We start from the raw sequence: 256,163 nt of genomic DNA on the forward strand, positions 1-256,163 counted from the left end.
TGTACACATGTACATTTATGATAAGAAGGCTGACAATATTTGTACAGCTCCATATCATACATGTATCTTGACCTTTATGATGCTAAAATGAAACAACAAGAGTGTCATGTATGTAGATGCAATTTTTACTTCGCAATCGGCACAAATTGAAGCTCAAAAAATTGTTGGCAAAACATTCACAAATGAATTCACTGACGATCACAATCAGACTGAGACTTCTCCTTTCACTAAAAATTCACTATGGCTCTATTTTTTCTACTATTATTTAAATAATAATAATACAAATAATAACAAATTCTTATATAGCGCATTTCACAATAACCGTATCAATGCACTTTACATTAGTGCCCTGGTCATAGGGCCAATAACATCCCTTTATTATCTTTCTCAGCTCCCTGGGGAGTGTACATACAGGATTTGAAACTTCATCCGGGAAAAAATATAGTTGGAAAATATAGACACAAATGTTTGAGGGTACACTAACAACAAACGTATTATTGTGACAATTGTAAAAAAGAACCAGCAGCCCATATGGCCATGTCACACCTGGCACTATATAGGCAACTACTTCCAGGCAATCCCCCAAGAAGAAATAAAATTCACTTGTCAGTTTCCACATAATTGCCTTGGGGACAGTAAGATGCTAATAATAAAAAAATGTTTGTTGTACACCCGAAGTGTTCTCTTTGGATGTAGTGCATTTGATTGCCTCCAAGTTGCCTGTAAAAATTACCCTGTTTGACATGGGCTTAAAGGGAAGTTGTACATTTGGTAATAATTCTTAACATTAATGGCAATAATATACACATAATGAATGTTTATGAGTGCAATGGTGCGAATATGTTCATGAGTTGAAAGATGGAATGTTCTATTCAACGAGGCGGAGCCGAGTTGAATGGAACATTCCAGCTTTCAACGAATGAACATATTCACACCATTGCACGAATGAAAAACATTCATTATTTGTTTTATATAACATCCAAGTAGATCTTTGTCATTTTGATTGAAAGACACAACTTTCAAAACAAACAAAGCGTAGGCCTACAATTTTTTATTGTATAATCCGAATGCTAGTATTAGTAATTTTACTAATATTATTCCTTGCAGTAACACTGCTGCGTTACAAAGACGCGCACGCAGTGATGTTTTTACTCAGCTTTTTCGTTCCATCCGAAAAGTACCATTGCACGCTGGCAGCGTGCAATGGTACTTTTCGGATGGAACGAAAAAGCACGGTGAGTGACTCAGCGTGCAATGGTACTTTTATTTGCTATCACGTGACGGACAATCCTCCAATCAAATGGCAAGGATCGGCTTGGGTGTTATATAAAACCTTTTGTTGATAGTATAAAGCATTTTGAGAAATATTTCACCTTGAAGTACAATGAATTATATAAGATCTCAGTCTTAGAAGTGTAACCCCGTTCTTCTCCCTTCGTGGACATTTTCGCCAAATTTGCTTCACTTCCACGTGGCTTTACAGCACATTCTCTTTCACATACATGTAGCATAAAAATCTGGGCTCAATTTCATGGCTCAGCTAACGCTTACGGAAGCAAGGAAATCCATGCTTATTTCAAGCGTATTGCAAGGTTTGGCATAGAATTTTCATGCGTGCCTAATTCAAGTTACTAGGCATTCTTTGCGTACACAGCTAGCAAAGAAATTAGACGCTTGCACTGAAAGCGGAGAACGGTGATCGCAAGCGCAGAACTCAGTGGTCAGCAGAGCCATGAAATTGGGACCTTAAGCAAAAAACTAGCTAAGCACGACAAAATTATATTCCCAGAAATTGTTTAACCATAAAGCAGCCAAAATACCATTCCACATATACAATCTATGACAAGTACATCATATCCTGCTTATTTTTGGTAAGCAGAAAAAATTGTTGAGCACTTTTTTTTTTAAAGCAGCTATGAGATGGGGCCCCAGTGACAGTTTTCCATCACTCAAAGGATGTTTTTTGTATTATGGCTAGAAACAAAATTCTTGTTCGCTTCTTTTGTTCTAAGGGCCCAATTTTATGGCTCATGCTTATAACTTTACATTTACATATGGAATTTTGCACAGTCATAATGCTGCGCATCAATGATACATTTTTTTAAAAGCTTGCTCTCTCTTCTTACCACTTCACATATTTATACTTTCATCCTTGGACCCCGATGCCAAAGTGAGCGCCTGTAAATAATGAATCCGTGAAGTAGAATATGGATGCATAGCTGATTCCCAACCATCGCATTAAAGATGCTGGACACCTTTGGTAATTGTCAAAGACCAGTCTTCTCATTCGGTGTATCTCAACATATGCATAAAATAACAAACCTGTGAATTTCTTTTTTAAATAAGTAAAAATAACCTCTTCAAAATAAACCCCAAATCCCACCTGTTTGCTCAAATGATTTTTTGTAATCTATTATTGTTAAGTTAATTTGTTAATTACATTTCTATTTTGTTTATTTGTATTGTTTGTTAAGTGCATCGAAAGTTCTCCCATTGACTGAAATGCGCTCTTTAAAAACGTCTTATTATAATTATTATTCTGAATTGTTGTTTACCCAATTCTTCTCCAAGGGATCATAATTAAGCTGTCCTTTCTCTCTCTGATTTGAACTGCCTCTAGCTTCCAGGCAATCTAGGTGGCCTAGTTGGTAAGACTCAATTCTCCAGGTCAAAGGTTGTGAGTTCCAATCCCACCCTAGTAATATGTATGTAATTGTTTTCACAGAGCATGGGAAAGTACTGAGTATAACATTGAACTGTGCTAACACACATCAATGTATATCATGTATTTGGCTAAAACCAAAATTAATATTATTATTATTACTATGAATTGTTGTTTAACCCAATTCTTCTCCGAGGGATCGTAATTTAGCTGTCCTTTCTCTCTCTTTCTAACAACCCACCATTATCCCAGCCAGGATCATCTGAAGTTCAATTGAATCGTAATACTATAATTGATGTCATTATACGCTCAATATTGCTCCCCATACGTCACTCCCGTTACTGGATACTTTTCATCAGATCACGCTGAGATCTACTGCGCCCGTTTTCCTGAACAGGAATTTGATTACCGTGTCTTCTCAATGCATGGAGAACTGGACCATACCATGTCCTTTGTTCGTGATTAATTACTTGGATTATTTAGTTTTGTATATCATGGCGGAAGCCTTGACCCTCCTTGTTGAAGGGACTCAGTAGTTTTCCTCAGGTAACACGGTTAACGCTTAAAGGGAAGAATTCTAGTTTCATCTGGGAATTGGCGAAAGGAATCCATATCAATTGCAGTTGATTAATTTTGAGATTGCTATGACTATGTGTTGAGCATGGTTCCATCTTTCCCCTGTTGAATCAATATTTCCCCTAAGTGATAAATCTGTTGGCAATGTCAATGCGCCATAAAAGGGTGCATTAAATATGTAAGGTTCGGTAAGATCAATCTTGGAATCTTGTACTCCATTGTGTGTAATTTATCACAAATACTCATTATTTTTTGTGTGTGCAAATCTTCGTAAGGGATTTGTGTGCGGCTACGTGCATTGCGTGTGTATTTCACAGTAAGGTCATGTCCGAATTGAAGGCTCAGCTTCGACTGGATTGCCGCGTCATCATGTGTAGAAAGTACATTGTAAAGAGCAGCAGTCCTAATTCAGATACAGCCTAAAATACCTCTAAAAAATGCCTCTTCCTGTAGAGCTGCCAACTTTCTTGATTCTACAGAAAGTCTTTCTAATGTTCTGATCATGGACATTATGGAGGAAGAAAACAAATAAGAAACTCTCCCGGATTATGGAAACTTTGACCCTGTTATGGTGAATGTAATATCTCTCTGATTGTTGTACAAAATCTCCCGAATTGCAAGTTGCGAATGTTGACATCTCTGTTCCAGTCCCTTAGAGGGAAGGTACACGTTTGGTATACTCAAAATAATTATTAGCATAAAACCTTACTAGGTAACAAGTAATGGGGAGAGATTGATAGTATAAAACATTGTGAGAAACGGCTCCCTCTGAAGTGACATAGTTTTCGAAAAAGAAGTGATTTTCCACAAATTTGATTTCGAGACCTCAGATTTACAAGGGTGACAAGGGTGTTTTTTCTTTCGTTATTATCTCGCAACTTTGACAACCAATTGAGCTCAAATGTTCACAGGTTTGTTATTTTATGCATGTTGAGATACACCAAGTGAGAAGACTGGTCTTTGACAATTACCAATAGTGTCTGCTGTCTTTAAGACATCATTTTCGCCTGTTTTAAAACCAAATAATGCATCTCATTCTCAAGGTAAAATGTTCGCCAAGGGATAGCGGTTGCAAAACCAGTAATGTTTCCTCACACGAGGCAAACTCTTCATCAGCAGGTGCAATTTTGCATTATTTATATGCAGCAACTCCATTAGTGATATTTTGGTTGTCCCTAAATAACAGGTGGTCATAAAAATAACCACAGGGGAGCTAGTGGGGTAGGGAGAACTTGTCTCTCAAGATCATTGGAAACCTCCGTAAATGGTTTATTAAAGGCACTGAATACTATTGGTATTTACTAAAAATATTTGTTAGCATAAAACTTACTTGGTAACAAGCAGTGGAGAGCTTTTGATAGTATAAATAAGACATTGTGAGAAATGGCTCCCTCTGAAGTATACTGTGTTTCTTTTTAGAAAGAGATAATTTCTCACTCAAATATTAGAAGATTTTTTAGGCCTGAAGCCCTTTTTAAGCATCTGAAAGCACACACATTTGTGCAACAAGGGTGGTTTTTCTTTCATTATTCTCAATTGCAACTTCGATGACCAATTGAGCCCTAAAAGTTTTTTTAATGCATAATGTTGAGATACACCAAGTGAGAATATTGGTTTTTTGACAAATACCTTTAAGTCTATGAAAACAAAAAGTTTTGTAAAACGGGGATTGAATTTGGATGCAATAAAAATCCACAATTACCTCAGGGCTTGTGGCTCAGCATTATTATCTGGGTTGAGACTGGAATTATTTTTATAGGACCAGAATCAATATGAAAAAAAAAATCCACTGAAGTGATTTTATTTGAACAGACCATTAGAGTAGATTGGTTTCATTTGTCTTTTGGGCAAGTATATTTTTATGCAAAGAATTGAAAGAGAGTAGAATAGGTTTTGTTTTGTCAAGAATTATTTTCACCATCATTTTCTCTCAGGTTTATTTAAAGCATTGGACACTATTGTCAAAGACCAGTCTTCTCACTTGGTGTATCTCAATGTATGCATAAGATTATGCAAACCTGTGAAAATTTGAGCTCAATTGGTCGTTGAAGTTGCAAGATAATTATGAAAGAAATGAAAAAAACACCCTTGTCACACATGGTCACACGAAGTTGTGTGCTTTCAGATGCTTGATTTCGAGACCTCAAAATCTAATTCTGAGGTCTTGAAATCAAATTAGAGGAAAATTACTACTTTCTCAAAAGCTACGTCACTTCAGAGTGAGCCGTTTCTAACAATGTTTTATACTATCAACCTCTCCCCGTTACTCGTTATCAAGTAAGGTTTTATGCTAATATTTATTGTGAGTAATTACCAATAGTGTCCACTGCCTTTAAATTGCTGAAATCAAAATAATATGGTGGGTTTTTTTTCTCTCTAAAAGCTATATTCGCAACCTTGCAGTATTCTAAAACTGAAACTTCCTTCCTTGTCTTCTCTCGATTGGGTTCTTGGCTAGTGTCTGAGTATTCTTTTAAAGGATACCCTCTCTTTAAAGGATTCGGGTACTTTTCCAAAATGTCCATAGATTTACATTAAACTTACAGGGTTTGAAGATAGCGATAGTGGAAAGCTTCCCTTCAAATATTACTAACTGATGTTCTGTAGTTTTTGAGAAATGGGTAAAACAATTAGTCACAAAATATTTTTCGTCTCAGGAAAACAAAAATTATTTTAGAATGTAAAATCCCATGAACCAGTTATGATATTATACCCTAACCATAGCATAACTGGTTAATACGTGTTTACATGCTAAAACTGAGACGAAAATTATTTGTTTTACTCATTTCCCCAAAACTACAGCACCTCGGTAAGTAAAATTTCAAGGGAATCTTTCTACTATCATAATCTTCAAACTGTGTAAGTTTAATGTAAATCTGTGGACCTTGTGTTTTGTGTTAGGAAAAAGTACATAGACCCTTTAAGGGAAGGAAAACCAGTTTAGAATTAATCCATATTACAACCAGAGTTCTGTTTGAAAACAAGGAAGTAGAAGGCCTATGTATTAAAATAATCACTTGTAGTTTTTGGAATATCTCTGTTTTTCTTACAGATCATTAATGTGCTTGCATAGATTGTAAAAGCACAATCTTGAGGCCCACCCTCTCCAGGGGCCAATTTCATAAAGCTGTTTACCAGTGTGACCTGGGCCCAATTTCATAGAGCTGCTAAGCACACAAATTTGCTAAGCATGAAATTTCTTGCCCGATAAAAACAGGATTACCAGCCAAATTTCCATTTGTTGCATAGTGCTTGTGACTGGTATTCAGCTTTTGTTTGCTTATCCCTGAAAATCACATGGAAATTTGATTGGTAAACCTGTTTTTATCAAGGAAGAAATTTCATGCTAAGCAAATTTGTGTGCGTAGCAGCTCTATGAAATTGGGCCCAGGGCTCTGGACAGCAGTCATGCTTGTAGGAGAGTAAAAACAATGTAGGCAATATTTGTTAGATATTACAGTGTTACCATGGTTACAGGCAACAATTTCTCAGCTATGTTCCCTGTCTTTATTTGGAAGGTCAAATGAGTTCCATAAAGCAAGGCCATCGGCCAATGTTTATCGTGACAGGTAAATGTTCAATTACCATTCACAGGTGCCTTTTTGTAGGGTAGCCGTTTTGGCAAACTATGAGAAGGCGAGAAAAACAAAACCACCCTTGGATGAGTCTGGTCCGTGGGAGTGGATCGATACAAAGAGCAAAGGGGAGGTGTGTTACTAGACTTATAGAAAGGGCAACGTTTGCCCCGGGCCATGTGGGCTCAATGAATAAAGTGAGATTTTGTAGAAGCTTGGATATCGCTAGTGGCTACTGATAGGCTCTTACTGTGTAGATTTTGCAAATGTAGACATGTTATCCCAGAAGGATCAAGATGTAATTTTGAGGCCCCTAGTATAAGGAGAGATGGATAATAATATTTGAACTGGTTGTTTGTTTCCATTTCATTCCTATGATTTGAAATAGTTCTTTGGAGAAAGACTCTGCTAGGGTCAAAAGCGTGAGGCTATTATACACAAAATGTTTCACTTGTTAAGAATAATCAGAAAATTTGTAATCTGTGTGCTGAAATCTTTCACAGATTTATAACAAGATTCAATTTTTCTTTATTCATTTTCAAAATAAAAATGTTGAGAAGCACATCAGATACTGATTCTCAGATTGAGTATTGTAACTCTGGATTATTTTTCCTGCGTGGACAAAAACCACTCTTGGTTTTTGGCGATACCTCAAAAACGCGATCACCTTTTGAAACTAAATGATCACCGGTTAGTTTGATTATATATAAACATTTATATAGGATTAAAGCATTGTAATGGTTCGAAAAACAAAAGGTACACTCTCCCTTTAACTGACAACCTTTTAATTTTTGAGAGGAAGGAAGGGACACTCGACATAGAAGCAAACCAGCCATGTCTGTACAGTCACGTCGCTGCCCTCGCTCGCAAATTATTAAGCTTCAGGAAATTCTCTTTATTTATTAATTAGTCCAGATCCGACATGTTCTCTCGGCCAGGACCCAGTAGTAGCAGATGTTTACTGCATACAGAGTTTCCCCCTAGCTGAATTTGTCGTACTTGCCAGGGCTAGAACGTCGTGAAAAATTCCACAAGACTGCAGTGGCTTGTAGCCTCCTGGGCCAGAAAAATGTTCACGAGACGAACAATCAAATTAATAAAAAATGTGTCTACATTTATGTGTCACATATAAAATGTTTTTTTATATGGGTACAACTTTTTTCATACTCAACATAATCGAGAGATGCTTTCATGTTATTTTGTACATATTTATTATTTTGTGCTGTTTTACATATTTTTGTACATTTTGTGTTAATTTGGTCGAATAAATAATAACAAGAATAAAGATATTTTTCAGACTCAAAGTCAACATTTGAACGTGTTTTTTTTAAAAATAAGATGAAAAGAGATGTAAAGGCAGAGTCACACTGCAGCGATAAAAAAAATGAAAACGATCACGTCGCGAAGAGATTGCATTCTATTGGTTGAATTGCTCCACGCAGAATCACCCACCCTTATTCCACTAATCGAGGGCGTGCATTTTTAACGTTCCTTTGTTCGTTCTCGTTATCAAGGCCTGTGGGACCGAGCCTTTATATGCACATAGACATTGTTTTCAATGTTTCCCTGTAAACATGGAGTCTACAACTCAAAAAGAAAACCAATTTTTGTTTCTTATTAATTTTCCTAACAATTTACCTGAAAATAGCAATGCAAAAAAAATATCAACAAGATTAACAATGTCTTGGCGTGTAATGATTACAGAATGAATGTCTCCAGAATTTTAAAAAATAACATCCATGAGTACCATTTGTACAAGTTTGAAAATGAATGCATGACTGGAGAAGGTCAAATTATTTGAAATATTGCACTCCAATCAAAGAGTCAGATTAAACAAGAGATTCTCGACCTCTTACCAGCATTTCTATTAACAATACACACAATCTCGTCTGCAGGTACATGTTTTTGTAACCTTGTGACATTGAAGGCATGAGACTGAGAAAAGCATTCACGCAGTGACCGGAAAGCAAACAATTAAACGCGCGACCACGGCCAGCCAGGCATGCGTAGTTTTCCTGTGACCATGTCTAGCCCACTGCACCCTGGATGGATCAGTCTGCGCGCTCCTGTTTTTCATTAGACTGGGCAGGTATTCAAACGACTTAATTAGAGAGGGGCAAGGCATATTCAATGTGCGTAGCTGCAAACAGACAATATGTCATGCTTGTTTAAGTGCGTGAAAGGTGAAGGCTACAGTTAGGGTATTAAAGGCACTGGACATGTTTGGTAATTTCTCAAAATTATTTGTTAGCCTAAAAACTGACTTGGTAACGAGCAATTGATAGTTTACAGCATTGTGAGATACGGCTTCTTCTGAAGTAACGTAGTTTTTGAGAAAGAGGTAATTTGTCACTCAAATAAGAAAAAGACTTCAGGCTTGAAGCCTTTAAGCATCTGAAAGCACACAAATGCAACAAGGGTGTTTTCTATTTCATTATTACTTGCAACTGCGATGACCAATTGATTCCAAAATTTCACATGTTTGTTATTTTATGTATGGGATACACCAAGTGAGAATTATGGATTGGTTGGGGCAGCGTTAGCTGGTCACGGGGGGTAGGAGAACTGTTTTTTTTTTTTTTTTTTCCCCAGCCTGTAGTTGTCTTGATGTCCTATTTGTGACCGGTTGGCGTTGTTTTGGCTGGTGCACTTTTTTAGTGTGCGGGTCTTTTGTATTTTGTTGCTTTGTATTTCTAACTTAACTTATTTAACTTATATAGTTTTGATATTGATTGTGTATACTTGTATTTGGCCAGTGGATGCCAAGTTTCTATGTTTTTTAACGTGGACAATAAATAAATCTATTCTTGAATACTGGTCTTAGACGATTACCAAATGTGTCTGCCTTTAAAGGTAATTACTCAAAATAATTATCATCAAAAAACCTCACTTGGTAACGAGTAATGGGGAGAGGTTAATAGTATAAAACATTGTGAGAAACTGCTCCCTCTGAAGTGACATAGTTTTCGAGAAAGAAGTAATTTTCCACGATTTCCATTTCGAAACCTCAAGTTTAGAATTTGAGGTCTCAAAATCAAGCATCTACACGTAATAGCACACAACTTCGTGTGACAAGGGTGTTTTTTCTTTCATAGTTATCTCGCAAGACGACCACTCAAGCTCAAATTTCCACAGGTTGGTTGTTTTATGTATATGTTGAGATACACCAAGTGAGAAGACTGGTCTTTGACAATTACCAATAGTGTCCAGTGTCTTTAAGTAGCAGTAGAGGTGAAGGCTGTAGTAATGAATGCATGGCAGCTTCAAGTGGTTGATGGCTTGTGTATGATGAGAAGAGGAGATTATAAGAGAGGCTCAGAATTAAAATCTACATAATGATGATTGGGACAGGGTTCGGAGAGAGCCTGCCTTTTAATAATGCTGTATGAAAATGGCTAATTAGCCAAAGGACTTGATAACCAACGGAGCCTCCCCCATCCATATCTAATTAGATTTGTTAGATTGTACATTGTAAACCATTGTTTATAATTAGCATTGAGTGTGCTCATGTAGGCAGGATGTGTTCTTTCTACTTTCGTCTTATTTCCGAAAAATAAAATAAAATTAATATAATGAAATAAATAAATAAACAAATAAATAACAAATAGCAAAAAAGTTTTTTAAAATATACAAATAATAATAATAATAATAGTAATGGTAAAAATTTATATAGCGCCATATCCATCGAAAACAATGCTCCATGGCGCTAATACAGAGAAACATTTAAAATATAGATAATCAGTAAAAACAACAAGATATAAAAATAAGTTTAAAATCAAGCGAACAATGACAAGCAATTGAAGCAATTAACAATATACAATGGAAAGTAAAAATCGGTTATATTTATTTTGTTTATTTTTCTAAATAAGGTTGTAATGTTTAAAATGAAAATAAAACATAGAGATAAACCAATGTAGAGAGCGTCCAAGATTGCAGAGAAGGGCACTTCTAAGACCCAAAGATAAGTAGGCTTAAATGCGCTCGCAAGCTTTCACACATTGCGTTCAGGTTTTTTTTAATGGCCTGCTGTTAAAGACAGTGGACACTATTGGTAATTGTCAAAGACTAGCCTTCACAGTTGTACCTCAACATATGCATGAAATAACAAACCTGTGAAAATTTGAGCTCAATCGGTCGTTGAAGTTGCGAGATAATAATGAAAGAAAAAACACCCTTGTCACACGAAGTTGTGTGCGTTTAGATGGTTGATTTCGAGACCTCAAGTTCTAAACTTGAGGTCTCGAAATCAAATTTGTGGAAAATTACTTCTTTCTCGAAAACTACGTCACTTCAGAGGGAGCCGTTTCTCACAATGTTTTATACCATCAACCTCTCCCCATTACTCGTTACCAAGTGAGGTTTTATGCTGATAATTATTTTGAGTAGTTACCAATAGTGTCCACTGCCTTTAAAGCCTACACGTGATTGTCAGCCGTTGCACTCAATAAATTATTTCCGCTCTTTTTTTCCCATAGAAAAAAAATCGCGTCTGGTACACTGAATAAAAAAGATGGTAATTTTGTTGACTTTTATTATCATCACTCCAGACAATGAATTTGTTAATAACATTTTACATTCATTCTTATCACTCAAGACAATCTTAACAATGTGCAATCACTCGTTTCACTCAAGCAGTTGGTAACAAGACAATGAAACGAGAATCAAATAGCTTGTGAAGTACCTCAGTCGCAATTCCATTTGAGCTTCTGACTTCATGTTTTATTCCCTGGTTAATTAAATGAATTTGTTTATAACATTTGACATGTATTCCTCTCCATTGTTTGTCCTTTTTTAGACCCGCAGAGTTACAAAAGGAATTTTATCAAACTCGTTCTCTTTTCTGTATACATGTTGTTTTCACTGGTTTTTTAATTTTGTGTGTGCTGAAAATGATTAAATAAAATATTTTTTACAAATTTTGTAAAACAAAAACCCTCCCATTGACTTACTACTAGGGATGAAAAGATTAATGTTCACCTATATCTGAAGGAGAACTACATGTATGTGGATCTTGTAATCCTTGGGACTCAGGAAGCAACGGACGGGACTCTAATTAGGGGGAGAGGGAATCCATAAGACTTCAGGGCTTGTGGCTCAAATTGTGTTTACTGGAACAGAATTCTTTCTACATGACCAGAAATGAAATGAGAGAGCGATCGAGGGAGAGTGACAGATAACAGGGGGAGAAAATAACAAAATAGGGAGCCTTTAACTAACATGTACAAGTAGGGCTAGACAAGCTCAATTTGTAGAGGGTCTGCATAGTAAAATGAAGGTTTAAAGCCATTGGACCCTTTCGGTAAACAGTATTGTCCAAGGCCCACACTTCGTGTATCACAACTTCTATATCAAATAACAAACCTGTGACAATTTAGGCTCAATCGATCATCGGAGTCAGGAGAAAATAGCGGGAAAACCCACCCTTGTATCCGCACGTTTTGCGTCATGACATGTGTTTAAAATAAATCCGTAATTCTCGCTATCGAGAATTGATATTGTTTTACTGTTTTCTCAAAAAGTAAAGCATTTCATGGAATAATATTTCAAGAGAAGTCTTTCACCACTACCTTCTGTAAACCCTGTAAGTTATTTGTAAATCTGTGAACTTTTATTTTTTTTTCCTGTACCGAAAGGGTCCAATGGCTAAAGGAAAGGTACACGTTTGGTAATTACTCAAAACAAATATTAACTTAAAAACTTACTTGGTAACTAGCATTGGAGAGCTGTTGATAGTATAAAATATTGTGGAAAACGACTCCCTCTGAAGTAACTTAGTTTTTGAGAAAGAGTTAATTTCTAACTAGAATATTAAAAGACTTCTAGCTAGAAGTCTTTTATTCCTATCTGAAAGCACACAAATTCGTCCAACAAGGGTGTTTTTTCTTTCATCATTTTCTCGAGACTTTGATGACCAACTGAGCCCAAATTTTCACAGGCTTGTTACTTTATGGTTATGATGGGATACACCAGGAAAGAACACTGGTCTTTGACAATTACCAAACGTGTATAGCGCCTTTAATAGATACACCGATGTGTTTTAGACTTGTATACTTGGTACTTACCCGAGTTCTGTGAACATAAACACAGGCATATTACTCGGGTGGGATTTGAACCCACGACCCTTGCAACTCTAGAGCAGTGTCATACCAACTAGGCCACTGAGATTGCCCGGTGGCTAGAGGCAGTTCGAACCCTACAATTTAGCAGCGGGTACTGCAAACGATTTAATAGATGTTAAATACGAAGGTTGTTGGTTCAAATCCTGCTCTAGTCATTTTTCCTTTGTTCAACAGCCTGAACAAGTCTATAGACTCACACGTATTCAAATTGAATTGAATTGAATTGAATTACCATCGCACAACCAAAACCAGAGTTTATATAAACATACATGAACATGAAAAAAAAATTATTAGAGGTGGGCACACATTCTTGGTTTTTTTTTTTTGCCTGGAAGCTGAGGTCAAGTTCAGTTGTTTTCTTCATTATTTGTTATCACTTGTTAGTATTGCACTCCCAACAACATATATAATTTTCATGGTCATACATGTAAACTAGGATTAACCATAAACCAAACTAAAATAGTTGATGGAACAAAATCTCGCCCACATAAAAACTCCATATATATATATATATACAATGGTCCCGGATGTTCGACTACGTGCGAGACTTGCACAGTCTACCAAAAAGCTACACTGTATATCATAAGGTAGGTCATCCCTTGTGCTCAATTTATATTTTTATATTGTTTTTCCAAAGGTCAAATATCATGCCTGAACAGGCAGGGCATGAACATGTCATTTAAAAATCTATTCCGCAATCGACAGCCGTTACTCACAATTCATTTGACATCTGGTTTTGTTAAATGATATTCATTGCGTACATATATATTGACCCCGTCTCCCTACAACCAATTCCACCATTTTGGGAGTCAATGCGTCATGTTTTATTGACCGTGTGAGGGCCCTCTCAAGCATATTTGTATCACTTCCGGTGGTATATTCATTCATATCCAAAACATGAATTTTGTCTTATTAAAGACAGTGGACACTATTGATAATTGTCAAAGATCAGTCTTCTCATTTAGTGTATCCCAACATATGCATAAAATAACAAATCTGTGAAAGTTTGAGCTCAATCGGTCGTTGAAAGTGCGAGATAATAATGAAAGAAAAACACCCTTGTCACACTAAGTAATGTGATTTCAGATGCTTGATTTCGAGACCTCAAATTCTAAATCTGAGATTTCGTTATGAAATTGGTGGAAAATTACTTCTTTCTCAAAAACTACGCTACTTCAGAGGTAGCCGTTTCTCACAGTGTTTTATATCATCAACAGCTCCCCATTACTCGTTACCAAGTAAGGATTTATGCTAATAGTTATTTTGAGTAATTACCAATAGTGTCTACTGCCTTTAAAGACTGGAACACAATTTCACCACAGACATATCCATCACAGACAATAATACCTTAAAGGGGTCGTTACAACCCACCTCTAATGAAACTTTACTACGGTACAGCGCAACAAACATGACAGTGACCCAGATTAAAGCTGGACGAATCGCGTGTAAGTGATACAAAATGCTATTGAGAGCGCCCTCATGCTGTCAAAAATATAGCGCATTGTTTTGTGTTCAGGGCTCAAATTTAACACTAGACCACCAATCTTGTATTTCCCCGATTCGTTCAAATGTTGAGCCTCGTAAATATTTCTCAATCCTCCCTGAGTATCACCCATAAAACAGAAGAGATCAACCTTGCCCTATCAAAGATGAATTTCCAGGCCAGGTACTTGTAATAAAAATTCATCATGTACAGGTAGTCCGTGGTAGTGTGCACCCTGTACGGACACATGTTTAGAATGTGAGTACATGAGTGTGCAATATACATGCAATGTACAAGTATGAACTTAGCTTGACATTTACATCTGCCACATCTGGTGAAAAACATCGTTTTTGTACCCATAACTTGGTTGGATAGTTTTGGACAATGCATTTATGGGGTCTCCATGGTAGATAAGTTCAGTTCTTTTCAAAATAGCAACGGTACCCATGGCAATGACAGAGCCTGAAGGATTTTTAATATGGCCGACTATGAATTACATGTACACCAATGTTGTATAGTTGGGTTCATGTAGAGCTAATTCTGAGGCTACATGTATGTACATTGGTACAGTGGGTACATGTATAAAGGAACCCAATTTAAAGGCAGTGGACACTTTTGGTAATTACTCAAAATAATTGTTAGCATAAAAACCTTATTTGGTAACGAGATGGGGAGCTGTTAATGTATAAAACATAAACATTGTGAGAAATTGTTTTTGAGAAACAAGTAATTTTCCACGAATTTGATTTTGAGACCTCAGATTCAGAACTTGAGGTCTCGAAATCAACCCTCTAATAGCACAAAACTTCGTGTGACAAGGGTGTTTTTTTTCTTTCATTATTATCTCGCAAATTCGATGATCGATTGAGCTCAAATTTTCACAGGTTTGTTATTTCATGCTTATGTTGAGATGCACCAACTGTGAAGGCTAGTTCTTGACAACTACCAATAGTGTCCACTGCCTTTAAGCAGCGCTATGAAATTGGGCCCAGATGTTATATGATGTAACGTACAGTGTATGTAGTGATGTACATTTATCCCTGCCCATGCATGTGAGCACGCCAGCCATTAATTAGTATGCTCGGGGCTATGTTGTGGGATTGGATGTTGATTGCCAAAAAGGAGCAAGACTTCTCGACTAATCTCCTTCATCATTAATGCTGTTGCCATGGAAATGGTAGATGAGGATAGCCGGTTAACTCGCCTAATTTAAAGTAGGACTGCCGTGATGATCCATAGCAGGCTAATTGTGGCTGACATGGAAATATGAACTTTCACCCTGTTAGTGCAGGGCCGGTTGGCATGCAAAATACTATGGTAGCTGACACGCGGAACTTACTGGACGAGAGTTCCTATTTCCTTACATACAGCCAGGGTTCTTGGCCCCAGGATTTTTAAAAACTGAGGGGCACTCACTCAACCTCATTCCCAGGGGTGATCGATCTCGCCGCGCCATTTTTTCCCAGAATGCCTTGCTCGATCATAACCCCTAGAAGTGTAACTCCAAAATATCCAAATATAAGGGATATATTACAATGTAGTCCTGTGGTTGATCCGTTCTGTGTTTGGCGGTAGTCGCGCACACGCTGGATGCGCTGTGTGTAATAAAAGTCATAAACTTGCCTTGGCGTTCAGTGTTGCGTGACAAAAAACGTGAATACGTACATCTTTATACGCATGCGTTTTGCAAAAAAGAGCTTTTTGAAGACGCACAGTGTTTCATATTTTGCGAGTATATGATAGCCAATCAAAGACAAGGATCGGAGTTTCCCTCCCAGGGGTTAGAGCCGTACGCAGAGCTAGCGGGTGATACGGCGCGCTGCCCATGGTAGCGAGGTTGGCACTCACAGGACCCAAACTTTCAGATGTTTGGCCAGTTCAGAACAATGGTCAGCTAGCATGCTTAACTGTAACTGAGTGCGAGAACTCCTAACTCCATGTATCGGGAGCCAATCGGGAGCCACATGGTTCTTCCCAGGATGTTTCAAAACTGTGGGACAATGTTGACCGAAGTGTTTGGTCGAAGCACGCTGAATTGAAATATTGATCAGAATGTTTTCTACTGGGTGTTTATCTTGGTTTGCAAGTCCTACAAGTACCGCGATCTCAAGCAGTCTATATGGTTTTTCACTTGGTTATTTTTGTGAAAAAATAATAAATAAATGAATAAACTACCAATACCAGAAATTAATTTGTGTGTTGGCTAAACTTTGTGCATATACATGTACATGTATCGGCACGCAGTTCGCATTTAAATCAACCAAATATGCTAGCTTATGCATAGGAAGCTAAGTGTATCTTGGAGAACCTTTAGCCACATTCCTGCTATGGTTATGATGACAGCTGCCCTTTAATGAAGGAACTCATACATGTACCATCTGCGGTTTTCTCAGTGACACTTTAATAAATACCAGCACTCTGTCACTTTGTGGAAAAAAATCTGTCTGGTTGACATCTACCAAAGATTATAGAGCGCCGAAGGGGGAAATGTGCACTGGATGCCATTTCAGTAAGCAACAGTAAGCAACAATAGATCAGAGAGACAATGAGCATTTCTTTATCAATGATGACAAAACATTTGCTTACTGAAATGGCGCTCATTTGAATTTCACGTTCCGTTCCTAGTTTTTTCTTCTAGGACGAACGGGGGTAAATATCTTCACACGTTCTTCCTGGGGAAAAAAACCGTCACACACCGGGGTCGACCCAGGGAAGCTAAACGAGCGCACCCACTGATAGCTCAGGTTCCCCATATTGTGCATTTGGCGCCTAATAGTTTTTTGATCTTTGCATACATGTACCGGTAGTACAGGTATTGAGAATGTTCGTTGATTTTTTCGTTTTAAATATAAAGATTATATAATTTATATTTGCTTTGAAAATTTGTTTTGTCACAATATTTATATTGAACCGTATGATGTTTATTGTATGTTATTGAGATAATAGTAAACAAAGAATGTAATTAATGTTAAAAACAGTTGAATCATAATAAAATATATGCGATAGGCCTAATATTTGGTTTATTTTGTCAACAAAAAATAAGTAAAACAAATGTTATAAACAATTAAAACAAAAACAAAAATAGTTTCTTATCTTTCATTTTATTTACATGTATTTATTTTATTGACTTAGGTACTACATATATTTTTTTATTAGAATTTAAGAATCAGGATTTAAGTGTCTTGACCAAGTCTTTACCTCGAGTTCCTGCTGTCGACCTTTGCTGTGACATTCAGTATCCTGACCGAATCAATTTGTCATTCAGATTTACTTGAGACTTTGTTCTTCCCCGCTCCTTAGTGCCAGCTAAGTGATTTCAATTAAGTTTAAGAATGAATAAGAGCATGCTGATAAATGATCTGAAAGCACACAAATTCGTCCCACAAGGGTGTTTTTTCTTTCATAAGTTTCTCACAACTTCGATGACCGATTGAGCTCAAATTTTCACAGGTTTGTGAATGTATGCATATGTTGAGATACACCAACTGTGAAGGCTAGTCTTTGACAATTACCAATAGTATCCACTGGCTTTAAAAGGTGGGTCGGTGTCGGTACATTGAACTAATTTTGCACTCGGGCATAATATTCTTCCTACTTCCTACTAGTTAATGTCTTCCGATTTGTTTCCTGTTGGGAAAAATTAAAAAAGTTGTAAATTGGAAAGGCCTGGAAAGTGGTTTAAAACATGGAGCTTGCATCATGTCCAATTTCATAGAGAGCTGCTTAAAGGCAGTGGACATTACTCATTGGTAATAACTCAAAATAATTATTAGCATAAAACCTTACTTGGTAACTCCCAAGCATGACGTCAAAGCATTGTCATTTTGACGCGCGCCATCAATGGCAGAATTGTTTTTTAATGTTGAAAACCTTAGGGTTGGGGGCCTGATTTTTTCAATTGATAATTATGAAAAATTCAGAGTTTTACAAGTATCAAAATTACATTTAAATGGTGAACAAACGCATTACAACATTCCGCTGAAGTAGCTGTTTAATACAACCGCACACTCCCCCCGAAATGACACAAACTGACAAACAGAATTCATATACATGCATGACCCGTACACAGCACAACCACTTGTGGCCTGGTAATGCTAATTTATTCGCTCATGCATTATGCATCATTCTTCTTTTAAAATAAAACCATGCTTTGCCAGCAAGGAGACAGACATGGCCGCTGGGCTCTACATGTGTATGTAGATTCAACGCCACAGCAAGCAATTTATAATGCATTCCACGCAGTCTACACAATAACAAGATGTTTCAACTACGTGTGTGCACACGATGAATGATGGAAGTGCGGCTCTTAGGTTCGCTGTGTAATCAGGTCATAGTGTCTTGGCCATACAGCTTTTCTAAAAAATATTCTCAATTTATTTTCATGTTGAGTTAAATTTACCTCTGCAATCGAGATACCTGATACCGCAAGCACGGACATGATAGTTTGATGCATGGAAGAAAATCACGCATACAAACAATGAAAGCTGTCGCAGTGTTGCATTACATCATGCATGTAGCCTGCGCATACATAAAGATCTACATGTAAACTACATGTGGGAGGGAACAAATACTATGACTGGCTTGTTGAGTTATCGGTACCGTCAAAATTGTAATTAAACTGATTGCCTGGCTTTGCACACGAATTTGTCAGAGAAAATAACACATTGTTCTGGACTGAAAATAATGTGTACGTTAAAGAGTAAATAGGTTTTGAGGTACATGTATGAGGAAACAAATACTATGAATGGCTCGTTGAGTTATCACTACCGTCAAAATTGTAACTAACTCTTGAGCGCGCTGATCCTTACAACAACTGAAAATGCACAATAAACAACGCAATCTAGTCGGAAAAGCTACATACCCAATGTTTTAAAAGCATGAGAAAAAGAGAACAGCTTAAACAGGGAAGAGATGTGTTATCAGAAGTTTTTTAAATCAGTCTGTGGATTTTGCGACTCTAATGAAAGAAGGGATGTTGTTCCATTCTGTGGATATACGATAATGTTATCATAACAATTAGGTGAAAGAAATTGCATTCCTACTTGTTAATTGAAGTTTGAATACACAGCAAGTGAGGATACTGATCTTTGATATTACCAAAAGCATACCCTGCATTTACAATATTAAATGAATCAATATTCAACTTCTGAAATTTCAAATTGATAATTCGTTCAATAGTAGTATGAAACAGAAATCTATGAAGTTGTTATCGTAACAATTGGATGACAAATTGGCAGTTTTGCTTGACCGTAACACCCCCCCCCCCAGAGATTGGCCGCAGCGCTCGCTTGTGTCCGCAGCTGAGCGACTGACCGTACAGTGTAATTTAAAAATCAATACGTCAATAGAGTAAACAGTTGCTAAATGCGTTTTTAAGAATGGCACTTGAGGGGGAAACTGTCAAATATAGATTGCAGACGGTTTTTTAGTCAGATTGATGAAGTATTTTAAGCTGAGATTAAAGATTGTTTATGCAGAGAGACAATGAATTATAGAGTGTTATGACAGAAGCACTCTGCGGTTTGTCTGTCAGGGATAGCCAGCATACGTCGTTCATAATTCAGCATTTGGCGGAATTTCTGACTGGGTCTTACTTCAAATCGGTAGACTGCAAGGCTTGCACAGGGTGTACATATGAAAATCAGTCAAATGAAGATCGTATTCGTCTATGAATTTAATCATTTCTGTTGAAAAATTAGTGATACAAATCCTTCGAAATCAAAATATCTACAGCAATTTGTGAAAAAATATGGGGGAGGGGAGTCAGGGGTAGGCTGTGTAGGTCTTCAAAATGTGTTTAAAATGTTGATAATTCTACAGTTACATAACCAACAGCAGACATTAATTTTTGAAAAATCTAGCAGGAACTCAACCCCAACCCTCCATCCACCAACCACACCCAAACCACACACCACCCCGCTCCACCCCAACACACCCCACCCCACCCCAATATATATTATAAAATCAAATAAAGTGAAAGAAATATAAAATACAAAATAAAAAAACAAAACATTTATACTTTATTTCCTTTTTTTCTTATTAATAATGTTTTGCTTTTAGTTTATTTAATATATGGATTTTGAATATTTCAATCGTGAAAAATTGAATGCTGTTCACTTTCATAGACACAGAAAATACTCTCAGACAAAAATGTTCTGGATTCATTAATTACAACCATATAATTCATATGTCTGTCGTTACCGAGCATTTTAATAATCCTTTAATCTTAAATTAACTCGGGTTCCGTGTAGGCCTTAGTACGAGTAAACCCATATTTTGCCACAGCCGTGATGTGAAATGCGGAGTACCAAATTAAATTTTTCATCAGATGCAGAAGAGCTGACAACAGCAAGTGTAAACCACTCGATACCCGATGCTACACTTCAGCCAGCATCAATGTCAGACTAAAGCGAACAAAGTACTTTCAAATGAACAATTGGCTGCAAATTTGATTTTGCTTCTTATCAAAGCGCTGGCAGATCCCCCTACCTTTTGATGTGGAGTCAAAAGCGTGTGTTATCAGGGATGTTTAGTTTCCTCGGTCCTCAGCCGTACAACGGAAGCCAATTCTAATAACGAACTGACTCGTGTACATTTTATGTGATAAAGTATCAATAGAAACCATCAAATAATCATGTATTATTTATTATTTCTCTACTACCAATTCAATAAGTTACACACAAAAGAGAAAGACTTAAACACATGGAGAAGGCTATAGACCGAAGTGAAAAATATATGATGATTTTTCTAAGGACCCCTTGCATATAGCGTCACACTCTCAAAAAGTGCCATCTCAAAGAGGCATAAAGGAGGCAGATCATTGTTCTTTGTGCGTTAAAAATGTGCGCGTGACTGCAGCTTACCTGTACGTTTCGCATTATAAAAGCAAATGCAGGTCGCCCCTCTGAACAATTCTGCACATCTACCATTTCCATCGTTTTTGGGAGTCAAATCTTGTGTGCTCGTTGTTTAGGATGTTGACTCCCAAAGGGGCGGACATTCATTCATTCATTCATAATTGGTTTATTATTTTTAAAACAAATTCCCATGGCGACCGGAGGTCGAATTACAGGAAAAAATACAGAGATTAAAAAATAAGAAAAAAACACACTATTTCACATTATTTAAGAAATAATTGATTAAGGAGAGACAAATATTTACAATGTATAAAATAAATTGTTCTGAAAGTTGCGGGGAAAAAAAAAAAAACCTGGATAAAAAAATATTGCTGGCACAGTCAAAGGGCGCATAAAAAGCTGCATTCTATTGCAATTCAGTTGTTAAAAAGGCGTGTGAGGTGAGGGAGAGGGCTCTTTCTATAGCGCTCTGTTCGGCATTTAAACTGACCCAGGAGTCCGGAGTTCCTAAGTTGGTACCCACTATCATACCTCTTTGGCAAGAGGCGCTTTAGGACTGATGAAGGGAGAGTCACATGATAGACGTGTGTGACTGGGTTCTTTAACCAAAAGCTTCTGTCTGCAATAATATTCTCCTATGAAGTTCAGACAGGCAATTTGAAAGCATACAGACAATAGTCCTTTTTTTAACCCACCCCCCCCCCCCCCCCCTTGCACAGTTAGCAGAGAACGGTGATTGTCAGCGCATAATTCAGTAGTAAGCAGAGCGACGATAGCGCTGCTTATTGGTAAGCAAATTTTTCTGCTTATTACTGTAGCAGAAAAAATTTGCTACGGTGCAAGCGTATTTCACAAGTTACCAGAAAAATTGGGCGGCCATATTGTGAGTGTACCATGAATTTGCATTGTGACGTCATTTATTTTCGTGTGCTTAGGTTAGCAGCGCTATGAAATAGAAATAGTACAGTAAGCACAAAATCGGCCGCTAAGCAGCTCTATGAAATTGGGCCCAGGTATACTGATGTAACAGAAGCAGTCATATTTGCATTGGGGATAAAGAACACTGTTTTGGGGTTTTGGAATCCAATTGTTTCAATCCCAGATAAATGTACATGTAGATGTACACAATAAAACTAAAATCTATTATGTTATTTCCAAAGGTGGGAGCATTTTCAAGAAATCGCCAAAAATCTAGAGGGAATGTGTCCACTTACATAGGAAGAATAATTCCAAACGTGAATACACAATCTGAGAAGTGTTACGAAACCCGTTTTTTTTTTTTTGAATTCACATATTTTCCCATTCTTGTACTGTTGTCTTTAAAGGCAATGGACACTATTGGATTACTCAAAATAATTATTAGCATAAAACTTATATTGGTGACGAGTAATGGGGAGAGGTTGATGGTATAAAACATTGTGAGAAACGGCCCCCTCTGAAGTGCCATCGTTTTTGAGAAAGAAGTAATTTTCAACGAATTTTATTTCGAGACCTCAAGTTTAGAACTTGAGGTCTCGAAATCAACCATCTAAACGCACACAACTTCGTAGGTTGTTTTCCTCTTTCATTATTATCTCGCAACTTTGATGACCGATTGAGCTCAAATTTTCACAGGTTAGTTATTTTATGCATACGTTGAGATACACCAACTGTGGAGGCTAGTATTTGACAATTACCAATAGTGTCCACTGTCTTTAAATGCATTAGCTGACAATTATTCCAGGAAATTTCCCGAAGGAATATCCCCCACTGAGAAAAGAAGCCTGTCAACTACTTTTAGAAAAACTAAGAAGAAATAAAATAACCGCAATCAAATTTGAAAAAAAAAAGTCACTCTAGACCTTGCCATTCAGATAGTTCCGAACTCTTTCATGATCGCTTTCTCAATTCCAACGTGAAATATGAGATAATTAAAAAGGAAGCGGAGTGACTGTACTTGCGAAAAGCATCGGCCTGTGGGAAAATTAAATCAAGACAAAATTTGGAAGTGGCAGTTTTGGCATGTTTATTTTGTTATCACGGATCTTCCTCCATTTAGTCCCTGTCGACCAAAGCAATTAATCGACCGAGAAAGCTTACAGTTAACGGTTAAATAATAAATGAGGCACCATGGTTACGGTGGGTTTCTGAACCTGTGTATTATTAATTGAGGTTGGCGGTCAAGTGTAAAGAATGCCATTTATGAATGAGTCAGAAGCACGCAGAATGTTTCTTAAAGAAAACGTTTAGAATATTTTGTATAAAAGGGGTAATTCATCATCGTTTTTTTTTCTCATTTTGGGGTTTGAAATGAAGAGTATGTTTAAAGGCATGGACACTATTGGTAATTACTCAAAATAATTGTTAGCATAAAACCTTACTTGGTAACGAGTAACGAGTATAAAGAGTTGTTGATTATAAAACATTGTGAGAAACATCTCCCTCTGAAGTAACGTAGTTTGTGAGAAAGAAGTAATTTCTCATTAAAATATTTGAGTTTGATTTTGAGACCTCAGAATTAGATTTTGATGTCTCGAAATCAAGCATCTGAAAGCACACAATTTGTGCAACAAGGGCTGTTTTTTTTTCATTGTCCTTTTGCAACTTCAACGACCGATTGAGCTCAAATTATCACAGGTTTGTTATTTTATGCATGTTGAGATACACCAAGCGAGAAGACTGGTCTTTGACAATTACCAAACCTGTCCACAGTGTCTTTAAAGGGACATGTTGTCTTTGATCGGGTGAGTTGGTCTATGAAAAAGCATTTGCATCCGTTTGTTATAAAAATTCATTATGTTTTTTAGAAATTGTTTTAAAAGTGGAATATAATGATTACCGGTACACACAAACATGCCTCGGAATTGCATGTTTTTCCTTTTACCTTGTGAACTAATAAGGTCTGCCATTTTTCACATAATTGGAGTGCCATTTTAGTTCACGATGTATAAGGAAAACCATGCAATTTCGAGGCATATTTCTGTGGATCATTATATTCTACTTTTAAAACATCTTTCTAACCATATGTATTTTAAAACAGACGGTTTTCAAATGCTTTTCATAGACCAACTTAAACCAAATTAAACTTTGCCTTAAAGGGCTAGGTACTTTTTGTAGGACAAAAAACACAATGTCCACAGATTTACTCTAAACTAACACAGTTTGAAGATAATGATAGTAGATGATGCGACGATAATTACTTTAGTTAGCATGTAAAAAACGTATTTTCATGACATTGTTTTACTCATTTCTCAAAAACTACAGCACCTCAGCAACTAATATTTTAAGGTACGCTTTCTACTATCATTATCTTCAAACAGTGCAAGTTCAACGTATATCTGTGGACATTGTGTTTTGTTATACAAAAAGTACCTAAATCCTTTAATCAAGTTAACAGTGCTCTTTTATAAATGACCTAGAAAAAAAAATCTGAAAAAAAAAAAAAAAAAATCATCCTCCCTGATCTAAGTATAACCTCTATAAAAACAGCTGAATATCAAATTGAGATGGGGGATTGGGGATAAAATACTCATCAAAAAATAATAACAAAATGACAGACCCTGAGCAAGGTTCTGTCCCTGTTGTCGCTTCCAATGTTGTTGACCTTATAGATTCAGCTGAAATCTCTATTCCCTTGACAGCAGAGATCATCAAAAATTGAAAAACAAAAAGTATTAAGAGAATTGTAATACAATGGCCGCGTTGTTATACACTCAGTTGTCATGGTCTTTAATCTGAAGGAGGCCACCACGCCAGACAGAAGCCAGACAGCTTCTTTGTGGGTCTAAGAAAGAAGGAGAGAAAGAAAAAAATAATAATGAGAAAAATCGTGTTCTTTCATTTCAAGGGAATTAATTGTGTCAGAGACTGCTCCAGTTCATGTGCATCAATCAATGTCGACCAAAGAGAAAGCAATCATACGTTTTGTGGTTTGTTGTTGTTGTCGAAAGAAATATGATTATTGATCTCTGCTTGTCTTTCAATAGTAATAAAAATACAATGTAGTAGTAGGTTTTTATATAGTGCTTTATACACCTGAAGGGCGTCTCAAAGCGCTTAAACATACAGTATTTCCTGCAAGGTATGTCGGACTTCGTTTGAATTTTGAGATCTATTCCTCTTACAATAGCACCATGGTTAACATCAAGGTGCTGTAAACCATTACAATACACATACTATTCGCCCCCTGCACGGTCAGGCCTTTGCGTATAGTGAGTCCAATTGGGGACAGATAGAATCCTTATAACTTTGTATTGTCATGATAATGTAATGACCCTTTCATCCAGACTGATACATAGATACAATACAAAATTAAGCATGAAGTCAAGGTTCCACACGCATATGGCGGATCCGTGCAAGTAGTGAATATATACATGTAACCAACCTTAGTATTAAATCGTTGCCGTACCCACTGCTAAAATGTAGGATTCAAACTGCCTCTAGCTGCTGGGCTTTCTCGGTGGTCTAGTTGGTAAGACACTGCTTTAGAATTGCAAGTGTCTGGGGTTCGAATCTTACCCGAGTAATATGCCTGTCATTTTGTTCACAGAACACTGGAAAGTACTGAGTATATAGTGCGAACACGTGTCGGTGTAAGGGTACAAACCAAGGCCGTGTCCGAAACGACGACTTCGGCTACAGTTACGTCTAGATCAGCGCGTCTTCCAGTGTTGAAGAATAGGCAGACGCGCGCGCCCTAGCCGTAGCTGTAGCCGAAGTCGCCGTTTCGGACACGGCCCAACATTAAAACAGCCTGGTAGCATTGCAGACTGGCAATACTTACTTTGAATGTTTCGTGTGAAGCGAATTAAAAGTCACAGCTCTTTTTTTTTGTGCTGCAAATGTTTCGGACGAGTAGGGCACAATAATTTGAAGCACTTTGAGACACCCGTTCGGGAGTGAAAAAGCGCTATATAAACTCAAAATATTATTATATTATTACTATAAGCTCTACCAGTACCATAGTGCTTAACTCTTACAAATTGTTTGTTGCAAATTTGTGATGTCAAAATTCGCATTGTGCATTTGCAGGAAGTATGAACCGGGCTTAATATGGTCATTAAAGTTTTGTAGCTAAAAATCAAAAAGCAGAAGAACGGTGTTTTGTCAGAGACTTTGTGCAGATTCATATCAGGCTTATTTTGATTGTGACATTCAAATAAATACATAGTTGTAACTGCTTCGTTTTTGAAAGGGCAGGGGCGCCAAGGCATTTTCCCCTTGGTAAAGGGCAGCCTGTGAGGAAATTTTAAATTCTACTGGAGCATTTTAAGGACACCAAGGCATTTGACCAGGGGGCATGGAGGCAATCGCCTTCCTCGCCTCCGTGAAGTATCAGGCCCGCTAATGTGTAACTTCATGTAAGCTGCTGGTGGAGTTAATTTATTGAATGACCTGCCCCACTTAAACACCCTTTGCCTTCCACTCTAGCCAGTTTTAAAGGACAGTCAAGAACTTGGAGTGTGTGCTTTAGCAACCCAAATTGGAAACATGTTAGAGCTTTTGGTCATTGGTTGAGCATTTTTTAGTGTTGGGTTGAACCACGGGGATGCAGCTGTTCCGACCAAACAGTAACCGACTTCTTGGCTCGGTTAAACTTGGTTTCAAGATGGGGGGGGGGGGGGGGGACTCTAAAAACTAAAAACTCTAAAATCTGTTCTTTTAAAAATGAAATAGCTTAAAGCATAAAAATAAAGGAAAGGTGATCAAATTACTAAGACTAAGTTCAATTATGCTAAAATTAGTTAAAATGAAGGCAAATTGTTCCAGATCTAGTGAAAAGACTGCATTAGCACCTGTAATGTACATGTATGTCCATGATACGTCCATACATCCATGGACAAAACCCTCTGAAGAACTGATGCCTCCAAATTAACATTTATAAATTGGTTGGTAACTTGAAACCTGCATCAGGAAGTTCTGTCGGTGAGCCCACAGTAGAAGCCTGAAACTCTTTAACTGTTGTGTGGACGCCCCAAGATTATGATAATGCAAAGCTGTTAACGGAACTGGTACGGTATGCAGAAGTTTTATTGACCCAGAACAGATGAAATTCCACAAGTTGTGTTTTAAGGCAGAATAGCATCTTCTTTGGAACGCGGAATCTTTGGCAAATTTGCTGATTGATTCTCGTTCTGCAAAGGCACCGTCTTTGTTTTTGCGGTGAAGAAAATTTAATAAGAGACGCCGGGAAATGGATTGAGTCCATCGATTGGAGTTCCACGGGCCAAAAGGGGATGGGGTAGAAGTGTTGGGAATTATGCAAATTATGTCATCCATCCTAATTGTATTGATGTACTCATTATGTCTTTCTTTGTTTTTCTCCTACCTACCCTCCCCTTTCAACAGATAACAACGTACCTGGGAAAGCGTGACTTCATCGATCACATGACACATATTGACAGTATCGGTAAGTCGGCTTATTCAAATGATGCATTTAGCAAACTATAAGCGCAAGTTTGTATTGGAATAACAAGGGCTGGTTTGCTACAGACCTGAAGGGCTGCAAACTATGGACAAGACAACATTACCCTGTACTGTACATTGATGGTATAATATCTCTTGATGGTAAAATGTATGTGTGCAATTTAAAGGCAGTGGACACTATTGGTCATTACTCAAAATAATTATTAGCATAAAAACTTACTTGGTAAGAGGTTTGAAGTATAAAACATTGTGAGAAACGGCTCCCTCTGAAGAAACATAGTTTTCAAGAAAGAATTTATTTTCCACGAATTTGATTCTGAGACCTCAGATTTAGAATTTGAGGTCTCAAAATCAAGCATTTGAAAGCACACAACTTCGGGTGACAAGAGTGTTTTTTACTTTCATTATTATCTCACAACTTCGACAACCAATTGAGCTCAAATTTTCACAGGTTTGTTATTTTATGCATACGTTGAGATACACCAATTAAGAAGACTGGTCTTTGACAATTACCAAAGGTGTCCATTGTCTTTAATAGTCACGGTATTGGTTCGTCAAATGTCACATACATGTACATTCATGTAACACAATAGGCTTTCATGTGTGTACATGTCTTTTCCCTCTTATCCTCTTAGTGAAATGGAGCGTAACTCATTAAAGTTAGTCATAATGGGACGAGGTAGTAGACGAGCTGCTCTACAAACTACAATCCCAGACATATCTCGTTGGGCCCCCCCCCCCCCCACCCCCTTTCAATGTTGGTTCTAATTGCCAATCTTCTTCTGTGTCACAGTCAACATTGAGCGGGGGGGGGGGGGGGGGACAAATTGTTTATTGTCAGTGGAAAGTGAACAGGGAATTGTTTTACATAACTCTAGGAATGGGTGGCTCAAGCATTTTGGCCGGGATTGTAGGCTCCTAGTGGATAATACCCATACCTACATCTTGATGGACTGTTCAGGGGGGGGGGGGTAACCCTGTTTCAGTCATGGAGTAGGGACCTAGCCCCTGGTGACAGTTGATTTGGGTCAATAGCCCAAATCAGTTAAGTGTACATGTAGTCTTCACCTTGCAAATGGCAGTGTGCCTGAGTGCCCTTGTGATGTTAGGCGATATCTCACATATTTTTTGCTCATTTCATGGCTCTGCTTACCGCTGAATTGTGCGCTTACGATCACCATTTTTTGCAATTACTATCACTATTCTTTGCTTACTGTACAAGCTCCGAATAGTTGCACTAACTGTGTAAGTGACAACTGCCTAGTAACGTGGAAAATACACCCAAGTGCACAACACAAAATCCCTGCAAACCTCTTTAAATAATCATTTTTGATATCCATGAGAACCGATTCTTTACTTATGGTAAGCAGAGCCCACCAAGACTAATGAAATAGTATTTGTCACTTCGTCGTACTGCGAAGAAGCGAAGCACAGCTGATTGAATTAAAGCATGGCCTATAATTGTCTGTGTCTGATTTACTTTTATTGTTGCATCGAAAGAGTTGCCTACTGCAATGGCGCGCCAATGCACACTTCACATTTCAGCCTGAATTTTTGCATATTGTGCCCACGGCAATTTGCAACCCTTTTGTTGTGGCTATCTTCAAAGTCGTGACTGGTTGGAGTGCGACGCATCCAGTAGTGAATATCACTATAGTCACCTTGGTCTGAAACACAGATCCTTTTGATTATTATTATACAAATATTGAGTGGCTCAGAGTGGAATGGGAGGAATATTATCGCAAGGTAAAAGTTGGACTGTTCCGTTTCACGAGGCGAAGCCGAGTGAAATGGAACAGTTCAAATTTTACCGTGCGATAATATTCCTTCCATTCTACGAATTAAAGCCACTCAATATTTGTTTTATATGACTGACATATAGATCCTTGTCATTTGATGTATTTTAAAAGTATAACATTAGGAAAAATCACACAAATTACTGACAACCAAAAATCATACAGTGCCGCATAGCGGCAACAGTGCACAAATCGGGTCACAACCTTTTCCACAGATGCTTCTTTGTTTTAGCAGCGCGCGGCGGCGCTGTACTGCTCAAAAAATTTGGGAACAAGGATGATCCTAATTCCTAACTGTTGAATGGAAATGCTATTCCCCATGGGCGAATAGGTCTTTTTGATCGCCGGTGCGGATGGGAGTAATAGTGAATGTCACGTGAAGTAAGTTCCACCAATCAAATGACAAGGATCTGTGTGTCAGTTATATAAACATTTATAGTCCTCAAGTTTCAATTGTGTAAAACCATTAACTGCGAACATTTTGAAAAAAAAAACAGTCCATGATACTTTCTTCAAATGTCACCTTGCAAATAATTGGCTTATGTTTGTACAATTATACGTAATCTTCAAATGAAGTGAAGCGTAATTAATATTGCATTACAGGATGGTTTTTACATGTATGAGGTCACGAACCGTTTCAAGATCACATGACATGTATTATGCCATGACAGTATTGGATACGCTAGACAGTTTCAACAATAATGTCATTTTGTACGCTACGCTTACATTACAATAATACACAATCACATTTAAAGCCATTGGACCCTTTCGGTACAGGGAAAAAGAAAAAAAAGTTCACAGATTTACAAATAACTTACAGGGTTTACAGAATGTAGTGGTGAAATACTTCTCTTGAAATATTATTCCATGAAATGCTTTACTTTTTGAGAAAACAGTAAAACAATACCAATTCTCGTTAACGAAGCGCTATATTTTTCCGTATTCCACTCGCGCTTGTGTGATAACTTATAATAATTTCAGTTTGCGGTTGCACCATGTGTATCTACTTTACTGTGTGTTAAATTTGTTCTTTGAGAATTTGTCTTGCTATTTAATTTCCTGCCGCGGAGTAGATTTTGAAAATGAGGAGACTACTAAGTTCTGCAAAGAACTATCTTGCTTATTAACTTTCTCCCGACGATGACTAGAACAGGCTAGTCTAGACCTTGAGACCAATTAAAGACTCACTCGGTTAAAGTGAAGTTAATACGAGAAGTCCCCTCAATTCACGAAGCGAAAGTAGTTGTCCCGGCCGATTTCCTACCTTCTGCTCAGAATAAACAGGACAGTTCTTTTCAGACCTGAGTAGTCTCCCGAATTCTGAAATCTACTCCGCGGCAGTAGAATAAATAGCAGAACAAGGACAAAATCGACACAGCAAAGTAGATATAGACGATGTGACCTATGTTTACATTCAAACCGCCCTCTGTTGACAAAACACTGTGTACGTCATGTTTCGCCAGGCAAAAAGACGCGTAGTCATGGTAAGATTGCATACACTTTCTAGCTGGCTGCCAAAACACAAAGGTTCTGCCTGGCGGTATGCGCGCGAATCATGTTAAGGTTTTCAAGTGTCAGAGGTCACATCCTCTATTAACAATGGTTTTACCGTAAACCAAATACACAGTATTGGATAGACTAGACAATTTCTACAAGAAGCATTTTGTATGCGAGAGTTACATTACAAATAAATGCAATCTTCAAATAAAGTGAAGCACAAATTAATATTGCATCAAGAGATGGTTAGAAAGGTCACAAACTGTTTCAAGAGCATGCGGCACATGTTGACAGTACATGTATCAGTACGCTATCGACAGTCCATCAGTCTCTTTTTATGCTGTTGTACATGAGGCTTACATGTTCATGTACGTACATGTACATGTATAGCCTGAACATCTGATGCACACTTTCGAGCCTCATGAATATTGCCAGATACCAGCTTTTGGCGGGATCCTGCCAAATTGACCTTTGACCTTGCATCCATTTCCCATGGAGATGCGCAGTCAATTCACCTGTAGGCTACGTTTTTCGATATACAGGTACATATAATTTGCTTATGTGCAACATACAAACATTACGCAGGCTGCAAGCAGACGACCGAGAGGGCAGCTGACAAAGTCGGACCAATCAAAACACAGATATGGAAAGCCTGCGTCACTTCACGTTTATCCAATGAAATCATTGTATCCAAACGTATCCAATGATATCATTGGACCCGTAAGACCAGCGCCTGATGGTATGCACACCCTTCTAAAACCTCAAGTCTTGGAAAGCGTACATGTAGAAGAGCGGAAGGGACCTGTTCGGTGTATAGTTTGTACACGTTTTGTTCGTGACTGATTTACGGATAGTGATTGGACATTGGTTTACTAGAAACCAATCTCAACTTAATAATCACACACCTTGTTCAGCAATGTGGCTAGGCTCGCAGGGACAGTTTGTCCGCCGTAACCTCTCAGGTTGTGCAAATTTATCCTGGCGAGACGAGTCATGTTGTTGCCCCGATGAAAGCTTATTAAGGTCGCTGTCATTTATACCTTGCGACTTTAGGTGGAAATTGACATTGGGCTGACATGTGAGGGTAGACGGTGTTGGAAGCAGAATTCTACAATATCCTCTTACAATCTTGCAACGCTTTCTGCCCGCCACTTTGTCAGTTGTAATTTATTTTTGCGCTTATTAGAGGAGGCGCAGAGATGCTCCGGTGCTCACGGCAAATGTAACTGCGAACAATTGATGGATGTTTTGAGTTAGGGTTGCCCCTGGATTTCCAGTTTCTGTTTTTATCAGGGATGAGGTAAATTATCTCTCATTGCGAAGGAGATGGGTACAGTGTTAACGAAGCGAGTTGATGCCGTGCCCTGTAAAGAGACACCATGCCTTTACAGTAGAGCTCTGTCACTTTAAGTAGGTTGGGAAGTGTGTGTTTCCAGCTTGCAATGCATCAGGTTAAAGGGACACCTTGCCTTGGATTGGTCGGGTTGGTCCATGAAAGGCGTTTGAAACCGTGCGTTCCAAAATGCATGTGGATAGAAAGATGTTTTGAAAGTTGAATATAATGATCCACACTTGAGTATCTCTCGAAATTGCACGGTTTTCCTTTAACAATGGGAACTTACACAGTCGGTAATTTTATGGAGTCAAAATTTTGACTCCACAAAATGGCCGACCATGTTTCTTCGCGGCGTCAAAAGGAAAACTATGCAAATTTCGAAAAAGCAGAGCTTGGGGAGGGATGCCTTACAGGACTGAAAGACAGACAAACAAGCGGACAACAAAAATATAAAAAATGAACAAAAAATAAATAAACCTTGTGTAGAGCAGGGGTTGGTAAAAAGAGAGAACAAAAACAGACCAAATAGGAAAATGTAAGTGAGAATATATGATCTAAATGATTGTTGTACAAAGTCTCCCTTTTGATTGCAAGATGCAAATGTCGGCAGCCTTGCTGTACAAACATTGAGTGCGTTTTACCAAAGATCTTGTTTGTACACTCTTCAAAACTTGAAATGTATGCTTTGTTCAGACAATTTGTAAACGCTGTGTTTCTTAGAAAATTCATTTAATAAGTTGATATTTTACCAGCCTGATGAACATCTTTCATGAATTTGTAAACGATCCCCCCATCCAAAAAATATACAAGTTCATATTTACATGTGGTTTGTGTTTACTTTGCAAACAGACAGAGCTATTATGGAAAGTGGTATGTAGACTTATCAGAACAAACAGTGGGTCAACCTGAACAACCCAAACAGCTTTTAGTTTTGAGTGAAAGCGTTGCTAAAGGGTAACCAGTGCAGCGATCTCCGCTCAGCCTCATCAGTGTTGATCCCAATCTCTATGATAAATTCTCATAGATGAGGTCAAGCAAGGTCACGGCTAGTAGTTACTCTTTATGAGTCTCTGTGAAACATGCCCTGGAAAACAGACTCTAAAGGGTAACCAGTGCAGCGATCTCCGCTCAGCCTCATCAGTGTTGATCCCGATCTCTATGATAAATTCTCATAGATGAGGTCAAGCAAGGTCGCGACTAGTAGTTACCCTTTATGAGTCTACTGTAAAACATGCCCTGGAAAACAGACTCTAAAGGGTTACAAGTGCAGCGATCTCCGCTCAGCCTCATCAGTGTTGATCCCAATCTCTATGATAAATTCTCATAGATGAGGTCAAGCAAGGTCGCGACTAGTAGTTACCCTTTATGAGTCTACTGTAAAACATGCCCTGGAAAACAGACTCTAAAGGGTTACAAGTGCAGCGATCGCAGCTCAACCTCATCAGTGTTGAGTCTCATAGATGAGGTCAAGCGAGGTCATGGCCACTAGTTACTCTTTAAGAGTCTCTTGGAAACATGCACCTGAAAACAGACTCTAAAGAGTAACCAGTGCAGCGATCTCAGCTCAGCCTCATCAGTGTTGATCCCAATATTACTCTATGATAAATGCTCATAGATGAGGTCAAGCAAGGTCGCGGCTACTAGTTACTCTTTAAAAGTCTCTGTGAAACTTGCCCCTGAAAACAGACTCTAAAGGGTAACCAGTGCAGCGATCTCAGCTCAACCTCATCAGTGTTGATCCATACAAATGAGGTCAAGCAAGGTCGCACCCACCAGTTACTCTTTAAGAGTCAGTCTCAAAACATGCCCTGGAAAACAGACTCTAAAAGGGTAACCAGTGCAGTGATCTCAGCTCAACCTCATCAATGTCTTCCTCATAGATGAGGTCAAGCAAGGTCACATCCACCAGTTACTCTTTAAGAGTCAATCGCAAAACATGCCCAGGGTCTGTTGTGCTACCAAGTAATGAAGTGAACGCATAATCTTTTCATCATAATGTACAAACATCTTCCATCCAGCACGGCCTGTCATAGGTAGCTGTCTGGGGACTCCCTCCTGGGTAAAATGCCCATCAATTCAAGTTGCACTGGGTCTTCCTGATTGCACGTTAGGTAAATGGGGGGACAGTCTTATTCCATAATTGAGAGCGTAAGAGACATTTATATAAATATCTTGACCTACTATTTGCTTGTCATGTTTTTCCTGTCGTTTATTTTTCCCGCCGTTTGTTTACTGTAGGAATGCAATTTCATGGTTTAGTCTAGGGACTGTCAGGGTGTCTTGACACTTGTAGATGAAACTAAAGGAATGGAGAGTTGAGCAGCCGATAATCTTAAAGCTGCATAGTTCATTTTTACCCTCACACCGATGTGTTTTAAGTACGGTATACTCAGTACTGTACTAAAAGCGCTGTGAAAAAAATCCATAGGCAAATCACTCGAATGGGATTCGAACCCACAACTTTTGCATTGCTAGAGCAGGTGTCTTACCACCGAGCTAGCCCGGTGGCTAGAAGCAGCTCGAACCCTATGGGTTATCAGTGTGTACTGTAATAATAATAACAACAACAACAGCAGCAGCAGCAGCAGCAGCAGCAGCAGCAGCAGCAGCAGCAGCAGCAGCAGCAGCAGCAGCAGCAGCAGCAGCAGCAGCAGCAGCAGCAGCAGCAGCAGCAGCAGCAGCAGCAGCAGCAGCAGCAGCAGCAGCAGCAGCAGCAGCAGCAGCAGCAGCAGCAGCAGCAGCAGCAGCAGCAGCAGCAGCAGCAGCAGCAGCAGCAGCAGCAGCAGCAGCAGCAGCAGCAGCAGCAGCAGCAGCAGCAGCAGCAGCAGCAGCAGCAGCAGCAGCAGCAGCAGCAGCAGCAGCAGCAGCAGCAGCAGCAGCAGCAGCAGCAGCAGCAGCAGCAGCAGCAGCAGCAGCAGCAGCAGCAGCAGCAGCAGCAGCAGCAGCAGCAGCAGCAGCAGCAGCAGCAGCAGCAGCAGCAGCAGCAGCAGCAGCAGCAGCAGCAGCAGCAGCAGCAGCAGCAGCAGCAGCAGCAGCAGCAGCAGCAGCAGCAGCAGCAGCAGCAGCAGCAGCAGCAGCAGCAGCAGCAGCAGCAGCAGCAGCAGCAGCAGCAGCAGCAGCAGCAACAATAACAATAATAATAATAACAATAATAATAATAACAATAATAATAATAATAATAATTGTGGCTTCTTATATAGCGCACATGTCCGTCACCCAGTGAAGCTCCTGGCGCTGTAACATACAGTATTTCCTGCCATATTTTGGACTACGTTTTGAATTATGAGACCTAATTCTGATAGCACCATGTAATGCTTAACAAGGTGCTGTGGCGCAATTTGCTGCCGATCCGACCAGGAACACCGGGGCGAACCCCTTCTCTTTTCGATAAGTGCACTGGGTTCGTTTACATGCGTTACATATAACACATGGGACCAACAATGTGATTTTTGCATCAGGATTTAAGAATATACATGTACATGGTATTGGTTTTTACAACTGCACCGATGTGCATTAAAAGCATTGTATACATGTACCCCTACTTGTCTGAGTCTTCAACATCCTTTAAAGTCCTATTCTAGTTTCAGACATCTCATTTTGCTTAATATCAAGTAATAAACTGCAAGAGAAACTGACTGAGTATTTTTGTTATAATTTGGGGTTCATCAAAGACAGATTGATTAAAGCTGGACTTCAACCTGCGACCTGAGTAAATTCCTGGTGATCAACTAACTGAGATATCTTATTATTTGTCTTTTTTCATTGAATAAATATTTAACTTTTCAATTAATACAATAAAGAACACCTGGGTTTTTATATTGCTTAATTATCTGTAACATTTTTATTTGTTTATGATTGTCATCAGATGGAGTTGTTTTGGTGGATACAGAATATGTGAAGAATCGGAAGGTGTTTGTTCACGTCTTGGCAGCGTTCCGTTATGGAAGAGAAGATCTGGATGTGTTGGGACTCACGTTCCGAAAAGATCTGTACCTGGCCTCCATGCAGGTAAAGTGTATTCAATATTTCTGCTAAATGTTTGTATTGATTCAGGTCGTCACATGATCATGCATGACCCTTCAAATTTTTTTGCAAAGAAAGGCCTGGTTCATATTTCCTTAGAATGCGAATGCGATACATGTACAAATTTTGATATCTCAGATTTGGAACAAATAATTTGCATCAGTTGATTTTTACTCAACTCCTGCAAAACATTCGGCTTCGAAAAGAGCCCTGTGACGTCAAAAGTAGGAAGTATGGACCAGACTAAAGCAGTCACCAAAAGGTATTTCTGGCAGTGCACAGTGTTTGAGCGGTCTACAGGACAGTTCTTGAGTTCTATAATTTACAGAATGTGGGTTCAAATCCTCGCCTGGTCAGTCAAGACACTTGTGTCCTTAAGCAAGGCACTTTATCATAATTGCTTCTCTCTACCCAGGAGTACGAATGAGTACCGGCGAGAGCTGGGGAGTGACATGTGATGGACTGGCATGGGAATATAAATATTATCAGTCGTTTGATGCCAAGGAAATCTAATATAAAACATCAACCTGATGAACTGTATTGGCTTAGGACAGACTTTTCTTTACATTGTCTTTAAAGGCAGTGGACACTATTGGTAATTACTCAAAATAATTATTAGCATAAAACCTTACATGGTATTGAGTAATGGGGAGAGGTTGATAGTATAAAACATGGTGAGAAACGGCTCTCTCTGAAGTAACCTAGTTTTCGAAAAAGAAGTAATTTTCCACGAATTTGATTTCAAGACCTCAGATTTAGAATTTGAGGTCTCAAAATCAAGCATCTGAAAGCACACAACTTCCTTGTGACAAGGGTAATTTTTCTTTCATTATTATCTCGCAACTTTGACGACCAATTGAGCGAAAATTTTCACAGATTTGTTATTTTATGCATGTTGAGATACACCAAGTGAGAAGACTAGTCTTTGACAATTACCAATAGTGTCCAGCGTCTTTAAATCTCCTGAATGTTAACATCTGGGAGGTTCTGGGTCAAGTAAAAGAGGGAACCCTGGACAGCGAGCCATTCTCAGGAATTTGGTTATTTGTCAAATCTCATCCCAGGTTGATACGCGTTAAGAATCTTGAGTGCGCAAGTGCGATTAAAGCCATTGGACACTTTCAGAACAAACAAAAAATTTAAGTTCACAGATTTACAAATTACTTACAGGGTTTACAGAAGGTAATGGTGAAAGACTTCTCTTGAAATGTTATTCCATGAAATGCTTTACTTTTTGAGAAAACATTAAAACAATATCAATTCTCGATATCGAGAATTACGGATTTATTTTAAACACATGTCATGACACGGCAAAATGTGCGAAAACAAGGGTGGGTTTTCCCGTTATTTTCTCCCGACTCCGATGACCAATTGAGCCTAAATTTTCACAGGTTTGTTATTTTATATATAAGTTGTGATACACCAAGTGTTGGCCTTGGACAATACTGTTTACCAAAAGTGTTTAATGGCTTTTAAAAAAATACATTCGCCAACTTCTTGGAAAATAAGTCTCCCCTGGGCAAATTATTTCCAGGTTGTGATCACCATTTTCATAGAGCTGCTAAACCTGACAGTAAATGTACATGTACTAGAATAAAGTTACCTAATCAAATAAGCCATCTGTGACTTGTACATAATGTTTGCTTCGCAGAAAAACTAATTTGAGCGATATTTTCCGCTGTAGCAGCTTTGTGAAATTGGACCCTCAGTTCTTGCTCTAATCATTTTGTTCTGATTGATTTATTGTTGCAGGTGTACCCGCCTGTTCCTGAGGAGCAGAAACCCTTGACACGATTGCAAGAAAGACTGATTAAGAAGCTAGGGGGCAGTGCGTACCCCTTTCTCTTTCAGGTAGCATTTTAGTTTTAGTTTTTTTTTCATCCCTTTTTTAATTTTGTTATTTTATTTTGGTTTATGTATCAAGTGTAAAAAGGATTTGGGTTTCTTTTTGTAATACAAAACACAATCTCCACAGATTTACATTTAACTTACACCGTTTGAAGATAATGATAGTATAAAGCTTACCTTAAAATATCACCAGCTGAGGTGGTGTAGTTTTTGATAAATGAGTAAAACAATGTCACAAAATTACGTTTAACATGCTGAAACAATTTTCAACTTAAGAGACAACAATTATTTGTGTGACTTGTTTTACTCATTTCTCAAAAATGGGAAGCTTTCTACCATCATTATTTTCAAACTGTGAGTTTAATGTAAATCTGTGGGCATTGTGTGTTGTGTCCTACAAAAAGTACCCAAACCCCTATAACCACAAGGGAAACTGACTGGGTCAATTTTGAATTAATTTGGGGTTGACCAAATAAAAATTTAAGAGAGCGGGACTTAAATCTTCACATCCAGATTAATGTGCCGGTGCTCAACCAACTCAGCCATCTCCCTGTTTTGTTAATATCTTTGCTTGGGGGGGGGGGGGTTCTACTAACTGAGCTATCCTCCCCCAAATGTTGGCGCTCTCCCTATTTTGTCAATATCTTTGTTGAGGTTTTTTTTTTTGGGGGGGGGAAACAAATCTAATAAGAAGGAGAATTTGACACCAAACAAATTGTACGTATCTTGCCGATTTGTGTTGCCTTGCTAACCCCAAGTCAACTTGAGTGATAATGCCCTCTCATGATAACATGTATTTATGGGTCGGATATTTACGATTGATGACACCTTTTTATAACACAAAACAGGTTGTACACATACGATAATGGTACAATAGATCGTATAGATCGTACATGTTTACGACCCTGGCACTGAAGGAGTTAAAAAGCTATTGACCCAGTTTTTGTACTGCCTGCCCTCTTTGCATTTTCTTCACAAATAAACATCAAAGCAGGCTGTGCATAATATTTGTGCTACAATCGTGTCAGTGATAAATGGATAGATATATTTTTAGGATGGAATGGAATTTTAGCCTGTTGCATGGGCGTTCAACCAAATTGCTTTTCTGTCATGAATTGCAAAGGAAATTTAGCTGTGATCCTTGGCCACACGGCAGCTACATGTAATGACTGTATGGCTTCTGACAGGCACCTGACTAATAGGGAAACTGCCAACATAGAGACTAGATAGCTCAGTTGATAGAGCTGGTTCAATATTGACCCATTTCACCTGACGTCATCTTGAATGCCCCATACTGGTGGGCAATTTCACTGTGCGTTTTTATATATAACTCTATGCTGTGCGTTATGCAGTGAAGTGCACATTAATTTTTAGGCGACACGGCGTTAATACACGTAAACCTAACCGCCCACCAACATGGTGAGCGAGGCATCAGTCGACGCGTGTGACACGCGTGCAAGGGGTCAATAGTCCCACTCAAGTAAATTTTTGTTTGTTCAAAACCCAAATCATTTCAAATTCACCCAGTCAGTTTCCCCCTATGCTTTATATTTTACAACTGTACATATGTACCTAAATGTATTTTTTACTGTGCACAAGATTGACACACGGCCATGAATCTTGGATTTATCTATTCTGTGCACATCCTTTCCCTCTGGCCATGAAAATGGAGGGAAGGTGCTTTAGCATTGAGATCCCTGCGCACAGGAAGCATAAAATGCTGTCACCACCCACGCTTGACAAACCCTGATGTGAATATGTCCTCAAAGGTAGCGTCACAGATTGGTGTACATGTATGTCCATAACATAAAGCTGAATTATAGGACAGGTTCTCAATTAAGAGATAATCAAAGTCACATGTCAAAGTTTTAGTTGACTGCAGTGGCTGTGTCTACTTGTTGAGAAAACAGCAACAAAAATTCACTGTATTTTTATTAATATAAACCACAAGGGAAACTGACTGGGTAAATTTTGAAATGATTTTTGGGGTTGAACAAAGAATTGACTAGAGTGGGATTTGAACCAACGACCTCCGGATTAACGTGCCAGTGCTCTACCATTTTTTATTAAGAACAGATATAATATTTGACCCTAATATAATGAGACATGTTATGGACCAATCCAGATATACCAAGTTATATTTTAGAATAGAGACGCAGGTCACATTATCTTATGATTTTGTTTCCTCCAAGATATGTTTAGAGTATCAAAAATTTTCCCAAGGCCATGGGTTCAAAACCCACCTGTTTTGCGGTGTATGGATGTAGTTCACCGGAAGCGCTGAAAATGCTGAGTGTTATACAAAGGTGTCGCATCAGTCAAAATCAGGTATCATGTTACAACGATGAAGATTTATTGCTTGGTTGAACAAAGACAAATTTAATAAAGCGGGACTTGAACACTTGACCTCTGGGAAGCATGCCTGTGCTCTACCAACTGAGCTTTCTAGCTGTTTTCCTATTTCGTTCGGGGTGCCAAAGAGATATGTTGACAACAAAGGGAGACCACTAACATAGGGCGAGATAGGTCAGTGGGAGACTTTGGAACGCTTGGTGGCAGCAGACTTACCAGGTAAATTTCCATTGTTTACGTAGGTGTGAGCATGGGCACATTACCGAGAACAATGGATTTTACCTGGTAAGTCTGCTGCCACCTAGCGTCCCAAAAGTATCCCATTGATAGAGTACTGGCACGTTAAAGCCATTGGACACTTATGGTAAACAGTATTGTCCAAGGCCCACACTTCGTGTATCACAACTTATATATAAAATATCAAACTTGTGAAAGTTAAGGCCTCGTTTCGCCGTGTCATTACATGTGTTTAAAATAAATCCGCAATTCTCGCTATCGAGAATTGATATTGTTTTAATGTTTTCTCAAAAAGTAAAGCATTTCATGGAATAATATTTCAAGAGAAGTCTTTCACCATTACCTTCTGTAAACCCTGTAAGTTATTTGTAAATCTTTGAACTTTTTTTGTTTGTTTTCTGTTCTGAAAGTGTATAATAGCTTTAATCGTCATTAATTTGTTTTCTTGCAGTTGCCTGAGAATTCCCCGGCATCTGTCACACTACAGCCTGCACCTGATGATCGGGAGGGTAAACCATGCGGGGTGGACTACGAACTAAGAACCTACGTGGCAGGTAAGTTATAAAATTATCAAACCTGTGAAAATTTGAGCTCAATCGGTCATCGAAGTTGCGAGATAATAATGAAAGAAAAATCACCCTTGTCACACGTAGTTGTGTGCTTTCCAAGCTTGATTTCGAGACCTCAATTTCTACATCTGAGGTCTCGAACTCAAAGTCCTGGAAAATAACTTCTTTCTCAAAAACTACGTTACTTCAGAGGGAACCGTTTCGCATAATGTTTTATACTTACAACCTCTCCCCATTACTCGTTAACAAGTAAGGTTTTATGGTAATAATTATTTTGATTAATGCCAATAGTGTCCACTGCCTTTAATTCTAGGGCTCTCAAATCTGTCTAGAATATAATATTTTGAGGGCCTACAAAATAAGGCTGATGCTCTGTTTTCTCCTGTGAAGTGGGGTGCACACTAAAGTAGATTCCTCATGTACAATCGTAACTGCATTCAGTACAGCATCTTGCACAATCAGATGCTTAAATGGTGAATGGCCGCTCATCAGGTGCATGCACTTTTGCTGAACCGACCCCCACCATTGTGTAGAGTAGATGGCCCAGTATGCAATATCCTTGATCCTGTACCCACTATAGAAGCAAAGAATCGATCAGTCTGATGTCCTCACGATTATGAAGAAAGGGAAGAATCTCATAAAGAAATAGAAAACCTCCCTTTGGAGAGAAGGGGATGGAGGAAAGATATTGAACATCCTTAAACTGTAACCGGGGAAATAGCAACGGTCTGCCATTAGCAGATGTTTTTATTCCATTAGAGATGTTTAAAGGAGTTGGGTACTTTTTGTAGCACAAAACACAATGTCCACAAATTTACATTAAACTTACACCGTTTGAAGATAAAGATAGTGGAAAGCGTACCTTAAAATATCACTAGCTGAGGTGCTGTAGTTTTTGAGAAATGAGTAAAACAATGTCATGAAAATACGTTTTTACATGCACTTCAGCATGTAATATTTCAAGGGAAGCTTTCTACTATCATTATCTTCAATGTAAATCTGTGGACATTGTGTTTTTTGTCCTACAAAAAGTACATAGACCCTTTAATATCTGGATTTAGCAATTTAGAAAGCATCAATTTAATTTTGTTTTGCTTTTAAAGACACTGGACACTATTGGTAATTGTCAAAGACTAGACTTCACACTTGGTGTATCTCAACACTATTTTGAGCAATTACCACTAGTGTCCACTGCCTTTATAAGCTTAATTAAATAAAGTAGTAACATTGATAAGTAAGAACTGAAATCTAATCACGTGACGCCGAATGATGTCATTTTCATCCAACATAACTGAATAATGGTAGACGTTTATGAATGCTCCGAACAGCTTTGAAACGCCCTCCTTTGATTGAGTTATTTGACCGGATGATGTATATTAACGCCCCTTGGCAATCCATTGTGTAGCGTGCACAGTGATGCATCTAACTTGCTGGCTTCATTTCACTCGTACAAAGAGGGACAAATCGGTACCGAAAGACAGTCCATAATAAATGGATAGAGAATTTTTTTTCAAAATACGGTGCATTTTATGAGAAAAACCAAAATCTAAGACCCTTTGGTTATGAGCCACAAGCTTGCGTTTACCTGAGTTGTATTAATTTTGGTTTTTACCCATACACCGATGTATGTTAGCACTGTATACTCGGTACTTTCCCGAGTCCTGTGAAAAAATATCACAGGCATGTGACTCAGATGGGATTGGAACCCACGACCCTTGCAATTCTAGAGCAGAATTTTTGCATGTAAACAAAGGTGGAACTACAAACATACATGGAAGGTTACCCTGAACAAAAACACTCCAGTGTTTTATGAGCAGTTACAGTAAGAAAAAGCAAAACATGGGATGGGAGTAAAAAACAAATGTCCCTCATTGGGATTTGAAGCCAAGACCCTGACACTCCGGGCAGATGCTCTAGCAACTGAGCTAGAATGTATGAGGCGCAGCGATATTCCCTCAGGTTTTCCCGAAGAAAGAAAAAGGAAATTCCTATATTGTGTCCCGACTAAATTCTAAAATATAATATCATCAAATTAATTTATCATTTTTTTTTTAAATAGTCTCAACAAGTAATATTTTCTTCATGTACATGTACAATATAGATTTTCCAATAAAAAAAACACTGGAGGAAAAAAAACATTTGACCTAAGAAAAAAAAGTAAAGAAGAACGAAACAGATGGGAAAAGGGGGTGGGGGAAAAAAAAAAATCAATTTTTCAGAGCAACTGTTGAAATGCTTATTGTTGGTCTAGCTGTGATTGATTTTCGTAGCTCTCTCAATAGCCCCTGTATAAATAAGAAACTTGAAGTTGACAATAATGAACTCTCATTGATCATCAGACTGTTAAGGGAAATAGATCGCGGTCAAAACAATCATTCTACCGTAGGAATTGGAAAACAGTCTAGAAATACTCATTTTGGTTTTACCCATATAAACACAGATGTGTGTAAGCACAGTCTACTCAGTGCTTTCCTGAGTTCTGTGAGAAACAGTCACAGGCGAGATTCGAACCACGACTTGTGTCTTTCCAGAGCAGTATCTTGCCAACTAGACTTGGCACATTACCCCCCCCCCCCCTCCCCCCCCCCCACCATATTTGAAGGGGCACTCTAAGGCCAAGACCAGGGGCAGCGGAGGGGCAACAGAGGCATACATGTGATTCTAGGCCCAATTTCAGATAAATTTCACTCTTACTGTAATATTCATAATAGTAATAATAATAATTTATTGATCTTATATTGCGCTCTCTCCAGGACCAGCCTGTTCGAGGGCGCATGACAGTAAAAATTGCAAAAGATTAAGAAAAAGACATACAATAAGAAAAAAGTTTATAAAAGTACACCCGTAAAAATTTATAAGCAAAGTAGATATATACAAGTTTACAAGCACAAAAGTGCATTAACACCCTAAAACAATAAAGGCTGTTAAAACAATGCAACTTTGATACAAGAGAGCAACACTCAAATAGAGACCATAAAATTAAAACTAAAATATACAAAACTCACTACACATTACCGAAGGCTTTCTTAAAAAGAAAAGTTTTGAGTTGCGATTTAAAAAGATTTTGGGAATGCAGTTTATGAATGTTAGCTGGCAAGTTGTTCCATGTTCTGAAATATCCGACCTGTCTTTTCCAACTCTCAGGCTTCCATTGTCATTACCATTTTTATTGGACCCATCAACAAACCCAAACACTGCTTGCTGGCGTGTCGTGAAAACCCTACCTGTGAAGCACCGCTTCCAGAGTGGAAGCCCCTAGATTACGCCATGCCTCGGTTTTATTTATCAAGGCGGTAATTGCCTTTTGAGACGAGGGTTAGTGTTGCGTTTTGCATTTGCGGATAGGGGAATGGCTTTGCGAGATGAAATCCTACTTTGATGAAAGCAAATAAAACAGGTTTGTAGAGGAGAGATGTTTACCCTGCATGTACACAGTAGATTTGGCTGCTTGTTTGCAATGGAGGACAAAGAGTTCATTAAGACTACATATGTAGGATGGAAACATTAATGATGGCACAAGGAAAACACGAAAATGCTCTCAAAGAAATTGAAACATAAGGGTTCACCCCAATCACAAGCAAGCGTATCGGGCAAACTAAACATTTTTTTTTTACAGAACCATATGCATTTCTCAAAAACTACAGCACCTCAGCAACAAATATTTTAAGGTACGCTTTCTACTATCATCATCTTCAATTGGTGTAAATTTAATGTAAATCTGTTGACATTGTGTTTTGTATTACAAAAAGTACCCAAATCCTTTAATCTAAAGAAAACTAGCCACTTAGTTTAATTTTTTCATATTGTAAAATCTCACTTTTTATAGAGTTGTCACTGACAGCACTCTTCAAAATTTGAATTCAACACAATATTTTACCACAGGACGTCTGTCACTCTTAAAAACTATAGTGCTGAATGCACACTTGAGTGCAGTAAGTGACAACTCTATAATAAGATAGATTTAACAATAATGTGAACAAGTTTTATTTATTCATGTTTTTTTTTATTCATGGTTTTATTCATTCATGGTTTATTAAAACACTGCAATACAGCGGCTATGAGCCGAAATGTATAGTTTACAAAAATAATCATTAAAAATATTACTATAATTACAAACAAAGAATGAAAAATCAGATGTATAAACACACAGGCAAAAATTTGAAATATAGATGGAGATTTGTCCACAGTTTAAAATGATCAATTTGAGTACATAATGAGGTTTCGACTGCCAATTATGTGTGATGCAAAGGCCTACTTCATCAATCCTTGATTTCATTTAAAAAAAGAATTAAAAAGTCTACTTTTTTTCTCAGAATATGAACAACTTTAGTGTCAACATAACCAGGTTTCATGACAATGTCATCAAATGGCTTCTGGAGAAACTCTAAAATAGAAAATATAATTTTTTTTAGCTTCCTAAAGGCCACCAATGACGTCAATGAAAAAAGAATTTGTTTATAAGATTGTAATCAACCAAATATTTTGTTTACACGACTCACGTTTTTAAAGGTGAAATTCGCAATTATTTATCACAAAATGTTAGCAGTTGGATTAAATGTGAATCTCTGATATGTCAACATTTATTTAAAGGAACATTACGTAATTGGTTTTTGCTAACAAAACAGTTGCTGACAGTGGAAACACTTTATATGTAAACTGACAAACCTGTAGAAGTTTGAGATCGATCGGCCATCTGGGTTACGAAAAAATAGTGAAGAACTGATTACACATTTTGCATGACATGGATTTAAAAAATATGAATTAAATGCTCACTGCAGCGATAACCTCCAAACGGGTAATTAGTTTTATTTCAGAAGACAGAAATATTTCAAGGGATGTTTTCTACTATCATCATCATAGACTATGTAAGTTTTATTTAAAACTTCGACTTAGTGGTTTAAAAAGCACGCTTAAATAGGTTTGTCTTAAGGCCAGCCTTGAATCTATCAACACTATGGGCTTCCTTAAATTGCTTAGGAAGCTCAGGTAAGAAAACCAAATAACACTGGCTCCTATCAACATCCAAGTATTATAACGAGTGATCGTCTTCTGGAGTAAAAAGAACCGTTGGTTTCAACCAGACGTTTCGATCAGTATGCTCTGATCGTCTTCTGGGCAAACCTTTCTATATCGTATTTCCACCATGCAAAGTTTCAAATCCTACTAATGAGTGATTTGTTGAGAATTACTTTTCATTCTAACTCACCCAGTTCAACCAAACGAAATAACATTTTCTATCTATCTATTTTTCTATCTATCAGATGCCATTGATGAGAAACCCCATAAGAGGAACTCGGTCAATCTGGCCATCCGTAAAGTCACCTACGCCAACCCTGAAATGCCCATCGCTCAACCCAGCGAGGAATGCTCAAAGACATTCCTCATGAATACCAACTCACCCTTGCATCTTGAGGCATCACTGGACAAAGGGGTACGTTGACCCCTCCAAACCTGTCCATTTACCGCTTCTCCTGGCACCTCAACCTGTTTGGATCTGACTTTTACATTTAATCTCAGAGCTTTTTTCCCCCATTTCAATTGGCCAGGGCCTAGTTTTATAAAGCCTGTAGTGTAAGCATACTTGCTAAGCACAAAAACATGTTGCCAACAGAAACTGGTTACCAGCCAAAGTTTACATTGTTGCAAACCAAACATATAAAGACACCTTACATTGGCCTATCTTTGATGTAACGTGCACGGCATGCCTGTAAGGCTTTCATTGGCTGAGAGTCGTGCGCAGTGCGTTCACTCGTGCACATTGCCATTGTTTAACATCAAAGATGGTGGTCAAATATGTCATGTGCAATCCCTCTATCTTGTTCCCAATTTAAATTTGATCCTCTTTGCTGTTTTTCGCCGGGGCATACTTTCAAAAAGCCTGTAGTGAAAGCATAAATACCTGCTTTTGAGCACACAAACATTTTACCTAACAGAAACTGGTTATCAGCCAAAATTCTATAAAGTTTACATTGTTGCAATGCACCTTGTTTTTGACCGCGCCAGGGCGCTATAAGTAGTATTTTTATCACTTCCGGGGATATACTCGATTCGCCCTGCACAGATTAATAGGCGTTCTGTCACTTTTCTTGAGACGTAGTTTCAACTTGCTTTAGAGGTGGATTATCACAGCTCCTTTAAAAGTCTTATTGTCCGTGAAGGATTTAGATGTCTGTAACGTGTTCCAATCTTTAATAACTGTTTTGGGTATGAATGAATATACCCCCGGAAGCAGAGCCGTATATTAGGAGAGTTACGACAACTTGCGATTAGAAGCCATTTTGTTCCTCAAGTAACGCATGGGCGAACACGGGGTGCCAGACTAGTCTGCCCATTGGGTTGTGCTGCGTTTGGAGACAACATGGCGCCCAGCAACCACGTGACCAAAGACAAGTGGTCCCTCCATGTCGCAACTCTCTCAATACACAGCTCTGCCCGGAAGAGATTGAGAGCGCCCTCACGCGGTCAAAAATATGGTCCATTGTTGCTTAACTCTGCCCAACTAATGTTTTGCCTAACATTGACATGATTTACAACCTCTATCCCACAGATGTACTACCACGGTGAGAGCATAGCGGTCAATATTCAAATCACAAACAACTCGAAGAAGGAGGTTAAAAAGATCAAGATTATCGTCAAGCAGTACGCCGACATCTGTCTCTTCAATAAAGCCAATTATAAATGTAATGTGGTGGAGTTCGAAACAGAAAAGTAAGTTTGGATTCTTGCGTTTTGTTGTCCTTCAAGGCAGTGGACACTATTGGTAATTACTCAAAATAATTATTATCATAAAACCTATCTTGATTATGAGTAATGGGAGAGATAGTATAAAACATTGTGAGAAACAGCTCCGTCTGTAGTGACGTAGCTTTCGAGAAATAAGTAATTTGATTTCGAGACCTCAGATTTAGAATTTGAGGTCTCGAAATCAAGCATCTGAAAGCACACAACTTCGTGTGACAAGGGTGTTTTTTTCTTTCATTATTATCTCGCAACTTCAACGACCCATTGAGCTAAAATTTTCACAGGTTTGTTGTTATATGCACATGTTGAGAAACACCAACTGTGAAGACTAGTCTTTGACAATTACCACTAGTGTCCAGTGACTGTAAATAGGACAGGAAATGTCAAATAAATTTAATTCAGTGATGTACTCATTTTCCAAAAGATAGGGTCCTCATGTGAGTGGGAACAAAATTCTCTTTTCCCCCACTCCAGTCTGAGGGCGTTTTATATTGGAAAATGAATACATCACCACATTTTATTTGGTCGTTTTGTAGTTTAGATTTGTTGTAGGTGGTATGAAGATTAGGACACCAGGGCCCACTTTCATGGCCCTGTCTTCCGCCGAATTCTACGCTTACATGCAAGCGCCGAATTTCTGCGCCAGCCTTTTAAGCGTAGAATTCCTAGTAACGTGAAGTGCGCAGAAGTCGAAATTCGTCGCTAACCCGTGAAATACGCTTGCCGTAAGCACATAATTCCCTGCTTCCGTAAGCGCCGATTCTGTGCTTACGGTAAGCAGAGCCATGAAATTGGACCTCGGTTTGCTCAGTGTTTTTTCCCCCTGCCTTTCACCTCGTGGAACTACACAATGTAGGTTCAAATCCCACCTCAGACCGGACCCTTGTGTCTGTGGATTGGGTTTTCAGTCACTTCCTGATTGCATTGGTTTTCCCTCATTGGGGTTTTCCTCCCACATCTAAAATTTAGCATTTCCACTCCTTTCCTATTCATCCCATTATTGGCGCTAGTTGCACAGTTGGATGTGCACTTACATACATAAAAAATAAAACAAATGAGTAAATTGGAAAGACAAAACCTCACGCACGTTTGACATTAGAAAATTCATTCAGCTGATATCGTGTTTTTTCGATAAAGTGTTTTTGCGCATTAAATTAATGATAGTGTTTGTGGCCACCTGCCCCTGCTGATACCTGAGATGACCTTTTGTGTAGTGTTCCTTTTGTGATAACGCGGCACACAACAGCTGGATGCATAACTTAGTAATAATTTTGCCAAACAACTCCGCGAAGGAAATGGAGATGTCAGGGGAGATGCGTTATCTTGAAGTGAACAAATTAATTTGATGACGATAATTATGAAAATAGTAATACGAAATATTTATGAAGCGCCTAAAACAAATGGTCACTATGCACTGAACACATTAATAAGTAAGAGTAAACAGATATTATCTAAAGATACCATCGACTTAGTGAGAAAAAATAGCAGCAAAATGAAGCTTTAAAAACGAAACACCAAAGCAGTATATAATACATCCAACTGACAACCAGGAGATAAAAAGCACTGAAATTTTATGAACAGCTGAATAGTAAAAAAAAAAAAAACAGTATATAATACATCCAACTGACAACCAGGAGATAAAAAGCACTGAAATTTTATGAACAGCTGAATAGTAAAAAAAAAAAAAAAAAAACAGATAAGAAAAAATACCATGGTACCATGTCCATGTTAGTATTAAAAGGTGATTAAGTGTATGCAACATACCAATAAATAAAAACGCAAAGCTGAATAGCTTTAAAAAGATCAGCGCACAGTTAAATATCATAAGCTGATTTAAAAAGTTGAGTCTTACTTAAAGGATTTGGGTACCTTTTCAAAATGTCCATAGATTTACATTAAATTACAGGGTTTGAAGATAATGATAGTGGAAAGCTTCCCTTCTTCAAATACTACTTATACTGAGGTGCTGTAGATTTTGAGAAATGAGTAAAACAATGTCATGAAAATATGTTTGTAAATGATTAAAATAATTTTTGTCTCATGAGACGAAAACTTTTTTCATGACATTGTTTTACTCATTTCCCCAAAACTACATGTACAGCACCTCAGCACGTAATATTTTCAGAGAAGCTTTCTACTCTCATTATCTTCAAACTGTATGTTTAGTGTAAATCTGTGGACATTGTGTTTTTTGTCCCACAAAAGTTATATAGACCCTTTAAGGCACAACTGGAATTGTGCGCATTCGTAGAAGATGCTTTGAATTTTCATGGCTATGGCATTATAAGAGCTGATTTTGTTGATTATGCTAATTTACTCAAAGTGAACATTTGCTTTTCGCCTCAGGGAAAGACTCTGCTATGGTCGAAATGTGAGGACATTAACTAGTTTTGCAATTCTACTAATAGGTCCTTTGAGGGAGACACATAATTGAGAAATGAACCAATTATTCTGATAACGTCGTTTTGTCTTTTAGTTCAGTTTTAGTTTTATTAGACCTGAGACTGGCCTAAAAATATAAATAAACATGATCGCTACATAAAGAAACAAAGAAGCAAAATAGCTAAAAATACTAAGCTAGTGAGTGGCGTGGATGAACAGGTGACCAGCACCTCTACAAAGCTGTCCTGCACTGAACCAATGTCATCAGATAATTGAATTGGTCCTCTGTGGGCTGCAGTTTGAACGTACATTGTAATCCCTACACACAACACTATTTTTCTTGTGGATCCCTCCCTCCTTTAATAAGAAACCAGAGGCTTCAAAAATAGAAGTTAGTAGTAGGCGGACAAACTCTTTCATCGAGAAAGGCTCTGCTAGAGTCGAAACTTCGGCCCATTAACTTTATTTTTGTATTTATACCATAAGTGTTTTATATTGGTAAGCAGTTTGCAATAGCTGTTTTCTCTCTTTTCTTTTTTAATCGGTCAGTGCAAGAGAAAGAATGAAAAAATACTGTCGCAAAAATTCTTTGCTGGCGATGCCTTGAACATTAAAAAATATGGAATTAAAAGGGAAATTATGCATCAGGAAACATCAATATCTGTACTTGAAGTCAACCGTAAAAAGGTATTTAAGGATTGGTACAGCTGGTATTGTATCTTCAAATTTTCCAATCTGTTTGAACTCTTCACCTCTTCCTTACAGAGCTTCAGATGGCATGCCGGTCTTGCCCAGTCACACTTTGTCCAAAGTTTTTAACGTCACCCCTCTGCTAAGCAACAACAAACATAAACGAGGACTGGCACTGGACGGTAAACTCAAACATGAGGACACAAATCTGGCCACATCAACGATGTAAGTATGAGTAATTATTTTGAAATAAAAAGTTCAATTCCGGGCTGTATCGAAAGATTTGCATGGTGGAAGTATAATTTGGTGAGGTTTGCGTTTAGCACCATGTGGAGTCTCTTTTGAAACTCAACGTTTCGATCAGTATGCTCTGGTGGTCTTCAGGAGTATGCTGGACTCTTTTGCTGGATGCTGCTTCAAGGGACGCGTTGCCTTGGATCGGACGAGTTGGTCTATAAAAAGCGTTTGTAACGGTTTGTTAAAAAATGCATATGGTTTAAAAGTAGAATACAATGATCCACACAAATTTGCCCCGAAATTGCGTGGTTTTCCTTTTATTTTGCGAACTAACACGGTCGGCCATTTATGGGAGTCAAAATTTGACTCCCATAAATGGCCGACGGTGTTAGTCGACGAGGTAAAAGGAAAACCAAGCTATTTCGAGGCATGTTTGTGTGGATCATTGTATTCTACTTTTACAACATCTTTCCATGACCTATATGCATTTTATAACAAACGGTTACATATGCTTTTCAAAGACCCCGAAATTGCGTGGTTTTCCTTTTATTTTGCGAACTAACACGGTCGGCCATTTATGGGAGTCAAAATTTGACTCCCATAAATGGCCGACGGTGTTAGTCGACGAGGTAAAAGGAAAACCAAGCTATTTCGAGGCATGTTTGTGTGGATCATTGTATTCTACTTTTACAACATTTTTCCTTGACCTATATGCATTTTATAACAAACGGTTACATATGCTTTTCAAAGACCAACTTGACCAATCCAAGGCAACGTGTTCCTTTAAGTACTGCCTTCGAGACTAGTTGAGGTATCTAGTGCTATGTTGGCGGCTTCCCTTTTAGTCAATATTTTTGTTTGGGGAAGCCAGTCAGAAACCATATACAACAGTTTGTTAACTGCCGTGTAACCAGGGATCACACCCAAGTTTACGAAGATGCAGCTAGGATCACCTCAAGATGTTTTTATATAAAAATATAACACTAATAATGGATAAATCAGATGCAGACGGGCTTGTTATTGGGAACTGCTGTCGAAAAGACCCTCAAGATCTAAGGCTATGGGACGTTGCATGACTCTAGGAGTTGTGTTATTACAGGATTCGAACCTATACTTAAGTCTTGTAGTCTTGTGTGCTAGACCAATCAGTCACTACACACTCAATCTTCTACAGCACCCGCATTGCCGATTGATGTGATTGTGCAGCACTGAATCCATCAAACTCGGGCAAATCAGGAGATGAATTTGGGATGATTCGTGACAGATTTTCGTATCCTTTCTAATTTTTTTTTCAGGTTCAAACCCAGCGAGAAAAGTGGGGAAGAGGCTGAAAACATCCACGGCATCGTGGTACAGTACAAGGTCAAATGTGTTCTGGAGGTTCCATTCGCAAGGTATTTTTCCGGATATCTGTTTTTCGTTCGGAAAAAGGATTATCTGCATTAACCAAGGCCCAGTTTCATAAACAGGCATGATGTTCTCCCTACTTTAAGGCCGGGTCACACTGCAGCGATAACTATCACGATGCAAAGAGAATGCATTCTATTAGTTGAATGGGCGAGTGTATATTCTGCGTCGTGATTGTTATCGTTTTCGTTAACGCTGCAGTGTGACTCGGCCTTGAGTCTGATTTCCGATGATGTTGCTCTTGGCAACAATTTGTTAAAATGTGACAATATGTGGACAGGTGGAGGAGTTTATAACACTGAGCGCTTGTTGAATCCCCCCCCCCCCCAACAGACCTCAACTTCAACCTCAACCTTTGACCTCCATCAGCTATACAACATTGTACAAGATGACGAGAGATCTTAGCAGACGATGTTTTGTTGCCAACTTTCCTTGTTTCTGCAGAAAGGTCCCTGAAAATAATGCAATATTTCCATATTCTCATGTTCTGATGAATAAACTTGAAAATCTCCCCGACTATGGAGGTTTTGTCCCTTTTAAGTTGAATGTGATTCTAAGTATCTCCCTGATTTTTGGAGTAGGATTTCAAACTTTGCATGGTGGAAGTATACTTTAGTGATGTTTGCGGTAACAACATGTGTAAATCTTTTTTAAATAGTGTTGGTACTGAACATCTCAACGTTTCCATCAGTACATGACGTATGCCCTAATCGTCTTCTCTCGAAGGCTTTCAGAGCATAGTGATCGAAACATTGAGTTGTCAACCACCAGTTCTTACCAGAACCAACACAACTCAAAAGAGATTTACACATTGGACTACCACAAACCTCACCTAAGTAACTGATGGTTGGACAAAATCTTCCCTAGTTGCAATGTGCTAGCTCTACGTTTCAAGAAAAAAAAATCATCCCCGTCGCCATTGTTAAACACAGGTGAGACTGTTATTTGCTTGATCCCTCTGTAGGCCTCTGTCAGTCCTTCTGCCATTCGTCCTCACACATCCTAAGCCAGAGCAACCTGCCGACCCGTACCCACCTACACCAGTGCCAGAGCAGAAACAACAGAAGCAAGAACCAAGTAAGAAATCTTGTTGTTACCCTCTTGAATGTGTGTTTGGTTTGCGGTCAATCAATCAATTAATCAATCAACCAATCAATCAATCAATCAATCAATTAATCAATCAGTCAGTCAATCAATCAATATATCAATCAATTGATCAATTAAACCAGTCAATCAATCAATCAATCAAAATAATGTATGTATTGCCGTTATCCATAAGTATGTTCAAAGGCGCTTTGACAGAAAATCTATTACATAGAAAACGCTCTTGAGTACAAATGGGTTTTAACTCCTTCTTGAAAATGTTCACAATTGGTGAAGTTTAATGTCCATAGTGAGATAATTCCATTATGTAGGTGCTGCAGCTTTGCGTGGTGAAAGTTTGCAATAACTCTTTAGAGTAGTGTTTGTTCAATCGATATGCTCTGTTCAGGCTCCTGAAGACGATCAGAGTATATTGATCAAGACTTTGCTGTGTAGATTTTGTTCTTTTGAGAACTTGTCTTGCTATTCATTCTACTGCCGTGGAGTAGATTTTCAGAGCTCGGGAGACTTCTCAGTTATGAAAAGAACTGTTCCGCTTATTAAATACTACCTGGTTATGGGCGGAAGGTGGGAAATTGGCTGGACTTCTTGTTTCCCTTTAGTGGATCAAGGGAACTTCTCGATATTAACTTCACTGTCGCGGAGTGAGTTCTTAATTGGTTTCAAGTTTCGACTACCCTGCTCAAGTCAAATATTGCTACCTTACCATGCAATGTTTGAAAAATCACACACTCGAATGTGTCGGCTCTCTTGAAACTGAGCGAGACTGCTCTATGTTTGCACTCTCCCTATTTTTGTCGGGAGTGCCAGTCAGAAGCCAGACAACCTTTAAGGCCATTATACACTTTCAGAACAGAAAAAGAAAGAAAAAAGTTCACAGATTTACAAATAACTTGCAGGGTTTACAGAAGGTAATGGTAAAAGACTTCTCTTGAAATATTATTCCATGAAATGCTTTACTTTTTGAGAAAACATTAAAACAATTATCAATTCTCAACATCGAGCGTTACGGATTTATAGTAAACACATGTCATGACGCGGCGAAACGTCCGGAAACAAGGGTGGGTTTTCCCGTTATTTTCTCAGGACTCTGAGGACCGATTGAGCCTAAATTTTCACAGGTTTGTTATTTTATATATAAGTTGTGATACACGAAGTGTGGGCCTTGGACAACACTGTTTACCGAAAGGGTCCAATGGCTTTAACTGCCGTGTTATCAGGGATTATACCCAATTTTACAATACAACCTGGGCCCAATTTCATAGAGCTGCTTAAGCACAAAATATTGGCAGTTTACACAATTTTAACGTGAGGTTAGAGGCTTGTAATTTTTTGCCCACTCACATGAGGATACTATCTAATCTATTTAAATGGAAAATGAGTACATCACAATATTGAAATTGACATTTACCTTCGCCGTTAAGAGGCTGATCGGCTGGATGAACTATTTATATAAAACCACTTAACCTTTTTTTTTTTTTTTAAGTCATCAACTTTTTCTCAGGCAATTAACTTTTCATCCGATGCTTTGATGTCAAGGAAAATTAAAGCTAGTGTCTTAGCTGTTATCAGTATTTTAACAAAAAAAGTATCAAAAAAAACGGGGCTTTACAAACAACTGTGGACTTTGACAATCTTGAGTTAGATTAATGATTGTTTTTTTATTGAGCCTCTGTAGAAAACTGAAGTACCTTTAATAAATCACATTGTTGTTCTTCTAAGCAAAGACGCAGGATACCAGTCATAAATGGTACATGTGGAATGCTATTTTGGCTGGTAAGCAAATTGTTTTCATGCTTAGCTACTTTCTGTGCTTAAGTAACCCCATACATTGCCCAATCTTATAGAGCACAAAAAGTAGCTGAGCGCGCCAACAAAATGTATGCATACAAAAATAAGGTTACTAGCCGAAATGTTGTTAAGCAATCAATTAGACCTGTGGAATGATTATTAGCATAAAGAATGTTCTGCCATTTTGTGGAGTAAATTTGGTTCTACAAGGGCGGACCATGGTACATGTACATGTACATGTAGCCCTGGCGGCCTTACACTTACGTATTACAGTAACGTCCTGGATATCAGGGTCCATTTCTGGGGCGGAATTTTTTTTTAAAACTTCATAACACAAATCTTACCTTCGAGAAACCACTAATTTCAACAGATTCACATTCCATGGCAGCATATATTTTTCTGCGGTGGGTTTTGATCGTCATATATTCTTTACAATTCGTCATTTTCATGAAATAATGCAGCTCCCAACGTTAAGGAATTCCCATTTTTGTTCGTACTCTCACAGTCTGCTGTGTGTACGCAAGACGCAGAGCGGCACGACGCGCATATATTGCGTTGCGTTTGTGTGATAACGCTGTGCATTCAAGATACAGTGACCAAGAATTCATGCGTCTTGCATCTTGCGTCTTGCACGCGAACGTATACGTGTACGCACGGCAGCAGACAACACTGTGAGAATTTCTTAACGTTGGGAGCTGCATTATTTCACGAAAATGACGGATTTGTGAGGAATATATGAGGACCAAAACCCACCGCAGAAAAATGTATGCCGCCATAGAATGTGAATCTGTTGAAATTAACGGCTTGTTACAGGTAAGATTTGAGTTGAAATTTTCCGCCCCAGAAACGGGCCTTAATAGTTAGGACTCTGTATCTGTGTACGAGGAAGAGTCCTATATAGGGCTAATGTACATGTAGTTCACAAAGTAAAAGGAATACCACTCATATTCGAGGCACCCTTGTGTGGATCATTATATTCTACTTTTTAAACATCTTTTCAACCACTTTCATTTCATAACAACTGCTTTTAATAATAATAATTATAATATTATAATAAAACCATTCTTATATAGCGCATATCACCGTGAGGTCCCTATGCGCTGTAAAAGGAAATCAACAATAATTGTACAAGTAAACAGATATGTTTTTAACCGGGTTTTGAAGTGTTCTGATGTCTCAGCCTGTTTGACAACCTCTGGAAGACTGTTCCATAACTGAACTGCTGCATATTGAAAAGAGCGGGAACCGTACGACTTGGTTTTGAGGACTGGGGGAGTCAGAAGGGATTTTTTTGAAGATGGCAGATTTCTGGTTGTTTTGTACTCCTGAACTAAGCTTTGAAGATAAACAGGGGCAATACCATGGATACACTGATAAGTCAGAACCAAAATTTTAAAATCAATTCTAGCCCGTATTGGCAGCCCGATGAAGGTCCTTAAGAATGGGTTTTATGGATTCCCGAGTGCGAGTTCTGGTGACAAGTCTGACCCCTGAATTTTGTATGCGTTGTAATCTGGCAATCTGAGTGTCCGGTTTACTATTATAAACGCCATATCCAAAGTCAACTTCAGGCATGTTATTCGGTTTTCTATTTTTTTTTTTTTTTCCATGGGAACTTCTTTTATTTATAAGGCCCGGAAAGTCTGGTAGAGCCTTCACCATGATGACGTGTTAGCCCTTTTACTTAATGAAATGTTCCTACGTTTTTCCCAAGGACAAAATATCGTATCTGGGCAATGTGACCCTTTAAAGTTGTAGGCAGAAAATAATCTTACCAGTACATATAGGTTTATCTGTAAATTAAGTTATCAGCGAATTCCCTGGTTTCTGTATATTAAAACAAAACTAGTGTATGGTGTTTGCCAACAGTGTTTACTGAAAAAAGAGCATTCCAGTTTTATATATTGACTTAATGTTATTTGGACGCATAACTGCGGCAGGTTTCTATGGCAACACTGTCGAGGCACTTAGTCAGTGTACACAAAACAAGACCATTGTAAACCAACAGTCGCCGTGGAGAAATTGTGATAAAGCCCATAGAGGACTGAAATTAAAGGGGGGTGTATACCTTAGGTAATTTACTAAGCAAATTAATCACCATAAGTAAAGAGCACTGGAGAGCTGCTGATATTATGAAACATTATTAGAAATAACACCCTTTGAAAAAAAAAAAAAACGTAATTTTAGAGAATGAGGTAATTTTCCACTTTTATTGGATACGTGAAAGGCTTCAGGAATCAAGCAACTGAAAGCATGCAACTTTGTGCAACAAGGGTGTTTTTTTTCTCATTATTTTCTTGAAAATTTGATGACAAAATGAACACAAATTTTCACAGGTTTGTTGTTTTTGCATGTTGGGATACACCAAGTGAAGATACAGTTCTTTGAAAATTATCATAAGTATGTTTTCAGCAAAACGCATAATATTTCCGATAGACACAATTTTAAAAGTGACTCTCAAAACTCACCTGTTCATGTTTTTGTTGCCTTCCATTTTTAAGTATTTTAGGTTTCCCCAGTTATTGTTTCGCTTTCTTTTCACTGGATACGTTGTTTTGTTTACATCCCTTGTCCCTGCTTCTCTGCGTTTCAAACATCTCTTAAGATTGATTTGGCACATTACAATTTCTTGTTATTATTATTATTTATACCCTGCCTTTAAGTCTATCATCAGGAAAGGCAGTAAGGTTGGCTGTTGTATTATTTAGTAAAAGACGTCATATTGATATTCGGTCGGTCGAGGGGGGGGGGGGGATGTGTCTGCGCTATTATCAAAAAAAATTTTGTGATAAAAGTTGGCTGTTATATTATTCAGGAAGATGTCATATTGATATTTGTTTGGGTAAAATATGTCTGCGCTAATATCAAAACATTTGTTTTTGTGAGAAAGTCTTTCAGATCAATTAGCGGATAGCAGGTGTAGAAATCAAAAGGTCAGACTAAACCCCTGTCAGACCGCAGGTGTCGGCTGTTCCCTCAATCATGATGAATAGCCACTTAAAGAGATGGAACACGGGGATAGCGCGGCGTTGTTTTATTCCCCCGGTGCGCTAAAGCTTTTCCAGTACCCAACGTTGTGGAGTAAATGGGTACCGGTGTATTGTCTGATGTGATAAGACATACTGAATTGCGTATGTGGGGGCTTGTGTTGTTTGATAACGGAATACCTTATAGGGCTGTGTTGTTATTGATTGAGAAATTACATTAAGAAAAAGAAAATGATAGGAATAAAAAATAATAATAATAAATTAATAAATCTGTGTTTTTTTACCGGTGCTCTTCGGAATGGAATTACGCATGATCAAATAACCTTAAACCTTAACGCCTCCAGTATGCGTTGTACTTCTAAAATCTCTTAAAGAGAAAGTACACGTTTGGTAGTTACTCAAAACAAATATTATCTTAACAACTGACTTGGTAACGAGCATATGGAGAGCTTTTGATAGTGTAAAACATTGTAGGAAACGACTCCCTCTGAAGTAACGTAGTTTTTGAGAAAGAGGTAAGTTCGTCCAGCAAGGGGATTTTTTTACATCATTTTCTCGCAACTGCTTATGATGGGATACGCCAAGTGAGGACACTGGTCTTTGACAATTACCAAACGTGTACCTTCCCTTTAAAACACATCTTTTCAGATTGGACTGTGAAACACATTTGAAAATTCTTTGTTTGACATAGACTGGTGCCTTTGAATGTTTAACTAAGGGAATAAAAGGGTAGCGACGAGTTCTTCAACGTACGCTTAAAGCCGGCAGGGTCAGCGGCCGTGTGATAAAGGCCCTTATCGCCGCACGGCAATGACCCTGCAAGGTTTTAAACGGACATTGAAGAACGAGTCACTAATCTTTTATTCCCATTCATAAATGCCCTTTTGTTAAAAAACGTAAACAAATACAGTTATTGACACTTGAACAATTGAAAATTCAAGGTTTAAAATATTTTTTTTCAAAACTTTGTAAAGAATCTGTTTGAGGCGTGTTGGTTGTGTGTACGTGCGCGCGCTTAGATTACGCGCTGATAGCTATGATTTGCGCATTCCGCGTGATAATCTTGTGCGCCCGACATGCGGAAAATCTTCCGCTGTATGGTACCTCAAAACCAGAATGTTTAGACTTGGATAATATTTGTCCTGTTGTCCTATTCCTGCCTTTGTGACTTCCCATTAACCATTTCTACTAATTCCAATCCAAATTAAAGGCAGTGGACACTATTGGTAATTACTCAAAATAACTCAAAATAGCATAAAACCTTACTTGGTAATGAGTATTGGGGAGAGGTTGATAGTATAAAACATTGTGAGAAACGGCTCCCTCTGAAGTGCCATAGTTTTTGAGAAAGAAGTAAATTTCTACGAATTTGATTTTGAGACCTCAGATTTAGAACTGAGGTCTCGAAATCAACCATCTAAGCACACACAACTTTGTGTGACAAGGGTGTTTTTTTCTTTCATTATTATCTCGCAACTTCGATGATCGATTGAGCTCAAATTTTCACAGGTTAGTTATTTTATGCATACATGTATGTTGAGATACACCAACTGCGAAGGATAGTCTTTGAAAATTACCAATAGTGTCCACTGCCTTTAAGACTCGGAACTATGTTGCAGGGTATAACCCTAGTGATAAGCAATTTTTATTTTCAGGCTTACAGTCCCAAATCCTTCAAAGTCAGACAAATTTTCAGAATGGGCACACAGTGATGTACATAAACCCAAGATCACAAATGGGAAAAGCGCCCATTCATAATATGCCCTTGTTTATGCTGTATATTACTATACATGTACATATGTGTAAAAAACTGCGATGTTGAATAGATCTTTAATTTTTGTTGTTTCTCTTTTCTTGTTTTTCCCCTACAGCAGAAGAAATCCCAGAAGCGCTTGATACGAACTTGATTAACTTTGATACCAAGTAAGTGACTTTTGATTGTTTGCTCTTTAGTTGGTCATGTTAGGGGAAAATGTATAAATTCTTTAGAATAAAGTCACACCATACCTGTGTGCATATTTATCATTCAAATTTGATTTCGCCTCAATGAACACCTTTCTTGTAGAAATTTCAAATAAGTACTGTCAGTGATTCTATTGGAATCTCACTTTTTATTTGAGACTATTAGACCCTTTTGTGTTCAAAGGTGGGGGGGGGGGGGTATTTATGTTTTCAGTTTGAATGACATTAGTTGATTTGAAACCTGCTTTGGATGATCTCAGATCTCAATTTTTGAAAGGATTTGTCGCTAAATCCTTCCACGCAATCAAATTCTCTGTGAAATCGTTCAAACTAAAAACCCAGTTCAGTTACGGTTGTAGATCCTTCATCTACAATAGTGTCAAATAAACTGATCATTCAATAAGCCATTTGCGAGCTAAATTTGAATAATGTCGGGTACAATGACTTGCTTAGTTACAATGCACCCTTTACATTTGAATTCCTCAGACTATCGAGAGAGTTGCTATGCCACGTGATTAGGGGCAAGCTTTTGTATAGCAACCTCCAGGATAAGCAAACCCTGGTAACATTGTGTCATACACATCCATTCAGAATTGTGTATGGGTGTTCACCGTCTCTTACGTAACTACGCAAAAGCTTGCCCCTAATCGTGTGGCGTAGCAACTGTCTCTATAGTCTGAGGAAATTCAATGTAAGCAGTAGGCCTACATTGTGACTAAGCAAGTCATTGTACCAGACATTATTCAAATCTAACTAGCAAATGGCTTGTCCAAGGCATTAGTCAGTGACATCCAGTTCATCTGACGTTTCGACCCATGGATCGCTTTTTTTCATCCACTGCATGTAAATTGTTGCGCCTCCCCATTGCTGAAAAAGAAAAACAAAGTTCATCAGCAGTCGTTCAGTGATAATTGCTCATTTATTTGTTTGCAGTGAGTGATCGTAATGTATTGAGCATAATGTTCATCTTATGCATGTCTGGTTAAAATACATGAAATAACAACCCACCCAGCTCTTTAGATATGCTAGTTTGTGAAGGGGATATCAACCTATTAGACTAACTTTGCTAGTTACCGGCTTAACCTGGATGGCTTAACCTGGATTGATAAACTAACACCTTTAACTTGGGTTATGCGAATGCTGGCATTGTATATGCAGTTGCTTTGACAAAAAGATATTCCTCAATGCCCAAATACAGCATGCAAACAAACAAACAAACAAACTAACTTTACAGCTGTAGCCTAACCCTTACCAGTTAATGCATTTATGTTACTTTTCAATGCTGTGTTTTATTTTTTCTTTGTTGAACTAACCCGGATTAACATTTTGGCCTTGCTCGCTTGGGCATGTGGTATTTATTTTGCACCAGGAACGATCCAAACCGCCGGGCAGGGAAATATTGTGTGGGCACGACTTATTCGCCCAGCATGTTAAGTTCCAGGTACTAACAAAACAACTCACTCTTAATGATACACCTTAGTTATTATCGACTTGTGCCGGGTAAAAAGGGTGTAAGGTCATGAGCAGTCAATGTGGAAACTGTATTTCCAGGAAACCAAACCCAATGGGAGACTTTCAGCCGCTAGGTGGCAGCAGACTTATCAGGTAAATTTCTATTGTTTACTTAGTTCTGAGCATGGGCACATTACCGAGAACAATGGATTTTACCTGGTAAGTCTGCTGCCACCAAGCGTCCCAAAAGTCCCCTATTGAAGAAAACTTATGCATTCATTTAGTTCTGGGCCCAATTTTATAAAGCTGTTAAGCTGAAAATACTGCTCAGCAAACTTAGTTTTAGTGGGTGCACTGGTAGCAACAGTAACAACCTTATGAAGTTTTGGCTGGTAACCTGTTTCTGCTAAGCAGCATTTATTCTGTGCTTAGCAAGAAGACTTTATGAAATTTGGCCCTGGGAGTGAGACATATATTCACACTTTATTTTCTGAGAAACTTTAGCCATTTTATTGCTCTGGAGTTTCTGCTTGGACAAATGTAGTCTTAGTGCAAGACGTCCCTGTTTTGTATTTCCACAAATTTCCGCCGCCCATAGAGGGCGCTATCACTCCACCAACCGCTATCACCCACGAACCGCTATCACAGGCCGCCCATAGAGGGCGCTATCACTCCACCGACCGCTATCACCCACGAACCGCTATCACAGGAACAGTTCCTGTGATAGCGGTTCGTGGGTGATAGCGGTTGGTGGAGTGATAGCGCCCTCTATGGGCGGCGGAAATTTGTGGAAATACAAAACAGGGACGTCTTGCACCAAGACTAGGACAAATGCTGTGGTAGGCTTGCCCACTAGAGCGTGCCTTACGCCCTTTTTCCACGCACTTGATGATACGTATTTCACCTGCACATTAAACTGTATACATGTATAAACTGACCCTGTCGGCCCACAGTGCACTCACCGCCAATAACTGATATCTCTTTGTGAATTCAACTGCACACACAGTGACATGTAAACTAAACAAAAAAACACAGCAAGAATACAAAGTCTTGTTGTTGCTGTTAGGCTTCTACAGCTATGAAGCAAAAATAGTGCATCTTTGCAAAATTGCCTGTGTTAGACTCTGGCCAGTAGTGAGTAGTCCTAAGATTTGTCAGGGTTTTGTCCCAGATTTCAGGATTTGTCACTGATCTTCCGTCTGTACTTTCTTGGATGAATTGAAGTGACTATCAAGGGAAGACATGGCCCTACCCTTTTGTGTTCAACCCTTAAGATTTCTAGATTGCAGGTCTGATTTTTGGCGGATTAACACCAAAATGTAGCTATTTTTTATGAGTTCAAGAAAGACAATTCTTTCAGTCCCAAGGTTGAACATGTACAATGTACAATCTACTTCATGTACATGTATACTAAAAGTGCCACTATCGTACGTGTAGCTAAGGACTATAATAAGCATTTGTTATGAAATCAATACGGTTGGAAAGATGTTTTGAAAGTACAGTAGAATAGAATGGTCCACACAAAGATCCCTTGAAGTTGTGAGGTTTTTCCTTTTATTTCGTGAAGTAACACAGTCCGTATTTTTGTGGAGTAAAAAAGTTTGTTCCACAAAATGGTTGACATGTTCCTTTAATGGGGATGAAGAGTCTGTAAAAATGCTGTAAAGTAAAACAGTCTAGAAGTAAAGTAAAAAAAAAAAAAATCAAAATAAACACATTTCAGAATGGTACATTTTCAGACTGTCACACCCCTGAGTGGACATTGTTAGAGCTCTGTACATAATGCAGTAAATGAGTCAGAATTCTAGGTCGTTTTTGATATTCACAGGGCTTGAATTTCAAGACAACACACATTAGAGCTACCAGCTTGTACCTCAAAATATTTACTCTAGACACTTATAATAGACATGAGAAGAAAATTCTTTCACAGTTACACAGTTACACAAATGAACTGCTTGAACTGGGGGGGGGGGAACCACTTAAAGACCCTAGACACTATTGGTAAAAAGACTAGTCCTCACAATTGGTGTATCTCAACACATGCATAAAATAACAAAGCTGTGAAGATTTGAGCTCAGTCAGTCGTCGAAGTTGCAGGATATTATTGAAAGAAAAAAATACCCTTGTCGCACCATGGTCACACAAAGTAGTGTGCTTTCAGATGCTTGATTTCGAGACCTCAAATTCTAAACCTAAGATCTCAAAATCAAATTCGTGGAAAATTACTTCTTTCTCAAAAACTTTGTCACTTCAGAGGGAGCCGTTTCTCACAATGTGTTATACTATCAACCTCTCTCCATTACTCATTACCAAGTAAGGTTTTATGGTAATAATTATTTTGAGTAATTACCAAGTGTCTAAAGAAGATTTATCTTATTTGTTACATGTATATGGGCAAGCATTCTTCAATAATCAACAGAAGTATATTTATCAGCCTGAAAGTCAACGAACACAAAGACAAACACAAGACTGCCGGACCTGTCTGGTCATGAGTTTACTGGCCCCAAAATGCTTTCACAATTTGGATTTTAAAAATAAGAGAAAATTTATGTCATTTGTTTGGGTAAACCTTCTTCAATAATCAACAGAAGTACATGTATATTTATTTAGACTGAAAGTCATCATTTGAACGCAAACACAAGATCAACGGACTTGTCCAGTCTTCTGTTTACTGGCCTAAAATCACTGACCTGAGGCCTGTGGTCCAGTGTTAAAATCGAACCCTGATTCAACAGGAATCAAATGCAGCTTGAATGTCAGCAGTACATGTACATGTAGTTCTTAGCTAAGGGGGGGTTAAACACCCTCTTCCCCCACTCGTCATTGAAATTCACTTCACAGTCATGCATGCATAATATATGAACGCTCCTCAGACATTCAGAATCAATTGCAGGAAGCTTTTTTAAAGGCCGCTTCACCTGTTCAATGTTTCACACCTCAAAAGATTAGCGGCAACTTCGGTTGTCTTCCTCGTAGTGTTTTTAGATTCCCTTAGTCTGTGGAGACATGCATTATGCGGCAGGGAATCGGCCAGGGACTGTGTAGTTTGTATCAAGTCTGTTAGTCTTGTTTTTGTCTGGAAATGTTTTCTTTCTTTAACTGCTCTAAGGTTTTCTAACTGATCTTATTTATCAAGCATTACCATTGTTGCTCAAGAAATGAGCTGTAATCATAAATAAAATAATTGTTTCAATATGTTTTGATGAGGAAGTACCAACAAAAATGTTTAACATACAGAAGTTTTTTTTTTAAATTAATACTAATACATATTCTTGGGTTATTTGGGGGGACCTTACCTCAGTTGCAAATCAGCAGAGGGCAAAATATTTAAACCCTCTGTTTCCTGTTTTGTTTTAGGAGGCTTGAGTGGGTGGGTGTACAAGATTTGTCCCAAACCCAGTAGTTCATTAATAATAACTGGCTCTTATACATGTATATAGTGCACATATCCCATTAGCTAGATCAAAGCTATTTACATCATTATTATCCCTGTTCACCGGGCATCCATTTAGACCATTCCTCGTAAACTCCCTTAGGTGCATACAACCTCAAGCTACTTTTAAGTAAAAATGCCGCCTACTGGTTGTAGTCCAACACAGGAGTTTCTCAGGTCTCGTTCCAACTGGACCCCACGTTGATCTCCCAATTCAAGAAAAGGGCGATCAAGACCCCGAAAGGGCGATCAAAGAGGAATAAGCTCCAGTGGGAACGCGAGGGCGATCAGGATCTGACCGTGCAATTTTGATCCTCCTCGGGAGTAGGATTAAAGCGGGATCTGATCGCCCTTTGTGGATTAATGGGCGATCAAAAGTCTAGTGGGAACGCAAAGAGCGATCAGACCCCGCAATTTGCTAGCAAACAGTGTTCTTTTAAACCCACTTCCGTTCCCAAAAAGGGGGATCAATGCGTGATCATACTCAAGTGGGAACGCGACCGCGATTTCACGCCTGCAACCAAAATTTAGTTGCGAGATCCCGATCTCGCAATTGTAGATCCAGAGGGAACGCGGTCTAAGCCTTCTCCTCATGTTCCCATTTATACACCTTTATTAAAAATTCCTTTGGTTATTCACATTTGTTTGGAAGATTTAGGGAAGTGGAAGAGGTCCTGAGGGTTTCCCTTTAGGTGTAGCGCCCCTTTTCATCCCCTGAAAAAAAAAATCCCAAAGCGCCCCTCCATTATTTGTTACAAAGGAACAAAACCCTCAACCATAGCTCTTCAAAAGTGGATCGCTCTTTGGGCAACAAACTTGAAACAAGGAAAACAAGTGCAAAGGTCCGAGCACAATGGGATAAACGTCTTACAATCTACAATCATCTGCCTTATTAAAGGTAAATACATTAAGTGCAATTCCTTCTGCTTGGCCTACTTCCGGTAGGTGGATGTTTTTTGTTTCGACACAGTACAGTTCATGAACCAAGATTGCACTAATCTTGAACTGTTACACACAATATTCGAAGAAGAGTGGATTTGACTTCCACAATAATCTGCTAGATTTATATCATTTACCGTTGGCAAAGTGTTTTAGACACCCTTTTTTGCCTCTCTCGATGTCATGATCAAGCATGTTTACATTTTGTTGTCTTCACTTGACAGTGGAGTTTGAAAGCCTGTGTCAGGTTTCTCGGCAGTTTCACTGAGCCACTGTCACTTATATTTAGGGGCTGTCGAGCATTACTGCCTTAGTTATAAACGGCTCATGAGGCTCTCATCTCGAAAGCCATGCAATGGTGCTTTACAGTATTTCTTCAAAGAGATGGTGGCTTGTCGAATCGTGTATGTTAATTGGTCTGATAAATTATTGGGTGTCATGGCCATGGCTGAGCGGTTTAGATCATCAAATTCAAGTTCTGGTGGTTCAGTCATTGTGGTGTGTGTTTGAAACCCAGTTATGATACTTGTGTCGTTGAGCAAGATGTTCAGAGCAAGATGCTCCAAAAATGGATACCTGTGAGGATAGATGGTGATATTGTGTTTGGAAGAGCCTTTGGAGCGCCATGGCCCAGGCTGTGTACTCCCCAGGGAGCTGAGAAATTTTGCAGGAATGTTATTGGCCTAATGACCTGCAGCCGATTTCACGAAACGCTAGGATCAATCCTATCTCGAGTTAGGACGAGTAACCCGTCCTAACTTAGGATGAGTTCAATACGTGCTAACGTATTTTGATACGGAACTGAACCCGTCCTAAGATTAATCCTAAATGTAAGTTAGGAAGAGTTTGGTGAAATCAACGGCAGGGCACTAATGTAAAGCGCATTGGTACGTTGTTGGAAAATGCGCTATAAAAGTTATTATTATTATTGTTTTGTATACGTAGCTGCTTAAACCAAAACAGCTACCATGATGATCATTGGTTGTGCTTGGTGCCCTGCTATGTTTTGCTTAGCCTAATTGCAAATTTTTGCTTAGCTTAATTATTATTTTTTGCTTCATACATGTACGTAGTTTAGTGAAATGTGGCTGTGGTCAGCATTCATTTTCTAAACTGTTTTGACTGCCCTCAGGTTGATATAGTGATAGGATAAAAACAGATATGAAATAGCTTAACTTTCTCAAAAATTGCAATGATGATGGCTTGACTTTGGTCAAAAGTGACTCAAAATTTGTCATTAGTGGCTCATCATTGGTCAATAGTGCTCAACATTTGTCATCAGTGGCTCGACATTGGTCAATAGTGCTCAACGTTGGTCAATAGTAGCTTGACATTTGTCAATAGTGGCTCAATGTTGTTCAATAATGGCTCAACGGTGGTCAATAGTGGCTCAACGTTGGTCAATAGTGACTCAACATTGGTCAATTGTGGCGCAACGTTGTCAATAGTGGCTTGACTGTGGTCAATAGTGGCTCAACGTTGGTTAATAGCAGCTCAATATTGGTCAAATGTTACTCAATGTTGGTCAATATTGGTCAATAGTGGCTCAACATTGGTCAATGTTGGTCAATAGTGGCTCAACGTTGGTCAATAGTGCTCGACGTTGGTCAGAAGTAATAATAATAGTAATAATAATAATACTTGTAATGCACACGTATCCACCCTGCTGGGTGTTCAAGGCGCAGGAGTGGCTCGACATTGGTCAATAGTGGATCAATGTTGGACAATATTGGCTCGACATTGGTCAATAATGGTTTAACATTGGTCAATAGTGCGTCATTAGTGCTCAAGGTTGGGTAGTTGCACAACGTTGGTCAATAGTGGCTTGACATTGTGGATGCCAGAAGCTGCTGGTAGTACGAACCACTTCACCAGTTTACAATAATGTCCACTCTGTGAACCACATTTCACCAGTAACATGCACAAAATACACACAAGGTACACTTTGCACATATTGCACATTTAAATGTACATAACATCAATGTATTACAGCACTTATTTTGCATCATGTAGCACACAGTAATAATTTGGTTGTGCTTAGCATCTTTTTGTGCTTAAGCAGCTCTATGAAATTGGGCTCTCGGATACGTGTACTGTACACTATGAACCACACTGAAAATGACGCCCATACTACTACTGGACTGTATGTAGTTCATCGGAACTAGTATAACTCTCTGCGGACGGAGGCATCTTAGAGCCCACGTAATCATCTCACACTATGCAATCACAGCGTGTACATACAACATGAACACAGAGACTGCACATATTTAGGTTGTGCAGGTTAGCGCAATAGTGTAAAGGGAAAACAATTTACTAAACAACACAAAAGTAAATCATCAAAAATATAGCTGCAACGCCTTGGGCAAGACTAGGTCAAATCTTGTCAATGACATGAATGGAGATGGAAAATAGGCAGTGAGACACTGTTCCACTACCTACCCCCCCTCCTCCTTCCCCCTACTCCTCCCCTAAAGCTTGCAATTCATAAGAACTTTTTATTGTCTTTGCTTTATAAAGCTTATTTTTGTGTTTTTTTATAATCCAAAGAAAAACTGAGTTTGAAGATCACTAGGTGCAGATCCCTTTATTTAATTTTATTTTTGTTAAAAATTTATATAAGAAAACAAAACAAAACCAAAAACTATCCCAACTTAATTTGGTTGGAATTTGGAAAAATGTAGCCATACCCAAATGTACCATTTTGTGACATCATAATTATTTGATTTTGTCAGGCATGATACTCTTCATACATGTACTTATCCGATTTTGTTGGTCTTGGAAAAAATCTGACAAATTGTGACTTTATAGCTTGAAATGTCTATTAAAGACACTGGACACTATTGGTAATTGTGAAAGACCAGTCTTCTCACTTGGTGTATCTCAGCATATGCATAAAATAACACGCCGGTGAAAGTTTGAGCTCAATTTCTCGTCATACATGTACATGTAGTTGCGAGAAAGTAACGGAACAAAAAACACCCTTGTCGCACAAGTTGTGTCCTTTCAGATGCTTGAATTCGGAACCTTAGATATTTTAGTGAAAAATTACTTCTTTCTCAAAAACTACGTTACTTCAGAGGGAGCCGTTTCCTGCAATGGTAATTACCAACAGCGTCCAGTGCCTTTAAAGCCTACATATTGTGTACATGTAGGTCAGCCCTTTATGCTCAATAAAATATTCCTACATGCACTTTCATCCCAAATGCCAAATATCTTGCCCGTATTGTTTATGACATCAATGTTTTTGAGTGTAATACATTTCAGTATCATTCAGTTCATTTGCATGACAATAACTCATTGTTTTAAACCTGCATTGTTTTAAACCTGCGTTGTTTTAAACATGCATTGTTTTAAACCTGCATTGTTTTAAACCTGCATGGCTGTTTATAGCACAGTGGACTGCATAATAAAAGTCACAAACCTTTATTTTGGGGTCAGCGAAACTAAGAGTGATCCGAAACGCGATTGTGACAAACGTTGCTTCCTGTGCATCCATTTGCATGACAAGTAAATAGACATTGAGAAATCTGCAGAGTGCGAATGCAATGATAGCTGTTAAAGGCAGTGGACACTATTGGTAATGACTCAAAATAATTATTAGAATAAAACCTTACTTGGTAACGAGATATAGGGAGAGGTTGATAGTATAAAACATTGTGAGAAACGGCTCCCTCTGATCTGAAGTGATGTAGTTTTCGAAAAAGAAGTAATTTTTCACGAATTTGATTTTGAGACCTCAGGTTAAGAATTTGAGATTTCTCAAAATCAAGCATCTAAAAGCACACAACTTCATGTGACAAGGGTGTTTTTTCTTTCATTATTATCTCATAACTTCAACGACCAATTGAGCTCAAATTTTCACAGTTTTTAGTTGTTATGTATATGATGAGATACACCAAGTGAGAAGACTGGTCTTTGTCAATTACCAATAGTGTCCAGAGTCTTTAAGGAATGCCTTAGCTAATTACCTTAAGTGTTTTCACAAATCTCTCTGACTTTACTGGTGGTTCTTTCTTTTTTTTGTTTTCAATCAATCCTGAATCTCCTGTTCTTTATCATCAGACCATTATCTTGGTTTTTATTTTATTCCAAGGAAACAAAAGGCTTTTAGAGATATTGTGGACACAATACTATGACACTATTAGGTTTGGGTTATTTGTCTGTATGGTGGTCTAGCTGGTAAGACACTGCTCTAGAAGATTTTTTAAGGTATGGAGGACGTGATAGGAGTGTACGGTTTACATAAATTTACCCAAACCGTACATGGTGTTACCCCAAACCTTTCCATATTGATTTTCCACCATGCAAAATTTCAAATCCTACAAACCTTATAGACGATGTGACCTATGTTTACATTCAAACCGCCCTCTGTTGACAAAACACTATATACGTCATGTTTCGCCGGGCACTGAGTTGCGTAGTCATAGCAAGATTGCGTACACTTGCTAGCTGGCTGCCAAAACACAAAGGTTTTGCCCGGCGGTATGCTCGCGAATCATGTTATGGTTTTCGTGTGACGTCAGAGGTCACATCGTCTATAGTGTTGTAGCATTGTGTCCGCCATATCTTAAAAAGGCTTTGGGTTTGAATCCCAACCAAGTTATGCCTGCGATTTTGTTTACAGCGCTTAGGAAAGTACCGAGTATACAGTGCTAACACACATTGGTGTATATGGGTAAAACAAAACAAAATCTGCTGTATACACCCAAACCAAACAGTGCACTCTTGTGTCCACCATATCTCAAAAAGGCCAATGGAACTTATGGCTGTTTCCTCTGAATTCCCAACTCCCATCTTGTGATGCACTCACTCCTTCTCTTCCGCATTTCCACATAAGTCATCTCTTCCTTTCAGCTTATCTCCGTCTTAGTACTGTCCCCTTGCGTTTTATCTCCCCCTTCAAGCTTTGTATTTCCCCCACCAAGATTTCATTTTCAAGAAAAAAAAAATTATATTTAAGAACCACTTTTACAGTTTTATAAAACTAAGAAAATGGTCTTGCCTTTAAATTTTGGCAGTGAAAGTCATGTTAGAAACAAAAGAGTATGAGGAGCTTAATTTTTAACCCATAGCAAGGTTAATAAAAGTGAAGTTTATGTGGGAAGAAACAATTTGTTGCATTTCTACTTAAAAGATAACCACATTCTCATATCTTAAGGTCCATCCCTTTCACTCAAGAGCAATTTAGCAAGGGTCCATTATTAAATTGTAGGAAGGATGTGACATTTTTCAAAATGTTCCTTCAAAATGAACCTAAAGATTCCAAGTTCCTTGATCAAATCTTGTCCCAAAGTTTTCACTACGGACCTTGTGTAGTCAAAACATTGTTGCACTGCCTTTTTTACACAAACTGCAATTTGGAAAATGTTTACAACCATGCTAAAATAAAGCGAGAGACCCTTGTGATTGCTTGCATGTGAAAAGGGATTTATCTTCTCTTTCTGGCACCACAGCTAGTAATACTCTGTCTCACTGACTCTTGTGGCGTGTCATGGCCGAGTGGTTAAGAGCACCGGATTCAAGCTCTGGTGTTTGATCAGCAGAGTGTGGGTTGGAAACCCGGTCGTGACACTTGCTACATAAAGTTGAGGAGGTAGTGCTTTCTGCTCTACCGGCCAGGCTTCGGATTGATGATACCCAAGCCTACATTCGTATGGACTGTAAAGGGAGTAACCCTGTTTCAGCCCTAGGAGTAGGTGGCAACGGCCTCTGGAAAAAATAATTGTAGCCCACACCTTGAAGTGGCCTTCAGGCCTTGTGTGTCTGGCGACTTGCATAACAAATTTTAAAAAATAAAAATAAACTTTACATGGCCGCAATCTTCGCTCCGTCCTTCTCCTCTAAATTCCCAACCCCATTTTGTGACATTCACTCCTTCTTCTCTTCCGCATTTCCTTCTGAGTCATCTCTTCTCTCCGTCATTTGTACACGTCCCCTTGCGTTTTATCACCGTGTTCCTCGCCCGTTGATGTTGTTCATCTCAACAAGTCTGCCTCCTCATCCATCTCTCCACAGATCTCTCAAGCCTTGAGTGGTATCCCCCCTTTGCAGTATCACTCAGAAACGGCTTTTCCTTTCGGCTCTAGTATCTGTCTCCCCCCATCTGTCTTACCTCCTCCCTCATCCTTTTACTTCTTCATCTCCCCTCATCCCAGTAGTGCACAACACTGGGGGCGCCTATCTTCCACAGAATCTCAAAAAGGGGGGGGGGGGGCAATGTAGACAAAACAAAACCTGGCACAATCAACTTGGACAATAAGCATGAATATGATTTGTGATTGTACTGGTGGATTTTTCTGAAGCTGAATTCCACTCTGGGAATTTGAGCTCATTTTGGAGGTAATATAGGTTTTCCTAGACAATTTAAGCAACAATTTCATTTAACCCCCCTTTTAATTCACGCATTTTCTCCTAATCCAGTCAAAATGAGTCTTGCTGCCTGGTGAAATTGAAATGATTTTATTTGACCAGTGAACGCTTAACTTGTCAAATAGAATTTCTCCCTTCGGTGCTTGAATGCTGATTCAACAGGACAGTCATTTTTAAACAAACTTTAATGAGCCGGGTATTAAAATGAATAGATTTCTGTTAATATTGGCCGAGAAATCCTATCGTAAAATTAATAAACCTCCAATCGGTTTTGTATCCCTCCTTGCTAAAACGTTGATTTTCTTCATGTTTATTTTATTTTCTTCTTCTTCCTCCTCTCCCCACAGCGGAGTGGAACCAGCGACCCCACAAGATGACGACTTCATCTTCGAGGACTTTGCTCGGCTGCGTCTCCAAGGGGCCGAAGGAGAAGGCACTGAGGCTTGATTGGATAGCACCACTGTTGCCATGGCAACACAGCACTAATGGCTCCCCAAAAAACGCTGGAGGGACAAGTCGCAATATGGATGTGTTGTTGAGTTAAAAGGCGTCACACCATGGGAGGGAAGGCAGAGGGGCCGGATGAATGGTGGTAGCATACAACACCACATGGCTTGTTATTAATGTCTACAAAATCACTGTTTCATCATGGGATTTGTAGTATTTAGAAATTCAGACACATTCTTCTTCTTTTTCTCCTTTCTTTTAAAAGGTTTAAACAATTGAAGAGTATCCCTCAGGGCTCGTAAAAACTTTAGGAAAATATTTTGTTTTGAGCTGAAAGAAAAAAACCTTTAACAAATAATGGATGCTCCTAAAACAAATACAGGCGGTTAAAAAAAATGGATGCTCCTAAATTTTTACTAGGCGGTTAAAAAACAGGATTAAATTCTGATTCAAATTTTGTGATTTTCAGGTTTTGCTTGAGTGTATATTTTGATACACATACAATCAATTGAATTACAAATAGATTGAACTAGAAGTTCCACTGGTTTACCAACCGAACTTATTGTTACTGCTACGCATCGTTTGACCAGCTATATAAGAGCAGTTTTTGAAATATGCCCATTATTTGCCATTTGATACCTCAAATACTAAACCTTGATTTAAGCTACAAGAATATTGTTTGATGTTTTGTTTACTCAGTGTTGAAATGGTATCAGTCGGATAAAACACAATTACACCAAAATAACCGTAAGCAAAAACCCATTTATTATTGATTTATCACAAAAATACAGATCACCATCTTGACTGAATGGTGCTCAAAATTTTCTTATTAATATATGTTTCAGATTGTTATTTCACCCAACCTACAATGGTAACAGAGTTTTTTTTTTTACGAACGAATAACGAATTTCATTTCATGCGCGGGCTTTCAGATGGTATTCTCAGACCAACCCAGCTTTTTAAAAAATAATCGTCTTTTCTTTTTTGATTGAGTGCCTACGATTGGCCTGAAGGAGTGGTGCTGCTTGATTTCAACCCAGCTAGGGGGCCTTTATTTTGTGTAATATAAATCTATACATACTGTCCTGTAGATTTAGCATCATGGTAAATGTAAAGATTTAGTTGTGGACGTACTGTGACTCCCCGGATTGCACTCTAAATGTTTCACCCATCATCACCCGATTGCGCTGGCACGTCGCAAGGATATGTTGATTTGTTTTTTACTAGACATTTATAGATTTTAAGAAGAACTTGGTGTTTGTATAATAATAACAAAAAATAATAAGAAGAATAAGAATAATATTTAATATCCATTTAGGAGAAAATGAGACCAAACGTAGAATACAAGCAGTGATGTTCTGGGTCATGTTGATCTTGGATTGACCTTAGGTTGACCTTAGAGGTCAAAAATTGCTGTAAAAAGCTTTAAAACTGGCAGCTGTAATGGAAAATGAATTGTTTATGCGGTGATGATAATTTAAACTGAAAATGATAATGAAGAAAAGCAACATATCGCTGTAAGAGTGAAATTTACTTCAATGCGATAAATTATTAGGGGCTAAGGAGTTCATGCTACAAGGAAAGAGTTTAATTTACCATAATGTGTTGAAATTGTTTTTATTTTCCAAGAAATACACTTACTTGTAATAATGGGGTATTATGTTATTGGATGTTTTTATGTCAATTTTTGGTCCATTTTCTTTCTTCTTCAAGACATGTTGTAGATGTAACTATATTTACTTGAGATTTTACAAAACAATCAAATACAATTAGCTCGACAGTGTTTGTTGGGTTTTATATAGACTATTACACAAGCTTTCTTGCCTTTGAATGTTACCTTGACAGAAATAAGAAAAAAAAACAACGAACAAGGATCTTGAATGATTTTAGAATGGTATAGAAAGGTTTGCGATGACACCATGTAATGATAATCTCTAGAGTTGAGTTGGGGTTGAGGGTTGAGTTGGGGTTGAGTTTCAACTCGACGTTTCGATCAGTATGCTCTGATTGTCTTCTTTTCTTTTGTCTCCAGAAGACTATCAGAGCATATTGATCAAAACGCGAGTTAAAACCAACGGAACTTTTCAGATCATTACATGGTGCTACCGCAAACCTTTCTATATTGTTTTTCCACCATGCAAAGTTTCAAATGCTACTGATTTTAAAATTGATAAACTACATGGATGTATGCTTGCTACGGGTATGGGATGGGAGAGTTAAAAAAACACTAAAGCAGGGTCTGCGACTAAAGTAGCATTAATATAAAAAAAAGCATAGTAGTTTGTGGAATAACGAATATAAACAATTAAGAAAGTTTAAAATGTCATAATATAATTGTTGGCAGAATCTGTGGAAAATAATATTGCCTTGTATTAAGAATAAATAAAAATAACACACAATTACAGAAACATATTTTATTAGATATACATGTACAATGTACATGTAACTTGACTGTACTTTGTAATTAGAGTTAATTCATGTAGTTTGTAAGTTTATAGACATGCACATACTGTTGTATCAATAAACTTTATCGAAATCACTTCAATAAGGTCAGGGATTGTAGGGGGTGGATGTACCTGCAAATAAGATTTAGAAATAAGAATTTACTCCAGAGACAGGTCTTGGTTCTCAAAGTGAGTCTTTTATGCAGAGGTGAGTCTTTTATTCAGAGGTGAGTCTTTTATTCAGAGGTGAGTCTTTTAGTCTTTCTGACTCTTTCAAGGCAAGGCAACAGCTGTAGAGAATGGATAGATTAAGAGTTCTTTCTTAAAGAAATTACATTGACACACAGGTCATTTTAAAACCACTTATGTAGGTTGGGCATGAGGGAGGAGAAAAGGGGCGGGGCAACCAGAGGGGGGAGCTGTGGGATAGAATCTGCTGTGGTCTTCAATAAATTTAATCCACATACACTTTAGTCTTCGCAACCTATCAGGCTGAAAACTGTATAGTTACCACAAACACACACTAACCTAGTTTTTAGTGTAGCAGTATTTAGGCTTTAGAAAACTTGTCAAGGCCTAAAAAAAAAGAAAAATACCTCAATATAATCGGACCTGAAATGTGCTCTTTGTAAAAATATTTCCCTTCACCTTGCTTTTAATGCCTTGAAATTATTGCAATTTGCTGTGTGGCATAAAAAAAAGAAAACTAGAGAGAAAAAAAAACAATTTTATCCATCGGTAAAGCGTTATGGGAGATATTAAGAAAAAGCGTTTATTAAAACTTTACTTTATAATGTGGGCATAAAAAAGGTAAATGCATGTAGTTTTTATTTAGATCGGTGTAAAAAGGTTATCTTTTAAGATATATATTTATTTAAATCTTTTCGTTGTTGTGGTCGTCTTGGAAACCATTCAGTTTTAGACAGCTGTTGTATTTTTAAAAACTAATAAAATAGAAATGCATCCGGACAGCAATGCAGGTAATAAATGTATTTAAAGGTGATTTTTATCAACGTCTTTAATTTTTGTTTTTATCTTCCTGTTCATTGTAAGACAACAGGTTTGTCGTTCATGCTTAGGATACCACTTGTCTTGACTGGCGACCATTTTTTTTTATTAGTCACCGATAGAGGGCGCTGACTCAGAAGGACTTAGCATTTGGCAAGACTGAACAGGGCCCAGTTTCATAGCTCCGCTTTCAGCTCCGCTTACCGCCGAATTCTTGGTTTACAATCCTGATTCCCCACTTATGTGCAAGCGCCAAATTTCTGCCCTAGCCTTGTTAGCGTAGAATGCCTAGTAACGTGGAGTAGGCACGCGCAGAAGCCAAAATAACCTGTGAAATACGCTTGCCGTAAGCACAGAATTCCCTGCTTTCGTGCGTGTTGATTCTGTGCTTACGGTAAGCAGAGCCATGAAATTGGGCCCAGATGGATTGAACTTGACATCACTGACCACCATCTTTGATGAATAACAATGGAAAAGTGTACACGCTGCACATGACTTTCAGCCAAGGATAGCCTTTCACGCATGCACATTTCATCAAAGATGGCGGCTACAATGCAAGCGGTGTATATCTGGCCAAAGCAAGTGTTATAGGGTGCGTTCGTTTAGCTTCCCTGGGCCGACCCCGGTACGTTCGAATAGCTTTGACGTCATTCCAAGGGCCCACCCGGTTCCGAGTCCCAAGTGCCCTGCTTGTGGAGTTGGTCACTTGGGGGTGACCCGAGGTGAATGGCGTCACCAAGAGAGGGCGAGTGTGATAATTCGATTAGCTCTTGTCAGGGGCTCATCCGAGTGAGCACCGCGGGGTTGACCCAGGGAAGCTAATTGAACGCACCCATTAAAGTGTCAAGTCATTCATTTTGATCCAGATGTTTGTTTGGTACAGATATCTCTTCTCCAGTAATTTGTGTTGCGGATAGTGTTGCATATCGGCGACTTCGTTAACAAAATAAACGTTGCTAATCAAGACTAGGGTACCACTGCCATTACAGGAGAGTAGTAAGATTGTATATTTCTGTATTTCTTTTTCTTTTTGAGTAACGATGTATGACTTTGGGTGTTGATACTCAATCCTGGTGTCTATACTTAATGCAAAAGGTGGAATGCGAAGCGACTTTGCAGACAAGAATGGGAGACTTTGGAACTCTAGGTGGCAGCAGACTTAGGACTCAAACTCCTACGAGTGCAGATGCTATTAAAATTCTGACGTCAGGGAATGTTTCGCATGAGTTCAGCACAATTCAACTGTTGTTCGTTGCGAATTTCTGATGTCAAAAATTGTATCTCATCCAAATTCATACCGGGCTTTACCATGTCAATTTCCATCGTTTGCGTAGTTATGAGCATGCGCACAGTAACGAGAACAACAGGATTTACTTGGTGTGCCTGCTGCCACCTAGCGTCCCAAATGTCCCCCATCAGCATGAAAGGACTCGTCTGAGTTGATCTTTGCGAAAATCTGAGAATCCTTGCGCAGTCCTTTGGCATTCGCAGTTGTGTGAAGTATAAAACTCCAGGTTGATGTCAGCGTCAATGAAAAAGTATCTTAATAATGATTCTGCACCGTTCGGGCAGGTACTGTTCAAGCTAACCATGTGATACTAAACTTGTAATATTTTAAAATAAAGCACGATGTACTGGTGTTAAAGCACAACACTCCCAAGGTGTTTCATTGTACAGTTTACGATTATTATTCTATGTAGTGTGATTATATATAAAGTAATGTCAAAAGCTTGGTACTGTTTTAATGAATGTGGACTAACAATAGGCAAATTACTTGGACCACTCTTCGCATTACACAAATCCATTAAATGATTGTTATTTTACCGGTTATTGGTGTACTGTGTTTACTCTTTGGAAAGAAAAGAAAATGGGGGCAAGGCCAGTTTATGCCACCGAAAAAAATGTAATTGGGAAACGATTTATGGACGTTCTTGGTCATTGTATAGGCAGGTGTCATCTATGAAACCATGGTGAAACATGACACCCTAATCATTAATTAATGTGAGATTTTAAAGAGATAACTGTTGAACTGTGGCATCGCTCCAATTTTTCCCATTTTGTTTTGGCAAAACTATGATTTTCTTATTGCCAACTTGGAGATGAATCAATGAATTTCAGCCTGAATATACACAATATGAGTTTTAAAACAATGTACGAGTTGAAATGGAAGGTCAGAGTTCATCGGCTGAAGTTTGCCAAAGCACAATGCTAAGTGTCACTTTATAAGAGATGTTTTGGCTCCTCAAAGACCAAGTGGTGTATCAACTTATAAAATTGTTTAACTATTATCTGACTGTTTTCTGATTGTCCAAGCATACTGATTGAAATGTTAAATACACTACTTGTCCTTCCTTGAGCCATCATAACTCTACTTCCATGGTGCTACAGCAAATTCTCTCAATCGTATTCCACCTCACACATGGTTACAAATTCTACCCAACTGCAGTTCTTAATCCCATGAGCAGTAGAAACACTACTGGACAAAATTTCATAATAATGGTGCTTATTGTAAAACAGGAGTAGTGCATATCGTACAAGCCTGCTAAACCGTAGCCCAAGATGTTATGTGACGGTCATGAACTATTGCATAGGTTTTTTATGGGTTAGCAGTAAGTCGACTGCATTGCAATTCAGTGATTACACAGCTGGTATTGAAAGTACTGGTTGACTTATAGTGGAAAATCTCTGTCATAAACGTAATATGGCGATAAGCACCGCCATGATTGTTAGGCCATGATCTTTGACCTTCATGATGTTAAGCTTTGACTTTCATCGTGCTGGCTCGCTTGCCATTGCAAAGTAACGAATGTAAATCAATATATATGTAGCTTACGTGGAGCTGTGCTTTATTGCAACATTCATATTATTATATGTTTATTGTTGTGGATATATGTCCATTAAAGATAAATATATATATACATGTTGATGGAGGAATATTGCTGTGTCTTTACTTTGTTTGTTATTACTGTGTAAGCACTGAGGTCACACCATGTTTTGTGACTCTGGACCTTTATTGTTTAACAGCCCTTCCATGGCAAACTGCAGCGATAACGAGAACGATAACGACGCAAAGAGAACGCACTCCATTGGTTGGATGAGCGTGTGCGTATTCTGTGTGGAGCAATTCAACCAATAGAATGCGTTCTCTGTGCGTCGTGATCGTTATCGGTTTCGTTATCGCTGCAGTGTGACTCAGCCTTAACTCTACTAGTACAGAGATCAGCTGTTTTGCCATAAGAAACAGGATGAGAGTCGAACAGAGACCGGGTACAATTGTAGGATATGTTATATTCAAATCCATCCCAGGCATAGTCTGCCTTTAAAACTTTGAAGTAGAAAAAACACCCTCATGATTTACCAAGAAATGATCTATAAAGAAGAGTCCAACAATGGGTGCGTTCGATTAGCTTCCCTGGGTCTACCCTGCGGTGCTCACTCGGTGGAGCCCATGACAAGAGCTAATCGAATGATCACACTCGCCCTCTCGTGGTGACGGCATGCACCTCAGGTCATCCCCAAGTGACTCACTCCACAAGCAGGGCACTGGGGGCTGACCCGGGTGAGCCCTATCAAAGCTATTCGAGCGTACCAGGGCAGACCAGGGTCGACCCAGGGAAGCTAAACAAACGCACACTATAAAGCTGTTTTGGGGTGGAAGGGCCAAGCAGCAATGAAAGTTCGGGTTGGTGACTGGGGATTGGACTAAACTTATCCATAGTCAGAAAAATGAACACTGGATCAACCTTGGAGCCCCAGAGCACTGGTTTTTATACTCGACATACGAAGTTACATTATGAGCAGTGTAATGGTAACTGTACGGTTTTGTGCAATGTGAACAAAAATGTATCGTTGCAGTGAGATTGTTGCACCAAAGTAGAGAAAAATAGTTGCAAATAATAGGAAATAAAAACGACATGCCAACAATTTGGTTATCTTATCGTCTCTCAACAAAATACAACGACTAAAGCCCGGTTCATACTTCCTGCGAAATGTGAAGCGGAGTTTGGTGTACCAAAAATCAGCACGTGCTCCTTGTCCAATTGTGATGCAATAAAATTCGCTTCGCACGAAGCATTTGCAGGAAGTATGAACCGTGCTTAACTATATTGACGAGTTGATCATGCAATACATTTTTAACAGACCATGCCTGCATGAATTTTGTGGAGAATTTATAAAAAAGTGAGCACCCCAGCTTGCTCTGGCCTTCGAGCCATGCCCGAATGGCAGATACAGTAACGGCTACTGTTGTCATGCGTTGAAGTAAAGAAAATCATTACAGCACCCTTAGCAACCCATTTATGGAAAGTTAAATCAAAGAAAGAGGCCAAAATAACATCCTTCAACTCACACCTGTTATCTTCATGTGTTTCCTTTTCCAAACAGTGGACTTTATTGGATCATGAGCAAACCAGTAGGGCTGCAGACTGCATGCACTGGGGTCGATTTCACAAAGAGTTAGGACAAGTCCTAACTCGTCCCCTCTCGTCCTAACTCGAGACTAGTCTTAACTCTTTGTGAAATCCACCCCTGGCCAGCTGTAAATTGCCTCATTTGACCGCTCTTTTGATCAAATGATCATGAGACCCAACATGCCACGGTGAAGATTCCAGGGGCCAATTGTTTACCTATAAAAAGTTACAACAGTCAATATTGTCGCAAAGTTAGCTTCAATCCTGGGTTAAGTTATATAAAAAGGCAGTATAACATGTATAAAGTCGCAATTCTTAGGCAGTGGACACTATTGGTAATCACTTAAAATAATTATTAGCATAACACCTTACTTGGTAACAAGTATCGGTGACGAAAGTTGTTGATAGTATAACCAATAGTGTTGTGAGAAATAGGTCCCTCTGAAGTAACACAGTTTTTGAGAAAGAAGTAATTTCTCCCTAAAATATTTGATCTCGATTTCAAGACCTCATAATTAGATTTTGAGGTCTCTAAATCAAACATCTGGAAGCACACAACTTGTGAAACAAGGTCGTTTTCTCTTCCATTATTATCTCGCAAATCAAAGCTTACCCATTCTATCAGATTTTAGCCACATTTAAGACGAAACTTAAACTCGAAAGATTGCAACTGCAAGGTAGCATTTCCTCCATGCATTTTTAGGCAACTGCAAGGCTTTACCACTTTTGATTTTAACCAACGATGATTTATACCCAACTTTGACAAATATGCAAGGCTTCTCCCCCCCCCCCCCCCCCCCCCCCCCCCCCCCCCCCCCCCCCACCTTTGGGGAAAAGATGTAAAAGACAAATTTTGAGGAAAATGCAAGATCATTACCATTATCAGGAAACTCTGAATTGTACTTACTGGTTTCACCGTGGACTCATCAGCTGTTCAGTAATTTAAGTAGTTTTAAGGTAAACCGTCGGAAGTCAACTTGGAACTCATTTCCCCAAGACCAAGGATCCTGACCCACTGGCCTCATTGCTGGTGTTGAAGACCAGAGAGAAAGTCTTATAACCCTTTCTCATGACTCCGAAGTGTCAAGTGGTGCCGTAGCTATACGGGTTACGCGTGTGACTGGGAGCCATGAGATCCGGGTTCGACTCCCACGAGTATTCTTTTATATTTTGTTTGGATGGAGTAAGTGAATTATATAAGTAGTGTCTAAAACCACCTTCAAACACCAACGGGCACTGTGGCGACACGGTGCACTGGATAGTTCAATTGCGTGCTATCCAGAGCTGGTACACCCGGTTCGAATCCTGCCCGTACCAAAAGGGACATGACTTTTACTGCTGGCACCAGTAATGGATTGGGGTCCGTCATGTCTCTCCCCAAATTAGGTAGGAAAACGGGTGGGAAAGTAAAGGAGGGGCCGGGACCTGCCAGTCCCTGAAGGGTTCTAATGGGTGATCACCACGCTGGTTTCGACTAGACTTTGAGTCCCCTGAAAGCCTGGTCTTCACTCTGACTAACTTTCTGCACAAATTTGCTTCAATTTTAATTAATTTTAATAACTTATAACTATACAAAAGTATTTTGAAAACTCCCCTTGACATTTGTTTTAAGAATATTTGAAGAAGAGTAGTCAAAGCTTATACCCTTGTGATTTTATATGATTTTGGCCAAATCTAGATAAACTGCAAGGCTTACCTTTTGTGATTTTATCAGATTTTAGCCAAATTTAGATAAAACTGCAAGGCTTACCTTCTGTGATTTTATCAGATTTTAGCCACGTTAAGACTAAACTGCAAGGCTTACTACCTCTTGTGATTTTATCATATTTTAGCCAAACCTAGAACAAAACTGCAAGGCTTACCCCTTGTGATTTTATCAGATTTTAGCCAAAGCCAAAATGTAGAACATAACTGCAAGGCTTACCCCCTTGTGATTTTATCAGATTTTAGCCAAATCTAGATAAAACTGCTAAGGCTATATGTCTTGTGAATTTTTCCAGAAAATCATAAGGCTTTGCGAATAAAATCATAAGGTAATAGCCTTGTGAACTTTTCGAAAAAATCATAGCCTTGTGAACTTTTCGAAAAAATCATAAGGCTTGTGAACTTTTCCAGAAAATCATAAGGCTATAGCCGTGTGAATTTTTCGAAAAAAATAATTTAGCCTTGTAAACTTTTCGAAAAAAATCATAAGGCCTTGTGAACTTTTCGAAAAAATCATAAGTCTATAGATATAGCCTTGTCAACTTTTCGAAAAAATCATAAGTCCTTGTGAACTTTGCGAAAAAATCATAAGGCTATAGCCTTGTGAACTTTGCGAAAAAATCATAGCCTTGTAAACTTTGCGAAAAAAATCATAATGTGAACTTTTCGAAAAAAATCATAAGGCTATAGCCTTGTGAACTTTTCCAAAAAATCATAAGGCTTTTGGAAAAAATTATAAGGCCTTGTGAACTTTTCGAAAAAATTATAAGGCTATATAGCCTTGTGAACTTTTCGAAAAAATCATAAGTCCTTGTGAAAAAATCATAAGGAACTTTGCGAAAAAATCATAGCCTTGTAAACTTTGCGAAAAAAATCATAATTTGAACTTTTCGAAAAAAATCATAAGGCTATATATAGCCTTGTGAACTTTTCCAGAAAATCAAAAGGCTTTTCGAAAAAAATCATAAGGCCTTGTGAACTTTTCGAAAAAATTATAAGGCTATAACCTTGTGATCTTTTCGAAAAAATCATAAGGCTATATAGCCTTGTGAACTTTTCGAAAAAATCATAAGGCTATAGCCTTGTGAACTTTGCGAAAAAAAATCATAGCCTTGTAAACTTTGCGAAAAAAATCATAATGTGAACTTTTCCAAAAAATCATAAGGCTAAAAATCATAGCCTTGTAAACTTTGCAGAAAAAATCATAATGTGAACTTTTCGAAAAAAATCATAAAGCTATATATATATAGCCTTGTGAACTTTTCCAGAAAATCAAAAGGCTTTTCGAAAAAAATCATAAGGCCTTGTGAACTTTTCGAAAAAATTATAAGGCTATAGCCTTGTGAACTTTTCGAAAAAATCATAAGTCCTTGTGAACTTTGCGAAAAAATCATAAGGCTATAGCCTTGTGAACTTTGCGAAAAAAAATCATAGCCTTGTAAACTTTGCGAAAAAATCATAATGTGAACTTTTCGAAAAAAATCATAAGGCTATAGCCTTGTGAACTTTGCGAAAAAATCATAGCCTTGTAAACTTTGCGAAAAAAATCATAATGTGAACTTTTCGAAAAAAATCATAAGGCTATATATATAGCCTTGTGAACTTTTCCAGAAAATCAAAAGGCTTTTCGAAAAAAATCATAAGGCCTTGTGAACTTTTCGAAAAAATCATAAGGCCTTGTGAACTTTGCGAAAGGGGTAAAATTTTGCTAAAATCTGTTAAAATAACAAGAGGTAAGCCTTGCAGTTTTTTCTAAATTTTGCTAAAATCTGATAAAATCACAAGAGGTAAGCCTTGCAGTTTTGTATAAATTTGGCTAAAATCTGATAAAATCACAAGAGGTAAGCCTTGCAGTTTTGTTCTAGATTTGGCTAAAATCTGATAAAATCACAAGGGGTAAGCCTTGCAATTTTGTCTAAATTTGGCTAAAATCTGATAAAATCACAAGAGGTAAGCCTTGCAGTTTTGTCTGAATTTTGATAAAATCCAAATAAAATCGTAAGGGGTAAGCCTTGCAGTTTAGTCTCAATTTGGCTAAAATCTGATAAAATCGTTAGGGGTAAGCCTTGCAGTTTGTTTAAATTTGGCTAAAATCTGATAAAATCACAAGGGGTAAGCCTTGCAGTTTTGTCTAAATTTTGCTAAAATCTGATAAAATCACAAGAGGTAAGCCTTGCAGTTTTTCTAAATTTGGCTGAAATCTGATAAAATCACAAGGGGTATTAGCCTTGCAGTTTAGTCTCAATTTGGCTAAAATCTGATAAAATCACAAGAGGTAAGCTTTGCAGTTTTGTCTAAATTTGCCTAAAATCTGATAAAATCACAAGGGGTAAGCCTTGCAGTCTGTTCTGAATTTGGCTAAAATCTGATAAAATCACAAGAGGTAAGCCTTGCAGTTTTGTCTAAATTTGGCTAAAATCTGATAAAATCACAAGAGGTAAGCCTTGCAGTTTTATCTAAATTTGGCTAAAATCAAAATAAAATCGTAAGGGGTAAGCCTTGCAGTTTAGTTCTAATTTGGCTAAAATCTGATAAAATCGCCTTTCAGTTTAGTCTAAATTGTGCTCAAACTGCATACAATCAAAAGGGGTAAAGACCTTGCAGTTTAGTCCAAAGTTTGCATTTTTCCTCAAATATTGCCAAAATCATATAAAATCACAAGGAGTATAAGCTTAGACCTCTTTTTCAAATTATGCTTAAAACAAATGTCAAGGGGAGTTGTCAAAATACTTTTGTATAGTTATAGGTTGTGAAAATTAATTAAAATTGAAGCAAATTTGTGCAGAAAGTTAGTCAGAGTGAAGACCAGGCATTCAGGGGACTCAAAGTCTAGTCGAAACCAGCGTGGTGATCACCCATTAGAACCCTTAAGGGACTGGCAGGTCCCGGCCCCTCCTTTACTTTCCCACCCGTTTTCCTACCTAATTTGGGGAGAGACATGATGGACCCCAATCCATTACTGGTGCCAGCAGTAAAAGTCATGTCCCTTTTGGTACGGGCAGGATTCGAACCGGGTGTACCAGCTCTGGATAGCACGCAATTGAACTATCCAGTGCACTGTGTCACCACAGTGCCCGTTGGTGTTTGAAGGTGGTTTTAGACACTACTTATATAATTCACTGACTCCATCCAAGCAAAATATAAAAGATTACTCGTGGGAGTTGAACCCGGGCCTCCTGGCTCCCAGTACAATGCGTAACCCGTCTAGCTACGGCACCACTTAATGATGCAAGTTGAACGTTAAGCATTATATAAAACTGCAAGGCTTACTCCATTGTCATTTAATAAGATTTTAGCGAAGTTAAGTTTAACTGCATCTGCAAAGCTAACCCCTTGTGATGTTATAAGATGTTAGCTGAATTTAAAGAAAAGTGAAGGCGTAGTCCTCTACCCCTATTGTATATTTTTGCAAATTTAGACCAATCTGCAAGCCTTGTGATTTCAACAGATTTAAGCAAAATTTAGTCTTAACTGAAGAGCTTACCCCTTGTGATTTTATCCGACTTCAGCAAAAAAAAAAAAAAAAACCAAAACCCCGGAGTAAGTTCAACATTTTTATCAATTATTTTTTGCCAAATATTAAAGGAAAAACATCATAAGGGACAGGGGTAAGTCCAGCAATTTTGTCCAGGAAATGAAAACGTTGCAAGGGGCATGCCGTGCTTTTAAAAACATTTTGGCCACATATTAAACAAGGTAATCAAGGAGTAAGGGGTTAGTCAAGTATTTTTTTTTAAAATATTGGCAGCAAAAGCGATTTGATCAGATATTATTGCCATTTCTTTTAAAATACAAAATCATAAGGGGGTTAGGGGAGTTCCAGCATTTAATCCAATTTGGGCCAAAAATTGAAGTAAGACTAACCATGAGGGGGTAATTGTAACCAACACTAGAACACACATAATCACCATCTTTAAAGCTCTGTACAGGTTTTATTTATTTTGTATTCAGTAATAAAATTACACTTCCACATAATAGATACATGCACATAATGGCATTTAGTTTATATAACACTATAAATACAATTTGCTTTTCAATCTGTTGGTGTACAAAATACACATCTGTCCCCATTACAAAGTCAACTATTTTCAATCACTGTGTTTATCCAACCAAATGTGTTGGGCTTGGAAAGCATTAAAAATTTGTAAAGCTCAATGATTGTTTGCTTATTCTGTCTATAAAACGATAAATTTTGCAAAACTTTGTATGTTGATATAGTATTTTAAATCAACAACATTTATGTAATTTAGTTTTCATGTTATTTCTTTCCAAGGCAACTGTATTTGATCGAACAAACTGGAAACACAGACACAATATGCCACCAAAAAAATCCCACACGGAATACAAAATAATATACGAAATGATCTCAACACAACTTAGTTAGTTGAACATAATTCCAAAGTTGACACTTTTGTTCCTTTTTGCTTCAAAATTCTGGGCCCCTTATAGGAAGTTTCAGTTTTAGATGTGGGAGGAAAAAAATCAGAGAATTATTCCAGGAAAAACCCACGCAGCCATGTAGGGACTGAAAACCCAATCCTCATTGCCATAAGAGTGGAAGAATTGGAGTTTCAGCACCAAAATCCATCAAATTCAAGCATCAACAAGGATTCTGAATGACTTAGTGATAGCATCGATTACTTTCAGCATCGCATGGTTGTTCCGTGTATCTACAAATAGAATGCCACGCAAGCAAACCCCATCGATTTCAGATCTTTTGCTCTAATGAAACACCAATGCCACCGCAGAAAGTATCTGGACTTCAAAACTTCAAAAAGGTGAAACGTTATTTCAGTCTAAAAACATGGAGACAGGCACACAAGATTTGCATGATGTAGAATGGAGCAATTTTCATGATCAGCCACTCTCGAATACGCGTCTTTTAATATTTATGGATGGCAGCACAATCTTACCCAAAACAAGACCATCAGCGCAGCCACTGCAAGTGGCTGGTACTGATGGTGGCGTGGCGTATGCTGATGGCCTCATTTTGGGTTAGAATTGTGAGTTCATGCATGAATATTAAGAGAGGCGTATGGGGTGGTAAGAATTACAACAACAATCATCACGAGATTCGTTTGTTTAGATGATCTTCCCATCGAGGGAACTTGGCAATGGAGATGTTAACGCGCAGCTGGCGACCACAGACAAACCCAATCTCTAACCAAGTCTGTAATCTGGAATGAAAATGGTGTAAAATGACATTGTATTTGATACTTTATCCTAGTGAAAATTTTGTAAAAATCCCAACCCATCAATGACGTCACATCATTTGAATTTGCACATCATTTGTTGTTGTTGAAATCCAACGACGCCAAGTTTCAAATTTAGTTCTAAAAAGAGTATCAAATAAAATTCCAATAATTACACCATTTTTTTTAAAGACCTGGGCCCAATTTCATAGAGCTGCTTAACGGTCGATTTTGTGCTTAACAGGTGCACCTAGCAAGTTTTTCATTTCATAGCCTTGCTTAAGCAAGGTTTTTTGCTTAAAACGGCGAGGCAAGCAAGCAAAAAGGGTCCTTAAAGCTCCATTGCTTAAGCATCCTGTTTAAGCACCGGGCCCAGTTTCAAAGAGCTGCATCCCGTAACGGTTGATTTTGTGCTTAACGGGCGCACCTAGCAAATTTTTCACTTCATACCCTTGCTTAAGCAAGGTTTTTTGCTTACATAGGTAAGCAAACAAAAAGGGTCCTTAAAGCCTTTATTTTGCTTAAGCACCCTATTCACACAGCGCATAGTGCAACACTCATTGCAAACGATGTTATTGTGTCGGCACAGTGGTGATTGTACGTTTGTATGGTAGGTGTAGCGAATAAACGAGTGTCTAAAATGCTTCAGAATCATGCTGTACAATGTATTATCTTCTTGTTTACTTTCAAGTTAGTGTGTAAACCTTTCGAGGGGCACTTTGAACCATTACAAATAATACATATCAGACATAGAAGGTGATGAATTTTTTTTATCGCCACTCGAGTGCACTCCGCATTTATTTCGCCCGCCATTATGTCAGCACCTTCTTCTTTTTCACTTAAGCAAACGATCTAAAATGTTGCGCGCCCAGTTTGTTTTTGTGCTTAAGCTAGCAACCGCTGGTGAAATAGGTTTACGCTTAAGCAATTTTTGTTGCTTCGTTAAGCCAACATATTTGCTTTATTTTTAAGCAGCCCTAGGCCATGCACACAGTGCAAAATACAATGCCTTCTTCTGTTTTGCTTAAGCAAACGATCTAAAATCTCCGCGCGCAGATTGTTTACGTGCTTAAAGCACCTTTACACCATGCATACTTTGGGACACAACTTTTAAAATCCTGAGATTTTTTGGCTTGATTATGTACAGTTTGATATTTACAGTAGATACAATTTTGTTCAGTTTATGTTTTAGCTAAAAACTCAAGTCCAGGAAAAAATAAATAATCTTAAATACTTTTGCTGACAATATAAAAAGACAAGCAGTTGAATGTCTGACAATTTTTTGAAGTGTCTTGACTAGTTTTAAACCCATACTTTAGTTCATACTTCCTGCAAATGCGATACCAATTTTTACGCCACAAATTTGCAACAAATAACAGACTAGCATCTTTCTAATTGCAAAAAAATAAAGGAATGGCCGATCATACTTAACTTTTGAGCAGTGTTTTTGAGTTTTCTTTGGCTCTGTTTTGAAAAGATAAAAAGGAAATCAGCTGAAAAATTGCACGCCTTGAATAATTTGGAAGAAACATTCGCAGCGAAAAAACGTAGTGGTGACGTAAAATTTTGTAGCACATTTACAGGAAGTTTGAAGCGGGCTTTATACCCCCAAAAATAAAGATGTGTCTACACGGAGAATGTTTGTCAAACAAAGATAGGGTTGCTGTGAAGTGGCTTGGCTTTGTAAGATATTTGTAATTATAATTTGGGCGGCTAATCATCCTAACTCCAGCTGGGAAGCTGAAATAAGGACGTGGCTACAACGGGGTTGAGCCACAGGCTTGCAAATGGGACCCATGACCACGGAGCACCGCCAGCGATTGGAAGTGTTTTCTTCAGAGAGGAAAGAACAGGCCTGATAGTGCACAGAGGCAAGAAAGGCGATTGCCTCCATGCCCCTTGGTCATTGCCTTTGGGCCCTTGAAATGCTCCAGTAGAAATTTACAATTTCCTCATAGGGTGCTTTTTTCCCCCAAGGAGAAAATGCCTTTGGTGCCCTTGACCGAAGCATACAGGCCTGAATAACCCTTGTGGCATAGCAGAGAACCAAGCACAACTCTACTCACATCCAGCCCAAGCCAGGAATCGAACCAGGACTACCACAGTGAGAGGCGAGCACTTCACACACTAGCCACCCATGACGCAACTGTTGGACTATTAGAATATACTTCTTGAAGATTGACCCAAAGTTGCTGTTCACAAGTGACTTGGAGCAAGTTCAAGTGCGCATTCTAGTCAACTACTGACCAGCAACCTACATACGTAGTGAGGCACTGTGAGGCAACGACTCGTTTGGAAGTCTCGGTACCATCGATACTAAACACTCAGTTGCCTTTCCTTTTAGTGTCACTGGTTCCCCTCTGCGCCTCACACATATTAGCAAGGAACAGGCTATTGGTACCAGTGAAGAAACCATGGTCTCGAGGCTGGTTCCAAATGGTCGACCAAAGTAGTCAACCAATGGTGGACCAAACTGGGTTTGAGTAAAAATAGCCAACCTTTAGTTAACCATGCTCTTAGAAATAACTTGGCATTGGTCCTATTGACAGTTTTCCATCAAACCCGGATGGAGTCTGTTAGCGACTTTGCTTTTTCAAAAGCAGAATGGGGTCTTGGTCGTGGTCCTGTTGACAGTTGTCTATCCAACTCGGATGGAGTCTGTTAGCGACTTTGCTTCTTCAAAAGCAGAATGGGGTCTTGGTCGTGGTCCTGTTGACAGTTGTCTGTCCAACTCGGATGGAGTCTGTTATGCGACTTTGCTTTTTCAAAAGCAGAATGGGGTCTCAGTCGTGGTCCTGTTGACAGTTGTCCATCCAACTCGGATGGAGTCTGTTTAATGCGACTTTGCTTTTTCAAAAGCAGAATGGGGTCTTTGGTCCTCTTACGGGCTATGCTTCTTCTTAGCGTGTCGTTTGTTGGCGTGCGTCTTGATAATCCCCATCACCTTGGGTTTATGTTCAAGGAGTTTCAGCATTGTGGTCTTGGCTTCTTCAAGATGCTCCATCACGTACTGACTCCTCTGGATGTTGCCCTATGGAAGAGACAGTGAAATATTGTTAGAAGTAGCAATTTTGTAAATGGTTCGGGTGATTTTTGTACGGCACAAAATACAAATTTACACAGATTTACATGTGCACTTAACGATAATAGAAGGGGTTCGCTCCTGTGTTCCTGGTTTTATCAACGGTATACTGCGCCACAGCAACTTGTAGACCATTACATGATGCTATGTAAAGGAATTGAACTCAAACTTCAAAAATGTAGCTCCACAATGCCATGCAGGAAAATACTGAATGTTGAAGTGTCACTTGAGTGTCACTGAGTGACGGAAATATGCATGATATAAGAAGCCAAAATTAACTTAAAATAAAATTTCTGTTCTTACCTGAATGAGTTCATAAATCTTTGATGTGTCACTCTCCTTCCCAGGGGTTTGCCAATTTGACATTCCTTCCTTGATGTCCTTCATTTGGTTAAAAACGTCCATCTCTAAACCGTTCTGTTGAAGAGTGCAAAGGGTAAGGTTCATAAACAAAACAAACATCTACTTTGCTTTAGCAACTAAAAAAAACCGTCCAGACATCAGCAGAGTGTGGGTTTGAGTCCCAGTCTCGACACTTGTCTCCTTCAGCAAGACTCTCCACCAAAATTGATGCATCCTTCGGATGGGAAGTAAAACCCTTGGTCCAGTGTGTTGTGTAATGCACGTAAAAGAAGAGACGGGGTTTGCGCCGGTGTTCCGGGTTTGATCGGCTACAGATAGTGCGACAGCACCTTGTAAACAATTACATTGTGCTATACAAAGGAAAAAGGTCTCATCCATCAAAACATGGCCCTGCAGGATAACTAATAATGTTGGAGTGCCTTGAGAATCACTGAGTGACGGGTTTAAGCGCTATAAAAGAAGCCACTATTATTCCTTTTCACCCATCCACCCAAACTGTAGAAAAAAAGACGGACATTTAAACCATTGATAAAGCCCGGTTCATACTTCCTGCGAATGCTTCTTGCGAAGAGAATTTCATTGCGTCACAATTGGAAAGGGAGCGCGTACCAAAGTTCGCTTCGCATTCACATTCGCAGGAAGTATGAACCGGCCTTTATACTGAACCTCACATTAATTGTTAGCCACTCACCAAGTCCTCAAACTGGTAGGTGATATGCCTGACCTTCCAGCCGTCCGTCTTCTTGACGATTCCTCGTTGGTTCGCAATCTCATGAATGTTTGACTTCTTCTCTTCTATAGACCACCCCAAAAAAAGAATTAGAAATAGCAAATCAAAATCCGATACAAAAAAGACAATCTAAAGGCAGTGGCATTTAATGCTTTCATTAACGGTTGGATTTTGGAGGTGTGCATGTCAATTTATTCTCAGAATTGAATTTTCAAATGACACATCAATTTTAGGTTTGTAAATTTGTAAATGAATGTAACTATCAAAATTATAATAACATTGTATCTTGAGAAAAAGAAAGGCTCCATGCATAATTGTATTGCAGTGAAATCACATCACGGCTTTAGTGAAATAAAGGTCTTTAAGGGAAGGTTAACGTTTGGTAACCACTCTTACAGTAGCTCTCGATATTAAGGGGTGCGTTCGATTAGCTTCCCCGGGTCGACCCCAGTCTGCTCCCGGTCGTTCGAATAGCTTTGATGTCTTGTCAGGGGCTCACCTGAATGAGCACCGCGGGGTCGACAAGGGGAAGTTAATTGAACGCACACTATAAAAGCATTTTGAGAATGACTAGGGTCTCCTAGCTATTTTTAGCACGATATTTTTGTTAGTTATTTCTTACCCTTCTGTCTGACATCCGTGTACCTCTCAAAGTGGTTATGTGTTGGTTTCCAAGATTGCCTGTAAGCATCGATTAACCTCAAACATGGCCTCCTGAAGAAGTGTACGATGTTCAGATGGTCCAGGTCAGGGACTGTTCAAACAAAGTCAGGAAAACAAATTATTTCTAAAACATAAAATTCAAATGAATGAAGTTTAAAAGCTACAAATATGGAAAGGAGTAATGTGCAGAAAAACAGTTATCTTAAAAACATGACATTTACTCCTTGAAAAAAAAAATCAGAAAATTGAATGGGCCATATTTTTGACCGCGTGAGGGCGCTCTCAATCACTTCCGGGGGTATATTCATTCATACCCAAAACAATTTTTAAAGATTGGAACACATTATAACCACAGACATCTAATCCATCACAGACAATAAGACTTTTTAAGGAGCCGTTATAATCCACCTCTAAAGCAAATTGAAACTACGGCGCAACAAAAGTGACAGAACGCCTATTAATTTGTGCAGGGCGAATCGCGTGTACCCCCGGAAGTGATCAAAATACTATTTATAGCGCCCTCGCGCGGCCAAAAATAAGGGGCATTGAGTGCAACGGCAAAGGGCTGACCTGGTGATATTGTAGTCACAGTTTATAGCTGCAATGGCATTGTGAGTAGTTTGTGACGGATTTCTAGACAATTTTGGACGGGGCCCCACAGGATTCCTTACGACTGCCAGGTCATTTTGAGGAATCGGGTTGCTGAAAACCTGGTGTGTCATTTTGCATCACAAATTTAGTTAAGCTACTTTCTGTGCTAAAGCAACTCTCAGAAAAATATTAAAATGCAAGATGATCGATGAAAAGGAGGAGCTTCCGACTACTGACTGAGTGGCAGTTTCTGACTACTGACTGAGTGGCAGTTTCTGACTACTGACCGAGTGGCAGTTTCGGACTACTGACTGAGTGGCAGTTTCCGACTACTGACTGAGTGGCAGTTTCTGACTACTGACCTGCTGGCTTCTTCTCTTTCTTCTCTTTCTTGATGCGGAAATGTTTAGGTTTGGTCTCCGTCTCCTCATCAGTGGACTGATCATCTAAGATGTCATGATGCTCTGTGGCGACCCTGCATCGTTCAGAGAGAGGACAGATGATCACAGAATGTTATCAATCAAACAACTACTCAAAACTCATCTGTTCACTTCGTAATTCTGTTTCATTGAACTGATTACCTAAGTTAGTCTTTACATACATGTGTCAATGTTGTATAGATATATCGTACTTTCTTTTGTATTTGTATAATTTTGGCTTATACGGCGCCATCAGCGTCATGCCTGAGGGACCTGAGTGCCACTGTTATTATTATTATTATTGTTGTTATTATTAAATAGGATTACATTACATGCCAGACCTCATGAGGAAGGTTGTAGTGACACTTAAAGACTAAACTAATTGCATCAACTTTCACAGCATCATCTACTTCCAGGTTTCGAAATATCCACGGTGCCCTGTGCTTTTGCTGTGGTGCCCTGCACAAATGTCGAACACAAAATTGCTCATAGAAGTGCCCCCATCTGAAGAAAATTGCTGTGTCTCTCTCCTTAAGGTATTGACAAAATAGGGAGACTACCAAGAAATGGCTATAATAGCTCAATTTTTAAAGGTTCTATGTACTTTTTCCTAACACAAAACACAATGTCCACAGATTTACATTAAGCTTACACAGTTTGAACACCATGATAGTAGAAAGCTTCCTTTGAAATTTTACTTATTGAGGTGCTGTAGTTTTGGGGAAATGAGTAAAAGTAATAATTTTCGTCTCAGTTTTAGCATGTAAAAACGTATTAATCCGTTATGCTATGGTTTTGGTATAATATCATAACTGGTTAAGGGGATTTTACGTGCTAAAATTATTTTGGTCTTCCTGAGACGAAAATTATTTTGTGACTTGTTTTACTCATTTCTCAAAAACTACACACCATCAGTTAGTAATATTTGAAGGGAAGCTTTCCACCATCATTATCTTCAAACCCTGTAAGTTTAATGAAAATCTGTGGACATTTTGAAAAAGTACCCGAATCCTTTAAGAGCGCCGGCATGCTGATCCAGACGCTGCAGTTTCAAATCCTGCTCTGGTGACATTTTTCTTTGTTCAACCCTCAATTATTTCACTTCTTATCGTCAAAGAAAATAAAGTTTAGGATAACTCACACATGTTGCTGTTTGCGAGGTTTCTTCCTCGGCGACGGACTGCACTCCACGATGGATGACGAGTTGGTCATACTCAAATCTCTGGCCAGGCTAGCCTGGGAAATGGTGTCAGAATGGAGGATTTCATGCTCTTGCTTGACTTTGATTGATGAGGGTAAGATGTCCAGGCTAGCCTCGGAGGTGTTGCTGTCCATGGAGTGTTGACTACTCGCTAATGAATCACTATTAAAAGAGACAAACACAAAAATATTTTAAGGGGGTGTCGTGGCTGAGTGGTCTAGGTCACCGGACCCAAGCTCTGAAGTTTTCAGCAGCAGAGTATCCATACTCTACCTATCTCAGTCATTAGACTTGTGCAGCTATAAAACATAATTGCCGTGTAAAAAGTTGGGAAGGTAGTGCTTTCTGCTCCTCCAGACAAGCTCCTACAGCAAATGATACCCATACTAGTCAATTTCATCAATTGTTAAAATAGGTGATAGAACTTTCTTCTTCTTCTTCTTCCTGTCAAGTGCTGCTTCAATAATTGAGGATTACCGCACTGGGGCTGGGCGCACGCGTGAAACCATGATACCGTAAGCCAAATCAGGAGCAAAATATACATGGTGCAAGTAATATGAATGCATCCAGAGAGGGTGAGAGGGCAGGGTCCATCTTTAAGGTTCAATTTAAGTTGGAGCAAAGACAAAATGGCTGCAAGATTTTCATATCTTTTGTTTCATTTCATTTATTAATTCTGGTTGGGAAGGACTTTCAGAAAAATGAACTTAATCACTGTATAAGCCAATAACCCAATGGAAAGAACACAAGGAAAGAAGTATCAGTTTAAGATGTGGGAAGAAAACCCCAGGCAGGACTTGCAACCACAAGGTTGCGAGTTTTAATCCCACCGAGCAAACCACAAATATTACATTGAATAAACTAAGTATTGTTGTCTAGTTTCTGAATCACAAATTCTTAAATTGTGCAATTTATAATCATAGACATTAAACCAATGTTTGCATGAGAGAGATTGGTTGTTGCCAGCTTGGTTTTTATGTTCCCTTGTGGGAGTTTGCCGAGTTCCATTGATGGGAAAAAAAGAAAAAAAAACAAGCAAACTAACAAACAACAATCAGGTAGGGACTTAAACAAAGATGTCTTTAAAGACACTGGACACTATTGGTAATTGACAAAGAGAAGTCTTCTCACTTGGTGTATCTCAACATATGCATGAAATAACAAACCTATGAAAATTTGAGTTCAATTGGTCATCTCGAAGTTGCAAAATAATAATAAAAAAAAAATACACCCTGGTCGCACGAAGTTGTGTGCTTTCAGATGCTTGATTTTGAGACCTCAAATTCTAAACTCAATGTCTCAAAATCCAATTCGTGGAAAATTACTTCTTTCTCGAAAACTACGTCACTTCAGAGGGAGCCGTTTCTCACAATGTTTTATACTATCAACCTCTCTCCATTACCCGTTACCAAGTGAGGTTTTATACTGATAATTATTTTGAGTAACTACCAATAGTGGCCACTGGCTGCCTTTAAACTAGGATGTCTTTAATACCTGTGTTTTGGTGAGCTTGATGTCGACCTGGTTAGTTCAGTCTTTGGACTAGGACTACTGGGTTGACTGCCTGAGGATACCGGCTTCCTAATAGAAACACTGTAAGAAAAAAGGATCCACATGTCAAAGAAATGTAACTTTCGGACAGTGTATTGGCTGGGCCAATCAACTCAGAATGGGAAGTTTATGAAAATATTTAACTACTACTAAAAAGGGGTACGAGGGCCAACAGGGATAAGGGCACAGCAATTATGGTTTTGAAGAAGGTGATTTTTCGAGGGGCACCACTGCCAGTTACAAGGGCTTGCAGGTAATTTCCAGGCCTGTAATTGTTTCTGATTACCAACCCGTTTATGCCTAGCTCTCAGAAATTGTTTTGTTCAGTGATTTATTTGCCAGAAACTTGTTTTGGGGCTGGGCCACCAAAACACACCCCTTAATTGATGCCACATTCACTGATCAATTGCACGGTTGCAAAGTGACAACCTACAGGAAAAAATCTAACGATGTATTATCCCTTGAGATTTAAAAGGAGAAATAATCCTCACCTATCGTTGATTCTCCTCTTTAAAATACTTGGTCTCGGTGAAGCACTTGGGTTCGGTGAACTGCTGGATGACTGTGGTATGTTCATTGAGGCAGCCGAGCTAGTGTGTACATTCCCACCTGCGAAATAGAAAAAAAGGGAAAGTTGTCAGCACAATAGACCGTATTGAATATGACGCCACGCGGCTCAAATATCTGACCAACAAGATGGGGTCTGTGCGTGTGTGTGAGTGCAAGTGCCGTAGATATTAAACCAGGAATGTTGCGTGCTGCGTGCTTCGATGATGTGGACGGGCACACAGTTTGCCCTACAAGATGGCGACTTTTCATAGCAAAAAGGGGTTATTCAATACGGTCTATAGGAGTTGGTTTTGGGGTCAATGACAAGAAAGTTCTAGGCCTCGAAAAAACCCACAGCAATTTCAGCGCACTGTGCTTTTGCAGTGGTGCCCTGTGCTTTCACTATGATGCCCTGTGCTTTTGCAGTGGTGCCCTGTGCTTTCGCTGCGGTGCCCTGTGCTTTCGCTATGATGCCCTGTGCTTTTGCAGTGGTGCCCTGTGCTTTCGCTATGATGCCCTGTGCTTTTGCAGTGGTGCCCTGTGCTTTCGCTATGATGCCCTGTGCTTTTGCAGTGGTGCCCTGTGCTTTCGCTATGATGCCCTGTGCTTTTGCAGTGGTGCCCTGTGCTTTCGCTATGATGCCCTGTGCTTTTGCAGTGGTGCCCTGTGCTTTCGCTATGATGCCCTGTGTTTTTGCAGTGGTGCCCTGTGCTTTCGCTATGATGCCCTGTACTTTTGCAGTGGTGCCCTGTGCTTTTGCAGTGGTGCCCTGTGCTTTTGCAGTGGTGCCCTGTGCTTTTGCAGTGGTGCCCTGTGCTTTCGCTATGATGCCCTGTGCTTTTGCAATGGTGCCCTGTGCTTTCGCTATGATGCCCTGTGCTTTTGCAGTGGTGCCCTGTGCTTTTGCAGTGGTGCCCTGTGCTTTTGCAGTGGTGCCCTGCACTTTCGCTGTGGTGCCCTTTGCAAATTTGCAATACAAGTTAACATTGTCCTTATGGAACTGCCCCTCATCAGAGGAAAATTGCCTTGCCCCATCAAGAACGAAGGTCAAGGCCTGAGGTCATATAGGGTGCGTTTGATGCTTCCCCAGGTGTGCTCATCCGGGTCGCATATTGTGGATCGGGTCACTTGGGGCTTGCCTGAGGTGCACTGACATCACCAAGAGAAGGGTGAGTGATTTTTTTTTCCATGAAAGAACGCCTGGAAAAAAACCAAAATACGCCACCCGGATTATCTGCACACGTTCATCCTGGAAACAAATATAGGTCACTTTTCCCAAGGCAAATGTGGCACACCGGGGTCGACCTGGGGAAGCTGATCGAACGCACCCATAATTAGTCTTGATCTCAATTGCTGTTCGGGGTTCTCTCCAAGTTTAAAAAAAACTGTGGGTTCTAGACCCAACTTTTGGGATGTTTGGCCTAAGCATACTGAATTAAAACGAGGTCTTCAGAATGTTTTCAACTTACACTCGCCCCGCAGTGCACCGTCAGATAATTGAACTAGACTAGAAACTTACCTTCCAGCGCGGGCCCCATACCCATAGGGTTGTGCATCGACACCGGTCGCCTTGAATCCATCATGATGCTGACAGGGTTGATACGGACTGGCGCACCTCCAGTGGCGGCGTGTGCTGCTGCAGCAACGACGGCCGCTGCGACTGAATTATTCTGCTGCGGTGATGGATGCATCTGATGCCTTATGTGGGGGTCGGCTAATGACAACAAATGTATCACAGAAAGGGATTATGTTAATTAGTGATATGAATCAAACATGAAATAGGAGGGACAAGTTGGGGCCTGATGTGGGGTCAGCTGATAAGGGTAGGCTAAACAGAAGAGGACTAAGTGAATGAACACACATGATATGCAGATTGTTTAATCCGCTATTTATCCCAAAAAAGGGCCCAATTTCACAAGGCTGATGACGTACAACAAGTTGCCAACCAGAAAAAATTATATCAGAATAAAATCACAGTAACAAATCAATGCCCTGGTCATTGGGCCAATAACATTCCTAGAATCTTTCTCAGCTCCCTTGGAAGTACCAGCCCCAAGCTGCCGTGGGGCTCCAAAGGCTTTTTAAAACAAAATAACAACCTCTACCCTCGCAGGTACCCATCGGTGAAGAGAAACGTAATTATAGTAAAGTACTATTTTGATGCTCTTAACCAGCAATGACACTCTACAGTTACAATAGGTCTGTACATTTTTGTAAGTGTTTATAAACCAGCGTGAAGTGGTTAAAATGCTGATTCAATCAAAAGGCGAATTATAGTAAAGTATTGCTCAAGGACATGACCGGGATTTGAACTAACACTCTGCGGCCGATTTCACGAAACGCTAGGATCAACCCTATCTCTAGTTAGGACGAGTAACCCGTCCTAACTTAGGATCAATCTTAAGGTCTGCATGCTACAGTTAGTGCTGGGCGAATAGTGAAATTTGGGTATTCAGATACCGCTGGCCAACTATGCGAAATTAACCGGATATTCGAATAGTTTTTTTTCCCCGCTAGAGGGCGCTATTTAAAAAAAAAAAAAAAAAATATTAGTTTTAGACAGACTCGGTTCATTCATAAAAATAACCGGATCTAATTTAAAGATGGCGATTTGATTTTTCTTTTGATCGTGATTGACTCTACGTGAAGGAAAACTTTCGTAATCTTTGAACAAATTACGTCAGAAATGCAATTGTTTTAACTCTTCACGGAGGTGAGCACAGTTAAATACTTAATTTATGCGGTTTTATGCTGTCTTAATAGAAGTTTCATAAGGATTCAGACAAAACATTCCTATCAGTTGTCGCCCGACGTTCGCGGATATTCGGATATTAAAGAATATCCGGTTACTTGGTTGTAATAACAAAACTATCCGGTTTATAAATTCGCGCCCATTGCGGATATCCGGTTAAGAAAAAAAAAAGGCATTCGCGGTTACGGATAGGAAAACCTATTCGCCATTAACCAGATATTCGAATAATTCGCCCAGGCCTAGCTACAGTGCAGGGTTGGGACTCGTCCTAAGTCCTAAGATTAATCTTAAGTTAGGAAGAGTTTGGTGTAATCGACGGCTGATTATTTAGCCACCAGAACTTGACACCCTTAAGATAACAAATTTCAAGTTTGATCGGTACCCTGTTCCTCCAACTACTCTTAAGAACTTACCCAATGTTGAGCGAACACCGGCTGCTGACATCGGGAAATTATGTGCTGGATTATTATACATTCTGTAATCTGGAGCATCAAAGAAAAACACATGACACATTAGTTTGTATGAATTCAAAAAGTGAGTGCATTTCCAGGAATGGTATTTTGAGGTGAGCTCAAATTTCAACTACGAGACAAATAATTTAACTTAATGCATCGGGGATTGAAAGACAAATATTAATGGTTTTTACTGTACACTTATGTGTGCTAAGCACTGATCCTCGGTGCCTGAACCGAATCCTGCAAACAAATCCACAACCTACTTTGTTTGGATTCGAATCCAGGACCTCTGCATTCTAGAGCAGATAAAGATTTCTTCACAATTTCTGCTAGTTCACTTCAATGCTTATTTTGATTAAAGATGCTATGTCAGATTTTTGGCCGATTTGACCCAAAAATTTTGATTTAAAATTCAATAGGTATTTTGATGGGGGTCGAGAAAGTTACAAGCTTTCATTTGAGCCATTGCTCGAAAAAGTCTGTCAATTATTAGTAGCAGTGAAATAAAGTGCTCAAAATTAGTTGTTGTCGGGATCCCGACAATATATCACGTGACCAATTCTTATGTGTTTTATAAGAAAGTTTAAATTTTTTGTCATGGTTCCTGACCATTAAAAGTAAAAGTTAAACTTTTTTTCGTAAGAGCGGGTGATACTCTTTGAAAAACCATTCACTCAAAAAAAATCTGTTTTTTAATGTTTGGGGCCAAAAATCTGACATAGCTTCATTAAAACACATTATATACTCCAAGATGTGGCAGATGTGGGTTTGAATCTCACCAAAGCATTATATCCCTGTATTTGAAGTTGAAAAGCAATGTGTCTGGGACACAAGCCCTGCAGTCTTCTTTCTCTCCTAAATTTGAGCCCAGCATATTGTATACAATAGCAGGTTTTACCCATAGAGTTATATATAAGAACTAGAGGGCGCACTGGCCTATATACGCGCCCCGTATGCGCGCAGGCGGCCATTTTGTAAGTTGAACAAACAGCATTGCGTGAGTGTTCAATAAAAAAAACTCAAACATGTATTTCATATGCAACGCGCGTGCAGAATGACGCGCTTGTCATCTTGCGGTCCCATGGCGTGTGTGCACGAAGCATCACTCGTGCGCCCTCTAGTTCTTATATATAACTGTATGGTTTTACCATACTTTTCAGTGTGTGTCATAACAAAATTGATGGGTGCAATACACCTTCTTCTGACCCCAACTGGTTAAGGGGTAGAACTTATTGGGTCAGTCTATTGGACAGGATAGCAAGGACTTACTTGTCTTAGGATTAAAGTAGAATGCAGGCATTTGAGATGGATACAGTATTTACTCTAAAATGTGGCAGACGTGGGTTTGATTGTCACCAAAGTATAATATCCCTGGATTTGAAGTTGAAAAGCAATGTGTCTGAGCAACAAGCCCTGCAGTATTCTTTCTCTCCTAAATTTGAGCCCAGCATATTGTATACAATAGCAGGTTTTACCAGACTTTTCAATGTGTGTAACAAATATGGTGGATGCATAAACCTCTTCCTGCCGTAACTGGTTAAGAAATAGAACTTGTTGGGTCAGTCTAGTGGACAGGATAGCAAGGACTTACTTGTCATAGGATCATAGTAGAACGCAGGCATTTGAGATGGATAGTGGCCGCTATGCGCCACGGCACCTGGATGTGGAGGTCTCTCACCCCGTCCATCACTCATTGACGCTGCCGGTGGTAACGCATTCACCGTCGTAGCTACAGAGGCATTGGGTGAGTTTCTATGAGTCGTCATGTAGGTCTCGGAGACGTAGGCAGCGCTGGGTCTGGCAGAGTGAGTCATCTGCTGACGGGGGTACACTTTGGCTGAGGGTGGAGTAAAAAATGGGTGTGATGAAAAATCTATAAGTATCTTCAAAGATTTGACTCTTTGGTGCTGGAGGTAAAACTTGGCAAAATTTTGTTTCTGTTTTGTATTCATGAAAAGAGGTTTGAAATTGAAGACCTTAAAGGCAGTGGACACTATTGGTAATTACTCAAAATACTTTTTAGCATAAAAACATGCTAGGTAACGAGTAATGGGGAGCTGTTGATGGTATAAAACATTGTGAGAAACGGCTCTCTCTGAAATAACATAGTTTCGACAAAGAAGTCATTTTTCACAATTTTGATTTTGAGAACTCAAATTTAGAACTTGAGGTCTCGAAATCAAGCATCAGAAAGCACACAACTTCGTGTGACAAGGGTGTTTTTTCTTTCATTATTATCTCGCAACTATGATGACCGATTGAGCTGAAATTTTCACAATATGTTGAGATACAACAAGTGAGAAGACTGACCTTTGACAATTACCAGCAGTGTCCGCTGTCTTTAAAGTATGTAAAGATTGTGATGTTAGTGGTCCGATGGAAGTTAAAAATATGAGTAGTTCTTCACCGTGAATCGCAAATCATTGGTCGTAAGCCACGGCTAATAATCTGTGACGGTATGCTGGAGTCTCAGGATGTCGGACCTACCTCCTGCTGAGCCGAATACAATGATGAACAATGAAGGCAGCTTGTCCATTCTTGTATGCCAAATTAGTATGACACAATAACCCTCCAAAAAGGGAGATTACGAGCATTCATTCCAGTACTTTTTTGCCAGGAAAATGAAGTGTAGCAGAGTAGATGCATGCCTTGTATGTCCAGTCGGATATACAAAATGTCCAGTCGGATAACAAAATGTCCAGTCGGATATACCCGTCAGCCGGCTGACTGACTGCAAAAAATGAAGGGTGCTCCAAAGCTATTTTGGGCTGAACAAGCTGCTGTTAGCCGGCTAAGAAATGTTTGGTGTGTATACACATCACTTGATATAAAGTAGTTAAAAGTATTGTTTGGTTTTGTATAACTGTGCACAACTGTGCATAACTGCTCCAAGTTTTTCTGTTATCTCTCTTAATAATAAATAATAATAATAAGACTTGTAATGCGCACATATCCACCCTGCTGGGTGTTCAAGGCGCAGTAAAACCAAAAACAAAAACAAAACACAACACAAAGAAAAAAAACAGACCAACAAAATTAGTCATTGAAAACCTGTGACATAAGATAAGTTTTGAGAAGAGACTTGAATTTTGCGATACAAAGACAATATCGAAGATTAAGTGGTAGAGAGTTCCAGATGCGTGGCGCGGCTGAAGAAAAAGACCTGTCACCCCGTGAGTGTCGAGACTTGGGTTCAATGAGGAGAAGCATAGAACTTGATCGAAGATTCCTTGATGGAGTGTAAACTTGAAGCAGTTCAGAAATATAGTGAGGAGCCTTGCCATTAAGAGCTTTGTGGACAATGAGAATCAGCGTGAAGATGATTCGTTGAGAGATAGAGAGCCAGTGTAGTTGTTTCAGAATGGGGGTGATAAAACAGGATTTTCCAGACAGTGTCACAATTCGGGCAGCAGTATTTTGGAGCCGTTGAAGTCGGCAAATCTGGTTGTTAGGAAGACTGTAGAGAAGAGCATTGCCGTTGTCAAGACGAGAAGTAACAAATGCGTGAATGACCTTTTCAGTGGCACTTTTGTCCAAGTACTTGCGAATCTTAACTAAATTCCTGATGTGATCTGATGATAAACGAACAATGTTGTTGATGTGTGGCTGAAGTGTCATCGATGAATAAAAAACAACCACCAAGTTCCAAGCTTTCAGCGAGGGAGCTATCCGAGAATCACCGATGGAGATGTATGGCACTGAAACCTTAGTTAACTGTTGACGTGACCCAAATAGAAGAAACTCTGTATTATCATCATTTAACTTCAGGAAGTACTTGATGTTACTGGCCCAATGCTCAAAAGACTGGACTCAGGTCAGTGGTCCAGTGGGTAATTCAAGCCCTATTAGTACAGATAAGTGTAATTGATATTTTTGTGCTTACCAACTGGAATTGAAGTTGTAGTGACAGACTGGGATTGGGTGCTCAGAGTCGTTACTGTGATTGCAGAGGTGCGGATACTGCTGTGGATAATACCTGTAAAGATGACAACAAATAAGCCCTTAACCACTTCACAGGAAAAAGAAACAATTAATATTTTCATGCCTCTGAGCAGGATTGCTTTTAACTAACACCCGCAGCAAAATGATTTGTTTTAAAATTATTGCAGTCTAAATCAAGACTAAACCAAGAGGAGTTCAGGCAACAAAAAATCTCATAACCTGCACTGGGATTTTTTTTCTCTTCTGAGAAAACTTGTTATATTTAGCGTGAATGGGGCACACACTAGGCCAATAGCCGTTGCAAAAGCAGAGCGGTTAAGAGCACCGGATTCAAGCTCTGGTGTTTGATCAGCAGAGTGTGGGTTCGAACCCCGGTCGTGACACTTGCTACATAAAATTGGGGCGGTAGTGCTTTCTGCTCTACCGGCCAGGCTTCGGATTGATGATACCCAAGCCTACATCCGCATGGACTGTAAAAGGGGTAACCCTGTTTCAGTCCTAGGAGTAGGTGGCAACGGCCTCTGGAAAAAATAATTGTAGCCCACACCTTGAAGTGCCTTCAGGCCTTATCTGTCTGGCCACTTGCATAAAAAATAATTTAAAAAATTCTCTCAAAATTCTTGTTTGATCTGGTATGGTGCGATAACGCTGTGGTGTTGAAAACGAAAAATTAATGAATAGAGCCGGATTTCAACCAGTGACCTCTCGATTAACGTGCCAACGCTCTACTAACTGAGTTATTTATCAACAACTATTTTAAGTGATTTGTGATTTTGAGGATCAATTTATAAACTTCTTTGCAATGAAATCGTCATGATTCAATGATCGGTTGATGACTTGCATTGGGAATTAATTCAATGAACTTTGCCCAGCCTCGCCCTCAAACAACAAATTTTTGAATAGCCTTAAAGGAACACGTTGCCTTGGATCGGACGAGTTGGTCTATAATTAGCGTTTGTAACCCTTTTATATAAAATGCATATGGTTGGAAAGATGTTTTTAAAGTAGAATACAATGATCCACACAAGTTTGCCTCGAAATTGTGTGGTTTTCCTTTAACTGTGCGAACTAACACGGTCGGCCATTTATGGGAGTCAAAAATTTGACTCCCATAAATGGCCGACCGTGTTAGTCGACGAGGTAAAAGGAAAACCGTGCAATTTGGAGGCATGTTTGTGTGGATCATTGTATTCTACTTTTACAACATCTTTCTACCCATATGCATTTTATAACAAACAGTTACAAACGCTCTACAAAGACCAACTCGACTGATCCAAGGCAACGTGTTCCTTTAATCCAAGGCTTTGACAGTTGAAATTTCCAGTAGTGCGCCACACTGTGCAGGAATTCTTTACTCTTTACTCTATTTTGAGCCATGCTAACGATCCCCAACCCATCAAAATCCAACAGCAAGCACAAGTACATTGATTGAAAATCAATAGTATAAAAATGTCTTACTCTGCGAGGGTACCGTGTGGTGCGATAACGTTGTGGCAGTGACTAGACTACTAGAGACATTGTTCCCTCCGCTATGGCAGACCTGCACCTGAGGGTGGCTCATTCTCTGCAAACCCATCCCCTGAGAGATGTACTTGGTTCCGCTCAGCTGCAACTTCGGATTACCGTGCTGCGCCATCGGTACCCAGCTATAATTTGACCTGGGGTCAATCATCTTGACCTCACCCCGAGGGTCAACCTTCACCTCTGACCTCACTTCGATCTTGGTCTCCATCCGTTTGATGGGCTCCGATGATTTGGGGTCGGCTTTGCCGTCCAATTTCTTGTCCGTTTTGGAGAGCTGTTTGATGTCCGGTCGGAAGGGATGGGCAGCACTTTGAGGGTGTGACTGGGGCAGGGATGAATGAGGAATTACCCTGAAGTGAACGAAAGCGTCAAAACATAAGAATAAGAAAACACAACATTTTGAGAAATGTTTTCTTAGTCTAGAGAAAAACCCTCAAATTACAGTTACATTTTAGTGGTTTACAAATTCTCTACATCATTTCAATTAGATATTTTAAAGGCCCGGTCATGACAAGTGCCGAGTTTTTCAACTCTGTGATGGAAATTTTGCCTCGTTCATGAAAATCTGAAGGCGCTGAGAGATCAATGGGAAAACGTCTGATATCAAGAAAATCCTGAAAAATCTTGAGTTTGTACATGTTGTATTGGTCATCAAGCTCTGACCACTTTTGCAACTGCCACACTTGTGGTCCGCGTGGCTGAGCTGATAAGGACACCAGAGTCAAGCTTTGGTGTTTCTGATTAGCAGAGTGTGGGTTCAAGTCCCGGTCATGACACTTGCAAGAAACTTAACCATTATTGATGCGTCCTTCAGATGTGACAAAAAGCCACAGGTCCCACGTGTTGTGTAATGCACAGAAAACAACCCAGTGCACTCGTATAGAGACGGGTCGCGACCCAGTGTTCCTGGTTTGATTGGCTGCACATTGCCACAGGACCTTGTAAACCATTACATCGTGCCATGTTAAGGAATAAATCTCACACTTCAAAAATATACCTCGGCATACCTTGCAGGAAAAAAAAATACAGAGCGCTTTCCAACGCTTTGATCAACCCATAGTTCAAAAACCTGACAATCCTACACATGGACCCTTTCTTTACCTGTGAGCCTCCGTACTGCTGCTAAGGTGTGAGGGCAGGCTCGTAGCAGCTGCTGGGGAGCTTGCCCTGGTGATACCTGGGGGTCCTGTGGGTGCTGTACCTACCCCTGGCAGACCTGTCCCTACTCCTGCAAGACCCACCGGGGAGTGACCTTTACCGGGCATTTGCAGCTGGGCTGGGAGGTGCACCTGGGAAGAAGGGTGATGGTAGCGCTGCCATATCACAAGAAATCAACGATTGGTCATTGGATTATTAAAGGCAAAGTAGAGCTGCTTTTTTTGGTGTGACAGTTCAATTGTTTTAAATCTATACAAATGTAGATATGTACAATAAAACTAAAATGGGAAATTTTCACTTCAAATGGGGATCGCATTTTGATACATGAAATTTGTACAATTTTAATTTAATACTTCGTTGTGAAATGTTCCTCCCAATGGTTTGTAATGTCGAAAGCTGTTGTAGGTTTCTAACTAAAAGTTTTTATTGCCAATAATTTTAAGAGCGATTAATAGTATCGTCTTCCCTATCCAAACACCTTCTACTCATTGTTGTTATTAATGGAACACGTTGCCTTGGATACGCGTTTTATAACAAACGGTTACAGAACGCTTTTCAAAGACCAACTCGACTCATCCAAGGCAACGTGTTCTCTAACTACATTCTTTTAAGTTTTTGTTATCATATTATGATTTTCATTCAACATACTCCTCTTTTAGTGAAATTGTAATTTCTGTTTGTTGCTTTTGTTTTTGCTATAAATTCTTTCGTTTAGTATCGACAGTTGGCTTTTGGCTTCTGTAAATGCCCCCATATTGGTTTTCTCCATATCTATGACATTATAATATTTTCATTTCATTATTTATTGTTTTCCCTTTTTATTATTCATTGTTTGGTAACACAAAAATCTGTTCATATTATGAACGTGTTTATACAACATATACAATGAAATATTTTGTTTACCTGCATTTGTTGGCCAGCCAGCAACGTTGACTGGATGGCAGAGGAAGTGAGTGATGTGGTCGTTCCTGGAAACTGACTCTGAGCTACGGGACTGGTGGTCCTTAAGATGGCCGTCGTCAAGCCACTTTTAGGTGCCGACATGGCAGCTGCAGCCACTGCTCCTGGAATGAAACAAATACATCAACATAGACTTAAAGGCAGTGGACACTATTGGTAATTGTCAAAGACTAGCCTTCACAGTCGGTGTATCTCAACATATGCAGAAAATAACAAACCTGTGAAAATTTGAGCTCAATCGGTCATCAAAGTTGCGAAATTATAATGAAAGAAGAAAACACCCTAGTCAAACGGAGTTGTGTGCATTTAGATGGTTGATTTCGAGACCTCAAGTTCTAAACATGAGGTCTCGAAATCAAGTTCGTGGAAAATTACTTCTTTCTCAAAAACTACGTCACTTCAGAGGGAGCTGTTTCTCACAATGTTTCATACTATCAACCTCTCCCCATTACTCGTAACCAAGAAAGGTTTTATGATGATAATTATTTTGAGTAATTACCAATAGTGTCCACTGCCTTTAAAGGCACTGGACACTGTTGGTATTTACTCAAAATAATTGTTTCCATAAAAACGTATTGGTAAGAAGCAATGAAGAGCTGTTGATAGTATAAAACATTGTGAGAAACAGCTCCCTCTGAACTACGCGGACACGATAAGAAGAAGCTTATGAAAGAAACAGTATTTTGTTATTTAAACCATTCTTACCTCGTGGCAAATGTGACGGAAACACGTGTTGTTGCACCTGCCCCTGAGCTACATGGGCACCTGGGATCATTCCATGCGGCATGGGTAACGTCCTGACATACTGTGGCATCGGGTGCCCTGCCTGCCCCCCTACTGCACCCGGTTGGGTACCACTAGTGGCTACCTGTGTGGTTGAACCAGTCACCTTTAGCTTTTGGCTCTCCACGGCAAGGGTACCACTGGGTGCAGAGCTAGGCAGACGCACCTGTGAACTGGGTACCAGTTGGGCACTGGGTACGGGGTATGAGGTGGGTAATAGGTGGGTACTAGATACTACTGTGGGGGTACTTTGTACAACATAGGTTCCGGGTACTGGGTGTGTGCTGGCAACCGACTGGGTGCCAGCTACTGGGTAGCCAGCAATGGTAACTTGGGCATTAGTGGACTGAGGGTGGGCTGCAGACACCGTCTTTGAGATGGCAGGTCTTGGGATTGTTGGAGATGCTTTGCAAACAATCTGAAGAAAAAAAAGGGCAACATATGACTACAACAGTGGTTTTTCAGATTTACGTTACTTTACGAAACATGCTAATTATTCAAACATTTTACAAATTGAAATCAATAAAAACATGGGCATGTACATTAAGGAACTGCATACGTACTGTGAATGTTTGAGAAAAATATTAATTTATGAGAAAAAATATTAGAGATAGTTTCATAGACTGGTATTTACTCCAAAAATGTATGAATATATAAACATATTATGCTGATTTAAAATATAGGCCAAATTTTAATAAAAAATACTAGTCAAAGCCAAGTACAGCTTCAGGCCTGAAAAGGCAAGGGCACCAAGGCATTTTCTCATTAGTAAAGGGCACCTTATGAGGAAATTGTAAAGTTCTGCTGGAGCATTTCAAGGGCACCAAGGCAATGACCATAGACCTTTTCGCAAATACCATTGCGCAAGCGCAAACTGTTGAATGAGGTGCATTGTGGGATAGATATGGATCAAATTTGATCACCAGCTAGACCACAATGCACCTAATTCCAAGCTTTAAGCACGCGCCCCAGTATTTGCGAAAAGGTTTATGGGGCACGGAGGCAATCACTTTCGTGCGGTATAAGGCCAGCAGCTTCTACTTGCTGAAAAATAAAAACAGGAAAAACCATCAGGACACCGGCACAAGGATGTAGAATCCATCCACGTTGTGCAAACATGTTGGCTGATACACAATTTTTTGTTTTATTCAACTTTTTTTTGTAATTACAAATTTCACCAAAAATCACTAAGATAAAAACCAATTATATTGTCCAAAATACACATTAGGGCATTTAAAACCTAGAAAAACACCAAGTAGAAACCATTCCGAAGACCTTTTTTAAAATAAGCGTCCTTTGGCAAAACTTCAAAAATTTGGGTCCTGAATAGCCCCCCTTTAAATAAAGAGAGAACCCTGGAATATACGCCTTTAGAAACCCTCTTTTAATTTTTTTTTTTTTTTTATACACTAGGGATGTGATAAGCTGTTGAAAAGAGAAAAAACCTGAACTATGAGCGCAAAGCGTGAGTGCGACGCCTCCTTAAAATATACATTTTCTGCAATATGGTTTTATATTCATTCATGAATTTGATATAGGTTAGATAAATTTTAAAAAAATTCAAATTTTTAGAATTTTTTTTTTTTGGGGGGGGGGGGGTGGAGGTGGGGGTTTTGAAAAAACTGATTTCCAGTTAAAAAACGGAGAAATCTCATCCCTATTACTTACAATTGGAGCGACAGAGGCTGCTGCAGGAACCTTGGCCGTCTCCAACATGTGCTTCTGTTGCGTAATAGTGAACATCGATTGCGGTGCATCCACAGGCAGAGAAATACTCATTGGAGGATTGACTGGCTGAACTACGACCTTTGGGTTACTGGGTTTCTCTGCTGATCGGGCTGCTGGGCTTTTGCTGTTTGGCTTGCCCTCAGCACTGCTGTTGACTGGTGTGGTTGGGGTGCTGGCTTGGCCAGGATTCGAACTCCCACAGGCTGGGAGAGATGGTGACTGACTACTCATATCAGTACAGAAATTCTGTAGGGTGAAACAACAACAACAACAACAACAGATAAAATATTGTTAGTACATGTTGCATTTGAATTTTATTTCAAGACATTGGACACTATTGGTAATAGTCAAAGTCCAGTCTTCTCACTTGGTGTAACTCAACATATGCATAAGACAACAAACTAAACTTGTGAAAATTTCAGCTCAATCGGTCGTCGAAGTTGCGAGATAAAGAAAGAAATAATACTCTTGTCACACTCAAATTCTAAACTTGAGGTATCAAAATCAAACTCGTGAAAAATAACTTCTTTCTCGTAAACTATGTCACTTCAGAGGGAGCCGTTTCTCACAATGTTTTTTTGTTACCAAGTTAGGTTTTATGCTAATAATTATTTTGAGTAATTACAGTGCCTTTAAAGGCAGTGGACACTATTGGTAACTACTCAAAATAATTATTTGCATGAAACCTTTCTTGGTGACAAGTAATGGGGAGAGGTTGGTGGTATAAAACATTGTGAGAAACCGCTCCCTCTGAAGTGACGTAGTTTTCGAGAAAGAAGTAATTTTCCAAGAATTTGATTTCGAGACCTCAAGTTTAGAACTTGAGGTCTCAAAATCAACCATTTAAATGCACACAACTTCATGTGACAAGGGTGTTTTCTTCTTTCATTATTATCTCGCAACTTTGATGACCGATTGAGCTCAAATTTTCACAGGTTTGTTATTTTACGCATATGTTGAGATACACCAACTGTAACAGCTAGTCTTTGACAATTACCAATAGTGTCCACTGCCTTTAAGCATGGAGGAAGAAATAGAAAGTTTAGGCCTGAGCTATATTAAATTACAAGGGCCCAAATAAAATTCTGCTTCACCAGAATATGGTTACTAGAGAAAATGTAATTTCTCATCTACAATCTGTTACAGGTATTGTGCCAATATTTGCTTAGCGGAAACATTTTAAGCAATATTTTCTGCCTTAGCAGGGCCCAATTTCTTGGCTCTGCTTATTGCCGAATTATGCGCTTACGATCGTGATTCCCTGCTTTAGGCATGCAACTGTAACTTCAGCAACAAAGAGGAAATTACAAAAATGTCAATGATTTTGTATAATATTTTTTTAATTTTGAATGGTAAAAGTGAGATGAAAAAAAGAGAAAATCAGCTGATCCGAGGAAAAGTTGCATACCTGCCGCTTTCAGGCAAGCGCTGAATTTCTGCGCTAACCTTGTAAGCGTAGAATACCTAGTAACGTGGAGTAGGCACGTGCAAAGCCAAAATTCTCCACTAACCCGTGAAATATTTTGTCCTAAGCACAGAATTCCCTGCTTCCGTAAGCGCCGATTCTGTGCTTAGTAAGCAGGTCTCTTAAATTGTACCTCCAGGGAGACCTCAGAATGCATGGCCTTTGTGCCCCTTTAACTTTTTTGCATGTGCATTTAATTTAAGAATTTTGCAATTGGAAGTGCCCTTTGCCCTCTCTCCCAGCTAGGTGAAATTCCACGCCTTACCACATTCATGAATAAGAACAATTTGATAAGGTTTTGATCTACCGGTAAGTATTATTCTTTTGGTTGGCGAAAACAATTCAAATGTTTTGTTTTTTTTGCATCGTAAACAGTCGATGTTTTCATCATGGAGCACTACGGTCATAGTACAAGAAGTTACCTGTTTATTCATTAATTTTTGTTAAGCCCTTCGGGACTGTTGTGTATAGCGCTATATATTAAGTGCCGTTCATCGTTATTATTAAGTTGACTTTGTAGTGCAATAATCAATTAGTTCAAATGGGTCTAAATCAATGGTTCAATCCACGCCCCCGTATTAAATAACTTTCCGTATGGCGCCACCACTTTTTCAATCATTTTTACAAAAAGGTATTATCTCATTGAGGTAAATTAGATACTATCATATTTCATATCGAATAAAAAAGTGGTAATGCCATACAGAAACTTTACCCCCGTAGTTGTAAAAAAAAATTACGATGGATGGACGAACAATGTTTTTAAAAACATTTTGTTGTTGCTTAAAAATAAAAGAAAAAACAATCATGTGGTTCTGCTGTATTAATTACAAGTCATTTTTGTTGCCAATTTTACCTCGACGGTAGCACCACAGAAGGCATGGTGTAGTAAACACGCCGTGTTTTTTTAGTATCAACCAGGCTGAAATTAATGACCATGCCGACCCTGCCAACAACACAACAAGAAGAGCGGAACACTAATTCACTAATTTACCCGGCTACATTCTTTCAAAGAATCAAGTTCTTGAACAACGAGCCACACCAAAAGCTACTACTTGTGTACAACTACACGAGTCGAACACGTAAAGAGATAATTTGTAAATTGTATTACGGTGAAACCAAGTGTATTGTGTAGGAAATGAAATAATTTCTTGCCCCGTTCTCCCTGCTGCACAGAGAATACGGCGAATGATGTGACACACACACACTGTGCGCTTCGAATGTTGGTTTTTGGAAACACCATATATTTTTGCCCTTCTGTACAGAAAAAACCACCAGAGGAATTTTTACCTTACGTTCGGTATATTAAATTCAGATAAATAAGCTTTCATGGTACTTACTTATTTCAAGCTTGCAGTATTCGGTCGATGCTGAAATTTGGGGTTGATTTTCGGCATTCTTTCTCACGAAGGCGTACTACACTTCCGATTTTTTTGAACGATGTTTCTCAGTTCCACAGCTCTAAGAAACGGCAAGAGTGATTGGTTGGTTTCATATGCAAATTCGCACAGCCGAACAGCTCATGAAACGTCCTCCGCTATTGGTTTTACGGTTCAATTTTTAAGGAATGGTACATAATAAGTAGGGTAACTATTTCCTACTCATGTAAATATTCTTTTAAAGTAATAAATCATAAATTCTTGAATGAGACAAAATAATTGGCGAAAACTTAAATAATGAACTTTTAATCTTTATTTAGTTACTACGAGTAAAAATAGTTACTAAAAATTAATAATTCAGGAAAAAAAATGTTCACACTTTAAACTTGATTCCCCAATTTTAAAATAGTCTCATCCAAAGTGGAATCAATTTTCCCGCGGTTTCGACTATTTTCTAGAGGGGTGGTTGAGTAAAGGTGACATTTTAAGCACATTACTTTCGATACTTAAATGTAAATTATTACCAAATTATAATGATGAAGTAATTTTATTATGTAAAAAACAATACCTCATGTTTATATTTACAGACAAATATTTGTTAAATGTAAACAATACAAAATGGTTACCCTCCAAAATTTAGTTTAACCATCCTCTATTTACAGGATGGCGACCCCCGGCTGATTGTTTTCTGTGTGTAAATAGTAGCGTGTGTACGCTGCAGTGCTGTGGACTGGCTAGGTCGGTACATCGTGCGGGATTTGTGTATCTCCGGCCACACGTCGCAGGCCCACGTAGAAAACCCATTGCATGCAAACAGTGCACGCGGCTGTAACACACACACACAGCACACGTTACTGCATGCTGTTTTGTGAAATAATGACTTCTCCCACAGAAAACCGCCTGAAACAACTGGAAATCATTGAAAACGACATCGCTAATGTGGTCTTAAATGCAGGTAAATTGAAAATCGACGTACACGTTATGAAAGTGTAATAACTTGGCCAGACAACGGGAACTATTTAATTCAGTTCGTACCACGTTAAAAAGGTGTATTTTGAAGAAATGTAATCGTGGAATGTAGTCATAAAATACTAAAATGTGAAGAAGAATGTGCGCCATGTTGGAACCCCTTTGACCTTGGGGGAATGTTATTTCGTTTACTACTTTCCGTCCGGACGAAATCAAAGCTGGGTTGCTGGTTTGTAAATAAAATTGCGGTCAGGGTAATGACAAAAGAGAGTTTGACCATCAGATCACCATTCTTAATCATAAATGCGATAATTTAGTGTCTTTATTATTCTTTTCTGACCAAAATATTGTATCAAAAGTTATTAAAAATTAAAAAAATAGTGAAAGTTATGTGCAATTCTCAACCATTTTGGTAAAACTTGTGATCAGATTTGCCCAAATATCACTTTCAAAAATCATGTAAAGTTTTTAAGAACATTAGGATTTGATCTTCAACAACGTGTCATGATTCAATTTAGTATAGAGCACTTAATATTAAAATAAAACATCAAGACAAAATATGTGGAAGAAAAAACAACAAACTTACCAGAGACTGACTGCTTGAAAAGATTGTGTTCTGGCTTGCATACAATGCATCAAGCCGGAGGAATGATTTCCTTTCCAGCGAATCTGCATTGCTAATATTTAGAGCTTGTTACGTGCACACTGAGTGAATGCTACCGACTTGCAACATGACGACACAAGACACAAAACAGCGGCCTCACTGAGGTAGATGAAGGCGGAAGACCTATCATTGGCTGAAAGTTGAGAGCGTCACGTACACATGTGCCTGTTTCTATTGTTTGACCTCAGCGATGGGGTCAATGCAAGGTTTTTTTTGCTAGTGTAACTGAACAGCAAATGGATCCATTTCAAGCCTGGATTTACACTGAAGCCATGGCCTCATTTGCCCCTGGTCTTGGCCTTTGTGCCCCTTCAAATGTTTCCATTGATTGTAGGATTTTCCAATGGAAGTGCCCTTTGCAAAATGAAATTGGCCTTGCCCTTGCCCTCTTAAAGATGAAAATCCAGGCCTGCATTTTGCGTTGTTTTTTATTGAAAATAGAAACTGTTAGATGAAAACTTCAATCTAATAATTTGTTGTGAACAAATTTCAGGTCGTGCTGTCGGTGAACTCAGTGAGGACAAACCTAATGAACATTTGACTGAGCATTATACGAGACAGTTCCTCAAGACCTTGGAGAAGGTTGAAAAATCGCTGTCGGAGCAAATAAACTACTTGTCACAAGTTGCAACTGGTAAGCAGGTTGTATGGTTAAACAAGGAAATGCAGAACTATGGGCTCAGGACTGAGGTCGTTAGTGCAATTTAATTGTATAGATTCCAAGAAATGAGTTTTGTATAGATTTTTGTAGTTGATCAAAAGTGGTCTCCAAAGAATTAGTTAGGCTAAAGAAACATTTAGTTTTATGGACACAGGCTCTGATGCCTGTACATCGCAATTTATTGTCAACCCTCCATCCTTGCTTAATGTTCAAATGTTGCTAACTGATTTAAACGTAAAATGTGTACAAATGATTTGCCGTAATAACCCTTCGATGTATGACCGTCTGAAGGATCGATGGTTACGATCATTGCAATGATGCATAGCTAAACAATATTATAGAGTTTCCGTTGTGTGCGGCTGTTTGATTGTGGAAATTAGACCAATCTAGATCTCAGCAGATGGAAACTGCAAAATAATTTTTTAAAGGTTTTTTGTTTTTTGTTTACCTCACAGGTCAACCACACGAGGGCTCAAGTTACTCTGCCCAGAAGGATGCCCAGATGGCAATTCATCGTCAAGAGCATCTCAAGAGTGAACTGAATGAACTTGGCAAAATCTGCGGAGCCAGCGAAGGGCAGTAGTTGACTTCAAGAATCATTCGGTAACGGGCAATACATGAGACAGTTATTGCTAGCAATAATAGTTTGACTTTGACTAAAATAATTACTAACTGAAGCATACATTTCTGCAGATAGCTGTAGGAGTTGTCAATTCAAAATGTCTACCACTACAAGAGCTACACGAGCACAGAGGCGTAAGGCTGTGTCCGAGTCTGAGGACATTGGAAAAGTTGAGAAGAATGAGACGGAGAGTCATCCTGTCCAGGCAGAGGAGACATCTGTTGGGAACATGGAGGAGCTTGTCCCTAGCGCGACGGTAGAGTTCACAAGTGCCACGCATCCTGAAGATACTGACAGAGATGGTCAAGAGTCTCATGCAAACACTGTAGGAGGAGAAGACAGTAGAAAGTCTCAGGAATTTTCAGTTGTTTTGGGCTCAGAAGAGAAGTGGGACTCAAAGGTGGAGGTTACTCCAATTCCTGAAGATACTGGCACAGGTGGCCAAGAGGAAGGAACAACCTACACCGTCAACCAAGAGTCTCCCACTGACATGCCTGGCCAACCCAGGGAGGTGATTCTTAGAAAACAAGACAGTGCCATGTCTCAGGCGGACCAGGAATGTGTCCACTCGCAAGAGAAGTCAGAGATGGAGAATACACCAGTTACTGACGATACTGACAGAGTCGGCCAAGAGCAAGGATCATCCTGTACCATCAACCAAGAGTCTGCCGCAGGCCTTCCTGACAAATCCATGGAGAACACTCTTGAAGAAGATAAGCCAGGCTCAGAGATGGAGATTACTCCAACTCCTGAAGATACTGACAGGGGTGGCCATGAGGAAGGAACATCCATCAACCAAGAGTCTCCCACAGACCTTCCTGGAAAACCGTGTAGAGAAGAAGGCAGTGTGAAGTCTGAAGCGAAACAGGTAGCTGGGAAGCCAGACTCTGAGATGGAAGATGCTCCAGTTCCTGAAGGTGGCCAAGAGGAAGACACATCCTCCAACATCGACCAAGAGCCTCCCGAAGCCCCACCTGAAAAAACCCCGATGGAGGAGTTGTTCGATCCTAAATGGGTAGAGCTGATTCAACTTCTTCCAGAGAAGTCTGATCCTGAGTTAGAGTTGAAGGAAAAAGATCACCAGGTAGGGAGCACAACTCATAAGTTTCTGTACCCTGTCCCCATGCTGCCACTTGCTGACAGTGTCAAACAGCAATGGGAAGAGGTGAATAAAGATCTAACAGAAGATACCTCTAATATTGTTCCAGTACGGAGAGAGGATGAGAAACGTTTCTGGAGCAATAACGATGACTATAGGAAATATTGTGAATCCTCAACGATTGATGACGATTATTGCACCCAGGTGACTCATGAAATTCGGGCATTCCAGTCGTACAAAGGTTCTGGCATTAAGAAAAGCTTCGCAATCCAGGATCCACTGCTGCACACTTGCGAGAACAGCTTCAAGAAATGCGATGAGTCGGCGCGGATGACGCTTCAAGCTTCTTCGCACGCTGTCTTGATGCTGAATGCAGTTGAGAACATTCTAAAGAATTCCAGTGATCGACAGAGTGATGCCCTTCCGTTGATTGAAGGAATTCAGGAGGCACTGAAGTGTATCGCCAATACATCGGCGAGAGTCATCGCTCGTTCGACCATATCCCGTAGAACTATCTGTATGTCTCAAATACACAACACCAAGCCGGAATCCATCAAGAAAATCCTCAAACTCCCAATGGACACAAAGGATCTCTTTCATGGAGAGTTCAAGGAAATGCTGGAAAAGAAACCTCAGGCTAAGAAGCGTCAACTGTCTGAGAGCAGCCACCAGAGCAGTGAGGAACTTGGCCCGATAAAACGCACAAAGAGCAATAAGAAATCCAACCCAAGAGACCGTCGTCATCAGTCACCGATGGACAGCCGCCCGAGGAATGCCAATGCAAAAAAACGGTGGCAGCCGCATTTTGATCACCAGCAACAAACATTTGATGACAGAGACCACTATGGGGGATCTTATGGGCCCCCTGGTAAATTTCCACCCTACTCCCATGGACGTGGCCCACAGCATGTGCCACCATATGCACAGCATGTGCCACCATACGCCCATGAGCAAGGATCCTACCCCTATGACATGTATGACTATGGGCAAGGTGACTACAACGAAGGGTACAATTTTGCTGGTGGGTATGGTGGCTTTGATCAACAAGGTGGCTCTGATTTCACTGGACAGAAACAGTTCGGGAATGTTATCGAGCAAGAAGGCATGAACCAGAACGCTCAGGAACGGATAAGGGAGCGCCTCAACCAGAAAGGGCATTCCTGAACAGACCCGTTGCATATGGCGTCGCAAGCGTGAACAGCGCCCTCAATGAGGTCAAAGAAAGACATGTACATGTATCACTGGCTGCGATTGTGCTGCATGGTGCATACCCGCATGAACACTTCCATTGCTTGGCCTCAGCAGTGGCAACTAATGCAAGGGGTCCATAGGTAATAAAAGGTGACTTGGTGTTGAACAGTAATGCCTTTGGGTCGGTTTTTAACCCTGGGCCCAATTTCATAGAGCTGCTTAAGCACAAAAAGTATGCTTACCAAAATAAGGTTATATATACATGTACAGTGTGTACTACACTATTACTTCCATTTCATTTAAGAAGCTCAGAGACAACAGAATTTAATACATGTACATTGTACCTGTGACAAATGGCACATTTATTTAATAAAAAAGGAGTATTCAAACACCTTGTCACATGGGGCCATATTGTACAGGCATCTTCGAGACAACAGATTGCATAGCATGCAGAAGGACTTCTGTGATTGATTTACAGGACATTTCTTTTTACTATCGCCAAGAAAACAATTAGACTTGAAATGTGAATGTTGTGCCTTTAAAGGCAGTGGACACTTTTGGTAATTACTCAAAATAATTATTAGCATAAAACCTTACTTGGTATTAGCGAGTAATGGGGAACTGTTGATAGTATAAAACATTGTGAGAAACTGCTCCCCCTGAAGTGACATAGTTTTTGAGAAAGAAGTAATTTTCCACGAATTTGATTTCGAGACCTCAAGATTTAGAATTTTAGGTCTCGAAATCAAGCATCTGAGGCACACAACTTAGTGTGACAAGGGTGTTTTTTTCTTTCATAGTTATCTCACAACTTTGACGACCAATTGAGCTCAAATTTTCACAGGTTTGTTATTTTATGCATAATGTTGAGATACACCAAGTGAGAAGACTGGTCTTTGACAATTACCAATAGTGTCCAGTGTCTTTAATGGAGACTGCCTGGAAGTAGTTGCCTGTAAATTGCCTCTTGTTACATGACCCTAACGCTGCATAATTACATAAGGATTCTCAAGTCAAACTCCAGTTTGTGATGCACTCGTTTTTCAATAGTCTGCGAGTCTGACGAGTATTCAAAGATTTCTGGGATCACTTTGGACCTGACTTTATCGCTTGAAGGAACATTCTCACACACTTTTAACAGGTCTCAATGTTCAAATGATAAGCAGCCTACTGTATAGAGTCCTCGTGAAAGTTTGGGTGGAAATTGCAAGTCTCTAATTTGATGTTGAAATAGTGTACACTTCCATTTTATTTGAAACTCTTTCAGAGCGACATTTTAAGCCATTGACACCAACGGCCATAAACAACCAATGGGTCTCATTCGAAGAGAAATTTTGTGCCCCCAGTCCAAAGGGTAAAATTTTATGCCATTTGACTGAAGGGTGATGTCATTGAACATTTTGACAAAAAATGCACTTAATCACAAGCACTTTAGTATTATACATTTGTACATGTTCCATCTCAACTTGAGCTAAGAGACTATTGATCTTTTTCCACTTTCACAGGGACCCTTTGAGATTGGCCAGATCACAAAACTGACCAAGGTTGAACATGAAGCCCTTCTTTATTACAAGAGGTTTTCAGCATTTCTTTTTTCGTATATAAGGCCAAATATTTCATAAAAGAAGCCTAGAGAAATGGAATGGTGAATTACCTACATGTATGTACACTGTTTGTATCACAAAAATACTCTTGTCTTTAAAACATAACGCTTATTTTTAAGATAGAAAAATAATGATATAAACTGTACAAATATATTGAGATTTTACTTTGACGAACAAAGTTTTGCCCTATTGTCATATTCAGAAGAAAAATGAAAAAGCTGCAAGGCAAATATTAGCCGCCTTTGTATTTTAACGTCTTTACTTTTCTTAAAGTTGTTGGACCTATTATTGGCCACTTTTGTACATATTTTTACAAAAACAGTTAACTTCATAGATTTTAAAGTGACATTGCATTCTACCAACTTACATGAACTGCCGTCGATTTCACAAAACACTTCCTAACTTCAGACAAATCTTAGGACTTAGGACGAGTCCCAACCCTGCACTGTAGCATGCAGACCTTCAGATTAAGTTAGGAAGAGTTACTCGTCCTAACTCGAGATAAGACGAGTTCTAACTGTTTGTGAAATCGACGGCTGGAATTTAAACAATCTTGTTGTTCCTGCAAGGGTTTGGGTACATCCCAAAATGCAAACCTGGTGTCGTAATATAAAGCACTGTTGCGATATTGACAACTCATCTGAAGGGCACTGGATACATGCATTAAATAACAAACCTGTGAAATTTGAGCTCAATTGGTCAGCAAAGTTACCAGAGAATTATGGAGAAAAAAACACCCTTGTCGCCCAAGTCCTGTGCTTTCAGATGCCTTGAAATTGAGACCTCAGGCGAGGTCTCAAATTCAGTTCAAATATTTTAGTGAGACATTACTTCAAAAACTACGTTACTTCAGAGGGAGCCGTTTCTCACAATGTTTTATACTATTAACAGCTCTCCATTGTTTGATACAAAGCAAGTTTTTTATGCCAACAAATATTTTAAGTAATTGCCAATAGTGTCCAGTGCTTTAAAGATGAATCTTGGTGCTTTTTAAAATCAAGCCAATCAAGTTGAGTTCCAATACTTCGAAAAGGACAATTGCATAAGTATAAAAGGGAAAATAAAAAAATAAAAAGTTATTTGGCAAAGCATTCATTCTAGAGTTACTTTTCATTATTGTTTTAGACGTGTACACTAACTGTATACAAGTTTGGTTAATTTACAACACGCTGGAACTAATTTTAAGGCTACAAAACATTTCTGTACAAAACAAAATGGCACATTAATTGTTACAAACACCAGTACAAAAAATGTTGAAATGGATAAAGGCTCTGTAGTTAAGAAATAGAAGACACTTGAGGAAGTTCTCTTTACAAAAATATTTAAATCTTACATACATGTACATTTAAAGGAACGTTACAGAATTGGTAAGAAACAAACATCATGAAGATCACAGATTTACATAAAATTTACACGCTCTAATGATGATGATAGAAGAAAAAATCCCTTGAAATATTTCTGTCTGAAATGTCAAAGGGCCTATTTGGTGAGAAACAATTAATCTAATTTCGCGTTTGGAGTTTATCGCTCAGTGAGCGTTTTAATCATTTTTGTTTGGGCATCGATGCAATGCACTATTTGTAATCGGTTTTTCACTATTCTCTCCTGACTCAAATGGCCGATCGATTGTCAGTTTATGTAAATGGTGGATTACATTAAGTGCTTACTCTGTAAGCAACTTTTTGCTAGCAAAACCAATTCTGTAATGTTCCTTTAGTAATGTTATTTTTTACAAAATGTTATACACAGTCTTAAGGGATGGTATACCTTTGCAGCCCTGATATGCTTCAGTAGAAATTTACAATTTCCTTATAGGGTGCCCTTTACAAAAAATGCCTTGGTGCCCTTTCCAAAACGAAGCATACATTTATTGGTAATAAAAAAAAATAAAAAATAAAAAAATGGCCATAGAAACCTACTTACACTGCAGCTGATGGGAATAATTCCCTTCTGAGAGATGTGTTCTAAAGACACTGGACACTATTGGTAATTGTCAAAGACCAGTCTTCTCAATTGGTGCTATCTCAACATAGGCACAAAACAACAAACCTGTACAAATTTAAGCTCAATTGGATTTCGAAGTTGCGAGAAAATAATTGAAGAAAAAAAACCACCTTGTCACTCAAAGTTGTGTGCTTTCAGATGCTTGATTTCAAGACCTAAAAATCCAGCTCTGAGGTCTCGAAATCAAATTTGATAAACAAAATACTTCTTTCTCAAAAACTACGTTGCTTCAGAGGGAGCCGTTTCTCACAATGTTTTACACTATCAACAGCTCCCCATTACTCGTGACTAAGTAAGGTTTCATGCTGATAATTATTTTGAGTAATTACCAATAGTGTCCAGAGCCTTTAAGAGAGAGGGATTCAAAAACATTTCAACCTAAAAACGCATCTGCATAGACCTTTTTATAGTCCGATCCAAGGCAACGTGTTCCTTTAAGATTTTGCCAATACATGTAAATCATAAAAATTCAAATTTTTGTGGGAAATTGTAAAAATTGGATCAGCTCAATAATGTAAAATCGACAAATTCATTGGGACTTGTCACTACAGTACATTGTATCGCAAATATTTTACTAATATTTCAAAGAAAATTGCCAGCAACTCTCAGTCGTTTCTACATGTCCTCTCAAGTGTTATTAAATGTACTTTAGACAGATTGACATCACATATGTAACTTTGTTTTCAGTTTTGTGTATTGCACAAGAACGACGCTAACCCTGCTAGTTCTTAGTTACGAATCTGTCCATATCCTTCAAATACTCCAACCTTTTTTTAATTTTGTTTTTATGCAAGTCGCCAGACACACAAGGCCTGAAGGCCACTTCAAGGTGTGGGCTACAATTATTTTTTCAATATTTCAACATTGTAAGTGGATTTACCATGTTTGAGGTGCACATTATTTTTTTAAATGAAACGCTAATGTAAAGGTCTCTCAAGTCCAAGGAAGTAAAATTTAAGCAGTCACTTGTTCAAAGTTAACTCACAAATGGCTTAATACTGGGGGATACCAATCTGAAGCGCTTCCTAAATGTCGGCAAATATCGTGAAGACATTAATTCTCTGCGATTTTCGTAAGCATTGGTAAGCCATTGGAAACGTCATATTATTTGTGAGATATTGGTAAGGAGAGGTTGGGGCGATCGAGAAAATCCAATCACAATTTTTGGGCGAATTCATTGCGAATTTCAAATATTAAAACTTGCAAGAATTTACACCACAGTGTGAGAGCAGCATTAAGTCCAAGGAATTCAAATTGAAGCAGTCACTTGTTGAAAGTTGAATTGCAAATAGCTTTTTGGCGGATACCAGCGCTTGTCCATCATTACCATCATTATAGCAGATGATCTTTGATGTCTTTATTTCAGTCGTGGCATAGATTGGATGCTATCCAGCATCCTGACTCTGTGGTCCTTGTCCTTTATCTGACACTCCACCAAGTCTTTGTCCGTGATAGTGTCCAGGTACGTCACGTTGTCCCAGCCGCTGTTCAGTAGCTGGTAACCGTACTGCGGGAGACCGAGATTCATCAGCCACTCCACTATGGTGGATGGACGACGTAAGACTTCATATTCCTGAAGACGGACAAGGAATATGATAACTTGGATAAGTAGAAGTTATAAGTGGATTATATCCAGGGTTTTTATTTCATCTGTTCTAGCCGAAACTACGTGTTTGTCAATTGTGCATGGCTGCAAGCTACTTTCTGCTAGCTACTTTCTTTGGGTGCACAGCCACTAACTTTGGCCAGACTTCTTGAAGACGCACATTTTTATGTCATCAACAATTTTAGAAGGTACAGTGATTGATGGAAATTATTCAATGCATTTATGTAGCAGTTATCAAGCATGATTTGGTGGTGGTAACCTTGGGTGTGATCACTGGTTCACAGCAGTTAAAGGCAGTGGACACTATTGGTAATTGTCAAAGACTAGCCTTCACAGTTGGTGTATCTCAACATATGCATAAAATAACAAACCTGTAAAAATTTGAGCTCAATTGGTTGTCGAACTTGCGAGATAATAATGAAAGATAAAACACCCTTGTCACACAAAGTTTTGTGCGTTTGGATGGTTGATTTCGAGACCTCAAGTTCTAAATCTGAGGTCTCGAAATCAAATTCATGGAAAATTACTTCTTTCTCGAAAACTATGGCACTTCAGAGGGAGCTGTTTCTCACAATGTTTTATACTATCAACCTCTCCCCGTTACTCGTAACCAAGAAAGGTTTTATGATGACAATTATGTTGTGGCTACATTGGAGTGAACTAATTTTCAGACATGTCAGATGGCAAAATCCTCAGGCGTTTTAGACTTTAAGAAAGACTCTAATAAGGTCAAAACTTTTGAATTTGTTGTTAAAGATAAGTCCCTTCGACAACCTACCTCCATGTCACCCAGCTGGTTCTTAGGTGGAGTCTTGGATTTGGCCGGTAGAGGAGGGGGAAGCCCCTCGATGAGTACATCTTCCGCTGGTTTCATCTCACCAGCCCTGACCGGCAGCGGAGGTTTGAAGATCTCCTCAAGAGACTGATTAATACTCTCCGAGGACGCCTTCTCGCTGTCGTTCGGCTTCTGCTCAAACTGAGCCAGTAGCTTCAGGACCTTTCCCGGAGGTTGCGTTCGCTTGAAGCTCTTGGCAAATCCCGGCGGGTATCCGGTTAAAGCAATCGGGCTGCGAGGCATTGGGTCTGTGGCGGGAATGTCGCCTCGGATCTCTGGTGGGGGAACCGGTAGAGGGCGCTCTAGATGGGGGTTGAAGTCGTCTCGGCACGGTGTCCCGGGTGTCCCGGGTGTCCTGGCCGATAAATCACCCTCGCCGGGACTGGATAGAGTGTGGTGAAGCTTCCTTTTTTGGGACTCCACAGCGAGACCAAGCTCGAGGGAGAGTTCCTTGGATGATTTGAGCATGGCTGATGTGAGATCGCTCGACATGACTAAGTCGGGGATGACTGGGCTTGATCCCTTCCTGGGAGGGGGAAGTGGAGGTGGCTCTGCGTTGTTGTCATCTTTCCCCTCGGGTGTGGTTGCCAGGAGTCCGGTGACCTCACCGTTTGGTCGCCTCCTGTTGACTGGATTAAGCAGCGCATCTTCATCAACAGTCGGTGGATTCTCCATGGAACCTGCTTTGGATTTATAGAATCTCTTCACTTTCCCTTTTCCTAGAAAACAGTCGAGAAGGAACGACTACCGTTAACTGCTCTGGATTCATACTTGCACTTTAAATAAAAGGTTGTATACACAAATGTTTGAACTTCGTTCGATAGTTATGGGAGTTCTGCGGTGAATAGTCCACCAGTTCCTAGTTGGTACATGTAGCTCGGTTACGCTTGGGATTTAAGATTGCAAAATGGTACAAGCTAATGTAATGTATTACCTACGTTGATTTTACAATTTCAAACGGTGAAGCATACAATTCCAGAATGTTACTAAAACTATAAAGTTATCAAATATTATAAACCGCAAAACTGTAAAGACCACGCATCTTTGGTGTTCACAGAATTATGCACCAGACCTGATATGTCTCGTGCCGGATAGCGTCTCAAAATCTCCCAGAGTTTGTGGCCAAACTCATTAATTCTTGATTGGAGCTTTCCCGTAATTGATACGCTATTTTTATTCACTCACCAGTTCTGGCTTGTAGTTTGGTGTCCATCTCTGGGACGTCCTGACAAAAACTGAAGTCTTGTTTCTCATCAAATGAAACCAACTCTGTTGAAACAGGGAAAGTAAAAGTGGGATGAAAGTCAATTAGGTTAAAGGCACTGGACACTATCGTTAATCACTTACTTGATAACGATCAATGGAGAGCTGTTGATAGTATAAAACATTGTGAGAAACGGCTCCCTCTGAAGTAACATAGTTTTTAAGAAAGAAGCAGTTTCTCACTAAAGTACTTGATTTTGATTTCGAGACCTCAGAATTTGATTTTGAGGTCTCGAAATCAAGCATCTGAAAGCATGCAACTTCGTGTGACAAGGGTGTTATTTTCTTTCATTATTCTCTCACAACTTTGACGACCAATTGAGCTCAAATTTTCACAGGTTTGCTATTTTATGCAATGTTAGTATAAACAACAAGTGAGAAGACTGGTCTTTGACGATTGCCAATAGTGTCCAGTGCCTTTAAACTGAGTGAGTGAGTCATTACCCGTGTGACTCAATTGTGAGACCATTTTCATGAACGTGAACAACCATTTTATTATGCCAATCTGTCAAATGTTTCATGAACAAATGTTTTTTAGATTGACAATTTGTTTTAGTCCCTTTCTCTAAAACCACGTTCCTTAGAAGGGACTCTCTTTTCAAAACGTTGAACTCTATCGGCAGCTAGCTGCAGTGCTTGTTACAAAGTAAGTTTTTATGTTCATTAATTTTTTTGAGTAATTACCAAATCAACAATAGTATTTAGGTGTGACTATAAATATGTGTAAAATCTCTTTTGAAGGAGTGTTGGCTCTGGTGGTGGCTCTGAAAAGAGCCGGTTTGGTCTTGACGTCTCGAACCGTTTACTCTGCTCATCTTCAGGAGAATGCTGGACTACTGGAGGTGGTTGAGCTTATGTATGGCTGGAGGGATGCACATTGTTCGACTTAATTTCTCACCGTAGGTTTTGGTCTTTCTCAATCCTCCGTAGAGACTTTCATCGCTTGACTTGACGTGTAAGGCACCCCTAAACAGAGCAGATACAAAAACCAAAAATAATCCCCAAGTCATAAAAAAACACTTTTAAAAAACACTTTTTTTTCCCCTAGCTTAAACAACTGTCATCACATTTCAAGGCTAATGAATGAACCCAAGTCCATAATCACCTTTGGCCTTGTATAATTTCAATGTTCTGGAGACTCGCAGTTAAATCCGATTCATACATAGAGCTATATTATAAGAACTAGAGGGCGCACTGGCCTATATACGCGACCCGGCATGCGCGCAGGCGGCCATTTTCTAAGTTGACAAAACAGGCATTGCTTAGGGTGTGTTTGTGTGGCCATTTTGTAAGTTGAAAAAACGGCATCGCGTAGCGTTCAATAAACGCAAACTCAAACGTGTGTTTCATATTCAACGTGCGACAGAATGTCGTGCGTGTCTCCTTGCGGTCCCGTCGCGTTTGTGCAAAAAGCATCACCAGTGCACCCTCTAGTTCTTACATATAACTCTATGGATTCATAGAACAGGGGACCAGTCAACCCCCCCCCCCCCCACTGCAATGCTTGAAATACTTACGTTATCTCTCCTGTCTTGTGTCCTTGATGAGTAAGTACAGCAAAGAACGAGATAGGAATAGAAGAAATCTTATCCCTCAAGGATACAACAAACTCTCCTGAAATATCACAAGGCATTTCGTAAATGAATATAAATGTAATGCTTTATACCCTACATGTACTTGTCTACAAAAAAATATAATAAAATGAAATAACATTGTCTCGGCCAAGTTCTATTGAAAGCAGAGTGTGGCTTTGAGAATCAGTCTTGACACTTGTGTCCTTATATATGTAGGCAGTGGACACTATTGGTACCGGTAATTACTCAAAATAGTTATTAGCATAAGACCTTACATGTACTTGGTAACGAGTAATGGGGAGCTGTTGATAGTATAAAACATTGTGAGAAAAGGCTGCCTCTGAAGTAACGTACATGTAGTTTTCGAGAAAGAAGTAATTTTCCGCGAATTTGATTTCGAGACCTCAGATTTAGAATTTGAGGTCTTAAATTAGGCATCTGAAAGCACACAACTTCGTGTGACAAGGGTGTTTTTTTCTTTTATGATTATCTCGCAACTTCAATGACCAATTGAGTTCAGATTTTCACAGGTTTGTTATTTTGTGCATATGTTGAGATAACACCAATTGAGAAGACTGGTCTTTGACAATTACCAGTAGTGTCCAGTGTCTTTAGAACACATTTCTCAGAAGGGAATTATTTCTCCATCAGCTGCAGTGAAGTAAGTTTCTATGGCAATTTTTTTTTTTTTTAATTACCAAAGGCAGGCCTGTATGCTTCGTTTTGGAAAGGGCAAAGGCACCAAGGCATTTTTTCTATGGTTTTTCTATCAAGCATCTGAAAGCATCTGAAAGCACAAAACTTTGTGTGACAAGAGTGTTATTTCTTTCATTATTATCTCGCAACTTTGACGACCGATTGAGCTCAAATTTTCACAAGTTTGTTATCTTATTATGTTGAGATACACCAAGTGAGAAAACTGGTCCTTGACAATTACCAATAGTGTCCAGTGTCTTTAAGCAAGACATGCACAGACATTATTGCTTAACGTTTTGAATGGGATGTTACATGTAAGTCGTCTTTTGAGTGGGATGTAAAGCCTTTACAATGTAGGTCCCATGTGTTGTGTATGCACTAAAAGAACCCAGTGCCCAGTTATCGAAAAGAGAAGGGGTTGGCCCCTGTGTTCCAGGGCCCAATTTCATAGAGCTGCTAAGCACACAAATTTGCTTAGCATGAAATTTTTACCTTGATAAAAACAGGATTACCAACCAAATTTCCAAAGTATTTTTATTAAGGATAAGCAAACAACAGCTGAATACCAGAGCAAGCAATATGCAAATGGAAATTTGGTTGGTAGTCCTGTATTTATCAAGGAAGAAATTCCATGCTAAGCAAATTTTTGTGCTTAGCAGCTCTATGAAATTGGGCATTGGTTAGAATGGATGCATATTGCACCATGCAGCACCTTGTAAAACATTAAACAATGCTACAATGTATATAAAGGAATGAGTCACTTTTCTTTTTCATACTAATAGCGAGGTTTAGCTGCACGTTACGCAAGCAAATACGCTAACGTGAACGTCAAAAAATTGTGTTGTTTCTTGGTGATGTCTCCACTTTGGGCTTTTTGCATGCTCACGCATGACGTCTGCGCGCACTTACGTACCTGACAGGAAAAATGGTAACTGTGCACGTATGCCAAGAACAATGAGATTTTAACAAAACATTTTTCTGACGTTCACGCTCATGTTCACGCGGAACGTGCAGCTAAACCTCCCTAATATCTTCACGCAAAGTTCCCAGTTCTACTTTGTCAGTAAAAAGATCATTCCTACCATAAGACTCTTCACTTTCGCTGGATTTAATAGCCACCAGGATATGCTGTTCTTCTAGATAGTCATAGTCCGAGAGGAGAGGAGTCAACTGTTACAGACGAAAACAAGAAATTAATTGAACATGTGTCACAGCCAAGCGGACAAGCATATGGGACTTTGGTGTGTCTGACCAGCAGCGTATTGGTTCAAAATTCCTGGTCTTGACACTTGTGTCCTTAAGCAAGCCCTTTACACACCTCTCTGGGTGCGTTCGATTAGCTTCCCCGGGTCGACCCTGACAAGAGCTAGTCGAACGATCACACTCGCCCTCTCGTGGTGACGCCGTGCACCTTGGGCCAGCCCAAAGTGACCCCGTTCCACAAGCAGCGCAGTGGGGGCTGACCCTGGTGAGCCCCTGGAACGACATCAAAGCTATTCGAACGTATCGGGGGCAGACCGGGGTCGACCTGGGGAAGCTAATCAAATGCACCCTCTACTCAGGTTGCCCCCCTCCCAGTTGGCCCTGGGGCATAATGGCCGACCTTTTCACACTATGATCGCTCTACCCCCGGTCAACCCTGGCAAATGGGCATATTCCGGGGAATGGCCACCCCTGCTCTGGAGTGGGGTAGGCAGCAAAACCCTGGGTTATTCTTGAAGGGTGCCACTTGGCCACCTCTCCGACGAGTGTAACGCTCGTGGGGGACGGAGCGCCGCTGGCCCCCACGAACCACCACTCCGACGAGTGCCTCCGACTCAATAGGGACCTACATGTAGGCAAGGGCAGTTAGAAAGTGCCCTAGGGTAACCGTGGGGGTAAAACAACTACATGTATAAGGGCCTCTCCGGGGCTGTATTCACTTGGGATATAAGACATAGAATGTGACAAGGGCTCAAGGCACTTCAGAATTACTGCTTCTTCCTTAAGATGGGACAAAAGCCGCATGTCTCGTTGTTATGTAATAAGAACCTAGTACACTTATCAATATCATTAAGAGCAGGGGTTCACGTTCAATTTTCTGAGAGTCCTTGGCTTCAATGAAATCCGGGAATGAATCTTGACAAACTTGAAGACCGATTTTGACCTACCCTAGGGAACTCCTCTACCGACCATGAGGGCCTGATCTGTGGACCACCTGATGCAGGTGTCTCCTGAAGGCACGTTCGGTTTAAACCACTCTTTACTGATCCAGCTGTGGGTATAGAGATAGAAAAGGTGAAAAGCGGAGAGACTAAAATGGCTGATAATGATGATTCATCTACCTTTAGCAATGTTCTTTTTCTGAAACAAGAGGATCAGGGGAAGGGTAGTGTGTGTATAGGTGTAAAGGCAGTACAAACCAAAATAAAATTCTCAAACCCCTGTAAAAAGCAGTTACGCAAATTAAAATGTTTGTAGTACAAATGTACCCGCTAGTTATAGGATTCTAACTTGCACACTCTGGGATGTAGTGGTCAAGATGTCTGCTGTAGAATGCATTTTAGGTCATGGGTTCGAATCCAGAATAAACAGTCAATGGATTGTGTACTGATTTTCTCATTTTGAACTTATGAATTTTTATGTATTTATTTTAATTTTTTCTTAATAAATTTTTATTATCTTTTTTTTTTTTTTTTTTTGGGGGGGAGACCTTCAGATCAAATGATGGACAAAGTATGTATATAAATAATGACCTAGACTGCACAGAAGGACTTTTCAACAAACACCAAATGAAACAAATACCAAGGACCTCGTTTGTTCAGCGGCTTTGGCCGAACTTCCCAAATTTGGGTAAAGAATGCCACACGTTCATTTTTCAAGTGTTAATTGGGTTCCCAAAGCTTAACGCCAAAATCTGTGCTAGAAGAGTGAGGTTTGCAGGGCACTTCCAGCCAGCAAGCTTGTGCTCTGGGAGCCCAAGCAAGGTCAAGCCCAAAGAGGTCGAGGCCATCTGACCTATGTCGATCTGCTGAAAAAGGACACTGGATTTGTGACAGCTGGGGAAGTATCCACATGCATGGGGGACAAGAAGACCTGGAGAAACCTCAGCCGCAATATCGTTGACCGAGGATACCCCTCGAAATAGAAGAAGAACTCATCAAAGATGGCGGTCAATGACGCATATTGCAAACCATCTATCGATGCTTGAATGTAAGCCTGGTTCTTTTTACAACCCTTCACACAAGACATCTATGATGCTGTCCAACACCATCATAAATATACCTAGCAAACCCAGATCCCGCTACGACATTTTAGTCACTTTGGTTCCTCAACTACAGTACAAGTAGACTACCTTCAAGGCAGTTGGAGTAAAACTCCAGGTAGAAGTTGCCACACATGCTAGTGAAGATGGTGGCAGCGGCTGAAACAAAGACTATCTTGACATTCTCAACAGCACCTCCTTGGAATCGTTCTGTAAGAAAGAAAAGAAAATGTGTCAACCATGGATTCTGAGATTCTAGCAATTTGCCGTTCAGGCCATTATTTTTTTTAAACAAGTGTTGTTTTTACATAAACCATCTTTACTGCTCCATCCACAAAAACAGGTATGAACAGTTTTTGAACAAGGTATTTCAGTTTTGAATAACGTATTTTAGTTTTGAATAAGGTATTTCAGTTTTGAATAAGGTATTTCAAGTAAACACAAGTTGATCATCACTGCCCTTAATTCTCTTTTGATGATGCATATATTCCTTTTTTTATAAATCGTTATTTTATTTCTTCATCTTGGCATAATTCTTAACACGATTCACTTGGCCCAACCCAAAAGTGACTTTTTAATCCAATAAACTTTCTTGTAAATTTCTCCTTTGTTTAACATTCCTTGTGAAGAGGAAGGGGATCGGACAAAAGAAACAATCAAGTAATGAAAAATGCTATTGTTGTAATCTTCCTGGTTTGTTTTCATTTTCATGCGGTTTAAAAACTCAAATGCAGGTAGGTCATGCCAATGGGTTCTTTCTCCTGATCCGGGGTGGCGTAGTGCCCGAAGGTTGCGTAAAAACAACCGATTTGGGGCGTAGGGTAACGGCGGGAAAAGACGAGCTCTACTGGCCCTCGCCACAGTGCGGTTCGTGATGGCGCACCAATGTAGGCCGATGAAATACAGATTACATTGTTTGACAACACTTTTGCAAGACAATCACAAATTTATTTTGCATGCTTCAAATGCAAAGTTAAAAAAGAAGAGGAATAAAGTGAAATTATACATTCATATCTTCAAGTGCTTTTCCTAATAACTCCAATGGAACGCTAGGTGGCAGCAAACAGACCAGGTAAATCCATTGCTCACGGGATTATGCGCATGCTCAGAACTATGTAACCAAGGGAAATTTACCTGGTATGTCTGCCAAAATCTCCCAATGAAACTGATATAAATGAAGGGCGCCCTCTTGTGGTCAAGCATGAGAGCAACTTTCTGAATGACGAAAATCAATGAATGCTATATCCCATGCATGTATTTTGTTGCACAGGCTGTATGCATATTGCATGCATTTTGTTCTTACCATCTTGTGCAAGACCACCCTGCATACTCTCTGTGGTGTACATTAGTCAATCAAGATTTTGATTATTTCATAGTTGAAGGTTTACAAGATTAAACCTTCATATCATGCAATTGTGGCGCGTTGTGGCCGAGTGTGGTTAAAGACCCTGCACACTACTCAAAACAACTGTTGGAATAAAAACTGACTTGGTAATGAGCAACGGTGAGCTGTTGATAGTATAAACATTGTGAGAAACAGCTCCCTCTGAAGTAACGTAGTTTTTCAGAAAGAGGCAATACCTCACTCAAATATTAAAATACTTCAGGCCTGAAGCCTTTTTAGGCATCTGAATGCACACAAATTTGTGCAACAAGGGCGTTTTTTTCTGTCACTACTCTCTTGCAACTTCGATGACCAATTAAGCTCAGATTTTCACAGGTTTGTTATTTTACCATATGTTGGGATACACCAAGTGATAATACTGGTTTTTAACTATATAACCAAATTGGACTCAAGCTCTTGTGTTTCTGATCAGCAGAGTGTTGCTTGAGTCCCTGTCCTGACACTTGTGTTCTTCAAGGGACACGTTGCCCTGGATGGGGCGAGTTGGTCTATGAAAAGCGTTTAAAACCGTTTGTTATAAAATGCGAATGGTTGGAAAGACATTTTTAAAGTAAAATATAATGACACACACATTAGTCTCAAAGTTACACAGTTTTCCTTTTGTTTCGTGAACTAACACGTTCAGCCATTTTGTGGAGTCAAAACTTTGACTCCACAAAATGGCGTGCCAAGTAAAAAATTTGACTCCACAAAATGACGTCCCGTTTAAGTTCACAACGTATAAGGAAAACCATGCAATTTCAAGGCATATTTGTGTGGATCATTATATTCTACTTTTAAAACATCTTTCTAACCATATGCATTTCATAAAAAAACATTTTAAACGCTGTCCATAGACCCGATCCAAGGCAGTGTGTCCCTTAAAGGCAGTGGACACTATTGGTAATTATTCAAAATAATTATTAGCATAAAACCTCACTTGGTAATGAGTAATGGGGAGAGGTTGATAATATAAAACATTGTGAGAAACAGCTCCCTCTGAAGTGACATAGTTTGCGAGAAAGAAGTAATTTTCCACGAATTTGATTTCGAGACCTCAGATTTAGAATTTGAGGTCTCGAAATCAAGCATCTGAAAGCACACAACTTCGTGTGACAAGGGTGCTTTTTCTATCATTATTATCTCGTAACTCCGACGACCGATTGAGCTCAAATTTTCACAGGTTTGTTATTTTATGCTTATGTTGAGATACACCAACTGCGAAGGCTAGTCTTTGATAATTACCAACAGTGTCCAGTGTCTTCAAAGCAAAACACTTGATTTAAAGAATCTGGCAACTTACCTTTAGGTATGACTGAAGTTGCCACAATACCGACGTCAAATGTAGAAAAGACCGCAGAGTGATCGCTGGTCACTATATCCGTTGTGCATCCTGGAAGACAAGAACCAGAAGCATAGATTGTTGCTCTTTGACGTATCAACCTAGGTGTTGTGATTTCAAAAACTGATAACGCCAGGCCAACACGAAATACGAACGCATCCAACTCTCGACTTTGGGGTACAAGCGGCCGTACTATGTAAAATTTGAAAATTAAGTAGGTTCCTGATAGTGTACATATACATTACCGTATGATGTGTTGACTATATGCATCCCTGGATATGACCTCCATGTGACCCGATCACACCATGATGGCTCGTTGATTCTCACCTGGTAATAGGGATGGAAATATAATTATCATACACTGAATTACTTTCTGTGATGTTAAAAAAAACCTTCATGACCCTTGTACTGTCTGACCGTTCAATATCATCCGATGGTATTGAATGATACATCAAACATGCCAGCCTGCAGTATGATTTTATGGACGAATACACAGTTCACAATCAACCCTCCTACTGTCTGACCATTCAATATTATCCACTATGATTACGAATTATATTTTAAAGGAACACGTTGCCTTGGATTGGTCGAGTTGGTCTTTGAAAATCGTTTATAACCGTTTATTATAAAATGCATATGGGTAGAAAGATGTTGTAAAAGTAGAATACAAAGATCCACACAAACATGCCTCGAAATTGCCACGGTTTTCCTTTTACCTCGTCGACTAAACACGGTTGGCCATTTATGGGAGTCAAATTTTTGACTCACACCCATAAATGGCCGACTGTGTTAGTTCGCAAAGTAAAAGGAAAACCGTGCGATTTCGAGGCAAATTTGTGTGGATCATTGTACCAAACAGTTACAAATGTTTTTTTTTTATAGACCAACTCGTCCGATCCAAGGCAACGTGTTCCTTTGAGGACTGGCACTGGTCTTTACAAACCTATGGCAAGGGGGCATTAAGTTCAAAAGAAATCACGCTGATTGAACATGGCTGTGTGTTCGGGTAGGCATACACACACAATCGAGTAAACACCTCTTATCGAGGACCTCCTATTGTCCCTCTTTTGTTTGTACTAACTTATAAGTTACAGCTTCCATTGGTTTTGTACACACTTTCCAACTGGGGACTTTCACCCAACCAGGTACACTATTGTCTTCTTTTGTTATAGGGCCCGGTTTGAATGTGTATACCTACCCAGTACCACCTGCAGTATTAAAGGCAGTGTACACTATTGGTAATTACTCAAAATAATTATTAGCATAAAACCTCACTTGGTAACGAGTAATGGGGAGCTGTTGATAGTATAAAACATTGTGAGAAACAACTCCCTCTAAAGTAACGTAGTTTTCGAGAAAGAAGTAATTTTCAAAGAATTTGATTTTGAGACCTCAGAATTTGATTTTGAGGTCTCTAAATCAATTGCATCTGAAAGCACACAACTGTGTGTAACAAGGGTGTGTTTTTTTTTCACTATTATCTCGCAACTTCGACGACCAATTGAGCTAAAATTTTCACAGGTTTGTTATTGTATGCATACGTTAAGATACACCAAGTGAGATAACTGGTCTTTGACAACTACCAATAGTGTCCAGTGCTATTAAGCCATGCAAGGTCAAAGGTACACTTCACTACTTTATGACAGTTTTCTTCTCACCATTGTTTTCTTGACCTTTTTGTAGTCATAAACTAGTCTGTCTCCGAGTTTGTAACGATACGTTGGAGGGAAGGTGATGTCTTCTTCATCTATCAAACAAAGGAATGAAACATGAGAAAATTAATGGGGAAATGCAGAGTTAAGCCCGGTTCATACATGTGTACTTACTCAAAATGCGAAACAAATTGATACGTCACTGGGTTGTTTTCGAAGTGAATGTTTTTGAATACAGCTGAACTGTTGTGAATTATTCGTTAAGATTTTGTGACATCAAAATTTGTATCCGGTGAGATTCATAGGAAGTTTGAATTGGGCTTTAAACAAGCATTCGTAATTGTACCTCAGACAGTTTCGCTACTCCAATTGGTGGAGAGCGCGTCACGTCGGGTTTATAACCGGTTGTGAGCGGATACTCCGCGCTAGTTTTGGTGCATTCGTATTCAAAGGAAACTAGAACCAGGCTTTAGTCTCTCCGACTTTTTGGTAGTGTTTTTCAATCTGCGTGATGCAGCAACTACGAAGGCTATGTCCCCAGTTTTCCTTGGGTTATAATTACACACCAACAAACACTGACATGATTCTCACCAAAATCCACAAAGATCTTCCCCTTGTCCTTCTCTCTCTTGAGCTGTTCATGGTCGAAGAGAACGGCGTAGTTCTTTTGAGAAATATTCCGCAGAATATCCTGAAACCAAGTAACCATACATTTTTATGATTAAACACAGGAATTCTTGTGGAACTGGAGGGTGGTATAAAAACCTATAACCTACTCCCAGTTTTTATATTGCACACTGCGTATTGTGAGTGTCAATGCGTCACGCTCCGTCAATGCGTCCGCATACAGACAGTGCACAAATTAAGTTCAAACTTTGTGCGCATGCATGCTGTTCGTCGCAAAATAAATTTTGCGGGTTGAAAGTGAGACTGGAAGATAAATACATTATAACACGCGTGCTCGTGGAATATTAAAAAATAAAGCGCGTCTGCATCCCATATCCAACGAGGCGTATATGGGATGCAGAAGCGCTATATTTGTCTGTATTCCACTCGCACTTGTGTGATAACTTATATTGTTAGTGAAACGTTTCAAAAAGTCTTTGTCTAAGAATCCAGAGGGTCATGGTTCGATTCCAACCTATGTCATATGAGAATTACATTCATCCAGACTTGGGAAAATGACCTTCCTACAGCATCCGTAAATAAACCTTTATGTATAGATGGATTGCAACATGCGTCATCGACAACCATCTTTGATGTACATGTACATGTAATAATAGGGACAAGTGCACGTGTCAACGTGCTGCACGTGTCAACGCGCTGCACGTGTCAACGCGCTGCACGTGTCAACGCATTGCACGTGCACTTTTTTCCCCTTGGCAATATACATTAAAGATGGCGATCGATGACACGTTATGCAATCCATCTATTAAAGGCACTGGACACCTTTGGTAATTGTCAAAAGACCAGTCTTCTCACTTGGACCCCTGTTCCCACTGGACCCTGCATTGATCCCGCAATTCGAGAAAAGGGCGATTACACCCCGCAATTTAAAGGGTGATCAAAGTGCGATCGAGCGTAAGTGGGAAGGCGAGGGCGATCAGGATCAGACCCCGCAATTTGATCCACCTCAGGAGTAGGATCAAAGCGGGATCTGATCTGAAAGGGCGATCAACCTCTAGTGGGAACGGAGAGATAACAGGTGTGAGTTGCCAGACAAAATGGATGTTTTTATTTTAGTGCCTTTCCCAAATGGAGCTTTCCCATAATGGTATGCACTCCCATTCTTGTTTTTTCCTGTCATTTTCTGAGCGCCTTGCAACCTTAGGAAAAGGCGCTTTATAATTGGTGTTACTAGTATTATTTATACTTATTATTATTTGCAATAGTTGTTCAACAACTCAAATACGTACATGTAGAACTGATCCTTAATAGACTATGGCCCTTTTCGAAACCACGGCTTTGGCTCCAGATTCGGCTAAGGCTAGCTTGGCCCTGCAGTTGTATTGACAATTGCTCGCGCTTTACGTACACACTCAAGGATTCAGGCGTGAGGACAGATCTGGAAGCCGAATGCAAAGCCGAAGCCGTGGTTTTGAAAAGGGCCTCTGACAACACAAGGACTGCAGTTTACTGACCGGAACGTTCCATTCGATGCGATAGTTGAGATCACCAAGGAAGAACATGTGATGAAACTGGTTGGTTAGATCGAAGAGGCTCATGGCCTTGGAGCTAAGTGACAGACCACGTAAGATGTCATGATAGTTGTTGTTACGTCTGAAAAGGCAAAACAAACAAACAAACAAAAACAATCATTCAACAAATTTCAAAACAGCTAAAAGGTACTTGATTGGTTTTTGGAAGAGTACAATAATTCCTGTAGTTTCTTTGTAATAAAATAAAGGCAGTACAGTTCTCTGAGTATACAGTGTGTACATCGGTGTATGGGTAAAAACCAAAATTAATATTCTTTATCCCCGATGCAAATTTAACATCTATTAATAACAAAGTCGCTATTTTACATTAAATTTTATATGTGACCATTCAGATTGAAACTAAACCTTTTAACAAAAAAATTACCACAAATGTTGTACTTTTCTCAGAAAACCCAAGGACTAATCCTCACCTTGTACATTTCTCCGTTCCTGAGGTAAGATGTGCATTAATGAAACAAAATGAGGTACCGCTGAAGAGGAAAGACACTCCCACTGCTCCTTTGTTGCCTAGAATACCAATTAGAATACATCAATATTCATAGATCTACAATAATCATGAACTGCACGTTTATTGAACTGTGTGCAAAATCCTTGCAAAAATACAAAGTTCAAAAGATCATTCAGCACACAGCGTTAAGTTAACTTCAGACCTATTTTGCCCATTGGTCATTAAATAGACACTATTGGTAATTTGTCAAAGACCAGTCTTCTCACTTGGTGTATCTCAACATATGCATAAAATAACAAACCTGTGCAAATTTGAGCTCGAGTGGTCGTCGGAGTTGGGAGATAACAATGAAAGAAAAAAAAACACCCTTGTCACACGCAGTTGTGTGCTTTCAGATGCTTGATTTCGAAACCTCAAATTCTAAGTCTGAGGTCTCAAAATCAAATTCGTGGAAAATTACTCCTTTCACTGAAAACTACGTCACTTCAGAGGGAGCCGTTTCTCACAATGTTTTATACTATCAACCTCTCCCATTACTCGTTACCAAGTGAGGTGTTATGCTAATAATTATTTTGAGTAATCTCGAATAGTGTCCACTGCCTTTAACAAACACGACTGAAACGGATAGCTACATGTGTAAGTCAAGTCAAGTCAGAGGGGATTTCCTTCCACTCTACGACTAACATTTTATCATCATCTTCTCTCTACAGTTACCTTCAGACCTGTAGGTCACAGTGCTTGTCGCTTTTGAAGGGCCCTTGGTTTAATTACCAGAAATGTATAATAAAAGCTTGTAGAATCATGCACTTTGCAACTAAACCAAGATCAACGGTTGAAAAGCAGTGAAAGATACGACTTTAGCCAACCTGACACATTACTGTGAAGGCAATCAGAGCATATCTCGAAGTGTCGTGGCCGAGCGGTCAAGAGCACCGAATTCAAACTCTGGTGTAGGTTCGAATCCCCAGCCGTGAAACTTTTAAGCAAGACACTTAACCATTGCTTCGTCCTAATGGGAAGTAAATCCGTTTGACCCATGTGTTTTGTAAACGCATGTAAAAGAACCAAGTGCACTTATCGAAAAGAGAAGGAGGTTCACCCCGGTTTTCCTGGTTTGATTGGCAGCATATTGCTCTGCAGCAACTTATAAACCATAAAATGGTGCTAAGGATTAGGTCTCGCAATACAAACTTCGTCCCACTCACCTTGCAGTAAATACCTGGCACTTTGTGTCCTTTGGAAAAAGGCGCGTTAAAATCTGGTTATTATTATTATTATTATTATCTCAGAGCAAACACCACTTCAGTCATTAAAGATATTTTAAGAGCGTCTTTCATGGTCTAAGCTCTAGGTCTCAATTAATGTTAAAGCCTTAACGGACTTACCCAGCGTATTTGCAATTCCCGTTCTGACTATAGATTCCCTGACATGACTGATCTGATGCACATGGTCCGGTCTGACGAGTACGGAAAGTCTTAAACCCCATAATGAAGTCAGCGATAGCTGGTTGGATTAGAAGCAGTATAGATGTATAAAGACCAGTCTTCTCACTTGGTGTATCTCAACATATGCATAAATTAACAAACCTTTGAAAATTTTAACTCAATTGGTCGTAGAAGTTTGCGAGATAATTATGAAAGAAAAAACACCATTGTCACAAAAACTTGTGTGCTTTCAGATGCTTGATTTCGAGACCTCAAAATCTAATTCTGGGGTCTCAAAATCAAATTCGTGGAAAACTACTTCTTTCTCGAAAACTACATCACTTCAGAGGGAGCCGATTCTCACAATGTTTTATACTATCAACCTCTCCACATTACTCGTTACCAAGTAAGGTTTTATGCTAATAATTATTTTGAGTAATTACCAATAGTGTCCACTGCCTTTAACCGCTTGGCCATGACACGACCTCTTGACACCAAAATAAGTGCTTGAAACATCAAGGGAATCTTACCGAGACATACTCCTTGTTCAGCCCGCTGATTCTCCCGATCTCTGCCTTGACTCTATTGATCCAGTCTTTGTCACTGATGGCAGCACTCTTGAACTCCTGAGTACCGATGATGTAGATGTCATGAGGTACGGCGGCAAGGCTCGGGTCTCTAGTTTTCCCATCACCCTGGCACAGCAACCAGGAGCTGATGCTACTAGGTGGCATTGCGGCTCCTAGAAGTGTTTCAAATGAAGAAGGCAAGCAGTTCATTCCGCTTCATTTCTTTTCATTTCATTTCATCAACATCACATTTCATGGGCAACAGGCCGAATAGGATGTGATTTACAAACAGTAATTTAAAGTAAATAGAGTTGGTACAGCGGCTAGGCTCGGGTCTCTAGTCTTCCCATTGCCCTGGCACAGCAACCAGGAGCTGATGCTAGTAGGTAGCCTTGATCAAGGCTGTGTAATAAAGCTAAAACCATAGAGCACCTCAGCCGCCCGAATGTCCCCCGACTGACTCTAAACAGAACAGCACACCGTACTCTCACCGCTATTCCACACACCGCTATCGCCCACAATCCCAGTCCGTGAGCCGTCAGGCTCACAGCCTTGACGATCTTGTACACCGAGTGGCTTATGTGTTTCATTGTTTTTCTTCGCAAATCCGTGGAAAATGGGGGGGTGAGTGGATATGCAAAGATTACAAGTAGGGCGCGCTCATTACCGTAACCGCAAGACCCGGAAGTGTACAAGATCGTCAAGGCTGTGGGCCGGACGGCTCACGGGCTAGGATTGTGGGCGATAGCGGTGCGTGTGTGCGGGGCTGCGTGGATGTACATTACAGGCGCTGTGTGGGTGTGGGTGAGAGTATGGTGTGCTATTCTGTTTAGAGTCAGTCGTGACATTCGGGCGGCTGAGGTGCTCTATGGTTTTAGCTTTATTACACAGCCTTGATCAAGGCTAGCTAGTAGGTGGCATTGCAGCTCCTAGAAGTGTTTCAAATGAAGAAGGCAAGCAGTTCATTCCGTTTCATTTCATTTCAACATCACATGTCATGGGCCACAGGCCGAATAGGATGTGATTTACAAACAGTAATTTAAAGTAAATAGAGTTGGTACGGCGGCGAGGCTCGGGTCTCTAGTCTTCCCATTGCCCTGGCACAGCAACCAGGAGCTGATGCTACTACATGTAGGTGGCATTGCAGCTCCTAGAAGTGTTTCAAATGAAGAAGGCAAGCAGTTCATTCCGTTTCATTTCATTTCAACATCACATGTCATGGGCCACAGGCCGAATAGGATGTGATTTACAAACAGTAATTTAAAGTAAATAGAGTTGGTACGGCGGCGAGGCTCGGGTCTCTAGTCTTCCCATTGCCCTGGCACAGCAACCAGGAGCTGATGCTACTACATGTAGGTGGCATTGCAGCTCCTAGAAGTGTTTCAAATGAAGAAGGCAAGCAGTTCATTCCGTTTCATTTCATTTCAACATCACATGTCATGGGCCACAGGCCGAATAGGATGTGATTTACAAACAGTAATTTAAAGTAAATAGAGTTGGTACGGCGGCGAGGCTCGGGTCTCTAGTCTTCCCATTGCCCTGGCACAGCAACCAGGAGCTGATGCTACTACATGTAGGTGGCATTGCAGCTCCTAGAAGTGTTTCAAATGAAGAAGGCAAGCAGTTCATTCCGTTTCATTTCATTTCAACATCACATGTCATGGGCCACAGGACGAATTGGATGTGATTTACAAATGGTATTTTAAAGTAAATAGAGTTGGTACGGCGGCGAGGCTCGGGTCTCTAGTCTTCCCATTGCCCTGGCACAGCAACCAGGAGCTGATGCTACGTAGGTGGCATTGCAGCTCCTACAGGTATTGCAAATGAAGAAGCTAGGCAAGCAGTTCATTACGTTTCATTTCTTTTCATTTCATCAACATCACATTTAGTGGGCCAAAGGCCGAAATGGATGTGATTTAAAATAAATAGTGATGCAGCTCCTACAGGTACATGTATTGCAAATCAAGAAGGCACACAATTTAGTCATTTTTCCCCATTATCATAAGGGACTCTATCTATTGGAAAATGAGTGTATCACAAAACTGAATTTTACCGTCTTTGACCAACCCACATTTCAGCTGTCATAAGGAATAAATCATTCTAAAACTTAAAGAATTTTGGCGGCAAGTGACAGAGTGAGGAGAAAAATGTATTGGCCTAATGTGCAGCTTTAGTACTATGAGACAAAATACACAGCTGAATTCAGGTTATAATAATAATTAATAATTTGGGGGCTAATCATCCTTACTCGCAGCTAAGAGCTGAATTGCGAAGGATGCGGCTACAACGTGTTCGAGAAGCAGGCATGCAAGGGCGCCTTCAGCTGTAAGTTGAGTTCGCAGCAGAAGTTTTCACTGCTAACTTTTTGAATACGCAGCGAAGTTGCCCAAGTTTTGCTTTCACGTTATCAAAAACTTTGCTGTTAACTTGAAGCAAAGTTAAATTATCTTGCGAAGGTATCCCACACCTGTTATTTCCATGTAATTCTTTTTTCAAACAGTGGACTTTAATCTTTCAATTGGATCATAAATAAACCAGCAGTGCTTCCCCAAGCAGATTAATTTGCTCATCCAATAAGTTTGATGAATCAAGTAATGACAATGTAAGATTAACTTGCTCATCCAATAAGTTTGATGAATCAAGTAATGACAATGTAAGATTAACTTGCTCATCCAATAAGTTTGATGAATCAAGTAATGACAATGTAAGATTAACTTGCTCATCCAATAAGTTTGATGAATCAAGTAATGACAATGTAAGATTAACTTGCTCATCCAATAAGTTTGATGAATCAAGTAATGACAATGTAAGATTAACTTGCTCATCCAATAAGTTTGATGAATCAAGTAATGACAATGTAAGATTAACTTGCTCATCCAATAAGTTTGATGAATCAAGTAATGACAATGTAAGATTAACTTGCTCATCCAATAAGTTTGATGAATCAAGTAATGACAATGTAAGATTAACTTGCTCATCCAATAAGTTTGATGAATCAAGTAATGACAATGTAAGATTAACTTGCTCATCCAATAAGTTTGATGAATCAAGTAATGACAATGTAAGATTAACTTGCTCATCCAATAAGTTTGATGAATCAAGTAATGACAATGTAAACACACTCCCTCACTGAAATGACATAACCCCTTGACGTCACACTCTCAAAAAGCACCATCCCTGAGGCCAAAAGGAGGCAGACCATTGGAAGATACAATGTAGCTGTTTTTTTTTGCAAACTTGGAAGCTTTTAGCATTATGCAAGGAGGTCTATACACAATGGGGAACACGCCTTCAACCTTTGCGTATATGTACCATTTCCAGTATGTTGGGAGTCAAATCTTTTGTGCACGATTGTGCATGATTTTGAAGCACCCATTGGCGGACAGGATAGGCACATGTGAGTGCGCTCAAATTGTCACAGGGGTCTTTAGTTACCGAGTTTTGGTGGCCTTACTCGGATATTCTGGAGTGCAACTTTCCCGTAATGTTTGGTGAAAAAATGAATGCTCATTCAGAATACATACCCATGTTCCATGTGCCGATAAACACTGAAATCTGATCCACTTCGCTACTGGTGGAGTGCAGCACTTTCATGTACTGAATGAGTTGGCAAAATGTCTCCCTTTTCTGTGGAATAATCACATTTTAATGAATAAGGGCAAAATTGAAAGTCCTGCTAAGCGTGTATCATTGCTGAGCGCAAAACAGTTTTTTGCTTATATAGCAGTATCATTAACATGGCATTACATTCAATCCCTTCTCTGCCAGTACAGCACGCACAAATTGAAGTGGGATTTGAAACTTGTGTATGGTGGAGATAATCTAAATAAAGTTTTGAAAAAAAACTGACTATGTAAGGTTTAGCGTAACTCTATGATCTCGCTTTGAGCTGTGGTTCTGCGAAGAACAGGGCCCAAATTCATGGATCTTCTTACTGTAAGCGAAGAATTGGCGCTGACGGAAGCAGGGAATTTCGCACTTACATTTTGTACATCAAGGGTCTCAGCAAATAGACACTATACTCAGCTGCAACTTTCCTATGCGAATTTTATTGTATCTTTCTTTATAATTTGGACTTTAAATAACAAGCATTATATTGACAAAATAAACAATATATGGACCATATTTAAATCATGTTTGAATTAATGGTTTGGGCATGGAATTAACTATTCTTTCTTCCTTTGGTCACTGCTGTACTTCTTCCAAAGCAAATTTGATGACTTAAAGACAATGGACACTATTGGTAAACGTCAAAGACCAGTCTTCTCACTTGGTATATCTCAACATAGGCACAAAATAACAAACCTGTGAAAATTTGAGCTTGATTGGTCGTCGGAGTTACGAGATAACTATGAAAGAAAAAACACCCTTGTCATATGAAGTTGTGTGCTTTCAGATGCTTGATTTCAAGACCTCAAATTCTAAACTTGAGGTATCGAAATCAAATTCATGGAAAATTACTTCTTACTCTAAACCTACGTCACTTCAGAGGGAGTCGTTTCTCACAATGTTTTATACCATCAACCTCTCCCCATTACTCATTACCAGGTGAGGTTTTTTGCTGATAATTGTTTTGAGTAATTACCAATAGTGTCCACTGCCTTTAAGTAGATTTTGAGAAAATCCTGACACTGGGAACAAAATCTTGAGAAACACAAGCCTGTGTTATGACAAACCTTGGCATCTTCAAAGTTGAACTCTTTCTTCTTCCCGTTGGAGAAGCGAATCATCAGCTTCAGATTGTTCACCCTGGACTTGACTAGCTGTACAACTAAAAGTAGAATGTGTTCTTAAGTTATTTACTTACCATTTTATTTATTTCACGACAGCTCACAGCAGATCAAGCACCAAGTACCAGTGATGAAGCATCACTGCAATATTACTTTAATTAATTTCCTTCACAATTTCCTTTCTTTAACTTTGATTCCTGATGCTCTAAAGATAGCATTGCAATGCCTCAACGCCCATGTAATCACTTCCATTTAGTGTTTACATGTGCTTGAAACAAGTCATAGTTGAAGAAAACAAGCAGAGAGTTTCTGAATATTATTTTGCTTTTTACCCTAAAGCCCATTACTTCTCAGAGTCCTATGAAAAGAAAACCTACATGTACTTTTCGTAATGGCGGTGTTCGAACCAAAGACCTTTGCCACTCTACAGCAGAGTATTCTGCTTGACACGTGAAGTCCATATAAAATAACAATGGTTCTTATAGTGCCAACATCTCTCCCAAAAGAGATTTATACATGGTTGTACAGTACCTACAAGTTCACTAGTAATAGCTAGCTACTTCCTCAATTAGCTCATTTAAATGCAGACTATAAATATTTCTACTAAATTCCCAAAGTGATTGATTGATTTGCTATTTTATACTGGTAGTTGGCTTGTTATCATATCAACCTGACTCATCTATGTTTTCTAATTCGTATTGTTTGTTTAATTATTAGTCCCTTTGTCTACTTAGCATACATGCCTTCTGCTCAAGCGTTATATATACCTTGTTTAACCTTCGTTAAACCTGCTCTAGCGTTATATATACCTTGTTTAACCTTGGTTAAACCTGCTCTAGCGTTATACATACCTTGTTTAACCTTGGTTCAACCTGCTCTAGCGTTATATGTACCTTGCTAACCTTGGTTAAACCTGCTCTAGCGTTATATATACCTTGTTTAACCTTCGTTAAACCTGCTCTAGCGTTATATATACCTTGTTTAACCTTGGTTAAACCTGCTCTAGCGTTATACATACCTTGGTTAACCTTGGTTCAACCTGCTCTAGCGTTATATGTACCTTGCTAACCTTGGTTAAACCTGCTCTAGCGTTATATATACCTTGTTTAACCTTGGTTAAACCTGCTCTAGCGTTATATATACCTTGTTTAACCTTGGTTAAACCTGCTCTAGCGTTATATATACCTTGTTTAACCAGTAAACCTGCTCCAGCGTTATATATACCTTGTTTAACCTTGGTTAAACCTGCTCTAGCGTTATATATACCTTGTTTAACCTTGGTTAAACCTGCTCTAGCGTTATATATACCTTGTTTAACCTTCGTTAAACCTGCTCTAGCGTTATATATACCTTGTTTAACCTTGGTTAAACCTGCTCTGGCGTTATATATACCTTGTTTAACCTTCGTTAAACCTTTGTGTATATATCTCCCGTAATAATAATAATAATAATTATAATAATGCATTTATAATGCGCCATCTATCTAGTGTACAAGACCCTATTCCGAGGCTCAGAACAAAATACAATACATATACAACAAAAAAGGAAATGTATAACATAATACAAAAATTATACAATGAATAATCTACTGTCAAGACATGTAACAAGCTAAGTGTATGAGGATTTAAATAAATGAGTTTTCAGCAAGTTTTTAAACACTGGAAGAGAACTACAGCATCTGATGTTATTAGGTAAAGCGTTCCAAAGTTTAGGAGCACAAGCGGAAAAAGGCACGATCGCCATACGATGAGGAAGTTCTAGGACTAGTTAGTATTTACTTATTCGTCTAGTGCTGTTATCCTGTTTTTTTGGTGTTGTTTTAACAGGCGCATCCACCACAAGCCTCAGCTTTTAGGATGATGCCTCCATGTGAATGTGGAAATAGATGTTATATTGATTTGATTTGATTAAACAAGGACACAAATGTCACGATCGGAACTCAAACCCACACTCTGCTGAACAGAAACACCGGAGCTTAATGTCGGCAATGACACGCCACGCTACAGTTATTATTTAACATTTGTTATATTTATGATGTACAAATGGAAATAAAGAAATGGAAATAAAACTTTGATGGTGAATCATAAGGCCATGGTGGGGTCAAATCTCATCGATCTTATCTGTGGATTTTGTTTAGTCCAAGCCACTTCAATTGGTCTGGCAACACAATTATCAATCTGGCTTCGAACCTCTGGCTCAGAACCAAGTTTCTAGAGGTTCTCGACCAAAAGACTGATGCCTTACTGATGTGTAAATAAATTTGGTATTTCCTTATTTTAAAGCCATTATACACTTTTCACTTTTGGTACAGAAAAAAAAAAAAATTCACAGATTTACAAATAACTTACAGGGTTTACAGAAGGTAATGGTGAAAGACTTCTCTTGAAATATTATTCCATGAAATGCTTTACTTTTTGAGAAAACATTGAAACAATTTAAACTCTCGATGTCGAGAATTACGGATTTATTTTAAACACATGTCATGACACGGCGAAACGTGCAGAAACAAGGGTGGGTTTTCCCGTTATTTTCTCCCGACTCCGATGACCAATTGAGCCTAAATTTTAGCAGGTTTGTTATTTTATATAGAAGTTGTGATCTTTCTCACATGCTGCCCCACGTCTATGGAACAAATTGCCTGCACTAGTTAAATCATCTGTTTCTTTAACACAATTTAAAAAACAACTTAAAACACATCTTTTTAAACAGGCAGTTTGAGTCACTAGTTTGTTTTTGTAATTTTTTGTTACCTTTTTGATGTTTTCTTAAATATTTGTATTGTATTCTTATCTATACCACATGTTCTAGATTTCTTCTCAACTTAGGCTTACGTTTTAATTTTTGTAATGGTATATTATTTTAATGTTATTGTTTGTATTTTAGCGCCATGAGCACTTTTGTGGATTTGTGCGCTTTATAAGTTTTCATTATTTCTTATGAGTTCTACAGATGAATCTTTTATTAAATGTGTTGCCAAAATCGTCTTTTTATTATAAATTTAAAAGGAAAACAGTCTGATTACCTCTGTTGACTTTATTTTTCTCCTGCCAATGTATATTAAAATAATTCAGGTTTAAAATGTTGATGTAACCCTCCCCGGGTTAAGGGGTGTGTTCCAAGTTGGAATGAAAAAACCAAATGAAAAATGAATGAATTATTATTTATTATTATTATTATTAAGTTTCACTGAACACTACGCGTGTACACTACAATCCTACAAGGAACACAATAGAATGTAACTCACTGTTTTCATGCGTGTATGGCGTCATTTCTTCCTTCATGTCCTTGCCACTGTGTTTCATTATTGACATGTTACCATGGGAAGTGTCTACTTTTAACTTGACCTTGGTGTTCTTCAAGGCTCCCTCAACTTTGACCTGGTAAAGAGGAACAATTAAAAATGGTCATTGAATGGCAAGTAACGGTGTTTCTTCAAACAGACCCTCACAAACCTTCCCCCAAAAAGATATAAATAAATAAGGGAATAAAAGGGTAGCGACGAGTTCTTCAACGTACGTTTAAAGCCGGCAAGGTCGGCGGCCGTGTGATAAAGGCTTTAGCACACGGCAATGACCCTGCAAGGTTTTAAACGGACGTTTAAGAACGAGTCACTACTCTTTTATTCCCATTCATAAATGCCCTTTTGTTAAAAAACCTTAACAAATACAGTTACACACACTTTAACAATTGAAAATTCGAGGTTTGAAATAGTGTTTTCCAAAACTTTGTGAAGAATTTGTTCGATGCGCGTGGGTTGTGTGTACGTGCGTGCGCTTAGATTACGCGCTGATAGCTATGAATTGCGTTGCGCGTGATAATCTTGCGCGCCCGATACGCGGAAGCCAGCTCAGTGTGCATAAACAGAGCTCCAGTGTGCATTAACAAAAGGTTTATGCACACCCATGTGACGCGCTCTCCACCAATAGGAATAGCGAAACTGTCTGAGGTATTTATGAATAGGATTTTAAAATTGTATTATTAGGTGAGGTTTGTCGTAGCCCCATGTGTTGGTTCAATCAAGCATTGTATTTTTTTCAGAACCAACACTACTCAAAAGAGATATTACACACTAGTGCTACCGCAAACCTCACCCGATTATAATATCAAGAAATACACTTTAACAACAATAAGATCAAATTTAAACAACAATACATGTAGCAACAGCAGCAGCAGCGCCCAGCAACAACAGCAATCGCAACAACAAAAAACAGCAACAGCAAAAGGCAAAATCAACCATACAGTCCAGCACCAACAGCAACCAAAAAGTTTATATAAAAAAAAAATTAAAAAAACAGAAACAACATAATTTCCAGCAGCAATAGCAAGAGTATCAAATCATGCAGCAGGGCAACAACAAAATAAACAACATCAAATTTAGAGTGTCACGACTGAGTGGTTAAGAGCATCGAATTCAAGTTCTGGTGCTAAGTCACCGGAGTGTGGGTTCGAATCCCGGTCATGACACTTGTGTCCTTGAGCAAGATACTTTACTATAATTGCTTCTCTTCACCCAGGGGTATAAATGGGTACCTGCGAGGGTATAGGTTGATATTGTGAATGAAAAAGCTTTTGGAGCGATATAAACTGTTGCCCAGGTTGTATACTCCCAAGGGAGCTGAGAAACATTAAAAAGGAGATGTTATTGGCCCTATGACCAGGGCACTAATGTAAAGCTCATTGATACGGTTATTGTGAAATGCGCTATATAAGAATTGTTATTTATTTATTTATCAGCAGCAATAGCTAAATTAACAACATGAACAACAGCAGCAACAGCAGCAACCAGGGTATGTAGATACCCATGCTTGGGAGACAGGTCAACAGGTTTAACCCCTGGGGTTAGCTAGTAGACTGAGTGTTTTTCTTTGAGCAGGAAATTTGCATCAAGTGTCAAACAAACACGGAGTAGCATTGGGAATTCCCCAGAACATCCCCATGTGTTTAGGTTGTTGTTTGGGAATAGGTTGTATTATTCAAAGGGCATTTCTGAACTGCTTCCAGTTTACACTCCATCAAGGAATCTTCGATCAAGTTCCATGCTTCTCCTCATTGAACCCAAGTCTCGTCACTCATGGGGTGACAGGTCTATTTCTTCAGCTGCGCCGTGCATCTGGAACTCTCTACCACTTAATCTTAGATCTTGTCTTTGTACCACAACATTCAAATCTCTTCTCAAAACTTATCTTGTGACACAGGCTTTCAAGGACTAAAAAATTGTCAGTGGGAAGTGTACAGGGAATGGTTTTTATGTAACATTAATTAGGAATGGGTGGCCCAAGCATTTTGGCTGGGATTGTAGACCATGCCCTTTAACAAAAAGTCCAATATACATGTACATAGGCGAAATGCCTATAAAATCCTATAGGATTTAAATAGGATTCCTATAGAATTCTTCAAGGTTTTTTGTCACTTCTTTGATTCCTTTAAGATTCTTATAGGTTCTTTTGTAAAGGTTTTTAGTGGAAGGCTCTAACTCCACCAAGGGCGAGCAGATCAACAAAATTATTTATGTTTAGATATGGGGCCATCATTGCTGAAGTGCAATCTGGGAGAAATCTGTGCTGGGTGGCACAGTGGTTTTTTACGCAGATTGCTGGGCGAAAATTTGTAGGTCTTGGGCAGGCATGCCCATCACCGCCCACCGTGGCTACAATGCTGGCTGACTGATCATGGATGACAAAAGAGCTCTCACCTCAAAAGACGTCACAGACATAGTGGAATTACTTGGGAGTGACGGGGTCTTGATGGAGTCACTGCTGTCAGTATTTCCGCCTCCCATGTACATAGGAGATTCACAACAATCATCTGTTAAGTCGAGCTCTTCCTCTTGAATGGTTGACGGGATGGGGATTCGAACCTCGGTCTTGTGTAGTTCTTGGAATGTGGCTACAGCCTTGTGGAAGAGAAACAATACATCTGCATTGAAAAAAAATCTACTTTTTTTCTTCGGACTACGGTCGGCAAGAAAATAGAAGGGATGGAATAATACTGACAAATGAATATTTGCAGCTCTAATTAAGCAAGTTTAACTCCCGATTGAAAGTGATTACAAGTTTTGACCTAAAAAGTTCGCAAATATTTTGTTCTGTACTTTTACAATGTCTTTTAGAAGAAAAAAAATTCTTTTGTAAACATCACACTTTCAACGATTCCCCTTTTCTTTGTTCCCTTTTTTTTTTTTTAGATTGATGCACCATCAGAATTGACATACAATGGCTGTGGCTAGAGGACTGCAAGTACTCTTCCAGTTAGCCAAGAGCCACAGTAACAGCCAAACAATGTCTGAAGTAACTGTTGTGGGATTTGAGGAATTGCATGTTGAGTTATCAATGCATACTAGTTTGGCGGTAACAATGCCAGTCAATTTCTTTCTCTACCCAGCACTTTTTTCAACACCACAGAAAATGGCGCCTCAATGCATTTTCCTCTCTTTCCTTTAAAATCAACCAGTAAAATCTGATTATTTTTGTCTAAAAAAGAAACAGCCATAGTTGGGCTTTCGAGAAAGACTCTGCTAGGGTTGAAACGTCAGGCCTCTATAGTCAGCCTTATTGTTTATGCCGATATCCTGGTAAAGTTAGCAATTGTGTCTATAAGCTTTATGTTGGTTTAAATAGGGGCAATGAAGCATGCAGGCTCAGCGTAGAGAGAAAACCATACAAGGGTGCAGATGAGCTGGTAGGAACTTCTGGGTTTTGAGAACATGCTAGTCTCAGAACGTGCCAAGATGTTCGTTTTTCCGGACTGATAAATCTTCTTTGAAGACAAAGTATACATTTGGTTTTTGGAAATGTTTGATTGTTTTAATCCTATATAAATGTAGATCTGTATAGAATAAAACTAACATGTGAACATTTTCCTTTCAAAAGGTGATCACGTTTTTGATATAGCGCCAAATTCTGGAATGGTTATGTCACATGACTCAAGAAGTATAACCCCCAATAGGAATACACAATCTGAGAAACATTACTGCAGTAACGCTTCTCAGATTCCAATTCGAGGACATAAAAACTGATATCCTTTTACATAACCAACACATAACTTAAAGTGAAATATTTTCTCAAAATGCTTTGAACTTTCGAAAGCTGCTGTAGGCTTCAAACCAAAAGTTTTGATTGGCATTAATTTTAAGAGTAATTACCAAAAGATACCTTCCCTTTGAAAGAGTGGAACGGTCACCATTATTATAGAGGGAGGGAAAATGCGAAGTGACAGGAAAGTGCAAAGAGAGGGGGAAAATGCACAGAGAAGGGACAATGCGTTGGTGTGTTATTTAGTAAAACGCTGGCTGAGTGATTTAAAAAAAGGTGCATTGCCCCTTTGAAGTGTTATTCAAAGTGTAAGTGAGGTCAACCCGACAAGTTAATTGTTGTCTCACCTTGTTCTCTAATGTAGTAACCCTGGCCTGACATTCTCCCAACTTGCCGAATAATTGCTTCAAATCACTCCCCGCTCTGCTAGCCTTCATTCAAGAAGTGAAATAGAATCCCTTTAAAAAGGCTGAGTAAAATCACTCAAAACCTCCATGATGTAAAATACAATTGTATTCAATGCCAAGTGTGCTAGCCTTGATTCAAGATGCTAAAACACAATTACTTTCAAGGCCAAAATTGTTATAGTCCTTGCTTTACTATATGCAGGCATTTGATACAATCATAGGGGGAAAATGCTGCTAGCCTTGCATTCAAGATATGAAATTATAATCATTATAATAATACCGGAGACATTATAGTGGGTGCCTTCGTTTAGCTTCCCTGGGTAGACCCTGGTCTGCCCCGTTCTAATAGCTTTGATGTCTTTCCGAGGGCTCACCCGGGTCAGCCCCCGGTGCCCTGCTTGTGGAGTGGGTCACTTGTGGGTGACCCGAGGTGCATGGCATCACCACGAGAGGGTGGGTGTGATCGTTCGATCAGCTCTTGTCAGGGGCTCACCCGAGTGAGCACTGCGGGGTCGACCCAGGGAAGCTTATCGAACGCACCCACAGTAGTGCATGTATACCTCACCAGGTGTTTGAAAAAAGGGGAACATTTTTAAGACAGGTTTGTTGAAGTTTTGAATAATGAGACCTATTCTTTTATACTTGGGTTTAAATCCGGCTATGCACACTCAGCAGCAAATGCAAGAAACACCAGACAAATCTGGTAGTAATAGGTTGTAGGGCTTTAAGTCCCATCTAAGGGACGAAGAGATAATGCTTGCTTGCGGACACAAGTGTCAAGCCAGGGACCCAAACCCATACTCTGCTGATCAGAAACACCAGAGCTTGAGTTTGGTGTGGTTGACCTTTCAGCAAAGAAACACAAAGCGTCACAAAATTTGCCACTGAGCTCTTTGAGGGGGACTCAAGAATTTGTTTCACACGAATGCAAGGACAAAAATCTTTCACTACAAATTGTTGACTCGGCAGCAAACTGTTTCACGCAGCATGCACAGCATCTTTACGGAAGAAGCACTTTCTCCAGAAGAAGAAAAAGAACAGAGTGCAAGATCGCTTTTCAAAACTTAAAATCAGAGCGATGAAACTCCTCAAAGGTCATTAACCTAAGGAACTGGTATAACGCAATGGAAGTTTAATAAAAAAAATCATCTTTTTTTCTTCTTTTTCATAAAAGTTTTTTTGTGAAATAAAAAGTTGCATTCCTGTCGTGCCACTTCCCACATTGTATCATAAAATTGGGGGAGATCCCTAGTTATGCAGCAGTTTCAGGTTGCATGGAATCTAACTGGCACCACCGAACAAAAACATTGACAAAATAGGGAGACTGCCAACATTAGGAGCAAGATAGCTCAGTTGGTAGAGCGCCAGCACCTTTCTTGAGGTCACAAGTTCAAATCCCACTCTAGTCGACTTTTCTTTGTTCAAACTAAAGCTGAATTAAAATTTACCCAGTCAGTTCCTCTTGTGATTAATTTCCTTAAAAATATATTCAAAAAATTTGACAGATTCCCAGCTCAGATCCCAATTAATCCCTCATATGCGCCCCCCCAAACAAACAAAGTTTAATACCTTAGCTGTTGAAACAAGAGAAGAAAGTTACTACTTTTGCTGTTCAATTTGTCACATGTGCACAAATAACAATATTGGTAGGAACTTCAGCTAAAAAGTTTGGTTTGATATTTACTTTCCCCTGTCACTGCTTTTGGTTTGGGGTTTCGATATTGGTGGTGTTGCTTAATATTCAAATTGAATACTTCTGGTAGTGAACACTGGTGAAACCAAGGATGCTTCATCAGTGAACTGAATCACTGTAGCTCGCAAGCTTGAGGAACCTGTGCATAAGGGTGCTTGCGATGTGAACCACAAGCCCCAGGGTTAACCCCTACCCTTTTACGATAAGTGTTCGGTGTTCTTAAACATTCACCACTATCCCTTTAATACACGGGACTTACATGTCCCGTCTGAAGGACAAAGTAATTTTGGAAAAGCATCTTGCTTTAAAGGACACAAGTCCCTTGACCGGGACTCGAACCCACACTCTGCTCATAAGAAACACGTGAACTAGAGGTAGGTTCTCCTAAACGTTCGGCCCATCACCCAACATTTACTGGCTTACATGTATTTACTTGTTTGTAGGTGAGCTTTTTTGTCAATGAGGTTGCTTTATACTGGGCTGGGAGCGAGTCTAACAGGAAAGGGCTAGAGCTAGGGATGAAACGTCTATGCAATGCCAGCAAAATAAAAAATCATGCTTGATCGCGTTTAGGGGGAAAATCGGCAAAGCTAATGATAGGAGTTTGACTTGCTTTACCTTGTCTGCGGAGTTGGTCTTGGATGGGATGGCCGACAGGTCAAAGAGTTGCTGTAGAGCTTGCATCTTCATCAAGAACAAGTCAACTTGTCTGTATACAAAAAGGAAAATAAAGTTGTTGGCTCCATGATGTATTGTCCTTATTAGCAATTTCATATTCTTTATGATCGAAAGGGTGTAAAGTTATAAACAAAATAATATCAAGTCACAAATTGATATTGTTTGTATAAAATAAAAGTGATAACAATATTGATAATATAGGCTACTCATAAGATGTTCAAATCCAACACTCAATGACGGTTGGCGATTTTGAAAACTGTTACCCCTGGGGTGGATTTCACAAAGAGTTGGGACTAGTCTTATCTCGAGTTAGGACCAGTTACTCGTCATAACTTAGGACTATCCGTGCAATTTGTATATCTCCTAGGCTAGTCCTAACTCTTTGTGAAATCGACCCCTGGTCACTGGGCCATTTATTTCATTCCTAAAAATCTCATCTCCCTATAGGGAGTATTGACCCCTTGCACGTATGTCACACGCGGCGACTGTGCCCCACTCACCATTTTGGTGGACAATAGGTTTTCGTGTAAACGCTGCGTCGCCTAAAATACTCTAAGCTTAAAATACTCACTTCACTGAATAACGCACAGTGACATTGCTCACCAATATGGCGTATTCAAACATTTCCTCATGATGACATCAGGTGAATTGGGTCAATGAAGTATGTGCCGCAAAGTATGTTGCACACTAAGTTAATCAATCACAAGAACAATCCCTATCCTCATAGGTACCCATTTACTTTGATGGGCATCTCGCTCAAGTGTCATGAGTAGGATTTGAACCCACATCTAGATGACTGCAACACATGTAATGTAGCTACCAGTATTTGAGTCCACGATGCACTAAACCACTGGGCTACCACAAGCCATAACTTAAATTAATGTTTCTTTTCGTCAAACACAACCTTACATGTACGTGACATCTTTTCATTAATAAACTGCAAAAAATATTCTTTACAAAATCACTTTAATTAGAATTTTTTTTTTTTTTTTAATATTGCTATTTTTAAACTAATTTAAATGGCACAGCAAACTGTTTAAGTATAGTTCACTAAATTGTGTCAACACAATTTTATGCAAAAAAATAATAATTTCTCCATTTTATTCCTGGATCATATAATTGAACTTGACAAACACTTTTTGTCCCCCAAAATTGTGGATGCCACACATATGCTTCAAAGGGTTTAATAACTAAATCAAACATATATAGGATGTGAGGCATTGCATGGTGAGGTATCAATATACATTTGGTTTGCGGTAACACCATGTGTGTATCTACTTGCCAGGTAGAGTTTGTTCTTAGAGAACTGTCTTGCTTTTTTCTACAGTCTCCTGACGATGACTAGAGCAAGCTAGTCGAAACGTTGAGACCAATTCAGAACTGACTCCGCGGCAGTACAGTTAATTACGATCCTATAAGCTAATGTAGTAGTCCAGTCTATTTTCTATACCATCCGCCCTAGTAATAGTTAAAAAAGCAGGACAGTTCTTTTCAGAACTGAGAAGTTCGCGGCAGTAGAATAAAGCTAAATCAAACATGATTTAACCGGCTACAAAAACTAACCCCTTGTCCACAAACTTTCTTGTCAGTGAATTTTTTTTCACCCACGCAACTTTTCCCGGTGTTTTGTAACCTGAGCTGACACATATTAACCCCCGTCTAATTTGGTCCAATCAACAGTAATTTCCTGCTGTGTAATGGGAATGTAATGGACAAGAATACCCCAGGGTAAGGGTGGAGGGGGCTGACCTAGACTTAAAGGCAGTGGACACTATTGGTAATTACTCAAAATAATTATTAGCATAAAACCTTACTTGGTGACGAGTAATGGGGAGATGGTTGATGGTCAAAAACATTGTGAGAAACGGCTCCCTCTGAAGTGACATAGTTTTCGAGAAAGAAGTAATTTTCCACGTATTTGATTTCGAGACCTCTAAATCAACCATCTAAATGCACACAACTTCGTGTGACAAGGGTGTTAATAATCTCGCAACTTCGATGACCGATTGAGCTCAAATTTTCACAGGTTTGGTATTTTATGCATATGTTGAGATACACCAAGTGTGAAGACTAGTCTTTGACAATTACCAATAGTGTCCACTGTCTTTAAAGGTAAATGTATAGGGTTCTCACAAGGTTTTTTATTTTTTTATTTTTTATGTAATGGGTATTTTGGCATTGAATTCCAAAAGTTTGACCAAAGCAATGTGACCTGAAACAAGGTCTTTGAAATGTTTTCTACTTGGTTCTTATCTGTTTGTCTTAAGTGCTCTGTGCAATCTGGAGCATTCAATAAAAATAAAAATTTGTCGCATTTGAACACATTTGAAATTCAATGTTTCGTTTTTCTCCAACAATTTTCTTGTGCTTTGCCTGTAAAGGCAGGCTATACTTTTGGTAATTGTTAAATATCAGTGTCCTCCACTTGATGTATTATCCTAACAACATGAACAAATGTAAGAAATTAACTACAGATCTTTGAAAATTTGAGCTCAATTGATTAAAATTGAAGTTTACAAGTTAATAATGACAGAAAAAAAAACACCCTCTTTTCATAAAATTGTGCGCTTTATGAGAAAGGTTTCATCTCAAATTCAAATATTTGAGAGAAAAATTACCTCTTTCTCTAAAACTACATTGCTTCAAAGTAATTTCTAACAATGTTTTATGGTCATTATCGTTGGGAGAAATACCAAAGATATTGATCCTCCCTTTAAACATGGCTCTGCCCCCTAAACTTCTCAAGACTAAGTGGCTCAGGAAGTTTAACCCTCTGCCCTCTGATGGGAGTTTCTCTTAGCAACAGGTCGCTGGGGCATTGGTGGGTTAAAGATTGCCTTTCATAACGGTCAACAAATTGTGAAAGAAAAGGCAGACTGTTTAAATTTAAGACATCCCTTCAATGCTTCAACACTAATTGAGACATTGGAGATGCTAAAAAATACTTTATAAGTGTGTGCTTTAAAAGTTATTTAGGGCACTTTAAGGACTCGTCGCTACCCTTCTATTCCCTTATTCAAAACCTCAGTTAATGATTTTAAATGGTCACACAGTAGGAGGGTTTATATTAAGACACTTGTTTGACGTCCATACCTTGTTAGATCATTAGCAGATGTTAAGATGAGCTGGCGAAGGTTTGTAGCCGTCGTCGCGCCGCCTTTAATGTCATCGTAGTCTTGCTTTACCTTGCTTCCCATGTATTCTCGTAGCTTATCGAGAAAGATGGTGTCTAAAGAATTGACGTTGAGATGATCCAGTCGTGATTGAAGAACGTGGAGAGCAATCTCGGTTGAGGCGGCTGACGTCAGCGAGTCTGTTTCATCATCGTCCGAGAGTGGAGGCTCGTCATCTTGAGAAAAAAATCAAGATTATAATAAAGTAAAGAAATGTATGAATAAGAAGTGATTTTTGGAAAGATACCGGAATGGAGTAAAGCTCCTCATAAAACCTTGTTCAGAAATACATGTATCATCGTCAATATTGTTGCATCAAGTTATTTCATGTACAGATCACCCGTTATTATCCATAACAATTCTGCCTGGAAGAGTATGACCCAGAAAAAATCTTAAATCCATCAGTATGGAGGTCTGCTTTTCTGCTCTAAAAATAGCAAAAAAGCAGATTGAACGTCTCGTGTAAAGTGTATTTTCTACTTTTCTGCTATCAGAAAAGCAGATTGAACGTGTAAGGCAAATGCATGTTTCTACTTTACACAAGAGACGTTCAGTCTGCTTTTCTGCTATTTTGAGAGCAGAAAAAAAGATGTCCACTTTTCGACCTCCATACGTCAGGCATTAAACCCTATCCTTCTTTGAGACTATGATTTGGATGATTTTTGAGGATGTTTTATGTTCAACCACATTGACCATCATGACCAAGGCTAAAATTTACACTGGACCACCGGCTTGAAGGCACGTGATATTAGCATGGGGCCACTAAACTCACGACCCAAAAAGTCCAACTGTCTTGTGTTTTTGTCTTATTTGGAATCTCGTCTTGCAAAACAAATTTTGGTCTAGTAAATTTGTTTTAAAGCTACATTTGTACAAGCCCTGCGCTCTTGTGGATTTTCCCACTGTTTTTGTTAGGCCTGTTGGGGGATGTTCACTTACATGTAGGCACAGGGGACCCTACAACGTTGTAATAGTGATTTTGTAAGAATCCTAGCAGTAGGCATCCACCCCTTATATAACGTGCATATCCGTCACTGCAGTATTTTCCTGCAAGGTATTTGGGACTACATGTAAGTTTTGTATTGAGAAACCTACTCCTTAAAGCCATTGGAGACTTTGGGTAAACAGTATTGTCCAAGGCCCACACTTCGTGTACCACAACTTCTAACGAGAATTGATGTTGTTTTAATGTTTTCTCAAAAAGTAAAGCATTTCATGGAATAATATTTCAAAGACTTTCACCATTACCTTCTGTAAACCCTGTAAGTTTTTTGTAAATCTGTGAACTTTTTTTTTTGTTTCTGTACCGAAAGTGTATAATTGCTTTAAATGCCATTCAACATTATTAGCAGAAATTCTTATCACAGTGGTGTGAGAGAAACTGGCAGTGCAAACAGCGTTAGTACACAAGGAAGTATACTGCAAGCTTTAGGACTACCCCAGCCTTAAACGTCAGATCTGATTCAAAGTTTCTAAACCCTTACTTTTCATGTTTTTGTAAAATGGTCATTCAACCTTTAACACAATCACTTTTTGTCAAATCAGTTTCATTTGTGGATGGTGCAATTTCTTTCCTGGCATACAGTTTCAATTTCAATGCTAATTTTCTAGATTGGTGTGCCTTCCCAAACTGCCTCTCAGACAATGGTGTCAAGGCCTTTTCACATGAGGGAAATAAGCAGGGGTCCATGTCCCTAAAAACACAAGGTTATCAAGTCTATCTACATTGTGTGAAAAGTACAAATCTTTTTCTGACTATAGTGCTTTTCACACGACAGCAATTTAACTGGGGTCCCTTGCTTAAAGCAATTGGACAATTTGGGTAAACAGTATTGTCCAAGGCCCACACTTCATGTATCACAACTTTTATATAAAATAACAAACCTGTGAAAATTTAGGCTCAATCGGTCATCGGAGTCGGGAAAACCCACCCTTGTTTCCGCACGTTTCCTTGTGTCATGACATGTGTTTAAAATAAATCCGTAATTCTCGATATCGAGAATTGATATTGTTTTAATGTTTTCTCTAAAAGTATAGCATTTCATGGAATAATATTTAAAGAGAAGTCTTTCACCGTTACCTTCTGTAAACCCTGTAAGTAATTTGTAAATCTGTGAACTTTAAAAAAGAATTCTGTACCAAAAGTGTCCAATGGCTTTAATACTGTAAGCATGGTTGTAAAATGTAGCAATGTTTGACAAGGTTTTGCAAGAGATCTTTGACAGTAGATAAAATTGTTACTCTTTCACACGGCCCACGAGGTACACTTTGTGAAATTTTACAACTGTGCTAAATAGCAAGGGACCCTTGCTAAATTGCTCTCGTGTGAAAGGGGCTTATGATTGAGACCAGCAACAACAAAAAACACAGCGATGTGAAAATTCACCACTATCGTCTGTGCTATGCTGTGTGAATGAACGTGTATGTACCCCGAGCACACATACCAAGGACCATGGTTTAGAGCTACCATATATGCGCACAAGATGAATCGAACCAACACATGCAGTAGCGTTTTCATGCTATCTGCACAAAAGTCTTGATTGGCGACCCTCCTTTTAAAAAAATGTACAATTAAAAGACAATTGTCTCACAAGTTACTAAAATGCAACTTAACATCGTTAATGACCTGACAATTCGACCCTAGCGGAGTCTTCCTCAAAGGCTATAAATTACTTAGTTCCTATAGAAACAAATGAACAAATGCAAACTTTAGGGTATGGTTTGAATGTACTTTCTTGAAAGTAGATTCTTGATATTATTGACATTTTGAAAATTTAAGGTATGTATTGGTTTTTGGAACCATTTGATTGTTTTCATCTTATAATGTGTACAACAAAATTAACATGTGAAAATTCCATCAACAGCTCTCCATTACTCGTTTCCAAGTAAGTTTTTAAGCTAACATGTATTTTGAGAAATTATCAATAGTGTCCACTGCCTTGAAAACAAAACTTTTCTTTTCTTACCAGAGTCTTGATCTTCCTCTGTCTCCAGCTTCTGGGCCTCTGATGGATATCTTAATGCACAGCATAGTCCATTGTTTGTCAAACTGTAGCTCTTGATGAGCTCCGCCAAGTTACTGAAGGTGTGCTGCTTGGTTGCGTCGGAGGACTGAAAAGGAATGATAATCACAAACTTGACTCAGTGATTACTTCAAATTCTTACCTGAAATTGCAACAAATGGCGGTTTGTCAAACTGGGCCCGATTTTATGGATCTGCTTACCGTTGAATTCTGCACATTTGATCACAAATCTCCGCTTACATGCAAGCGCTGAATTTCTGCCCTAGCTGTGTAAGGGTAGAATGTCTAGTAACGTGGAGTACGCACACGCACAAGCCAAATTTCCCCGCTAACTCTGTGAAATATGCTTGACGTAAGCGCAGCTTTCCCTGCTTCCGCAAGCGCCTCTTCTTTGTAGCAGAGCCATGAAATTGGGCCCTGATCTCATTGATGTTTTGATTTCCACAAATATAACAACCCTGTCAGGCCTGTGCCCAAATTCATGAAGCTGCTTAAGCACAAGAAGTAACTAAAGCTTAAACTTAGCGAAATGAGGCTACCATCTGTGACTGGTATCTTGCTGATTTTTGCTGAGCAATGAGTTGTTTTAAAAGCAATATTTTCTGCTTATTAAAGAAACACATTGCCTTGGATCGGTCGAGTTGGTATTTGAAAAGCGTTAGTAAATGCATATGTTTAGAAAGATATTTTAAAAGTAGAATACAATGATCCACACAAGTATCACTCGAAATTGCGTGGTCTTTTACCTCGTCGACCAACACGGTCGGCCATTTATGGGAGTCAAATTTTTGACTCCCATAAATGGCCGACCGTGTTAGTTCGCAAAGTAAAGGAAAACCACGCAATTTCGAGGCAAATTTGTGTGGATCATTGTATTCTACTTTTAAATTATCTTTCTAACCATATGCATTTTATAACAAACGGTTACTAACGCTTTTCAAAGACCAACTTTAAGCTCTATAAAATTTGGCACTGAATGTGAGGGTGTACAAAATGTGCTGTTTCGTTGTTCACACTAACATGGCCCAATTTCAAAGAGCTGCTCACATGGCTTATAAGCATATAAAGTTGCTGAAAAGAACAACACAAATATGCTTACCAGAATATAATTATCAGCTAAAACACCATTTGAAATGTAAAAATTGTAACTGGAATCCTACTTAGTACTACTACTTTCACCTTCAGCAGCTCGATAAAATTGGGCAGAGGTTGCTTCTTTCTACTGCGGTTGTTTTCATTCAAAACAACAATAGAATTTGGAATTAAACTCACTCAACCCGTACTCCACCCTAGCTGACAAAGGGTTAGTTTGTCACACTACAAGGTCAAAGTTTCAAAGATTTTGAGACAAATATTTGTTCAGACTGACAGACAACATTACTATAGATCATTTTATCATTGAAATTCAATCATACAACCTTCAAGTACAGTAAATTATACTATTTCACATGATTTAGGGCGAAACACGTATGTATTATCATTATTAATATTTTTGCTTTGTATAATAAGCAACAACAAATTTGTTTAATATGAAAGAATTCAACCAAAATTTTGGTTCCCCAGCTAATCCTAGTTCATTTGTTTCTCTTTTTATCCTAAACCAATCTAGATCCCTGCTTTATAGAGCGCCACAAATGAAAACAGGAAGCCCACAGCGACCTAAAAAATAAAAGTATAAACTTTTTTTCATGGAAGGGTTCACTTTGTCGCTTGCCTGCTCACAAACAGGACATGTTTGGAGCAGGAAACAGGAAAAATATAACAGAAATAACAGCTAGCTCCAAACCGTTGCAGAGTGACATGCAGCTTTGTGCCAATGGAGGAAATATAAAATGTCAACTGTTTCAACAATATACCAAATCTGGATGGAAACGCAGCTGAATAGAATTATGCACCAAAAAGGGAAAAATTAGGTGTGCTTTCGAGTCTTGGTTTATGGTTTATGTTTTATTTATATCAAAATGTCATCGCAGCATACAGCTGAATTGCAACATTATTCATAACTGATACTTGATGTACCGAAAAGGTTGTTATTTCAAGAACAGCGAAGCAAAGAAACACAAAGCGGAAATGAGAATCGGGTTTACGAATTTATTCTTTATATAGGCAGAACCTCTTTAAAGTGCTCTTAATAATGGGGGTTGACAGTAGCCTGTAATTTTTGAGACCAAGGACAATTATCCCACAAGCGCAAGTGGACTACGGAAAAATATAGCGCTTCTGCATCCCAAATGTAAAGCCGAGTTGGATATGGGACGCAGACGCGCATTATTTTGTTTCGTATTCCACGAGCGCGCGTGTGTAATAACAAATTTATCTTCCAGTCTCACTTGCAACGCGCAAAGTTTACAAATTCCGAGCGTTATTTTGAGGCGAACAGCATGCATGCACACAAAGTTTAGAATGTAATTTTTGCACTGTCCGTATGCGGAGCCTGACGCATTGACACTCACAATACGTAGTCTGCATTAAAAAACTGGGAGTAGGTTAAAGGTACTGGCAGATAATATTTATTAGACTATTCTGATCCAAACTTTGGGATTTCTCCGCAGAACCACCACAACTCAGAAACAAAATTATGTATCGTGTCTCTCAGCAAACCTCTAGGTGTACTAGACTGGAATGTTTTTTACATCACAATACAAACACATATTTACATCACAATACATCACAATACATCACAATACATTTTTAAAAGGGCAAGGGCACAAATGCATGCTCTACTTGGTAAAGGGCAACCTATGAGGAAATTGTAAAGGGCACCAAGGCATGGAGGTAATCACCTCCATTATATTAGGCCCTACCTCCTTGAAGGACTCAGGCTGCCTCTAGCTTCCAGGCAATCTCGGTGGTCACAAAGATTTGAGTAACACTTTATATGATATCTACTCTTAAACTGCAAAGGCTGTGGGTTCAGATACCAACCGAGTAATTTTGTGGAATTTCCAGTGTGCTGAAGTTTGTCGAATACAAGATCCACAAAGTGTTACTTAATATTTATTTATTGGTAGGCCTATCTTTGTGGCAATAAGTGTACCCATGTGGCCGTGCACATCAAGCTAGATGCAGAAGATTAAAGGGACACATTGTTTGTTTGTTTGTTTGTTTAGATGATCTTCCCATCAAGGAAACTCGGCAAACTCCCACAAGGGGATATAAACACCAAGCTGGCAACAACCAATCTCTCTCATACAAACATTGGTTTTACGTCTATGATTATGAATTGCACAAATTAGGAAATTGTGATTCAGTAAAACTAGACAATAATATTTATTCTAGTCACTGTGCCGGTTTTCCTTTTACGTCGTGAACTAACACGATCGGCCATTTTATGCCATTTTATTAATCCAAAATTTGACTCCACAAAATGGCCAACCATGTTTGTTCGCGACGTAAAAGGAAAACCGTGGAATTTCGAGGCATGTTAGTGTGGATTATTTATTATCTACTTTTAAATTTCTAACCAATTTGCATCTCATAACAAATGGTTCAAAATGCTTTTCTAAGACCAACTCAACCGATCCAAGGCAACGTGTTCCTTTAATGTTAGCGACTGAACTTTGACCTTACCTTAATGAGGTAGCCAGCACCATCTGCAGTGGGTAGGATACGATATTGATAGATTCTATCATCACATCTGAAAAACAAACACAGTACTTTTAACAACTATCACTCTGATCTATAGGCCAACTGGATCAGGGATTATCCACACTAGTTTGCCTAACAAACAAGGAACTTAACCAAATTATTTAGGAACTAACTCCGAGGTAGTACAGTTAATCACGATCCAATAAAGCTAAAGTAGTAGTCCCAGCCTATTTTCTATACCATCCGCCCGGCTCAGTTAAAAAAGCAGGACAGTTCTTTTCAGAACTGAGAAGTCTCCCGAACCCCCGAACATCTACTCGGCAGTAGTAGAAAAAAGCAAGACAGTTCTCTAAGAACAAACTCTACCTGGCAAGTAAATATCCCACATGGTGTTACCGCAAACCAAATATACATGTATATTGATAACTCACCATGCAATGCCTCAAATCCTATATAAAATTATTTATCATACCATAGACAGTTGGCTATCTTTTGAAAAGGATATTTTTTAAACAGTCTTTTGAGTTTTGAAATTTGATGTAAATTCAGGAAATACAATTTTGTTAATTGATCTTTCTAACTAAGTAACATCTAAGTAACATCCCTTGTGGTTTATATTGATAAGTAACATCTAATAAGACATTTGAACAAAAACTGAACAACTTACAATTTAGGACAATCAATTAAAACTTAACCATAGTACACATTCCACAGAGTTTCAGAGAGTTCATGCATTTCTTCGTTGAAAGCTGGAATGTTCCATTCAACTCGGCTCCGCCTCGTTGAATAGAACATTCCATCTTTCAACTCATGAACATATTCGCACCATTGCACTCATAAACATTCATTATGTGTATAATATATCATTCATTTGGAAAAAAATGTAATGTATATGCAAAGAGCATTGATCCTTGGGAGGGGCGCTACATAAATGTTGATTAAATACAAGTACATGTACTTACAAGACTGAGAGCACGTAAGCTCCTTTGAACGACTCGCTATCTCTGACAAGGAAACTTCCCGTCTTATTGGCTCGTGTCAGATTATCTTCAGTTTGCAATCTGGTGATGCTGCCATGGTACCACGGATAAGGAAGCGCTCCTCCAGACGAAGTTGAAGACATGATGGAGGAGAATGCGTAACTGCAGGTGAAAAGGCAGGAATATAAGTTGAAAGATTTTTTTTATATATTTTTTTTTTTTACACTCAGCTAAAATGTACATTAGACATTCCAATGTACATTAGACATTCAGGTTTGGGTGAATTATAACATAAAATGTTCCTGCAAAATTATTTGTAATAGAGCATTAGGTTAATACAAGAGTGGAAAATAGCTTTTATAAAATAACTTTTGAATAAAAATTACCCCAGTCTGTGAAATGACCAACTTGATGATGCACTGTCCGATTATGAATAAAATAAAGAGTTATTAATAATTTTAAGTTATAAATTAAATGAGGACTCCATCTATAAAGTTGTTGAAAGCAATTCTCTATTAAAAAAGAAATTACTTGAACAAGCAATGGAGAGCTGTTGATAGCATTTTAAAATATTGTGACAAAAGGCTCCCTCTGAAGTAACATAGTTTTTGATATTTTCACATTTTCACGGGTTTGTTATTTTGGTGCATAAAAACCAAAGGTGTCCAGTGTCTTTAAAGGCAGTGGACACTATTGGTAATTACTCAAAATAGTTATTAGCATTTAACCTTTCTTGGTGACGAGTAATGGGGAGAGGTTGGTGGTATAAAACATTGTGAGAAACAGCTCCCTCTGAAGTGTCATAGTTTGCGAGAAAGAAGTAATTTTCCACGAATTTGATTTCAAACCTCAGGTTTAGAACTTGAGGTCTCGAAATCAACCATCTAAACGCACACAACTTCGTGTGACAAGGGTGTTTTCTTCTTTCATTATTATCTCGCAACTTTGATGACCGATTGAGCTCAAATTTTCACAGGTTAGTTATTTTATGCATATGTTGAGATACACCAACTGTGAAGGCTAGTCTTTGACAATTACCAATAGTGTCCACTGCCTTTAAACATTCATAAAAAATAAAGCTTTTTACACAAGTTAAATTAAATCAAAAATTGATCTGCTATTGAAATCTTTTATTAATTTTATAATGAAGTTTAGCACAGATGTAAAAAAAATATATATTTATATATTTTATTTAAATATTGTACACAAGCTTGATAATTAGGTACGGATATTATAATCTAGCCCCACATGTACTTTGTAGTTTGTGTACGTGTGGCACTTGCCAGACCACGACCAGACACACTCAGCAACTTTGGTCTGTAGACTGAACACAGCAAAACAACTCCCAGTCAGCTCTGACCTGAGCTGGCCTGTGAGTGAGATAGTTGCGATAACGTAACCCTCCTGCCGGCGGCGTAGCCAAAGGGTTACGAAGCTGAATATTTCGCCCTGCACACATTGCATTAAGCTTCGTAACCCTCCGGCTACGCCGTCGGCAAGAGGGTTACGTTATCGCAATTAGTAGCTTGTTTGTGAGAGTGAGATTGGGTAACACATTTCAATTCAATTAAATTCAATTTACTTTATTTCCAATCCAATCTAGTAAACAAAACACACAAATAAATTTGTATACATTTTTTTACAACTGCAAAAAAAATATCAAAATATTCTGGCATTTTTGTCAAAATAAACACAACACAACAGCCAAGAAAACTGACAACTGTTGAAAGTGATTTCAAATGCATCCACACTTGTCTTACCATGGAGGTCTTACTTGCCTGCTTGTTAACAATCAATCATCAGTAAGTACATACCGTCAATGACTGACTGACTGAGACTCAGACAGTCTTCACAATTTTGAGACCGCACACACACAGTCGGGCCCGGAAAAGTAACAAGAATCCTGCATTACCTACTTATTTACATTGACAATGGCTTTAAATCCCAACTAAAGCTTACCTGACTCCTTTACTTTGTTTTCAGAAACATTCTATAGTGACCTTTCATTTCAAAACAACAGCAAAGTTCTGCACCTCTTGAACAACTCACTGACAGCTCACAACTTCTCACGCATCACAATTTCCTGTTATTAAAAACCCTTTACAAATACCGCCACACTTCCGCATTCATTTCTCGCGGCAAATCTCGCGTCGCACAAGATTTCAAAACAAAGTCAAAAATTGTAAAAACTATTTATCATTGTTTTTTTTAATGAATTCATTGTATCATTTAACATATAAAAACAAAAAAATTTGCGTTTATATTTGACGTTTTTTTTTAACGGCAAAAGGAACAAAATTCTAAAGAAAATTGTGAAGGTTGTTACGTCATAATCGGTTGACCCCGTGACCGCCAATGAATAACACACCGGCTACGTAACCAAAAGTACACACACACACATACTACATACGACCGGCATATTTCTCAACTTCAAGTTATAAATAAAGTAGTCAAACGGTACATTTTTACCACCAAAATGCTCCGAACTTCAAAATTAATTCCTTTGTTCTGTAAGGGTGTGAGTGGGTCTCTGCGATCTTCGGCAGTCAGGTAATATGATAAGATTTTAAGCAGAGATTTATTTGGATTTTGTAGCCAGTCCCGTTCGTCATGTTCGTGAGCATGAGCGCATTGGATGGGCGATAATTAAAAGGGTTTCTAATAAAATTACGTGTGTAGTTGGTAATCTAGGCATAGAGCAAGTCATAAGTCATGAATAAGGACACAGAGCATGCAAGGACTTTTTAGGCCAAGGCTATATGCACGATTAATCATGGGTTAAGCAAGACTTTAAATAAGAGAAATTATAAAATATGGCATTAGCTAAACTTGGATTCTATTGATTGAGTGAGCGCATCTGAAGTTCTCGCATGTTCGTTGTGACTGAATTGTTGTACATTGTCAACTCAGTCAGTACAGTCAATAAATGGCTTTCTTTTTTTGTTTATCACGATTCAGAACCGCAGTGCGTTGTTGGAAGAAATTTGGGGCGGTTTCTATGCAGTTTCTGCAACTCGCGCACGCAACGCCTATACCTTTGTGTGGGTTCAACAGCGCCCTCTCTTGATATTGTGCTATTGCGATAAACCTTATGGTTAAGCAAGACTTTATTTAAATAAGAGAAATTATAAAATATGCTAAACTTAAGTTCGATTCAGTGAGCGCATCTGGGCCAGGGGCCAATTTAAAATTATATACAGAGCTGCTTTAGCAAAAAAATTGGCTTAAGCACAAAAATAGCTTGCTTACCTCCATGATTTTTCACATGTAACTGGCCAAAATTTCATGCCATATACATTGCTTGTGACTGGTATTTACAAGTAGCTGTTGTTTACTTAGCATAACAATTGAGTGGAGTCTTGGCCGGTCTGCTTTTACTAGGCAAGGATTTTTTTGCTTAAGCAAAATTTTGTGCTTAAGCAGCTCCATGAAATTGGGACCTGAAGTTCTGGCCCGTTTGTTGACTGAATTGTTGTACATTCTCAACTCAGTCAGTACAGTCACTGAGTCAGTTCAGTAGGAAGAGTCTTTTATTTTAAGTTTTACTTGTCTTACCATTTAAACTTCTTCTGTAACTTTAACCTAGACAACAACGACAGCATCTTTAGGTCGATGACACTGACAGAAAATGCACTGTGACTCATCATTAGTGCTGGGCGAATAGTGAAATTTTGATATTCGGATACCGCTGGCCAACTATCCGAAATTAACCGGATATTCGAATAATTCGCCCAGGCCTACTCATCATGCATGGTTTCACAGATGCCGTTCAAATATTTAAATATTTAAAATAAAAAATAAATATCCTGTTAAAACTTAACTCAACAAAGAGGTATTCAGTTATTCAGTTATTCCTGAACTTTTAATAAACATAAAAAGATTGCAATAAAAAAAAATTGCTGAGAGTTGACAGCAAAGAATATTTCGAACAAGTTTTTTTATTATTTTTTGTTCATTTGGAATTCATCGCATAAGACAATTGCTTCATTTGGAATTAATAGCATAAAAGTATTTTACAAAAATATATCAATTTTGATATATAAATAAAAACAGTTGCTGGCTATAGAGCTATATACAGGGTTTTACGGTGGAGCAATAAACTAGATTACTGCTCCATGGTTTCACATTACAATTGGATTGGAGTCACTGCAGACATTTCCACAATGGCTTCACTAGGACACCGTACTCCCCAGTCATGTTGCACTCCTGACAATAGGGTTAAATTGTGTGTGAGAGTTGCAATGTCATCCAGTTCTAATAAATGTTTGCATACTTCCAAGAAACCAAAGGATGGCCGAGGTTTCTCAAAAAAGGAAGGAGGAGGGGCTTTTTATTTTTCATTTCAAGATGGCTGCCATTCGATTTAAAATGTCAAATATCCATTGTTTTTTCTACTGCTCAAAAACACTATACATATGTGAAACATTTTGGACAAGACATTCAGACAATACATTCAGATTGTTGTAGCTGAGATCATTCAAAAATAATCCTTTTTTTTCATTAAAAAAAAATATAATAAAAAGGAGGCGGTCTTTAAAGTTTCTTTTTTTACTCGGCCTAACAGAATTAGGACCTTGTTTGAGAAACGACCCATTAAAACTGGTTACAGACTGGTCACAAACCTACACCAAACCTACACAACACGTATCTATCTGTCCATACTTTGGGAACATGCACTCAGTTTAAAGTTGGCCTAAGTTTTTGCCTAAATTTCAGAACAATATTTTTTTGCACTTTCTTTAGACAGATGAATTCAATGTGGGTGGGCTACTTTTATGAGACTAAACACTAGTGTAAAAGTGTTTAATCATTTTGCATAGAAAAGACGTGAACCATAAATATACTCTTGTTTGTTTTTGAACATTTTATCTTTACATGTATTATCTTAACAATTGCATAGATCATTGATAACGTCACAATATTCCTCTATTTTTAGCCAAACAAAAAACATTTACAGGTTAATATTGGTCAAAGATCAATCTATTAATAACATGCATAATGAGCATGATAAACCATACATGTTTTGTGCAAGCAAAGTTGAGTTCTCGATTTCTGTAGATCCACAGCATCAAGAGTAGTGCGATATTAACCTTTATAGACCCATTGCACAAAGCGCAGCGCACTTGCATGCGCCCCGTCTGCCATTTCGGGTTTCAAAACATGCTCAAAAGGATGGTTCAATGTACACGTGTTGACGCACCTCCGAACAATGCATGTCTACCATTTCTGCATTTTTGGGGGAGTCCATTCCTTTTGTGCACGTTTTGACACACAAAACGACAGACAAGCGACACGCGCGTATGTGCCCTGGGCATCATTGTGCAAGGGGCCTATTGCACGGCCAATATGAAACCCATTTTTCCATTTTCTACATTTTTTATTTGAAATCAACTCCTTTAGAGTGCAGGATTTATATACATGTTAATTTATTTGAGAGAATTGTATCATCATAATGTTGTCTTTTCCTGACAGGAAATTCTTCCTACAAGGATTCGGGTACTTTTTCAAAATGTCCCCAGATTTACATTAAACTTACAGGGTTTGAAGAGAATGATAGTGGAAAGCTTCCCTTCAAATATTACTAACTAAGGTTGTGTAGTTTTTGAGAAATGAGTAAAACACGTCACAAAATCATTTTCGTCTCATGAGACCAAAATGATTTTAGCATGTAAAATCCCCTTAACCAGTTATGATATTATACCAAAACCACAGCATAACTAGTTCAATACGTTTTTACATGCTAAAATTGAGACGAAAATTATTACTTTTACTCATTTCTCAAAAACTACAGCACCTCAGTAAGTAAAATTTCAAGGGAAGCTTTCTACTATCATAATCTTCAAACTGTGTAAGTTTAATGTAAATCTGTGGACATTGTGTTTTTTGTTAGGAAAAAGTACATATATAGCCTTTAAGTGTGATTTCTGATTTTGGGGTCTTTAAAAAAAAAAAATTAGAAAAAAATTATTAAATAGCTTGAGAGGTCTTTTAACAGACTACATGTATATATGAGTGCATGCTTGTCAGACTTTGTAGTAGATAAAATGTTCATACATTTTTCGAAGAACCAAATATCATGTGTGCCTTTTGTCATTTTTGCTCTTTGAATACAACTCTTTTAATTGTTTTACCGTAATTCATTTTGCAGACCCAGTGCGATAACATGGAGTCTACACCAACATCGGTGGAAAGCCAGTATGGCCGAACCAAAGCAAGAAACAACATCACAGAAATCCAAAAGTGTGGTTACGGTAAGTGTCTTTGTGAAAACTATTCATGAGAAGCTACAATGTGTGTAGTTTTGCAGTGTAGAATCTTCTGTGGAATTAGCCCAAACCAGGACCCAATTTCATACCGCTGTAATGGTAAGCAAATTTGCGTGCTTACTGTAGCAGAAAAATTTGCTTAAGCCTTAGCGTATTTCACAGGTTAGCAGAAAAATTGGGCGGCCATATTGCGTGTTTACCGTGGATTTGCATTGTGACGTCATTTATTTTTGTGCGGTAAGCACCGGAAGGTTAGCATGGCTTTTCGTGTGCTTACGGTAAGCAGTGCTATGAAATGGAAATCGCACAGTAAGCACAAAATCGGGCGCTAAGCAGCGCGTTGAAATTGGGCCCAGGTCTTGAACTTTCCTCTTGAAGGGGCACGGCAGTTTTCATTTGGTAAGGATGACTTTATCAGGGAAATTGTAGGAATTTGCAAATGGAGCTTTTATTTTACCAGACGCTCCACGCATATCACCCCCGTCTTAAAGTCCCTCCACTGGCTTCCCATCATCGATCGCATCGCCTTCAAGATCCTCATTCTCGTTTTCCAGTCACTTCAAGGAAATTCACCGGACTACATGACAGACATCATCAGTCGACATCTACCGTCACGTAGCCTTCGTTCAAGCAGCGCCTTGCATATCACTGTCCCCCGCACCAGTCACTCTTGGGGAGATCGGTCCTTTTCACATGCTGCTCCCAAACTCTGGAACAATCTACCCCTTGAAATTCGTCAGTCTTCTTCATTGACTTTATTTAAATCCTGCTTAAAAACCCACCTGTTTTCTTCACGTTTTTGTGATTAATTTGTTGTTCTTTTCATTTCTTTCTTTTCTTTTTGTTAGTGCGCCATGAGCGTCAGTCATGGCGGATACCGGCGCCTTATAAATTTTCATTATTATTATAAACCAATCAATAAATGGCACCACAGCAGAAACACATTGCTGTTTTTGCCTTGGGTTAATTCAAGGCCTGCCTAAACTCCTTGGCATCTTTTTTGACCAGGGCCCAATTTCATAGCGCTGCTTAGCAGCCGATTTTGTGCTCTTTAGCGGTCTCGAAATCAAATTCGTGGAAAACTGCTTCTTTCTCGAAAACTACATCACTTCAGAGGGAGCCGTTTCTCACAGTGTTTTATACTATCAACCTCTCCCTATAACTCGTTACCAAGCAAGGTTTTAGGCTAATAATTATTTTTTAGTAATTACCAATAGTGTCCACTGCCTTTAAGGCGATGGGACTTTGTAATTCAAATAATTTCCTGTGTGGTTTATTACTTGATACTATTATTTGGTATTATTAATTTTTCATTTGTTTTATCATCCCAGGAGTCTCATTCCTTCGGCATGGGTCTGTTTAAAGGAGAAGTCAACCTCCAAGAAGTCTTTCCATTCCCAGAAGGTAGGTTGTCAATGAAGATCTTTGGCTCCTACTTCTATAACAACTTATTGTTGAGAATTGCAAACTGCTTACCAACCAAAAGGAGCTATGGTATAAATGTAAAAACATAGTTAATGGCCTGGCGTTTCGACCCTAGCAGAGGCTGATTATTTGTTGTTGTAGCCTTTGAGAAAGACTCTGCTAGGGTCGAAACATAGGGCCGTTAACTATTTTTTGAAGAAATGATTGTTCAATTTGTGTACATTTTTGAGAAGTGCGGTTACAATGCTTTGATGCACTGATGCATGTTTTATTTTATTAATTTTTTCCCCATAGTGCTAAACAGCGAGCAGCTCGAGGAGACACAGATGTATGTTGAACCAACTCATAAATTCTTCCAGGTAAATAGTTTTCTTCTTTTTGTTTGTTCTCATGCTTAATATAAATCCGGAATTAAATACTCATCTGTTCTCTTCTCGCCCATAAACTGTCCATTTTGTTGCACTCTTAAGCAGCGGATTGTATCGTTGGAAAATTCGCTTTAGAAGTCTTACTGATTGTTAATACAATTATTATATAATTATTGTGATTTGTATTGTTGTAGGAGGTGAATGATGCAGGAAAAAATGATTCGTTGGAGAAGGTTGAAGATCACACCATGCAGGGACTGAGAGAGATGGGAGCTTTTGGTCTACAGGTCCCTCAAGATCACAGTGGACTTGGTCTGACAAACACACAGGTATACATTGAGTTTTCCCGTGCTTGAATGGACATGTTTATCTTCAAGAACAAAATCTTTTGGGGCATCTTGGTTCTCACTTATTAGTGTATCCATGGCATTGCCTTTGTTTATCTTCAAAGTTCAGGAGTACCAAACAGCTTAAAATTTGCGATCTTCACATAAATCCCTTCTGACTCCCCCAGTTATCAAAACCAAATTGTTTGGGTCTCGCTCTATCCAAAATGCAGCAGTTCAGTAATAAAACAGTCTTCCAGAGGTTGTTCAAAAACAGGCTGATACATCAGAACAATTGGAAAAACTTATCTGTTTACTTTGAACAACTGCTGATTTTCCCTTCACAGCGCTTAGGGACCTCATGGTGATATGCGCAATATGAAAATGGTTTATTACAAGTATTATTATTTAATAAGACTCTACCAATAGGGACAAATTACCCCAAAACAATTGGAAATTCCTTCGTATGTCTTGTGTTTCTAACTTTGATCAATTGTTCCAATCTTTCTTTTTTAGTATGCCAGAATGGTAGAGGTCGTCGGTGAATACGACCTTGCTGTCGGTATTGTTCTCGGTGCCCACCAATCCATCGGCTTCAAGGGAATCCTACTGTTTGGCAACCCTGAACAGAAGAAGAAATACCTGCCGAGTCTCGCACAGGGTGAGCAGATGGCTGCGTTCTGTCTGACGGAGCCGGCTAGCGGGTCCGATGCGGCATCTATCAGAACGAGGGCTGTGCTTAGCGACGACGGGAAACACTTCATCTTGAACGGAAGCAAACTATGGTGAGTAAACAGGTCAAAGGTCTTATGAATCTCGCAAACACAGAAATACTGAGACCCATTTTACCCAAAATTATGTCATCAGGTGTTGACAAATTTGCACTGGAAGGTGGCAAATTACACCCCGTCCTGTCTAAGAGATTGCTTTATCCAACAGACTTCCCCCCTCTCTTTTTTTCAGGATCAGCAATGGTGGATTTGCCGAAGTTTTCACAGTCTTTGCACAGACCCCAGTCACAAACGCAGATGGCGTCACAACAGACAAGATCACAGCGTTTATTGTGGAGCGTGGATTTGGTGGAGTTTCCAGGTAAGATTTGTTTATTTTTGACAAATAAGTATTTAGGGTGGTTCGGAAAAACAAACGTTGGTTTAAACTCGATCAGTATGCTCTGATCGTCTTCTGCTTTCTCCAGAAGATGATCAGAGCATACTGATTGAAACGTCAAGTTGAAACCAACGGTTCTTTTCAGAACCAGCCAACTCATTTTAGAGATAGTTATTACACAGTGTTACTGCAAACCTTTCAATATCGTATTTCCACCATGCAAAATTTCAAATCCTACTTAAATAAGTATTTGACAATTAGGTGACTGTAAGATAATGTATACCTTCGGTTCGTGGAACCATTCAACTGTTTTAATTCGATGTTATTATAGATGTATGCAATAAAACTATCTTGTAAAAAAAACATTTCAAAACGCGGTAGCCTTTTTTATTCAACGAAAATCCGGAACATCTATGTCCACGAAGGAAGAGTATCCATACTTGAATTACATAATCTGAAAGGCGTAACTAACAGAAGCGTTTCTTAGATTCAAATTGGCGAGGATTAAAACTGACATGTTTTTTTTTTTTTCACAGTCGTTCATGTTTATTTGTTTCTGTTCCCAATTTTAATTTATTTTATTTCTCAATTTTTACTTCAATATTCTTTCCTAAGATGTTTTCTATTTTAGTTGTTAACTTTGTACATACAAATTATTTTATATAGTCTATTGAATATTTTTAATTTGTGTATTATCCTTTCCTGTAATTGGCGGCTCGTCCGCTGTTGGTTTGGTCAATAAATATATATATAAAACATAATTTCAAAGTGAAATGATTTTCAAAATGCCTTATGCTATCGAAAGATACTGCAGTTCTAACCAAGTGGTTTTCATTGCCATTCATTTATCTGTTGCAGTGGTCCCCCTGAGAAGAAGATGGGCATCAAGGCGTCCAACACTGCAGAGGTTTACTTTGAAGACGTTAAGATCCCCGTTGAGAACATCCTGGGAGGTAAGGTTCTTCCAGTCAACCTTGAAAAGGCCAGGCAACCTTTTGTGAGAAACGAGCACTTTTAATGAAGGGTTGAACAACCCAGAGTTATTTAAATTTACCCAGTCAGTTTCACCAAGTGGTTTGTTACTTGATATCTACCTGTTTTGAAAGGAGCGAGGATGCGTGGTCTTCTGGTTAATCTATATTTTTTGTATACAAAATTAGTGTATTTTCTATAGTTTTTGTATATATTTATATTTGGTATGGTATTTGATGTGCAATTTTTATGTCGTTTTTGTCCTTGTGCCCTTTTGTGCCTTTGCTATTTTTATTGTCTGGATCGCCTTTAGATAGTGATTATATTCGCTTTTTGGTTATCCACAGGCTTGTTCTCTGTGTAGTCTTATTTTTTATTGCCTATTCTTTGGTTGCTCTGTTTGCCTGGAAATAAATAAATAAATAAATAAATAAATCTGAAGTAAAAATTTGAATCCCCCTAAGGTGATCCGTCTGCTGTTGCTTGTATCATGAACTTGAGTGTGATCCCTGGCTATGTGATAGTTAAAGGTTTTTAACTGACTGGCACCCCTGAGTAAAGATATTGACCAAATAGGGAGAGCGCCACCAATAGGGCTAGATAGCTCAGTTGGTAGAGCCCCGGCATGTTAAGCCGGGGGTCGCAGGTTCAAGTCCTGCTTTGGTTAAATTTTCTTTGATAAACCTCAAATTATTTAAAATTTACCCAGTCAGTTTCTCTTTTGGTCTATTACTTGATAGTGATGAAAACACAACTGACTTTTTCAAACGTATTCAACTCAAAAAGTCGGCCTTGGTGAAAACTGGATGAGGTTTTTTAAGCTGAAGATGTAAAAGAGTATTGCCCTTAAACTGATGAGAGAGGTTCAATGTTTCTCTTATTTTTATTCATTTGATATTTTTCACAGAGCTTGGGGGAGGTTTCAAGGTGGCTATGAAGATCTTGAATAACGGTCGCTTCGGGATGGCTGCTGCATTGTCTGGAACCATGAAGGGGCTCATCAAGAAAGCAGTAAGTAACCTTCAGCTTTCACTTCAAATCATAAAGAAATCTGTGGCTTTGATCTTCCAGTCCTGAAACGGAAGTTTACAGCTGATAAAAACCACCCCTCAGACTGCTGATGCTGCAGCTTTGTTGTTGCAGAGCTTCAGTTAATTCCTTACTCATTCAGATTTAATTTTGTAAAAGATTTAGTTCCTTGCTTTGCCTTGCGTAGGCCGTGTTCATTAAGTTTTGGATGTAGCCCTCTTCCAGTGCACACAATGTCCCTCTTTATTGTGCTTGTTTTATCCATATTGTACCCAGTTAAGATGTAGTGTCGTTTCACAACCTCTCTTTCTGTCTGCTTCGTTTCCTCTTCCCTGTTCTTGGTTGTCAATCTAAAACTCTCTTCCAGTGCTCACAATGTCCCTCTTTGTTGTGCTTGTTTGATCCATATTGTACCCAGTTAAGATGTAATGTCGTTTCACAACCTCTCTTTCTGTCTGCTCCGTTTCCTTTTCCCTGTTCTTGGTTGTCAATCTAAAACTCTCTTCCAGTGCTCACACTTTCCCTCTTTATTGTGCTTGTTTTATCCATATTGTACCCAGTTAAGATGTAGTGTCGTTTCACAACCTCTCTTTCTGTCTGCTTCGTTTCCTTTTCCCTGTTCTTGGTTGTCAATCTAAAACTCTTCTGGTCCATCTGTTTTCATTTACACATGCCACAGGTCCAGCCCATCTCTACTGTGCCTCCCTGATGTTTACGACTATGTCCACTACTCCCATGTTTTCTTACATATAATAATCACTGGCTCTTATTCTTGCCTATTCAGGTGGACCACGCCGCTAATCGGACCCAATTTGGAGCTAAGTTGGATACCTTTGGTGTGATCCAAGAGAAGCTTGCCCGTATGGCTGTCAAGCAGTATGTCACTGAGTCAATGGCTTATATGATCTGCGCTAACATGGACGCCGGATCTACAGAGTTCCAGATTGAAGCAGCTATCGGCAAAATCTTTGCTTCTGTGAGTATTACATGTAATGTACCTTGAAGTTTAACTTTAGGCTGTGATTGGTCTTGGGGGGGAAATATCATTGCGAATATCAAGGAAAACTCATATTTTGTTTTAAATAAGGAAGCAAAAAAGTTGTTTGCAGCTGCTGCTGATTAGGCCTGGGCGACTCGTGAAATTATTGACTCGACTAGTCACGTCTCTAGTAGTTGTGATTTTTGACACTAGCCATGCTTAATTTTTAATTCCCAAGATGCATTGCGGAATATTGTTTGCCGCAGGCGCAATCGAGTAAAGTTCACGCTAAATGGATTGAAGGAGTGTGTCACTGATGTCTGATTGTGTTTCTTAAGTAAGTTATGTTGTCGTGAATAGTCGTGAGCGACACAAATGGTTCACCAAGCAGGAAGTCCCGACTATTTTTGTAAAAGTCGTGGCGGTACGATTAACCGATTGGTTGAAAATCAATAGTTGCGACTTTGCAATAGTCGAACTAGTCCCCCAGGCTTACTGCTGATGCAAAAACAGAAGTTACTGGCGTTTTATCAAAATAAAAGTTGGCATGTGCGGTCGAGTGCAGCGGACTCAAGTTCTTAGGGCTGATCATCGAAGTGTGGGTTCTATAGACCTTTTCGCAAATACCATTGCGCAAGCGCAGACTGTTGAATGAGGTGCATGTTGGGATAGATATGGATCAAATTTGGACACCAGCTAGACCACAATGCACCTAATTCCAAGCTTTAGGCGCGCGCCCCAGTATTTGCGAAAAGGTCTATTCCCGGTTTTGATACTGAATATTATTTTCCTTTTTGGTCCTTTCTAGGAGGCAGCTTGGGAGATTGCTGATGAAGCCATCCAAGTCTGTGGTGGTATGGGATACATGAAGGTAGACATATCTAGCTGCTCTTGTCCTTTGAACTCTAACCCCTGACCTTTGACCTTTGACAATGATTTCATGTTAGATAAAGGCTGAAGATATTTCCTCAATATTTGTGATGCAATCAAGCTTTATGAGTCGTTTGTCGGAAATGTCATTAGGGAGAACAAGACGAAAACAGGCCAAAACAAGCCAACATGGGTGACACTTTCAAAAAAATTTGTTTTTGTAAATTTAGATGCCAAAACATATTGTTTTATATTGGCAACTTTCTTCCTGATAATACAAAAAAAAAACCAGGGGTTAAAAATAGCATTGGAAGAAATGTGCCGACGATGGTCAATAAACAACTCAACTTTAAAGACACTGGACACTATTGGTAATTGTCAAAGACCAGTCTTCTCACTTGGTGTATCTCAACATATGCATAAAATAACAAACCTGTGAAAATTTGAGGTCAAAAGTTGCGAGATAAAAATGAAAGAAAAAACACTGCCTTTAAACTCCTTCTACTGAGGTTCATTCTCTCTCATCTCTTGGTGTTGCTACTTTTACCACTTTTGAGCCAAAGGTGGCACCAACCTGTGGTTTTAACAGTTTTAAAGCATAGATTATGCACTTTTCAAATGTATACAAAAATAACTAATTACCTGGGACGACAAACGACTTATTTTGCTTGATCGCATTTGCATAAATGATAAAACTGCCATTAACGAGTGGGAGAAACCCTGTATCTGTGTTATACAGACCATGTGAACTTTGTTTACAATAGATTCTATGAGTATTCTGGGCAGGCAAAATACTGCACAGGTCATATGGGAAAGTTGACATTTTGTGTCATAATTTCCACATCAATCCAAGAAGTATGAAAGTAAAAGGTGGACAAGATTGAGATGTGCCCCCTTTCATCATATTAAAAGTTGATAAGAATTAGACGGTGCCATCTCCATAAAATATAAGATTTTATGATTTCTTCCATTGAGCTGTGTACAAATCCTGCCTGCAGGAAGTCCAGACTCTGTGGCTTCTTTTTTAAGCATGTAATGTCACAGGTCACATTGTCTATAGAATAGTTACTTCATGACCAAGCAGATTGTGACCTTACAATCTCAATTCCTTTATGTTTTCCACCATGTAAATGTCAAAGATAATTGGGCAAAAAGCGAACGTGATCGTCAGAAAATTGTGTCGTTTCTTGGTGATGTCACTACTTAAAGGCTTATTTCATGGTCACGTATGACGTCTGCACATTTGTACCTGACGTGAGAAATTGTAGCTTCACGTATGCTTAAAACGTGAGGTTTTTACAACATTTTTTGACGTTCATGTCTGTGCTCGTGTAACGTGCAGCTACGTAAACCTCCTTTATACCATGGTTTCTATTTGTGTTTTAACTGAATGCACATCTGATTTTGTTGCTTTTGTAGGATTCTGGTTTGGAGAGAGTAATGAGGGATCTTAGAATCTTCCGTATCTTTGAAGGAACCAACGACATTCTCCGCCTCTTTGTCTCCCTCACTGGACTCATGGTATGAGCTTGAATTTTTTCAAATGTTTTTTTTTATGTTAAAGACACTGGACACTTTTGGTAATTGTCAAAGACCAGTCTTTTCACTTGGTGTATCTCAACATATACATAAAATAACCAACCTGTGAAAATGTCAGCTCAATTAGTCGTCCAAGTTGCGAGATAATAATGAAAGAAAAAAACACCCTTGTCACACGAAGTTGTGTGCTTTCAGATGCTTGATTTCGAGTCCTCAAATTCTAAATCTGAGGTGACGAAATCAAATTCGTGGAAAATAACTTCTTTCTCGTAAACTATTACTTCAGAGTGAGCCATTTCCTCACATGTTTTATACTATCAACAGCTCTCCATTACTCGTTGCCAAATTAGGTTTTATGCTCATAATTGTTTTGAGTAATTACCAATAGTGTCCACTGCCTTTAGGCGAAATCTGAGATGACAGGTCTGCATTTGCATACACTGGAAACTGTTGCAAAAGTCCTTGCTCATGTCTCTTTATAAGTAGGATTTTAATTTGTGCACGGCTTGAGTATAACTAGGTGAGGTTAGCGGTACAGCGTTGTGAAAATCTCTTTTGAGTAGTGTTGGTTCTAAAAAGAACCGTTGAGTTATCAACCATTGGTTAAGAGATAAACACATGGTGCTACCACAAACCTCACCTAATAAGTCTCTTGCTAGTCGCATCATTTCTAAAGGTTTGCCTGTGGTTTGATTACAGAATGCAGGCCAGCGTCTCAAGGAGCTCCAGAAAGCTCTGAAGAGCCCCGCCATGAACCTGGGCATCATCATGGAGGAGGCCAACAAGAGAGCCAAGAGGATGGTCGGCATCAACTCCGGACCATCCCTCGGGGAGCACTGCCACCCCGATCTCCAGACCTCAGCCAGCCAGGCCTCTAAGGCTATCAGTGACTTCTCAGTCAGTGTGGAGGAGATGCTGATGCAACATGGCAAGAACGTGGTGAATAAGCAATTGCATCTATGGAGGATGGCTGACGCTGCGATTGATATCTACGCTATGGTGGCAACTCTCTCAAGGTATGTCATGATAATAATGCAGTCTGCAGTTTATAGACTTTACCTTGTGTAATCATCTTTTTTTCGGCATAGACTTTTGTGGCCGCCTCATCCTCAAGGTGTTATGGAGGCGCATTCCTAGAGTTGCCATCATGACCTGTTCTCTGTTAGTCCTGGGGTGCGTTCCACTCGCGCAAACGACTCGCAACTGTTCGCGCAAACATTTTTTTTTTTTTGGAACGATTGGTGCGTATACGCGATGTCAATATGGCGGCGCCCTGAAATGAAGATGGCACGCACCATACGTAGTTTTTTAAAACTTTGTTTTTGCTGCAAATAGAACTGTTTTTGACATCATTACATCAACTAATTAACTTTGTCAATCCAAATCTGCATTATCATCCACCGAAAATACAATGTAATTATGTTTGTGACAAAGAAATAATACCGTATGCTTGTCCGCCATTTTAAAAACAACTCGCCAACACCTCAGAAGTATGTTTGCCTAAAGTTGCCAACGTTCGCCAACGGTGGCGGCGAACAACTCGTTCCACTTGAAATTGTTGGCAAACGTGCGCACCTGTTGGCAACGTTTGCGCGAGTGGAACGCACCCCTGCTAGCAGCTTAGGGCAACCTTTTCTGTCAGGCACTTAACCAAAACTGTTTCGAACAAAGTTTGGAAGGTTGTGCTCTCTGCTCTACCAGTCAGGCTCCTATTGGATGATACCCTGTCCTACATCCTTACGGACTGTGAAGGGGGCACCCCAGTTTCAGCCCTAGCAGTGTACTCTGTCCTTTGCTGCCGGCTACTTTTGTCCAAAAAAAATTCCCTCAGCTCCCAATTTTTCCAAAGCTTAAGTACTGTCAACGAATGGAAAACTTGTTTTAAAACAATATAAACATTTCTACCGTACAATTCAGTTTCCATTCCTGTTCGACGCTGTACTCTATTTACATGCAATGCCATCCAACTGGAACAATTTTCATGTGTCCAGCAACCCTTCTCAAGTGACATGGAAAACATAAAAATACCTGAATGAAATCGAAATCTATGGCAGGTTCAGGAGTCAAAATAACCAAAAATGATTTCCTTCTCAGAGCTTCGCGATCCCTGAAGAACGAAGTCCCGTCCGCCGACCACGAGAAGACGATGTGCGAATTCTTCTGCAACGACGCCGCACAGCGCGTTGAAGACAACCTGAAAGCCCTCAAGAACAAACAGACCAAAGAGAACTTTGAAGCTGTCCCTAAGATATCTCAGGCTATGGTGCAGTCGGGAGGCCTCCTGGCCGATCATCCTCTTGGATTTTAAATTAAAATCATGCCAGCCGTTCCAGTCTACATTCAAATCTAAACTTTCCTGGCGACAGTAAACTACAAACTAAAGAGGTTTGTGTCTCAATAATTAGCAATAATAGCAAATAGGAAACTTATACTCGATTCAGACAGGCGCTCTTGCGTCAAGCCAAACCAAATTATTTAATTAGAAACCTGGAGAGTTTGACATCTGAAACAGTTAGGAACGAATGAACAATCTATTTGGTTCGACGGCACTCTAGAGTGCCTGGCTGAACGGACTTTTATCTCATTTGAAAGAGACAAAAATTCCTTTTTTTTTTCAACTAACCCTGACTAAGCTGAACTCAAATTTTCATCGTCGATTCAAAGCCTTTACTTTGTTAAGTACTTTGAAACAAATTATCAAGAGACTGGAATGGCCACTCAAATAAAACAAATCTATAAATATTTTGGTTATTTATCTATTGTGTACAAAATTTTTTCGTCAATTTTAAAGATAACACAGCGACAGAAAATTTTAGTAAATCTTACATTTGATGAATTAAGGCACCATCAAATTGTTTGTGTACTTCAAATGTTTATCTAGAGACTCATGAAGGGTCATTCAAATAAAACAAATATATAAATTGTGTACAAAATATCTAGGTAAATTTTAAGGATAACACAGGGACAGGACAGAACACATCCAGTAAGTCTTGCAATAAGGCATTATCAAATCTCAATCATTGTTTGTTATAGAATTTCAGGTTGTTAAAATGATAGATGAAGTATTTCATATCTCAGAAAGATGTGTACATATCATTTTTAGCCCTCCCCAAAATTTTGGGAAATTTCACCCTTTCAAAAAAAAGGTTCTGCAAATTGGACCTAAAACTGTGACAAATTATTTGTCTATCTAGTTTTAAAGCACAAATTATTTCTCTGTTGCGATGTGAACACCAATCATGGTATTTGTTATCAGCAATAAATAATGAGGGTTTTTAATAAAAAAAAGTAAGTGTTTTCCCGGTGGAAAAATTGTACAGACTACTAACTTTAAGGATAGACACATTTCATTGTCTAACTGAATCATGTTAATTCTATTGTGTAAATACATTGCGACAATTTTGTCATGATATTGAAGAGGTGATTAGATGTGCGTATTGCAGGTCACAGAAGAAAACTTTCTCAAGTTGGCATCGTCGCCCACAGAACGTGCATCTAAAACTCTCTATCTGTTCATCACATGGTATCGTTTCCATCATAATACCTACCTTGTGTTTAATTATCTCTGAATATGTTAATGAAGTTGTAGGTTTGTATGTATTCAACAGTGATTTAGAAAGGGGAACTATATTTGATAAAAATTCAGGTTTGTAAAATACACCATCATTTGTCTTTTGAGCTCCATTGGTGAAATATGAAGAAACTTTTGGGTGAAGGTTTAAAGAATGTCGTGATTATTCTTTGTGCGTCTGGAATTGCGTTTGTGTGTGTGTGTGTGTGGGTGTTGATCTGTTTAGTAATGGTAATTATATTAGTTAACCCTCCGACTTTGGTACCAATTCATGGCAATGTCACTAACCACTTGAAACCATTGAAGTGCACAGGTTATTAAAGGTGGCGTTCCCTGTGCAAAGCTAAACTGTATGGCTACATGTTTGCTGTGTAGATGCATTTACCGTACGGTACCATATTGCAGGCTGGCTTGCATATTGTCATTAAACAAACAACAGTGTATGGTCAGCAATTAGGAGGGTTGAAAAAACATGCACTTGAACAAAAAAACTGGGAACATGTGTTAGTGACACCAACGCAAAGACCAATGCATGGTCTGCTTTAACCCTCCATAAAACTGGAACTTGTTCAGTACAAAAAAAAATATACAAAGAAATCAGTGTTATCCCAATACATACTCCTAAGGTGTTTTTCGTTGTAACTTGTAGTTTTTTTATTTTGTTTTATTGGATGTAGAAGTAGTACAGGTTTAATCTAAAGACAGTTGTTTCTAACCATGATTGTATGGTTATTATAACATCTAAATGGCAATGCCATTTCAATGCAAATATTGGATTAGATTAAATAATTAGATGTAGTGTAGTGACTTGTGAAATATAAAGACGTGTATTTTTATGGTTTTTGTTTTTTAAATCGGCCCAACTGTTTTAATATTTCCTGTTTCCGTTAACTTGTGTCGTGGTGACACTTAAATCTTGGAGTTGTTTTATTTTCTCATTTAAAAAATAGTATCATTTTCTAATTGGGTTATTAATGTCTACGATCTTTGGATTACGATATTTCAAAGAGTCAAGCAAATTCTGTCATCAGATTCTCCTGAAGTGTTCATGATAAAAACATTAGATGCCTCGTTTGGAAATTATTTTTAATCGTCAAAGAACAGTTTCCACACTCTGTGTGACCAAACATCTACAGTAAATAATAAACCTGTGAAAGTTCAAATTCAATTGGTCTTCGGAGTCATGAGAAAAAGGTAAAACAAAACTTGTTGTTTTCACTTTTGGAGTGGAGCAACATCCTTCCAGGGAAACTTTCCCTCGAAGCAAACCCATCTCTATACCGTGTCAGTTGTGTGTTAAAGGCAGTGGACACTATTGGTAACAACTCAAAATAATTATCAGCATAAAGCCTGGTTTGGTAACGAGTAATGGGGAGAGGTTGATAGTAGAACACATTGTGAGAAACGGCTCCCTCTGAAGTGACGTAGTTTTCGAGAAAGAAGTAATTTTCCACGATTTGATTTCGAGACCTCAAGTTTAGAATTTGAGGTCACGAAATCAAGCATCTGAAAGCACAAAACTTCGTGTGACAAGGGTGTTGTTTTCTTTCATTATCTCGCAACTTCGACGACCAATTGAGCTCAAATTTTCACATTTTTGTTATCTTATGCGTATGATGAGACACACCAAGTAAGAAGACTGGTTTTGACAATTACCAATAGTGTCCATTGTCTTTAATCTGTGAGTATTTATGTTTTCAAGCCTTCCAAGTGAATTTTCGTTAATACAGGGTGATTATACTCGTTGTATTTAATCATTTCAACTTCTGAATATCTTGTTATTTTCTGGAAGATTTTCTTTTGATATGCTGCACTAAAAAGCTACAAAGATCTGTAATATTTATTTTGAAAGGTTGTCTTCATTTTTCAAAACTGTCTTTGTTTACCTTGTAATTAAATTTTAAACAACAAACAGTCACAACTATTATGATAATCTCGTTATATGGCCTCATTTTTTGTCCTAATTTTTTGGTTTATTTAATTTTTTTCTTCAGTTATATGTCTCTGCATATGATGGCATACTTGCACATATCAAATTCTTGACTTGGCTATGTACAAGTCATTATTGGTAACATTTTTACATATAATATTTATCTGTATGCTGTGTAACATACAATGAATTTTACAAGAATGCAATGTATTAAAATAATCTGGTTAAAAATATTTTGTTCATATTTTGGTCAATCCTTCGAGTAATTTTTTTGTTATGGAAATTATGCTGAATATGACATTACATTCATAACTTTTGACCAAAAATAGTGAAGTACATAAATAAGGTTATGTGACAAAACTGAAAACAATCACAAATGAATACCCTTATTTTTTATCAAGTTTTTCTCTCAAATTAAAAATATCAAAAAGGTTAAGCCATGAATTTTTATTATATTTGATCCTAAAATTGAAATAATCACAAGTGGTAAGCTTTGCATTTTTTATCAAATTTTGCTCTAAATTTTGCTCTAAATATTAAAAAACTAAAGCCTTGTACTTCAATAACTTTTTTACCTAAAAACACAAGGGGTTTAGTAATAATTTGGCCAAAATCGGATAAAATCACAAGGGACTAGCGTTTATTTTTTATGATAAAATCATAAGAGGTTATCCAGGCAGTTTTGTCTAAATTGTGATAAAACCACAAGGGGGTAAGCTTTCCAGTTGTATCTAAATTAATTGGCTAAAATCTGATAAAATCACAAGAGGTAAGCCTTGCAGTTGAGTCTTAATTTGGCTAAAATCTGATAAAATCACAAGAGATAAGCCTTGCAGTTTTGTCTAAATTTTGCTGAAGTATGAAGGAAAAAATCACAAGGGGTTAGCCTTGCAGTTTTGTCAAAAAAATTACTGAAATCTGGTAAAAACTACAAAGGGTTAGCCTTGCAGTTTTGTCTAAATTTGGCTTAAATCATCTAAAAAGGGGTTAGCCTTGCAGTTTTGTCTAAATATTTGGCTAAAATCTGATACAAATCACAAGGGGTAAGCCTTGCAGTTTTGTCTAAATTTGGGCTAAAATAAAATAAAATCACAAGGAGTAAGCCTTGCAGTTTTGTCTAAATTTGGCTAAAATCTGATACAAATCACAAGGGGTAAGCCTTGCAGTTTTGTCTAAATTTGGCTAAAATCTGATACAAATCACAAGGGGTAAGCCTTGCAGTTTTGTCTAAATTTGGGCTAAAATCAAATAAAATCACTAGGGGTAAGCCTTGCAGTTTAGTCTTAATTTTGCTAAAATCGGATAAAATCATAATTTGGCTAAAATCGGTTAAAATCATATAAGGGGTAAGCATTGCAGTTTTGTCTAAATTTGGCTAAAATCTGATAAAAATCACTAGGGGTAAGCCTTGCAGTTTTGTCTAAATTTGGCTAAAATCTGATAAAAAACACAAGGGGTAAGCCTCGCAGTTTTGTCTTAATTTGTGCTAAAATCAAATAAAATCACAAGGGGTAAGCCTTGCAGTTTTTTCTAAATTTGGGCTAAAATCAAATAAAATCACAAGGAGTAAGCCTTGCAGTTTTGTCTAAATTTGGCTAAAATCTGATAAAAATCACAAGGGGTAAGCCTTGCAGTTTTGTTAAAATTTTGCTAAAATCTGATACAAATCACAAGGGGTAAGCCTTGCAGTTTTGTCTAAATTTGGCTAAAATCTGATAAAAATCACAAGGGGTAAGCCTTGCAGTTTTGTTTAAGTTTTGCTAAACCTGATACAAATCACAAGGGGTAAGCCTTGCAATTTTGTCTAAATTTGGCTAAAATCTGATAAAAATCACTAGGGGTAAGCCTTGCAGTTTTGTCTAAATTTTGCTAAAATCTGATAAAAATCACAAGGGGTAAGCCTTGCAGTTTTGTCTAAATTTGGCTAAAATCTGATAAAAATCACACGGGGTAAGCCTTGCAGTTTTGTCTAAATTTGGGCTAAAATAAAATAAAATCACAACGGGTAAGCCTTGCAGTTTAGTCTTAATTTTGCTAAAATCTGATAAAATCTTAATTTTGCTAAAATCGGTTAAAATCATATAAGGGGTAAGCATTGCAGTTTAGTCTTAATTTGGTTAAAATCTGATAAAATCACAAGGTGTAAGCCTTGCAGTTTTTTCTAAATTTGGGCTAAAATCAAATAAAATCACAAGGAGTAAGCCTTGCAGTTTTGTCTAAATTTGGCTAAAATCTGATAAAAATCACTAGGGGTAAGCCTTGCAGTTTTGTCTAAATTTGGCTAAAATCTGATAAAAATCACAAGGGGTAAGCCTTGCAGTTTTGTTTAAATTTTGCTAAACCTGATACAAATCACAAGGGGTAAGCCTTGCAATTTTGTCTAAATTTGGCTAAAATCTGATAAAAATCACTAGGGGTAAGCCTTGCAACTTTGTCTAAAATTGACTAAACCCTGATAAAATCACAAGGGGTAAGCCTTGCAGTTTTGTCTAAATTTGTGCTAAAATCAAATAAAATCACAAGGGGTAAGCCTTGCAGTTTTTTCTAAATTTTGCTAAAATCTGATAAAAATCACAAGGGGTAAGCCTTGCAGTTTTGTCTAAATTTGGCTAAAATCTGATAAAAATCACAAGGGGTAAGCCTTGCAGTTTTGTCTAAATTTGGGCTAAAATCAAATAAAATCACAACGGGTAAGCCTTGCAGTTTAGTCTTAATTTTGCTAAAATCTGATAAAATCTTAATTTTGCTAAAATCGGTTAAAATCATATAAGGGGTAAGCATTGCAGTTTAGTCTTAATTTGGTTAAAATCTGATAAAATCACAAGGTGTAAGCCTTGCAACTTTGTCTAAAATTGACTAAAACCTGATAAAATCACAAGGGGTAAGCCTTGCAGTTTTGTCTAAATTTGTGCTAAAATCAAATAAAATCACAAGGGGTAAGCCTTGCAGTTTTTTCTAAATTTGGGCTAAAATCAAATAAAATCACAAGGAGTAAGCCTTGCAGTTTTGTCTAAATTTGGCTAAAATCTGATAAAAATCACAAGGGGTAAGCCTTGCAGTTTTGTTTAAATTTTGCTAAAATCTGATACAAATCACAAGGGGTAAGCCTTGCAGTTTTGTCTAAATTTTGCTAAAATCTGATAAAAATCACAAGGGGTAAGCCTTGCAGTTTTGTCTAAATTTGGCTAAAATCTGATAAAAATCACAAGGGGTAAGCCTTGCAGTTTTGTCTAAATTTGGCTAAAATCTGATAAAAATCACACGGGGTAAGCCTTGCAGTTTTGTCTAAATTTTGCTAAAATCTGATAAAAATCACAAGGGGTAAGCCTTGCAGTTTTGTCTAAATTTGGCTAAAATCTGATAAAAATCACAAGGGGTAAGCCTTGCAGTTTTGTCTAAATTTGGGCTAAAATCAAATAAAATCACAACGGGTAAGCCTTGCAGTTTAGTCTTAATTTTGCTAAAATCTGATAAAATCTTAATTTTGCTAAAATCGGTTAAAATCATATAAGGGGTAAGCATTGCAGTTTAGTCTTAATTTGGTTAAAATCTGATAAAATCACAAGGTGTAAGCCTTGCAACTTTGTCTAAAATTGACTAAACCCTGATAAAATCACAAGGGGTAAGCCTTGCAGTTTTTTCTAAATTTTGCTAAAATCAAATAAAATCACAAGGGGTAAGCCTTGCAGTTTTGTCTAAATTTGGCTAAAATCTGATAAAAATCACAAGGGGTAAGCCTTGCAGTTTTGTCTAAATTTGGGCTAAAATCAAATAAAATCACAACGGGTAAGCCTTGCAGTTTAGTCTTAATTTTGCTAAAATCTGATAAAATCTTAATTTTGCTAAAATCGGTTAAAATCATATAAGGGGTAAGCATTGCAGTTTAGTCTTAATTTGGTTAAAATCTGATAAAATCACAAGGTGTAAGCCTTGCAACTTTGTCTAAAATTGACTAAACCCTGATAAAATCACAAGGGGTAAGCCTTGCAGTTTTTTCTAAATTTTGCTAAAATCAAATAAAATCACAAGGGGTAAGCCTTGCAGTTTTGTCTAAATTTGGCTAAAATCTGATAAAAATCACAAGGGGTAAGCCTTGCAGTTTTGTCTAAATTTGGGCTAAAATCAAATAAAATCACAACGGGTAAGCCTTGCAGTTTAGTCTTAATTTTGCTAAAATCTGATAAAATCTTAATTTTGCTAAAATCGGTTAAAATCATATAAGGGGTAAGCATTGCAGTTTAGTCTTAATTTGGTTAAAATCTGATAAAATCACAAGGTGTAAGCCTTGCAACTTTGTCTAAAATTGACTAAAACCTGATAAAATCACAAGGGGTAAGCCTTGCAGTTTTGTCTAAATTTGTGCTAAAATCAAATAAAATCACAAGGGGTAAGCCTTGCAGTTTTTTCTAAATTTGGGCTAAAATCAAATAAAATCACAAGGAGTAAGCCTTGCAGTTTTGTCTAAATTTGGCTAAAATCTGATAAAAATCACAAGGGGTAAGCCTTGCAGTTTTGTTTAAATTTTGCTAAAATCTGATACAAATCACAAGGGGTAAGCCTTGCAGTTTTGTCTAAATTTGGCTAAAATCTGATAAAAATCACAAGGGGTAAGCCTTGCAGTTTTGTTTAAATTTTGCTAAACCTGATACAAATCACAAGGGGTAAGCCTTGCAATTTTGTCTAAATTTGGCTAAAATCTGATAAAAATCACTAGGGGTAAGCCTTGCAGTTTTGTCTAAATTTTGCTAAAATCTGATAAAAATCACAAGGGGTAAGCCTTGCAGTTTTGTCTAAATTTGGCTAAAATCTGATAAAAATCACAAGGGGTAAGCCTTGCAGTTTTGTCTAAATTTGGGCTAAAATCAAATAAAATCACAAGGGGTAAGCCTTGCAGTTTTTTCTAAATTTTGCTAAAATCTGATAAAAATCACAAGGGGTAAGCCTTGCAGTTTTGTCTAAATTTGGCTAAATCTGATAAAATCACCAGCCTTGCAGTTTGTCTAAATAGGGGTTAGCCTTGCAATTTTGTCTAAAATTTACTGAAATCAGATAAAAATCACAAGGGGTAAGCCTTGCAGTTTTGTCTAATTTTTGCTAAAATCAGATAAAAATGCTTTGCAGACTAGTCTTAACTTGGCTAAAATCAGATAAAATCACAAGGGGTAAGTTTTGCAGTTTTTGTCATTTTAATTCGTGATTTTTGTCAAAATTTTGCTTAAATCTGAAGAAGAAAATAATCACAAGGAGTAAGTAACCCTTCAATTTTTTCAACATTTTCCTCAAATCTGTTTAAAATCACAAGGACTAAACCACATTCAAACACCAACGGGTACTGTTGAAGTTTAGTCTTAATTTGGCTCTCAGAATTTTGCTAAAATCAGATCAGATAAATTGATAAAAATCACAAGGGGTAAACCTTGCAGTTTTGTCATAATTTGGCTCAAATCAATTAAAAATCACAAGGGGTATGCCTATAACCCCTTGCAGTTTTGTCTAAAAACATAAAATCATTGTCATTAAAATCATAAGGAGGCAAGTGGTGCAGTTTTGTTGAAATCAAACAAAATCTCACGGAGAATTGCCGAAATACTCGTTGTGTAATTATAGCTTGTTGAAATTAATTAAAATTGAAGCAAATTTGTGCAGAAAGTTAGTCAGAGTGAAGACCAGGCTTTCAGGGGACTCAAAGTCTGATCGAAACCAGCGTGGTGATCACCCATTAGAACCCTTCAGGGACTGGCAGGTCCCGGTCCCTCCTTTACTTTCCCACCCGTCCTCCTACCTAATTTGGGGAGAGACATGACGGACCCCAATCCATTACTGGTGCCAGCAGTAAAAGTCATGTCCCTTTTGGTACGGGCAGGATTCGAACCGGGTGTACCAGCTCTGGATAGCACGCAATTGAACTATCCAGTGCACTGTGTCACCACAGTGCCCGTTGGTGTTTGAAGGTGGTTTTAGACACTACTTATATAATTCACTGACTCCATCCAAACAAAATATAAAAGAATACTCGTGGGAGTTGAACCCGGATCTCGTGGCTCCCAGTACAATGCGTAACCCGTATAGCTACGGCACCACCTGAGACTCCAATGCTAATGAGAAAGGATTATAGGACTTTCTCTCTGGTCTTCAACACCAGCAATGAGGCCAGTGGGTCAGGATCCTTGGTCTTGGGGAAATGAGTTCAGTTGAAGGTTTACATTACAATTACTTTACTGAACAGCTGATGAGTCACGGTATTACACCAGCGAGTACAATTCAGAGATTTCAGGTAAATGGAAAACGCTCGTAATGACAAGGGTGATTACCTTGCATTTTTTTGTCAAAATATTGGTCATACATCGATTATAAAGGGGGTAAGCCCGTCTTGTATATGTGTCTGAATGTGGCTTTATCAGACATAATATTTAATAAGCCTTGAATTGAAGTGTAGTCTTAAATGTCGTGCCTTTAAAGGCAGTGGACACTATTGGTAGTTACTTAAAATAATTATCATCATAAAACCTTTCTTGATTACGAGTAATGGGGAGAGGTTGATAGGATAAAACATTGTGAGAAACAGCTCCCTCTGAAGTGACGTAGTTTTTGAGAAAGAAGTAATTTTCCACGAATTTGATTTCGAGACCTTGAGTTTAGAATTTGAGGTCTCGAAATCAAGCATCAGAAAGCACACAACTGTGTGTAACAAGGGTGTTTTTTTCCTTTCATTATTATCTCGCAACTTCGACGACCGATTGAGCTCAAATTTACACAGGTTTGTTATTTATGATTATGTTGAGATACACCAACTGTGAAGACTAGTCTTTGACAATTACCACTAGTGTCCACTGTCTTTACCACGCACATAACAAGCAATTTTGTGAGATAGCTTTGAATGTCTGGTATGACATTGGTTCAGAGTGAATAGACAGTTGCAACATCACATGGTTCAGGGCAATAACACAAGGGAAGGCAAACACACACCAATTCGTAATTTTGAATGAATGTGTATGGCACAATATGGTCTGCTCATCTTTGCCCAATTTCATGGCTCTGCTTACCGCAGAATTCTGCGCTTACGATCACGATTCCCCGCTTACGCGCAAGCGCCAAATTTCTTAGTCTGGTCCCCTGCCCAAAGATTCCTTGACGTCTCTTGTTAAAAATCTTAGGTCAGGTATCACCCACGGTTAAAAATAGAGCATGACGCAACTTGTCAGGGTCGGGGGTCATCTCCAGGGAAACCATGTCTGCACGTACTACTAGTTGCGATAACATAACCGTCTTCCCAACCCAACGGCCGCCAGGCGGGAGGGTTACGAGATTATTTTGATCGTCAATTAATGACAATCTGGTTCAACACATATAATTTCGACAGCTAGTCACCAGATTTTTCCCCATTTTTACCACTTTTAAAAATCATGAAACTTAATCCTCAATCAATGTCTAATGAACACTCAAGTCAAAACACCTTTGAAAAAAAATTTTTGAAGAAAAAGGACAAAAAATTACCAGATCCCGGAGCGATTTCCCAGGTTTATATATTTTGAGCATCGCTTTGCAAACGCTTTATTTAGGCACAACACCTGCATTGGCAATAACTGGCATAAAAACTCCTGGATCTACGGCCGACAGGACTGACATTACGAGTCCGTACCGAACATGAACGATACGGTCCGAATGTTGACGACAACACGTTCGGAACATTTCGGATAACTTTGAAAGAGGAGGAATTCCTCCTTTTTGGTCACGTGATTTTGGGTGATACCGGACCATAGAGTTATATATAAGAACTAGAGAGCGCACTTGCCTATATACGCGCCCCGGCATGCGCCCAGGCGGCCATTTTCTAAGTTGACAAAACTGCATAGAGTTATATATAAGAAATAGAGCGCGCACTGGCCTATATACGCTCCCTGGTATGCGCGCAGGCGGCCATTTTCTAAGTTGACAAAACAGCTATCTCACAGCGAGTGTTTGTGTGGCCATTGTGTCAGTTGAACAAACAGCATCGCGTGAGCGTTCAATAAAAAAAACCTCAAACGTGTATTTCATATTCAATGCGCGTGCAGAATGACGCGCTTGTCATCTTGCGGTCCCGTGGCGTTTGTGCACGAAGCATCACTCGTGCGCCCTCTAGTTCTTATATAACTCTATGCAAAACTGGTATCTCACAGCGTGTGTTCGTGCGGCTATTTTGTAAGCTAAACAAACAGCATCGCGTGAGCGTTCAATAAAAAAAAACTCAAACGTGTATTTCATATTCAATGCGCGTGCAGAATGACGCGCTTGTCATCTTGCGGTCCCGTGGCGTTTGTGCACGAAGCATCACTCGTGCGCCCTCTAGTTCTTATATAACTCTATGCAAAACTGGTATCTCACAGCGTGTGTTCGTGCGGCTATTTTGTAAGCTAAACAAACAGCATCGCGTGAGCGTTCAATAAAAAAAAACTCAAACGTGTATTTCATATTCAATGCGCGTGCAGAATGACGCGCTTGTCATCTTGCGGTCCCGTGGCGTTTGTGCACGAAGCATCACTCGTGCGCCCTCTAGTTCTGATATATAACTCTATGTACCGGACCCTAAATTCGACGGAGCCTAGTCAGAGATTTTTGGGTCTGGGAACCAGACTATGAATTTCTGCGATAGCCTTGAAAGCGTAGAATGGCTAGTAACGTGGAGTAGTAACGCAGAAGCCCAAATTCCTCGCAAACCCGTGAAATAAGCTTGCCGTAAGCACAGAATTACCTGCTTCTGTAAGCGCCGATTCCTTGATATATGGTAAGCAAAGCCATGAAATTGGGCCCGAAGGTTGTTATACAAAAGCTTTTCCCAACCATTTGGCAAATCAATTCTGTGTCTGTAGTCTAAGTAATTCAGATGAAAGTATGTTAAATTGCACCAAAGCAAGTCATTGTGCAAGATAAGAAGACCCCAACATCACAAACTGGAAATGAGAAAATAATTCAGACAACAAGTACATGTTACAATATGAATCTCATAATCAATAGGGACAATAGTTTAATAAATGTTTCCAATATATCTATCTACAATGTACAGGGCCCAATTTCATGGCTCTGCCTACCGAAAGCACGGAATTAGCGCTTACGGAAGCAGGGAATTCTGTGCTTACGGCAAGCGTATTTCACGGGTTAGCGGCGAATTTGGGCTTCTGCGCGTGCGTACTCCACTTTACTAGACATTCTACGCTTACAAGGCTGGCGCAGAAATTCGGCGCTTGCAGGTAAGCGGGGAATCGTGATCGTAAGCACAGATTCGGTGGTAAGCAGAGCCATGAAATTGGGCCCAGATTTGTTAGGATCCACATGTACACATCTCCTCGTGCCAAACAATAGACTGGTTGCCTTCTTCATTTACCTCTAAAATAATGTAAGAGGGCTGTGGGGTACCAGACGAAAACGATGCTCATCTGGCACCCTAACATACACAGCAATGTTCATAAGACAAACAAAGAAAGGTACCACCATAATTTGTAAAACATACAAAGGGATTGGCACCGGCTAAAGCATCTGATTTCATTGGTAGCAGCAGTCAGTGCTTGCATTTTTGGAAGCTCAAAATGTTTACTGGACTGCAAATTGTTGGTCCAGGACCAGAATCAAAATGAGACAAAACTTCAGGGGTGTTGAAATTATGCATGTTACTGTTTTTATTTAATCAATAATTGAGCTTTAAAGCCATTGGACCCTTTCGGTACAGAAAAAACAAAAACAGTTCACAAATTTACACATAATTTACAGGGTTTACAGAAGGTAATGGTGAAAGACTTCTCTTGAAATATTAGTCCATGAAATGCTTCACTTTTTGAGAAAACGGTAAAACAATATAAATTCTCGTTAGCGAGAATTACGGATTTATTTTACAACACTATGTCATGCCACGGCGAAACGCGCGGAAACATGAGTGGGTTTTCCCGTTATTTTCTCCCGACTCCGATGACCGATTGAGCCTAAATTTTCACAGGTTTGTTGTTTTATATATAAGTTGTGATACACGAAGTGTGGGACTTGGACAATACTGTTTACCGAAAGTGTATAATGGCTTTAAGACATATGTAACAAAAGATTTGTCTTATCTGTCTTTTCGGGTATCAAGTATACTTCATTAATCAATAGAATTGAAATGTATTTATAAGACTCCAAAGCGACCATTTGAAGAATTTGATCAGTTTAAAATTTTAGGTACATGTATTGTTCAGTCAATATTGAAACATAACATTTGTCTGTCATGAGTTTACTGGTCTAACATTAAAACCACTGGCATCGGGACCTGCGGGTCTAGTGTTAAAAACCCAAGCCCTGGTCGGCAAGCGCAGAATTTGGCAGCAAGCATGCAGTTCCATGAAGTTGAGCCTTTCATCCACAACTCGACATATCTGTCTCCAACCACGGAGATAGAGGTAACTAAACTGTGAACAGCGATGCCAACAAAGCTCAGCAGAAAGCTACGCCATAAAATAATTTAATAGTACCGTAATTTTCTGCATATAAGGTGCTTGGCCATTAGTGGGCACACCCAGTACCCTAAAATTTGCCAAATAACATTGGGTGTGTTCGATTAGCTTCCCTATGTCTACCCCACGGTGCTCATTCGGGTGAGCCCCTGACAAGAGCTAATCTAACGATCACTCGCCCTCTTGTGGTGACGTCATTCACCTCAGGCCAGCCACAAGGGACCTGTTCCACAAGCAGGGCACTTTGGGCTGAGCCCTGGAATGACATCAAAGACATTCAAATGTACCGGGGCAGATAGGGGTCGACCCGGGGAAGCTAATCGAACACACCCATAAAAGTGTAAACATTTATGGCGCATCGCAGTATGAGCCACAACGTGACAGAATTTCATACACAGGCTCGCCAAGAGATAATTTCACAAAGAGTTAAAGGAAGTGGACACTATTGGTACTTGTCAAAGAAAAGTCTTCTCACTTGGTGTATCTCAACATATGCATAAAATAACAAACTTGTGAAAATTTGAGCTCAATCGGAAGTTGTGTGCGTTTAGATGATTGATTTTGTGACCTCAAGTTCTAAATCTGAGGTCTTTCGAAATCAAATTCGTGGAAATTTACTTCTTTCTCGAAAACTATGGCACTTCAGAGGGTGCTGTTTCTCACAATGTTTTATACCATCAACCTCTCCCCATTACTCGTTACCAAGTAAGGTTTTATGGTAATAATTATTTTGAGTAATTACCAATAGTGTCCACTGCCTTTAAGACTAGTCTTATCTCAAGTTAGCCTTAAGTTTTTAATATCTCCAAAGTCCAAAGTAAGGACTAGTCCCAACTCTTTGTGAAATCAACCCCTCGTCCCATTCACTAATTGTACATCAACACATGAAGGGTCACTGATATCAGAATAGGCGCACCGTTACATAAGACGCAGTGATTTGTTTAGGGACTTTCAATGTCGGAAAAAAAACATGTGTCTTATACGCAGGAAATTACGGTAGTCTAAAATAGAAGAGAAGACAATCCAGAAGTATTTAAACTAACATGTAAAACTGTTACGATTGATAAAGTCTGCTTTCACATGAAATTGTTTGCAGACGTTTAAGCTGTACTATTACTCCTGTATTTCAGTCTATGCTTACATTACTGTTTTTTATTTGTCCGATAAACAACTTGTAGTAAAAGTGGCTAGTGAGAAGAAGTAATATTTATTCTTAAAAAGCAAAAAAAAAATAGCAGTCTTCTCACTTGGTGTATCTCAACAAATATGCATGAAATAACAAACCTGTGCAAATTTGAGCTCAATTGGTCGTCGAAGTTGCGAGATAATAATGAAAGAAAAAACACCCTTGTCACACAAAGTTGTGTGCTTTCATCAGATGCTTAATTGCGAGACCTCAAATTCTAAATCTGAGGTCTTGAACTCAAATTCATGGAAAATTACTTCTTTCTCGAAAACAACGTTACCTCAGAGGGAGCCGTTTCTCACAATGTTTTATACAATCAACCTCTCCTCATTACTCGTCACCAAGTGTGGTTTTATGCCAATAATTATTTTGAGTAATCACTAATAGTGTCCACTGCCTTTAACTTCCAGAACATGAACAGACAAGCATTTCTAAATGAAACTGAACACTGAATCAGAACAGGGGTAGGTTAAATACTTTTTGTTGTTAATAATTTACAAGTTATTTACACTACTAGAATGTACTTTGATTCTTTTTAAAGAGGGGAACAACACATTCCTAACAACTTTACTTATTAACTGATCTTTGTTAAGTTTGAAAACACTCCCTCTACATTTTGTAAGTATATATATATATAATAAAAAAAGGTTTTTGTGACAAGGTAACATTACTTTAAATATTACGTACATGTACATATGTATGTGTAGAACACTCTATGTTTCCCTGTAGACCCATTGCAATACCGTAACATTATCAACGTACTGAGCCAAAATGTAGGGAGGGGGGTTACTATGTAACAAAAACCAATTTCTGATTTATTTGTTTTACCCATGCACCAGTACACCTGCTACGGTTGAAAATGACAGCTAAGCGAGCCAAGGGTACAAGTAGCATGTTGCAGAGTCAATTTGTTGTTTTGCGCATTTTTCACGCAGCAAGACTTAAAACCTTGGATTTTAACTGGACCTACATGTACACACTGGTGCATCTGCAATGGGTCTGCAGGTCATCTGCATTAGACTTAATAATATGGAGGGGGAAAAAAAATACAAGTGAATTTATCATACAGTTTAAAAAAACTCTGGGTAAGGTATACAATAGAAGAAAATAAAAGCTAGATAAAACTTCTGTTGATCAGATTTTTATGTAATGTTTCGTGATTGGTTAGCCTTGCTCAAGGCAGTCGCATTATTCACTCCAAAAAGACGCTGCGGTAAACCCATTAGTATACACTGTGCGTAGTGTGTGTCATCACACCGCACGCCCCAACCGTATGCACTGTCCCATTGCTCAACACCCATTGTACAACCATAGAGTAAGGCTGTCCTTACTCTATGGTACAACTACTGTGCACAAGTCATCCGCACTCGTACCACTAACCGCATGCGGATAGCGTACGGGGGCTGTCGCGTCGTGCGATGTGGTTAAACACACATTTTACGCACAGTGTATACGGGTGGGTTTTTACAGCGGCGTTCTTGACTGCCTTGAGCACGGCTAGTGATTGGTCAATTCATTAAGGGGCGGAGCTTACTAGATCAGTCTTACAGCCCTCCAGAATGGGTCACTCTTTTAAAGGGCCCACTTTCATAGAGCTGCTTAAGCACAAACGTGTGCTTAATTTCTCAGAATAAGGTACCCATCCAAACTACCATGTCACAGGCACAACTTGTGACCGTTTCCTGCTTATTTTTGCTTTGCAGAAAATTTTCCACTTTTAAGCAGCTCTATGAAGATCTAACACGGTCGCCATTTATGGGAGTCAATGGCCGACCATGTTAGTCGACGAGGTAAAAAGAAAACCATGCAATTTCGAGGCATATTTGTGTAGATCATTGTATTCTACTTTTACAACATCTTTCTAACCATATGCATTTTATAACAAACGGTTACAGAACGCTTTTTAAAGACCAACTCGACCGATCCAAGGCAACGTGTTCCCTTAACAGCCAGTTGGCCAGTGGCGGGCCAGACAGCCATGCTTGTGGCTTTCATGCGGCATGTCAGCTGTCAGTGTGACTGACAGTCCAAACACCAAGTCACCTGTCACCTATCATGGTAAAACTGTGACTTCTAAATGGCCAGTCATGAACAGGCAAATGTTTTAAGACACTGGACACTATTGGTAATTGTCAAAGACCAGTCTTCTCACTTGGTACATCTCAACATATGCTTAAAATAACAAACCTGTGAAAATTTGAGCTAAATCCGGATAATAATGAAAGAAAAACCACCCAAATGTCACACAGAGTTGTGCGCTTTCAGATGCTTGATTTCGAGACCTCAAGTTATCAATACGAGGTCTCGAAAACTACGTCACTTCAAAGGGAGCCGTTTTCACAATGTTTTATATTATCAACCTCTTCCCATTACTCGTTACCAAGTGAGGTTTTGTGCTAATGATTATTTGAGTAATTACCAAAAGTGTCCACTGCCTTTAAATATCAGTCTGTCCTAGAATACAGCCTTAAAAAAAATTATTCTCACCCACAACCCCTTCCTCAAATAGTCTAACGAAAATGAAGATTATAACGACTTACACTATCCCCCGATCCCATAGATGTTATTCTTGTTATACAGTTAAGAAAAGAGTTGTTAGTAAAATTTGTATGACAATTGTGCAAAAACATCTACTTTGTACAAATTCACAAACATTACAGCGGTGGACTTTGGAAGTATGGAAGACTGTTAATCACCAATGCCTGAAAACACAACTGGGATCAACTGAAGAAACGTTTTAGTAATAAAACAAGGGGGAAATAACACATTATATGTCTGGGTGGTAAGCTGGACCTCCAAGTTATTTGTGAGAACAGGGCCCAATTTCATGGCTCTGCTTACCGTAAGCACAGAATCGGCGCTTACGGAAGCAGAGAATTCTGTGCTTACGGCAAGCCTATTTCACGAGTTAGCGGCGATTTTGGCTTCTGCGCGTGCGTACTCCACGTTACTAGGCATTCTACGCTTACAAGGCTAGCGCAAAAATTCAAAGAGCCATGAAATTGGGCCCAGTTTGGGGACTGCACCTGGGTGAAAACATGCAAGCATTGGACCCAGGTTCACGGTAAAGCACAGGATGATATTGACCCAAAATGCAAAATGCCGTAGACCACTTTGCAATTACTCAGTGTGTATGGGTTAGCCATGGATTGAGCTCCATGCTGCTCTTGTAAGCGACTGAATCTGTCACTAACTAGACCGAAAACACATCATTCCCTGGCTAACGTGTACACCGAGTATTTCTGAAGTAGTTTATGATAAGCAACGCCATGAAACTTAGAACAAAGAGCTACTTAAAGGAACATTACAGAATTGGTAAGAAACACAAATCGTGAAGGTCACAGATTTACATAAAACTTACACGGTCTAATGATGATGATAGTTGAAAACATCCCTTGAAATATTTTTGATGAGAAATAAATAATCTAACTTCGAATTTGGAGTTTATCGCTCAGTGAGCGTTTTATTCATTTTTATTTTGGCATCGATGAAATGCGAAATTTGAAATCGTTTTTTTTTCACTATTCTCTGGTGACCCAGATACAGTTTGTTATGTATATGGTGGATTACATAAAGTGCTTACACTGCCAGCAACTGTTTTGTTAGCAAAAACCAATTCTGTAATGTTCCTTTAAACACGAAAAGTAGCCAGGCTGAAAGCAATTTGCTTAACAGGTTACCAGCCAAAAAATAAATATCACATGCACCTGTGACCGGCTCATGTCTTGCCGAGCGGGAAAATTTTACAGGAATTTCTTTCTGCTAAAAGAAATTTTCTTAGCTCTTTGAGATTGGGCCCCCTCATGAGAGTGAACAGGCAGGCATAGAATTTATTCATGCAGGTTAATTTGAACAGTTGTTTTCCGAGCTGTTATAAATCACACCACGACAAAAGCCATCAAACGGAGGACAGTCGACGGGGATGGTACAACGATTTAAAAATGTATTTTAGTAAATTAAGTGGAAATGTTGTGTCCAATATATCCTACACAATTTGTAATTGACAAAGGAAGGGGTATAACTGTCTCTTTTTATTTGGCTTTTACACACATTTTTCTTTTTCTCAGCGAGCAAAAGGGCAGCAATCAGAATTCAAGAAGGCAAACATCTCAAAAGATTGATTTTTAAAACAAAACGTCGCATCCCGGTTGTATTGTAGTTTGGGTGTGATCCCTGGCTACACGGCAGTTAACGGTTGTATGGCTTCTGACTGGCACCCCCGAACAAAGATATTGACAAAATAGGGACACCGCCAATATAGGGCTAGATAGCTCAGTTGGTAGAGTGCCGGCACATTTCCGGAAGGTCGTTGGTTCAAAACCCCAAAACTCAAGATTGATTTTTTTTAGACAACTGTAAGTTATTCCTTTGTAAGTAAGCTTTTTGATTAAACAAATCATGGGTTCGTCTTGTTTGATACTCCAAAATTTATACCACATGAAAAAAGGGGTATGTTAATCAAATTGCCACACCAGCCAACAACTCACGGTTTGTTACAGATTGGCGGAAACCCAAGAACGTTCCACTCGTTACCTTTTCATTCTTAGTTTTTCATTTATTTGTGGCGACAGTATTATCAAAGACTCTCGGTGTAATCAGAGAATTTATAACGTAACCCTGTTGTGGAGAAAACAAAAGCGAGAAATTGGGTTAAATGGTAAACGGCTTGAAAAGTCTCAAAACTTCATTTGCATAGTTGATGAACTATCGAGTTGATGAAGGGCGAGTGGATCAACAAAGTTGCTCAAATTATTATTGTTCTTTCTCTGTGACATTTGATGCTCCTTATCATTAGCTGTGTTTCGGATCAGTGCACAGTAAAAATATTTTGAATTAATCTTGGGGAAATCTGTGCCGGGTGCATAATGTACTTCGATCAGAGTGCTGGGCAAAAATTTCGAGTTCTGGGCAGGCCCGCCCAGCACCGCCCATCAGGGCAACAACACTGACTGCAGTAAAAGTTTGTTAACAGAAGCAATGAAATGTATTCTTTTAAATATCTCTGTGAATGGCCTCCACTTTAACTACTATCAAAGAATCTTGTACCATTGTTTACAAAATGTTTACTATTGACTTTATAAATTGACGACAAATGTGGCTAGCCTACAAAAGCTGCAACCACCAGGATCTTATAATGTATTATGAGGTAAATGTTACAACTGCAAAATGAAATGTTAAAACTAAAATTGCAAACCAGCTGCTCTCCTATAAATGGTTATATCTTTAAACTGAGTAATTCTATACGTCACTGGCTAAGACCAAACTTCCACAAGTTGGCCCACTTACAAATTTCTGTCTTGAAGATATAAGGCCCGGTCACACAGGTCTCGATAACGAGAACGAGAATGTTAACAAAGCACACCCTTTATTGGTTGAATGAGCGTGGGTGTATTCTGCACGGAGCAATTCAACCAAGAGAATGCGTTCTCTTTGCGTCATGATCGTTATCGTTTTCACTGCGGTGTGACTCGCCCTTTACTGTAAGATTTATTTAACATTTGTGTTAAATACAATAACTATATATCTACTACTAAAAGCACTGAACATGTTTGGTAATTACTCAAAACATAAAAACCGAATTGGTAACAGACAACAGAGAGCTGCTGATAGTATATAACATTGTGAGAAACGACTCCCTCTAAACTAACAGTCTTTGAAATAAAAGAGGGGATTCCTCACTGTAATATTTGAATCTGAGAAGATCTTAAGGCCTGTAGCCTTTCTCAGGCATCTGAAAGCACACACATTTGTGCAACAAGGGTGTTTTTTCTTTCACTATTTTCTTGCAACTTCGATAACCAATTGAGCCCAAATTTTCACAGATTTATTTGTTATGCATATGTTGGGATACACCAAGTGAGACTGGTATTTGACAATTTCCAGACGTGTCCAGTGCCTTTAAACTGGGTCATCAATTATTTAAAAAACGCTGTTTTAAATCTGTCTAACCGTTTATCTCCTTTCATCGTTTTACTAAAATCATATTATAATTTTAAAAAAGACAGGCTAAAGAAAATTGTCTTATATATTGTCTTTGAATTGAAGACTTTCCAAATCAATCTTCTAATAAATGCATACTGAGATCAGACCGAATTAAGCAACAAAGACTAAAATATCAACTGAAGAAATTCACTAGCCTCAAATAATGATAACTTTTTTTCCTTTAAAGAACAAGTTAAAGAGAGTTAATTTTTGTTTACTGGACATAATATCTATATACATACATGTATGTAATTCTTTAGTAGTAGTATCCAATTCCACCTAAGCCTGGGCAACTAGTGTAATTTACTACTCGAGTAGTTGCGCCTCAAGTATTTACGACTTCGACACAAGTCGCGACTAATTTTGTATTTCTAAAGTGCATTGCGTAATATTGTTTGCCTCGGGCGCAATATAGTAAGATTCACCCTGAAAGGATTGAAGGATTGTGTCGTTGATGCCTGATTGTGTTTCGTAAGTTAATCATGTTATCAAGAATAGTCGTGAGCGACACAATTGGTTCAACAAGCAAGAAGTAGCAACTATTTTTGTTATGGTCTTGGCTGCACAATTAATCGAGTAGATTCGACTAAGCAATCAATAGTTGCGACTTCAACACTAGTCGCACTAGTAGCCCAGGCTTAATTCCAGCAGATCGGCAGTTAAGCTCTGCCTAGTCTACGTCTGTCATAAGCTTCCATCCTCCAGCTTAATGTCTACACTCTTCATGGACTTACGCACTGTGGTCTCCAGCTTCTTACGCGCCTTCCTCTCGTCGTCAAGGTCTCTCTTGAGCCGCTTGGTCTCGTCGACTAGATCCTTGACTTGATCTCGGAGGGCGTAGACCGTGTCAATCAGACTCCTGATAAAAAGGAACAATAATCAGGAATTGTTAAGTAAGGGCTCTTCATTCCCAATTCCAAGATAAAAAGTCTAAGTTTTGCCTTATCTCTTGCATTTATAAACGATGTGACCTATATTTACATTCAAACCGCCCTCTGTTTACAAAACACTGTACACGTCATGGTTCGCCGGGCAAAAAGATGCGTAGTCATGGTAAGATTGCGTGTACTTTCTAGATGGCTGCCAAAACACAAAAGTTTTGCCCGGCGGTATGCGCGCAAATAATGTTATGGTTTTCGAGTGACATGAGAGGTCTCATCATCTATGCACTGTCCAAGTCTACAAAATCTAACATCTATTATTGTTGCAGTACCCGCTGCTGAGACATTGTATTTGAACAGCCTCTAGCCAAGAACACCAATAGTTCAATAGGACATTTATTTCTTATTGACATCCTCAAAGACAGTGAATACAATTTTAAACAATACCTTGCAACAGAAGAGAAGACAAAGAACGAAGTTTCAGTTTTAGATGTTGGAGGAAACCCCCAGATAATTTGTCCATGGAAAACCCACACAATCAAGTTGGAACTAAAGACCCAATCCACATACATAGAGATCACCTGAGATATTCAACCTGGGGTCCTAGATTAGAAGTGAAAGTTGAGGAAAGATATCACTACACCAGCCCAACTGTCCATCCGACTCTACTACCCGAGCTGAATCAAAGGTCTATATACCGAGCATAGAGCTATATATAAGAACTAGAGGGTGCACTGGCCTATATACGCACCCCGGCATGCGCGGCCATTTTTAGCATGTACTAGGCTTATTTTACATTATTGTAGTTGTACATTGTTGTTGCCAGGCATAATATACTAGGCAGAAAAAAAAAAGAAAAAAAAAAAAAAACAGAATTCTGGAAACGCGGAAGAGTTGCATGTCTGTGTACATGTATACCTTCTAATGATATTAATGACAATAGGCTTTGCCCAATCCAACTATGGGATTTCTACAAGCAGATCAAGAAACTAAACTGACGAGGGATGGGCACCATTTCTTTTTGGATCAGGGGCACACTCCCCGCAATCCTTTAAACCTACTGAAGTGTTTAAACATGTTGTCATGCTTGGATAACCTATCACTGTATCTGTTTTGCATCTCAATTCAAGCCAAACTCAAAACAAGCCAGCACCAGGGTCATAGCAAACCAATAGCGTGGGTTAAAGTGAGCCAAGGCATGGGGGTCAAATCAAGACAGGTCAAGGGTCAAATCAAGACGGGTCAAGGGTCAAAGCCGATCATAGCTCAAGTCTAGGGTCAGGGAAAGCCAGGTCATAGGTCAAAGCAAGTCAGGGGTGGATTTCACAAAGAGTTAAGACTAGTCTTATCGCAAGTACTCGTCCTAACTTAGGACTAGCCTTGAATTTTTAATATCTCCTAGGACTAGTCCTAAGCTAGGACTAGTGCGAAATCTTTGTGAAATCGACCCCAGGTCATACACGGCCAGACGGCTCTTGCTCAGTGCACAGCCTCAAGTGGTCACATTCTGCCCATGTCCATGTGTTACGTACCTGGTGACGGCGTTTAACATTCCTCAGTATGTTCTTGCAAGCCTAGAAGGGGTTTGGCATAGATATCAGAGAGGAAGTGCTTAGCACTGTGGGAAGGTTATCATGGCCACCATGATCAGGGGCCAAGCTCAATAGGGCTGCTAAGCAAACAGGTGTGACGACCAAAAAACGAAAGTGTATTTGTGCTTCAAATTAACACCTTTATCAATCCAACTGCAACTGACACTATTTACGAACAGTTTTAATTTCTATTTAAAACACCTAAGCGCAGAAGTAACCTCTGGAATTGACAAATGTAGGAAGGTTCCACTAGTTACTGGCACTCCAGTGTGCTTCAAATTAACACCTTCACCAATCCAACTGCAACTGACACTCTTTGCTACAAAGAACAGATGGCTCCACTTTATCAGAGGGCTAGATGTGGGTTGGTCTGTATGTCTGTACAATTTCGTGCACAAAGTGTATGAGTGAAAATACTTGTCAGCCCCTCAACAACCAAAAACTACACAACTCTGAGATATGAGTCCCCTCTTAGAAAAGTGGAAAGGTCCAGTCGAATGGTATCAAGGGCTATGACTCCCCCAGGTCATTGCACTTTGGAGAAAACATTGCTGTGAATGTAATGTGACATGACTGCTTATGTGTTACTATCGCTCACTTATGAAGCGTTCAAAGGAACACATTGCCTTGGATCGGACGAGTTGGTCTAACAAAAGCGTTTGAAACCGTTTGTTATACAATATACATGGTTGGAAAGATTTTTTAAAGGTAGAATACAATGATCCACACAAATTTGCCTCGAAATTGCGTGGTTTTCCGTTTGCTTTGGCGAACTAACACGGTCAGCCATTTATGGGAGTCAAAAATTTGACTCCCATAAATGGCCGACCCTGTTAGTCGATGAGGTAAAAGGAAAACCGTGCAATATCGAGGCATGTTTGTGTGGATCAATGTATTCTACTTTTTAAACATCTTTCCAACCATATTCATTTTATAGCAAACGGTTACAAACTCTTTTCAAAGACCAACTCGACCGGTCCAAGGCAACGTGTTCCTTTAAGGAAGTAAGTTTATTGACACCTGGTTTTCTGCTCAGCAGCTCTAAGAAGTCAGGCCTCGATGATGAGGACTTCAATATGCAGCAGGCATCATGCATGGAACCCAAAGCAAAATGCATCCCATGGATTGCACTAACAAACTTTGAAATGACACGGGACTTAAAGAAATCTACCCCCACCAACCTCAAAACAATTCCAGCCGAAGGAATGTGTTTTTAGAGAAAGGTGTGCAAAAGATTGTAAAACAGAGAAACGTTTCTGCATGAAACGTTTCTCAGATTGTGTATTGGAATTACGGATTTTTCTTCCTGCAGCGTGGACATAATCTGCTCCAGGTTTTCGCCAGAAACTAAAAAATGCCAGCACCTTTTGAACTGAAAATTGTAAAGGTTAGCTGATTTGTATAGATGTCAACCTTTTTACAGGATTAAAACGATCCAACGATTCCAAAAACCGAAGGTTTACTTTATCTTTAAAATGCAAAGCACAATGCAGGTTTTTATCCCCCCAAAATAACATGCACGATGCACTGAAAAAGGAAAAAAAAAAAACAGAAAAAAAACTTGTAAAAGTTTGAGAGAAGTCATGCAAGTTTAATACATTCGGACTCGACTGACGTCAAGCAGGACATGCACCATGCAAGGTTTACCTGAAACGGGGGAGAGCGACATGCGCGATTGAAGGTACGCATAAATACATCCCAAACACTGTGGGAAGAGAGCGAAGAGGGTGGAGTAGTGCTGAAACGGGATCGGTATGGGCACACATAAAACACCAGGAAGGTTTATGCTACCTCAGAGACGACAGCTGGCAGACAAACAAGATCACTAAACAGATCCGAAACAACATCCCCAGAGCCTTTATGGATCCAGTTTGTTGGGTCCTGCCATTGGTGTTCTATTATTCCATTTTCTATAGAATTCCCTTGTGGGGGTCCAGGTTGAAAAAAAAAGTTCCCTTGTGGGGTCCATGTGGAACAAAGAATTCCCTTGTGGGTCCACATTGAACAAAGAATACCCTTGTAGGGTCCAGATTGAACTAAGAATTCCCTTGTGTGGTCCATGTTGAACAAAGAATTTGCTTATGGGGTCCATGTTAAACAAAGAATTCCCTTGTGGGGTCCATTGTTCAATTGTAAAAAAGACCCCACAAGTGCACAAGACCCCTTTAAGCTTATACACATAACTTAAGTGTGTAATGGCCTCCAATTGCAGACCCTCCTTTGCTCAACTCTTTGCCCTGACAAACGTGGACCACATTGTTTTCCTTTGTGATAGCAATCTTGTATCTGTTTTCCCTTATGATATAAGTCCTTGTATGAATATTACTATGAAAACACACACACAAACACAAAGAGCCAAATTTCCTGGAGCCGTTATGAACACACGAACTTGCTAAACACAAATACAACTCGCTTGGCAAAAATGGGTTACCAGCCAAAATACCATGTTAACTAAATGTGACTTGCGACTAGTTCTCTACATTTGTTTTGAACACATGTAGCAAATACATTTTTAAGCGGTATTTTCCACAAAAAAATACCATGAACTTGAGCACAAGACCTTATTTTAAAGAGTTTATGCTTAGCAAATTTATTTCACTCAGCAAAGTTAACGATGGGGACGCCAGCCAAAACAATGTATAACCACAGGGTATATTTCGGCGAGAAAACTAACCCGCCAAAGCAAAAACTTTGTTTGCGTTTTTTTCTTGCTGAGCAACTTCATTCAGCAACTTGTGAAATAACACTTATTAGAAGAAAAAAGTTAACCAACTTCAATCTCATGTGGTGTGAAATTGCTTTTGACTGGTCACCCATTTTAACTGAACATTTTAGCTTATTGAGCAATATTCTCAGAAACCACTGCAATGAAACTCTTGTATAAGGGCAGTTGATCTTGCAGAAACTCAATAGTTCTTCCTTTTACTGGGTAGACTAAGGGCACTCTAATAATGACCATGGATTCAATGTAATTGAAAGCCTGCCTTGAGTAAAAACCCAAAGTATCCCACATTTTAAAGTGTCAAATCATAGCCAACTGGCAATTTAGTTTTTAATGACTTTTTAATATTAATAAAACTATTAACAAACATGTAAAGATGACTGCACTACAGTGTCTTATGGTCAAACATGCAAACTGGAAAGATTTCCACTGTGAATGCTTGTATTACCTTCAAGAGAAACAATTAAAAATTCAGGGAGTTAAAACAAATGTAATTTACTCATCAGAATCCAAATAACATTTTGGGAACCACAGTTTGCTTTGTGAACAGCCAAAGTTCAAATTGTTGGAACTGGTGCCCACTAATTCTTTGCTCAGCAAAGGAATTTGATAAGTATGAAATTCGGCCCTGGTCGGGTACAAATTGGTGTCTACAGGTACAGTTGGTGATAAGGGCATTGCTATGGGCATTCTATGCTTCAAACCATAGTCGCTAAACGTTCACAGTCTCACCTTAAAGAACATCAAAACAAAGATGGCTGCCGTAAGTCAGTTATCATCAAACAACAACAAGTTCAAAACTAATGAACCTAACAATATAAATAAAAATAAAAAACTGTGATTTAAGTTTAGTTAAATAATAACATATTGGCTGAAAAACAGAGCATAAGGGTTATGTGGTGAGCTTAGATGCTATTTAAACAAAGATTATTTTTTGAGTTTTAGATGCTTTAGAAGAAGAAAACAGATTAGCGCAAAAACCCAAAATGTTATGCTGTGACAGTTAAGGCTGGCAGGAGGTTTAAATTAGTTCAAGCAATCAAGTAGAAACAGCCAGCTATAGGGTGAATTGTCCACAATAAGCATCTAAGAAGGCTGGCAGGGATGATTTCTTCTTTTCGAGGGAAGAGGGGATTGAATTTTGATTTTTTTTTGTTTTGTTGTTTTGAAAGCACTCACTTTTCTTCCACAATTGTCTGATTCCCTTTGGTCTCCTCGTGAATGATCTTCTCTTCTTCGGCCAAAAAGACGTGGGGAACGGGGTCGACGGGAACTGCAGCGTTTGGGAGAGATTAAAGGCAAGACCGAGAAGGAGGATGTCATCAGAAGTGTCATTGTCGTGAAGGGTTGGGGAGAGAGGGGGAAGAGGTATGGGAAGGAGGTTGGTTTGGGGGGGTCAAGGGTCAGGGTACAGAGTCTCTTCAAGAAAGACTGGTATCCTGGAGATCCAGTCAAACTATTGAAATGAATAACAGGTTTTACAAATAATATACAACTTCTGCATATTAGTAAATATTCAGCTTTCCTTAAGTTGACAGATCAGCTTTTGGAAAGTGTCCCTTGTTTTTTCAAAGTATTTTTTTCAAAGTAGCCATGAACACTTCTAAGGGTGATTATTAAGTTAGGACAAGGCTAAACAAAATGCTGGCAGCATGTTAGATTTCTGGTATACAGTGTACATGGTATGAAACAAACCCACACTTTGGTAGGTAGTTTTAGCCTGCAAGGTTTAAAGAAAGGTCAAGTAACTAGAGTGCTCAAAATGAAATTTAGATTGACCGAGAAGAATATTTTCTTTCACCATCAACCCTTGTCAATGTTATTAGCAGACTCAGGCATGCAACTGTAACTAAAAAAAAAAAAAAAGAGGAAACGATCAGTCTAGTATACCTTTCACCGTGCTCGTTTGACTGGTACTCTGTATCCTGATGCATAGGGAGGGGACAATCAAACTAATGATTGCAGATCAGTGAAGGATGGACATGAAAATTGGGGGAGGGAGTGGGGTGGAGGATTTTGTTTCATGAAACTGTGAATAATTTTTTTCAGAAATTTTGCGAAAAATAATTAACATTATTGAAATGGTTAAGATTTCAGCTTCAGTAAAAGAAACAGTGAACAAATAATTGTGCAGTACTTTTTGTATAATGTTTGGGTCTAATCTACACCACCTCACTTGCTGATGAATAAAATTCTCTAAGAAATAAAAGCCCAGCAAGTTTGAGCTTCGAAAGCAGAAGTGATTTGCAAATGGCTGAAATGAACCTGGTCTTGAAAGAGGATGAGTATACAGTTGCTAGAACCCCCCCCCCCCAGGCTACTTTTGAAACCACGGCTGTTGGCATCACCTCTGGCTCAGCCAACGTTTGGCTGTTCGAAGTCCCAATGGTGAAAGTGTGCACTTTCAAAATTACTTACTGAGCTCAAATCAAGCCGTAGCCTAAGCCAGGGTCTAAGCAAAGCCAAAGACAAAACCTTGGTTTCGGAAAGGGAAACAGTGTGCAAAGATAAGCCTGATCCATCTATTTTGTTCACTAAAACTTTGTACCATGTACGTGTACGTGTGGATAAATAAAGCTTAGAATGCTGCATGATGAAATATGAACTGTAAAGAAAGACAAACAAAAAATCATGATAAATAAAGAAAAGAAGCGTTTTCTATGGTGCTGATGTATAAGACCGGTGCCTGCAGGCATGATTGAAAATGTGTGATGGCATTTAAGATATAGCCGTTTTTTTTGAATTTGAAGATGGGATAGTAAAGGTGGTGGGTGGTGGGGGTTGGACACTGCAAAGTGTCACTCCCGATGAGAGAGAATCCCAAAACAAAAATAATATAAATGAATAGTGTCGTGGCCTAGCGGTTAAGAGCACCTAATTCAAACTTGGGTGTTTCTGATCAGCAGCGTGTGGATTCGAATCCCCAGCCGTGACACTTGGGTCCTTAAGCAAGACACTTAACCATTGTTTCGTCCTTTGGATGGGACGTGAAGCCTTTGTTCCCATGTGTTGTGTAACGCATGTAAAAGAACCCAGTGCACTAATCGAAAAGAGAAGGGGTTCGCCCCAGTGTTCCTGGCTGTGGCTGCTGAATGCGCTGTAGCACCTTGTAAACCCTTATAAGGTGCTACAAAGCTCGATGCTTTTAATCGCTCGGCCACGACACTTCCATGCCTACTCAACATCAACTGGCTCTACTTTTCACCAGTAACTGCGCTATTCTCAAGCGACTTTCCTAAGAAAAATATTATGCAGAGACTTGGAACCGTGTCATAATGATCAGTTTCTGTCACCCACAATAAAATATAAGCTGTAATGCTTGGAAGTCCAGGCTCTGCAGTAAATGTGATGCCACACGTCTATACACTGTATAGATCCCTGTTGTACAAGTCCATATCATGCATACTACAACCTCGTCCCCAAGAAGCTTCCCAACAGACCTTTATCATGCCGCCTCCATCTTGGTCATGTTCTTCGTATCGAATAACAATAATGCATGCTTATAATCATCTTGCAATTAGGAACCAGACTACTTTGTTCTTCCAGCCTCGGTTCGGTACCATTGATATCAATGGGAGAAATTCAAGATGGCTGCACCATGATAGAGGTCTATACAATGAGACTTGCCAGAACCTTTCAAGACATCACAGGAATGTAGCCTAGGACCCTCTTTATTATCTGATTGAAACAGTTTAAAGGCAGTGGACACTATTGGTAATTACTCAAAATAATTATTGGCATAAAACCTCACTTGGTGACGAGTAATGGAGAGAGGTTGATAGTATAAAACATTGTGAGAAATGGCTCCCTCTGAAGTAACATAGTTTTCGAGACAGAAGTAATTTTTCACGAATTTTATTTCGAGACCTCAGATTTAGAACCTGAGGTCTCGAAATCAAGCATCTGAAAGCACACAACTTCGTGTGACCATGGTGTTTTTTCTTTCATTATTATCTCGCTTCAATGACCAATAGAGCTCAAAATTTCACAGATTCGTTATTTTATGCATATGTTGAGATACACCAAGTGAGAAGACTTGTCTTTGACAATTACCAATAGTGTCCGTGTCCTTAACAAATAAATATGCTAACAGAAAGGAAACACAAAATCCCAAAACAGCATGCAAACATAAAACAGGATGCAAATTAGAGGGGGACTGTCATCACTATCAAAATATAGCAGCTGCAGGTCACTGTAGGTTTCAGGTATATATGAACTCTAACCCATTACTACACGCATGCGCACTGGCCGTCGCATCAAAATGCACACCACTATTGTTATATTAATGGTTCCCACTTGACGGTACACAAGGTAAAATCGCCATTTTTACGGGCAAATCAGCTATGCATTATGCATAACAATACTGTGTGCGTCCAGTCAGAGTCTTATCAAATTTTACTATGGCCTTATAATTATTTAGCATTACAGTTTGAACGGTCCATCTTGCATTTACAGCATTGCGCCCAAAGTACACACATAACACACACGCAACTTCCCTTACGCCAGGAATAGATTGACACTTCCAAGAAACGCACACAAACTTATCAACAGTGTGTCCAGATTTAGCTTCATGCCCAGTTATGACATCATTGCCCCCGTGTCTATTTTAAGAGCTATCCCCAAATCTAGATGGCAGGGCCTTCATTAATTAGTCTCCTTACAAGCCGCTTATATCACTGAGCTGACGCTTGAACGAGAGACTACCATGAGTCATTCATATCATTCCATTGTGTCCCACGTGTTTTCTTTGTTTGGATTAACCCAACCAGAAAGGCTGCGAGTTAGTGTATGGCTGCTGTCATGGCGAATGAAAATGACTAATATACACATAAATAGTCTTCGTGCGTGGCCGTCATAGGTCCAAATATATCTTGACTCTTCTTTATAAATAAACTACGTACAAATCAGAATTTGACAAAGTCGTCTGTTTGAATTTGAATTGTCTTAAAAGATGAACATCATTGGTTTTGGAAAATTAAATTCACTCCCATCCTTCAGTTTTCAATCAACACACCATACAACCAAACTGTGAAGAATTCATACATTTTATTTTGGTGGCGATCTTCCATGTTCCAGGCTTATTTTGATTGCGACACGATTGTAATTTGTAGGGTTTTCAAGAGCTTTTTGCATCAACTTTGATATTATCGCAAGCAACAACAAATTATGACTCTGGATTGAAAAAGGTCTCACGAGTATTCCGTTTGAGCGCTAAGTATTGTTTCACGCTTTCCTTTAAGTTATTAAAATCATTCAACCATTCAAATGTGAGATTAGCTGGCCTTTTAATAGAAAAGTGCACCTTGACTTTTTGGGAAAAAGTTCAAAAGGGCAAAGACCAAGGAGAGAATGTTACGCTTATCAAACGTTAGCAGGACACATGCAGGCTTGCGTATATAGGCCAGTGCGCCCTCTAGTTCTTATATATTACTCTATGGTTTTGATCCACAGTGATCCACAGTTACACCCTGAACTTTCACAGACGTCATACTTTAACAGTGTGCCAAGCTCTCTCTCTCTGCGTTCGCGAACCACACTCACCTACCTGAGTGTTTCCAAGCCCTACATAAAGATAGCTATCGGCTGAAGTGACACACGCCGGATTTCCCTGTGTAGTTTCGTTCTTTCTAATATTTATAGACTTCAACTAAGCTCTGGGCCAGTTTTCATATAGCTACTTCAGTACAAAGAGTAGCTAAGCACAAAAAGTGTTTCATACCAGAAAAAAAGTTACTCGCCAAAATGAACCATCACTGCCTGGTACCCTGCATTCATTGGCTTAGCAACTGAGCGCCTGCAATGGCGGATACCGGCGCTATACAAGACTTTGATTATTATTATTATTTCAAAAACAATAGTTTCTGCTTAATCAGCTGATGTTATGGAGCTACCAAAAACTATACCCCTTTAAAGCTGAAGTGAAATAAGCAGTATTCAAGGCATAAACTGGGTTGGCATTAATGTAGCTAAAACATCCATTCTTGATATATTTTAACAGTTTCCTATTACACCTGTACATGCACAACAAGCTGCTTTGCACAGTGACATCTGCTGAGTAGAAATGAGGTTACCACCCAAAATAACATGCAGTGTACAATGTTTGTAGCCGGTTCCCATTATCAGAAAGCAAATATTTTGGTATAAAGTTTGAGCTAAACATGTTTTTGGACCCTGTCCCTTTATCTTCGAACACACAGCAAACATACAGAGGTCAAATTTCAGGTCATATTGGTCCTTCCTCAAATCCTAGTGATTAAGGATGTTATTTTGTTTGTTGAGACAAGGAACCAGACATAAAAGGGTTATTAAATGGAATAAATGTGCCACAATCCTCCAATCATCAACTCCACCATCTTCTGCTCGCCACTGTACATATTCAGTACCTATACACTTAAGAACTGACCCCTATTCCTTGCTTAGCATTACATTAAATGCTTAGCATGATATTTAATAAATGCTTAGTGTTATATTAAATGCTTAGCATTATACTAAATGCTTAGCATAATCTTCAAGGGGATCATCAAGCTGTTAGACCAGTCACAGAATGCACTCGTATTGCCTTGCTGTCAATCTCAGTTTGCAAAGCCTTTCTAAAATGAGGCATTTTTTACAGGCAAGATAGAGGCCGCCAACTGCCCTGGGTGCAAAACGAACACAACAGGGCCAGATTTCATAAAACTGTTAGGTAATGAACCCTGCTTTCTATCTGAAAATGCGTTACTTTATAACAAGAATCAAGAAATCAGGCATACAACATATATATGTGTACAGGGTTCCTAATAACATCAATTACAAAGTTTGTAGAACCACAGCGAAGTGCTTTAAAAATCTATACTTTAAGTTCAATAATCAGCAAGGAAAACAGTCAAACATGCAAGTTCCGTCCATTTTTTTTTCTTCCAATAAAACACAGCCATTTCAGAAACAGGAAAAGCAGCACACATCAAAAAGATTTTGTTTAGACTCAAAAGTGCATAGAAAAGATTTGAAACGGCGACCCAAAGACAGTGTTTGAAAAGTCTGTGAAATTATCAGAAACGGGTAAATGGGAAAATGCAGGAAAATTATATTGAGTACAAGGGCTGGTCACATGTACACACTTTTCAGGCTGCTTAAGAAAAAAAAATTGCTGATTTGAGAGGGAACAATTTTAGAAGAGATATTAAAAATTGAAATATGTCTTGCCTCAGAAATTTTGTATCCAGGAGTTATTGGAAAATGTCTAGATACATGTAAATAGATAAATCTTGGGTGCATTTTTTTTCAGGGGGGGGGGGCTGGGGTTTCTTCACAAATCTGTGAGGCATGAAACTGAATAATTGTAGAACAATGCTCCCTAAATGTAAATCATCTTGAACAGGGCAACAGATCAACACTGCCACAACATTTCAGCCCGCCTATGGGCGACCGACTGAGTGAGTGAGTGACAACATGAAACAGGAAATGCTCAAAAATTTGAACAAAGTTTTCAAATCTCTAAGGTGTGTGAATTGCCCAGAGACAGGGGGCCAATGTATCACCCATAGCAAAATGGCTGCATGTATGAAAAATGCCTAGTTATTCTACACTTCAAATATCTACAGAAGGCATGCATGGCTAGTCACTAACAATATGAGGCGAGTTGGTTTTGAGTACAGCGAATGTACAGCGCTTCTAAAAACAGCTGAAGTGGAGAAGTGTATTGGACTAACAAGGCAAACAATTCTTTTTCCACTTTTTTTTTACCGGATTCACAACTCACATTTCTTACTCAAGGAGGTTTTGAACGCAGCGGAGCTACCACCACCACAAACATGACCTTCGATCCCTGAAATAAAGTACAAATGTGTGTGCAAAGCTAAAACAAAAAATGAAGAAACTGTATCACTCCTTCCCTTTGTTCAATTTAAGAGTCTGAAAAGAAGATGCCGTTTCCTTGTACGAAAATTTTTCCTGGGAGGAGGGTTTCATTTTTCCTTATTGTGGTTTGTATTCATGCAATGCATTATTTGCGTTTATTGTACCCTCCCCCTTTTTCCTTCTACTGCGCCCTCCCTCTTTCCCTCCCTGGACCCGCCCTCCCCCTTATCACCAACCCTTCACCTTACCCTTCTTACCGCCTCCCCCAGCCATGACCCTCTTACCCGCCCCCTGCACCATCTAATCTGCCACCAAACCGTCCCTGAACCAACCATCAATGCTTAACCCACAATTTAACTGTTATTTGACAAAAACCCTGTCTACTGACACTACTAATCCCCAGCGCCAGATTGTAAAACAAAAACAGGGGAGGCAACCATGGAGGGATTCCAAACAAACACAAGAAAACTGAGCATTCAAAACTAAACTTTAAAAAAAACAAACCTTTATACTTTACAGAAGTATGGGACGCAACTAAGCGAAAACTACTTCAATTGAATGCAAATTTATCCTCTCTGTCTTTGGAAACGAACAAAAAATGGGTATATTTGAGAGAGCAAAATCTCAGGGATTCACAGAAGGCATTATAGTGAGGTCTTCGCAGAGCTACTTACCAGAGTTGATGGTGTTTCTTGACCCAGCGCTGGTGCAATATGCTTCGATCACCTTCAAGATGCGGTTGTCTTCCTCAAGAGCCTGAAGGTCAACGTACTTATGGGATGAGCCGTCCAGGGGGAGTGTCTTGCTTTTGTCTGCAAATGAAAAACAGACGCGTTATTTAAAGGCAGGGTGTACTGTTGGTCAGTACTCTAATAAACGTTAAATACCATGAAGAGGTACTTGGTACAGAGCATGGGTGAGCTGATGAAATAAACAACACCTTTTGAAGTAATGCAGTTTTACCCATCTGCAACATCCTCCTCTTGTTACAAAGGATTTACCCTTTTGCCTCTTCTTCAATCCCAGAGAGGTAGGTGCTGTCCCTACACCCAACACACAATTCCACTAACCACACAACCTAAACCTGCTACCATCCCAAAATCCTGCTTGCTGTCACACTTTCTTAATAACTGTACGCAGCTTTCTCCTCTTTTACTAAGGTTTATCCCTTGCCTCTCAACCCAAGTCCATAGAGGTAGGTACCTTCACCCAAGCCAACCCCCCACTACCCACCACCCCAACATAACTTTCTATCATCCACAAACCCTGCTAATTATCACAATTTCTTCTACCCATCTGCAGCATCCTCCTTTAGATACTAAGGTTTTATCCCTTGCCTCTTCTTCAAAGCTTGGAGAGGTAGGTGCCTTCAACACCCCCACCCCACTTGTATTCTGTCACTATCCCTAATTGCTGCCCACTGTCACCCTTCTTGCACCTTCTTGCACCTTCTTTCACCCTTTCTTCAAAACCCAGGGAGCAAGCAATTATCACCACACCCAACCTCACCACCCAACCCCCACAACCCTAACCCAACCGCCCGAACACCACCCACAAACAATCCTCTAACTCTGCCTTACATGTATCCCTGCTAAATCTCTCACCCTTTCTCTAACTCGTCTGCAACATTCTCCTCTTATTCTTGGGGCTCTTGGCCTTCCTTCCTTCAAAACCCAGAGAGCCAACGCCTATCACACTACCCGCCCCACCATCTTAACCCATAAACCATCCTCTAACCCAGCCTTAACCATGCTCATGTCTCACCCTTTCTTTTACTCGTCTGCAACATCCTCCTCTTATTCTTGGGGCTCTTGGCTTGTCCCTCCTTCAATGCCCAGACAGTGATGGGGCTGACTGGCGGGCCGGGACGGAGGCAGCTTATCGTCTTCAGCTTCAATCGATTGAAGGCTGATGTACAATCTTTGGTTCGTGTTGGGCTTGTGGACGAACTGTTCCGCTCTTTCCTCGGCAGGGACTGCAGAAAGGAGATCGAGAAAAAAACTATAGTCAATGGTTTTAATTTAACAATAGGATGTTAATGTTGGTTTTTACCCATAGGATTCGAACTGCCTCTAACTAGCCGGCAATCTCGGTAGTCTAGTTGGTAAGACACTGCTCTCGAATTGCAAGGGTCGTGGGTTCGAATCCCACCGAGTTATATTTTTACACAGGACTCCGGAAAGTACTGAGTATACAGAGCTTATGCACATTGTAAAACCAACATTAATATTCTTGATTCCCAACAAATTTAACATCTATTATATAACAACAGGATGAATAGGAAACGAGAAGAAATGGCCAGTTTTAGATGTGGGAGGAAAACCCCAATGGAGAAACCCACGCAATCAGCAATCCACATGCAAGGCCCCACCCAGTCTGAGGTAGGATTCCAACCATAGTCCACTGAGATGAAGGCAGAAACCACAGCAGTTGCTGTGGGTCTTCTCTGCATTTATCACAGTTTCCTATTTTGTCCTTCCAGCCTCAGTTTGGTAACATTGATATCAATGAGAGAAATTCAAGATGGCTGCACCGTGATAAAGGTCTCTACTGATAGCGTACTGGAGACCCTTGACCCTTGTATTTAGATATGCTAACTTCAAGCTATTTGATGGTGTCCTCATCAAGGTCCATGGCTTCTATCCTGCTCACTACTTATTAAAAACAAAATATACAAATATTTGTACAATATTCCGCCGTAAAGCAGTAGCTTACATCACTTTTTCCCTGTGTCAGCGACAGCGTGGGCGACTGCGGTAGTACCATAGCGGGCGACATTGGCATGGCGGGCGACATTGGCATGGCGGGCGTAAGGGGCGTGGTGGGCGTCGGCCCTGGTTTATCCTTATACTGAATCTCCTCCACTGCGTCCAGGAGTTCCTCCCTGTCCATTAAGCTGTTGCAGACGATGGTCTGTTTCTCAGTGGATCCGCCGCTCAGGTCAAACGCTACAAAGTTTGGGTTGGTGTCCGGTAACCGGTTTGTCTTGACTGCAAGAACTGGAATTTTATACTGTGTAAAAAAAAAAATAAACAACTTTTAACTTATTTATTTCCTGTATTTACCCAGGGTGAGCCAAATCAGTTTTAAGAACTGGTCTCCATTTGGGCCCTGCATATTAGAGTTAAGAACAAACAGTTCATCATGTTGAAAAGTGACGGACGTAACCACATTATAAAACTAATGATAACAAGTTATAAACTATGCGTATCATTTTAACCTTAGCAGTGTCCTGTGCCGATTACTTCAGCCCAATTGTGTAATGGCAGGGTCGATTAGATCAACAATATTTATAACAGATTTGTATTGGTTACAGCACACCACGTGAGCTTACCATTACTTTGTTGTTAAAAGTTTAATATGTGCAAAAACAAATGTTTGGAAAGTCAGCTTTCAGACTGTGTTTGCTTCAACTGCAGACATTGTTGGTAGAAGATTTGTATCATTTTTAAGTAGCACAGAGCACTGCTAGAAATTGATGTAGAAAAATTCATCAGGTAACCTTTGCTTGTTGCAGCCTTCACTTTTCAAACTCAACCAAGACAAGTCAGAAAACAATTTCAAGTAAAAACAAAAACAAAACAGGAAAAAAAATCATAATTTTTTTAACTTTTTTTTTAAACACTACAATCAGTTACAGTTAAATATTGTTTCATTATCATCCGGTTATTTGAAATTTACTTGACAATTTGGCAATATTGTTCAGCAGACTGATTCCAAGGAAAACCTTTTTTCAGAGTTAGTTAAACACTCTCACTATTAATTTCATTTGCTCTGTTCACAAAAAAATTCAAATAAGAACAAAAAACCTTGCACCCCCACCTCCCCCTCTAAATAGTGGAGAGACCCACTTACCTGGAAAATGTAGCCATTCATGTTGGCTGTAGCGGACATGACCACTAGGCAGGAGGGGAAGAGCAAACAGAAACGTTCTTTCTTGACGCCATCCACCATTATGGCAGCATTGATGAATTTGATGACATCACCGTATGTATCGATGGGCTGAAGATAAAAAAAATACACCAATAGGAATGGTCATCACTACCAAAAGCTCTTTTTGAATAGTTTTCAGCTGATGCACACCGAGTATCAAGTTCCGACCAGTACCAGTGGTCTAGAGAAATTGTTCTGTCTGAAATATTACAATGTCAGGAAAACTTGCAGAAATCTAATTCAGAACTTGATTCTCCCCTCATACAAGCTAGCGTGCTGGGCAGACGAATTGTTGGTAAATATGCAGGGGTAAGTAAGGCACAAATTGTCAGCCGTTAGTTTACCAAAAGAGTGTTTAGTTTACCAAAGAGTGAGGTATTTTTTAATTTGGGAGTACTTTTGGACTTCAAATACCACTCCCAATGGTTTTGACAGGGTTTGGTAGATTCAGTGGTTAACAGCAAAATATAAAATATGTTCAGAAATGTTAGACATGCAACTGCAGTTTGTCAAAAGAATAGGAAGTTTCCAGGCACAGGAAGGATGTATTATGTTTTCAACTTTCAATGGCAGAGCTGAGAATCAAAAACGAGGAAATCAGCTGAAAGTTGACAATCAAAGGTTTTTATATCGAAGCCTTATATAGCGCACGTATTTAAAAACAAGGTACTCAAGGCGCTGTGTACATATATTTATACAGAAATTATGTAGCACCTTATGAGGGTTTACAAGGTGCTACGGCGCATTTAGCAGCCACAGCCAGGAACACCGGGACGAACCCCTTCTCTTTTCGATAAGCGCACTGGATTCTTTTACATGCGTTACACAACACATGCGTTACACAACACAACACAACACATGTTTTGTCTGATGCACCAAAACCACAGCTGGAGGACTTTGATATCTGGGTGACTGTAATTAAACACAAAGTGGCAACTACAAAACAGAATCTAGAACTGTTGCAGATCTTGGAACGGTGGACAATGCGCAAAAAATGCATCTAGCAATGGTCGGACTCAGTTTGATCGACGCATAGGTTCGATGAAGATGTAGAATCTATTTATTAAAAAGGCATAGTAAATTGCTCAAAGTTGAAGGGACTCTTAAAGACAGACTTACCTCCCCCTCCCAGTCTTGTATAGTTCCTGTCATGATTTCCAACTCCACCTCCTTCAGTTTCCGGACCCGTATACAATGGTTCTGAAAAATCAAGCCAGAATTTCTCTTTCATCATGATAATAACAGAAAGAATAAAGATAATAATAGAATTTGAGAAAACAGAATTAGCCGTTGCAAACTGCTCACCAACCAAAAGGACCTATGGTATAAATGCAAAAAGTAGTTAAAGGCAGTGGCCACTATTGGTACTTACTCAAAATAGTTTTTAGCATAAAACCTTACTTGGTGACGCGTAATGGGTTGTGCTGGACATAGTTGATCTACTCAATTCTGTTTTGTAACTTACCTTAATATCTCTGTACACCGACACTGACGTCTGTATTTCTATTCTATCTGGATGATTATGCTGAAAGTAACAAGAAAATCAATCAATTATTGACTTCTAGAGATCAAGTCAAGGAGACATGAAACATGGGGATTACAGAGACTATGGCTTCTCTAACATTGACCTTATGGAACGTCTCAAAAAACAGGTACATTCAACACCTTTCTTGAAGGCAAATGCCCGCAATCAAGTAGACCATCAGAACGTTCTGCTGGACATTGTGCCCAACAACAAATACATGAAGAATGTATGCAATGGCAATTTCAACAATCCAATGAAATTGCTCCGGTGGACCATACCAGCCTAGCCCATCCAATCAGAATATTCCCGCTGTTTGGACTTTCGAGACCCTCCCTAAGCCCCCCCCCCCCAAAAAAAAAAAATACATCCTGTTAAAAAAAAAGAAAAAAAAGAAAAGAGTATTAGGGTGACCATTTAGTGGGCCTGCGTGCCTGTTTAGGGGGTTCCCCCTTTTGCACTACACTGTACATGTATTTTTATGTCCGTGCAACAAAGGTAATAAACTACGTGTAACCTCAGCTAAACTAAACTAACAAAAGTTGAAATGCCCCAAATTGCCCTTGAATGAAGGGCTCTTTATTAAAGTGCCCTTTAAAATTAAACTGTCCTTTAACGAACCCAAGGAGGCTTCTCTCCTTAGAGGGTGAACTTCGGACCTGAACTGATTTGTCTCAATTTATGAAAGGACGGAAACAGAAGTTTGCGAAAGGGAAGCACCTGAAGTCAAACCAAAATATCTGGCAATAGAGTTCAATGCCCTAACATGACCCCATCTGACCTTTACATCCTGATATTTCATCACAATCCGTTCCGATGGCGAGATTGAAATAAACGGTAACGAGAAAAAGGTTTCTGCGAATCTGGAGAGGCTGTCTATGACCTCACTCAGAGGACCTATAAATAAATATGACCTTTTTGATTTTGGCAACAGTTCCACTGAAAAGTCAAGCCCGAATAAACGTGCCCAACCTAGTAAGTCTGCGCTCAGAACAACTAGGTTACCAGCCAAAATGCTGTACAATGTAAATAGCTTGAGACTGGTTCCTGGCTAATTCTTGCTTAGCAGAAAAATTTCTTCAGCAGCTTTTTTTAAGGACTTATGGCCTCCCTGGACTACACTCCTGTCAGGCTCTGATAACTTACTGATATATGTCTTTCGAGTTCTTTGAAGCTATTGGTGAAATTATCTAGTCTCCTAAACGGGTTGCTGAGGCCGATCGTCAGCGCCATGATGGCGGGACTCGACGCTCCTTTACTCTCCATGAATTTACTGAGTTCATCGCTGTGAAAAGAAAGGTCATGAGAGTTACTTGTATGATGCCTTCAATCTAACATTCTTTGGGGGGCTTTGTGTTTAGTTTAGAGACAGGAAAGTTTATTTTTATTGGGGGGGGGGGTTACAGCTTAATGCACTGTAAACATTTGCATACTTAGACCCCGCCGTTTACTCTTCAAATAGCCCATTACCCAATCGTAACATAAATCAAGTCTGACTTGAGCGCATTCGGAAACAGTTATTGCCGTTGGCTAAATAGGAAATGTTAAAGAAGGGGTCTTTGCAGTGGTTTTAGGTAGTTTAAGCCAAAGCAAGAGCCCCAAGTTCACAACCAGCCATAAGCCATGTCCAATTGGCGTCTATGGCTACAACTACATCACTGCGACATCATACCTTAAGCCCGGTTCATACAGTACTTCCTGCGAATGTTTCGTGCGAAGCGAATTTGCTTGCGTCACTATGACCCGAACAGCGTGTACCGATGATTGCATCTACAGTATTCGCTTTGCATTTGCAGGAAGCATCAACTGGGCTTTATAGTGTAGGAACTCCTTGGCAAGACACTTGGAAACAATTCAGATCTGACCATAATCTCTTTAAGGATGCGACTACACTTAACTTGCTGCATGATTTTTGGGAGCCCAAATTGACAACTGAACAGATACATTTTTTGCCCAAAGAATCCATCACTGTAGCCTGCAGCAATAGCCACTTGATTTGGACATTGACTTTCTTCATCACAAACAAAACAAGTTTGCTGACTGATCAGTTGAGTATAAAGACTGTTTTGAGTATTCAAAATACGCCAAACTGTCTTCACAATTCCCAAATTACACTCACCCCAGCAATAAAATTGTAATAGTATGTACATGCATAGAGTAAGGTACATGTAGCTAGTAAAAGTACACGCTATTCCTATTCCACATTTTCTAACACCCTCTCCCAAGTTTCTTTCTTTACAACAAATACAGAACAGTGTGTAGGCAGACAGCCGGCTTGATTTGGGTTACTACTTTTATGACAAATTGCTTTCTTTGTCACTGGCAAACTAAACTAAAATACCAACAGCGATAATGACTTGGGGCTAATGGGTGCACCCCACCAAATAGGAGAAAACAAAGCGTCTGGCTCATTAATATTTTGTAGGCCCTGAAAATATTCTATATTAGACAGATTTGAGAGCCCCCAAAAAGTGTTTCAGTATAATAATGTTGCCCAATTGTGACCTGGGGTTGTTGACTTCCAGCTTGAGGTATTTTGGATGACACATAGGACCAGGTTGAGGTACTTCGGATGACATAGGCCCTGAAATAATAGGTCCTATTTGCTGAAGAGGTGTAGGGACATTTTTCAAGAATGATGCTCAGTTGTTTTTGAAAATAAGACCTGTGAAGGGGTGTTTTTACTTGGAGGGAGAATAACTCGACGGGCCCAGGGAAAAGCTGTGAGACTTTGAAGTATTTTTTGTGTATTTTTGAAAATCTAGCATTTTGCACTGTGTGCTATGGGAGATTATTTGGTGGGGCGCACCCTAATACTTACTTGTGTTCTGTTAAAACAGCCACAGCCTTCGGGTGATTGGCACAGTAGGATGAATAGAGGGCCTTGTACTGAGTTGCTGCTCTCATGAAACAAGCTCCAATTCTCTTCTGCCTTCCTTCCAACCTGCAACGATTCAAACAGTCAATGTTTTAGCATGTTAGTTTTCAAATAGAAAATGGGACAAGTTTCTTTGTTTATTTGTTTGTTTGTTTTTATTTCAATTTACACTTTCATAAAACAAGCTCCAATTTTCTTCTGCCTTCCTTCCAACTTGCAACGATTCAAACAGTCAATGTTTTAGCATGTAAGTTTTCAAATAGGAAACAGGACAAGTTTGTTTATTTGTATGTTTGTTTGTTTGTTTGTTTGTTTGTTTGTTTGTTTGTTTGTTTGTTTGTTTGTTTGTTTTATTTCCTGTTTTTCCGTTCAAAGTTTCATTTCATTAAAAAAGTGTCATTAATTGTAAAACAATACAATACAGTATGATTTGGGATGACATCCATTTTACCGAGACGAAGTCAGGGTAAATTATCAAGAACCAGGCCTCGGCGGGTTTAAACCACTAGTTGAAAACCGATTCAACATACTTTGATTTCCATTCATAAATACCTTTTCGATCAAAAAAATAAACACTTTTTGGTCAAAAAGTAAAATAAGTGCAAAACTTTTAAATTGTCAATGATTTCTTTCAACACAACACCCCTCCAGCTATGAAATGGTAAGGCCCAGTCAAGGCCCTCGGGTAAACAACTCCTTATAAGGGAATGCTGTGCGCGTAATAAGGGAATGCTGTGCGCGTAATAAGGGAATGCTGTGCGCGTATCGCGTGATGTGGCACAACTGTTTCAGCCGTTGCTCTCGACCAAAAGGAATGAAGAAACTGTCTTAAAAGCACAGGTGCAATCTCGCGTGTCACGCCCATGTTTTAACACTTTTTACTGGTCATAAACAAAGGTTTATACACACCCACGTGACGTTCTCTCCACCAATAGGAATAGCGAAACTGTCTGAGGTTTTAATAAATGTTTTTTTGTGGCGGTGGGGGGGGGGGGGGGGATCCTAACCAGTGGAAGGGTTTCAGACGCCTTAAGTTCATTTCACTATCAATCTGTGACTGGTGTCCTGCTTATTACTGCTTAGCAGAGAAAGGTAAAAGCAGTATGTTCTGCTTAAAAAGTAGCTCTATGAAATTGAAATTGGGCCTTGGTGCTCAATTTCAATGCACTGCTTACCCTGGAACTCTGCGCTTACAGTATAGATTCTTGCACTTAAGAGGTCACCTTAAGCATTGAAATTCATGACATCGTTACAGGTCTGGGGTTTCTGTTTTGGTGAGTAGGTGTACACATTAAAACCAGGGACCTATACAAAAAGGTGACAATAGGGTCACCGGTTCCGAAAAAGATCCACAGTCGGAAACTGTCCACGTGTACAAAACCGATGGGAGCTTTTGCAAAAAGTTATAAATACACATGTAGGAGGTCAATGGCTGCAGGCGTACATAACACTTATGTGTGTGTTATTAACTGAAAACTCAACCATGGAGATGGATTCAATCCATCACCCCCCAAAAACACCACTGATGCCCTTTAAAGCAGGATTCATTGGAATGTGTCCAGGAGCTACACTGTAGGGCCTCATGGAAGTGGAAATGACTGTAATCTGACAAGAAATGGCAATAAGGGGGTACAGGATGCCCGAACATTGAGAACTACTGTGCTGGGTAAAGAGGTTAGGCATAGGGGGTGAGCCGGGGTGCTTCGTGGGTTTCCTGCCAATGTGTTTAGCAGATAGCTAATGTTCAAATGAAAAATGGGCTGGAAGTCAGCATGTAGATCTTTATGAGTGAATTAAGTCCAAGCTTGTTTGACAATGTATTCATTCATATGGAGTAGAGTGATCTTGACCTTAAGTCTATGGTGTGATTGTGTGGGCGGAAAAAAAAAATGACAAGACTTTAAATTAGGCTGCTTTAACCGTTACTCGGGTTACACCGACTACATGAATCAGAAATCCGTTTTACTGACTGATTGTCGTGAGGTGGTACATGTATGTTGACAAGGATGGTAAAGCATCCGTCCCAACTTCAAATCGTCCCAATTACAGTTGAGGCCTTTCCCAAGATGAGTATGTAGTTGGGACAGCCCAACTGTGGATGGGTCAGCCCAACCGTGGATGGGACTGCAGGATAGTGATAACAGGCCTTGACCTTCGCTCTAAGATGAGTATGTAGTTGGGACAGCCCAACTGTGGATGGGACAGCCCAACTGTGGATGGGACTGCAGGATAGTGATAACAGGCCTTGACCTTCGCTCTAAGATGAGTATGTAGTTGGGACAGCCCAACTGTGGATGGGACAGCCCAACTGTGGATGGGACTGCAGGATAGTGATAACAGGCCTTGACCTTCCCTCTTGAAGGTGCACAGCAATTTCCCTCTGGTACAGGGCCCCCTTTATGAGGGAAACTGAACTTTGTAATTGGAACATATCAAAGGGCACCACAGCACAGGACACCTTGGCAATCGCTGTGGGTTATTTCAAGGCCTGTGTTAATGACAATTGATGCCTCCACATCTTTCCATCATCTTATAAGTTTCCCTGAGGTTACACGGTAATTATAACTTAAGAAATATCCATGATAAAACCTAAGAAGATTCAATAGTTTCTCCATCACATTCACACAGTCTGAACTTAAAGGGAAGGTACACTATTGGTAATTGTCAAAGACCAGTTTTCTCACTTGGTGTATCCCATTATAAGCACAAAATAACAAGCCTGTGAAAATTTGAGCTAATTTTGTCATCGAAATTGCAAGAAAATGATGAGAAAAAAAACACCCTTGCTGGACGAATTTGTGTGCTTTCAGATAGGAATAAAAGACTTCTGGCTAGAAGTCTTTTATTATTTTAGTTAGAAATTACTCCTTCTCAAAATCTATGCTAGTTCAGAGGGAGCCGTTTCTCACAATGTTTTGTACTATCAACAGCTCTCCAATGCTTGTTACCAAGTCAGTCTTTAAGTTAATATTTGTTTTGAGTAACTACCAAACGTGTACCTTCCCTTTAATTCCCTCACCACCTGGTGTTAATATTGTGATCATCCCATGCGATGTATAAAACAGCGGCTGGTCCAAATCCCAGATCCCCTGCATGGTGACAGATGTCTGGGTCTCAGCTACAGTTGGGCCGTTCAAACTGTACCCATAGTTTGTGGTCCATTTGGACCAGACCCAACTATACAGTAATGTCATGTACAATACGTACATGTATGTGTAGTTGGATTGATTCTGAAGTTGGGACCGTTCAAATATCTGGGTGTGTGCGTGCATGTGCCGTAGAAATCCAACCCTTGCAGCCGCTATATTTTCTAAAGGGTTAATTTTAACGGTTTTGAGGTCACTGACCTCCAGATCCAAATCATGCCCATGGATGTTCATGATGTAATGAGTTGTATTGTGACTATACAAGTTAATAAACATGTTAGCGTGAACATTGTGTACATTGTAGACTTGTTACTAAAAACCTCAACCTCAGAACCACCCCAACTAATTTAGAGATAGTCATTACATTGTGTTACCGCAAACCTCTCCATATCGTATTACCACCATGCAAAGTTTCAAATCCTACTTAAAATAGACTTGTCCAGATACAGCTCGACAATTTTCTTGGCAGAAAATATAATTGTCAATAAGTAAAAACGCTGGCCTTTGTGCTTTGAATGCCAGTTTCCTCCGGGGTTTGTTCTTTTGATTCATTATGACAAAAAGCAGAAAACAAGCGATGGCAGCTCAAATGAGCAAAATGAATAGGCTCTCTAAGCTCAATGTATGGGGTGTCCTGGCCGAGCGGATAAGAGAACCGAACTCAAGCTCTGGTGCTTCTGTTCATCACAGTGTGGGTTCGAATCCCGGTCTTGACACTTGTGTCTCTGAGTAAGACACTTAACTATATTTGCTTCTCTCCACCCAGGGGTAAATGGGTACCTGTGAGGGCAGAGATGGTTCTTATGATTGATTTAGCCGAGTAGCGCATATTAATGTTGCACAGGCTGCATACTCCCCACCAGGGAGCTGAGATGGTTTAAATGAGTGATTTAAGGCCCAGTGACCAGGGGTAATACTGTGAAGCACTTTGGGACGCCCTCCGGATGTGAAAAGCGCTATATAAAAACGGGTTATTATTATTATTTATTATTAGTTGGGACATGGAGAAGGGATTGGGGTGACAGGTCTTTTTCTTCAGCCGCGCCACGCATCTGGAACTCTCTACCACTTAATCTTCGATCTTGTGTTTGTACCGCAAAATTCAAGTCTCTTCTCAAAACTTATCTTATGTCACAGGTTTTCAATGACTAATTTTGTTGTGTCTGTTTTTCTTTGTGTTTTGTTTTTGTTTTTTTGTTTTTGGTTTTACTGCGCCTTGAACACCCAGCAGGGTGGATATGTGCGCATTACAAGTCTTATTATTATTTATTATTATTATTATTATTTGGTTTTGCTTCGAGGGGAACCTATCATCAACGAAGAGACTTTTGTTTGCTTTTTCTGACTGCAATAAGATCAATCTAATTGCCACGATTTATATTGATTTCTTTGCCTTACAATCTACTCAAACATGGAATTGAACAATAACAACGGATACTGTGTGGTCTAAGCACCAAACAACAGCTTCATCTACAGACTTCTTGCTACATGTACATGTACAAGGTGAAATGTCAAACCACCATTGTATTTCTGTCCATGGGTAATCATCCAGATAACCCGTTTAGTTCTTTGAGATTAAATATTTCGGTCTTTGTTGTCCAACTTTCTCTTTGAATCCTGGGCGAAGGTGCAATATTTTGTGGTTGCATTACACAGAGGTTTCAGGTAAACAGGGTATTGGTGACCTGACTGTTTGATGGAGTGCATGATAAGTATTACGCAGGGACGGGATACCAGACTGATGATTAATAGTGTGGTGGAATTCAAGCTTGTTTTCACTCTTCAAAGTTCATTCAACCCTGTGTTTATATTGTGTTAAAATGACCACATGTACAGAGTGGCCCTGCAGTTTCAGGCTTGACTTGTTGACTATTAATAGTATCCTTACGATGGTTCAACATTTGATTAAAGGGAAGGTACAAGTTTGATAATTGTCAACTACCAGTCTTCTCACTTGGTGTATCCCAACATAAGCATAACATAACAGGCCTGTGAAAATTTGAGCTCAATTGGTCATGATGAGAGAAAAAAACACCCTTGTTGGACGAATTTATGTGCTTTCAGATAGGAATAAAAGACTTCTAGCTAGAAGTCTTTTATCATTTTAGTGAGAAATTAACTCTTTCTCAAAATCTATGCTCAGAGGGAGCCATTTCTCACAATGTTTTATACTACTAACAGCTCCCAAATGCTCGTTACTAAGTCAGTTTTTAAGTTAATATTTGTTTTGAGTCATTACCAAACCCGTACCTTCCCTTTAACTGGGATATGTATCAGCAGGGAGCAATTTCATACTTATTTTGTGCACACTGGATTCTTTACGCGTATATCATGGAGGTAGAATGCTTATTTTTGAGCAGCAAATGGTGATTTTTGAGTAGAAACTCACATTAAGGGAAATCGTTCACTGTGTATTTACTTCTGGGTGAATGGGAACCTAGAAATGGAAACAGAAGAGGAGCAAGACAGTAGAGAAGATGGAGAGACAAAAACACTTGCTAAACATGACAACTTGGAACAGTAGCAATAAGGAGAAGAGAAATGACTGTGTGCAATCAGTGTGAATAGAACCACATGTTCCCTTGATGACATTCTGGCATTGAGTGTGGAACACCTCATAAAACACTGGGTTTGGCATCACTCCAATACCCTTTTAAAGGGTTTGGCTACTTTCTGTAGGACACTAAACACAAATTCCACGTTCTCCTGAAGACGAGCAGAGTATACTGTTCGAAGCGTCAAGACCAAACCGGCTCTTTTCAGAGCCAAGACTCACTCACAAGGGATTTTACACATGGTTGTACCCGCAAGTCTACGACCATATACCAATTTTAGTTACTCTTCCACAGATGTACATGAAACATACTTGGTTCAAAGATAAGACGGGTAGAAAGCTTCCCTTAAACTATTACTTGTTGATGAGGTGCTGGAATTTGTGAAAAATTAGTAAAACAATTCCACAAAAATAATTTCCGTCTCGGGACGAAAATCATTTTTGCATAGTAGTAGGCCTTCACTGTACAAAGGATTTGTGCAACTCTCTTGAAAACATTGCTCTGTGATTTTCATCTTTTTCTTTCACAAATAATTGACGACTTATGAGGCTGCAACCAGGGAAATTCCATGTGTATGTTCATCTTCATTCAGAGTGAGTAGGGATCCAGTGTCACCGCCAAAGACTTTGTGGCCCTGTATTAAGGTATCAAAACCCTTTAAGAGGTTAGGCGTGTACTACTATGTTCGGTTGTAACCTTTTAAGACATGAAGTCACACAATACACCTGCGGGGGTAGTGCAATGTTTGGAGCAGAGCAGAGATTTCCAGGAAGCCCATTGTTCTGCTCCACTGATATTATGGTACTGCAGTCAGCGTAGATAATGTCATGAATGTGCTCAGTGAAATGTGCATGTTACAACAGTAGGTTCTGAATACTGCATTATGGACAGAATGAGTACATTTATCGATTTGAAAGGCTCAGATGTGGTTGCCGAAAATAGAACACTGTTAATATTATTGTTACCCACGTCTAAAACACATAATTGTACAACGTGCAAACTGCTTACGGTGTACATTGTAGAAACAAAATATTTTTGACAACAAAAGAGATCACACCCAAACCATACAACACAAAACAGACATGCTGAAACAATGAGATAAACAATCATAAAATGAAGGCACCCCCCCCCCCCAACACAAAAAAAACCCAAAAACACAAATAAAACAAACAAAATAATAATAATAATACCGTGGATAAAGTTTAACATCTATTAAATTGTCTGATAGGATTAAAACTGCCTGGCATCTTCTGTTAGTCGGTACTAGGCATCTGCTCAAGAATGGAAAAGTCATGTACACCTCTGTGGTTTTTTTCACAGGACTAGGGGAAAGTACTGAGTATGTACAATGTACATTGCTTAACAAATGGGTGTTTTTTTTAATCCTCAAATCTATTAAAAAGTATCTGTACAGATACTGTGCGAGAGTGACTTAAGCTTGGGCGATATCGATTTATTTTATTCACGATATATCGCCGACAATATATCGCGATATTCGATATAATCGCGATTAATGAAATTTGACATCATCAGTCTTAAAACTCCAAGTGAAAGTTGTAGAAGAGACAGTCCTAGCATAAGAGAGGTGTTCTAATGACCTATTCTTCTGGTTTTACTCCAAACCTATGGGGTGCAAGATGTCTCAGCTAGCAATACATCGCGATATTTAATCGATATATCGATATATAGCGATATTCAGTCATCAGTCTTAAAACTCCAAGTGAAAGTTGTAGAAGAGACAGTCCTAGCATAAGAGAGGTGTTCTAATGACCTATTCTTTACTCCAAACCTATGGGGTGCAAGATGTCTCAGCTAGCAAATACATGTACATCGCGATATTTAATCGATATATCGATATATAGCGGTATTCGATAATATCGTGATATCGCCCAAGCTTAGAGTGACTACGGACTAAATACTTACTTGGCATTTTCTTCTAACGTTGCGAGCAGCGTTTGCTGGAAAGTTAACACTTCTTCAATATTACCACAGAGATGTGCAAACTCTCTACCTGACAAGCTGTAGAGGGAAAATAATACAAAATACTGAGAATGGTATTAAAAATCTCAGTAAAGCCAGGTTCATACTTCCTGCGAATGCAAAGCGAATGTTGACGTCACAAAATTCGCAACGAATATTCGCAGCAGTTCAGCTCTGCTAAACTCACTTGCGAATATAGCTGCGAAAGGAAGGTTGTGACAACAAACTCACGTCAAATTCACTTTGCACTCGCATTCGCAGGAAGTATGAACCGGGCTTAAAGGCAGTGGACACTATTGGTAATTACTCAAAATATTTATCAGCATAAAACCTCAATTGGTAACGAGTAATGGGGAGCTGTTGATAGTATAAAACATTGTGAGAAACGGCTCTCTCTGAAGTGACGTAGTTTTCGAGAAAGAAGTAATTTTCCATGAATTTGATTTCGAGACCTCAAGTTTAGAATTTGAGGTCTTGAAATCATGCATCAGAAAGCACACAACTTCGTGTGACAAGGGTGTTTTTTCACTATTCTCTCATGATCCAGATGGCCGATCGATCTAAAACTTCTACAGGTTTGTCAGTTTATGTATATGGTGGATCACATCAAGTGCTTACACTGCCAGCAACTTTTTTGCTAGCAAGACCAATTCTGTAATGTTCCTTTAAAATGACATTTGTGTTTGTTTGTTTTCAAAGATGATTCGCAGGGCTAATGGTAAAGGTATTTATTTATTCGCCTCAGGCGCCTTCTCCCTATCCATATTGAATACAATAACCCCTGGTTTTCATTAATCAACTATTATAATAAATAAAACGCAAGCGGAGACAGAATCCAATCATTTTCCTCCTTTTTCCGAGGGTACAGTGCACTCAATGTGAAAATAGCCCGAGATTCTTTCCCAACTTGTTTATTTGGTCTTTCTGGTGTCTGCCCTTGCATGTTATCGCAACGGCAACAAGCTGTGACCAGCGGTAGGGAGTTAATCGTCAGAATTGATGATGAAGAAAAAGAATTTCCGTCGTCATAGTAATACAGTATTAATCTTATTTGGCGCTGTCATGCCGGGCATCAAATATCATTCGATTGGTATCACCGCGGGATCACCTTTGACTGTCATAAAATACCAGGGGTTGAACTTCCACTAGACCAAAGGTCTTGTACCAGGGCTCCACTTTGGAGAGAAAGTCTACAAGACTGCAGGGCTTGTAGCTAAAAATATTTAATAGACCAGATTTTTTGGTAGAAGACCAGATTCAAAATGAAAACAAAAACCTTGCTGACACAAGATTTAGAATGCACTCAACTTTGTTTTAACACAATAAGAGGAGATTTTAAACTTATTTGCACTTTGATACTCAACATGGCTAATTGATGTTCGCTGTGCGGACAAATCTGTGTGTTTCTATTGTTTCACCATCCGTTTACCTCTAGGATGGCGGCTGAATGATGTCAACGCATAAGGTCTATTTGAGGTTTTCTTTATGGAAATTAAGAGTCCAGTTCATACATATTAAAATAGTTGTTTAGAAGTACTGAAAGTTGCTCATTGTATTAACTGCAAGAAAAGTATAAAGTTCCATGCTTCTCCTCATTGAACCCAAGTCTCGACAGGGGTGACAGGTCTTTTTCTTCAGATGCGCCACGCATCTGGAACTCTCTACCACTTAATCTTAAAACTTGTCTTTGTACCACAAAATTCAAATCTCTTCTCAAAACTTATCTTTATCGCTAACTTGGTTGCGTCTGTTTTTCCTTTTTCTTTTTGGGGGGTTTTACTGCGCCTTAAACACCCAGCAGGGTGGATATGTGTAAGTTCTATACTAACTGCAAATATCAAATATTAACTTGCAGGAAACTTTTAAACAGGCAAACACGTAACCACACTTTTGATGGAAGGATACGCTTCGGAAGTCATTGGAGGAAGAATCATCACAGAGGAGGGAAGCGGCAGTGTGACTGGATTCTGGTTTGAAACTTCTCTGTTAGAGGGAGGGGAGGACGGAAGGAAGGGGCAAGGAGGATGGGAAGGGGGTATTACGATCTATAAGGAAAAGGAAACCATGTTGAGGAATGACTTACATATTGGCAGATTCTAGCGGCCTTAAATACGACGTTAATAATGATCTTAGCTCTTGCTCGTGACGACGTTCTGACTCCAGGAGTGACTGTACAACCTGAAAGAAAGAAAAGTTGGTGATACAATCAAAGTACACTGAACATGGATGTATTTCAAATGAATTCATATCAAACATAGACTAGGCCTTGAACCGAGTTCTGAAAAGGGCATTCTGAGAAAAATGTAAAGTTGTCTTGGAACTCGGCAAAAGCACAGGGCATCAGGGCAATAGACCTTCATCACGCTGTCACCATCTTGGTCATGTTCCCTGTTTCCATAACAGTAAAGAATGGTTACGTTCATTGCGCAAACATGGCATCAGACTATTATTTCGTCCAGCCTCAGTTTGGTTACAATCAGTTGGAATGGAGTAAAAAACAAGATGACCACACTGTGATAAAGGTCTCTTGCTGTGGGTGTCAAGACATATTTTGAGGCCAGTGCATAGATATTGTGACATTTAAAAAAAGTTGATATTTTAATTTTTTTTTTTTTTTTTTTCTTTTTCATAATCTGAGAGCTGTGTGAGTTTTGAAGATTATAAGGGTTTAAAACTTATTAAATTGAATTATGTGCAATATTTTATCTAGCAAAAGAAGTGCTGGTTTATTTACCTCCTCATAGTACTTCTGTTTCTCTGTCTCCTCTATAGCTCCTTCCTTGGATTGAGATGGACCGTCTGTAAGAAAGGAAAACCATAAAGTACATTAAATCCATCATTGGTCTACTTCAAGAATGAGATTTGACGAGTTTTGAGAATCCCGGAAGATGGCACTCAGTACTGGGTTCCCCCCTTCCTCTACAACCAGAACTGCCCAGATGTTGTTATTTAAAAAGTTTACTACATACTCAGTGGATATTAAGAAATAAAAAACTTACAGGTTAGGACACAATGTGGTGGATACTTTACTTATTCCAAAAACTTGTAACTCATATGTAGTTTAAAGAAGATGTTGAAGGGAAAAAAACCCTGAAAAATCCTGAGAAATCAATGCTTTAATCATTAGTTTTAAAATTGGAATTGAGCCACAAATTGCAACTATATGAGCAGGAAGGGCCATTTCCATTTAGAAAAGAGCACTTCCATTGGAAACATTTTAAAGTCGTTACATGTGTTGTTTGGGAAACATTTGAAGGGGCACTAGGGCCAAGACCAGGGGCAAATGAGGTCATGGCCTACAGTGTATGTAATTCCAGGCCTAACACCTACTCATGTTCAGACAACGTTTTTTTGTTTTAAAAACGGAGGCGGAAATCGCAGAACCTCTTCCAACCATGACTGAACAGTGAAACCACAACAGGTAACAATGTATATGTACATTGTATGAGTAAGAAGTGTCTGAGCGAGCTCAACATTCCATCATGTACATGTACCAACAGGTCAACCAATCCATCAAAACCAGCCCACAACATTTGATGATCAATACAAAAAATGGTTTAATGATGACATGGACATTTTTTCCCCTGTAATTTTTGTGGGAACCAGTCAGAAACAATCCACTTCCTTGAAAAAAGGTACAAAGGTGGTTACAGAAGGACAGGATTTCCGGTCAACATAAATTATTTCATTCACAAAGAGTAACAATTCAATAAGGGCTGGGCCAGTAAAATATTGATGAATTAAAAAAAAATCTTTTCCTATATTTTCAATTTGTTTCTCTCGTGAACTGTATAATCAGTTCAAGTACAGTTCAAGTTCACGAAGTACATGTAAAAGGAAACCACAGAGTTTAGAGGGACATGTGTGTGACTCATTATGTGTTTTTTATATTCTACTTTTAAAACATCTTTCCAACCATTTCCATTTCATATTATCAAACACTTTTTATAGCCCAATTCAGCCAATCCGAAGGCAATTCGTTCCTTTTTAAAACATCTGGGCCCAATTTCATAGAGCTGCTAAGCACAAAAATTTGCTTAGCATGAAATTTTTGTCTCGATAAAAACAGGATTACCATACAAATTTTCACGTGATTTTCAAAAATTTCATGCTAAGCAAATTTTTGTGCTTAGCAGCTATATGAAATTGGGCCCTGAACTGAAGGCACAACAAATTTATATCACCAGATCAATGGTGATCGTTGGGAACACTACATACATGTAGGTGGCATGTAGGTAGACGTACCAGGTAAATTTCCAATGTTGATCTAGCTCGCGCACATTTCCAAAAACTTTCGATTTACCCGGTACGTCTGCTGCCACCAAGTGTCCCAAAACGTCGCCCATTGAGTGTCACTTCTGCCAGAGCAAAAATCATAGTACAGTGTCGCACTATGGTTTGCTGGATTACCACACCAAGGTGTGCCATTTTGTATGCACAGTTGAACATATACATGTAATGCAGTATCTTCAAAACTGAGAAAGGTAACTGTAAACTTAAAGGGCGGCAGAAGGGCGGTTAATATACGGTCACGCGATGGAAATCTTTATGCGCTATCCTAAAAAACACAGTTTATAGTCATCGCTGAGGCCCAAAAACTGTGTCTTTTTATGATCGAGCGTCAAGATTTCCATCGCCCACTGACTATAACCATAACTCGGCCTTAAGGATTCAAAATTTCAATCTCACGTACATGAACTGTAATCAAAAAAGTATGTCCTCTTCCCTGGTCCGAGATCAAGAGGGCTGGTGGTGCACGTCCTTAAACAACAGTTCATCTTTGCATTGGTACGCAATTTATAAATCCACATTGAGCGAACGTCGACGGGTCAAGAAAATTACTTTTGTTTTGGCTTCTCTTCACAAGCAGTTGTTAGAGAAAGTCGGCTTAGATTTGAGAGCCCATATCGAAACGTTTACAGAGTTTAGTCTTTTTGTTGGTTGTGCCAAATAAAGTCCGGGTGAAATTTTGTTGAAATTCTATCCATGGAGGTAGTCTATCACAGTGAAACACTTTAACAACTAGGGCCTATACCATTCTGTAATCCTCTTTTGATTATTTCAACTGCAATTAGTCTCAATGTAGTTGGTTTGAACATCTTTCTCTATAGTTTGAATGTCATTGACTTGAGATGTTTCTGATCTATTGAGATGAAACAATGAGTCGCATGTGACTGGCAGAAGACTTTTAACAACTTCCAATGTCAAATCAACAGAGGCTGACAATGTTCAAGGTGTGTCTGGGAGGAGACTGTAGAAACATCTGCCCGCCAGAAGAAACATCTGCCCGCCAGCTGACCATGGATGATCAGACAATAATTCTACTTCCATGGACTACATCTGGGTCAATCACTCTGAACAGCGGCTGAGGGTTATCAGGAACCAATGAGGCTTTCAATGTTGTATTGTTCCCAGTGTGCAACAGCAGCAACGAACACTGATTCTCAATATACCACAGAGGTGTCAGACTACTTTTCCCTTCCAACCTCACTTTGGTTACACTGCTGTGAATGGTGCACACAAGATGGCTGCACCGCAATCAATGTCAATATTACACACAATTCTGACACTAATGATGCACTTTGGCGGCAAAACACAACAACTACACGATGTAAATCAGAAAGCAGTTTGTCATTGTACCAGTATCACATGAACATTGATGAGATATGTTGTAAGTAAAAACTGTCCCAGAACACACAAATGAGACCCGATCATCATAAAGCAGTTTGTATAGTAGCTGTATCAATTGAACAATATAGAGTGTCTAAACTATCGCAGAATGCACAACTGGGTAACAAATCTAGATGTTACTACTTCCCTGTCCTCATGTGAGACGTCTTCCAAGGCTTCATGAAAGCGACACCGTGTGAAACGACAAACAAATTTAACCTGCACAGAACAAACTTTCCCAGTGCAGTAAAGTACTTCTCAACTTGTGTATTGAATTCACTTGATGATGGTCCCTTGGACAACGAGTGGCACTACAAATCCTTCACAGCAGACAAAGTGGTTTTGAATCGGTTGATCAATGTCCTGAGACCACACTAGTTTCTAACTGGGATATATTTGGCGATGGGGCCTGCGAGTGGAGTTTTAAATCCAACAGCACACACAGTGGAATCAAAGTTCTTCCTCTAAAGACAAACAAACAGGAGCTCACTGTATCCTACACACTTGAAGCATCTTGAATCACCACAGGCAAATACAAACCGTTAAGTAATTTCCACCAATGAAAAACCAACTAGTGGTTTAAGCCTGCAAGTTGATCAATCCAACCAACATGATCCTTCTGCACACCTCTACATACAGTACAAACGTGGTCCGACTAACAAACAAAATCAATTCAGTTCCAGTTCTGCAAACACAACAAAGCACTCCGATCCGATCCAATGCCATCCCGCTGATGCTCTTGACTTTGTGTGGCCGGCCGGCCAGCCTCAGAAAAAAAAAAAAGTGTCACCAATATTATTGGTTTACGATCCCATTTTCTAGGCCACTGACTTCAAACACACACTCCCACACACCCCTTCATAGACAGTGTACTGATACCACTGTAACACTATTACTACCAACCGCATGACAGCCTCAACAAGTGGGTTTGTTGTTGTCATATGATCAGAATGCAACCATTCCCAGCAGAGAATGGTAGACCATTCCCAGCAGAGAATGGTAGACAGTGGCTGGTGATACAGGTGTCATGGGTGATGGGTTAAACGGAGTACAATAGCCACCGAGGGGGCATTGTGAGAACTGGTGTAGCTGTGGGCGACCTTCTAACCATATGAATATTCATTGAGATTAATTGAGATTCATGGTTTGGAAGTTATCGGCAACAGACAAGTCTATGTTTTGAATTGTTTCTTAAATTGATACACACAACTTGACCCACTTTTCTTGTGGACATCACCAGTACACACGTAATATATGTATACGTACGTGTACATGTACATCCTACACATGTGGGAACTTGCACAGTGTTTATTTTACATCGTGTACATAACAGATTGTCATACATGTACAACTAAGCTTGGGTGATATCATATTATCGAATATCGCGATATAAATTTGGACACGATTTCGATATCGGATGGATTTGGTTTTAATCGAAATATCGATATATCGCGATATATCGCGTTATATATATTAAATATCACGATGTATTTGCTAGCTGAGACATCTTGCACCCCATAGGTATGGATTAAAACCAGAAGAATAGGTCATTAGAACACCTCTCTTATGCTAGGACTGTCTCTTCTACAACTTTTACTTGGAGTTTTAAGACTAATGATGTCAAATTTCGTTAATCGCGATTATATCGAATATCGCGATATATTGTCGGCGATATATCGTGAATAAAATAAATCGATATCGCCCAAGCTTATAAATGTACAACCATTCTTCCTCCATGGTACAACTGTACAGTGTATTGTGTACGAAAACAAAATAAAGCCCCCACAGCAAATCTACATGTAATATTAATAACAAAATAATAAAAAAAAAATCTACATGTATTGTGAATGTACATACATACACGTGTAGCTAGACAAAGTTTTCATGAAGAAAAAGTACGTATTGACCCCTTGCACGCGCGTCACACACGGCGACTGATGGCACGCTCACCATGTTGGTGGGCAGTAAGGTTTACGTGTATCAACGCCGCGTCGCTTTAAATGCGCACTTCACTGCATAACGCACAGCATACTCTATGCATAGAGTTATGAAAACGCAGAGTGAAATTGCCCACCAGTATGGCGCATTCAAGATTTTTCTGATGATGACGTCAGGTGAAATGGGTCAATACACCATTAACCAGTAATCTACCATCTTTGCATCCCAAAAAGTATGTAATTTCTATATTTTAGAGTTTGTAGAGGTAATTTTTTAGATGCTTTCAAAAGTACTCCTTGATGTTTATGACATTGTACATCAAATCTAAAGATTCCTGAAGCAAATGTACGTATAGACTCTACTCAACAGTTGACCATTTGCCAATATGCCAGTTATATTGTAAAACACTCGAGGACCAGTAAAAAGGTTTGTTCAAGAGATTCTAGCTGGTTTAATCGCTTCCCAAAGCTAAGAGTACACAAACCTCTGCTTGCAAAGGTCACTCATAGGGCTTCAAATCCCAGTTACATACAAACGAGTGTTAAAAGGAATCCTTATGAATGTATTATATATGGACCAGTGAAAAAGCTGGTACATGTAGACTAGTGACATGACAAGTCCCTGTTACTGTGACCCCCCGCTGGTCTGAGACTTAAAAATAAAAGTTGAGTGCAAATGCTGCATCTAGTTTTTTTTTTCTTCAATCAAACATCTGTTTTCTTCATTGACAAATTGCTGTCAGTGCTGAGTTTTTAGGGACAGCTTGCTGAGTCCCCAACAGGGCTGCTTGTCTAGAACCCTGACTTAAATGTACCCATTTTATATCAAGACTCTTGTCACTAAGGTTTCGGTTGACAAATTATTAAAAAAAATAATAAAAATAAGAATCAGAAAAAGTAAATCGTTGTTCCTGGAACACTGTGTTATAAGTTTTTATGTGGTATTTATCATCCTTGTATTGGTGACAATACAAAAACAGTTGAGATCTTCATTATGCTCCTAAACCTATAATTTCAACTCAGCCTCTAATTTTTAGCCATTTCTTGAGAGATTACACCATAAAACACAGAAAAAATGGGCCCTGGATAAATTGGCGTTAGGTTTTACTGTATATGGCATTGGATTGTCACACCGAATACAATGTACACTATCGATGTGTCCAAACCTATAGATAAAGTTTTATGCTATGGACCATTTGATTACTTCTGATATCTAGTAAAAATTTAACCTGCAATTTGGCCACTCAGCTCTTCTGAACTTTTGCAAACAGTTCTCCCAACTTTACTTTATGTTGTAATTTTATGTGCACTTCAAAGCCAAAGTTTGGCCTATTCACGAAATCGCTGTAACACATTCCGTCTTCTCAAAGAATAAAAAAAATCTTAGTGCATTTTATGGAAACATTTCTTTTCTTTACTTTGTTTGTAGTCAGGGTTTCAGTCTGACAATGATTTTCTCAGCATCGAGAAGTTCTGAATAATAATACCACCCAGCTCGATCACAGAAATCTATCATAAACTTCAGACATTCCACGTCTCTGGGCGCAGACTACGTTCATTAATAATGGTAACTGAAGATGTCACAGGCTGACAACACTAAAAGACAGCCATATTTTTAGACCATGAGTCACAAAGTGTCAAAGGAAAGTCCATTTATCTACTCATCACAAAGAAATGTGCCGTCTTGAACAACGTCACCACCAACTATAAAGTAGATTCAGGACTTTGAAATGTTGAAGAAAGTCTCTATTCAAAGCAGAAATAAGTGTAAAAAGCTAAACTTGAGAGCAATAAGTGAACAAGATAGTGTTTTGGGGTTTGAAAGACATGAGGCAAGACTAAGTTGGATCAAACTGATCAATAGAGGGCTCCCTTCAACAACAAGGGCTAAATTTAGTTTTGGCTGCCTTCCAAGGTAATCTGTCTAATTGACATGTGTGGGTTTCAAGAAATGTACAGAGGGAAGGTGCATTGACCAGCAGAACACAAATATTTTGTGTGTAATACATGATCATGTCAAAAACAATATTATTAAACATCTGCATTCTCACAATGATAACAAAAAGTTGAATCATTGTACATGCTATTATAGTGTACAATACACACGTACATCAAGTGTACAAAAATGACGTACTTACACAATGTACACATTATTTATCAGAATTTTACTATAGCCCAGAATGGACTTGATTCAGTAGATAAATGTACACATAGTACATGTACATCTTCAGGCCTGGCATTTCATCTTTGAAAGGGCAAGGCCATTTTGTAAAGGGCACTTTCCATTTGAGAAACTTGAAGTCTATGGGAGACTGTTGAAGGGGCACTAAGGCCAAAAGGGGGGCAACAAAGACCATGCTTCTGTGGCCTCCGTTTGATTTAAGACCTGATCTTCGGCCCAAAGTGTGCATGACAGACCTGTTGACTATGGGTTTATTTGATCTATATGTAGACATACATTACAGTAACATCTTGTATAAAAGTACTTCCTCAATCCCCCCCCCCAAAAAAAAAATGCCTTTGTTGTCGTACAATATGTAAATCCAGCATCTATAAATATGGATTAAAGACCTTTTGAAAGTTTAGCTAAGGGGGCTACACTTTGAGGAAAGACATTTTTCACTTTGTCCACGTTTGTGTTATTTTAATAACATGAACACTGTTGTATTTCCTTGAGTAATGTTTATTTGTTTTGGGGTACGTACAGTAGGCCTATCTACTCTCTCAAATTCCAAAGTTAGGTATATCAGATGGAAATTATTTCCTCATTGTTCTGTGCCCTAAAAATGACAGAGCTTGAATGAGGTGTAAATTTCCGTGTGCAAGAATGCTGGGTTTCGAAGCTCAAACTTTTTACTGGACCAAAATTTCATTTACAAGACCAGAATCTTTCGCTTGGGCGATATCGATTTATTTTATTCACGATATATCGCCGACAATATATCGCGATATTCGATATAATCGCGATTAACGTAATTTGACATCATCAGTCTTCAAACTCCAAGTGAAAGTTGTAGAAGAGACAGTCATAGCATAAGAGAGGTGTTCTAATGACCTATTCTTCTGCTTTTACTCCAAACCTATGGGGTGCAAGATGTCTCAGCTAGCAAATACATCGCGATATTTAATCGATATTGCGATATATCGCGATTATCGCAATTATTGCGATATATCAATATTTCGATTAAAACCAAATCCATCCGATATCGAAATCGATTCCAAAGTAATATCGGGATATTCGATAATATCGTGATATCGCCCAAGCTTAGAAAGAACTGTTTTTAACATGAGAACTATTTTTATTTGAACAAGCAAAGAGTGATCTCAATTCTCTGGTGGGTAAAGTAAGGCTTATGTACATTTGTAATATCGAAGTCTTATATATAGTGCACATACATGTACATGTATCTACCAAACAGGGTACTGAAGGCGCTGAGACTATATACAAAATTTCAGAAAGATAGGTTATTGCAGTGATGAATTCTGAGACCCAATTATTTAGCGCCTTGTATTAAGGGTTTACAAGGTGCTAAGGCGCATATAGCAGCCACAGCCAGGAACACCAGGGCGAATCCCTTCTCTTTTCGATAAGTGCACTGGGTTCTTGTATACGCATTACACAACACATGGGACCATCGGCTTTAGGTCCCATCCGAAAGATGAAGCGATGTTTAAGTGTCTTGCGTCAGGACACAAGTGTCACGGCTGGGGATTCGAACCCACACTCTGCTGATCAGAAACACCAGCGTTTGAATTCAATGCTCTTAACCACTCGGCCACGACACTTCCTATATCCTGATCTCAGCATAATTTAATAACCAGACTTAAAGTCAACAATTAAACATCATTTTTAGTTTAGAAAAAGATGTTACACAATCAGGTGTTATTTGTGACAAGTTTTTTTCTTACCAATTCTGTGATGCTACAACATGTGAACTTACACCCCAAATTATCAACTCATTCACAAAGTAAAAGAAGAAACTAGAATGTAAATTACCCTCACTGATCCAGTGTTTACAATTTACATGAAAGCGTATAACTAGACTGGGCCCCTGTGTTTATCCGCAAGAAGGTTAAAAACAGGTCCCTGCTGGCAGCTCAAGTGATTCCATTGGACACAATGATACATGGTATCATATAAACGAGCATTCCATATGCCTATACAGTACACTGCTGTCATGTTCGCAATAGAATTTGACTGCGTATTTCTATGTGAAGTGACCGAGGTCAAAGGTGAAAACAAACGCCGGTCTGGAGGCAGGCAGGTCTCTGGCGTTGTTCACGAGCCTCGAAGTGTGACGTCAGATGTTCAGGCTAGCGTAAAACTTACTATGACAAGTGAAGCATACATGTAGCCACATAACTTCCCACGCTGAAAGAGAACAACGCCATGAAAAATGCAGTCCTTACTATCCCCCAGTAGTCTCCTACATAATGCACAGCACTTGAAATTATGGATTCCTTGACATTAAACAATAACAAACAACATTCAGGCTGCCCACACACACCTCATAAAATATCAAGGTTACAGGCATGGCTGCTGTTTCAAAGACATGGCTCTTTTTAACTGGCTGCCGAATAAAAAATATATGATTCTGGGGGAAAAGGTTATGTATCGTTATAGCTCAATGGACTCAACTTTCAAATGGCACAAAAAAGCCTGAAAATAAATCATGATTGGGTGAGCACTACTCCCTTATGTAAAGGGTATGAAAAATAGGTTGTGCAGTAATTAGCCTTCCAATTTGTGAGAGGTACATGTACATGTAAGTAAGTCCTTTGGAACTTACAAAATTCACTCCAAGATGTCGGCTACTTATTCTTCAGTGAGCAGTGCTCACCCAAGCATGAATTATTTTTTGATATCTTGATGTCATATACGAAAGTTTATTCCATTTGCTATCCATACATCTAAACCTTTTCCACCAGAATCATATATTTTCTATTCAGCAGCCATTTCAAAAGTTTATAGTTTTTTTTTAGACATGTATGACTTTTTTTTTGTGTATGACTGTAGTTTCAGAAGGAACTTGTGAAGTTAAAAATACACTCGCTAACAATAACTGGTTTTGTTATGAAAACTTATGGAAAGTAACCGATTATAGGCCTACAGTGTATGTACACATCGTTCGAAAAAACAAAGATTTCCTTCGAAAGGAGAACTGGAGGAAACACTGTTGAAATCCTTTTCAGGGGCAATACTGTAAAAACATCAACAATTATTTACATAGGCCTACATAACTAAAGAGTTTGCATTAAATTACATTTATAGAAGTTTGTGATTTTAGCCAAGTGGGGTAATCTTTGTTTACAAAAAAGAGTGACCGTGTACATTTTAGGCCTTTCTAGCAGGCAGAATACTGCACTGGTCATTACAGTATGAGAAATATTGAAATTTCATACAATTTTCCCTGTGTGTTCGTTCAATGAAAAATCTTCATTCAAGATAAATAATAATAATAACAAAAAAAAGAGTTTTAAAATTAACAGCTGTACACAAGTTTTGAGGTGCCATCCTTTCTTCATAATCAAAAGAGGTTGACAAACAGACGACCGGTGCAGAGTCTTCATGAAATATTTGTACGTTTTCTTTCATTGAGCTGTGTACAAATCTTGCCTGGCAGGAAGTCCAGGCTTGGTGGGTCTTTTGTAAAAAAAATATTGAAGGTCACTTACAGGCCCAAAATACATAAATGTGTACAACACATGCACTCGCACAAGGTGTTCCATATTTCACAAACTTTGACAATTAGTTCACACACACTACGGCCTACAATGTACGTAGTACATTACATTTACGTATAATGTATTGAAAATAAAAATAATAATGCGAGACTATGTACATGTAAGCGCATAATGCAGGACCCTAGTCCCTACATAATGTGCAAAAATCAGTTTAAAAGTGAAACGTTTTTTATGCCACAGAAGTTTAAAGTAGCCTTAACGATGTACACGAATGTATAGTACATGGATGTACATAATACCCTATGTATGTACCTGATTTTCTGTACAATATTTGACATACTGTTAGCAGTGCGCATACTGTAGGCTCACATTCAGTCTACAGTGATGTACCTAACTTGAGAAAGTGGATGAAGATTGTTTTATAATTAGCTACATTCAGCTGATCAACTACATGTACAAACATGTCATGTACACTACGTACTATACACATTTTTGCGCACTTATCAACTACATGTGCGAACATGTCATGTACATGTACACACACCTACGTACTAGTTTTGCGCACTTATCAACTACATGTACGTACATGTAATGTACACACACCTACGAACTATACACATTTTTGCGCACTTATCAACTACATGTACGTAATGCAATGTACACACACCTATACGAACTATACACATTTTTGCGCACTTATCAACTACATGTACGTACATGTCAACTACATACATGTCATGTACACACACCTACGTACTATACACATTTTTGTGCACTAGTAATGTACACTACAATGTAATATCAGACAACAATGTACAAATTGACACCTTGTTGGAAGTCACCTACTGTACATAATTTGTATGGGTTACGATTGCAGTGTAGACACACTTCCATGTGTACACTACTATTGACTGGAAGCAGGGTACTTGGATAGCTACAACTTTCACATCCATGTTTGGGCTTAACCATTCAGCAGTACACTGTACAGCCAGCCATGTATGGTACAATCATCACTGGATGAACCAGGAAACGATCAGACACTGACGTCAATCAGGCTGGCTCTCCACTGTACACTGTATGAAAGCAAATTTGTATACAAAATAAAACAAATAATCATGTCTAGTGATTAGTGAACTGCTTTTGTTTTACTTACTATTTTTTTGTATGTGTATCGGGCGACTTATCATATTGGTCAATTTGTTAAAGGAGCACTCTGCCTTGCATGGGTTGGTCTTTGAAAAGCGTTTGTAACCGTTTGTTATAAAATGCATATGGTTAGACAGTTGTTGTAAAAGTTGAATACATTGGTTCACACAAACATGCCTCGAAATTGCACGGTTTTCCTTTTACCTTGACTAACATGGTCGGCCATTTATGGGAGTCAATTTTTTTACTCCCATAAATGGCCGACCGTGTTAATGGGAGTCAAATTTTGGACTCCCATAAATGGCTGACCGTGTTAGTTCGCAAAGTAAAAGGAAAACCACGTAATTTCGAGCCAAATTTATAGACCAACTCGTCCGATCCATGGCAACGTGTTCCTTTAATATTTTTTTAGTCACAGTGACTCTGAGTAAACATTTCAACTTGCCTGTTAAATAATAAACAGTTAGATTGAAATTCACCAACTCACATAATGTAGACTGTGTACAGTGTTAATTATTTTAAAGTTGTAGATCTTTCCAATACTTTTTATGTGCTGAAGTTCGTCAATACAATAGATCAGTGTACAAAAAAAGCAACATGTTCAAAGCGTTAACAATTACTGGCTTACACAATGTAAGCAATAATTGTAAGAAGAATTGTGAGTATTCACAGCTTCTGATGTGAATTGGTTTTAAAAGCGTGCGTTAAATGCATGCATATATCTGAGCGTGGACAAATCGTTGATGCACTTCAGTATATTTCTGGACTACTATGTGTATTCCACTTCAAGAAGTGATGAAGTGAAGCCAAGTTTAATTGCCTCTTGGAGCCTCTTGGAGGGAAGTCCCTGATCCAAGTACTTAGTAGACCCTCAGACAGATTTCACAAATGATGCATTTTAAAATACAATTTGTAATTCAAACAATAGATCCCTGTCATTGTTAACAACAAACACAAAACAGACACAGAAACTCGTCCATCCCACACTCTGAAAATTCTAAACCCTTCTAAACAACGAGGACGACTTCATGTAGACACCAGTAGACACCACAACCTTGTCTGCAGTGACACAATTTGCCTCATTTTGGAATTTGTAAATTATTAGTTTGGAAACGACACTGCAAGGTGTCCAATAATTATCACTGTTGGACAGTCGCCTGTCCTACATATTGGGAGCATCAAGCAGTAAAATACATCACAAAACAATGAATGATGATACAGTACATGAGGCATGTTCCACAAATAAAATTAAAAGCTGCGTGTACGTGTTACGTTTTTATTGATACTTCACTCAGTTAAACCAATGTTCACTTTTTTCATTTGTTAGATGTCTTATACAGCAGGCCTGGAATTTCAACGATCAGAGGGCAAGGCCATTTTCATTTTGCAAAAAGGGCACTTCCATATATGGAAGATCTTAAAATCTATGGGAAACTTTTGAAGGGGCACCAAGGCCAAGACCAGGGCAACAGAGGCTATGACCCTGGGCAACAGAGGCTATGACCCTGGGCAACAGAGGCTATGACCCTGGGCAACAGAGGCTATGACCCTGGGCAACAGAGGCGTGGCCCTGTGTAATTCCGGGCCTGATACAGTACACACAGACGTAGGTAGCGTGCCCTGACCACATCCATTTTAAGCCCTGTTGATCCAATTGATGAGTCAGTTAGGATACCATACTCATTACTCAAAAGTCGGTGATTGTGCAACTTCACAGTACATGTACATTACATCATAGAATGTACTCATGTACCTTTCACTGACTTTCCAAGTTGGAGAAATCTTGCCAATCTGACTTGACAATCTACATTAAAATGTAACTCAGAATTTGTTATTGAAATTTTAATAACAACGTTAATAACAACATTATTTTCTCCCTGGCTGGTGATGCTGATGATGCACCAAGCATGGTGACCAGTAACAACTCAAATGTTGAAGGATAAAAAGGGAGTCCACAAACTGACAGAAACTGAACATTCTTTTAAGTCCAACCCCTGAGTTGTTTGATAGTTTGAAAAGGAAAACGCTCATACATGTAAGTCACAAGATACATTTTTTTTAAGAAATTAATGATTGAAGAAAATGTCACAAAGCCTGCAAAATAAGTGATGATCTCTTCTTAAGTTCTTCCTTGACTCAATTGTGAGTTCTTGAAGTCTACATTGTGTGCATTTTTAGAGGTCAAGGAAGAAGCGCATAAATGACACACGAGGAACATTTTTTCAGTTAAAAGTACTTCCTTGACGACAACTCTTCACAACGAGGCTGTGTATTGCCAGAGAGTGGTCACTGATAGGTCTAATAAGGTGGGTCGGGCCATGTCTGAATGGCAAGGATGTATATACACCAACTTTGTTTTTCACAAAAACTCATTTTAAATTTAGGTGACTGAAATACAGGGTTCGTTCGTTTAGCTTCCCTGGGTCGACCCCGCAGTGCTCACTCAGGTGAGCCCCTGACAAGCGCTAATCGAACGATCACACTCGCCCTCTCGTGGTAACGGTATGCACCTCAGGTCACCCCCAAGTGACCCACTCCACAAGCAGGGCACTGGGGGGCTGACCCGGGTGAGCCCCGTCAAAGCTATTTGAACGTACCGGGGCAGACCGGGGGTCGAACCAGGGAGTTAAACGAATGCACCCACAAGTACCTGTGGTCAGTGTAATAGTAGTACGGCCCAGGAGTTTGTAGGCCTGGAATTTACAAAGAGGGCATCAAGGTCATGGCTTCCATTGCCCTCGTTTTGGCATTGGAGGCCCTTCAAAACTTTTCCATAGAATAACCCTTTGCGAAATAAAAGAGGCTTTGCCCTCTCAGAAAATGACATTCCAGGCATGAATTTGCCTAAAGAGCATTATTGTGTAAAAAGGAAAAATGTTCTTGTCATTGCCTCAAAGCTAAATGTATACATGTACATCAGGTACCTCAAACAATCATCATTTGTCCATACAAAATAACAAGTGAGATTCCCTTAAAGTTATGCACGGAGAAAGGTATTTTAATCCAATTTGACTCCCAAAATGGCAGACCACAAGAAGGCCGTGCCTGTATCCGTGTTACATCATTACAAGCTGTCTTTGTAAAATGCCAGATTAATCGCGACACTCCTTTTAAAGATAATGGACACTACTGGTAACTGTCAAAGACCAGTCTTCTCACTTGGTGTAGCTCAACATATCCATAAAATAACAAACCTGTGAAAACTTGAGCTCAATTAGTCGTCGAAGTTGCGAGTAAATAATGAAAGAAAAAACACCCTTGTCACACGAAGTTGTGTGCTTTCAGATGCTTGATTTCGTGACCTCAAATTCTAAATCTGAGGTCTCGAAATCAAATTCGTGGAAAATTACTTCTTTCTCGAAAACTTCGTCACTTCAGAGGGAGCCGTTTCTCACAATGTTTCATACTATCAAGCTCTCCCCATTACTTGTTACCAAGTGAGGTTTTATGCTAATAACTATTTTGAGTATCTACCAATAGTGTCCACTGCCTTAAAAAAAAAAATTAAAGTCCGAAAGATGGGCTTCTCTCAACTAAGAGAGGTTTGCGTTAACACTGTATGAATACCTTTTGAGTAGTTTTGGTTATAAATAAAAAGAACCGGTGGTAAACGACTAATGACTTGAGTCGTTAACCACCGCTTTTTTTCAGAACCAATAGAAAGGTAAAAGATGTTATCACTTGATGTTACCGCAAACATGTAAAAACTTCCACCATACAAAGTTTCAAATTAATCCTACTCGGTTTAAGTCTCTCGAGGAACAGTGACACTTACCAACTGGTTTGATGTCTCTGACGTAATTACTCGGGAACCATCCAACTTGACCATTACTCATTCCTTCCCACCATCCCCCATCGACCATTTGAGTCACCGATATAATATCCCCCTTGCTGAACGGGAGAGTGTCTTCCCCTTCTCCTTTGAAGTTGAAGCGAGCCTTGACGACTTTGATTGTCCAGTCAGCCATGAAGTCATTCATGGTGGTCATGATGGCTGGGGGTTTGCTTACCCCCCTTTAGGAATAGAGTGGCTGTATGGGCGCTGGATCAGGGTTACCTAGATAGCACTGTCGACCAGGTCATTCCTTAGAGTCAGCAGATTACTGGATTGTTGAGCATCTCTGTTGAAGTGAATGAAAAGGAATACAATAAATACATGATGTACAACCAGTGAACAGTGCCACTCTATGTGGATCTTTCTTTTTTTTTAAATATTTATATGAAACAAAACTAAGCAATATTTTTTACATGGGTGGGATGATCAGCATTCTCTCATGGTATGTATACTAGCCAAATGCTACTTAAAAAACCTGAGGATATTTTGGGTGTATGTTTGAAGTGAAAAAATTATATAGCCAAAACCTTCTATATATAGTTTTCAAGAAATGATTAAAAAAACAGTATACAACTTGTGATGTGACATTTTTAAAGACATTTTTGCACTAAAGTATTATTTGTTAATGATTTTAGTATTATCATTTCATACATTATTTGGCTACCGGTCATAAAACCTCATAAGTAAACTTAATCGTTGGTGCAGCTCACATTCACAAGGCTGAAGAAACCAGCAAACACAATTTTTGATTTTTGGTAAAGTAGTGTACAGTAAGTGAACCAGAAACACCAGGGTTAACCCTTACTCGTCTATGCAATTATCCTCACTCAGTTTACCAAACACTAGAGCTCGAGTCCGATGCTCTTAACCGCTCGGCCACGACATGCCACGCAACAGCAATAGGAGACTTTCCAACGCTAGGTGGCAGCAGACATACCGGGTAAATTTCCATTGTTTACGTAGTTCTGAACATGCGCATAATTCTGAGAACAATGGATTTACCCGGTAAGTCTGCTGCCCTCTATCGTCCCAGAAAGTCTCCCATTAGGTAAATTGTTTTCAATTATTGTTTACTTTGTCACAATTAAAATAGTGAACCATTTTTAAAATAGAGAAAAGTTAACTACACGATGCTGCCGACTGTGACACTGACACTTTGACAGTTATCACACGAAAAATATACAATGTACATGGTTGTACCTCATCACAGCATCCCTAAAAAATACACAAGTAACATGGATAACTTTCCATATGGCGCCAGCACTTTTCCACTCATTTTTACAAAAATGATAAAAAGGGTTATCTAATTGAGGTAAATTAGATACTTATTATTTCATATCGAATGAAAAAGTGGTGGCGCCATACGGAATTTCAGAAACTTTTCCCAACATAATGCATAAAATAACAAACCTTTAAAAATAAGGCGAAATAATGAAAGTAAATAATGAAAGAAAAATAAGGCGAAATAATGAAAGAAAAAACACCCGTCACACGAAGTAGCGTGCTTTCAGATACTTGATTTCGAGACCTCAAAATCTAATTCCGAGGTCTCTTAGTCTTATAACTAAATCAAATTCGTGGAAAATCACTTCTTTCGCGAAAACTACGATACGTTACTTCATCAGCAATACTATTTACCAAGTGTCCACTGCCTTTATCCTTAAGTTACACTTACATCAGTATTATTACATGTTTCAACAAACCATCATTAATATCCCGGAAAAGTTTCCGTATGGCGCCACCACTTTTTCATTCGATATGAAATAATATAGTATCTAATTTACCTCAATGATATATCCCTTTTTGTAAAAATTAGTGAAAAAGTGGTGGCGCCATACGGAAAGTTATCCCTTCTATATTTCACAAGAACCTTTCTCAAAGGTGACAATATTAAATTGAAACTCATTGAACGACTGATTATTACCTGCCGATGAAACCTTAATGTTCTGAAGTTTCCGGAAGTTGGGCACACCGAAAAAAAAGAAGAAAATGGCCGCCCGCTCCTAAAAAAAATCCTTCCAGTAACTTTATTGAAAGTCTGGCTCAGAACAAAGACGAAATGTGAAACATAGACACCATAATGTCACCTCTTAAGCTCCAACAAAGGTTGCATGCGGGATATTTCCTCAAAGGTAGCATATTTCGCTGAGAAATAGTCCAGAAAACTACAACAACACTTCGTGCTGTTTTGGCTCGAATTAGTTCCACCCCCGCTGCGTTGTGTGCGCCGACAAACCAGTCTTTGACCTTTAAGGGCGCCCAAATTTGCTGCAGTGGATGCTATAACGTGGGCTCTTAAAAGCGCAAGTAGTTGCGGTTAAGAGGCATCCGGCTTATTTTCAGCACATGCGAACTCGGCACCTATACTGCATGACATTATTACGGTCAATTTGAAATCAACAAACTCGACACCCTGGATGTTCAACATGATGATTTGACAAAGTCACCAAGTCGACACACACGTACAACCGCGCGCATGATTCCGTACTTGATGCGAGAATTTTAATTTTAAGAAACCGTGCGATAGTGGTTGGAAAACTATGCTTTTAGTTAAAAAAAACACATAAAAAACAATAAAAAACCAAAAACAACGACAAACAAACGTTTATTTATTTATTTACTAAAAAAGTGAAGTTTATATTCACAATCTAGTTTATATAAACTTCACTTTTTACAAAAAATAAAACAAACTCTTTTTCACGGAGCTGCACCAGCCGCAAGTTCAAGAGCCGTATTAGAAGTGTAACTGTGGCAGAAGGACTGAACTGAAGTGAACAACGGAATGTTTTGGTAAAAATCGTGGTAAAATCATGGAGGAAGCATGTAGATTATTAGTGTTACTTTTCTTTGAAAAGACGTTAGTAGGTTCAAGACGTTAAGATAATGTTTAAAATAATATCAGGGGCCAATTTTCAAAAAAAGGGGCGTATGACGTTTGCCCCGCCCACTTATGTTTAGTTTAGTTTCGGATCAGGGTCAAGGTGAAGTGCACCTGGTAAAATGTATGACAGTTCAAAGCATACGATGAAAAGCTACGAAACTGTTATCAGGATAACACCAGCTAACTGGACACAAATGAAAGCATTTAGAGAGTCAAAAACCTCCAATAACGTTCTTTTCCGAGACAGCACCACAACCTCCCAAAATAAATTCCTTACCAGTCGTTCATTTTGCTTCAGTTTGGAGTGTTTATTCTCAGCTCACTCAGTTTCTGAAACTTTTTAATCGCAAAATACAAAAGAAGATTATCACAAAACGAATGTGAACGCTTTTCTTTGGACGGATCGACAATGTATTTTGTTTTTGGCTACAAACGGTTATTTGGGTAAAATGTCTAGACCCAGTGACTGGGCCGCTAGGTTCCTTTTTTCGAAATTTTGACATTTTCGGTCAGGCGCTATAGATTCCTTTTTTCGAAATTTATTTTGACTTTCCTTTTTTCGAAATTTTGACATTATCGGTCATGAAAAAAAGCCTCTAGCACCCCAGTCACTTGGTCTAGTAAATGTATATAAGTAAACTTCCAATCTCCAGACACGCCAATCACTTTCGAGTAAAAACACCTCAGTAATCGAGGGGTGAAAGTAAAACTTACACCTTCAGCAGCTTCTTAAAACAACTTTCTTACTGGCCTACTTGATTTTGTATGTCTATCCTATCAAATTGTTGACCGGGCAAAACATTAATGAAACTAAAAACATCTCTCATCTTCACGACAACCTACAACATGTTGTGGCATGAGGTTCTGTCACACTATAATTATTATTCTGCCCCCCCCCCCTCCCCGCCCCATAATACGGCGAACTCACTATCATCTTCTTATGATAGCGCCCTCTGTTGAATCTCAGGAGACATATTTCCCCATGACACCCCCAGTAGTTATTAAGGAGTATTTTTTTTTTTTTTAATTCAAACCAATGAGATGCAAAAATATTTTTAGCCACCGATAATTAGTTTTATAAAAGGCACCGTCCATCACGGCCGAAGACACAGTGGGGACTGTAAAATGTTGTCATGTGAGGGCGGTATATAAGATTAACGGTCTTTACAAACTACACATCGAGCACAAACCGGGGGCGGGGTGGGAGCAGCTTGTCCGAGGGCCAGATTTTCCGGTGAAATAAGGTTTTGTTATTTTTAAAATTTCAGGAAACACCCAACAATTATGAACTATTCATTACATACAAAATAGAACAAATTGAAAAACTAGATCCCGCCAAAAATTACTGATTCAAATACTCAAAGAGAAACTTCCGAGCAGTCATTTAACTTCATGATTTTGTTGTGCCGTTCGTTGAAAATTGAAACATTTATTCACTCCTCAGATTATTAAAAAAAAATCCTTTATAAGCTTGTAAGCTAAACAAGTAATTGCTGTGTATACAGTTGGCAAGCTTTGTTCGGTAGGTAAAGTTAAGAGCTACTAAATTTCCTTTTTAGGCCTCCCGTCACAAACGAGTTTTCACATTAACGAAAAGTCAACACTGGATGGGATAGCACCAACATTTTATTACACTAAACTTGTTTGTTTGGGGCGGCGAAATTCCCTTTTGCAAAGAATCTCAAATAAAAAACACACAAAGAACATATTAAATATAAAAGAACGGATCTATTGACATGAGGTGTGTTTGAGAGATGCTTTGAAAGGAAGAATAGAAGTGGATGTTTTGATGTGAAGAGGTAGTTGATTCCAGAGATGTTTTGGGTTGGTTTAGGTTTTTTTCCGGTTTAGGTTTGTACCCGTATGGACATGTAATACTCAGCAATTTTAACTTGAATAAAATAAAGACTCTTATATTCATGGAATCTTGTATTGTATCCAATAGTTTAAATTTATTATAAAAGAGAAGCTATGTTTTTGATAAAAAGAAATCATTAGTAGGACCGTATGCCCAAAATACCATGCAGGGAGGAAAGTGTTTTCTGCATGTCATTAACTTTTCCAGGCAGTATCTTTTTACATCATCCAACAATGAAGTTAGTTAATAAACTAATTTTTGAACACATAATACACTGTGGAAAAACAGAAATACAACCTCAAAAGAAAACAAATAATAATGCTGAAGGAAAAAGTTTGACAATTTAAAAAACCAAGCTTTAAAAACCAAGTGACAACTTATTAGCATTATTGCGC

At 39.0% G+C, this 256,163-nt stretch overlaps 6 protein-coding genes and 1 non-coding gene across 14 annotated transcripts; 4 read left to right on the forward strand and 3 right to left on the reverse strand.

Moving 5' to 3' along the window:
* The first annotated feature begins 27,554 nt into the window (after positions 1 to 27,554).
* Positions 27,555 to 76,436, forward strand: LOC117298642 (arrestin red cell-like). Its single transcript, XM_033781960.1, has 11 exons — positions 27,555 to 27,660; positions 36,172 to 36,314; positions 38,082 to 38,180; positions 41,218 to 41,320; positions 46,597 to 46,766; positions 47,883 to 48,043; positions 51,224 to 51,373; positions 52,681 to 52,779; positions 53,757 to 53,869; positions 60,546 to 60,597; positions 73,177 to 76,436. Exons 1-11 carry the CDS (start codon positions 27,555 to 27,557, stop codon positions 73,274 to 73,276), a joined length of 1,296 nt encoding a protein of 431 aa, XP_033637851.1. The 3' UTR covers positions 73,277 to 76,436.
* A 13,542-nt stretch (positions 76,437 to 89,978) lies between these two features.
* Positions 89,979 to 113,374, reverse strand: LOC117298870 (histone deacetylase complex subunit SAP130-A-like). Of its 2 annotated transcripts, XM_033782228.1 has the most exons (19): positions 113,287 to 113,374; positions 110,425 to 110,730; positions 108,679 to 109,174; positions 107,917 to 108,077; positions 106,957 to 107,168; positions 105,790 to 106,205; positions 104,273 to 104,365; positions 101,981 to 102,226; positions 100,348 to 100,416; positions 98,702 to 98,896; positions 97,125 to 97,242; positions 96,577 to 96,675; positions 95,023 to 95,244; positions 93,825 to 93,937; positions 92,831 to 92,962; positions 92,170 to 92,273; positions 91,419 to 91,532; positions 90,902 to 91,064; positions 89,979 to 90,642 (listed from the first exon to the last, which is right to left on the reverse strand). In XM_033782228.1, the coding sequence occupies exons 2-18, from the start codon at positions 110,713 to 110,715 to the stop codon at positions 90,915 to 90,917; spliced, it is 3,231 nt and encodes a 1,076-aa protein (XP_033638119.1). In that variant the 5' UTR covers positions 110,716 to 110,730; positions 113,287 to 113,374; the 3' UTR covers positions 89,979 to 90,642; positions 90,902 to 90,914. The 2 variants fall into 2 exon arrangements, with proteins under 2 accessions (XP_033638119.1, XP_033638118.1); XM_033782227.1 differs by having other exon boundaries at positions 89,979 to 91,064.
* Positions 113,375 to 114,035: 661 nt separating this feature from the next.
* On the forward strand, positions 114,036 to 116,225 carry LOC117298759 (mediator of RNA polymerase II transcription subunit 11-like). The gene is made up of 3 exons (XM_033782078.1): positions 114,036 to 114,280; positions 115,452 to 115,592; positions 116,075 to 116,225. The coding sequence occupies exons 1-3, from the start codon at positions 114,133 to 114,135 to the stop codon at positions 116,200 to 116,202; spliced, it is 417 nt and encodes a 138-aa protein (XP_033637969.1). The 5' UTR covers positions 114,036 to 114,132; the 3' UTR covers positions 116,203 to 116,225.
* Positions 116,226 to 122,448: 6,223 nt separating this feature from the next.
* LOC117298482 (phosphatidylinositol 3,4,5-trisphosphate 5-phosphatase 1-like) lies at positions 122,449 to 167,768 on the reverse strand. Of its 2 annotated transcripts, XM_033781760.1 has the most exons (27): positions 167,658 to 167,768; positions 165,681 to 165,860; positions 164,701 to 164,767; positions 161,074 to 161,218; positions 158,028 to 158,283; positions 154,875 to 154,965; positions 152,504 to 152,587; positions 150,818 to 151,018; positions 148,370 to 148,502; positions 145,072 to 145,166; positions 143,920 to 144,022; positions 140,357 to 140,568; positions 139,788 to 139,905; positions 138,365 to 138,461; positions 137,877 to 138,015; positions 136,327 to 136,426; positions 135,742 to 135,830; positions 134,329 to 134,410; positions 134,045 to 134,134; positions 131,448 to 131,567; positions 130,264 to 130,367; positions 129,196 to 129,283; positions 127,361 to 127,457; positions 126,742 to 126,809; positions 125,766 to 125,849; positions 124,524 to 125,299; positions 122,449 to 123,712 (listed from the first exon to the last, which is right to left on the reverse strand). In XM_033781760.1, the coding sequence occupies exons 2-27, from the start codon at positions 165,839 to 165,841 to the stop codon at positions 123,497 to 123,499; spliced, it is 3,816 nt and encodes a 1,271-aa protein (XP_033637651.1). In that variant the 5' UTR covers positions 165,842 to 165,860; positions 167,658 to 167,768; the 3' UTR covers positions 122,449 to 123,496. The 2 variants fall into 2 exon arrangements, with proteins under 2 accessions (XP_033637651.1, XP_033637652.1); XM_033781761.1 differs by lacking the exon at positions 152,504 to 152,587.
* Positions 167,769 to 168,174: 406 nt separating this feature from the next.
* On the forward strand, positions 168,175 to 185,520 carry LOC117298488 (very long-chain specific acyl-CoA dehydrogenase, mitochondrial-like). Its single transcript, XM_033781767.1, has 14 exons — positions 168,175 to 168,248; positions 171,847 to 171,949; positions 173,296 to 173,368; positions 173,684 to 173,748; positions 173,952 to 174,086; positions 174,600 to 174,868; positions 175,047 to 175,175; positions 176,052 to 176,146; positions 177,073 to 177,176; positions 177,979 to 178,170; positions 178,982 to 179,044; positions 180,463 to 180,564; positions 181,282 to 181,598; positions 182,677 to 185,520. The coding sequence occupies exons 1-14, from the start codon at positions 168,175 to 168,177 to the stop codon at positions 182,888 to 182,890; spliced, it is 1,935 nt and encodes a 644-aa protein (XP_033637658.1). The 3' UTR covers positions 182,891 to 185,520.
* Trnan-guu lies at positions 176,760 to 176,832 on the forward strand. Its single transcript has one exon. It is a non-coding gene; the product is annotated as a tRNA-Asn (tRNA).
* Positions 185,521 to 203,577: 18,057 nt separating the features above from the next.
* Positions 203,578 to 253,244, reverse strand: LOC117298543 (rho guanine nucleotide exchange factor 7-like). Of its 6 annotated transcripts, XM_033781851.1 has the most exons (16): positions 252,954 to 253,244; positions 250,970 to 251,315; positions 235,491 to 235,555; positions 234,840 to 234,934; positions 232,700 to 232,795; positions 225,019 to 225,141; positions 223,344 to 223,482; positions 222,141 to 222,200; positions 221,795 to 221,875; positions 220,598 to 220,744; positions 219,458 to 219,754; positions 218,507 to 218,717; positions 217,417 to 217,554; positions 216,645 to 216,710; positions 210,083 to 210,176; positions 203,578 to 204,567 (listed from the first exon to the last, which is right to left on the reverse strand). In XM_033781851.1, the coding sequence occupies exons 2-16, from the start codon at positions 251,181 to 251,183 to the stop codon at positions 204,393 to 204,395; spliced, it is 2,001 nt and encodes a 666-aa protein (XP_033637742.1). In that variant the 5' UTR covers positions 251,184 to 251,315; positions 252,954 to 253,244; the 3' UTR covers positions 203,578 to 204,392. The 6 variants fall into 6 exon arrangements, with proteins under 6 accessions (XP_033637742.1, XP_033637743.1, XP_033637744.1 ...); XM_033781852.1 differs by lacking the exon at positions 216,645 to 216,710; XM_033781853.1 differs by lacking the exons at positions 250,970 to 251,315; positions 252,954 to 253,244 and adding an exon at positions 237,450 to 239,483.
* Between the last annotated feature and the right edge of the window lie 2,919 nt (positions 253,245 to 256,163).

This window comes from Asterias rubens, chromosome 13, assembly GCF_902459465.1.
Source record: "Asterias rubens chromosome 13, eAstRub1.3, whole genome shotgun sequence".
NCBI classification, from domain to species: Eukaryota; Metazoa; Echinodermata; class Asteroidea; order Forcipulatida; family Asteriidae; genus Asterias; species Asterias rubens.

What these genes read in the sequence shown, in the direction of transcription:
- LOC117298642 (XM_033781960.1), top strand. Translation starts at nt 27,555, where the DNA reads ATGTCTTTCTTTGTTTTTCTCCTACCTACCCTCCCCTTTCAACAGATA. An exon ending in ACTAAGAACCTACGTGGCAG is followed by an intron (nt 41,321 to 46,596) that starts GTAAGTTATAAA and finishes TCTATCTATCAG; the next exon opens with ATGCCATTGATGAGAAACCC. An exon ending in CTGGAGGTTCCATTCGCAAG is followed by an intron (nt 52,780 to 53,756) that starts GTATTTTTCCGG and finishes ATCCCTCTGTAG; the next exon opens with GCCTCTGTCAGTCCTTCTGC.
- LOC117298870 (XM_033782228.1), bottom strand. Translation starts at nt 110,715, where the DNA reads ATGAGTAGTCAGTCACCATCTCTCCCAGCCTGTGGGAGTTCGAATCCT. An exon ending in TCCGTCACATTTGCCACGAG is followed by an intron (nt 108,078 to 108,678) that starts GTAAGAATGGTT and finishes GTTTCATTCCAG; the next exon opens with GAGCAGTGGCTGCAGCTGCC. An exon ending in TATGGGGCCCGCGCTGGAAG is followed by an intron (nt 97,243 to 98,701) that starts GTAAGTTTCTAG and finishes TCTATTTCGCAG; the next exon opens with GTGGGAATGTACACACTAGC.
- LOC117298759 (XM_033782078.1), top strand. Translation starts at nt 114,133, where the DNA reads ATGCAAACAGTGCACGCGGCTGTAACACACACACACAGCACACGTTAC. An exon ending in TAATGTGGTCTTAAATGCAG is followed by an intron (nt 114,281 to 115,451) that starts GTAAATTGAAAA and finishes AACAAATTTCAG; the next exon opens with GTCGTGCTGTCGGTGAACTC. An exon ending in CTTGTCACAAGTTGCAACTG is followed by an intron (nt 115,593 to 116,074) that starts GTAAGCAGGTTG and finishes TTTACCTCACAG; the next exon opens with GTCAACCACACGAGGGCTCA.
- LOC117298482 (XM_033781760.1), bottom strand. Translation starts at nt 165,841, where the DNA reads ATGTCTTCAACTTCGTCTGGAGGAGCGCTTCCTTATCCGTGGTACCAT. An exon ending in AGAGGAAGATCAAGACTCTG is followed by an intron (nt 158,284 to 161,073) that starts GTAAGAAAAGAA and finishes TTTTTTCTCAAG; the next exon opens with ATGACGAGCCTCCACTCTCG. An exon ending in ACCAGCTGGGTGACATGGAG is followed by an intron (nt 123,713 to 124,523) that starts GTAGGTTGTCGA and finishes GTCCGTCTTCAG; the next exon opens with GAATATGAAGTCTTACGTCG.
- LOC117298488 (XM_033781767.1), top strand. Translation starts at nt 168,175, where the DNA reads ATGCTCCGAACTTCAAAATTAATTCCTTTGTTCTGTAAGGGTGTGAGT. An exon ending in TTGAACGGAAGCAAACTATG is followed by an intron (nt 174,869 to 175,046) that starts GTGAGTAAACAG and finishes TCTTTTTTTCAG; the next exon opens with GATCAGCAATGGTGGATTTG. An exon ending in GGATTTGGTGGAGTTTCCAG is followed by an intron (nt 175,176 to 176,051) that starts GTAAGATTTGTT and finishes TATCTGTTGCAG; the next exon opens with TGGTCCCCCTGAGAAGAAGA.
- LOC117298543 (XM_033781851.1), bottom strand. Translation starts at nt 251,183, where the DNA reads ATGACCACCATGAATGACTTCATGGCTGACTGGACAATCAAAGTCGTC. An exon ending in ACGTTAGAAGAAAATGCCAA is followed by an intron (nt 225,142 to 232,699) that starts GTAAGTATTTAG and finishes GAATCGTTGCAG; the next exon opens with GTTGGAAGGAAGGCAGAAGA. An exon ending in AACCTCCTTGAGTAAGAAAT is followed by an intron (nt 210,177 to 216,644) that starts GTGAGTTGTGAA and finishes CAAACGCTGCAG; the next exon opens with TTCCCGTCGACCCCGTTCCC.